General features: G+C 45.6%; 2 protein-coding genes and 1 long non-coding RNA gene across 18 annotated transcripts; 1 reads left to right on the top strand and 2 right to left on the bottom strand.

Moving 5' to 3' along the window:
* Nucleotides 1-4,578: 4,578 nt before the first annotated feature.
* Nucleotides 4,579-12,001, bottom strand: LOC309662048. 2 transcript variants are annotated; one of them, XR_014264466.1, is made up of 3 exons: nucleotides 11,176-12,001; nucleotides 10,046-10,217; nucleotides 4,579-4,847 (listed from the first exon to the last, which is right to left on the bottom strand). It is a non-coding gene; the product is annotated as an uncharacterized lncRNA (long non-coding RNA). The 2 variants fall into 2 exon arrangements; XR_014264467.1 differs by having other exon boundaries at nucleotides 10,046-10,214.
* A 268-nt stretch (nucleotides 12,002-12,269) lies between these two features.
* Nucleotides 12,270-185,611, top strand: FAM193A (family with sequence similarity 193 member A). Of its 3 annotated transcripts, none has more exons than XM_082464331.1 (21): nucleotides 12,270-12,720; nucleotides 84,938-85,183; nucleotides 110,070-110,212; nucleotides 110,550-110,717; nucleotides 113,783-114,017; nucleotides 119,456-119,580; nucleotides 124,654-124,801; nucleotides 135,080-135,157; nucleotides 136,748-136,860; nucleotides 136,995-137,237; nucleotides 139,587-139,740; nucleotides 139,855-140,034; nucleotides 145,321-145,572; nucleotides 155,355-155,553; nucleotides 156,520-156,792; nucleotides 158,296-158,569; nucleotides 159,168-159,351; nucleotides 160,420-160,650; nucleotides 163,256-164,105; nucleotides 174,602-174,683; nucleotides 184,862-185,611. In XM_082464331.1, exons 1-21 carry the CDS (start codon nucleotides 12,493-12,495, stop codon nucleotides 184,953-184,955), a joined length of 4,500 nt encoding a protein of 1,499 aa, XP_082320457.1. In that variant the 5' UTR covers nucleotides 12,270-12,492; the 3' UTR covers nucleotides 184,956-185,611. The 3 variants fall into 3 exon arrangements, with proteins under 3 accessions (XP_082320457.1, XP_082320456.1, XP_082320458.1); XM_082464330.1 differs by having other exon boundaries at nucleotides 110,067-110,212; XM_082464332.1 differs by lacking the exon at nucleotides 84,938-85,183 and having other exon boundaries at nucleotides 110,067-110,212.
* Nucleotides 161,052-229,458, bottom strand: TNIP2 (TNFAIP3 interacting protein 2). 13 transcript variants are annotated; one of them, XM_082464405.1, is made up of 7 exons: nucleotides 228,812-229,458; nucleotides 200,505-200,792; nucleotides 198,494-198,583; nucleotides 197,067-197,333; nucleotides 196,843-196,962; nucleotides 194,409-194,628; nucleotides 188,098-188,171 (listed from the first exon to the last, which is right to left on the bottom strand). In XM_082464405.1, the coding sequence occupies exons 1-6, from the start codon at nucleotides 229,088-229,090 to the stop codon at nucleotides 194,440-194,442; spliced, it is 1,233 nt and encodes a 410-aa protein (XP_082320531.1). In that variant the 5' UTR covers nucleotides 229,091-229,458; the 3' UTR covers nucleotides 188,098-188,171; nucleotides 194,409-194,439. The 13 variants fall into 13 exon arrangements, with proteins under 13 accessions (XP_082320528.1, XP_082320534.1, XP_082320536.1 ...); XM_082464404.1 differs by lacking the exon at nucleotides 188,098-188,171 and adding an exon at nucleotides 188,177-188,290; XM_082464406.1 differs by lacking the exon at nucleotides 188,098-188,171 and adding an exon at nucleotides 188,299-192,195.
* Nucleotides 229,459-229,746: the final 288 nt, after the last annotated feature.

Below are 229,746 nucleotides of genomic sequence, written 5' to 3'. Positions count from 1 at the left end.
AGTGTCCTGAAGCCAGGAGCCAGGTGAGGCCTCCATCCTCGGCAAGCCCAGGGAGGAGAGGAGAGTCCCGTGGAAGGGCGGGGAGTGTGTGCCACAGGCATGTACTGGCAGAGGGTGTTCCCCAAAGCTGGCTGCAGAAGGGGCTTGTTTCTAGGTTTCTTAATTTTGAAACTTAAGTGGCGTCTTAACTACCTTTTTTTGTTGTTGCCATATGGAAATTTAATTGGTTTTGTAGATTAGTTGTGTAAGCATTCTTGCCAAAGTCTCATTCTAATTAAGAATCTGGATTCTGTTAAATTCTCTACGTTCACGACCGTATCATCTGCAATGAAATGTTCTTTCTAATTCTTGGAACTTTCTTTTTCTTTATGAACTTGTTAGATAACTAACAGGTAATGGAGGTTCCTTTTCCAACCACGAGATAGGAGTTTGTATTTTATTTCTGCTTTATTTTGTCACAATGGATGTATCACCTTATTGGTTCTTTTTCTACTTCTACTGAGACAGGATTTTCCCCCTTTAGATCAGTTAATGTAGTGTATCACAGTGATTCTTTTTCAGTGCACACCAGCATATTTCATGGGTAAATCGACTTTGTTCATGATGTTTTATCTTACACATTTCTTACTTTGTTTTGCCAATATTTGGTTTAGGGTTTCTATATATCCATGTTCATGAGTTATATTGACCTATCATTTTCTTACACTGTCTTTGTCAGGTTTTGGTTTCAAAGTAAGTAAGTTCCCTACAGTGAGACTAAGGAGAATTGTCTCTATACCCTGGATTCGAATTATTTGTTCCTTGAATGTTTACTAGAACTCAGCAATAAAATTTCTGGGCTATTATTTTTATTAAGGAAAGATTTTAAAATACTGATTTGATTTTTTAATGTTTGGGAATTATTCACATTTAAGTCAGTTAAGTTACAGGTTTCTGGGAATTTGTGTATTTCATCTCTTTACAAGTCTTTGGTATAAAGTTCAGAATATTCTCTTGTAAGCTAATTTGTCTCTGCAGCATCTTTTTATCATTAATACTAATTTATGCTTTCCCTTTTAATCAGTTTTAGAGATTTGTCTGTTTCATATTCTATTTATGTTAATTCCAGTACCCAGAGTCTTTGTGGGTCTAATTCTGAGGCCTTATATTCTGGCTGGCTCTCACTAATGATGACTTCTTTCTTTGTGTGTTTTGTAAACTTTTTTCTCCCTTACTTTGAACCCAGGTAACTTGGTAACTATCTGAAAACTCTCTGAGACCTGAATTGAAGGTGGGTTCCTCCAGAAGGTATTTACCCTTGCTTTTATGAGGTGTTTAAGGCTTAGTTACCAACTCAAGGCCACTATATTTATTTATCTTTTATACTGTGAAATATACCACACAAAAAGCACACCTCACTGAATTACTTCAAAAGTACAGTTCAGTGAATTACCATAAAGCAAAGGCCTGTGAAACAACCAACGGCAACAATAAACTGTTACCAACACCTTAGAAGCCCCTTCTTGTCCTCCCTCCTCGTCAGTACAGTCTGCCTTTTCCTCCAAGGTAATCGCTATTCTGACTTTTATGAACATCACTCCTTTAACTATAATTATAGTTTAATTACCAAAACACACACTCCTAATCACGTACTTTACTTTTGCCTATTCTTTGCACTTCAAACAGATGGAATTGGGGACTTCCTGGTGGTCCAGTGGTTAAGACTCTGTGCTTCCACTGCAGGGGGCACAGGTTCAGTCCCTGGTCGGGGAACTAAGATCCTGCATGCCGCATGGTGTGGCCAAATTAAAAAATAAATAAATTGATGGAATCACTCAATGTGTATTTTGTGGAGGAGTGGGGGTGGCCTCTGTTGCTCAATATTATATTTGTGAGATTCACGTTGTGTAGTTCATTTTCCTTACTGTATAGTATTTCATTAGATGAATATGCTTCAGTTCATCCATTCTTTCATTAATTTATGTTTTTTGCTATTAGTAGCCAAATGTGAACATTCTGTATATCTCTTTTGGTGCAGTTTTGCTCACATACCTGTTGGACATATACTTAAGTGTGAAATTACTGGGTTATAGGGAATGAACATTTAGGAGAACCCACAAATATGTGGACATTAAACAACACACTTTTAAATGACCAGTGGTTCAAAGAAGAAATCACAAAGGAAATTAGAAAATACTTTGAGAAGAATGAAAATGAGAACACAGCATACCAAAACATGGGATGCAGTGAAACCAGTGCTCAGGGGGATAGCCATAGCTATAAATGTCTACATTAGAAGATCAAATCAATAACTGTATGCCTTAAGGAACTGAAAAAAAAACCAAACTAAACCCAAAGCTAGCACACAGTTACAGTACAAATTCAGCAAAGTTGTGGGGTGTAAATTCACAAATCAGTTGTATTTCTATACACTATCAACGATCTGAAAGGGAAATAAAGAAAATTCCATTTTCAATAGCATCAAAAAGAATAAAATACTTAGGAGTAAATTTAACCAAGTAGGTGCAAAATTTGTACACTGAGACATATGCATCCCTACAAAACATTGCTGAAGGAAGCAAACCTAAATAAATAGGCATCCCATGCTTGTGGGTTGGAAGACAGTATTAAGATCGCAATAGTACCCAAAGCAATATAGTATAGAATCAGTGCAGTCCCTACCAAAGCCCAATGGCAATTTTAATAGAAATCTGTATGGAATTTTAAAGGACTCAGGATAGCTACAACAATCTTGAAAAAGAAGTTGGAAGACTCACTTCTCAATTTGAAAACATTATAAAGGTACAGGAATCAAAACAATGTGGTGCTGACTTAGGGACAGACATACAGACCAATGGAGTAGGATTGAGAGCCCAGAAATGAATCCTCACTTTTCTGGCCAAATGATTTTCACAAGGATTTCAAGACCATTCAATGGAGAAAGAAAGGTCTCTCCAACAAATGGTGCTTGGAAAATTGGATATTCACGTGCATAACAATGAAGTTGGTGGGGCTTCCCTGGTGGCGCAGTGGTTGAGAATCTGCCTGCCAATGCAGGGGACACGGGTTCGAGCCCTGGTCTGGGAAGATCCCACATGCCACGGAGCAACTGGGCCCATGAGCCACAACTACTGAGCCTGCACGTCTGGAGCCTGTGCTCCGCAACAAGAGAGGCCGTGATAGTGAGAGGCCCGCGCACCGCGATGAAGAGTGGCCCCCGCTTGCCACAACTCGAGAAAGCCCTCGCACAGAAACGAAGACCCAACACAGCCAAAAATAAATAAATTAATTAATTTTTAAAAAAAAGAATGAAGTTGGGTCTTTAAACAGTATATAAAAATTAATGAAGAAATGGATCACAGACCTAGATTTAAGAGCTAAAACTATAAAATTCTTAGAAAAAAACATGAAGGCAAATATTCATGACTTTGGATTTGGCAAAGTTTTCTTATATATAACACCAAAAACACAGGCAACAAAAGGAAAAATTAATTTGACTTCATTAAAATTAAAAACTTGTGCATCAAAGGATACTATCAGGAGAGTGAAAAGACAACCCACAGAATGGGAGGAAATATTTGCAAGTCATCTATTTGATAAGGGCCTAATAACCAGAATATATAAAGTGCTCCTACAACTCAACAAGAACAGAAAAATCAGCCCAATTTAAAAATTGGCAAAGGACTGAAATAGATATTTCTCCAGAGAAGACATACAGATAACCAGTAAGCACATGAAAGGAACTCAGCATCATTAGTCATGAGTGAAATGTATATCAAAACCACAGATACCACTTTACACGCACTGGCTATTATCAGAAACACAGAAAATAAGTGTTGGTGAGGATGTGCAGAAATTAGAACGCTTGTGCATTACTGGTAGAAATATAAAATGATGAAGCTGATCTAGAAAACAGTTTGGTGGCTCCTCAAAAAGTTAAACACAGAATTACCATGTGTTCCAACAATTTCTCTCCCAGATAGATAGATACCCAAAAGAATTGACTCAGATACTTGGGACTCAGGTATTTGTATACCAATGTTCATAGCAACATTATTCATAACAGCCAAAAGGTAGAAACAACCCAAATGTCCATCAACAGATGAATGGATAAAGTGTGGTATATCCATACAATGGAATATTACTCAGCCTGAAGAATGAAATTCTGATACATACTTACAACATGGATGAACCACGATAACATTATGCTAAGTGAAATAAGCTAGACACAAAAGTACAAATACTGTATGATTCTACTTACATGATGTATCTAGAATAGGCAAATTCATAGAGACAGTAGAGTAGAGGTTACCAGGGCCTGGGGTTGTTATTTCATGGGTACAGACTTTCTGTTTGGGATGGTGGAACATTCTGGAAGTGGATAATGGTGGTAGTTGTACAGCATTGTGAATGTAGGTATGCCACTGAATTGTACACTTGAAAAGGATTACAATGGTAAATTTTGTATTATTTTACCATAATTTTTTAAATGAAAAAAATACTAGCATACTATTATCATTCATATATCTATATATAAAGTCATATATCTATATATATCTATATCTATCTATATATATATATATAGATATATATACACCATTTGTATGTCTTTGGTCTTTACTCCTCCATTTCAATCTGGAATAATTTTCCTACTGCCCATAGAATTTCCTTTAGAGTTTCTTTTAGTGAATTCCTGCTGGCAATAAATTCTATTTTTGTTAATCTGAAAATGCCATTATTTTACCTTCATTCTTGCATGATATTTTTGTTTCTGAGTAAAAAATTACAGGTTGCTGTCTAATACGGTTGCCATGAGCCACATGTGGCTGCTGAATACTTGAAACACGATGAATCCAAGTGTAGAGAGGCTGCAAGTATAAAACACACACAGGGTTCTGAAGACTTAGTATAAAAAAAAAAAGAGTATTAAGATATGTTGTTAGTAATTGTATATTGGTTACATGTTTTGGTCATGATATTTTGAATATATTGTGTTAAATATATTACAATTTTTAAAAATTATAAGTTGACAGTTTTTTTTCCCCCAATTACTCTTTGTCATCCTGTTGTTTCCTAGCTTCATTTCTGTTGCAGTCATCTGTCACATACCTTTGAAGATATGTGACTATTTTCTTTGGCTGAGTTTTTTCTTTGTTTTCAGCAGTTTAGTAATGATGTGCTCAGGTGTGGTTTTGCTTGTTCTTATTCTGCTTGGGGTTCACAGAGATTTTTGAAACTGGGTGAATATCTCACCAATTTTGGAGAATCTGCTTCTGTGGCATTCTCTCTTCTTGTCTTTTGGGACACCAGTTACATATGTTAAACTTTCAACTGTGTCTCATGTATTTTTTATTCTCTTTTCTGTTTTATCAGTTGTTTTTTTTCCTCTCTGTGCTAACTGTTTTATATTGAATTCTAACTCATTAATCCTCTCTTGTACTGTGTCTAGTTTGCTATTAATCTGTTGAAGTCAATTTCAGTTACTTTTTCAGTTCTAGTTAATTTCCTTATAGATCACAATTCTCAATTTTTTCATCTTTTTTTATACCTTTTCCTCTATTTTCTTGAACATATTAATTATAGTTATTGTATAGTCTTTGCCTACCAACTCCAATATGTGACTCACCTATGAGTTTTTGTAGTCTTTTGTCTTTTTATTTTCAGTAAAATGGCCATGTGCCTTGATATGCCTAGAAATTTTTAATTGAAAGCTGAACTTGTGCATAAGAAAAAAAAATCGGGGACTTCCCTGGTGGTCCAGTGGTTAGGAATCCGCCTGCCAATGCAGGCAGGACATGGGTTCGAGCCCTGGTCCAGGAAGATCCCACATGCCACGGAGCAACTAAGCCCGTGCGCCACAACTACTGAGCCTGCCCTCTAGAGCCCATGAGCCACAACTACTAAGCCCGCACACCTAGAGCCCATGGTCTGCAACAAGAGAAACCACCGCAATGAGAAGCTGTGCACCACAAAGAAGAGTAGCGCCCGCTGACCACAACTAGAGAAAGCCCACACACAGCAAAGAAGACCCAGTGCAGCTAAAAAAAAAAAAAAATCATAGAGGCTGCAGATGCTATTTTCCTCTGCTAGGCGAATGGAGCAGGTGCTCCTCACCTTCATCTGGCCATGCACTAAGCTACGTCAGGGCGGTACTGCAGTTTGGTAAGGTTCTGTTCACCACTGGCTCACTTCCACCTTTAGGATACTATTAGGGCTTCCCACTGAGCACTGGAGCACCTGTCCCTGGTTAGTCCTCATCTCAGCTAAAAGGTGGAGGAGAGATACTTAACAGCCTTAGGCCGTATGTGAGAAACAGACCTACTGGTATTTTAGGGTTTTTTACTATGTTGCAGTCTGAAAAATATAGTTTGTCCAAAATTGTTTTTTGTCTCCATACATGATTGACAGTTTGGCTGGCTACACAATTCTATTGTATATCTGATTTTCTTTCAGAATTTTGAAGGCCCTGCTCCACTATTTAGCTTCGAATGTTACTGTTAAGACATTTAGTGAGGTTCTTTTTTCCTGCCTTTTTTTTTTTTAATGTGACTTCTGTTTTTCTTCCTGAGCATTTTAGGCTGTTTTTTTTTTTTCATCTCTGGTTTTCTACAGTTAACCACCTTCCTTGGTGGGCTCTTTCAATCTGGACATTCAAGTCCTTACTTCTGGTAAATTGTATTATTTCTTTTTAAAAATTTTTGTTTATTTTTCACTGCGTTGGGTCTTCGCTGCCGCATGCAGGCTTTCTCTAGTTGTGGCGAGCAGGGGCTACTCTTCATTGCGGTGCGCAGGCTTCTCATTGCGGTGGCTTCTCGTTGTGAGGCATGGGCTCTAGGCACATGGGCTTCAGTAGTTGCGGCGCGCGGGCTCAGTAGTTGTGGCTCACGGGCTCTAGAGCGCAGGCTCAGTAGTTGTGGTGCACAGGCACAGTTGCTCCGCGGCATGTGGGATCTTCCCGGACCAGGGCTCGAACCCGTGTCCCCTACATTGACAGATGGATTCTTAACCACTGAGCCACCAAGGAAGTCCCTGTATTATTTCTTTCAAAAGTTATTTCCCTTCATTTTTTCCCCTAGAATTCTTATTGGAAAGTTGCTGGACCACCTGGATTGAGATTTTAAGTCTCATTTCTCTCTGATTTTCTGTGTCTTTTTGTTCTGCTTTCTGAATAATTTCCTTTATCTTGCAGCCCTTCTATTGAATTTCTTTTACAATTTTGGCTATATTTTTAATTTTCAAGACTCCTTTCTTAAACATCTCTGAGGCTATTAGCAGTTTTTGAAAAAGTTTTTGATTCCTTCCATTAACAGTTTCTTTGCCTGCCCCCCTGCACACACATTTTTTCTATCCACACTTGAGCCATTTCTTAAATGACTGGTGATCTTTCACTGTCCCTTCATGTTTACAAGTGACATGTTTAAAAGCTGATTAGAAGCTCCAGGTGGGCAGAGCTTTTGACCTGTGGGCTTCAATTCTGGGTGAGCATCAAGAACTGCCTGATTCTTTGGGATCCCCAAACATTAATATGCCCATTGCTGCTCTTGCATTGTATAGTTTCTACAGAGAATTCCCTGTGCTCTGCTTGGGGGTGGAAGCCTGCTGCCGTAGTTCTGCTTGGGGCAAGGAAATGGCTTGAGCAAAGGTGCTCAACTGTTCTTTCTGCAGACTTAATAAAGCCAGAAATTAGAAAAGGCTTTCTAGGTAATGATTCATTATTATGTAATGCTCCCTGGTTATGAATTGTGAGATTATGAACTTATCTAATTTTTCTTATAAAATTGTTTTGTGTTACTAGTACATATTTATATCTTGGTTAATATTTATTGCACATGAAAGTAATAAAACTTGACTTTTACAAAAATATCCAATATATGCCGCCTTTTCCTGTAAGTGGTTCTAAGAGCCTTCCAGATCATGAGGGTGCTTTGAGTGGCCATCTCCATGCCTAAATCCTCTCCAAGGTCACTGCCCACAAGTCCCTGTGACCACTTGTGCTCCTGGCAGACTGAGCTGCTTTTACTTTTAAGAGTATACATAGACCTTTCTGGCCCTATGTCCTGCATTCTCCCTTGTGATGGTTAGTTTAGGTCAACATGACTGGGCCTTAGGGTGCCCAGACATTTGGTTAAACATAATTCTGGATGTGTCTTGAGAGTGTTTCTCGATGAGATTAACATTGGCATTGGTAGACTGAGTAAAGCAGATTGCCCTTCTCAGTGTGGGTGGGGGACTTCCCTGGTGGCGCAGTGGTTAAGAATCTGCCTGCCAATGCAGGGGACACGGGTTCAGGGAGTCCGGGAAGATCCCACATGCTGAGGAGCAACAAAGCCCGTGTGCTGCAACTACTGAGCCCACGTGCCACAACTACTGAAGGCCGCGCCTGGAGCCTGTGCTACGCAACAAGAGAAGCCACCGCAAGGAAGAGTGGCCTCCACTCGCTGCAACTAGAGAAAGCCCGCGCGCGCAGCAACGAAGACCCAACACAGCCAAAAATAATTTAAAAAAACAAAAACAAAAACACACCTGTGGGTGGGACTCACACCATCAGCTGAAGGCCTGGATAGAACAAGAAGACAACGACTCCTGTTGCCCGAGTGCCTCTGAGCTCGATCATTTTTTCCCCTACCTTTTGGACTCACACCATCAGCTGAAGGCCTGGATAGAACAAAAGGACGACTCCTGTTGCCCGAGTGCCTCTGAGCTCGATCATTTTTTTCCCTACCCTTTGGACTCACACCATCAGTTGAAGGCCTGGATAGAACAAGAAGACGACTCCTGTTGCCCTAGTGCCTCTGAGCTCGATAATTTTTTTCCCTACCTTTTGGACTCACACCATCAGTTGAAGGTCTGGATAGAACAAAAAGACGACTCCTGTTGCCTGAGTACCTCTGAGCTCGATCATTTTTTTCCCTACCTTTTGGACTCACACCATCAGTTGAAGGCCTGGATAGAACAAGAAGACGACGACTCCTGTTGCCCGAGTGCCTCTGAGCTCGATCATTTTTCTCCCTACCTTTTGGACTCACACCATCAGTTGAAGGCCTGGATAGAACAAGAAGACGACTCCTGTTGCCCGAGTGCCTCTGAGCTCGATCATTTTTCTCCCTACCTTTTGGACTCACACCATCAGTTGAAGGCCTGGATAGAACAAAAAGACGACTCCTGTTGCCCAAGTGCCTCTGAGCTCGATCATTTTTTTCCCTACCTTTTGGACTCACACCATCAGTTGAAGGCCTGGATAGAACAAGAAGACGACTCCTGTTGCCCGAGTGCCTCTGAGCTCGATCATTTTTTTCCCTACCTTTTGGACTCACACCATCAGTTGAAGGCCTGGATAGAACAAAAAGACGACTCCTGTTGCCCGAGTGCCTCTGAGCTCGATCATTTTTTTCCCTACCTTTTGGACTCAAACTGAAACATCAGCTCTTCCTGGGTCTCAAACCTGCTGGGTTTTGGACTAGAACAACTCCATTGGACCTCCTGGCTCTCAGGCTTTTGGACTTGGACTTGGACTACACCATTGGCTCTCCTGGGCTTCCAGCTTGCTGACTGAAGGTCTTGGGACTTGTCAGCCTCCATCACTGTGTGACCCAATTCCTTATTTTTTATATATATATATATATTTATATATATATGTGTGTATATATATGTGTATGTATATATATATATATATATATATCTCCTTTTGGTTCTCAAGGGGGTGAAAATTGATTCTTAAGAGGAGAAACAAATCGTAGATATTACAGTGGTTTGTGGCCCTCCCAAAGCTCAACTCTACCAGACAAAATCTTATTCCTCAGTATTTTCTCCTTAGTATCTTAATTTTTCCTTAGCGGGGAGATAATGAAAAACAAAGGTTGAGAACCACTGCTTCATGCCTTTGCTTCGTAACTTCTGTCCGCCAGGAGCACCTCTCTCCACCTGCTGCGCCAGCCTCCAGTCTCGCTCCCCTGACATCCATTCTCAACATAACAGCCAGAGTTTTCTCAGAAACATACATCCTACCATGACAGTCCCTGCTCAAAACCCTGCATGGCTCTCAGCTGTATTTAGAATAAAACCCAACCTTGCTTTTGTTGGTTCCTGGGACATGCTGAGCTTCCCCCTGCTTGAGTCTCGCACTGCTGAAAGTCCTTTGCTCTGACGGTGATTGGCTCTGGTTCAGCTCACCTCCTCAGAGAGGCTGCTCCTGTCCCCAGGCGCCAGAAGGACTCTTGACTGCATCACCCTGTGCTCTGCTGGAACACAAAAGTCACACCTGAGCCACATCTGAATTGGAATCTGGGCCCTGCCTCTGACTATCTGGATGACTTTGGGCAAATCCCTCACCATCTTTGAACTTTAGTTTCTCATCCATAATATAGAGCTAATGGTGCCTATCTCGAGAATGGTTGTGTGGATTAGATGAGATGATATAGCAGGAGGCAGAGTGGCTGGTGCATAATTGCTTGACAAACGGTCATTATTATGTCATTCATTCATCCAGCAAATACTGGATTGATGTGTGCCCAGCCCTTGCCTGGCAGGAGCTGGGGTTCAGAGGTGCAGGACGCAGACACTCCCATGCTCCCCCCGGCCCAAGACTTGACTTCTCTGGGGATACTGGTGAACACCGAGAACCCCAATCCAGCGCAATGTGCTCTGACAAGCGAAGGCACAGGGGCTGTGCGAGTGGGGAGTGTCTGACCCAGCCTGTATGGGGAAGGGGGCAGCCCAAAACATTGCCCACCCAGTGGGGTGCTAAGGCAAGCACCCCACCCACCCTCTCAAACTCTACCTTCAGCAGCAGGGTCATTCAAGACCCTCCAGGAGGGGTGAGAGGTCTTATTCTGCCTACATAACATGGAATCTCTGAAAAGCTTTAAACAGAGGGCTAATTTGATCACATTGGCTCATTCCGGTTGTGGTGCGAAGAACGGGTCAGGGGATTAGAAGGCCGCGGCTGCAGCTGGGGCAAGGGTAACGGCCAGGCAGTGAGACCTGGCAGGCCCAGAGCTAACGGTGGGGAGCCCAGGCAACAGAGCAAATGGAGGCCCTCGTACTATACATCCTAGCACCAAGCTCCTCTGCATCTCGGTCCCGTAACCAGCTATGGAACCAAAGAAGGGAAAAGATGTCTTTTGTGTCTGGGTGTTTGTGATGGGTGGGACCCAGGCGAGGGACTCCTGTGGTCCGGGTCTAAGGGCAAAACTGTACCTGGGGCTTGCTGATGATGGGCAAGGGGCCCAGGAAGGAGGAGGGTCCAGACGGAGCGGCCCCACTGGAAGGCCCGGGAGGGTCTGACGGGGTTCGTGGCCTGTGCGGTGGGGTGATTGCGAGGTCGTGAGACAGGGCTGGACCACCCTGGGACCGTGCAGCGTCGGAAGGCACCGGGAGGCCGGGCGACGGCTGCACAGGACCTCAGGGAGAGGGCGAGCTCGGAAGGGCGCCTCCGGGCCAGGGGTTTTAAGCTAACGGCAAGGTCTGCCGGTTCGCGGCAACCCCAGCGCCCAGGGCGGTCCCCGACCCGACGGCGGCCCGGACCAGCGCTTTCCAGGCGCCCTCCGGAACCGCCTAGCCCACGAGGAGGGTCATTCTCGTCCCAGTGAGTCACCTGGACACGGGCGAGGGGCCCGGCCCAAGGTCACAGAGCCAGCCAGTGGAGGAGGCGGATTCGAACCCGGAGCCGGGCCAAGGTCACAGGGCCTTTCCTGGCGGGCCAGAGCCGAAGCTGCCCGCCCGGCGCATCCCAGGGACCGGACCGGCCTGCGGACCCGGTGGCGGGGGCGCGGGGCGCTGGGGCGTCTGGGAGCCTGTCAAAGAGGCGGAACTCCTCGCCGCCAGCCTTGTAGTTCATCCACCGCGGGCGACGCGGCCCTGAGCTGGCCGGGCCACTCCGCCCAACTACAGGTCCCAGAAGGCTGCGCGGCGCGGGTGGGGCCGAGCGGTGAGAGCGCGGGGTGACGTCACCGCCGCATCCAGCTCCCCTGCCGCAGCCTCTCGCGGCGTACGGGCTCTCGGTCGCGCGCCGCCTGACGGGAATCGTGGTCCCCGCGCCGGACGCCCCCAGCGGCAGAGTGGGCGCGCGGACTCCAGCTCCCGGCGTGCCCTGCGTGCCGGCGCAAGTTAACGGCGGGCGGGGAGGGCGCGGCAGGGGGGGAGCGGCGCTCGGGAGGGCGGAGTAAGGCGGGGGGAGGAGAGCGCCCACACCCCTCCCCCTCCCCGCCGCTCCTTCCCCCTCCCCCGACGTAAACTGGGATCCCTTTCCCCTTGTGTCCGCCATATTGGACTCTAACTCTGGTCAGCGGCGGCGCCGGGCCCGGTGGACTCGCCGTTGCTCCCGCCCAGCGGCCGCCCCGCAATTCCCGCCCGCCCGGCCCTCCCCGCCCGGAGGCGACCCCGCGCAGCGCCCCCCGCCTGCGGCCGGTCGGAGCGCCCCGCCGCTGCCTCAGCCTCCCCGCCTTCCCCGCCCTCCGCCGCCGCCCGCGGCCCCGCGCCCGCTCCGCGCCCTCCCTGCCCGCCCACCCGCCCGCCATGAGCCCGGCCGACGCCAAGCGCGGGGCCAAGCGCCGGAAGAACAAGCGGGGCGGCGGCGGCGGCTCGGGCGGTGGCAACGGCGGCGCGGGCGGCGGCAAGGCCGGCCCGGCGGCGGCGCTGCGCGGCTCCCAGGCCACGGGCCTGGCAGCCCCGGGCGGCGCGGCGGCGGCCAACGGGCCCCTCGGCGCGGGCGCGGGCGGCGCCGCCCCCGGAGGCTACTTTGAGGTAAGCGGCGGTGGGGCGGGGGCGGGCGCGGGGCGGGGGCCACGGGCGGCGGGCGCCCTGACAGCCTCCCGCGGGGCCGGCGAGGACCGCGGGCCGGGGTGGGAGGCGCCGCCGACCCGCGCCCCGAGCCTCGGGCCGGGCTGCAGCGCGCCAGGTGCCGCATCTCCCGGGAGCGCGGCGCCGCCTGCCCACCTGCACGGCGCTGTCACGGATCCGGGCTGGTGCCGTGTCGCCCCGCGCCGAGGTCGTCCTTGAGGTTACTCGGGTGCAATTCCAGAATAATTGTGAGTCAGGTGACGAGCGGGGCTTCCCTCGCGGTGCCCACCTCCTCCACGCCTGGCGAATGATCATCGGGAAGTGCCTCCTAGAAGTTTTCTTGTTCTTCTCCAAAACGGTCATTTGAAAGATAACCTGACAGTCTTCGGAGGTGGCGGCCCTGGCTCTTCACCCCTGCTTTTAAAAAGTTTTTAGAGGTAATTGGTTGTCTGGTCACTCAGGTATATATTTAGGGTTTGAACTTAAGGAATTTGAGTAGTAATATTTTCTGTTTTCCTTTTGAAGGCAGCTAGCACACACTGCCTCTGCCAGTTGTGGATTGCTGCCACTTTTATTCCGCTCTTGGTCACAACACTTTACAAGACACAGTACTGGTACGTGGGTATGCAGTTGGCAGTCATTTCCACTCATTCAATTGTCTCCTGAAAGATAATGGGTTTTTTCAAAAGTTATGTTGTTAGGACTGTTAAATTAAGTTGTTTTAAAGACATTTGCATCAGTAACAACAAAAGCCTCATCAGGAGTATTTATTTGTGTGCCAAATTCCGAGACAGAAATTGTTTTATGCGGGATTCTAAATGTTGTGTTGGAAACGATGTGTAGTGAGAGCAGATAAGAAATCATTGCCTATGGCATGGCTCTCTGATGCTTATACTGTTATACAAATACACAGTGTTCTCTGCAGTTGGAGCTTCCTTTACATTATGTTGTCATATTTGTTTTGGGTGCTGGGTTGTAGCCCTGGAGGTTGCCATTTTCCAGTACACTGGAGAGCGAAACAGGTGTAGTTCTTGGGATCCAGGGTGAGGCTTATGCATTTGCATCGACGGAGTGTAAATTAAGGGCAGTGTTTGTTGCTGCTGGGGAGGGGAGGCTGGGCGATCTGCCTAAACAAATTCTTTACAAAAGTGTTTATAATATTGGCTGTAGTTGGGTGTAAAATACACCCATTTTTATTGATTTAATAAAAATTCTTATACTAGCCTTTCATACCATTATTTCAGGTTTAATAATTCTCCATTACTTTGCAATATTTGGCTAAAATAACCGTTCACTTATTCTTTTTTTTCTAATTTCTTTTTCATAATTTATTTTATTTATTTATTTTTGGCTGTGTTGGGTGTTCGTTGCTGCGCGCGGGCTTTCTTTAGTTGCTGAGAGCGGGGGGTACTCTTCGTTGCAGTGCGCGGGCTTCTCACTGCGGTGGCTTTTCTCGTTGTGGAGCAGGGGCTCTAGGAGCGCGGGCTTCAGTAGTTGTGGCTCATGGGCTCTAGAGGACAGGCTCAGTAGTTGTGGCGCACGGGCTGAGTTGCTCTGCGGCATGTGGGATCTTCCCGGACCAGGGCTCGAACCCGTGTTCCCTGCATTGGCAGGCGGATTCTCAACCACTGCGCCACCAGGGAAGCCCTCAGTTATTATTCTAATTACACTTTTTGAATTCACATAACCATACACCTAGTATTATTTTTGACAGGACTGTTTTCTGTTAAACTTATGAATCCAGAGTTTTGACCATGACCCACTATCAGCAATAAAATATACCACACACACACTCACACAGCAGGTTTTACAAAATAATACTCTGATACTTTTTGATATTTTCTATTCCGTTCAATTTCATTAATAAAATGCTGGTTGTATGTTATTAATGAATTATTAATATTATTTTACTTTTGTACTGTTGAGTTGTGACCTGAACCTTTAAAAACATTCTCTTTTACTATATTTTAAAGTTTTAAAGCTATGTCTTTAGTTTTAAAATTTCTTCACAAGTGTCTTAATAATAGTGCATCAAAGATACTCTTTATGGTAACAGGGTGATGCCAATCACAAAAATTCTTCATGTAATTCTGAAACCTCTGAATTGTTACCCTACAGATGGTGAGCTTTCTGGGACACCTTATGTAGAGCAGAACAGGCACCCAAGACAGCGTTTGTCAACAAGTAACGGTGAACGGGTACTGGCCCTGCATTTCCCAGAGAGGCTTATGATTCTTGGGGTGCACGTTTCCATTTCCTGTTGGGTCACCGGGGCAGAAGGTGTCTAAGAGAAATAAGAGTGGAAGGACTGTCTTGATTCTCAGGAGGGGTCTTAGGCCCACTGCCCAGTGTGCTGGGCACAGCACTGAGCGTTAGACCCAGGACCACCTTCATCAGAGGCGGCTTCTGAGGCAAAGAGGGCATTTTTGCATGTAGGCGGCTTCTACAAAGAAATGAGGGCTGTAGGATAAGTAGGAAAACATAGCTTATAGAGTCTTCGGCCCACAACAAAACTCTGGTGTACAAAGCTCAGGGGACACAAACTTGTTAGGTTCTGTGCCCTCAGGCACAGCCTCACACGCCCCGGTTTTCTAGGTGGTATGGCTTCCGGCTCCTAGGGTTGTTGGAAGAATTAAACGCATGGAGGCTGGAAGGTGCTTACACAGTGGCTAGTGGCACACAGTACTGTGCATGTGCTTGATGGTCGTTTTCAGGAGGCTGGCCTGGCTTGCTTTATAGGGCTCTGCTGCAGGATGTTATTGATGAAGCTTTCCCACTTGTGAAATGATGATGTAAAAATGATGACATGCGTCTTGGACAAGTCCCGCTCTAACAGCCTAGTGTGGTGGTCTGCTCTAATGTGACAGTAAAGGGTTAGCCCTGAGTAAAAACTTGGTAGGTGACGGGTATCATGAAAATATCTTACTTTTTTGCATTTCTATTTTAAAACGTAATTTTCATAGTGTTCATGATGTATTAAGAAAGAGAGAAGCTTACAAAATAGAAAACAGTGTTTGTGGGAATTTCCTGGCGGTCCAGTGGTTAGGAATCCAAGCTTTCACTGCTGAGGGCCCGGGTTCAATCTCTGGTCCGGGAACTAAATCCTGCAAGCCGCATGGCATGGCCAAAAGAAAAAAAAGAAAAAAAAAGAAAACTAAATCCTGCAGGCGCCATGGCATGGCCATTTTTGTAAAGTGTCTGTGTGTATATATGTTTGCAGAGGAAAGTCTGATAAGGTATACACATCAAAATATTTTGTGGTGGAAGTTCTGATGGCTTTCTTTTTTCCTTTTTGCACATGCCTCAAGCTTTAAGACTTTTCTACAATGAACATTACTTATGGAGCAAAAAGGTGAATGATACTTTTACAACCTGATATTACCAACAATTTTTCTTTTTCAAATAAAACTGGTTTTGGCTTTTCCCAGTCTTTAACAGTTAAACATTTAGGTATTTACACAAAATAAAAATATTTATGCCATCAGAATTCTGTAGTTGAATCGGTGTGCAAAATTAAGTCATACACATATTATTTACCAAAATTTTTGTATTGTGGAAATTGATCCGTGTTATTAGCTGTTGGGATATCAAATTACACAAAATTTACACTTTTGGAGGGCTCAAATGGGAATTTAGGGCTATTTCTGTAATGCTGTTAGAGGTTTATAAAAGGAAGCTGTTTGGGGTAGGGATCAAAGTACATTTCAAACAGTGATATTACAGTTTTAAAGTCAGAGAAACATGTAGTGTAGGGAGCATTTGTAATAACGTAAATCCTCTTTCATTGCTGAAAAGGTGGCAAGAAGGAGATGTTATTAATGTTTGAAGGCCACCGTACAGTGTATCCTGTGGTCAGATGGTGTGATTATGGATCTTGGGGTATACTGGGATGCACTTAGAGGCCTTCCCTGTGTTGTAGAAATAGCTGCCGTGACGAAATGAGGTTTAGTCATTACTCTGTCTAGTGCACATTTGCCTTAGTGACCTGAGGAAGTAAAGATCTAGAACCTTACGTGATTTAGCTAAGTTTGACAGTGGGTAAAGCTGCAGAGAGCATCTCTGTGATGCAGTATTCTATGTATGTGTACATCCATGGGACCAGTATTTCAACATACAGAATATAGATAAAGAATATTCCCAGTACCCTAGAATGTGCCCTTCTTGTTCCCTTCCTCGTCATCCCTAGCACTGTTCTCATGTGTTTTGCCTGTTTGTGAATTTCACTTGAAAGTACTCTGTGTTGGTGCTGTTTGGCTCAGCGTTATGTTTGCGATGCATCCGTGTTGTTGATGTAGCAAGTCATCATTCTTTTCCATGGCGTGCAGTTTTCCATTGCGTGAATATTCCACAATTTATCCATTCTAATGTTGATGGACATTTGGCTTATTTTATTTTATGGCTGATATGAATCAAGCTGATATGCACATTCCTGTACATGCTTTTGGTGGATAAGAGTGTTCCTTTTTGTTGAGCATATACCCGAAGTGGATTTGCTAGGTATACATGTGGTGTGACTCTAGTAGATACTGTCAGAGAGGTTTTCTAAGGGGTTTTACTGTATGCTAATGAAAAAAATTAACGTGTAGTAAAATATATTTTGTATGTATGTATATTGGGCTTGTGGCATGCGGGATCTCAGTTCCCTGACCAGGGATTGAACCTGGGCCACAGTAGTGAAAGCCCGGAATCCTAACCACTAGGCCACCAGGGGACTACCCCGAATTTGTATTTTTTGATGTACAGTTGTTTGGACTTTAACACACGTGTAGATTCATGTACCACTGTCGGGATACAGAGCAATTTCATTACCCAGGAAGGCTCCCTCCTGCTGTTCCTGTGCAGTCACACTCTTCCCCCACCCCTAAACTCTGGACAGCCACTTACTGTGCTTTTGTCTTCTGGGGAAGTCATATAAATGGAATCATACAGTATGTAACTTTTTTTTTAAGCTTTTTTTTTTCGATGTGGACCGTGTTTAAAGTCTTTATTGAATTTTTTACAGTATTGCTTCTGTTTTATGTTTTGGTTTTTTGGCCGCAAGTCATGTGGGATCTTAGCTCCCCGACCAGGGATCAACCCCCATCCGAAGTCTTAACCACTGGACCACCAGGGAAGCCCCTAGTATGTAACTTCCTGAGGCTGGTTCCTTTCACTAAGCTTAGTCACTTTGAGATTCATCCAGGTTGTTGCAGGTATGAATAGTTTTTTCCTTTTTACTGCCAAGTAGTATTCTGTTGTATGGATGTGCCACAGTTTTCCATTCTTCCATTGGTGGACATTGGGGTTCTGTTAGTTTTTGATGATGATAAATAGAGCTGCTATAAAACATTTGTGTACAGGTTTTTGTGTGAAAGTAAATTTTCATTTCTCTAGGGTAGATGCCAAGGAGTGGGAGCAGGGTCATGTGGTAACATTATAAGAAACTGCCAAACTATTTTCCAGAGTGGCTGCACCATTTCGACTTCCCACCAGCAATGATGAGAGTTCAGTTGCTCTGCATCCTTGCTAGCACTTGTTAATGTCAGTAGATATTATTTTAACCATTAATAAATAGGTGTGTAGTGGTGTTGTGGTTTTAATTTACATTTCCTTAGTGACTACTGTTTTTTAAAAATTTAATTAATTAATTTTTGGCTGCGTTGGGTGTTCGTTGCTGCGCACGGGCTTTCTCTAGCTGTGGCGAGCGGGGGCTGCTCTTTGTTGCGGTGAGCGAGCTTCTCATTGCGGTGGCTTCTCGTTGCGGAGCACAGGCTCTAGGTGCATGGGCTTAGTAGTTGTGGCTCTCGTGCTCTAGAGCGCAGGCTCAGTAGCTGTGGCGCATAGGCTTAGTTGTTCTGCGGCATGTGAGATTTTCCTGGACCAGGGATCGAACCGTGTCCCCTGCATTGGCAGGTGGATTCTTAACCACTGCACTACCAGGGAAGTCCCTCCCTAGTGACTACTGTTATTGAACACTTTTCATATGTTTATTTGCCATTCTTGTATACTCTTGGGTGAAGTGTTTAAGACTTTGCTTATTTTTATTTATTTATTTATTTAAGGATTTTGCTTATTTTTAATTGAGTTGTTTTATTTTCTTAGTTTTGAGAGTTCTTTATAATTCTGGTTATGAGTCCTATGTCAGATTTGTGATTTGCAAACATTTCCTTTCAGTCTGTAGTCTTTTTTATTTATTTATTTGTTTGTTTGTTTGTTTGTTTGGCTGCACCAGGTCTTAGTTGCGGCATGCATGTGGGATCTAGTTCCCCAACCAGGGATAGAACCCGGGCCCCCTGCATTGGGAGCACAGAGTCCCAACCACTGGGCCACTAAGGAAGTCCCTGTAGCTAATTTTGATGAAGTTCGGCTTCCTAGTTATTTCTTTTTTGGGTCATACTTTTTGGTATCACGTCTAAGAACTCTTTCTTTTATAAAATCTCATGTTATAAAGATTTTTTTCCTATATTCTAAAAATGCCATAGTTGTACATTTAGATCTGTGATTTATTTTGAGTTAATTTTGTATAAGGTATCAGATTTGGGTAGGGGTTCTTTTTTTTTCTCCCCCTATATAGTTGTCAGGTTTGTTCCAAACCCATTTGTTGAAAGGATACCCTTTCTCCATAGAATTGACTTTTCACTTGTGTCAGAAATCAATTAACCTTACTTGTGTGGGTTATTTCTAGACTGTTATTTTGTTCCATTGATCTATGGGTCTATCCCATTGCCTATGCCACATTGTCTTAATTACTGTGAGTCTTAAAAAATTAACAAGGTGGTTCCTCCAGCTTAAAAATAATTGTTTTTGCTATTTAGTCATTTTGCTTTTCCATGCATTTTAGAATCAGCTTGTCTGGGTCTACAGATAATTCTGCTGGGCTTTGATAGGAGTAGCCTTAAATCTGTAGATCAGTTTGATGGAGAATTGACATGTTAACTGTGTTGAATTCTTCCAGTCTGTGAACATGGTGTGTGTTTCTGTTTATTTGATTATCTTTGATTTTTTTTTTAATTTGAGATAGAATTTACGTATAGCACATCTTTGATTTCTTTCATCAGTGTTTCGTAGTTTTCAGCATACATATCCTGTATGTGTTTTTTTAGATTCATAAATTATTTCATATTTTTTGAACTTTTGTAAATGGTGTTTTTAAGAATTTCAGTTTCTTTTTATTCATTGCTGGTATATAAAGATGTGATTAATTTTTGTGTTCAACTTTTATCTGTTGATCTTGCTAAAATCACGTATTCTGAGAGTTTTTTTGTGGGTTTATTGAGGTTTTCTGTGTAGGTAATCGTGTCTGTGAATAGTGAATTTTTTTGTTTCCTATTCTGTATGCCTTTTATTTGTTTTTTTTTTTTCCTTATTGCACTGGATAGGGCTTTTAGTACAATTGCCTTGTTTCTGACTTTAGGGGGAAAGCATTCAGTCTTTCACAATAAAGTGTGATGTCTATTGTAGATTTTTTTGTAGATGTCCATTATTGTGTTGAGGAAGTTTCTTTCCATTTCTAGTTTGCTGAGAATTTTCTCAATAGGTGTTAAAATTTTCCAAGTGGTTTTTGAATCTACTGATATAACTGTGTGTTTTTTCTTCTTTAGTCTGTTAATGTGGTAGATCACATTTTTGATTATTGGATATTGAGCCAGCTTTGCATTCCTGGAATAAACCCTGCTTGGTCATGGTATATTACTCGTTTTAAATTAATTGCTGGATTCACTTTACTAATACTTTGTTGAGCATTGTTACATCTATTTATTATATGGTATACGTAAGTAGTTTTCTTACATTGTCCTTGCCTGGCTTTGGTGTTAGTATAATGCTGGCCTCATAAAGCAAATTAAGAATGGTTCCCTTCTATTTTAGTAGTTTGTGCTTTTCAAAGAATTGGTCCATTTCAACTTAGTTGCTGAGTTTATGTGTGCAGAATTGTCAGTAGTGTTCCTTTCATCCTTTTAATGTCTGTGGAGGTCTGTGTCCTCTCTTTGATTCCTGATATTGGCAATTTGTCTTCTCTCTTTTCTGCCACTCTTGCTAGAAGTTCATCAAGTTTTTAATCTTTTTAAAGAACCAGCTTTTAGTTTTGTTGATTTTTTTTCTATTGTCTTTCCTTCTTGATTTCATTATTTAAAAAAATTTTTTTTTAATTTTTATTTTATTTTTTATTCTTTGCCTTATTTCTTTCTTTGGGTTTATTTTGATTTTTCTTTTCTAATTCCTTAAAGTAGAAGCTTAGATTATTGATTTGAGACTATTTTTCTTTCTTAATATACATATTCTCAATATACATATTTCCTTATATATATGTGTGTATATATATATTTATATATACACATGCTATAAACTTCCCTCTTAGCCATAATTTAGCTTCATCTCACAAATTTTGGTATGTTGTACTTCCATTTTCATTCAGTTTAAAACATTTTCTAATTTCCCTTGAATCTTCCTGTTTGTTTCATGGGTTATTTAAAAGTATGTTCTTTAATTTCCTGTTATCATGTTACTGTGTTCTAGTCTAATTCCAGTATGGTCAGAGAACATGCTTTTATGACGTTAATTATTTGAAGAATTTTAAGGTTTTATGGTCTATCTTGGTGAATATTACGCACTTAAAACATGTATATTCTGCTATTTTAAAATTTTTATTTGTTTATTTATTTTTGGCTACATTGGGTCTTCATTGCTGCACGCGAGCTTTCTGTGGTTGCGGTGAGTGGGGGCTACTCTTTGTTGCGGTGCGCGGACGTCTCGTTGTGGTGGCTTCTCTTGTTGCGGAGCACGGGCTTCAGTAGTTGTGACGCATGGGCTCAGTAGTTGCAGCTCGCAGGCTTAGTAGTTGTGGCACATGGGCTTAGTTTCTCTGCGGCATGTGGGATCTTCCCGGACCAGGGCTCGAACCCATGTACCCTGCATTGGAAGGCGGATTCTTAACCACTGCGCCGTCAGGGAAGTCCCTATTCTGCTATTATTGAGTGGAGTGTTCTCTCAAATGTCAGCTAGATTTTTTTGTTTAATGCTATATTCTTTCTTTTTAAAAATTTGTATTGGCGTATAGTTGATTTACAGTGTTGTGTTTCAGGTGTACAACAAAGTGAATCAGTTATACGTTAATTCTATATTCTTGATGATTTTTTGTTTACTAGTTCTGTCAATTGCTGAGGGAAGAGTGTTGAAGTCTGGCTAAAATTGTGGATTTCTTCATTTCTCCTTACAGTTTGTTTAGTTTTTGCTTCATGTACTTTGAAGATCTGATGTTTGGTGCATATACATTTATGATTGTTATGTCTTCTTGGTGACTTGACCCTATTTTTCATTTATGTTCCTCTTATCCCTGGTAGTTTTCTTGGTTCTGAAGACTGCTTTGTCTGATACTAGCATAGCCATTCCAGCTTTCTTTTAATTGGTATTTGCATGGTATATGTTTTTGTTTTCTTTTCCTTTTTACCTACCTATATACTTTTATTTGAAGTGGGTTTCTTATAGACAGCTGCTTGATTAATTTTCATTAATCATTAATATTCATGTTTTTACCTTTACTTGTATTTCATTTACTTGGAATATGCTTATTAACTTGAGGCCGTTTTTCCTGGCTTGATTACTAATTGAATGTCTATTTGGTGCTAGTGTGGGGTGCTTCTCTGCATTGTATGACTCTCTCTGTTGGACCTTTTTTGACCCTATAGGCTTTCTGAATACAGATGGAGACACAAGGTGACTTTATTTTATAGACCATATAATCAGAATGAGCTGAAATTGAGTAATTTGTATCTTATGAGCCTACAAGACATTTTTTTTTTTTTTACAATTCAAATCAATGTTAGTTTCTAGGTTATCTTTGAGTAATTCCAGTAATATTTGTGGCATTGAATTATCACACCTCCTGTGGAAATTAACTTTTCTCATTCATACAACACAAAGAACATTTTTCTGTTGATTTGAGTACATTTTTAGTTACATCTTGAAACTGAATGAGAAGTTAGGGAATTTAACTTCCGATGACCCAGGATTTTTTTAACAACCTTTTTATTTTGGAGTAATTTTAGACTTACAGAAAAGTTTCCAAGTTAGTATAGAGAGTTCTCATAGTCCCTTCACCCAACTTTCCCTAATGTTGACATCTCCCTTAACTTTTGTACATTTGTCAAAACTAAGAAATTAAAATTGGTACAATATTGTTAACTACAGACTTCACTTGCGTTTCACTGATTTTTCCGCAAATAACCTATTTCTGTTCCTGGATTGAATTCAGGACACCACATTGCATTTAGTGACCTAGAATTTTAATTATATTTAGCTGCCTCATCTATGAAATGGGAATATTGGTTTTTATTTTCCTCAAGAATGTTCTATAAAAGCTAATTAGTACTTATGTTTAAAATATAGTAGTAATATTATATTAATTTTATTTATTTATTTTCAAATTGTATTTATTTTTGGCTCCATTGGGTCTTCGTTGCTGCACACGGGCTTTCTCTAGTTGCGGTGAGTGGGGGCTACTCCTCGTTTCGGTGCGCAGACTTCTCATTGCGGTGGCTTCTCTTTGTTGTGGAGCACAGGCTCTAGGTGCATGGGCTCAGTAGTTGTGGTTTGTGGGCTCTAGAACGCAGGCTCAGTAGTTGTGGTGCACGGGCTTAGTTGCTTCACACATGTGAGATCTTCCCAGACCAGGGCTCGAACCCCTGTCCCCTGCATTGGCAGGCGGATTCTTAACCACTGTGCCACCAGGGAAGTCCCTATATTTATTTTAAAATTCACTGAGATCGTTATCTATTTAGTAGTTTGCTACAAGCTAATTTTTTTCTCTAGAAGTGATTGGCTGTTATTCCACTGTGGTGAAAGTAGCCCAGCAAGGGAAACACCCTCTACAAGTTCCTGCTGAGAGCTTAGCCCCCTCTTTAGAGATTACTGAAGGGGGTGACCTGTCAGTGCAGGTACATCCCTAGTTGATGCTCAGGACAGCTTAGAGAAGGGAGTTACCAGCCCTTTGCCGAAGCTGTTTGGTTGCCTTGGATAAAGAAATTCCATAAGTGAATTCTTGGTTTTCCTTATAATATTGTTGTTGGTTTCTGTTTTTAAAAACATAAAAAGCAGCATCACTCATTAAGTGGCTTAAATTGTAGTTACTATCAGTATTCTCTATTTTTTTTTTTTTTTTTCTTCTGGCTGTGGCGGGTGGCTTGCAGGATCTCAGTTCCTGGATCAGGGAATGAATCCGGGCCACAGCAGTGAAAGCGCCGAATCCCAACTGCTGGACCACCAGAGAACTCCCCAATATACTCTTCTCCTTTAAAAGAACAATTGTATTTCACTTTTAAAAAGAAAAATAGGAAGGTTGGATCTGTCAACCAGTCATTCCAATTACATGCCTCTCTACAAACCATGATTTGATACTCCTTTGTGTGTTTGCACATTTACTGATGCCCATACCAGTGTTCCAGTTGGAATGCTGGGATTGGCAAATCATAGACTCATAGAACTTTAGAACTGGGCGGGACAACAGCAGAACACACATTTAGTGCTGAGACAGTATTTGCTAGCTGAGGAGAGTGAGGCCCAAAGAGTTGACTTTGAAAAATTCTTTTAATTGTCCTAGCGAGGGTCCTCTCTTGCACCTTTCAGCTCCTGGTGGCATTTATTACTTATCAGTAGTCACCCGAGATATAAAATCCTCCTGTTATTCTAGTCTTGCTTATTCTCATCCCAGTCTGTACATCTTGTCTGTCTCTAAGTCAGGCTTTGCTACTACTTTCTTCACCTTTTTTACACATAAACCTGCCGCTGGCCTGAGTAGCTGAAAGCCTTCACTTTTCTTTGATGACACCTTCACTTGTTCTTCCTACTGCGCCTTGTCTGCCAGACTCTGGCTGACAGACAGGTTCTCATCCTTCTTGCTCTTAGCTAGCTTCCTTCTGCCTTGCTGTTCCGCTGCTGCCACCACCTTTGTCTGGCACCATAGTAGCCATGTTGCTCTGCCTGTACGGCGCGGCCTGCATAGCGTGAACGGGCTGTGTCCTCTGTGCCTTTGCTGGCGCTGCTTCTGCGCAGTCTCTCTCTCCCTTCATTGCCCAGTTGACTGCTGTCTCTCCAGGAGGAGGCTATGTGCCATCCGTTCGTGTGGGAAGTGTTGCCTTCAGCACCCTAGGCCAGGCTGTTGCCTCCCTCTGGGTTCCCTTGGTACCTGTCCTTAGCTTGGCCACAGCCCTGGGTTAGGCTGGATTGCACTCCCTGGCTTATTGGAATGTTTTCTTTAAACCGTGCTCTGTGGCTTACTCGGCATACAGTACATACTCAGAAAACGCTGCTCTGGGATCCAGGCCAGCTGATGTGAGCTCCTGCAATTTCTCCCTCTTTCCCTTTTTTCTGAAATGTGTTGTTTTTGTCTTCTAATTTGGAAGAAAGCATTTGTCCTTTTTTTCAGTTAATCCTATACTCCAGAGGTTCTTAACTGATAGATTTGAGTGAGTCTGTTAACCCATGGGAACTCAGGGCAAAATTTGTGTGTGAATATGTTACCTCAGGGTCTTTTCCATAGCTCTCTGGGTCTTGAATCTTTTCTCCTCTATTGGGTTGTTTTCCATTCAGATTTTGAGTTTACCATTTTCCCTTTCCCCTTAGTCTGTCTCTTGACCTTGCTTAACCATTTTAGGCACATTTCTATCTGACGTTGTCCTACCCATTGCTGCCAAATCACTTGAAATAATGGATAGTAGTACTGGTTAATGATACTGGTTAACACTGCTTCTACTTCCTTTACCCTCAACTCCTGTTTTCCTCCCTATCTAGCTCTTTCATCTACCACTTTAATCAGCCTTCCCAGAGATCATTAAGTGATCATACTTAAAAAATCCTGTAGTTGTTTTTAGATTCTGATATCCTTTGAGCTTGTTGCATCTGACCTTGATCATACATGCCTTTCTGGAACTCTCTTTTGCCTTTCTTTGTATGACCGTGTCCTGGTTCTTCTCCCCCCACACTTAGCAGCACTCACTTTGTTACAGGTGAGTCTATGTCCAGTTCTTCCTCTCAAGTTCAGACTTACACTTGATATTTTTACCATGTGTTGGTAGAGATTTCTGATCATAGTTAGCAGCTCACATGGTTGATTAAGTCTACCATTATGGTTGTGCTCACTAGAACGATGGCGGAGGCCTGTGTTCCCCTCATCTGTGCCGAGTGAACTCAGCTTGTCCATGTTCAGACTAAACTTTCCTTTCCACATTACAAAGTAGTGCTGAGGTATTACTGGTTGGTTTGCTAAAAAATTTATCAAGAAGCTTTTTTCTAAAGATCTCAGGCCAGTTGTATGTGGTTGTACATTGGACACATCTCTCAGGTAAGAAGATTGTGGTAGGTAATCTTGACGTTCTTTACAACTGTATGATTCTCTGGTTGTCACTCCTTTGGTGACACACTTTGAGAGACCACGCATTGCCCACTGCAGGGGTCTCGAACGCGTGGTATGCGTCAGAGGCCCACGCGGAGTAAGTAGGATGCTCCTTGGTGCTGCAGGAAGAGCATGCTGGTTTTATGCTTTCAAGTAAGACATTACACTTTATAGATATTTAGTATGCGGATCGAGAAAGCTGCTAATAGTTAACTGATACTCTCACTTGATCGGTATTTCAGAATCATGAGTCCTGCGTGATTTCTTTTTTTTAATAATCTTTTATTTATATATTTATTTTATATTTATTTTTGGCTGTGTTGGGTCTTCGTTTCTGTGCAAGGGCTTTCTCTGGTTGCGGCAAGTGGGGGCCGCTCTTCATCGCGGTGCGCAGGCCTCTCACTATCGCGGCCCCTCTTGTTGCGGAGCACAGGCTCCAGACGCGCAGGCTCAGTAGTTGTGGCTCACGGGCCCAGTTGCTCCGCGGCATGTGGGATCCTCCCAGACCAGGGCTCGAACCCGTGTCCCCTGCATTGGCAGGCAGACTCTCAACCACTGCGCCACCAGGGAAGCCCTTGCGTGATGTCTGAGGCAACTTGGGGCAAGAGAGGATGTTTGCTCACTTAACGGAGTGTTGACGCCTGCGGCAGTTAATGACTTCTGCTCTCGAGTTTTAATTAAACTGGTCCTCACAAAACAGGCAGTCTTGAAAGAAACCCTGGATTGGAGATACTGCCCATAATGAAAGCATATGAAACAACAAGGAAATTGATGGCAGAACCACCGCTACTACTTCCTGCACAAACTATTAACCATGTAATGAGGTTGAGAAAATGATCTCAGCAGAACTCATAATTGACTCCCAAAGATTATTTGAAGTGTGGAGTTATATCCATTTTTATTAATGACTAATCATGTCCAAAGTGGTTATCTTTTTTAAAAATTTATTTCATTTATTTTATTTTTGGCTGTGTTGGGTCTTCATTGCTGCTGCGCACTGGCTTTCTCTTGTTGCGGCGAGCGGGGGCTACTCTTTGTCGTGGTGCGCGGGCTTCTCATTGCAGTGGCTTCTCTTGTTGCGGAGCATGGGATCTAGGTGCACAGGCTTCAGTAGTTGTGGCACGTGGGCTCAGTAGTTGTGGCTCGCGGGCTCTAGAGTGCAGGCTCAGTAGTTGTGGTGCACGGGCTTAGTTGGTCCACGGCAGGTGGGATCCTCCCAGACCAGGGCTCGAACCCATGTCCCCTGCATTGGCAGGCGGATTCTTAACCACTGCACCACCAGGGAAGCCCCAAAGTGGTTATCTTGTCTTGAGATTTAGAGAAGGAAAGTGTATAGCCTTCACAGTCAGCAGAATATTTACAAACTAAGCATCCGGAAGAAAAACAGTACCTATGCATTTTGCAGCAGTGTTTAAAGTCATATAATGTTCTATCTAGTATTTTATAAAATTTCATTAAGCTTAAGGATGAACTCTTTCTGAGGCAACTTACATTTCTGTAAGGTTCAGTTGCAGAAGCAACTGCAGCCAGTTTTGCACAGACAGGTATTTAATATGGAGAATCAGGAACATACAACGTTTTGGAAAGGGCTGGTGGAACAGGGTCTCTAGGCTGCGCTGCTGAGAATGATTTGCAGAACAAAAGTACCTTACTCAGCCATGGAGCTGGTCAAGCTAATCCACAGCAGCTTCTGTACTTGTCTAATACTAACAGACAAAAGGGCCACACGCACGCCCTGGGAAATCCAGCTCTTCCAGCTGGGAGTGAGGGAGTAGGCAGAAGGGCTGAATAATTCCTGGGAAGCAAAATGGCAACTAAATAAACACATTCCTTTGATAGCAAATACTTTTGGAGTATTCACAGAAGATATTGCAGAAGATTTGCAAGAAGTAAATTATTAGAATAAGTGATGACATGTGGAGGGTTTGCCGTGGGATGATGGAAACACCGTTGTTTCTTAAGTTTTCAGCTTATGCTTTTTGGTAGATTCAGATTGAGTACTGTTTTGTGTGTGAGCTGCTGAATAGCCTAGAGCATATATATTCTGAAACGATTTTTTTAATAAACAGGGTTTTGTGGGAAAACTAGCTATAACCAGTGATGGAGCAGCCACTGTAATTTAAAAAAAATTCTTGGATTGGGTAGGACTGCAGCAAGAACAGCGCACGTGAAAGTTACTCACCACATGATGCATAGAGAAGTTCTTAAAGCAACGAATTGAAGCCAGAAGCACAGAAGGGATCAGCCTGAGACCTTTACAAAGTAGTAAATCTTTACAATGTTTATGATGAGATGGGGAGTAACTATGAAAATACTTGGCAAGACACGGAGCTTTGCTGGTTATCTTGTGGCAAAATTGAAAGCATTGCCTATTCTGAGGTGAACTGAGTGTTTTTCTTTTACTTAAGAACAGGTGGTCTAAATTTGCGGACCTGTTCTGTAATGAGCGGCTGTCAGTAGAAAGCTACCTAGCAAATTTAGTGTGTTTGAGAAAATAAATACTTAATCTGCTTTCTCAAAGTAAAGGTGACATTTTAACAATGAGTAGAAAATTGCTTTTTGAAAGAAACTCTTGCTTTAGAGAGCATTTTGAAAATGGATGTATAGAGTTGTCTTCGTTATTTGTTTTGTTTTTGTTTTGCTAAGAATAATGTAAATAGTCATTTTACTGCATCGTTAAACTTGGAAATGAACTTTTAGCCTGTTTTAAAATTTCCTGTTAACACTTAATTTTAATCTTATTTTTTAAAAATGCAAGAATGTCATGCTTCCTGATTCTGTGTAAGAACAAAGAACTCCGATGATTAAGATGGAAATTGACTAGCTGAATTTCAACAAAAATCCTTGTGCAATGGATTGATAGGACTAAAAATTGACTAACATGATTTAGTAAATACAGCCAGCAATGTATTTCTTCCATTTAGATCTGTGTGTCTATAAAGGAGAAGCACCATTTTCAGTGAAGACTGGCAGTAAAGCTAGCTTTCTAAATAATTGAATTTATAGTGCTCCAGAAATCTGGTTTTAACACAAACATAGCAAGATTTTAAAAAATAATAAAGTACATTCAGTCACACTGGTTTTCTTAAAATTTTTTCTCATGAGTTTTTGTGATATAAAATGTTTTCAGTATTAATAAAAAAGACAAGTTTTCAAAAATACAATTTTGTTTTTATGTTATTGTATGATTGTATGTTTTGAGTGTATTTTTTATTACATGTAAATTGCATTCATCAGCTGAGTCTGAGTGCCTTCTTTGTTTCTGGTAAGAGATGCAGGATGACCTCAAAGCCATACCCTGTGCCCTTCCCGGACATACAGTCTGTTATGTGGCTGCTCAGGTCTTCCTGACTGGACTCCTTCCACAGGAGTGCCACGTGCTGGTGACCAGGCAGGACCTTTCGCCAGCTGGGTCCCTTCTTCCTTTCTCCCGTCATCCTGTGCTTTCTCACACCTCATTTGGATCTTGGCTCCCCACTTTTGCTCTCCAGGAAAGCTTTTCTTTCACTTCCTCTCTTCTCCCACCCTCACCCTTCCTTCCAGTTCTGCCTCAGAAGCCTCCTACGGTCCTTCAGGGCGAACCTGATGCTTCCTTCTCCATTCTGCTTACCCTGATCCTCTCTCAGCTACAGCTGTTAGCTCTATGACATGTAATACGTTTGTATGTACCTGCACATTTATTGTCTTTTACTAGATTGGAAGTTTATTAAATGCAGAAAAGTTTTAAGGGCATTGTAACCTTGTTCGTAGCCCAATAAGTGTTTTTTGTGTTTTTTTTAAACATCTTTATTGGAGTATAATTGCTTTACAGTGATGGTTAGTTTCTGCTGTATAACAAAGTGAATCAGCTTTATGCATACGTGTATCCCCATATCCCCTCCCTCTTGCGTCTCCCTCCCACCCTCCCTATCCCACCCCTCTAGGTGGTCGCAAAGCACCGAGCTGATTTCCCTGTGCTAAGTGGCTGCTTCCCACTAGCTATTTTACATTTGGTAGTGTGTATACGTCCATGCCACTCTCTCACTTCGTCCCAGCTTACCCTTCCCCCTCCCCGTGTCAAGTCCCTTCTCTACGTCTGCGTTTGTATTCCTGTCCTGCCCCTAGGTTCTTCAGAACCTTTTTTTAAAAGAAATCCATATATATGTGTTAGCATACGGTGTTTGTTTTTCTCTTTCTGACTTATCTCACTCTGTATGACAGACTCTAGGTCCATCCACCTCACTACAAATAACTCAATTTCGTTTCTTTTTATGGCCGAATGATATTCCATTGTATGTATGTGCCACATCTTCTTTATCCATTCATCTGTCGATGGACACTTAGGTTGCTTCCATGTCCTGGCTATTATAAATAGTGCTGCAGTGAACATTGTGGTACATGACTCTTTTTGAAGTATCGCTTTCTCAGGGTATATGCCCAGTAGTGGGATTGCTGGGTCATACTAGTTTTTTAAGGCACCTCCGTACTGTTCTCCGTAGTGGCTGTATCAATTTACATTCCCACCAACAGTGCAAGAGGGTTCCCTTTTCTCCACACCCTCTCCAGCATTTATTGTTTGTAGATTTTTTGATGATGGCCATTCTGACTGATGTGAGGTGATACTTCATTGTATTGATTTGCATTTCTCTAATGATTAGTGATGTTGAGCATTCTTTCATGTGTTTGTTGGCAATCTGTATATCTTCTTTGGAGAAATGTCTGTTTAGGTCTTCTGCCCATTTTTGGATTGGGTTGTTTGTTTTTTTGATATTGAGCTGCATGAGCTGCTTGTATATTTTGGAGATTAATCCTTTGTCAGTTGCTTCGTTTGCAAATATTTTCTCCCATTCTGAGAGTTGTCTTTTCGTGTTTTTTATGGTTTCCTTTGCTGTGCAAAAGCTTTTAAGTTTCATTAGGTCTCATTTGTTTGTTTTTATTTCCATTACACTAAGAGGTGGATCAAAAAGGATCTTGCTGTGATTTATGTCATAGAGTGTTCTGCCTATGTTTTCCTCTAAGAGTTTTATAGTGTCTGGCTTTACATTTAGGTCTTTAATCCATTTTGAGTTTATTTTTGTGTATGCTGTTAGGAACTGTTCTAATTTCATTCTTTCACATGTAGTTGTCCAGTTTTCCCAGCACCACTTACTGAAGAGACTGTCTTTTCTCCATTGTATTTCCTTGCCTTCTTTATCAAAGATAAGGTGACCATATGTGCGTGGGTTTATCTCTGGGCTTTCTATCCTGTTCCATTGATCTATATTTCTGTTTTTGTGCCAGTACCATACTGTCTTGATTACTGTGGCTTTGTGGTATAGTCTGAAGTCCAGGAGCCTGATTCCTCCAGCTCCGTTTCTCTTTTTCAAGATTGCTTTGGCTATTCAGGGTCTTTTGTGTTTGCATACAAATTGTGCAATTTTTTGTTCTAGTTCTGTGAAAAATGCCATTGGTAGTTTGATAGGGATTGCACTGAATCTGTAGATTGCTTTGGGTAGTGTAGTCCTTTTCACAATGTTGATTCTTGCAATCCAGGAACATAGTGTATCTTTCCATCTGTTTGTGTCATCTTTAATTTCTTTCATCAGTGTCATAGTTTTCTGCGTACAGGTCTTTTGTTTCCTTAGGTAGGTTTATTCTTAGGTATTTTATTCTTTTTGTTACAATGGTCAGTAGGAATGTTTCCTTAATTTCTCTTTAAGATTTTTCATCATTAGTGTATAGGAATGCAAGATATTTCTGTGTATTAATTTTGTATCTTGCTACTTTACCAAATTCATTGATTAGCTCTAGGAGTTTTCTGGTAGCATCTTTAGGATTCTCTATGTATAGTATCATGTCATCTGCAAACAGTGACAGTTTTACTTTTTCTTTCCCGATTTGGATTCCTTTTCTTTTTCTTCTCTGATTGCTGTGGCTAAAACTTCCAAAACTGTTGAATAAGAGTGGTGAGAGTGTGCAACCTTGTCTTGTTCCTGATCTTAGAGGAAATGCTTTCAGTTTTTCACCATTGAGAACGATGTTAACTGTGGGTTTGTCATATATGGCCTTTTGTTGAGGTAGGTTCCCTCTATGCCTATGTTCTGGAGAGTTTTTATCATAAATGGGTGTTGAATTTTGTCAAAAGCTTTTTCTGCGTCTACTGAGGTTATCATATCATTTTCATCCTTCAATTTGTTAACGTGGTGTATCACATTGATTGTTTTGCGTATATTGAAGAATCCTTGCATTCCTGGAATTAACCCCACTTGATCATGGTATATGATCCTTTTAGTGTGCTGTTGAATTCTGTTTGCTAGTATTTGGTTGAGGATTTTTGCATCTATGTTCATCAGAGATATTGGCCTGTGGTTTTGTGTGTATGTGTGATCTCTTTGTCTGGTTTTGGTATCAGGGTGATGGTGGCCTTGTAGACCGAGTTTGGGAGTGTTCCTCCCTCTGCTATTTTTTGGAAGAGTTTGAGAAGGATAGGTGTTATTAGCTCTTCTCTAAATGTTTGATAGAATTTGCCTGTGAATCCATCTGGTCCTGGGCTTTTCTTTGTTGGAAAATTTTTATTCACAGGTTCAATTTCAGTGCTTGTGATTGGTCTGTTTATATTTTCTGTTTCTTCCTGGTTCAGTCTTGCAAAGTTGTGCTTTTCTAAGAATTTGTCCATTTCTTCCAGGTTGTCCATTTTATCGGCATATAGTTGCATGTAGTAGTCTCTTATGAGCCTTTGTATTTCTGCAGTGTCAGTTGTTCCTTCTCCCTTTTCATTTCTAATTCTGTTGATTTGAGTCTTCTCCCTTTCTTTCCTGATGAGTCTGGCTAATGGTTTATCAATTTTGTTTATGTTCTGAAAGAACCAGCTTTTAGTTTTATTGATCTTTGTTATTGTTTCCTAAATTTCTTTTTCATTTATTTCTGATCTGATCTTTATGATTTCTTTCCTTCTGCTAACTTTGGGGTCTTTTTGTTCTTCTTTTATCTAATTGCTTTACTTGAAAGGTTAGGTTGTTTATTTGAGATTTTTCTTGTTTCTTGAGGTAGGATTGTATTGCTATAAACTTCCCTCTTAGAACTGCTTTTGCTGCATCCCATAGGTTTTGGGTTGTCGTGTTTTCATTGTCATTTGTTTCTAGGTATTTTTTGATTTTCTCTTTGATTTCTTCAGTGATCTCTTGGTTATTTAGTGGCGTATTGTTTAGCTTCCATGTGTTTGTATTTATACAGTTTTTTCCCTGTAATTGATATCTAGGCTCAGAGCTTTGTGGTCGGAAAAGATATTTGATACGATTTGTTTTCTTAAATTTACCAAGGCTTGATTTGTGACCCAAGATATGGTCTATCCTGGAGAATGTTCCATGAGCACTTGAGAAGAAAGTGTATTCTGTTGCTTTTGGATGGAATGTCCTATGAATATCAGTTAGGTCCATCTTGTTTACTGTGTCATTTAAAGCTTGTGTTTCCTCATTTATTTTCATTTTGGATGATCTGTCCATTGGTGAAAGTGGGGTGTTAAAGTTCCCTACTATTACTGTGTTACTGTAGATTTCTTTTTTTTTTTTTAATTATTAGCACCTTTAATTATTATTTATTTATTTATTTAACTTTTTGGGCTGTGTTGGGTCTTCGTTTCTGTGCGAGGGCTTCCTCTAGTTGTGGCAAGCGGGGGTCACTCTTCATTGCGGTGCACGGGCCTCTCACTATCGTGGCCTCTCTTGTTGCGGAGCACAGGCTCCAGACACGCAGGCTCAGTAGTTGTGGCTCACGGGCCTAGTTGCTCCGCGGCATGTGGGATCTTACCAGATCAGGGCTTGAACCCGTGTCCCCCATATTGGCAGGCAGATTCTCAACCACTGCGCCACCAGGGAAGCCCTGTAGATTTCCCCTTTAATGGCTGTTAGCATTTGCCTTATGTATTGAGGTGCTCCTATGTAGGGTGCATAAATATTTATAATTGTTACGTCTTCTTCTTGGATTGATCACTTGATCATTGTATAGTGTCCTTCTTTGTCTCTTGTAATAGTCTTTATTTTAAAATCTGTTTTGTCTGATACGAGAAATGCTATTCCAGCCTTGTTTTGATTTCCATTTGCATGGAATATCTTTTTCCATCCCCTTACTTTCAGTCTATATGTGCCCCTAGTTCTGAAGTGGGTCTCTTGTAGACAGCATATGTATGGATCTTGTTTTTGTATCCATTCAGCCAGTCTGTGTCTTTTGGTTGGAGCATTTAATCCATTCATGTTTAAGGTAATTATTGATATGTATGTTCCTGTTACCATTTTCTTAATTGTTTCGGGTTTGTTTTTGTGGGTCTTCTCTTGTGTTTCCTCCCTAGAGAAGTTCCTTTAGCATTTCCTGTAAAGCTGGTTTGGTGGTGCTGAATTCTTTTAATTTTTGCTTATCTGTAAAGGTTTTGATTTCTCCATCGAATCTGAATGAGATCCTTGCTGGGTACAGTAATCTTGGTTGTAGGTTTTTCCCTTTCATCACTTTAAACATGTCCTGCCAGTCCCTTATGACTTGCAGTTCCTGCTGAAAAATAAGCTGTTAACCTTACGGGGATTCCTTTCTATGTTATTTGTTGCTTTTCCTTTGCTGCTTTTAATATTTTTTCTTTGTATTTTTTTGAATTTTTGAATTTATTTTTTTATACAGCAGATTCTTATTAGTTATCCATTTTATACATATTGTATATATGTTAATCCCAATCTCCCAATTCATCACCCCACCCCACCCCTCCACCACTTTTCCCCCTTGGTGTCCATATGTTTGTTCTCTGCATCTGTGTCTCAATTTCTGCCCTGCAAATCGGTTCATATGCACCATTTTTCTAGGTTCCTCATGTATGTGTTAACATACGATATTTGTTTTTCTCTTTTTGACTTACTTCACTCTGTATGACAGTCTCTGGATTCACTCACGTCTCTACAAATGACCCAATTTCATTCCTGTTTACAGTTGAGTAATATTCCATTGTATTATATACCACATCTTCTTTATCCATTCGTCTGTCGATGGGCATCTGGGTTGCTTCCATGACCTGGCTATTGTAAATAGTGCTGCAGTGAACATTGGGGTGCATGTGTCTTTTTGAATTATGGTTTTTTCTGGGTATATGCCCAGTAGTGGGATTGCTGGGCCATATGGTAATTCTATTTTTAGGTTTTTAAGGAAACTCCATACTGTTGTCCATAGTGGCTGTACCAATTTACATTCCCACCAACAGTGCAAGAGTGTTCCCTTTTCTCCACACCCTCTCCAGCATTTGTTGTTTGTGATTTTCTGATGATACCCATTCTAACTGGTGTGAGGTGATACCTCATTGTAGTTTTGATTTGCATTTCTGTAATAATTAGTGATGTTGAGCAGCTTTTCATGTGCTTCTTGGCCATCTGTATGTCTTCTTTGGAGAAATGTCTATTTAGGTCTTCTGCCCATTTTTGGATTGGGTTGTTTGTGTTTTCAATATTGAGCTGCATGAGCTGTCTATATATATTGGAGATTAATCCTTTGTCCGTTGATTTATTTGCAAATATTTTCTCCCATTCTGAGGGTTGTCTTTTCATCTTGTTTGTAGTTTCCTTTGCTTTACAAAAGCTTTTAAGTTTCATAGGTCCAATTTGTTTTATTTTGTTTTTACTTCCATTACTCTAGGAGGTGGATCAGAAAAGATTTTGCTGTGATTTATGTCAAAGAATGTTCTTCCTATGTTTTCCTCTAAGGATTTTATAGTGTCTGGCCTTACATTTAGGTGTCTAATCCATTTTGAGTATGTTTTTGTGGATGGTGTTAGGGAGTGTTCTAATTTCATTCTTTTACATGTAGCTGTCCAGTTTTCCCAGCACCACTTACTGAAGAGACTGTCTTTTCGCCATTGTATATCCTTGCCACCTTTGTCATAGATTAGTTGACCATAGGTGCGTGGTTTTATCTCTGGGCTTTCTATCCTGTTCCATTAATCTATATTTCTGTTTTTGTGCCAGTACCATATTGTCTTGATTACTGTGGCTTTGTGGTATAGCTTGAAGTCAGGGAGTCTGATTCCTCCAGCTCCGTTTTTTTCCCTCAAGACTGCTTTGGCTATTCGGGGTCTTTTGTGTCTCCGTACGAATTTTAAGATTTTTTGTTCTAGTTCTGTGAAAAATGTCATTGGTAATTTGATAGGGATTGCACTGAATCTGTAGATTGCTTTGTGTAGTATAGTCATTTTCACAATATTGATTTTTCCAATCCAAGAACGTGGCGTATCTCTCTTTGTATCATCTTTAGTTTCTCTCATCAGTGTTGTATAGTTTTTTGCATGCAGGTCTTTTGTCTCCCTAGGTAGGTTTATTCCTAGGTATTTTATTCTTTTTGTTGCAATGGTAAATGGGAGTGTTTCCTTAATTTCTCCTTCAGATTTTTCATCATTAGTGTTTAGGAATGCAAGAGGTTTCTCTGCATTAATTTTGTATCCTGCAACTTTACCAAATTCATTGATTAGTTCTAGTAGTTTTCTGGTGGCAACTTTAGGATTCTCTATGTATATAGTATGTCATCTGCCAAGAGTGACAGTTTTACTTTTCTTTTCCAGTTTGGATTCCTTTTATTTTTTTCTTCTCTGATTGCCGTGGCTAGGACTTCCAAAACTATGTTGAATAATAGTGGTGAGAGTGGACATCCTTGTCTTATTCCTGATCTTAGAGGAAATGCTTTGTTTTTCACCATTGAGAATGATGTTTGCTGTGGGTTTGTCATATATGGCCTTTATTATGTTGAGGTAGGTTCCCTCTGTGCTCATTTTCTGGAGAGTTTTTATTATAAATGGGTGTTGAAATTTGTCAAAAGCTTTTGCTGCATGTATTGAGATGATCATATGGTTTTTATTCTTCAGTTTGTTAGTATTGTGTATCATATTGATTGATTTGTGTATATTGAAGAATTCTCTGATCTCTGGAATAAATCCCACTTGATCATGGTGTATGATCCTTTTAATGTTTTGTTGGATTCTGTTTGGTAGTATTTTGTTGAGGGTTTTTGCATCTATATTCATCAGTGATGTTGGTCTGTAATTTTCTTTTTTTGTAGTATCTTTGTCTGGTTTTGTTAACAGGGTGATCGTGGCCTCATAGAATGAGTTTGGGAGCATTCCTTCCTCTGTAATTTTTTGGAAGAGTTTGAGAAGGATGGGTGTTAGCTCTTCTCAAAATGTTTGATAGAATTCAGCTGTGAAGCCATATGGTCCTGGACTTTTGTTTGTTGGAAGATTTTTAATCACAGTTTCAATTTCATTACTTGTGATTGGTCTGTTCATATTTTCTATTTCTTCCTGGTTCAGTCTGGGAAGGTTATACCTTTCTAAGAACTTGTCCATTTCTTCCAGGTTGTCCATTTTATTGGTATAGAGCTGTTTGTAGGAGTCTCTTAAGATGCTTTTTATTTTTGCAGTGTCTGATGTAACTTCCTGTTTTTCATTTCTAATTTTATTGATTTGAGTCCTCTTTCTCGTTTTCCTGATGAGTCTGGCTAATAGTTCATCAGTTTTGTTTATCTTCTCAAAGAACCAGCTTTTAGTTTTATTGATAGTTGCTCTTGTTTTCTTTGTTTCAATTTTATTTATTTCTGCTCTGATCCTTATGATTTCTTTCCTTCTGCTAACTTTGGGTTTTGTTTGTTCTTCTTTCTCTGGTTCCTTTAGGTGTAAGGGTAGATTGTTTATTTCAGATTTTGCTTGTTTCTTGAGGTAGGCTTGTATTGCTATAAACGTCCCTCTTAGAACTGCTTTTGCTGCATCCCATAGGTTTTGGATTGTCGTGTTTTCATTGTCATTTGTTTCTAGGTGTTTTTTGATTTCCCCTTTGATTTCTTCAGTGATCTTTTGGTTATTTAGTAACATATTGTTTAGCCTCCATGTGTGTGTGTTTTTTATGTTTTTTTCCGTGTAATTGATTTCTAATCTCATAGCATTGTGGTCAGAAAAGATGCTTGATATGATTTCAATTTGTTTACATTTACTGAGGCTTGATTTGTGACCCAAGATGTGATCTATCCTGGAGACTGTTCCGTGCGCACTTGAGATAAAAGTGTAATCTGCTGTTTTTGGATGGAATGTCCGATAAATATCAATTAACTCTATCTGGTCTGTTGTGTCATTTAAAGCTTGTGTTTCCTTATTAATTTTCTGTTTGGATGATCTGTCCATTGGTGTAAGTGAGGTGTTAAAGTCCCGCACTGTCTTTGTGTTGCTGTTGATTTTCTCTTTTATAGTTGTTAGCAGTTGCGTTATGTATTGAGGTGCTCCTGTGTTGGGTGCATATATATTTATAATTGTTATATTTTCTTTTTGGATTGATTCCATGATCATTATGTAGTGTCCTACCTTGTCTCTTGTAATATTCTTTACTTTAAAGTCTATTTTATCTGATATGAGTTTTGTTACTCCAGCTTTGTTTTGGTTTCTATTTGCATGGAATATCTTTTTCCATTCCCTCACTTTCAGTCTGTATGTGTTCCTAGGTCTCAGGTGGGTCTCTTGTAGACAGCATATATATGGGTCTTGTTTTTGTATCCATTCAGCGAGCCTGTGTCTTTTGGTTAGAGCATTTAATCCATTCACGTTTAAGGTAATTATCGATATGTATGTTCCTATTACCATTTTCTTAATTGTTTGGGGTTTCTTTTTGTAGGTCCTTTCCTTCTTTTGTGTTTCCCAGTTAGAGAGGTTCCTTTAGCATTTGTTGTAGAGCTGGTTTGGTGATGCTGAATTCTCTTAGCTTTTACTTGTCTGTAAAGCTTTTGATTTCTCCATCGAATCTGAATGAGATCCTTGCCGTGTAGAGTAATATTGGTTGTACATTCTTCCCTTTCATCACTTTAAATATGTCATGCCCCTCCCTTGTGGCTTCTAGAGTTTCTGCTGAGAAATCGGCTGTTAACCTTATGGGAGTTCCCTTGTATGTTATTTGTCATTTTTCCCTTGCTGCTTTCAATAATTTTTCTTTGTCTTTAATTTTTGCCAATTTGATTACTGTGTGTCTTGGCGTGTTTCTCCTTGGGTTTATCCTGTATGGGACTCTCTGTACTTCCTGGATTTGGGTGGCTACTTCCTTTCCCATGTTAGGGAAGTTTGCAACTATAATCTCTTGAAGTATTTTCTCTGGTCTTTTCTCTCTCTCTTCTTCTGGGACCCCTATAATGCAAATGTTGTTGTGTTTAACGTTGTCCCATAGGTCTCTTAGGTTGTCTTCATTTCTTTTCATTCTTTTTTCCTTATTCTGTTCCGAAGCAGTGAATTCCACATTCTGTCTTCCAGGTCACTTACCCATTTTTCTGCCTTATTTGTTCTGCTGTTGATTCCTTCTAGTGTATTTTTTATTTCAGTTACTGTTTTGTTCATCTCTGTTTGTTTGTTTTTTAAGTCTTCTAGGTCTTTGTTAAACATTTCTTGCATCTTCTCGATCTTTGCCTCATTCTTCTTCCGAGGTCCTGGATCATCTTGTTACCATTATTCTGAATTGTTTTTCTGGAAGGCTGTCTATGTCCACTTCATTTACTTGTTTTTCTGGGGTTTTATCTTGTTCCTTCATCTGGTACATAGCCCACTGCCTTTTCATCTTGTGTATCTTTCTGTGAATGTGGTTTTTGTTCCACAGGCTGCAGGATTGTAGTTCTTCTTGCTTCTGCTGTCTGCTCTCTGGTGGATGAGGCTATCTAAGAGGCTTGAGCAAGTTTCCTGATGGGAGGGACTGGTGCTGGGTAGAGCTAGCTGTTCCTCTGGTGGGCAGAGCTCTGTAAAACTTTAATCCACTTGTCTCCTGATCGGTGTGGCTGGGTTCCCTCCCTGTTGATTGTTTGGCCTGTTGCAGCCCAACACTGGAGCCTAGCCGGGCTGTTTGATGGGGCTATTGGCAGACTCTGGGAAGGCTCACGTCAAGGTGTACTTCCCAGAACTTCTGCTGCCAGTGTCCTTGTCCTCATGGTGAGACACAGCCACCCCCCGCCTCTGCAGGAAACACTCCAGCACTAGCAGGTAGGTCTGGTTCAGTCTCCTGTGGGGTCACTGCTCCTTCCCCTGGGTCCTGATGCACATACTACTTTGTGCGTGCCCTCCAAGAGTGGAGTCTCTGTTTCCCCCAGTCCTGTTGAAGTCCTGCAATGAAATCCTGCTAGCCTTCAAAGTCCGATTCTCTAGGAATTCCTCCTCCCTTTGCCGGAGACTGAAACCTGACGTGGGGCTCAGAACCTTCACTCCAGTGCGTGGACTTCTGTGTTGTAAGTGTTCTCCAGTTTGTGAATCACCCACCTAGCAGTTATGGGATTTGATATTATTATGATCGCGCCCCTCCTGCCGTCTCATTGTGGCTTCTTCTTTGTCTTTGGATGTGGGGTATATCTTTTGGTGAGTTCCAGTGTCTTCCTGTCGATGATTGTTCAGCAGTGAGTTGTGATTCCGGTGCTGTCGCAAGAGGGAGTGAGAGCACGTCCTTCTACTCCGCCATCTTCAGGCAAGCTCAGGAAGTGTGTATTTTTTGAATAAATATTAATAATCACTCTTTGTATTTAATTTTTGATAGTTTGATTAATATGTGTCTTGGCGTGTTTCTCTTTGGGTGTATGCTGTATGGTACTTTCTGTGCTTCCTGGACTTGATTGACTATTTCCTTTCCCATGTTAGGGAAGTTTTCGACTATAATCTCTTCAGATATTTTCTCAGACCCTTTCTTTTTCTCTTCTTCTTTTGGGACCTCTAGGATTTGAATATTGGTGCGTTTAATGTTGTCCCAGAGGTCTCTGAGTCTGTCCTCAATTCTTTTCATTCTTTTTTCTTTATTCTGCTTCTTGGCAGTTATTTCCACCATTTTATCTTCCAGCTCACTTATCTGTTCTTCTGCCTTAGTTATTCTATTATTGATTCCTTCTGGAGTACTTTTAACGTCAGTTATTGTGTTGTTCATCACTGTTTGTTTGCTCTTTAGTTCTTCTAGATCCTTGTTAAATGTTTCTTGTATTCTCTCTATTCTGTTTCTGAGATTTTGGATCATCTTTCTTACCATTACTCTGAATTCTTTTTCAGTTCGGTTGCCTATTTCATCTTCATTTATTTGTTCTTGTAGGTTTTTACCTTGCTCCTTCGTCTGTAACATTTTTTTGTTGTTTCTTTTTTTTTTTGATGGGTGGTGCTGTATTCTTGTCTTACTGGTTGTTTGTCCTGAGACATCCAGCACTGGCGTTTGCAAGCAGTTGGATAGAGCTGGATCTTGGTGCTGAGATGAGGACCTCCGGGAGGCCTCACTCCGACTGATATTCCCTGGAGTCTGAGGTTCTCTGTTAGTCCAGCGGTTTTGTACTTGGAGCTCCCACTCGGAGCTTGGGTTTGACCTCTGGCCTGGGAACCATGATCCTGCAAACCTGTCGCTGGGGGTTCCTCCTGGCCCCTTAAGTGTCTGTGGTCCCCCACCAGTGCCTGTTAAGTGCTCTAGTTGTGAGGAGATGCGAATTACGCGTCCTCCTAGTATGCCGTCTTGACTCTGCCCCCCCAGTAAATGTTTATTGAACGGATCAAATGAAATGTGGAATTAGGAATTTTTTTAAAGTTATCTGAAAATTTTAGTATCACATTTGAAGTGCAGAAATTTTCCATGATGTGAATTTACACAGTATAGCCAATTTAGTCCAGACGTTCAGAAGTGTTAAACTGAAAGATACAGGAAAGCATTCTAGGCCAGCGTTTCCTGCAGTAAGGAGTGTGTGTTACTACCAGGTATATCGACTACAGGGTAAGGGGCAAAACAGGAGGGGAGGATAAAAGCGGGGGTGGTTATTTGGAGAATTAGAACTTAGATCTTAGGAGATAATGCCTTGAATATGTTTTCTTGTGTGCAAAGTTGATTCCAGATTTAGTTAATTCTGATTCTGTAATGTAGGAGAATCTTAAGATCGTTTTCTTCCCTTTCCTGTTGCATGGAAACTCATGATTGGGTAGGATTAAGTCTTTAGCTCGTTCAGGAAGTTAAACACAATTTGTTTCAGTATCATCCCAGTTGTTTATTGAAACACTCATGGGCTTACTCATCCAGACTCTTGTAAAGAGCCAGCTTGATTAGAAATCCATGTGTGGGCTTGAGAAATTGTAATGGAAATTCTGTTGCTAAGAGTGGTGGAACATAACTTTCTAAAAACTAAGTTTTATTTAACAGTGAAACAAAAGCAGTCCAGAGGTGGTTTATTCCATCATATTTAAACATAACTGTGCAGGTGTGAGGTTAGTGCTCTTTGTCAGTGTTAATAGTGCGAATTCTGGTGTTTACCATCTTGAAATACTCTTGGGAGCTTGAGAGGCACACCTGAGATCTAGCATCATTGAATCACTAGTTCATTCATCGTATATTTATAGCAGCTATTATATGTCAGGAATTGTTCTTCACACTGAGAATACATTAGTGGACAAAGCACTTGAAGATCCCCCTGCCCCCTTGCGTGTGAAGAGACAGTAAATTAGGTAGGGTGGTGTGGGGTGGTGAGTGATGGGGCGGGGCTTGTGCACATGATGCCTGCAGTGTTAAGTGGTGGGGGGCGGGGTCATTGAAGGCCCTCCTGAGAAGGTAACATTGAGCAGAGACCCAAAGACAGTGAGAGAGCAAAGCTGTGCAGACATCTGGGTAAGAGTATTGTAGGCCGAGGGAACAGCAAGTGTCAGTCAAGGCTCTGTGACTCCCGGTTTTTATTTTAGCTAATTCCATTAAAATTAAAATGAATATGCTTTCATAATCAGTTAGACTCAAATATTATCTGCTCACAAAGTCACAAAGTTTTTTTTTTTTTTTTTGGCTGCACCACGTGGCATGTGGGATCTTAGTTCCCCAACCAAGGATCAAACCCAAGCCCACTGCAGTGGAAGTGCAGAGTCTTACCCACTGGACCACCACGGAAGTCCCACAAATTTTTTTTTTAATTGAAGTATAGTCGCTTTAGAATGTTGTGTTAGTTTCAGATGTACAGCAAAGTGATTCAGTTATACATATATCTATTTTTTTTCAGATTCTTTTGCCTTATAGGTTATTATCAAGTATTGAGTATCGTTTCTTATGCTATACAGTAGGTCTTTGTTGGTTATCTGTTTTATATTAATAGTATGTATATGTTAATTCCAAACTTCTAATGTATCTCTCCCCTTCCCCTTTGATAACCATAAATTTGTTTTCTATGTCCGTGGGTCTGTTTTGTATATAAATTCATTTGTATCCTTTTTTTCTTAGATTCTATATATAAGCGATATCTTGTGATATTTGTGTCTTTCTATATCTGACTTACTTCATTTAGTATGATAATCTCTAGGTCTACTCATGTTGCTACAAATGGCATTATTTCATTCTTTTTTATGGTTGAGTAATACTCCATTGCATAAAGATACCACATCTTCTTCATCCATTTATCTGTCGATGGGCATTTAGGTTGCTTCCATATCTTAACTATTGTAAATAGTGCTGCAGTGATCATAGAGGTGCATGTATTTTTTCAAATTATGGTTTTCTCTGGATTGATGCCCAGGAGTGAGATTGTAGGATCATATAATAGCTTTGTTTTAGTTTTTTAAGGAATCCCCCTATTGCTCTCCGTAGTGGCTGTACTAATTCATAGTCCCACCAACAGTGTTTCCGTTTTCTCCAAACCCTCTCCAGCATTTATTATTTATAGATTTTTGGTTTTTATAAATTAATTAATTTATTTTTGGCTGCGTTGGGTCTTCAGTGCTGCGCACGGGCTTTCTCTAGTTGCGGCAAGCGGGGTTACTCTTCGTTGTTGTGCACGGGCTTCTCATTGCGGTGGCTTCTCTTGTTGTGGGGCATGGGCTATAGGCACATGGGCTTCAGTAGTTGCGGTGCGCAGGCTCAGTAGTTGTGGCTCACGGGCTCTGTAGTGCAGGCTCAGTAGTTGTGGCGCGTGGGCTTAGTTGCTCTACGGCATGTGGGATCTTCCCAGACCAGGGCTCGAACCCGCGTCCGCTGCATTGGCAGGCGGATTCTTAACCACTGTGCCACCAGGGAAGTCCTTGTAGACTTTTTGATGATGGCCATTGTGACTGGTGTGAGGTGATACCTCATTGTAGTTTTGATTTGCATTTCTATGAATTAGTGATGTTGAGCATCTTTTCATGTGCCTCTTGGCCATCTGTATGTCTTCTTTGGAGAAATGTCTATTTAGATCTTCTGCCCATTTTTTGATTGGGTTGTTTGCTTTTTTGCTATTGAGCTGTAAGAGCTGTTTGTATATTTTGTAGATCAGTCCCTTGTCGGTCACATTATTTGCAAATATTTTCTCCCATTCTGTAGGTTGCGTTTTCATTTTGTTTATGGTTTTCTTTGCTGTGCAAAAGCTTTTATGTATAATTAAGTCCCATTTGTTTATTTTTGTTTTTTTCCTATTACTGTAGGAGACAGATCCAAAAAGATATTGCTGTGATTTATGTTGAAGAGTGTTCTGCCTGTGTTTTCCTTTAGGAGTTTTGTATTATCTTACATTTAGGTCTTTAATCCATCTTGAATTTATTTTTATGTGTGGTGCTAGAGAATGTTCTAATTTCATTCTTTTACCTGTAGGTGTCCAGTGTTCACAGCACCACTTATTGAAGAGACTGTCTTTTCTCCTTTGTACATTCTTGTCTCCTTTGTCATAGATTAGGTGATCTTAGGTGCGTGGGTTTATTTCTGGATTTTCTAACCTATTCCATTGATCTATATTTCTGTTCTTGTGCCAGTAGCATACTGTTTTGACTACTGTAGCTTTGTAGTATAGTTTGAAGTCAGGGAGCCTGATTCCTTCAGCTCCATTTTTCTTTCTCAAGACTGCTTTGGCTATCAATGTCTTTTGTGTTTCCATAAAAATACAAGTTTAAAAATTTTTGCTCTAGTTCTGTTAAAAATGCCATTGGTAAGTTGATAGGGATCACATTGAATCTGTAGACTGCCTTGGGTCATTATTGACAATAATGATTTTTCCAATCCAAGAACGTGGTATATCTTTCTATCTGTTTGTGTCATCTTCATTTTCTTTCATCAGTGTCTTACAGTTTTTGGAGTACAGGTCTTTTGCATTCTTAGGTAAATTTATTCTTAAGTATTTTATCCATTTATGATTAAAAAAAAACTCTCCAGAAAGTGGGCATAGAGGGAATCTACCTCAACATAATAAAGGCCACGTATGACAAACCCACAGCTAACATCATACTCAAGGGGGAAAAGCTGAAAGCATTTCCTCTAAGATCAGGAACAAGACAAGGATGTCCACTCTTGTCACTTTTATTCAAAGTGGCTTTGGAAATCCTGGCCACAGCAATCAGAGAAGAAAAAGAAATTAAAGGAATCCAAATCGGAAAAGAAGTAAAACTGTCACTGTTTGCAGATGACATGATGCTATACATAGAAAATCCTAAAGACGCTACCAGGAAACTACTAGAGTTCATTAATGAATTTGGTAAAGTGGCAGGATACAAAGTTTATACACAGGGACTTCCCTGGTGGCGCAGTGGTTAAGAATCCACCTGCCAGTGCAGGGGACATGGGTGTGATCCCTGGTCTGGGAAGATCCCACATGCTGCAGAGCAACTAAGCCCGTGCACCACAACTACTGAGCCTGTACTCTACAGCCCGTGAGCCACAACTACTGAGCCCACACACTGCAACTACTGAAGCTCATGTGCTCTAGGGCCCACGTGCCACAACTACTGAGCCCATGTGCCACAACTACTGAGCCTATGTGCTGCAACTACTGAAGCCCGTGCACATGCTCATGCTCCGCAACAAGAGAAGCCACCGCAGTGAGAAGCCCATGCACCACAACGAAGGGTAGCCCCTGCTCACCTCAATGAGAGAAAGCTGTTGCCCAGCAACAAAGACCCAATGTAGCCAAAAAAAAAAAGTTCCTATTAAAAAAAAAAAAAAAAGTTAATACACAGAAATGTCTTGCATTTCTCTAGACTAACAACAAAAGATCAGAAAGAGAAATTAAGGAAACAATCCCATTTTATCATCACATCAAAAAAGTATCCTAAAATACCTAGGAATAAACCTACCTAAGGAGGCAAAAGACCAGTACTCCAAAGACTGTAAGACACTGATAAAAGAAGTTAAAGATGACAGAAATTTCTGGATGGTCTTGGGATTCATATGTTCATCCTTGAAATTTTAGGACTGGCGTATTGTCATAATTTGATTTCATCTCATTCAGATGCTCTTGAGAGTGGAGCCATACTCTTAGAGTCAGATGCTGGATAATTCACATACATCTGGAGGTTTTCACAACTAATATTTAAGCGATAGAAACTTAAAGCATGACTTTTTTTTTATAAACCACTTTATTGAGATAATATATCACACAATTCTCCCATTTAAAGTACACAATTCATTGGTTTTTAGTATATTCACAGACTTGTGCAACCAACACCAGAACCAATTTTAGAACATTTTCATCAACACAAGAGATCATCCCACCCCCCCATAAGCAGTCATTCCTCATTCCTGTCACCCCAGTCCCTGGTCGCCATTGCTCTGCTTTCTGTCTCCATGGATTTACCTCTTTGGGTGATTTCACAGAAATGGAATCATTCAATATGTGGCCTGTCGTGTCTGGCTTCTTTCAGTGAGACCATGCTTTCAAGGTTCAGCCATAAAGCATGACTTCTAATGTTCACTTTTGAATATCTTCTGTATTTGTGACCCTCTTTCACGAAATAGCCCAGGAGTTCCTCAGAATTAGTTCTGGGTGTTTAGGCAGCACTGAGTGTTTGGAGTCTCTGGTTGCCATCTGCTCAGCCTGGGACCAGTCTGGGTCTGTGCTCCCTTGGATAAATCACCTTAGTCTTATTTCTGCCTGCAGGGTTGGATTCAGTGTGTTCAGATCTTCCATTTGTAAGAAGGTAGTACATTCTGGGAGCCATCGTGGATTTGGTCATCTGGATTTCTTAAGGCATTTTATTAAGTTGAGAGGGTTATTCTGAGCTGAAGAAGCATCTCTGTAAATCTCTTTTAAACAGCTTTGATGACATGCTCAGGAGATATCAGAATAAACGAAATCTCTATGTTTTTTTCTCAGTATATTTTAGACTTTTCCTAAGTATTTCATGTCCTGGGGAAGAACAGTAATACTCTTGGTCACCTCCTGTTATTCCTCCTTGCAGGGGTCACCACACAGTCTTTTGGTATATAACACAGTACTAAAGGGCCTTCCAGCCCTCTCTCGTGACTGGAATAATTGAAACTCTTTTCTCCCCTTCATTGCCGAAATACCATGGTGACACAGGAAATAAACCTTCCCACATCTAGATGGAAGGCTGTGTGCCATTTAGAAGAAGGTGTGCAAATTACCCCATGGGTGCAGCACTTGGAGAGCTCCTGCTTAGAGCAGGGCTTGGCTAGAGGAGCCCGGGCTACTTTTCAGCCCTCACTCTGAGAGGGCTGGGAGCTTTTGTGATGCCAATTTAGGAGAGTAATTGTTTCTGTTAGCTTCAGTCTCAGGTGGGCTGCCTTTGGTCATGTTTCCCAGATGGAAGTCGAGTGCTCTAAGTGCTACCACGTCAGTGCCTCTTCCTCACCTTGATCCTTCCCTCCTCCCCACACTCTCTGTTGTATTTAGGGTTCTTTAGATTGCATGAAACAGAAAGTTGCTCCGCTCAGCTTAATTTAAGATAAGAACTGCCACGCACGGGCACCCCACCTGTCCTGTAGGTCCTTCTTGCTGTGGGGCAGCTTCCCTGAGCCCCTCCCTCTTCTGGCTGACCCACCTTACCCATAGATTCTGCTCTTGGGACCATTCTGCTTGCCGTGGCCCCAGCTCTTTCTCCTGGTAGCCTTTGATGACTACTGGCTGATTGTGCTTTGTATTTTGGTTCACGTTTCTCAGAAGTGGACCAGATCGTGTATATATATATATAAAGTTATTTATTTATTTATTTATATTTATTTTTGGCTGTGTTGGGTCTTCGTTGCTGCACGTGGGCTTTCCCTAGTTTCAGCGAGTGGGGGCTACTCTTGGTTGTGGTGCGCTGGCTTCTCATTGCAGTGGCTTCTCTTGTGGAGCATGGGCTCTAGGCACGCGGGCTTCAGTAGTTGTGGCACATGGGCTCAGTAGTTGTGGCTCGTGGGCTGTAGAGCGCAGGCTCAGTAGTTGTGGCGCACGGGCTTAGTTGCTCCGCGGCATGTGGGATCTTCCCGGACCAGGGCTCGAACCCGTGTCCCCTGCATTGGCAGGCTGATTCTTAACCACTGAGCCACCAGGGAAGCCCCAGATCGTATTTTTATGGTAGGCTTCGTTGTGGGTCCCCGACCATGCTGTGATGGGCTGCCTGTTCCCCTGTGGGTTTATTATCCATTCTGAGGCATGAAGGAGAGGGCAGGGCCTGAAGTACAAGGCAGGGGGACTGTGGGGACACTTTCCCTGATGAGGGTCACCTTGCAGGCAAGCTTGGAGATGCACATCTGTTAGGACAGTGCGCTTGTGTTTAGTTATTTGTAAAAAATTCACATGTGCAATATGAGTTTGGAAGTTAGTGGTTTCAAGGCAGAAAACCTAATTTTATTTAAAGGTGTCTTGGCAGAAGAAAGTTTTGAGGTAAACTTTAGTAAAATTTACCTCTAGAAGTAAAATTCTAGAGCAGAACTGTTTATTTACCACTTTGTAAAATCTTGGTCAGGACAGCAAAACAGAGTATGAAGACTGAGTTTCAGCTAAAAGTTAAGCTGAAAGTAACATTTCAAGCTTTCTTTCTAATACCTTTTCCTCCTGAATGAGGTCCTGTATGGCACCTACTGGAAACCAGATTGTCTGAGGATGTAGCCTCCAAGAACTGGCTGGACCGGGGACCTGGGCATTTTTCTAGCCTTGCTAGGTCACGGTGTGACCCAGAGAGTCTCTTGTCCTACTCTGGTATGTAAAGTTAGAGATTTAGGTGGGATTAAAGGTTTCAGGCTGGGCCTCGCGGCTGCCTGTGGGTTAGAACTATCACTAGGCCAGGTAGGAGGGAAGCCTTGTGCCATGCCCAGCTTCACCATTCCTGCCCCCCCCCCCCCCCCCGGCCCCAGGTGTGCTGGAGCAAGGGGCCTGGAGGTGGAGACTGGGAAGCTCTGGGTGGGGCCTGCAGGGCTGGGCCAGAGGGTTTTGCTCTTTTGGTTAAGAGCACCTGGAAACACTTGGTGGGCTTTGAAAAGCAGAGAAGACCTCTCTGGCTGCAGTGAGGATAATGGGTTGTTTGCTGCGTGACAGTGGCTACAGGGAGACGGGTAGAAAGCACTTCAGTAACCCAGGTGAGAGGTGGCGGTGGCAGTAGAGATGGCGAATGAGGTGGATTGAATGTGGGCGGGCCTGAGCGAATTCTTAGGAGTCTGACTTCAGAAAGATTTCTCCTGAGATAGGAGATACTGCAGAAGGGCTGCATCTGGGGGACAGGTCTTCATTCTCTGGTATGTATTTGTGTGTTTATGACCAAATGGTGTAGGGCACGGGTCCTACTCTTACTTTGGCCCGCAGCTTCGTTTTGGGGATCTGATGTTGCCATATGTACATCACGCTTTTCCCTCCGTCCCACCAGTGTCTGCTGAGTGCCTGCTTGTCGGGCTGTGTTCTGGACAGAGGGTCTTGTCTGTCCCTCTGACAACACCAGTTTTTATCTTGTTAAGATGGGAGCATGGGAGGGTGTTGAGCAGAAGAGTGAAGTGCTGTGACTTAGGTTCTAAAAGAGTGATTGCAGATGCATCATGGATGTAAGGGCAGAGGCTGAAGCAGGAAGACTAGCTAGTGGCCTGGTGTCAGTCATGGGTGGGCATTTGACAGGGCATGTGGTGTGCCTACTTGATTTTTGCTTATGGGATGTGGAAAATGGGGGGAATGGATGTGGAGAACGGGCTGTGGGTGTCTCATCAGGGCACAGGTCTTCCTTGCATTGGGTGGGGCTGTCCTTTTGCTTTCTTGCCATTTTCTTTGCAGTGGACGCTGCCAGGGGCTCTGGCTCACCATTGCCACAGAGGCCGAGGCATGTAAATTTGGGTTTGGACATGTTGAGCTCAAAGTGCCTTGAGACATCCAAGGGGGGGGGCGGTGCAGATTAGACAGTTGTACCATAGACATTTGAGCCCCCAAACCAACTTCTTTTTCTTTTTTCATAAATTAATTAATTTAGTTTTTGGCTGCATCAGGTCTTAGTTGTGGCACGCGGGATCTTTCGTTGCAGCACGTGAGCTCTTTGTTGTGGTGTTTGGGCTTCTCTCTAGTTGTGGCCCGCAGGCTCCAGAGCGCGTGGGCTCTGTAGTTGTGTTACGCGGCCTCTCTAGTTGTGGTGCGCGGGCTCGGTAGTTGCAGTGCGTGGGCTTAGTTGCCCCACGGCATGTGGACTTTAGTTCCTTGACCGGGGATGGAACTGGCATCCCCTGCATTTAAGCTGGATTCTTAAACAGTGGACCACCAGGGAAGTCCCCCCAAACCAACTTTTGGGAATTGTGTATGTATTGATGGTAGTGGATGTGGCTGGCGGAGGGACAGCATAGAGTGAGCAGAGGCCAAGACCAGGGCCTCAGGGTTCTCTAACGTTCAGAAGCTGCAATCTCTTTCCTATTATTAATGCTTACACTGCCATAATAAATTTGAACACGGGAGTTTTCAATATTACATGCACAGGGACTTCGCTGGTGGCGCAGTGGTTAAGACTCCGCCTGCCAATGCAGGGGACACGGGTTCGAGCCCTGGTCCGGGAGATCCCACATGCTGCGGAGCGACTAAACCCGTGCACCACAACTACTGAGCCTGCGCTCTAGAGCCCGCGAGCCACAACTACTGAGACCACGCGCCACAACTACTGAAGCCCGTGTGCCTAGAGCCCATGCTCCGCAACAGAAGCCACTGCAATGAGAAGCCCGCGCACCACAAAGAAGAGTAGCCCCCGCTCGCCGCAACTAGAGAAAGCCTGCGCGCAGCAACGAAGACCCAACGCAGCTAAAAATAAATAAATAAATAAAATTTGTATTAAAAAAAATACTACTTGCATGGCATCTTTTATTATATCAATTATTTTGTACTAATTTAGAAACAAACATTAAAATCAGAAGCAACATTAACTCATCATTTAAGTCTGGCTACCGAACAGTTATTTGGGTAGGAAGTAGGCCTTTTGCCCTATTGGAAGCATTGAGAAGCTGAACTAAATTTTTTTTAAAATATGGGGAATAAAAGCTTTCTAGCCGTTTGGGCTCATGACCCACCTGTGGGAAAGGAGGCCTCATGACCCCCCCCCTCCATCTGCTGGTTCATGCTCCTCGAGCCCCACCCCCAGACATTTGCATTGCCTCTGGCTCAGGCCCTGGGATAGGGATGGCTGACCTATCGGGATGGGGAGGGAGCAAGGACAGCGCATCATCGTGGGGGCAGAGAACCACAGCAACCATCTGGGAGCAAGCTTTGGAGTGAGTGTACCGAGTGAGCACAGTCAGGGTTGATGCCCAACAAATGAGTAGAATCTGGTCAGTGGCAACAAGGGCCAGACTCGCCATGTCAGGAGCTTGGACTGAAAGTTGGCATAGTTTAAAGAATGCAGATTTACTCACTGAGCAAACATTTGTTGAGGCTTTTTGATGTGTTGGGTACATGCTAGATACTGGGATTGTAACATTGGAGGAACATATATAAATCTTGGGTGTTGCTGGGCATGGTGAGGTTGCAAGCAAGTGTCATGTGGAGCGGTTTCTGCTCTCAGGACGCTTTTTTTTTTTTTTGCCATGCTGTGTGGCTTGCGGGATTTTAGTTCCCGACCAGGGATTGAACCTGGGCCCTCAGTAGTGAAATGCTGAGTCCTAACCACTGGACCGCCAGGGAACTCCCCGGAGGCTTATGTTTTAGGTGAGTTGGGACAGCAGTGAGAGAAGTAGCAGCTGTCCAGGATTATAATGGAAGACAGATCAGAAATTAGTTTATATGGTTTGTTGGCATTAATTTACAGTGTATCTAGTAATCGCTGAGTAGCTCTGCCACAAACCCAATTATTAGTATATATTAATATTAGCTGGCATTTAGGAACTCCCCTGGCAGTCCAGTGGTTAAGACTCTGAGCTTCTGCTGCAGGGGGCATGGGTTTGATCCCTGGTCAAGTAGTTAAGGTCCCACATGCTGTGTGGCGCAGCCGAAAACAAAACAACAACAAAAACCTTAGCTGGCATTTATGTAGCACCTACTCTGTGTCAGGCAAAGTTCTAACCATTTAGGTTGTATGTTTTTTTGCCCTCAGTAATCTGAAGTGGAGGTGCTGTTATCCCCATTTTATGTTGACGAAACAGGCATGGAAAGCCTAAGGGTTTGTTCAAGGCCAGCTGCACAGCTAGGAGTGAGGGGCCAGAGCCAGGCAGTACCTGAGCTTTGGGAGCTGACTCTGTACCTGTACAGTACCTGGGGGAGGTACTGTAATAGGTGTGGGCAACCTAGGATGGAGATGCGCTGTTCTCTGACCAGTCTTTGTAGTTTGGAGGGTAATTTCCGTACATACACACACAGCTCTCTTGATGTGGTCGCTTGAGTTTTATTAGACTTCTTTGTATAGGGATTGATCTCACTGTTACATTACCTAAGGTTTTTAGTTAATGTGAAGACTAAAATACCTCAAAATATTGAGGATATAAGGAGTGCATGTAATATTTCTTAGAGATGTTCATTATTTTGGGTGTAACTAATTGGTACCATTCTGTTCTTAATTTTACAAAGGCATGAATTTGAATGGAGAAAACCTTGAAGTTCCTAGGTTTTTCTGGAAGTCACTTATCTGGGGACTGCTCATCCCCCCACACCTATTTCATTTAAGCTTTTTTGTGATCTTTCCGCCCTGTGAACAGTGACCATCTTATGAGATTAATACAGTAAAGTCAAAAAGAGCAGTGCGTGGTTTAATCTTACATATTTCTTAAAGGTCTGATGAGGTCATTTAAATGTTTTAGTTATTTGTCATATCATGTGTTCTTGAAGGTCCTGATGTGTCCATTGAGAATGTCAGGAGTCTGTTGTACAAGGTAAACTGACTTCAGAACATCCATAAATAGTGGAACAGTGGTAGAAATTTATTTAAAACGATGGCTTTGGTAGTTTGAGGTAGATGAGAGAGTGATAATCTTAGAAGGACTCAGTAAATGTTAATTATCATGTGCCATTCATAACTTGAAGACGTTTTTAAGAGTAATCTTTAACTCCATTAAGTAAGCATGTTGTTTGTGCTCAGGAATATTCTGTTTCATTTATTTATTTGGCTGCGTTGGGTCTTAGTTGCGGCACGCAGGATCTTTCGTTGGGCGTGCGAACTTCTCTCTAGTTGTGGTGCACGGACTCTATAGAGCGTGTGGGCTCAGTAGTTGTGGCACGCTGGCTTAGTTGCTCTGCGGCATGTGGGATCTTAGTTCCCCAACCTGGGATTGAACCTGCGTCCCCTGCATTGGAAGGCAGATTCTTAACCACTGGACACCAGGGAAATCCCCAGGAATATTCTGTTTCTTAAAGGATAATCACTGGTTAAACTTTCCAGGTCTGGAACTTTTAAAGGAGGTGATTCTCTGCAAATGTTTCAGTTTCTTCATGGTCATTGGTCTAGGTTTAATGTTTCTGGCTGAATCAATTTTGATCATTCGTTTAATTAAAATTTAAAAATCTTTATTCCTTTCATTTTTCTTTTAAATATATTGACTTGATATACTGGGACTTATTTCTGGACTTGGTGCTTAGTTAATGTTTGTGCTCTTTGTTTTTTAATATTATTTTATTTTCAGTAACCTCCCCCCCTTTAGACTTGCCCTTTTTAAAAAATTATTTTTTTTATTTTATTTATATTTTTTCATTTTATCCTGAGATTTTTATTTTTATTTTTTTATTTTTTGGCTGCACCGCACTTGCAGGATCTTGGTTCCCCCTACCAGGGATTGAACCCATGCCCTCGGGAGTGAGAGCACAGAGTCCTAACCACTGGACAGCAAGGGACTTCCCTCTTTTTTAATTTAAAAATTTTTTTTTTTAATTAAAAAAAATTTTTTTTTTGGCTGTGCTACACGGCATGTGGGATCTTAGCTCCCCGACCAGGGATTGAACCCACACCCCTTGCATTGGAAGCACGGAGTCCTAACCACCGGCCCACCAGGGACGTCCTTACTTTTTAATTTTATTGAAATATAGTTGATTTACAATGTTGTGTTAGTTTCAGGTATAAAAATTATTTTTTTAATTGTGGTAAAATATATATGTAACATAAAATTTGCCTTTTTAACCATTTTTAAGCATAGAATTCAGTGAGAACTGCCAAGTTTTAACTACTCTTTACTGTTTAACAGTTCTCTTTTATATGTCATTAACTTTTCATATTTTAGAGTTACTTGTCCTTGTTTTCTTTTGGGCCTTTCTGAATTGGTTCTAATCCTGAGCCAAAGTTTTTTTTTTTCTTTCCCTTCCTTCAAAATAATACTGGTGGTTAAAGCCATGAACTTAATTTTAAGTACAGCTTTGGCCAGACACCTAAAGTTTTGAGATACACTGTTCTCAGTTTTGTTGTTATTCTAAATCTGTTCACTCAGCAAATGTTCATTTTAGTACATACTATTTGCTAGTTACTACAGTTGTTACTGAGAATTCAATGATGATCTCTGTCCTCTAGTATTAATTATTGGTGGGACTCTAATTACAGATTTTATTACTTCTTTGTTACAGTATTTATCTGAGAGAGCTTTGAATATTGAAGTGAATTGGATTTTGAAGTATATGGTTTCAACTTTTATGAATTTTGTATTTCATCGTTTTTTTTTGTTTTTAAGTGAATGTGGCCTCTACAACTTGTGCCTTTTGAAATGTAGGTTTTTGTTTGTTTGTTTGGTAGAATATTGTTTGATTGGTTTGTATTTCTGGAGCTTAACAAAAGAAGTATTCAGTGGAGTTTAAATCTTGACATAAATCCAACAGTTAAGCCTTATTTAAATTTGTCATTTATGTTTTTGTTTACTTGGTTTGTTACAGATTGATAGGTACCCTGTATGACTGTTGGTAAATTCTGTTAATTTTTATCTGGAGACTTTAATGGTTTTTGCATTATGTATTTCAACATGTTTATTTTCATACAGAAACTTCATTAAAACTTTACCTCCTATTAACAGAGTAATCTTTGTTACTTATATTTTTTCTGATTTTAATATTGCTACCCATGCATTTATTTTATTTGCAGTTACCTGCTTTATTTTGCCCATTTAAAATTTTTGTCATTTTATGATAACACATAGCTGCTATTTGACTTAATGATTACTATGTGCTAGATTCTCTATTAAGTACTTTACTTGTAATATCTCATTTGATTCTATGGCAACCCTCTGAGTGGGTTTTTTAAAAATCCTCCAGTTACAGATAAGGAGACTGAGGCTTGGAGGCCTTAATGACTTGCTTAAGGGTAAACAGTGAGTAGCCTTCAACCACTGTTGTACTATATTTTATTTTGCACATATATTTTCTAAGCAGCTATAGGGTTCAGTGTTGTTTTAAAAAATAAACAAACTTAATACTTTTTAACACCTATGGGGTGTCAATTTCTCAGAAGAAAAAAAAAATGAGTTCTACAAAGGCTGAGTGACTTCTCAAAGTTATGTAGCTTGTTAGGAGATAGAGTTGGGATTCAAATCCAGGCATTCTGACTCCAGAGTCCCAGGCTCTTCATACCAAAATACTGTCTTTCTGCAATTTCTTGTTTAGTTACCACTGATGCTCCATCTGTTTGTGCTGGTCGGCCCTTGACAGTGAATGGTGCTGAGGGAGACCTTGGAGGCATTCTGTTCGTCTGCCCCCATTGATTTATTCCGTTACATTCTTCATAGGTTTTTAGGTATATTTTATTTAGAAGCATCTGTATGTAGAAAAACAAAACCATAGCTGACTGAATTTTTTGAGGGGGAGGGAATATGGTTCTGGGGTGATGTTTTATTAATTTTTCTTCATTCTGTTTCATGACATGAATTCAGAGGATTGGAAAAAATTTATCAGCATTAATGTTACTATTCTTGGAAGACATGTTAACATTTTGGAAGGAAGCTTAGTTTAGAAATACGTATATTTTTTAAAGACATACTTTTTGGGATTTACTGCCTGTTTCATGTTCTCTTTATCCTTGACCATCAGTCACTGTTTTTTGTTTGTTTCATTTTTTTTTTAGTCTGTTGGTTCAAAGGCATTAGGAGTCCAGCTGGTCAGGCAGGCTTCTGGTATCCTGAAACTGTGTCACCCTGTGCAAGTATTCAGCTTCTGGGTACTAAGACTTCTAACCTGTCAGAACTGGAGTTGAGTGGGCGGGAAGGAAAACTTCCTGGATTGGTCATTAGGTGTCAGTGAGACGCTACTCTCATTAGGACCCCTCTTTCCTGGACAGGAGGAGATGTAGCAGCGTCTGTTGGCCATCTGTGCAGAGTGTATACAGCTGCAGCTTGTGGGGCAGCTCTTTAACCCCAAGGTCCCCTATTTGGTGCGGTGAGTTCCCAGTAGGCCATTCCACCATACTCTAGAACCAGTTGCTTCTGAATGATGAGGTATGTGATAGATGAGTGAATCCAGTGATCATGGGCTCATCACCTCACTTTTACCCTGAAACAAACTCCTTGGTCATTGTGGTGTCATAACAGTGAATAAGGCATGCAGTGAGTCCATAGATGGTGACGTTGGGGAGCAGACGCAGTGCGTCAGTCTGGGTCCAGTGAGGAGACAAAACCATACACTAGTAATTTAAACAAGGCAAATTTAATATATTAAGGAATTACTAAGCTGTGATAGGAGAATAACTGTAAGTTTATTTATTTATTTACTTATGGCTGCGTTGGGTCTTCATTGCTGCGCGCAGGCTTTCTCTAGTTGCGGTGAGCGGGGGCTGCTCTTTGTTGAGGTGCACGGGCTTCTCTTGTGGAGGAGCACAGGCTATAGGTGCACGGGCTTCAGTAGTTGTGGTGCATGAGCTCAGTAGTTGTGGCTCACGGGCTCTAGAGCACAGGCTTAGGAGTTGTGGCTCACGGGCTCTAGAGCGCAGGCTTAGGAGTTGTGGCGCACGGGCTTAGTTGCTCTGCGGCACGTGGGATCTTCCCAGACCAGGGCTTGAACCCGTGTCCCCTGCATTGGCAGGCGGATTCTCAACCACTGTGCCACCAGGGAAGTCCCAGAATAACTGTAAACTGGAAAGAGAACTCTATACTCTAGGTCTCAGGGATGGTACTTAAAGAAGGACACATTTGGAAGGGGACTGCTTCCCGGGGTTGGAGTTCATACCTTGTTGGAGCAGGTATGGTTGCATCTGGATGGCCTGGGCCAGGGCTCGTTCGCAGTTACTGGGCACACAGAAGCAATCTGGGGCTCAGGTGAGCTGAGGCTGGTGGGTGGGCCTACAGAGGCAGCTAGGGTACCCTTTTAGTGAGTCCTGGGGTGTGTGTTTTCTATGTTGGATGGGCCACAGGAAATGCACCTCTAGGGCTCATGTGAGCCAAGGTTGGTGGACAGGTACAAGGAAAGAGTCAGGGTACCACTGCTGGAGCTGCTTGCTGGTGCAGTAGTCCCCTTCTACAGGAACTCCTACACTTCTGTATATCAGGGCAGCTCCAGGGCATTGTGTGGGACAAAGGTTGGGTAGCAGGCTCACTAGACAGCCAGCCCTGAAGGACCCCTGGTGTGTGGAGGCATGGCACCGAGGAGAGGGTGCAGAAAGCAGTAACTGAGGCTGGGGCACAGGTCCCAACTCTCCGGGGCTCGCAGCTACGTTGCTGCTTCCCAAGTCCAGAGCTGGAGAAAGCACATAATGCCAAATACCCGAGAAGCTATGCCCTGCAGATAGATACCTAACATTGGAAAATCCAGATCATCCTTGGTGGAAGTTCATGTCATCGAGCAGATTGATCGCTCCAGTCCCTGCTGCCATGTCTCTTTGTTCGTGAGCTCACTGAGAGTTGGTGAAAGAGGCTGAGAGAGACACACAGGGCAGGTCATCTTGTCCACCTGCTTCTGCAGTGGCTGTCATTGTGGGCACTCGCGTAGGACCCAGCCGTCCTTGCACTCCGTGCCCATTCTCAGACCCTTCTCTAGATGTCTTTGTCACCGATTATCCCTCCTTGTTCTTTCCAGATTCCTGACCATCCAGCCAAACATTAACGACTGACAGTGAGTCAGTGTGGATTTGCCTCTCTGGCCATTACTCCTTCCTGACCAGGGGTACACCACGCATACTAATTGAATGTCTGCTCACTGGTTGGATTTCACCTCCTCATCGGAGCCTTCAGGACCATCTCTGAGTGCAGTATCTTGCTGCAGCCATCCACTGCTGACTAGTGCCAGGATATCATTTACCACTATCTGTACACAGACTTAAATTTTTCTTCCTTCGTTACTGGTCATAAGGAACTCACCAGGAGGCCATAGGTGTAGTTTGTTTGTTTGTTTTAATTAGTTTATTTATTTATTTATTTTTGGCTGCATTGGGTCTTTATTGCTGCGCACAGGCTTTTCTGTAGTTGCGGCGGGCGGGGGCTATTCTTCGTTGCTGTGCGCGGGCTTCTCATTGCGGTGGCTTCTCTTGTTGCGGAGCTTGGGCTCTAGGCGCATGGGCTTCAGTAGTTGTGGCACACGGGCTCAGTAGTTGTGCCTCGTGGGCTCTAGAGCGCCGGCTCAGTAGTTGCGGCGCACGGGCTTAGTTGCTCTGCGGCATGTGGGATCTTCCTGGACCAGGGCTTGAGCCCATGTCTCCTGCACTGGCAGGCGGATTCTTAACCACTGTGCCACCAGGGAAGCCCTAGGTGTAGTTTTTAAAGAAGTGGTAGTGTAGCAACTTGATTGTGCAATATACATGTGATTTCAGGATCTTCTTGTGTAAGTTATCCTGATGGGTAGCTCAGGTACCTCTCATGTCAGGCAGGCAGCCTTTTCCTATCTGCTGCCGTCACTTTGAAAACCGTTGGGTGTGATGGATGATAAGCCCCAGAAGACGGAAGGGTCTTCTTCTGCTCGTTCATTCCGTGGACACGGCCTGCCCTACAAGCGGTATTATGGGAGGTGTTAGTGGAAGGGGTGTGACTGGGACAGAGTCTCTGGTCTCAAGGAGTGTGCTGTCAGTTCACTGGGGGAGAGAGAGACAGGCACACCTAGTGAGAAAGTTGTGGGAGCAGAAAGAGGATTGTACTAATTGCTAAGACTGGGAGAGAATGGGAGTCAAATGAGTCAGGTTTTAAAGAGAAGATGATGCATGAATTATATTGAAGGATGAGAGCCATTTTCCAGGTGGGTCATGAGAGGAGGAAGCCCTCCCTGACCCTCCCAGAAAGTAGACCAGCAGAGGCAGTTAATCACAGTGTTGTGAATTCAGGTCCTGTATTCAAACTGCCTGGATTTGAATCCTAGCTCTGTGATGTTAGGTGCGGTTACTTAATGGTCCTGTTCCTAAGCTTTAAGGACTTTAGAGTGAGGTAATAGTGCCTACCTTTGGAGTCCTTGTAACAGTTAGGGGAGGAAGTAGCTGAGTGCGTTTAGCACAGTGCCCGGCACTTAGCTCTTAGCTGTGTGGCCTGATGGGTCATCTCCTCTTCTTCTGGCTTTCATTATCCTGGAACAGTTCATTCCCGTGCCATTTTCCCAAGGGCAGAGGATAGATTGGTCTTTGGAGCCATCTCCAGCACCTTGTACTTCTTCAGTAAATACTGCCCGTACTGCACAGAAGAAGTAGGAGTGTAGGAGAAAGGGATTATTTTCTAACCATGAGCTTTATTTTTGTCAGTGTATTGCTGGTGATGTGTTTTGTTTGCACTTACCTTTCCTTGCGTTCACCGTAGACCGTCAGGTGAGAATAGACACTGGATGGTTGCTTGGCAGCCCGTTTCGCACCATCATGATTGCTCTTCAACGGGACGTGGCCCAGACCTTTCAGGCACGGGTTTCAGTGGGTAGTGCTCAGTCCTAGGGCCCCAGCCTCTTACCACGTGCTTCCAGAAGAGCCAGCCTCTCTGAGGGGGTGCTTCCAGGGCTCTCAGCTCATGGTCATCTAGTTTCTTTTCACTTAGAGAAACGTAAACACAGTGAATATTTTAAAAAGTTAATTGTATCTTAATTCCCAAAACAGAGTAATTAAGAATATATGTATCTTGAGAGAATATGAATATAGATGCCTAGATGGAATGTTTTTGAGCTCTCTGGTTCACAATGATTTTTTTTTTTTAATTGGCCACACCGTGCGGCTTGTGGCATCTCAGTTCCCTGACCAGGTATTGAACCCAGGCCCTCAGCAGTGACAGCCATCTCCATCCTGGAGCTGAAGTGACAGGGAGTTCCCTGGTTCACAGTGATTTTTCAAAATTCAGTCTGACAGTCTTTGGCCAGATGACAGTGACCTCCCCCTCGAGGATCAGACCTCTGTGCTCCTGTGTGACGCTAGCTAACGCGTGGTGTTCCTTCACTATGTGCCAGGTAGGGGCTCTGAGCACCTAACCTGTATTCACTCACTCACTCCTCATGGCAGGCCTGTGAGGCAGGTATTTGAAGATGAGGAAGCTGAGACAAAAGGTTAAGTAACACCCATGTTGACGTGCTAGTAAGTGAAACTGGGCAGTCTGGCCTTAGGGCGGGCATTCTTTTTTTTTTTTTAATAAATTTATTTATTTTATCTATTTTTATTTTTGGCTGCGTTGGGCCTTCATTGCTGTGCGCAGGCTTTCTCTAGTTGCGGCGAGCGGGGGCTACTCTTTGTTGTGGTGTGCAGACTTCTCATTGCAGTGGCTTTTCTTGTTGCAGAGCACGGGCTCTAGGTGCGCGGGCTCAGCAGTTTTGGCCTGCAGGCTCTAGAGCACAGGCTCAGTAGTTGTGGCGCACGGGCTTAGTTGCTCCGCGGCATGTGGGATCTTCCTGGACCAGGGCTCAAACCTGTGTCCCTTGCATTGGCAGGCGAATTCTTAACCACTGCAACACCAGGGAAGTCCCACTTGAAGCTTTTTGTAAGTTTTTTTTTTTTTTTTTTGGCCATGCCTTGTGGCTTGTGGGATCTTAGTTCCCCGACCAGGGATTGAACCCGTGCCCTTGGCAGTGGGAGCGTGGAGTCCTAACCAGTGGACCACCAGGGAACTCCCTACTTGAAGCTTTTGACTTGGACGTGTGTGGTAGTGGTGTGGTGCTGGTTCCTTATTCTGAGTAAGGCTGAGTCTTAGGTGTGTATGGGGACCCTGAGTCTTGGGGTACAGCCCTCTCAACTCTCCTGCCCTTCCTTGGTGGCAGTTGTGGGCTCACTGTGTAATCTTGCCCTTTCTCCAGGAGTAGCTCCCCCAGTCCCCTTTTTCCTTTCCCAGCTTGCAGTGAGTGTTCACCAGTGCCTTTCCCTGTATGGTCTGTACAGGGAAGGGCTTTTCTTTGTCAGTTTAGTGGATATGGAGAAGGATCAGGGTGGAATTTCTTGCCCTTCACACGTGGCTGCTGCTCCCCTCCCCAGTTCTGCACCACCCTCGATGCTTCTTAGGGCTCTTGCAAATCTTTCCAGCGACCACCTGGTGGGTTTCATAGGGAGGTTGCAGAAGGGTACAGACTCCCCCAACTTCTGTGACCCCAGACATTGTCCTGCCAGCCTGCACTCAGCCTTCACCAATATGTCATCTGTTCTCAACGAATTCTTCTTACCAGTGTGTGGTTGCATCTGCCTCGGGTGAGTGTGTGTTCTTTTTTGTTGCAGGCACTTAGATTTTGGGCAGTTTGCTCTGTGACATTAGTTTCCTGATATGTTCCAAAAAAAGTCATGGATTTGAAGTTAGGCTGGTTGGTTTTTATTGTACAGGTGGGAGCAGTGCTCCTCCCGGCCGTCTCCATCCTGGAGCTGAAGCCAGAAGGAACCATGTCTTGAGAAACAGATGTTTTTAAGTTTGATGAAGTCCAGTTTATCAAGTATGGTTAGTGCTTTAGGGGTCCCCCCAAATTTCTCTACCCCAAGGTTGAAATCTTGTCTAATTTAAGTAGAAAAAATTTTTGTCTACTCTGAGATTAGGAAGATTTTATTCTTTGTTTTCTTATTGAAGTTTTATAATTTTAGCTTTCACGTATAAGTCTATTATTCATTTCAAGTTAGTTGTTACGTATGGTGTGTGCGGTAAGGTTGGAGGCGTCCCCCCCAGATGGATATCCGGTTGTGTATCAGTTATTGGGAAGCCTCTCCTTTCCCCATGGGATTACCTTGTTCCTTTGTCAAATATTTATTTCTCTTTTTTCAAAACTTTTTTATTGTTAAATATCACAAAAGTGCATACAAAAATTTACAGCTCTGCAGATCATTTTAATTTGATCCCTGGTATAAGCACCATTCAGATAAAGAAACAGAACGTTTTGGGGACTCCAAAAGCCCACGAAGGCTACATCCTGATTATAGTTCCCTTTCTTTCCTTGCACAGGTAGCCACTAAACATACATTCCTAAGCACTATAGGAATTTTTTGTCTTTGTTTTTGAACTTTATATAAATGGAAGCTTACTACATGTAGTCTTTGGTGTATAGCTCCTTTTACTCAGTATTTTTAAGATTTGTATTGAACAGATCTTTGTTTTGAACAGATCTACAGTTTGTCCATTTTAATTGCTGAATAGTATTTCACTGTATGAATAGACCACAATTTATCTGGGTTATTTCCAGTTTGGAGCTCGCATGAATAATCCTGTACATGTATTTTGGCTCATATAAGACTTCATATCAGGAAGGATATATGTTTAGAAGAGAGATTACTGGGTCATAATATATGTGTGTTTTCAAAGTCTTAATATAATGCTTATTTCCTAGCATGGTTATACATATTTCCACTCCACCAGCAGTGTGTAAGTTCCCGTTGTTTCATATTTTTGACTAAATATGGTTTTGTCACAGTTTCTCATTTTATCCACTGTGCTTGGTTTATGGTGGTGTTTCACTGTAAATTTTACATTTCCATATGTTTAAACAAGGTTTTTGGTTTTTTTAATTAATTAATTTATTTATTTATTTATTTTTGGCTGCGTTGGGTCTTTGTTGTTGAGCGAGGGCTTTCTCTAGTTGTGGCGAGTGGGGGCTACTCTTTGCTGTGGTGCGCGGGCTTCTCATCGTGGTGGCTTCTCTTGTTGCGGAGCACAGTCTCTAGGTGCGCAGGCTTCAGTAGTTGTAGCTCTCAGGCTCAGTAGTTGTGGCTCATGGGCTCTAGAGCGCAGGCTCAGTAGTTGTGGCGCACGGGCTTAGTTGCTCCATGGCATGTGGGATCTTCCCGGACCAGGGCTTGAACCCGTGTCCCCTGCACTGGCAGGCGGATTCTTAACCACTGAGCCACCAGGGAAGCCCTACCTTTTCATATGTTAATTGACTATGTGGGTTTCCTTTTTTGTGATGTTTGGGTCTTTTGCCTATTTTTTTCTATTGGGTTGTATATATTTTTCTTGCTTTTTCACTTTTTTTTAAATTTATTTTTTAAATTCATTAAATTTATTTTTGGCTGTGTTGGGTCTTCGTTGCTGCGCACAGGCTTTCTATAGTGGTGGCGAGTGGGGGCTACTCTTTGTTGCGGTGCGTGGGCTTCTCGTTGTGGTGGCTTCTCTTGTTGTGGAGCACAGGCTCTAGGTGCGCGGGCTTCAGTAGTTGTGGCTCGTGGGCTCTAGAGTGCAGGTTCAGTAGTTGTGACACAGGGGCTTAGTTGCTCTGTGGCATGTGGGATCTTCCTGGACCAGGGATTGAACCTGTGTCCCCTGTGTTGGCAGGCGGATTCTTAACCACTGCGCCACCAGGGAAGTCCTTCACCTTCTTAATGTTGTCTTTTGAATAGAAGTTTTAATTTTAAGGAGTTGAATCTGTTGATCTTTTCCTTTATGTTTTAGTGCTTTTGATATCTTGCTTAAAAATGTTTTTCTTCACCTGAGATCATGAAGATGCCAGTATTATCTTTCACATTTAGATCTATAATTCTGAAATTGAGTTTTGTGTATTGTGTGAGATAGGGGTTCGATTTAATTTTTTCCCCCATTTAGATATCTAGTTGTCCCAGCATCATGATTTAAAAAGACTGTTTCCAGTGTTGTGGAATGCCGTCTCTGTTATAGTTTTAGAGTCCATATGTGCCTTGGTTCTGTATTGTTCCTTCCTCTGTCTGTCCTTGGGCCAGCACCACACTCTCAGTTACTACAGCTTCTTGGTAAGTCTCAGTAGTCCTCCTTACACTTCTAGAGTGCTGGCTTACTCTTGGCCCTTTGTATTTCCATATAAATTTTAGATTCTTTCTCAATTACCACATGAAAATTTGTTTGGATTTAGATTCAGATTGCGTTGCATATGTAGATCATTTTGAGGAATGTTGACTTTGTCACCTTGAGTTTTTTTAATCTGTGTATTTTTCTCCATTTATTTGGGACATCTTTTCTCAATAAAGGTTTATAGTCTTCTCTGTATGTATGGTTTCTCTCTTGCTTTAGATTTATCCTTTGGTGTTTGATAACTTTTTAAATGATTTAACTTAGAAATAATTTCAGATTTATAGAAAAGTATAAAAATAGTACAAAACTTTTAAAACTATTATATACTTTTTAAACTTTTATATACCCTTGACCCCATTTCCCCAGTTTTTTGACATTTTATCACATTTGCTTTATCATTCTGTCTCTGTTTCTTTCTCTCCTCTCTCCCCCTTCTTTTCTTTCTCTCCTTCCTCCCCCACATATATCTTTTAGTTTTTTTCTGAACTACTTGAAGAAAATGGCAAACATAATGCCTATTACCCCTCAGTATGTATTTCCTAAAAACAAGGACACTCTTTTCCGTATATTGTATACCTATCAAAATCAGAAAATTAGCTTTATTACAGTATTAGCATCTCACCCAAAGTTTCTATTCAGATTTTGCCATTTGTCCAAAATATGTTCTTAAAAGCAAAAACAAACAAAAGACCTTTGCTTCTCCCCTTTCCTTTATAGTCCAGAATAAGTTCCAAGATCACTTGTTGCATTTAGTTTAGTTGCCATATTTTTTAGTCTCCTTTGAATCTGGAAGAGTTTTTCTGTCTTTTCTTGTCCTTTATGACCTTGACATTTTTTATGAGAACAGGCCACACACTTTGTAAATGACCCTCAATTTGGGTATATCTGATGTTTCCTCATGATTGGACTGAAATTTTGCATTTTGATGGGAATTCCACACAAGTCATGCTGTATTCTTTGCAGCACACCATCTTAGGAGTTTGTGACATTGATTTGTTCCGTTGCAGGTGGTGGTAAATAACTCTTATCACGTGGTTAAGGTGGTGTCTGACCAGCTTTTTCACTGTAAAGTTAATTAGTAGTATTTTGTACTTACTAATAATAAGTAATTAATATGTCTTTTGTAGAGAAATACTTTATCATAAATATCCTGTTTCTCATCAAACTTTCTCCCTCTAATTTAGCATCCATTGATAATTCTTGGTTGAATCCATTAGTTCAGTGGTAGCCAAATGGTGATCTTCTAATTCCATCATTCCTTCTACGTTTATTGACATTCTGTAGTGAGCTAGAACTTTCCTTTCTTCCTTGTTATTTGTATATCCCCTGTATAAGTATGGACTTATGGCTTCCTGTTTGGTTTTCTTTTTTTTTTTTTTTGGTGTGGTTTCTTGTTTTATGCAGTGTATATCAGATTTAGTCAGTGGGAGCCCCTTCAGGCTGGCTGCTGAATCATTTTGACATGTCTTCATCATTCTTTGAATATTTCCTTACTTTATGGTACCAGATGTTCCATTCTCATCTTGAGTTTTCTCTTCCACAGTCCTGAAATAGTCATCCAATCAAGGAGCCCCGGTTCCTTTTAACGGACAGTAGTACTTACAAGTAAAAATTTGGGTGCTAAATATTGTCACAGGTATAAGAGCTAGGAAGTAGGTGTGTGTGTGTGTGTGTGTACACCCACACTCCGCATCAGGTTTTTTAATCTGTTGAAACCAGGAGTTCACACTGAATCTTTTCAATTCCAGTCCAATATTTGGAGTTTATTAGCCTCCCTCCTTTCTGTATTTGTACCTCTCTTCTCTTACAGTGAAAACCTGGCTACATTGTCTTCAACATGTTTACTTATTTACTCAGTCCTGCTGTGTGTACCAGTCTCCAACTGCCAGCCACATTCCCAGCCCTGGTGCACCTCAGACAGGTGCATCCTACCCAGGACTGTCCTTCCCCTTCAGCACCACTCATTCACACCAACTACCATGGCCAAAGCTTCCAAGGGGGCGAGGGCAGTGCTTGAGTTTTCTCTTTTAGATGTTATAATTAAGTGGTATCTGAAATTTTTAAAAAGTCAACCTTTGAAAACTATTAATTCTCCTTATTTATCTTTACATCCTTTTGGATTTTCTGTGTGTACAATAGTATCATCTACAAATAATGGCACTTCTTTTCCCCCTTTCTAATCATTAGTCCTTTTATTTTTTTTCTTACCTTACTATACTGCCTGGGATCTCTGTTATAATGCTGAATAGAAATGACGATCATAGGTACCGTCATCTTATGCCTGATCTCAAGGGGAAAACTTTCATTGTTTCCTCTTTAACTGTGTTTAGTGTTAATAGGGTTTTTTTTTAAGACAGCCTTTATCAGTTTAAGAAAGTTACCTTATATTCCTGATATCCTACGAATGCTTTTTATTAATGAACGGATGTTCGATATTATCAAAAGCCTTTTTTGCATCTGTTTTAATTACATGATACTTGTCTTTTATTCTGTAATATGACAGAGTAATTAGAAAATCAGCTCAATGTTAAACTAACTTTGCATTCTTGGGTAAACCCATTTGGTAATAGTAATATCCTTTACTGCATATTACTAGATTTGATTTGCTCATAAATTCCTTTAGAATTTTTCATCTATTTTCATGAGTGAGAGTAAGCTGGGATTTTCCTTTCTCTTTGTCAGATTCTGGTATACAGATTATGGTTAATTTTTAGTGTGTACTCTTTTCTATCATCTGCAATAGTTTGTCTAAAATTAGATTTCTTTCTTACTCAATTTTTGGTGTAAGCCATCTAGGCTTGGAGTTACATATGTTTGAGTTTATTTAGTAATTATAGTACCGCTCTAGTTTCTATTTATCTATTTTGGAAAGTTATATTTTCTAGGAATTCTTTGAGCACTTCATCAAACTCTCACCTAAAGTTTTACCTAAAGATGCTGGTAATATCCTTATTATTATTTTAAGTGATCGTTGTTTGGTCTGTAATGATTTCTTTTTCTTTTTTTTTTTTTTTTTAAATAAATTTATTTATTTATTTATTTTTGGCTGTGTTGGGTCTTCGTTTCTGTGTGAGGGCTTTCTCCAGTTGCAGCGAGCGGGGGCCACTTTTCATCGTGGTGCGCGGGCCTCTCACTGCCGCGGCCTCTCCCATTGTGGAGCACAGGCTCCAGACGCGCAGGCTCAGTAATTGTGGCTCACGGGCCCAGTTGCTCCGCGGCATGTGGGATCTTCCCAGACCAGGGCTCGAACCCATGTCCCCGGCATTGGCAGGCAGATTCTCAACCACTGCGCCACTAGGGAAGCCCCTCTTTTTCATTTTTGACTTTGGTGTTTTGTACTTTCTCCCTTAATGATTCTTACCAGTACTTGTCCATTTTATCGGTCTTTTCAAAGAAGCAGCTTTTGGCTTTGTTGATCTTCTCTAATGTATGTGTGTTTGACTTCGGTGCCCGCTTAGGCTCAGCCTCCTTTACCTGGTTGGGGTGTCCGTGTCCCAGCTAAGGTGAGCCTTAGGGGTCACAGCTGCATTCTCTCTGGGAAGGTGACCTTCATCCAATAAGCTGCCTCGCCCAGGAAGTGACCCCAGCACACCCTCCAGTGGTCTGGAGCCAACTTGCCTGGGTTTGAATCCTTGCTCTGATACTTACGAGCTTGAACAAGTCTCACAAATTCCATGCCTTAGTTTCCTCCTCAGTGAAATGAGGATGGTAATTACACTAACAGTGTGGGGCTGTTGGGGTGATTGGAAGCTGCTGTACCTATTTAGGAAATTGGCCCGTTGCCTCTGTGTTGCAGATATTTTGTCTAAGTTTGGTATTTACGAAAAAAACTTTGTGTTTTACAGAAGTTTTACGGTTCTGTGTTAAAAAGACTTTGGAGTTTAAAACAGACATGGTGTATAGAGCTATTGTCGGCTGTAGTCAACGTCTGATTTTCTAGCTGTTCTTCTTCCTGTTTATAAATTAATTATTCCTTGTGGCTTCCTTTCCTTCTGTGCCCAGTGTTGGATATTTTATTCTTTATTAACACTCATAGAAGATGGGAAAAGAGAGGAGTAGTGACACTCCAGCCCAGTACTGCCCGATAGAAATGGAATGTAAGCCACATATGTAATTGGAAATTTTTCAGTAACCATATTATAAAAGTAAAAAGAAACGGGTATAATCAATTTTATTAGTATCTATTACTTGTGGCCCAAGTAGCCACAAGATTATTTCAACATGGAATCAGTATAAAAATGATTACTAGAGAATTTACTTCCTTTCTTCATGCTAAGTCTGTGAAATCTGGCGTGCATTTTATACTTTGGCACGTCTCAGTTTGAACTTGTCACATTTCAAGTGCTCCGTAGCCAGCTGTGGCCGGTGGCTACTAAGTTGGGTGTGCACCTCTAGTCTTGTGTTAGTTTGGTGATTATCTTAAAGCTATCTAATATTTCTTTTGACTTTGCTCTTGAAAATTTTTTTGAGGTATAATGACACAACATTGTGTTAGTTTCATGTGTACAACGTAATGACTGGATATTTGTGTATGTTGTTAAAGTGATCACCACAATAAGTCTAGTTAACATCCATCATCACACATAGTTACAGAATTTTTTTCCTGTGATGAGCACTTTTCATATGTACTGTAGTAACTTTTGAATATGCGAGTATTATTAACTAGTTGCTGTGCTGTACGTTACATCCCCATGACTTGCTTATTTTACAACTGGAAGTTTGTACTCCCTTCACTAATTTTGTCCATCCTCTAACCCCCCCACCTCTGGCAACCACCAATATGTTCTCTGTATGAATGAGCTCGATTTTGTTTGTTTGTTTTAGATTCCACATATGAATGAGATCATACACTATTGGTCCTTCTCTGTCTGATGTAATCTTCATTTAGCATAATGCCCTCAGGGTCCATCCCATCCATGTTGTCTATAATGGCAAGGTTTCATTCTTTTTTATGGCTGAATTATATTTAATTGTGTTTGTGGATACAGATATATATGTATATACACATCTTTTTTATTCATCTATTGGTGGACACTTAGGTTGTTCCATAACTTTCTTGGCTATTGTAAATAATAACGCAGTGAACATGGGGATGCGTATATCTTTTTGAGTCAGCATTTTCGTTTTCCTCAGATGAATGCCCAGAAATGGGACTGCTGGATCATATGGTGGCTCTATTTTTAGTTTTTTGAGGACCTTCCATACTGTTTTCCATAGTGGCGGCACCAGTTTACATTCCCACCAACGGTGCAGGAAGGCTCCCCTTTCTCCGCAGCCTCGCCAGCACTGGCTATTTCTTGTCTTTTGATGATGAGCATTCTCACGGGTGTGAGATGGTAACTCTGCTCTTTTGGAAATAAGCTGTTACTCGTAACTGAGGTGAGATCGTTAGGGTTAAAAGCAGATTGCAAAAGTTCTTTGGAGTACATTTTTGTTGAACTTTTTATTGTTTTATATATAATAGTGAGCATTGTATGTCGTAGGTACAATTTTATATATAACCTCGTGTATCTAATACTTAATGCCAGAAAAAATGCTTAAGCATATAGTTAAAGGAAATACAGTCTGTGTTTTTCAATCAAAATATGAGATTATAGTTGGGAAAATACTGAAAATGAAATACAGTACATTTCTAGAAATTCTGATATACTAGCTTTTCACTCTACGTGCAAAAATGTCTGTGCCTCAGGCCTCAGGTAAGGGTGTGGTGACCCTTCTTGCCTGTGGGAAGGTTGGTTTCCCATTCCTCACTTGATGGCCCTTACCGGTTGTCACCGCTTGTCAATCCGTGGAGTTTGTTCCCTGAGCCTGGGAGCCACAGGTGCAGGTGGCCTGCGTGCCCTGTCGGCAGTGGGGGACGTCGTTCTCTGTGGGCTTGGGGTCCACGTGGGGGACTCACGGGCTGAGATCAGGGCCTACTGGGGGCGGGCGCGATGCTGTCCGCGCGATGCTGTCCTCTGGAGACCTGCCCCGGCCCCTGTCCCCCGTCCCCTCTGGTGCCGCAGTGCCGCTCCTCCTCACGGGAGGTGGTGTCTTGATCCTGACTGAACGGAGGAGGTGGCCGCCTCCTGGCAGGAGGGCGTCGAGCTCAAGGACTCCTCGTGTCACCAGCTGGCTAGCCCTTTCAGATTCTAGAACTCCCCTTTTGAGGAAAGTTTGCTTTGTGTCTGATGCTCATTGAGATGTAGCTGGGACTTGGAGCGGGCGTTCTGTGGGCCCCCCTCCTGCACCTCCCGATCCACGGCACCATTTGTAGACCCCCGAGGACTTGCGGGAAAGGCTTCTCTTCTCTCTTCTCCCTTGAAAGTTACCAGGGAGGGAAGGGACACGAGGCGCAAACTCTGAAGAGAGAGCGAGGAGCTGGGCTGGGACTGACCCTGCAGTTAGGAATCCTGTCCGGAGAAGCGCATCTGCCGTCTCTGCTTAGGGGCACAGCCTCCGGGGTTGGAGTGGGTTCTCAGAAAAACCAAGAGGGTGTGACAGCTGGGAGGCCAGTCGAAGAAAGAATATCAGATAGGAGGAGGTGAGCTCGTGTGTCTTACATTGATGGAGTCCAGTGTGATGCTGGAAGATTGGTGGGGAGCAAGAGCTCTACTGGAAGGAGACGGAGAGTGAGCGTGGGCCCACACCTTTCAGCATGGGCGCACCTGGCCACGTGGGGCCGTCGAGCACTTGACGTGGGCTTTAAGTGCAAATATACCCCACATACTGAAGACCTAGCATGAAGAAAGAAAATAAAATATCTCACTTTATGTTGGTTACCTTCGATGTGATAATGTTGTGCGTATATTGAGTTAAATAAAATCTTGCTAGAATTCACCTGTGTTTTTTGGGGGGCGTGTTTAATAGAGTTTTTTTTTTTTAGAGCAGTTTCGGGTTCACAGAAAAATTGAGCAGGAAGTACAGAGAGTTCCCATAAATCCTCACACGTGCACAGCCTCTCAGTGTCAGTGTCCCCACCGTGGTTTGTCACAGTCAGTGAACCTACACCGGCTCGTCATCATCACCCAGAGTCCAGATTTTCCATGTGTCCGTCTTTATAGTATCACACAGAGTTGTTTCACTGCCCTAAAAATCCTCTGTGTTCTGCCTGTGCACCCTCTCTCCCCTGCAGTCCCTGCCGACCACTTATCTTTTCACAGTCTCCATAGTTTTGACTTTTCGAGAATGTCATATAGTTGGAATCATACAGTCTGTAGCCTTTTCATATTGGCTTCTTTCACTTAGTGATATGCATTGAAGGTTCCTCCATGTCTTTTCATGGCTTGGTAGCTCATTTCTCTTTAGCGCTGAGTACTATTCCGTTATCTGGAGGTACTACAGTTTATGTATCCATTCACCTTCTGAAGGACACCTTGGTTGCTTCCAGGTTCTGGTAACTGTGAGTAAAACTGTTATAAACATCTGTGTGTAGGTGTTTTTTTGTTTGTTTGTTTTGTTTTTTTAATAATCACACAGCTGAGCACTAGTGATTTGGTCTCCATGGGAACAGAAGGTACTATCACACCACTGTTCTTTTTTTTATTAATTAATTTATTTATTTTTGGCTGTGTTGGGTCTTCGTTTCTGTGCAAGGGCTTCGTCTAGTTGCGGCGAGTGGGGGCCACTCTTCATCGCGGTGCGCGGGCCTCTCACTATCGCGGCCTCTCTTGTTGCGGAGCACAGGCTCCAGACGCGCAGGCTCGGTAGCTGTGGCTCACGGGCCCAGTTGCCCCGCGGCATGTGGGATCCTCCCAGACCAGGGCTTGAACCCGTGTCCCCTGCATTGGCAGGCACACTCTCAACCACTGCGCCACCAGGGAAGCCCCCCGTGTGTGTAGGTTTTTGTGTGGATGCAGGTTTTCATTTCATTTGGGTAAATTCTGAGGAGCACAATTGCAGGGTTGTATGGTGAGAGTATGTGCAATTTTGTGAGAAGCCACCAACCTGTCTTCCAGCGTGGCTGCAGCATTCTGCGTTCCCAGCGGCAGCGATGCGAGTTCCCGCTGCTCCGCATCCTCGCCAGCCAGCATCTGGTGGTGTCAGTGTCGTGGATTCTGGCCGTTCTGACAGGTGTGGAGTGTTATCATCTTGTTGCTTTTACCGGTGTTGTTGTTTTTAACTTATTACATGGCTTATGTTTGTGACTTGCATTATATTACTCTTAGACAGAGCTGGGGTGGAGAGCTCTGAAGGAGTTTCCCTGAAAAGGAAGGAAAAGATAGGCAGTTAGTAGCTGGAGGTGGAAGTGAGGTTCAGAGGAGGGCGTTTTGTTTATCCTAATGGAAACGATGCAGGAAAGAAGGAAAAATCGGTGATTTAAAAAGGAGAGGGGACGATTAGTGGGGCAGAGTCCTCAGGCAGCTGGCAGGGTCTGGGGCCTGAGCAGGCTTCACCTAGGTGAGGGGGCACGTGTAGCGTAGGCATGCCTGAGGGCACCGGTGCAGGCAGACGGCTGGGAGCCTGTGGAGACATACTGCCAAGTGGGTTTTCCAGAAAGGTTGTTGCACCTTCATGCCACCGTCAGCTGTATGGAGTATACCCATCTTCCTTCACTCTCTCTAGCACAAAGAGTCCTTGTAATCTTCAGTAAATGTTTTCAGAGTTTCCCCTTGTTCCGAAACTGCAGGAGACCAAATGTTTTGGCAGGCGCCTACTCACCTGGCCAGGATCCCCTGTTGAAGCAGACACACCCAGTCTGTATGGGGGCCCAGAGCCCAGTCCACCTACTCTTGCTGCCCACGTGTGCGCCCTGCCCGTGGTTCATGTGTAGGTCTCTGCTCCACCTTCCCCGAGCTGGATATCTGCATCTTTGCTCCCCATTCTCTCCAGCTCCTGCCCAAAGGCACCCCTCCCTATTCCCTTAACACTCTTAATCCTCTGATGGCAGTTCCTGTGCCCCTCGCTCTAACTCATCTCCCAGCCTTGTGAATTTTTGGGACCATAACAGTTTTTTGAATTTATTTATTTATTTGGCTGCTCTGGGTCTTAGTTGTGGCACTTGGGATCTTCGTTGTAGCATGTGGGATCTTTAGTTGCGGCATGTGGGATCTAGTTCCCTGATTAGGTATTGAACCCGGGCCCCCTGTGTTGGGAGTGCAGAATCTTAACCACTGTGCCACCAGGGAAGTCCCTGGACCATAACAATTTTAGTAACAACCCTGGAGGCTGACTCAACATTATCAATTCTGTATTATGGGAGTAGAGGGTCCTGCAAAAAGCAGGCACCATCTGTGGGCATCAGTACTTAAAGTCCCTGGCCAGCCTCTGGTTTGGTTGTCCTTGAGCCAACTGCCTCCCTGTGGCCAAGTGAGTGGTGGTGATTGTGGTGGGGAGGGGTGGATGAAGGGGACCGGCCCTGGCCTCTCTGCTCATGTCAGCAGGGCCATGTTGATGACTTGGGGTTCACCACACGTGAGTGGCTACCTTTGGAATTACTCCAGGTCACTCAGTTTTCAAACGTGGCTCACCCATTTAGGGACTGACCAAAAGCCTTCCCCAGTCTCTGTTCTATTAATGTGTTTTTTTTCCCCTCCCTTCTGATGTATTGTTGTAAAGACTGTTAACATCCTATACAAAATGACTGGCTGCTGTGATTTTCAGGTACCTTCAGATTTATAAGGGGATGCAGACTGCAGTCTGAGAAGTTAGTAGTACTCTGATAATCAATTTTTCATTTGACTGTAGTAGATTAGTTGTATTTTAAAGATTGGTGAAGAGAAATGTAAGAAATACATATTTCCAGAGCTGTAAGTCTTTTAACTGTCTGATTTGTGCTATTAATAAATTCAAGTTACGTTTCTCTTTTGCCGTGTGGAACTTGAATGCAGAGACCTGAAGTATCTTGTAAATATTTGAATGGGTGAATTGCTGAGCCGTCAGATGAAGGAGCAGTGAGTGATACTAAACTTGTCCTGGCATCCTGAGGCTTGCTTAGACATTTATTTTCTTCCAGATAAGTAGCATCAAAACATAGGGCTTCCCTGGTGGCGCAGTGGTTAAGAATCCGCCTGCCAATGCAGGGAACATGGGTTCAAGCCCTGGTCCGGGAAGATCCCACATGCCACGGAGCAACTAATCCATGTGCCACAACTACTGAGCCTGCGTTCTAGAGCCCGCGAGCCACAACTACTGAGCCTGTGCTCCACAACAAGAGAAGCCACTGCTCGCTGCAACTAGAGAAAGCCCACGCACAGCAATGAAGACCCAATGCAGCCAAAGATAAATAAATAAATAAATATTTAAAAAAAAAAAAAAAAAAAAAAACATAACAGTAGGGACTTCCCTGGTGGTCCAGTGGTTAAAACTCTGTGCTTCCAATGTAGGGGATGCAGGTCAGGGAACTAAGATCCCACATGCCCCGCAGCCAAAAAATAAAATAAAAATGATCCATTCTTTAAAAAAAAAAAAAAATAACAGTAATTACATTGTTTACTAGACTTAAACATAACTACATTTGTAAAGGAAAGCCATGTTAATAACAGTTATTTGCATAAAATCATTTTCTATAAGCATGGTTACAGAACCACCCTGTTTACTTCTGTAGACCCCCTGGTGGTTAATAGCTGGGCCAGTTCAGGAAGTTAACTTGCAGCAGTAAGAAAAAATGGTTGCAGTTTTCTCTAGGCTTTCTGTATTTTTTTTTTTAACATAAAAACTGAAATGAAAAATCCTAAAGAAAACTCATTTTCACATTAACTATAAGAAGGATGCTATAATAATGTAATAATATGGAATCAATAATTAATGTTTATTGAATTTTATTGAATTTAAAGGGAACAACTTTGAAATCTATAAATTGCTAAATATTTACTCTGTAAGATTGCATAAATTATAAATTACAAAGCATTAAATACTTAAGGTAATTTTGCACCTAACTCATGGTATGATTCTGTTAACAGTTTTTTTGTAACCAGTTAGAAGGGAACTTAAGTATTAATGTTAGTAATTATTTCCCAAGCAGTGCCACTTGCTCAAGGCATTTGCATGTGCTTCGGGAAAGCTGAGTTCAGGAAAGCAACAGAAAGGATTGACCACGCATAGAGTCATCCCTGGACTTCAGCACAGGCAGCTAATAAAAGATTGTGTGTGAAATAAGGAAAGAAAAATTGTAGTTGAAATAGGGAAGACAAAATGTGAATTACTGACTTGGAGTAGTTTCATTTCCTTCAGTGAGTATTTATTAGATGCCTTCTGTATTCTGGGTGCTTTATGGGACTTAGTGTCTAATGAGAAGATGGACATGTGAAAGTATGAGAAAACCTGTGTAAGTATAGAGGTTTACAGGAGTTGGAGTGATTAGCTATGTGGTGGCTTGTACTGGCTGAGGAGGGAGCATGTTGGAGGAGACTGGGATTCATAGAAAAAGAAGGATACCACAGTGGGGTTCGAAAGGTTGCCTAACAGTTGCCTGGTTAAAGGAGGGGGGATTGGTGTTTTGGGGTGGGAAATGGCATGTACTAAAGCCCCATAGTTGAATGGGGCAGGGGTGTATTGGGTTGGCCAAAAAGTGCCTTTGGTTTTTAAGTAAAAACAAGAGACACATTTTTCATTTTCACCAAGAACTTTTTTGAACAACGTATTCACCCTTTTGTTCCACTACCTTCTGCCATTTTTCAGGCAACTTCATAATTCCATCTTCCCAAAACTTTTTATCATTTTGAGCAAAGAACTGTTCCAGGTACCTTTTACAGTCTTCCAGGGAATTGAAATTTTTTCCATTAAGAGAATTTTGTAGAGACCAAAATAAATGGAAATCTGAAGGTGCAGTGTCTGGTGAATAAGGCGGATGAATCAGAACTTCCCAGCCAAGCTGTAACAGTTTTTGCCTGGTCATCAAAGGAACATACGGTCTTGCGTTACCCTGATGAAAGATTATGCGTTTTCTGTTGACGAATTCTGGATGCTTTTCATCGAGTGCTGTTCTCAGTTGGTCTAAGTGGGAGCAGTACTCCTTGGAATTAATCGTTTGGTTTTCCGGAAGGAGCTCATAATAGAGGACTCCCTTGCAATCCCACCATATACACAACATCACCGTCTTTGGATGAAGACCGGCCTTTGGTGTGGTTGGTGGTGATTCATTTCGCTTGCCCCACGATCTCTTCCGTTCCACATTATTGTACAGTATCCACTTTTCATCGCCTGTCACAATTTGTTTTAAAAATGGAACATTTTCATTATGTTTAAGTAGAGAATCGCATGTGGAAATACTGTCAAGAAGGGTTTTTTTGCTTAACTTATGTGGAACCCAAACATCAAAGTGATGAACGTAACCAAGCTGGTGCAGATGATTTTCAGTGCTTGATTTGGATATTTTGAGTATGTCGGCTATCACCCACATGGTATAATGTCGATTGTTCTCAATTAATGTCTCGATTTGATCGCTATCAACTCCAACTGGTCTACCTGACGGTGGAGCATCGTCCAGCGAGAAATCTCCAGCACGAAACTTCACAAACCACTTTTGACACGTTTGATCAGTCACAGCACCTTCTCCATACACCGCACAAATGTTTTTTTGCGTTTCAGTTGGCATTTATACCTTTCTTGAAATAATAAAGCATAATATGCCAAAAATGTTGCCTTTTTCTTTCATCTTCAGTATTAAAATAGCTACACAAAAATTCACCAGTTTTGATAAGTCTTTTTTTAAAATGCATGCTGATATGACAGTTGTCACATAGAGTCTAACAACGTTTCGAATGAAGTTAAGGACAACTAAGTGCTACTAGAGCCATCTTATGGAAAAACTGAAGGAACCTTTTGGCCCACCCAGTAGAATTGGAAGGAATTTCATCTGGGTAATGAGGCAGAGACTCAGTGATCATACTTGATCCTTTTCGGCGGTAGGAGCTGCTGGAGGGTTCAAAGCAGAGGAATGTTCTGGTCACATGTGCAATGTGTAAGGTCACTCTGCAAGGGGCAAAGGATGTGTGGAAGGCAGACAGACCTGCAGGCTGGGGACCAGTCAGGAGGAGATAATCGTGTCGTGTTCTAGGCAGGAGATGATAATGCAATGGAAACAGACACATTTGTGTGTTGTGTACAGGAGAGTCCTGGCTTTAGCCCTCACTGGCTGTGTGATCTGAGATGTGCCATTATCACCTGTGAAGCTCTGGCTTTTTAGTGTCTTTAATGCCCTAAAATGACATGTTTTCTTTTTGTCTATAAGAAGTTTACCTGTAAGGTCTTTGAAGAGTAAGTCTGAGTTTTTCATGTTGAATTTGGAATTTCTTTTGGAAATTACTTTCAGAGCTAGAGTGTAAGCTTAGTAAGAAAGTGAATACTTGTGATTTGGTACACACAAATGCTGGCCACAAATGATAGCTTTTACCTGAGAGTAGAAAATCAGTTTACTCAGAAAGGGTAAAATATTTTACATCGTAGGTGTAGGGACTCAGTTGTAGTGTATTTTCAAGTTTTTTCAGCAGTATGACCATTTTAGGAATATGTACATGCTCTTAGGGAAAAATTTCTTGGTTACCTTAGTCCCTTACTTTAATATATATACATTTTATATATTTGTATAAATATATTTTTTCTGTGTGTGTAGGATTTGGGGAAAGCGCTTGTTTGGTTATGTTCATTCTGGTACATTTTTTAAAATTGATATTTTGATCAGTGTAATTGGATTGGATTTATCCTCCTACCTTAACTAAATGAAGGACATAAACATCCCAGTTTTCCAACACTGGACAATAGACAGTGCAGGACTGTGATCCCTGAGTGAAGGTAAGCTAGGTGAGCCCTAGAACTGGCCAAACTTACTACCTGGAAAGAGTTTGCAGGCCATGGTTCGAGGAGGAAGGAGGAGTAGCCCAAACAGAGTTGAGGAGACCGAGTTGAGAATTTGGGGAGGCCAAAGTGAATCTGCAGGGCAGAATACCAGAGAAGAGAGAGAGCTGCAAAGAGAAAAATAGAGCTCTGGAGACACACGGGGTTCCCCTCAAATCTTCATGTGGGTACTGATGAGCACATGCATATGTGGAAACTCTGAGCACAGGAAAAGAACCCTGGGAGTGAGTAGTAGAACAACGCTTGGAGCTCATATAGGGCCCCAAATAGCGTTCCCAGCAGTCAGTGTGTGCTCCCAGTGGTATTGCCTCAGTAGTGGGGAAGATTAAAGGTGCTCTGCTTCTGCCTCCCGGAGCTTACAAGTGAGCCTTCAAAGAACCAGACTCGTCCCAAATAACCTAACCATGGCCCACAACAAAGCTCAGAAATATTTGAAGGAATAAAATAATACCTAGCACCTAACAGGGTAAAACTGTTATCTAGTCAAAAATTACCAGGCAAAGAAAGAAGCAAGCAAATACAGTCCACAATGAGGAGCAAAATCAATTAATAGAAACAGACTCAGAAATGACACATATGATAGAATTACTAGATAAGGACAGTTGTTATTGCTATATTGCAATTGAATGTTCTCCACATTCAAGAAGATAGAGGAAAGCATTGAGTGTGTTAAGAAGAAACATAGAGTATAAGAAAACCCAGATGAACATCTTGAGTTGCAAACTACAGTCTGTGATAAAAAATACATTATGTGAAGATTAGCAACAGATTAGACACTGTAGAAGAAAAGATTAGTGAATTTGAAGAGCTAGCAATAGAAACTACCCAAAAAGAACCATGAGGGAGGTGAAGATTGAAATTTTTTAAAAATTAAAAAGAACAGAGCATCAGTGAGTTGTGAAACAACTTCAAACAGCATACTATATGTATGTTGAAAGAAAGAAAGAGTGGGGATGAGGAATAAAAATTTATATATTTAAAGGAATAATGCTGAAAAATGTTCAAGTTTGATGAAAACTCTAAGCCACAAATCCAAGAAGTTCATAAAGACTCAAGTACAAGAAACATGAAGAAAACTGCACCCAGTCACATCATAATTTTATAATGCTGAAAATAGTGATTAAAAGAAAACTTCAACGATAAGACTAATAGCAGACTTCTCATGGGAAATAGTACAAGCCAGAGGATAGAAGGAGGACAGCTTTAACATAGTAAAAGGAAGAAGAACATAACCTAGAATTCTAAACCAGCAAAAATGTTTCAAAAATGAAAATGAAAGAGAAAATGAGATCAAGACTTTTCATACATAAATAGCTGAAAGAATTCATGACCCAGGGGATCTTCATCACAGGAAATGTTAAAGGAAGTCCTCAGGCAGGAGAAAAATGACACCAGATGGAAATCTGAATCTTTACAAACAAATGAAGAGCACTAGAAATTGTAAATATACGGGTAAATTTTTTTTAATTACTTTAAAATATAATCTTCTGTCTGGAGCAAAAATAACAATGAGTTATGGGGCTTTTAGGTAGAGGTAAAAGGTATGACAACAATAGCATAAAGAAGACCAGGAGATGGGAAACATAAGGTGGTTATACGTTTTGTGATAAAGTTTAATTTGATCGCTGATTGTGACAAGGTAAAATGTATACTGTACACACTAAAGCAGCCAATTCAAAAAGAAAAGAGGTATAGCTCACAAGCCAACAAAAGAGATAAAATAGGATCACAAAAAATTATTCAAATTTTTAAGGCTAAAAAAGAAGAAAAAGGAAACAAAAAAAGAATCAATAGGAAAATGGAGAATAAGATGGTAGATTTAAAAAACCCAATCATATCAGTAATTGTATTTAATGTAAATGGTCTAAATATCCCAGTTTTAAAAGATTGTGAGATTGGAACAAAAAGACACAACTGTATGCTTTCTGCAGGTAACTTGCTTTAAATATAAAGACTCAGGTAAGCTAAAAGTTAAGTTATAGATAGACTTCCCTGGCGGTCCAGTGGTTAAGACTCCGAGCCTCCATTGCAGGGGGCACGGGTTTGATCCCTGGTCTGGGAACTAAGATCCCGCATGCCCTGTGGTGCAGCCAAAAAAAAAAAGGTTATAAAGATATGCATTGCTTGTGTGAAAAGAAAGCTGGAGTGGCTGTACTAGTGTCAGACAAATCAATACAGGAGCAAAGAATAAAGAATGTTACCGGGGTAAAAACAGTCATGTCATACTGATATAGGGGTCAGTTCATCAAGAGGACATAACAGTGCTGAACATTTTTGCACCTAATAACGAAGCTGCACGATATATGGAGGAAAAATTGATAAAACTTCAAGGAAAAATAGACAAATCATAATTGTGTTTGGAGATTTTAATATCTCTCTCAATAATTGATAGAAAAGGTAAATAGAAAATCAGTGAAGTTATAGAAGATTTGAATGACACCATTGGCCAACGTGACCAAACAGACATTTATAGTACACTGTACCCAACAACAGCAGCATACATACACATTCTTTTAAGTAAACATTGAACATTTACTAAAATAGACCATATTCTGGGCCATAAAAAAGTATTGATAAATTTGGTATAATTAAAATAGTACAAAATATCTACTCTGCAGTGGAATTATATTTTAAAAAATCAGTAACAAAGATATTTAGAAAACTACAAATATTTGGAAACTAAACCACACTTTAAACAACCCATGAGTCAAAGAAGAAATCAAGAGGGAGATTAGAAAGTATTTTGAACTGAATGAGAATAAGAGCACAACACATCAGAACTTGTAAAATGCTGCCAAAGCAGTGCTTACTAGGGAAATTTACAGCATTAACCACCTTTTTATGCAAGAGAAAGGGCTTGATGACCTATGCTTCCACCTTAAGAAAATAGAAGATGAAGGAGCCACTTATACCCAAAGTAACTCAAAGAAATGAAATAATAACATAAAAGCAAAAGTCAACGAAAGAAAAATTTTTAATATGGAAAAATCCATGAAACCAAAAGCTGATTATTTTAAGAATAATAAAATTGATAAACCTTGAGCCAGGCCAAAAGTTTGAATAGATACTGCATAAGCCTGTGAAAAGATATTTAACATATTAGGGAAACCACATTGAGACAATACTATACACTCATTACAGTGGCCACAATTAAAAAACTTACTGATGAGGATGTAGGTTAACCGGAACTCTTTAACACTGCTTTTTGGGAGAAGTTTGGCAATTTCTTCTTCTTATTTTTTCTTTTGGCTGTGCCACGTGGCATGTGGGATCTCAGTTCCCCGACCAGGGATTGAACCCAGGCCCTTGGCAGTGAAAGCACGGAGTCCTAACCACTGCACCACCAGGAAAGTCCTGGCATTTTCTTAAAAGTTAGACAACCCAGTCATTCTATTCCTTGGTATTTATGCAAGAGAAACAGAAACGTGTTCACAGCAAGATTTATACATGAATGTTCATAGCCACTATTATTTGTAACAGCTGAAAACTGGAAATAACCTGAATGCTTCCAAACAGTAGAATGGGTAAGCAAAATAAATAAATAAATAAAAATTAAGGGGGAAAAAAAAGAATGGATGCGCAAGTTGTGGCTCGCCCACACAATGGACTACCACTCAGGACTAAAAAAGAACAGACTTGTGAGTGGAATCATCTCCCGGTAATGATACGCAGTGAAAGAAGCCAGACAGAAGAGAATGCGTTGTGTGACATCATTTATAAACAATTCTTAGAAGTTGCCCAGTAATCTGCAGAGACAGAACTCAGTCCAGTGGTGGCCTCTGAAGGGTGGGGGGAAGAGGCAGCGGGGAGAAAGAGGGAGCAGAGGGCCTCCTGGAACCCTGGGGGTTAGGACGATGTCTGTTATCTTGGTTGTCGCCTGGTTTCACGCGTGTGTTCACGTCCCATACTTTAGATCTTTTCAGCTTATTGTTCCTCAGGTATACTTCGTGCAGCTGTAAAATGTTTTTACGAGAACCAGTGGGACTTATATTTGTCCCTCACGTTTAATCACGGGAGAGTGACCATGTGGCAAGCACTAGTATGTGGTCAGCTCGAGGTTTAGTCAGGCTTTGCTGTTGTGTGAGCGTGTCGCTGGCTTTGTCTGAAAGAGGTTTGCAGAGCAGAGCTTCACCTCCCTGAGAGGACTCGCTTCCTTCTTGAGCACGGTGGTCGAGCATCGAGAAGTCTGACCCCCGTTCAGGACACGGGCTGCACGCCCTCTGTGGGTCATCCCGTCTGGCCCTGGCTCTGCAGACCCCAAAGTGCATATCCAGCCGCACCCCTCCGGTGGCTACTCCAGCGGGTGTCGTGCTCCACGTTGTCCGGGTGGCTGACGCACACCTTGACCGCACAGCAGCCAAAGCCAACCCTTGCTCCTTCCACGCTGCGCCTGTCCCCCGTTGCTGGTGGGCCCACTGCCCGGGCGGGGGAGCCCCCGAGTCTGACCGCTCTGCTCCGCCAGGGCCGCCTGCACCTGGAACTGCCTCACGTGTGGTCACCTCCTCAGAGTCCATTGTTCACACAACAGGTTTTCCCGTAAGATGAAAATTGGGTCACGCCATCCCCTTCTGAGCAATCTTCAGCCCCCCACAGGGCCCGAGCTTCAGCCTCCGGCCTTCATCCTGCCCCGGAGAGGCCCGCGTTCGCAGCTGTTGTCCTGCACCAGCGCTCCTCTCCAGGATCTTCACACGGCTGTTTTCCGTTTGTTTTTCCTTAGCACTTGGGTCTCAGCTTAGCTTTGCTCTCATTGAAGCCATGCTCTCCTGCTGGTCCCACTCTGCACCCTTGGAGACTTCATTTCTTCATCCTGGTGGAGGAGCACTTACTGCCATGGGACGTCAGCTGGTTCTGTCTGTGCTTGTCTGGTGTCCCTCTGGGACCAGCAGGACCCAGTCATCTGACCTGTAAGGATGCCTGGCATGCAGTCGGTTTCAGATACCTATGGCTGGGGTCCTCCTCACCTCGGAGCTGTTCCACACGCGCAGTCCACAATCTGCGGGCTGTCTGGCCTCTCCTTCTCCCCCGACGTCGGGCTCCTCGGCTGTCCTGTGGGCTCTGCCTTCACAGCGGCTTCACCCCGGTCTCCTGGGCCCCTTCCTTTCTGCCATCGCATCTCTTCTCCACGCACATCCTGTCTCCCCGTTAGGACACGAGTGAGGCCAGGCCATGCCTGGCTCCCTGCTCCCTTTTCCCTCCATCTCTGCCCTGGGGCCTCTGCACTTGCTTTCAGGTGTCTGTGCGGCTTCCACCAGCCCCGCACTTCAGATGTCTCCTCGAGGAGGCCCTTGATGGCCACAGTGAATGAAGGGTATCGTCCCCGGCCCCAGACACTTTTTCTTGCTCTTTCTCTCCTTCTCAGTTACCACTATCTAATGTTCTGTATTTTTTCCTTTGTCTTTGTGTTTGACAAGAATTATCTCCCTAACGGCAGGGATTTTTGTTTTATTCACCACTGTGTCTCCAGTGCCTGGGCCAGTGCCTTGGCACACGGTGGGCTTCCAGTAGACACTGGTGGATGGACGGATGGACAGACAGACGGATGAGTGGATAATGAACTGGGTGCTTGCAAGACAGTTCTGGCTCTTAACATTATGATTTCTGCTCGGGGACCTTTCTAACCTTGGGGCCCATCATCTCCTGCTCTGGGGAAACAAGGCGGCCTAGAGAGGTTTGAAGGCTGTGGCTGTTCTGTCGGTGACAGGTTTCTTGGATTTGCTGGGACAGAGAAAGACAGCTACTTCCATGGGAGATAGTACTCAGTTCTCTCCCCTTGCACCCCAGACGTTCAGATGGCTGCTGAGCTGGGTTTGGTTAAATCCGGGGAACCCTGTGGATGTGACAGGTGTAAGCAGTTTTGATCACTGGTTTATGAAAGCAGGTAAGAATATACGTGCAAGTCTTTTGCGTCTTAGTGGTGCTGTCACTCATTCTTTTTTTAATTTTATTTTTATTTATTTTTGGCTGTGTTGGGTCTTCGTTGCTGTGCGCGGGCTCTCTCTAGTTGCAGTAAGCGGGGGCCACTCCTCATCGCGGTGCGTGGGCTTCTCATTGCAGTGGCTTCTCTTGTTGCGGAGCACGGGCTCCAGGCGCGCAGGCCTCAGTAGTTGCAGCACACGGGCTCAGTAGTTGCGGCACGTGGGCTCCAGGGCATGCAGGCTTCAGTAGTTGTGGCTTGCGGGCTGTAGAGCTCAGGCTCAGTAGTTGTGGCATGCACAGGCTCAGTTGCTCCGTGGCATGTGGGATCTTCCTGGACCAGGGATCGAACCCGTGTCCCCTGCATTGGCAGGCAGATTCCTAAGCACTGCGCCACCAGGGAAGTCCCGTTATTCATTCTTTTAATCACTCATTTGTTCATTTATCCATTCAGCCCCCTTGTTTAAGCACCTGATACCTGGTCATTCCAGGCTTTGATAATGGAGCCTGGGGCCCATTTGAGAGCACTTTGTCAGCTGTGGCACCAGTCGCGTACATGCTTATACGTAGTCCAGGTAACAAGCACAGCCAATGGTCTGTGCGAGCCTGGGTACAGGAAGACAGGGAGAGAGCCATGGGCTTAGGGAAGAGCTGGGCTGCTGGCTGGGCAGGGCTGGGGGAGCATCTGGGCAACGTTCCAGCCAGAATAGGCTTGGCATGGGTCCTGGTGCACCTTCCCACCTGATGGGTTCACGGTAGGGGCACTCCAGATGGGAGAGAGGCCTGGGGGTCCTGACAGCTCCATCCCATGTGTACTCTGGCTTCCCTGCTCACCTGTTGCCCAGGTGTCCCTCTCTCAAACCTATCTTCAGGATTTTCAGGATGATTTCTCTGCGGTGCAGATGACCCTTCTTGGGCTCATGTTTTGAAAACACAAATTTTTTTTCTGTTCCAGACTCCTTTTAATTTTGGCATGAATCATAGAACACCACCCTACCCCGCTGGGGATTACTGTCTTCTGTGCAGAAGCGAGCGGAAAGACTCTTCGTTCTTAGAGAGTGGAGTAAAGACTGCAAGCAAGCTGGCCCTGTCCATGGCGCCCAAGGGCAACAGCGTGCTGCACCTGCCTCTGTGGGTGTGCCCGGACTGCCGGCGCACCGTGGAGAAGGAGGAGCGGCACAGCAGCCTCGACCAGCCGGCGGTGAGTGCCCGGCTCAGAGGAGCTAACTGGGCAGTGAGATGACTCATCTGGGTCTGCTTTCTGGAAGGAGCTCCCTCCTGCGCCATCTCCTCGTCCCTGGCTCCAACGGCTGGGGTCCCCGCCACCTTTCCTGGTGACACCTGTAGTCAGTAGGAAGGGCCCTGCCCTCCTCGGTCAGACAGCTCCGTCAGCAAGCTTGGGGGGCCCGAAGGGTGGGTTTTGGCTTTTTAAGTCTGGTCTCAGGATGTCTTTGGCAGTGTAGTTTGGTGAAAAGCTAGAGGCGTTCGTGTGCTTATTAGTTCTAGACAATTCCATGTGCTGGTAACTCACCTGAAATTCTTTCCCAGATGCAGTTCTCAAGTCGGACTCCCCCCCACCCACCCTGCCCCCCCCCCTTTTTCCCCTTGATTTCATGCCTCAGCTAAATGAGGCCTTCTTGAGAACATCGGGATCTTTAGCCTAGACGGTGTCTTCATGGGCCCTGGTTCCGAAAGGGCTTTCAAACCTGCTCTTCGGGTTCTGGAAGGAGTTGGCTTTTGCAGCCATTTGCGGCCCCACATTCTAGGGCTCTTCTGTTCCTTTCTTTGATTTCTGTTTGATGATTGTTTTCTGAGCTGTCGTCTTTGTGCTAATGCCACTCTGCACGTGGCCGAGGCCGGCAGCGCCCAGCCGCACATTGCGTTTCCCGGCCCGGGACTGCTCTCCGCGTTGGGCCCCCGCAGTCTGCCGCTCCTTCGCCTGAGCCTCCGCACCGCCCGCCCCAGAGCCAGCGCTTCTGTTTCGGGGTCTCCTTGAAGGCAGCACCCCAGCTCACATGCCAGTGTCTGTAGCAGTGCTTCAGTAGCTAAAACTCAAAACCTGTTGTTTATCAAAAGCGAAATTTACGTCTCACTCAGCCTCTTCCCACACACCCCTTTTCCTGCTCCGTTCTCCTCCTATAGCACTTCTTTCTAACATACTGTGTATTTTACTTATTCATTTTGTTTGTCTTTTTCCTTCATTGGACTATACACTCCAAGAGGGCAGCTCTTTTTGTGTATTTTCTTACCAAGAACAGTGCTAGCCTGGCCTATTTTAGGTACCCAGAATATTTGAATTGATGAATAAATAAACGAATGAACAAAGAAATGGATAAATCTGGAATTAGGGATTAAAAAGATGGCATAGTCGATCTTCAGTTTTTTCACCCTCAGATCTTTGTGCTTTTATCATTTAATTTTACTTTTGTTTTCTTTCTGTGTCCACTTGAAGTATTTGGTCATTTTTTCCATTTTGTAATGGGAGGCTGTTCAGCCTGTGTTCCCTGCTCACTTCCAGTCAGCACCCTGAAGTCTTCCCCCGGCTCACGCATTTTCTCGGCCTCCTAAATTTTACTGTCTTTTCTTCCTGTCTCCAGTCCTGCTCTTGTGTTCTGGCCTGACTGTGCTTTTGGGAGAAGGGTTGCTGTCGCTCATCCTGGTTTTGGAGGCAAGTGAAAATGCCTGTCATTTCCCATAACTAGTCTTGCCACGAGGAGAGTCTCATTTCCTGACTCCCAGTTTGTCCTGGGTAATGGATCGACACACGAGGCTTTCTCTCCTCATCAAAAAAGTGACCCCAGGGACCACAGAGGTATAATGTTGACCTATGTGTATAGACTTAAACCTTCTGTTGCTTTTGTACAGTTGGCCTCTTTGCTCAAGCTGGTTAAAATTGCTGAACTTTTAAAAATAATGAGATGTAATTTACATCTAGTAAAATTCACTCATTTTAAAGTGTATATAGTTCACTGAATTTTGACAGATTTATACAGTTGTGTAAACACCACTACCACGGTTAAGATACAGAACCCCCAAGTGTTCCCTTGTTCACCTTAGTAGGCAACCCTTCCCCTCCTCCCAACCCCTCGTAATAACCACGGACGTGATTTTTGTCCCCTCGGATTTGCTTTTTCTGGAGTGTCACATAGACTTCTTTAACTTGGTGTCGTGCTTTGAGAGTTGTGCATCAGTAGTTTGTTCCTTTTCATGGCTGAATAAATTGTAGAGATACACCACAGTTTGTTTACCTGTTCGCCGTTGATGGATGTTTCTGTTGTTTCCAGATTTGGACTGTTTTGCATCAAGCTGTTGTGAACGTTCTTGTACATGTCGTTCCGTGGACATGCTTTTTACATGTCACTGGAGTGATTTGCTCACGTTTGGTTGAGAGCTTTGCGTTTGTGCTTGTGAAGAGGGTCTGCTCACGGAGGCTCATTAAAGTCTTCTTGTCTTTTATGTCTTTCAGGGCCTCGTAAAGTGAGTTGAGATGTGTTCCTGCCCCTCTTTTCTGGAAGAGTTTGTGTAGTGTTGGTGTTGCTTCTTCCTTCAGTGTGGTTGCCCCTTGCTCTTGCTGGGGGCAGTGCCAGGCAGCACGTGCAGAGGCAGGGCGCCTGGTCGGCCAGTCTGATGGGCCCTGGGACTGCTGTGGCTCTGCACTTGTGGCCCCACAGACTCGTCCCTCTGGCAGCGGCTGTCCCCTGTGCTTGTGCGGGCCGGGGGGTGGGGCTCGGGGGGGGGGTCTCTCTCCACACTCTGCCCGCGCTGTGTGCCGGCGGCGAGAGCCTCCTGCTGGGTGTTTCCTCGCTTCCCCTGTCCGGCCTGAACCTTGGGCAGTCCTGTGCCCGGGCTTCGGGGTGCAGCTTTCCTGGTGATCCTGCCCCTGCTGCGTGGCAGCCAAACCCTGCCTGCATCTGTAGGGGCCTCGGCGTGTGGCCTGTGCTTGTGTCCGTGTGGGTCCTGGGCCTGTCTCCTGCGGGGCTCGGTCCCCTCTTCTCGGTGGATCAGCCTGGGCCTCGGGTGGAGGCCGCCCACCACCCCAGCAGTGAAGGCTTCTGCTTGCTCCCAGAGAAGGGCCCGGCCCGGCAAGTCCTACCGGCCACACCCAGCCTTTAAGAACTTGTCACACGCTGAGCTGTGTCCTCCGACCCATTCATGGCTGCCCGCCTTCCTCGCCTTGTCCCCAGATGGCCCGTCACACTTGTCGAGTTCAGCTGGTCCTTTGTGCTCTCCGGTGGGCCCAGAGTTACGAGTTTGTGTGTCATCCCGCTGTCTCTGATCATCAGGGTAAGGGCTCTGAGCACGGACAGTGGACCTGGAGCTGAATTGCTCTCCTGCAGATACGCATTCTGTTACCGGAAGTCGTGGTGGGGCACTGCTGTTTCTCCCTGCTCTGTGCCTCCCAGCTCCACATTGTCCGTTTCTCCAGAGACCTCTTCCTCTGTGCCTAGACCTTGTCCTGCCCCTACACCTAAGAGGACTTCGGTTCACACATCCGACTGGATCCTGTCTTTCTAGGTCACTTGCCTGAGTGTCCTCCGCTGCCATAGTTCTTGGACCTCCTCTGTCCCTTTCCCACCGTCAGGTCCCTCTGACCTCACTGTCATTTCTCTCTTGGAAAGCCGCCTAACTCGTTTGCCTGGGGCCTGGTTCAGTGCTGCCCCTGCCTGGCAGAACGTGACTGGAGAAAAGCACCGCCGGGGCACTGCTTCCCGACCGCGAGGTGCCAGGTCGTGGAAGGGCGTCCAGCGTGTCGCCCTGGCTTTGTCACTGCACCCCCAGATGCAGAGATGGAGCACACCCTTCCTTCTCCTCTCTTCCCAAACACCCCCCACCCACTTTGCCCTGCTTGGCTAGTCTCCCACCCCTGTGGCCAAGGGAAGTCGCCTCCCAGGTGCCCACCCCTCTCCGTCCTCTCCAGGGCCTTGTTGCTTTTGCTGTTCTTTCCCTCTTTGCTCCTGTCCGGCTCATGCCCAGCAGAGTGCAGATGCTCTGGAGTCGTCTGCCTCTGGCCCCGCCCCCTCCTGCTGCCACTGTCCCCTCCTGCTCCCTTCACAGACAGGCATGTCTCTGGGTAACTTAAACTTTTGGTTCAGTTTCTTTAAGTGATAAGAGGTTTTCCATTTCTATTCGAGTTAGTCGTGGTAAATTATATTCTTAGAAATTGTCACTTTTGGTATGAAGTTGTGTGTGGGTGGTCTGTTTTCAATTCCTACCATACCTGTAGATACAGCTCTTTTTATTCCTCATATTTGTGCTTTTTCTTTCTCTTTTTTTAACCAGTCTTTCTAGAAGTGTGTTGATTTTGTCTTTTCAAAGAACTTTTTTTTAATTTTTAAAATCTCTCTTTCACTTTGTCTATTTCATTAATTACTTGTGTGTGTGTGTGTGTGTGTGTGTGTGTGTGTGTGTGTGCGTGCACGCGGCAGTATTTGATTGGTTAACGCTGTGCTGCCTCTGATAGAAGTTCCGGGGCACAGCGTCCATCCCTCTACCTTGTCTCCTCACCATCCTCTGTCTTCCCAGAGGCTCGCTTGTGGGCAGATTCTTGTTTATCCCTCCACAGATGTTCTGTTCTGTTCTGTTCAGTGTGCTGAAAGGTAGTGATGGCAAGCACCACAGGGTCCCGAATTACAGACAGACGCTGTCAGTAAGTTGAGACATGTGGTTCTCCCAGTTTCTTGTTCTTGAGAGCAGGGTACAGATGCCGTGACAAGGTGGGGTGCGTGTCAGTGTGGGGGGCTCTCCATTTTCTAGGCCTCTTCTCAGGGCTGCTGACAAGTGTCTGGGGAGCCTTGAGCTTGGTGCCAGCTGCTTTGGGAGCTGCATTCCTGTGCTTGTCTCACCCCAGAGACCTGGCGGGAACCTGGCCTTGCTCAGCCCGCCTACTGGGGGGAGGATGGGAGACAGCCCAGTGCCACTCACCGATTGCCAGGCGACCTTCACCACGCAGCCCTGCTGAGGCCACCACAAGTCTCGTTTCTTCTTCTTTCTCTGTGGCCACTCTTCTGTCTCTCTACATGCAGTTCTTCTCATCAGTTTTTCTTCCTCTGCCCTGATGTGTGCTGGAAACCTCTAATTACTGCTCTAGATTTTGAATTGCTAGTTGTATTGGCTCAATTTTAAGTGTTATCCAATTTTGATTATTTCTGTTTTTAACCGTAAATTGTTTTGAAGTATCTGTAAATATCCAAACATATATCTCTCAGATCACCTTTAATCATATTGACTTTTAATTTAATGCTGTTACAGTTGGAGATCATGGCATGTATTACAATGACTCCTTATCAGTCAGTTATACTAATATGTGGTTAGGTTTTTCTAAAAGTTCCATGTGTGCTTGAAAGTGTTTTCTCAGCGTTTAGATAGAGGACTCTGTGTACTCCCATTAGATCAACCCCTCGTTAATTGTGTTCTTAGATCCTTTTGTGTTCTTAACTAATTTTGTTGTGCTTAATCTGTTGATTTCTGAGTAAGGTCAGTTAACACCTCCCACTGTGCGTGTGTATTTGTCCTTTTTTCTTGTAAATGTTTCCATTTTTGCTCTCTAGGTTTTAAGGCTGTGCTGGGTGAATACAGGTTGAATGATTAAATCTCAGTACATTGTTCCTTTGGTTGTGGTGGCCCCTCCTCAGGGCTTTTTGTTTACTGTTTGTGCAGGTAGATGAGCTCTCTCCCTCCCTTCCTTCCTCTCCTTTTGTAGCCTCTTGTTCTCATTTGCCCTGTGTTGCATCTTGTAAGTGTCCTTGTGCAGTCAGCATAGAAGTATACTCAATTTGGTCTCCTTTGAGAAGCTACTTTTTTTTTTATTGAGGTAAAGTTGATACACAGTAAGTTTCAGGTGTACAACATAGTGACTCACAATTCCTAAAGTTTATACTCCGTTTATAGTTAGTATAAAATATTGGCTATATTCCCTGTGCTATACAATATATCTTATATCCTTGTTGCTTATCTGTTTTATACATAGTAGTTTGTGTCTTTTAAATCCCTTCCCCTACCTTGCCCCTCCCCCTTCCCTCTCCTCACTGACAACTACTAGTTTGTTCTCTATATGTGAGTCTGTGTCTGTTTTGTTATATTCAGTAGTTTTATTTTTCAGTTCCACGTGTAAGTGACAGCATGCAGTATTTGTCTTTCTCTGACTTATTTCACTCAGCATAATGCCCTCCAAGTCCGTCCGTGTTGTTGCAAATGCAAAATTTCTTTTTTTTAAATGGCTGAGTAGTATTCCATTATATACATGTATATCTATATACCGTGTGCTCTTTATCCAGTATCTGTCGATGGACACTTAGGTTGCTTCCTTGTCTTGGCTATTGTAAATAGTGCTACTATAAACATTGGGGTGCATGTGTCTTTTCAAATCAGTGTTTTCATTTTCTTCAGCTGTCTACCCAGGAGTGGAATTGCTGGATTGTATGGTAGTTCTATTTTTTGTTTTTTGAGGAACCTCCACATTGTTTCCCACAGAGACTGCACCAGTTTGCATTCCCACCAACAGTGCACAAGGATTCCCTTTTCTCCACATCCTCACCAGTGGTTGTTATTTGTGGCCTTTTTGAGAATAGCCATTCTGACAGGTGTGACGTGATATCTCATTGTGGTTTTGATTTGCATTTGAGAAGCTACTTCCTCTTCTTCTTTTTTTAAATTTAAATTATTTATTTATTTATTTGGCTGCGCTGGATCTTCGTTGCCACGTGTGGTGTCTGGTTGCGGCACGCGAGAAGCTACTTCTTAATGGTGAAATTAATCCTTGTCACTTCCTGTGATTGCTGATCTGTTTGGTTTTATCTCTGCTACACTGCAGGTCACAAGTCAAGCACTGCCCTTCACCTAGATCCCCTCTTTGTCCCTCCCCCCACCCCCCACCTCTCCACAGAGTTTGCAGTCTTTCCAGCTCCTCTTTCTGAGTTACAGCACCCACAGCTCCATCCCTAAACAGTGTTGTCCTGTTTTTCTGGTGTTCTGAAGTTTATATAGGTATCATGCAGTATGGATTATTTTGTGTCTGATTTATTTTGTTCAGCATTATGTTTGAGATTCATAAATGTTGTAGTATTTTCATTTTCATTACTATATACTATTCACCTTTGTGAACTTATACTACATTTTGGTTGTTTTCCAAATTTTGCTATTACGAATGATGCTCTTGGAGCACACGTTCACACATTCTGTTGTATATACGTGTAGGAAAGGAATTGCTGAGTCATGGAGTTAAGATTAATAGCATATTTTTAAATGAAAACTATTTTCCAAAACAAAAATAGTAAGTAGAATAGCACTGTTTTGCCTATCTTCTTAATGTTTGGTTAATAGAAGACAGCTGGATTCTCATACCTACTTCTGTGTCCTACTTCTGTGTGATAGGTTGTTTTGATTGAAGTTATATGAAGAACATATTTTAATAGCTTTTTCAGATAACTGAGGATATTCTTTGATACCACACCAAACCATGACAGATAATAGTTTCCTAATGGTTAGCTGTAATGTAGAATCTGAAATGATATCAAAGAATTTTTCCTACACTGTTAAATTGAAATTCATTGTCTATCCTGCACTCTCAGTGAACCTCTTACCCACACATGATTTTGCAACACCACACGTTGGTCATTTGTAAAATAGCAGTTTACTGAGTAAGGGAGGTCTTTGAGATAGTGACACCTTTCATTATTCAGGTTGTTTTTTTTTTTTAAAGTCACATTTGTCACTGTCACCACCGATCTCATCAGAGAGGTCTCTAAATGTGGATAAGCGTTCAAGTCCACAGTGATGGATACAAGTTTTCCAAACTTCCAATTTTTGCTTGAAAGCTCAGATTTTATGATTGGCCACAAGTAGCATCAGCTGTTTTCCTTGAAGGGACAGGCTTATTTCACTCATTTTTGAGAAGATGTCCGACAGTGTCCAAGTCTGAATAAGCACGGATTGGTCTGTCAGGCATTCTTTCAAGTAAAATTGGTGTTTCATTGACAGGGTGCCTCATTCAGCTCGCAGCACGCAGTGCTTTCCTCTGGAACGTTGCAGAAATGCTTTATGCAGACTTCCCGTTTCATCACGTTGAATATTCAACAGCCATGTGCTTAAAGGTTGAGATTTAATACAATTAATGATTTTGCAACATCTAGGACACTCTTAAGTGGCACTGGCCTTTTTTTAACTGAGCACATGGTGGTGAAGAACACAGTGGCTACTAAGTCTACTTTGCTGTGTATATTGTCGTAATTACTGTAGCTCTGTAACAAATGTATTCAGAGAGAAAGCCCTCTTACCTTGTACTCATCAAAAATGTCTTGGTTATTCTTGGTTCCTTACATTTCTGTATAAATGATAATTATCTTATCAATTTCACCCCCCCCAAAAAAAAAACCCTGTTGAGATTTGACTAGGATTGCACTGACTATAAGTCAGTAGGAGAAGAATTAACTTCTTTCTAATATTGAGTTTTCTAATCCCATAAGTATGGGGTCTTTTTCCATTTATAAGTGTTTCATATTTTTCTGTATTATGCCATTACACCTTTTATTTATTTGTTTATTTGGCTACACCAGGTCTTAGTTGCCACCTGCAGGATCTTCTTTGTGGCATGTGGGATCTAGTTCCCTGACCAGGGATCGAACCCAGGCCCCCTGCATTGGGAGCATGGAGTCCTAGCTACTGGACCATCAGGGAGGTCCCCCATTGCACCTTTTTAAAAAAGCATTTACCCGTAGATACTTTTATTTATACTATTTATTTATTTATTTATTTAAAATTTATTTATTATTTTATATTTATTTTTGGTTGCATTGGGTCTTCATTGCTGTGCGCAGGCTTTCTCTAGCTGCGGTGAGTGGGGGCAACTCTTCGTTGCAGTGCGTGGGCTTCTCATTGCGGTGGCTTCTCTTGTTGCAGAGCACAAGCTCTAGGCAGACTTCAGTAGTTGTGGCATGTGGGCCCAGTAGTTGTGCCTCGTGGGCTCAGTAGTTGTGCCTCGTGGACTCTAGAGCGTAGGCTCAGTAGTTGTGGGGCACGGGCTTAGTTGCTCCGCGGCATGTGGGATCTTCCCGGACCAGGGCTCGAACCCATGTCTCCTGCATTGGCAGGCGGATTCTTAACCACTGTGCCACCAGGGAAGTCCCTTATTTATACTATTTAAATGATATCTTTTAATTTTTCTTCCTCTAACTTTATTGGTGTAGATGTAATTGACTTCTCTTTTTAAGTTGTTAATGGGACATTGCTAGACACCCCCCATCTGAATATACGTTAAGCAGGTCTTTTGACTTTACTTCTGTCAAGTGGAATCCCAAATTTTTTTCAAGATCTGCAATTTTAGGTTACAGGCCGTTTGTCTCAGATGTCCTTTGCTGGTCATTCATTAAAACAGGCAGCTTTTGGTACCTACTGTATAGCACAGGGAACTATATTCAATATCTTGTAATAACCTATAACGGAAAAGAATCTGAAAAGGAATGTGTGTGTGTTTGTGTGTGTGTGTGTGTAACTGAATCACTTTGCTGTACACCTGAAACTAACATAACATTGTAAATCAACTATATACTTCAATTTAAAAAACAAACAAACAGATGGCTTTTACTCCTCTTCTCAACATTGGTCCCTGGCACGACACCCAAGTCAGTGGGTGGAGGGAGCAGTGGAGTCCTGAGGAGGCGGCTAGAGAACACCTGACAGTGGAGGTGGAGATGACTGAGCAGCAGAGGGTGAGAAGTAGAACGAAAAGCCAGAGAGGGTGACAAGCAGAAGGTCGTCGTCACTGGGTCTGGGGTTAGATTCTCTTACCCCACCTGAAGGTAATACGCTGGCTTGCTCCTGTTTCATGGGTGCTGGCAGAAGACTCGAGACTCCTGAGTCAGAGACAGAGGACTTTGTTACTCGGCACAGCAGAAACATCCCGAACGCACGCGAACATTTGGGTTCTCCTCACCCCCTCCCCTCCCCAAGGGCCGCATCAGTGCAGGGGGTGCAGTGGGTTTGTGTCACAGCTCAGGAGCACTGGCTGGGGGGATGGGGTGCGGGCGGGGATCTGGCCCTTTTATTGTAAGCAGTAAGCAAGCCTGCCTTTTGTCTCAAGGTCCTCAGCTGCATAAGCAGCCCTGAGAAGGGGCCCGTGGGGAGTGGGCAGGGGAGACAAGAGCCCTGTAGCCTTGGTACATCCAGCAGGACAAGGAGCAGCCTGGGAGACCCCTGGAGGACGCTCTCCCAGCAGTCCTGACAGACACTGAAAACGTTAGCTGAGAGAAGACACCGAGTGTTGGTGTGGCAACAGAGAAGTTGTGTCTGACCTTTGATAGGCCTGTGTCCAGTTGGAGCACAGGCCCGGCTGAACTGTGTGGAGAATAGCTCAGTGGAGAGGGAGCTGAGAAAGTCCAGTTAGGGGGCTGGTCTTTCAGATGCTTGACTGTGAGGGGAGGAGAGGACTAGACCCAGCTGGAGGAGGGGCTTGGAAATGTTGAAGTAATGAAGAAAAGAGCTGGTAGTGGGGAGAGGTTTTTCCTCCCATTTAAATTTTATTTTTTTAATATGTGATATTTGACATATATATGACTATGTCTACAGTGTACAGGTTATGAGGGATGATAAAATGAACACCAGTCAGCATTAAAAATCAGGCCATCCCTAACACCTGTGTGCCTGTGCGCTCTTCCCTTCTCCCTCTTTGTTCCTCCCCTTCCAAGGTAAACGCTGTCCTTTTGTATTGATCATTCCCTTATGTTCTTAAACCCTTAAAAAAAAAGTTATTGCCTATATGTGTATCTCTAAATAATAAATTATTTATTTTTGTTTGTTTTTGACCTTTATGAAAGTGGTGTGTGCTTATGCTGTCTTCTCTGTTTATAAGATTCCTCATGCTGTCTGGATAGCTGCAGTTTGTTCATTTTCACTAATATAAGTCATTCATTTTTCACACAGTACAATTCACATATAATCCAATATGTTGCTATACTGTAATTTATTCATCAATAATTTTGTTGAATAGTGGAGAAAAGACAGTCTTTTCAATAAATTGGTTTGAGTTAATTGGATATTCACATGTGAAAGAAGGAAACTTGACCCATATCTTAGACCACTCAAAAACATTAACTCAAAATGGATTACAGACTTATATGTAAGACCTGAAATCATGAAACTCCTAGGAATAAAGCCCCTTGACATGGGTCTTAGTAGTGACTTTTTGGATTTGACACCTAAAGCACAAGCAACAAAATAAAAAAATAAACAACTGGGACTACATGAAATGAAAAAGCTTCTGACAGCAAAAGAAACCATCAACAAAGTGAAAAAGAAAATCTACAGAATGGGAAAAAATATTTGCAAACCATGTATCTGATAAGGGGATAATATCCAAAATATTTCAAGAGCTCTGTACAACTCAACAGCAAAAAAACAAATAAGCCAGGTAAAAAATGGGCAAAGGACCCATAGACATTTCTCTAAATAATACATATAAAAGGCCAACAGGTACCTGAAGAGATGCTCAGCATCACTAGTCATTAGGAAAATGCACATCAGAGCCACAGTGAAATACCATCTCAGGCCTGTTAGAAGGGCCGTATCATCAGCAGGACAGGAGATGACCAATACTGGCATGAATGTGGAGAAAAGCAACCCTTGTGCCCTGTTGGTGGGATTGTAAAACGGTGGAGCCGCGGCGGAGAACAGTACGGAGGATCCTCAGAAAGTTAGAATTATCATGTGCATCAGCAGGTCACGTCTGGGAATATATACAAAGGAAATGAAATGCTAACTTGAAAAGGTACCTGCACCACCATGTTCATAACAGCATTATGTACAATAGCCAAGACATGGAAACAGTCTAAGTATTCCTTGTTGGATGAGTGGTTAAAGAAGATGTGGGGGGTGTGTGTGTGTGTGTGTGTGTGTGTGTGTGTGTGTGTTTGTACACACACACATATATAAAAACAATGGAATGTTATTTGGCCATAACAAATGAGGAAGCCTTCCCATTAGGACAACATGGATAGACATGGACTTTGAAGGCATTATGCTTAGTGAAGTAAGTCAGACAGAAAAAGGCAAATACTATATGATCTCACTTACATGTGAAATCTAAAAACACAAAAAACAAACCCAGGGCTTCCCTGGTGACGCAGTGGTTGAGAATCTGCCTGCCAATGCAGGGGACACGGGTTCGAGCCCTGGTCTGGGAAGATCCCACATGCCGTGGAGCAGCTGGGCCCGTGAGCCACAACTACTGAGCCTGCGCGTCTGGAGCCTGTGCTGCGCAACAAGAGAGGCCGCGACAGTGAGAGGCCCGCGCACCGCGATGAAGAGTGGCCCCCGCTCGCCAAAACTAGAGAAAGCCCTCGCACAGAAACAAAGACCCAACACAGCCAAAAATAAATTAATAAATTAAAAAAAAAAAAAACCCAAAGCCAGACTTGGAGAAAAAGAAATCAGACTTGTGGTTACCAAAGGCAGAGGGTGACAGAATGGGGAATTGAAGAAGGTGGTCAACAGGTGCAAACTTCCAGTTACAAGATAAGCATGTCCCCGGGATGTGATGTACAGCATGGTGACTGTAGCCGATGGTGCTGTATGACTCACAGGAAGGTTGCTGAGAGAGAGAAGGCTACGCGCTCTCATCACAAGGAAGAAGGTTGTCCTGTATCTGTGTGAGATGATGGGTGTTAGCTGAACCCATTGTGGTAATCATTTCACAATATAGGTAAATCAAACCATCATGCTGTATGCCCTAAACTTTACAGTGATGTACATCAATTATTTTTCCATAAAACTGGGGGGGAAAAAGCCCAGTATCGAAAACAAAATGCCCATTAAAAAATACTACTTAAACAAATTTTGTTGGAAGATACAGAGTTGTTTTCTGTTTTTTGCAGTTATTTAAAAAAAAATGCTGTTGGGCATCTATATATCCATCTCTTGGTACTTGTTTGTAAGAGTTTTGTTAGGGTGTGTTTCGGTCGGGATTCTCCAGAGAAACAGAACCAACAGGAGAGGGATGGATGGATGGATGGATGGATGGATGGATAGATAGGGAAAAGAAAAGAAAAGAAGCGGAGGTTTATTATAGGGACTGGCTCAAGTGGTTATGGAGGCCAAAAGTCTCGCTATGTACATTCTGCAAGCCGGAGAACCGGAAGTGCTGGTGTCCGAGGGCAGAAGAGGGACATCTCTCTGCCTTTTTATTCTGTTCAGACCCTCAGAGGAATGGACGATATCCATCTGCACTGGGGAGGGCCATCTTCTTTATTCAGTCTACCCATTCCAGTGCCGATCTCTTCGGAGACACCTCACAGACACACCCAGAAATGATGTTTTACCAGCTCCCCGGGCATCCCTGAGCCCAGTCAAGTTGACACACAAAATCAGTCATCACAGAGTGTTTATCTGTGGAGTGGAGTTGCTGGGTTACAGGTAATTCGGACACATTCGTAAGGCAGTCCCAGCTTCTGGAGTGAGCGCCAGCAGCGCTTGAGCCCCGGTCGCCTGTGTTCTCGCCTAGGCTTGGCCTCAGGGAGGCAGAGCTTGAGGCTGGGGTCGGGGAGCAGTAAGGTAGACAGATGGTGGCCCTCATGAGGTCCCACTAAGACAGGAGAGCCAGTGTCTGTTTCTAGAAGAGACAGATTTGCAGGCAGGCCTGTAGAGGATGCAAGTAAGGTCGGGTGAGGAGTGTAGAAGTTGAGAAAATTGCTGCCAGAATTTTTTTATAAACTTGTTCTTGAGAACGAGGCTGGATTGAGGGGACTGGGAAGGAGCAAGGGAGTGGGTAAGGTTTCAGTGAGAACAGTGAGCTGGCAGGGCATCGGGTTGCTGGACAGCCTGAGGTGCTCGTTGAAGATGGAGACGTCACTGAGCAGTGGCCCCGACCTGCCCATCGGCAAGGACCTTCCTCTCAGCAGCGTCCGGTGTTGGGGAGAGAGAGCCAGGCTGGGCGGCTTGGCTGAGTGGGCTCAGCAGAGGCCTGGCCCAGGGTGACTGAGAGCAGAGTCGCTTACCCTTTACCGCCAGCACGCACCTCAGCCCTTCCGACCTGCCGGCACCCCCTAACCCCACCCCGAATCTCTACTGCAACTTGTTTGCCCTGGTTCCTGTCTCACCCATCTCAGGGTGTCTACACAGGCCTGGCACAGAGCAGGTACCTGGGAATGATTTTTGAATGAAGGAACGAGCCTGCCTTTGATTTGTATCCACATATAATGTTTCAGGACTTAAGAATGTTTACAGTATACATCCTGTACGGTAGAGTTCACACCTTGTTGGGGCTGTGGACGTGAGTTCCTGATCTGTGAATTCTCTGACGGTTTGTATTCTGATAATGGGGGAGGGCATGCGCAGATCATGTGGAGGGCTTTGCCCCTGACTTCTGTGGGCCTGGGTGCACTGCTTTTCAGGGTTACTGAGGCAGCAGCAGAAGTTGTCTTGATATTCACATTCTATGCTGAAGCCAAGCAAAGACCCATCAAAGGCGTGACCCGCTCTGTGCAGGAGAAATTTAGACAGGCAAAGAGGTGGGATGGTTGAGACATTGTGCAAAGACCCACGGGGTGCAGGCCTGACTCAGGAGAGCCTGCCTGCACTTAGTTGTCAGAACCAGGCTGTGTTGAATTTAGCAATTTGGTTTCAGCAAATCATCCTTTTTTTTTTTTTTTTTTTTTCTTTTTTGGCCCTGCTGCGAGACTTGTGGGATCTTAATTCCCCGACCAGGGATTGAACCAGCTCTCAGTAGTGAGAGTGCCGAGTCCTAACCAGTGGACCACCGCCAGGGAATTCCCCCATCTGTGTCTTTAAAATAATGTTAATTTGAATTTTAATGATTTTCAGGGGTTTTTGTATTTAAGTTGTAGACCAGCTTGGTTTTTTATAGTTGTAAAAAGGCCTTAAAAACATAAATTATGTTGCATTTTACATTTGTGTTTGTTTAAGTAACAAAAATAGTTTTAAGTCTGGTGTGGGGGAGTGGGAGATGTTACTCTGGAGAATTTTTTTTTCTTTTACTTATTTATTATTTTGTTTATTTATTTATTTGTTTATGGCTGTGTTGGGTCTTTGTTGCTGTGCGCGGGCTTTCTCTAGTTGCGGCGAGCGGGGGCTACTCTTTGTTGCGGTGCGCGGGCTTCCCATTGGGTTGGCTTCTGTTGTTGCAGTGTGCAGGCTGTAGGTGCGTGGGCTTCAGTAGTTGCGGCGTGCAGGCTCAGTAGTTGTGGCTCACGGGCTCTAGAGCGCAGGCTCAGTAGTTGTGGCGCATGGGCTTAGTTGCTCCATGGCATGTGGGACATTCCTGGACCAGGGCTCGAACCCGTGTCCTCTGCATTGGTAGGCGGATTATTAACCACTGCGCCACCAGGGAAGTCCCTATTTTTTTTTTAAAGGGGCCTGTGTAGCCCTCAGGCATCCTGCCACAAGGATGACTACTTAGCAAATTAATATTCTACTTTTCTGTTTTCAAGGTTGACTGATGTATAAAGGCTCTGTTTTGGTTGTGGACATTAGCATTTGTGTCTGTGTTCACCTATATATTGTTAAAATGTAAGTCTTGCATTTTACACTAAGGAGCCAGGTTCTCTTAATAGTTACCATGACCACAGTTCTAATCAAAGGCATATAGTTCCAATTTAAACCAACCATTTAAGGGTTTGCTAATAGTTGTCCTTATCTCAAATGTTTGCTCTGTTGAGTCTTGGTTCATAATGCAAACATATAAAATTCCTTTGTAATGAACCTCATGAAAGTGGTTGTGCTAATAAAATGTGTCACTGCTACCATGAATTGTCAGATCGAGAGGGCAGAACTTGAGTCAGCCTCACAGAAAGATAATCTGAATGGTAGTCTTTGGCTTTTTTAGCTTAAAATAATACTTTTAAGTCTTATCCATGTTCTTGCATGTATCAGTAGTTAATTATTTCTGAGTAGTGTTTCGCTGTATGGATGAACCACAGTTTATCCATTCGCCAATAGAGGGACATTGGTGTTTCCTGGTTTGGGCTGTCATCAATAAAGCTGCTGGTAACATTTGAGTACAAGTCTTCGTTTGGACAGAGTTCATTTCTCTTTGATAAATACCTAGGAGTGGAATTGCTAGGTTGTGGGTAAGTGTATGACTAACATTATAAGGACCTCTCATGCTATTTTCCAAAATGCTTATACTGTTTCCCAGCCGCGTATGAGAGTTCTCCTTTGTATCTCCAGCCTCACCAAGGTTGGATATTGATAGTCTTTAATTATGGCCAGTCTAATAATGGCTTACAGTGTTATCTCATTATGGTTTTAAATTGCATTTTCTTAATGACTTGTTGAGCATCTTTTCATGTGCTTATTTTCTGTCTCTTTGGTGAAGTGACTATTCAAACCTTTTGCATATTTTTAATTGGGTGGTTTATCTTACTATTGAGTTGCCAGAAATCTTTATATATTCTGAATTCAAGCCTTTTATCAGGTATGTTTCTCAGATATTTTCTCCCAGTGTGGTTTGCCTTTTCATTACATAACACTGTTGTTGTTGTTGTTTTTAATATTTATTTATTCATTTATTTTGGTTGCACTGGGTCTTAGTTGTGGCATGCAGGATCTTTGTTGCGGCATGTGGGATCCTTTAGTTGCGGCATGCGGGCTTCTTAGTTGCTGCATGCATGCGGGATCTAGTTCCCTGACCAGGGATCGAACCCAGACCCCCTGCATTGGGAGCACGGAGTCTTACCCACTGGACCACCAGGGAAGTCCCAATAACACTGGTTTTTGAACATCAAAAAATTTTAATTTTGGTCAAGTCCAGTTCATCAATTTTTAAATGATTTGGGCTTTTTGTGTTCTGTATAAGAAATCTTTGCTACCCAAAGTTTATAAAGATTTTTTGCCCTGTGTTTTTTTCTAGATGTCTTATAGTTTGAGCTTCTACATTTGATTCCATTTTGAGTGAAGTTTTGTATCTTTTGTGAAGTAAGGGTTGAGGTTCATCCTTGTATATGGACATCCAGTTGTTCAAGAACTATTGTTGAAAATGCTATTTTTCCTCATTGAAAGACCTTGGCATCTTTGTCAAAAATCAGTTGATGCTGTATGTGTGGGTCTACTTCTGGACTTCCACTCTACATGTATACCCATGCTTTTGCCGGTACCATACTGTCCTGATTCCTGAAGCTTTTTATAGCAAGTTATGAAATTAGGTAGTAAAGATCCTCAGGCTTTGTTCTTCTTAAAAAGTGTTTGGCTGTTCTAGGTCCTTTGCATTCCCATATAAAGTTTAGAATCATCTTGCCAGTTTCTACAGAAAAACCCACTGAGATTTTAACTGGCACTGTGTTGAGTCTATAGACCAATTTGGGGAGAAATGACATCAAAATAATATTGAGTCTCCCACTCCATGAACATGATATGACTTTTCATTTATTTCGTTTTTAAGTTTATTCTTAGAATAGTTTTGTAGTCTTCAATGTGTAGGCTTTGCACAGTGTATTGAAACATTTCCAAAGCATTTCATCTTTTTCTTGCTATTTTAAATGGTACTTCTAAAAAAATTTCAGTGTCCAATCATTTATTGCTAGTATATAGAAGTGTAACTGTTTTTTGTATATTGACCTTATATCCTGTGAAGATTCATTTATTTTTAAAATTATTTATTTATTTTTTTGACTGCATTGGGTCTTAGTTGCGGCACACGAGATCTTTTGTTGTGGCACGCGGGCTCCAGAGCACATCGGCTCTGTAGTCGTGGCGCACAGGCTTAGTTGCAGAGTTGTAGTTTGTGGCACGCGGGCTGTCTAGTTGTGGTGCGTGGGCTCAGTAGTTGGTGGCGCCCGGGCTTAGTTGGCCCGCGGCATGTCGGATCTTAGTTCTCCAACCAGGGATTGAACTTGTGTCCCCTGCATTGGAAGGTGGATTCTTAACCACTGGACCACCAGGGAAGTCCCACGATTCATTTATTAATTCTAGTGGTCTTTTGGTAGACTCTGTAGGATTTTCTACGTAGTTGATCACATCATCTAAAAATAATGTGTTTTTTCATTTCCAATCTGTATGTCTTTTTTTTTCTTCTTCTTCTTTATTCCGTTGGCTGGACCCATCAGTGTGATGTTGAATAGAAGTGGTATGAGCAGACATCCTTCCCTGTTCCCAGTGTTAAGGGGAAAGCATTTAGTTTTTCACCATTAAGTATAGGAGTAGAATCTTGTAGATCAGGTTGGAGAAGTTTACTTCTGTTTTTAGTTTGCTGAGAGTTATCATGAATGGATATTTAATTTTGACAAATTCTCTTCCTACATCTATTAAGATGATCATAGAGCTTTTCTTTTTTAGTTTGTTAACAAAATTAATTATGGTGATTTTTGAAATGTTGAATGAACCTTGCATTCCTGGGATAATCCACAGTTGGTTGTGGTGTATTATCTTTTTTATAGATTGCTGTATTGGATTTGCTAATGTTTTTCTAAAGATTATTGCATCTGTGTTCATGGAAGGAGATTAGTCTCTAAGTTTCTTGTCTGACAATATCTTTGTGTGGTTTTGGTGTCAGGGTAATATTTGCCTTTTAGAATGAGCTGGGAAGTATTCACTCTTCTTTAATTTTCTGGAAAAGGTTGTGTAGAGTTGGTATTATTTCTGCCTTAAATGTTTGGTAGAATTCACCAGTGAAGCTGTCTTGACCTAGAATTGGCATTATTGGGAAGGTTTTGAACTGTGAGTCCAATTTAGTTAGTAAAGATTGTCTTTCTTCATGAGTGAGCTTTGTTAATTTTTGTCTTTAAAGAAATTTCACAGTATATGCAAGTCAAGTCGTTTTGCTGTACATTTTAAACATATACTGTGATATATGTCAATTGTATCTCAGTAAAACTGGGGGAAAAAAGAAATTCACCCTTTTTATGTCAAATATATTGGTATGAAGTTGTTCAGAATATTCCCTTGTTATTTTTTAATTTTTCACAGGATCTGTAGTGATTGTGTGCCCTCCCTTTCATTCCTGATATCAGTTGTTTGGGTTTTGTTTTTGTCTTTTTTTCCCTGATAGCCTGGCTAGAGGTTTATCATTTTTATTGATCTTTTCAATAAAAGGGAAAAGAACCACATTTTGGTTTAATTGATTTTCCATTTTCTATTTTATTAATTTCTGCTCTTAGGTTTATTCTTTCTTTCTTTCTACTTTATACTTAATTTGTTGTTCTTTTGGTTTCTTAAGGTAGAAGTTTACATCATTGATTTGAGACCTTTCTTCTTTTCTGATACGTGTTTTATTCCCTAAAATTCTATCCAAGCATTCCTTTAGCTGCATGCCACAAATTTCGATATGTTGTGTTTTTCATTCTGTTCAAAATATTTTATACTTACTCTTAGTATGATTTATCCTTTGACCCATGGGTTATTTAGAAGTGTGTTTTTTAACTTCCTTATAATTTGGTGTGTTTTCTAGATATCTTTTTTTAAATTGAGGTATATGTATATATATGTATTTTTTAATTTGGCTGTGCTGCGCAGCTTGAGGGATCTTAGTTCCCCGACCAGGGATCAAACCTGGGCCCTGGCAGTGAAAACGCTGAGTCCTAACCACTAGATCACCAGGGAGTTCCCAGAATTAAGGTATAATTGACATACAACATTCTATTAGTTTCAGGTGTACAACATAATGATTCAGTATTTGTATATATTGCAAAATGATCACTGCAGTAAGTCTAGTTAACGTCCATCATCATACATAGTTACAAAAACAGTTTTTTTGTGTGTGATGAGGACTTTTAAGATATACTCTCTTAGCTCCTTTCAAATATGCCGTAGAGCATTATTAACATAGTCACCATGCTGTACATTAGATCCTCTTGACTTATTTATTTTATAAATGGAAGTTTGTACCTTTTGACCTTCTTTTTATTACTATTATCATTGTAATCAGAGAACGTACTTTATATGATTGATTTTTTTTTAATGTGTTGACATTTGTTTTATGTTCAGTCTTGGTTAATGTTCCATGTGCACTTGAAAGAATTTGTGTTCTACTGTTGTTGGGAAGAGTGTACTGTGAGTGTTAGTGAGATCAGATTGGTTGACGGTGGTGGTCACGTTGACACCCTTTCTGATGTTTCCGTCTAGTCCAGTTATTGAAAGGAGTGTTGAAATTTCCAGACGTAATTGTGGACTTTTACATTTATCCTTTTAATTCCTGCCTCGTGTATTTTGAGCTCTGTTATTAGAGTGCTTACCCATTTAGCATTGTTATTGCTTCTTGTTGAATCAGTCTCATTGTCATTATTATTTTATCATCATCATATTCATCATCTCCTTCACTGGTGCCAATATTCCTTGTTCTGAAGCCAACTTCTGCTGATACTAATACAGCCACCCAGCTTTTTTTGGTTAGTGTTTGCATGGAATTTTTCTCCTAACCTTTATTTTCAACCTATTTGTGTCTTTGTAATCTCCTGTAGAAAACATAGTGGCTCTTGCTTTTTAATCCAATCTGACCATCTCTGCTAACAATTGGAATATTTATTTCCATTTAATGTAATTATTGATAGTTTGGATTTAAATATACCATCTTGCTTTTTTTTTTTTCCACCCCTATTTTTCCCTTCTGTTGTTTGCTGTTCTTTACTTCTTTTCCTTCTTTTCAATTGGATTAATTGAATATTTTTCTTTCTTTCTTTCTTTTTAAAGATTTATTATTTATTTTTATTTATTTATTTTTAGCTGCATCGGGTCTTAGTTGCAGCATGCAGGATCTTTGTTGAGGCACACAGGCTTCTCTCTAGTTGTGGTTTGTGGGTTTTCTCTTCTCTAGTTGTGGCGTGCAGGCTCTAGGGCGCGTGGGCTCCGTAGTTGCGGCACATGGGCTCTCTAGTGGAGGTGCGCGGGCTCAGTAGTTATTGCTCGTGGGCTTAGTTGCCCCGTGGCATGTGAGATCTTAGTTCCCCGACCAGGGGTCGAACCCGCGTCCCCTGCATTATAAGGTGCATACTTTACTACTGGACCACCAGGAAAGTCCCCAAATATTTTTATGACCCTGTTTTACCTCTTCTTGGCTTATTACCAGTATCACCTTGTTTCATAATTTTTAATGGTTCTAGAGTTTACAGTATGTATCTTCAACTTTTCAGCCTCTACTTTCAAAGAATATTATGTACTTAAATGTAGTGTAAGAACCTTTCAATATTGTACTCAGAGCACCACCATTTTTTGTGCTAGTATAGTCATATATTATTTGCATACCTCTTGTAAACTTTACCATAGATTTTTATTATTTTTGCTTTAAATAGTTAACTTTTTTTTTTCATATCTCTCTATAGACTCTATACATATTTTAATGGCTGCAGAGTATTCCATCATTCTGATATCATAGTTTGCTTAGTCTCTCTCTTATTTTTGAAGTAGAGTTGATTTACAGTGTTGTGTTAGTTTCTGGTGTACAGCAAAGTGAGTCAGTTATACATACATATTCTTTTTTCATATTCTTTTCCATTATGGTTTATTACAGAATATTGAATATAGTTCCTTGTGCTATGCAGTAGGACCTTGTTTTTTATCTATTTTATGTATAGTAGTTTGTATCCACTAATCCCAAACTCCTAATTTATCCCTCTCCCTGCCCACCCCCCCCCCCCAGGTTAGTTATCTTTTTAAAAGAGTTTACAAATGAGAGGGGTCTTTGGCCCACATCTTTATCATGTGTGGTCCTCTTCGTTCCTTTGTGTAGCCCCACATCTCCACTTGGGGCCATTTAACTGGAACTGCCTTTAACATTTCTTGTCGTGCAGGGAAGCTTCTGTTTGTCTGACTGAGAGCTTTTATTTTGCCCTCATTTTTAACTGATACTTTTGTTCAGAATTCTAGGCTGTAGGTCAGGTCTTTGCTGCCCAACCCGTTTCTGATGCGAAGTGGCGTTGTTGTTCTCCTCTTTGCTCCTGTAGACGGAAGGGGTGGTTTCCTCTACCTGCTTCTCAGCTGTGTACTTCTCACTGGTGTTTAGCAGTTTTGCTCTGTGTGCCTTGGTTGTTAGCTTTGGTTTATTGTGCTTGGGATTGCAGGAGCTTTTAAGATATGTCAGTTTACAGTTTCATCAAATTTGGGACATCTTCAACTGTTTATTCACTTAGCCCCTTTTTTCCTGGGACACAGTTACCTACCTGTGTGTTAGACATCTTGATTTTGTCGTACAAATGCTTTGTTTTTCTCAATCCTGTTTCTCGCTGTGCTTCATTTGGATATTTATTTTTATTACTTGTCTTCAGGTTTATTGATATTCCGCTGGGTATAATCTGCTCTTAAGTCTATCTCATGTATTTTTTTCTTTCAAGATATTTTTTATTTTTCATCTCCAGAAGTTCCATTTGCTTATTTTTACATCTTTGGTCTCTCACCGCATCATGTTTGTTTTCCTCTACTTTCGTGAACATATGGAGTTTATTCATAGTCTCCAGTTCCAGATTCTTGTCTGTTGGTTGCATCGTCTCTGTTACTTGGGGGTCTGTTTCTATTGATTGGTTTCCCTCCCGGTTATGTGTTGTATTTTCCTGCCTCTTGGCTTTGTTATTAGATGCTGGACATTGTACATTTCACATTGTTGAAGCGTTGGGTTTTGTTGTATTCTTTTAAACTGTGTTGGACTTGGGCAGAACATAGTAACTGAAGTTAAATCTGTCTAAGATGCGCACCATAAGGTGACACGTTTAAGGATTTACCATATGGTCGCCATGCGCCCTATTTTGAAAGGTCTAGAACTTCCTCCCATGTCAGTAGGAAAGGTTACTTTTTCAGGTTCTTGGCTGCTGCTCTGAGTCTGTCCAGGGTACCAGGCAGCATCGTTGGTGCTCGTGTGCAGTGGCAGGCGGGTCAGAACGGGTCCTGCTCTCACGGAACTGATCTTGTGGTGGTGAAGACAGGTCAAAAACAGGAAAACCCCAGGAATTCAGATAGCAGTTTGTGATGTCAGAGATTAGCCAGGGTGACCAAGGTCAGGAGGCGGCAGCGCACCACTGATGTGAACAGGGTCACTTGAATGTGGAGAGTGATGAGCTAGTGACAGGAGACCCATGCCCAGACCCGAGAAGGGAGCGCTAAGGCTACAGTCGTGGTGCATCCAGGGAGCAGCCCCTCCGGGTCAGGGGAGGGCTCGAGGACACACTTGGGACAGAGGGGCCGCTGGGAGGCTGAAGCAGCGGCTGCACCCAGTCCCTCGGCCTCCGAGCGGTAGGAGTGGGCCAGTGCAGCCGGGAACCAGGAGGGAGGCCTCTGCCGAAGAGGCCAGATGCCGACCACAGCAGAGGAGCAGTGTTTGCAGGGCAGAAAGTGGTGGGTTTGGAGCTGAGACGCAAGAATTGAGAACTGGTTCAACCAGCCCCCCTGAGTAGGTATCTTTTTGCTGAGGCGTGATTGATGGAGAGAATTCTTCTTTTGTCGGAAGCCATTCAAAGGCTTAGTAGATTAGCACTCTGGGTGAAGGGAGCAAGTGCAGTGAAGTAAAAGCAGATGTTGGTCCTGGCCAACCTGGAAGACAGCGGGAAGACATTGAGAGTCTATTCAAGTGGTGTGGGAGGGTCTTTGCAGGGATGTGTATGGTCTCATTCGTACGTTAAACACCACTCTGGCTGCTGCTCGGAGAACGGAACCTCGGTGTGCAGGGTGCAGGTAGCACCGTGGTATCCAGGCCTGGGGTGGGTGACAGTGGCCTCGGCTGGGCTGGACACGTGGGTGGAGTGTGGGTGCGTGTGGGGTGGAGGCAGGGCGCGCAGCCTCGCTGCTCTCGGGGAGCAGCCTGCTTCCTCCACCACCGCCTCAGACCCGCCTCGTCTGACCGCCCGTGCCTGACCCTCGCTGACTTGTCAGTCAGACCCGTGGCCTCTCCAGTCACAGAATCAGCATTGTCTCATTTTCAGGAATGCATGTCCCATCTGCAGAAAGTGCAAGTGTCTCATCTGGTTCAGAGCTTCTCCCTCAGCTTCCGTGAGTGACGTCGGCGTCACCCAAGGGCATGTTGCGGGGCTGGAGGGCAGCGGTGCCTGTCCTGCGGCCTTCCCTTTGCCACCCCCGCTCTTCCGTTCTTTGCTGGTCTCTCTGTGGTCCCCTCTGGTGCCCAGGCCCTGCGGTCCTCACAGGTGGTCCATGGCGGGTGGCTCTTGCCCATAGGAGGCCCTGTTGAGGTTTTCCTAGGCCTCAGTCGAGACCTTGCACTGGACTGCCTGCTGGGGACTGTGTGACACCCCCATCCCCGCTGTGCCTCCGCCCCCGGTGTAACTCCGGGGTCCGCTCACCCAGCAGGAATGTTTTCGGGCTGGGGGCTGTTCTTTGATGACGGCGCAAGCTCTGCCCTCGGCTTGGGGGTGGCTCCCCTGCTCCTGGCCCTTCCACTGGAGGATTTTCTTGTGCTTCATCCAGCAGCGGATGGGGTGGGGCCGCAGGTGGGGGAGTTGGCACCCGGCTGAGGTCTGAGCCGGGCTCGTCTCAGAGCCTTTACACTTGACCTGACGGTGCCGGGAGGAGGAGCGATGGTGTCCTCCCTTCAGGAGCCTCTCCCGTGACTCGGCCCTTCTCTTCAGGCCACTGGGGCGCTGGCTGGAGCTGGCTGCCCTGCTCACGAGCCCTGCGGGACGTGCAAGCACCTTCCTGCACTGTGTGGGGGTCCTCAGACCTAAACCTGGAGCCCACATCCCCGAGGGACCAGGTGGCGGCTGTGCGGGTCGTGGGACCGTGTTCTGAGGCAAGGGGAGGTGAGGGGTCGTGATCTCCATGGCGGCCGCTGGGTGGCAAGGTCTGAGCCCACTTCCTCCTGGATGTTGTGGGGCAGAGGCTCAGGTTTCTGCAGAGTGGTGTCCCCTGGGATGGTGGTTGCAGGTACCAGTTAGGGCACTGGGAGTGGAATTGCTCTTTTTTAATGCATGAAGGAGATTCATGGACCGTCCTCGTGTGGTTGTGATGTGACTATCAGCAGGTAAAAAAATAATCGATTCCAGACAAAATTCTTGGGTGTCAGAGAGAAAGTTTCCTATGTAGTGTCGGTTGAAATATTTTCTTTTTGGTGTGTAGGTTTTACATTTTTTCTAAAAGGCGTTGTCCCGAACAGTTAGTAACGAATTTGGGCCGTGAGCATTACTCATAACGAGTCTGTCCTCTTTTCTCTAAAGCAGGGTCAAGACTTCCTTCTTCACTCCCCGCTCGGCGGCTCGCAGCCCGAGGCCGGTGGCGGGAGGCTCACCCTGGGTGCCCAGCCGTTGCCCACGGCTGCCCCCTCGGACACCGCGTGCGCCTGCGAGGCCTGCAGCGAGCGCAGGTACGGGTATGGGGGACCCTTCGCCTGCGGGGGGTGGGGTCCTCCTTCGTCGCTGCCCTTGAGGACTGGTGGGAGGAGGCACATCCTCACAAAGGGCGGGAGCCTCCCCAAAATAGTTAGGGTCTCGGGTCGATGGATGCCTCCGACTTGGGGTCTGGGGAGGCCGTCACCGCCGCTGCCAGAGGACTGGGAAGAGGAGCTGGACGCGCGGGTCCTGATTGGCCTCTGGGCCCGGCTCGGCCGAGGCGGACCAGGGCCCATGGGAGCCTTGACGGCCAAGGGCCCTGGGGGCTGTGCCGGGGCTGATGGCGCCGGTCCTGTGGGCGTTTGTCCCCAGGGAGATTTCGGCAGAGGCGGAGCGGGAACCTCAGCAGCTGCAGAACTACTGGTCGGAAGTGCGCTACACGGTCCGCTGCATCTACCGGCAGGCGGGCACCCCGCTGGCGGACGACCAGGACCAGTCTCTGGTGCCCGACAAGGAGGGGGTGAAGGAGCTCGTGGACAGGTGCGTGTTGCCCGGGCGCGGCCCTCCCCCACCAGCCGCCCACCCGGGCCTCCCCTCTGCTCAGGGGGACTCCCCTCTCGGGGTTGGGAGAGCTTGTCCCGCGAGCTCAGCCCCGGGCACGTGGCAAGGCCTGCAGCAGACGGGCTGGGTGAACTCTCAGATTCTCATTCTGATGGAAGGCTTATTACCTGTGTAATGAAAGTGAATGGACGTACTTCTCTCATTCCTTAGTGTGTTGAGGCTGACAGTAGGACTCCTTTTGGGCACTTGCTGAGCACTTTCTCAGGCACTCCTGCTTTATTGCCCCATGGAGGAGAGGCAGTTATGCCGCTTAGGAGATGAGAAAACCGAGGCCCCGTGAGGTCCGGTGGTGGATGGAGAGCCAGTTGTCACAGGCCTGTTCACACAGGTGCTTCTCACTGGGCGGGGCTCACGGCAGGGCGCGCTTGCGCAGGCGGGGACCTTGTGCTCAGTGACAGCACAGAGTTTGAAGTGGGTGTAATTTTTATTCTTCCTTAGAGTTTGTACCATGTTTTTCCTCTTTTTAGAGATGTTCCAAATAAAAGCGGTAAATTTGAGCGAGACATTCCATGAACTGATTTTCATTTTGGTCTTTTTTTCACGTTTTGAATGCAGCCCCTTTGGGGTTCTGTAACCTCTTGTTCGCTGTGCTGTAGAGTTCATCCTGGAGATGGGTGTGGTGACTGGCTGTGGGCTGTATTAACTAGTTAGTGATTCGGCCGGTGTGTTTAGGGTTTGACTACATGAAATGGCTCTAGGTGGTGTGTGCCTTTTTTAGAAGTTAGGTTTCCTAGTGAATATTAGGAAAGTATGTATAACCTGCATGTCACACTTGCAGCTTCACAGCTTGTGAATGCTTAGGAAGAGGCCAAAGTAAAATAAGAGACAATTGAAAGGAAATGCTCAGTAAATAATTGTTCAGATGGGATGTTATGGCAGAGAGGTTTGGGAAACAGCAGTATTCTAGTAATGAAACATACCGTTAAGAGTGGAAAAATTCCACGCCCCCATTTGAGGTCTGGGTATATATGTGTCACATGTTTTTCACACGTTTTACGTGTACTACGTTTTTCCTAGTCTCCATGTCTGAGGACCCTCCTCTTGTTGTCTGAGTGCCAGTACACACGAGGAAGGGCTGTCTGTAAAGCCTTAAGGCACCACTAGGACCTGTGCAGCTGGCGGCGATTCTCCTTTGCCCCTTTCCGTGGCCCTCGGCGTCCTGCTGCTCCGCCTTCCTCCCCCCCCACCCCACCCCGCCCCCCATTTTCACACATCGTCACTGCGTTCAGCCACACCGGCTCTCATGCCGTCCTCCACAGACCTGCTGGTTTCTGCTCTTCGCTCGGTCTGGAATGTTCTTCCTTGCTCAGGGTTTTTTTTCCTCCCTTCCATCCTTCACTTTAGACTTCAGAGTCACCATCTCAAAGAGACCACCTGACCTAAACTCCGAGGGGCCTCCCCCATCATTCTTTATCAACCCTTCCCTTCTTTTTTATCGTGTTACTGCCACTACCTGGAATTACGCTCTGTATGTGTATGTGCATGTGCTCTGAGCATCCAGTGGCCTGAGAGTTTGTTTTCCTGGCGTCTTCCTGCTGTGGCTTTGACACAGCCGCCGGGGCCAGTGCTTGTTTAACGCACGGCTGGGTGAGCTCCCACAGCACCTTCATCTTCCTGCCCCTTGGCCGTAGCACTTTTTACAAGTCTACTTGCAAAAGTACCATGTGGTCATGTCATTAAATTTATAAGATACAGAAATGGACAAAGAAATAAAATGCAATGCATGTCTAATTCCAGCAGGCGAAGAGAACCAAGAAGGAGGCGTCCAGTCTCCTTGTAAGTTCGATTGTCCCTGTGTCATTTTGAGTCTTCCTTTAAGTGAGTTTCCTTTAAGAGGTGAAATACATTCTGTTTCAGAGAACAGTTGCTGTACTAGTAATTAAAATTATGATTGTCATGCTAAGCTAAACAATTAATATATCTATATCTGAAGTAGACTCACCACAGTGGGGGTCCCATCAGTTCTTACTGTTTCTCTGGCCACGTTTTTTGTAAGGCTACACAAGTTCCATTTTCACTCGGCTCTTGTCTTTTACAACCTAGGTAGTGTGGTGACTTAGAAGTGGAATAGGTGACAACTTACAGTCTTCTCTTTTGACCCAGCGTGGTGCCCAGAGGTGAAAGGATCCGTTATCCAAATCCAGGAACTACAGCTTAATGTATTTTACAGCTTGTGTGCTGAGGTCACAGTGGTTCCTCCTGGTGATGGGCTCTAGACGGGTATTGGAGTTGTCGCTTCAACGGTTGTAGATTTCCGTCTGGAGGCTCCTCAGAAGTGCACAACTGAAGCGAGTGGTCACTTTAAACATAGTCATGCCAGTTACTATAGAACAAGTTGGTAAAAGTTGATGATCTCCAGGTTAGGGAAGAAATTCATGAAAATGATCATTGCTGTGTGGCCTGATTGGGGCATGTATTGATTTGTTGTCTCTGATCTTCAGCTTACACATTTTACCTTATCGCTTTTATTATTTTTTGGTGGGATGATTTAAAAGGAGATATACTGTCTGTAAAGTTTCTTCTGATTATGAGAATAGTAGAAGAAGCCCACTTGGATCAGATACTGAATTCCTAGGAAGAAGAAAGAGCAGCCCGCTCCCGTGCTGCAGCCCAGGTGTCACCTCTGGGGGCCGTGGCTTTTCACCTGTCCGCATACAAGCGTTCAGAGATGAGTGCTGGGGTCTCCCGGGCTCGGCAGTTCTGTGGCCCCCCGCGCGGCTCAGCTGTACCCGCTCTGCCACCTGCTGGCTGCCTGAGTCCCGGGACTCGCCCAGCCACCTGGCTTCGCGTCTGACCCGGCGTCGCCTCGGGGCTTGACAGCGAGCTCTCAGTGGGCTCCGGTCGCTGCCTTTTGGCCAGTGACTCTGGGACTCCCCCTCTGTCGAGCGGGCTGACTGTGAGAAGACGGCGGTTGTCATTAGGTGGGCAGCCCCGGGGTCCCAGGGTCCCCCTGCGGGCGAGTGGTGACTCTCTCTCCTGTGCAGGCTCTGCGAGCGGGACCCCTACCAGCTGTACCAGCGGCTGGAGCAGCAGGCCCGAGAGTACGTGCTAGAGATGAAGGTCCGGCTCCTGCGGCAGCTGTCGGCCGCGTCCAGGGTGAAGTCGCCGTCCGCCCTGCAGGGCCCCCCGCAAGCGCACCAGTTCATCTCCCTGCTCCTCGAGGAGTACGGTGCCCTGTGCCAGGCGGCGCGCACCATCAGCACCTTCCTCGGCACCCTGGTGAGTCGGCTACGTCCCCTGCCTGGGGCGGGGGCGGGGGGGTCTGGAGGCCCGGCGCGCCCCTCCCCTCCTCCGAGATGTGCAGGCGGGGCTGGGGGCCTGATTCCTCTCCTCTTTCTCTCCCCTCTGGACTTGGCTGCTGGATGAAAGCGGAAATACTGCTTGGGGACCTTGGGGCCTGGGGGCGCGGTGTGGGGACTGTGTGAGGTGAGGGCCGGGGTGGGTGACAGTAGGAAGGAGACAGAGGAGTGGCTGTGCTGTGAATTCTGCAGATGGGGGCTGTGTTCTCAGAGGGAGTGCAGAGCATGGGGACGGCAGGGCACCTGTGTCCCCCCCGGCTCGTAGTCACTGATCTACTTGCCAGCCCAGCGCTGGGCTGAGCGTAGGTTATAGAACCACGTAAGACGCCGACCCCTGTGGGCGGTCTCTGACCGCCTCAGAAGGGAAATGACCACAACTGGGTGGACGGAGGCCTCTGGTAGAAACTCAGTTCCTGGGCCTGGTCCTCGACAGCCTCAAGCGCACCTGCCGGCTGGAAGGAGGGACAAGCCGTCTTTGCTTTCTCGACTTACTAATAGTCTGTGGAGTTTCTCATCATCACTCAAATTTTATTATTAAGTGAGACTTCATTGGGCTGGTTTTGGGTGCTTTCTTAGTGGTAAAACTGCATTTTAAAACAAATGCAGTGACCGGTGGTTCCGGAAGTTTTAAGCGTAAGGTCTTTATGTGACTCTAAAGTCGATAGACCTCGATAGAAAAATTAACCAATTTTGCAGGTAGTTTCGGGGGGTTCACAGAGCTCCTCAAGCAGCATCACTTCAGTAGAGCGTTGCCGTTCCTGCAAGTGAGTCCCGAAAACCTCGAGGGAAGCACCCGCCGTGAGAAAAGGAGCGGGTGAATGCATGGGCGGGCGGTTACCCTGTTCAGCACCGAGCCTGAGGGGCTGACCCCCGGGCATCCCAAGCAGCACCCACCCGCGGCTCACTGAATGTCTCCCTGTCCTCCAGAAGCCCAGCTCCCCTGCCGCTTGCTCTATGCCAGCACTGGCCTGAGCCTGGTGCACAGAGCAGTGCGGAGAGCTGCTGCTGCCCCCCAGCCAGCCAGGGCCACCTCCGCCTCACCCTCCTCGGCCGCTTAGAGCGCACGCCATCTTCCTCAGCCACCAGAAAATAATGTGGACCGTGTTTACTGAGCATCAGCTCTAAGATCAAAATACAGCTGTTTGGTCAGTGATCTACTTCACTTTCTTCGCACATGGAGATACTCACTTTGGTTTCCAGTGAGACACCACAGCAGTAACCTGGACTCTCCCTTCCTCCAAGGGAGACAGCTGAACTCTGGATAACACAGGCTAAAACAAGGTAGAATCTTTTAAAACGCATTGCTGCGTTGGCATGAAAGGGAAGAAGCCTTGGAGGGAAAAACAAATCGAAAGCTGGTAGAATCCTGAGAAAGTCATGTGCTCAGAAGCCAGCATTCCCTCCAAAGATTTCTTCTCGTCCTGGGAGATAGGAGGTACAGCCTAGCTCCAGCACATAATGCTGGGACCACAGATGATCACAGCCTCTGTGAGGGGGCAGGAGAGACCCTGCCCACAGGAGGGACAGCAAGGGCCTGTGCCGAGGGTGACCTTGGCAGGGGTGGGGGGCTGTTGATGTGATGTGAAAACCCCCAAGCCTAGAAGTCAGTGAGTCGGGCAACACGCAGATCCCCTCTGCGAGCTCACTTCATCCCATGTAACCACTGTACCGCTGTCACACCTGAGAAAACTTATGGTGATTTCTGTGCGCTCAGAAAAATGTCCCAGTTATCTCAAAAATCTCTTTTTGTGTTTGGGGTGTTCAAACTGGATTGAGAACAGTTCACAGATTTATAACAGCGTCTTTCTGGGTCTACCCCATGATCTGAGCAGGGTAAGAGTTGACAGAGCCGAGGTGAGATTAACTTCCAAGTCCATGTCTCAGAGTCTCAGCATTTTTGGACTTGGACTCCTTTCAGTTTAAAAACTGAGAGCCCCAAATAGCTCTTGTTTGTGCAGATTTTATCTATCAGTATTTACTGTGGTGAAATTAAAACGGAGAAATTTAAGATATTCGTTAAATCACTTTTAAAATAACAGCTCATTGCATAACATAAACAGCATATCTCTAAATAAAAAAAACTGTTTTCCAAAACAAAACGTTTAGTAAGAAGAGGGGCACCGTTTACATGTTTGCACATCTCTTTAGTGTCTGGCTTAACGGAGGATGTGTGGATTCTTACATCTGCTTCTGTGCTCCGTCTGTCTTCATAGGTTGTTTTGGTTGAAGTTTTTGAAGAGAATTGGGCCTCCCACAGATACGTGTTTGGAAGAATAGTCTCATAGACTTTTCAGTTTGTTGTGGATATTCTTCTTTGAGAGAGTACACCAGAGTCGCAGTGCTTCTTAACGGTTAGCTGCAGTGTAGGACCTGGAGCCGTGTCACTGAGCTGAGCCGGCTCTGCTCCGTCACAGCCCACAGGTGTAGCTCACACTTCAAGTGGTTTTCCAGCATCAGACGTCGGTCGTGTGGAAAACACTGGTTCACTGAATGAGCCACACAGATCTTCCTGAAGATATTCAGTGTCACGTTAGGCAGCACGATATTCAATATTAAAAATGGCCTTTGTCACCATCTCTGCGATCCTCATCAGAAAGATCTTTAAATGTGGAGAAGCTTCAAGGCCACAGTGGCAGATGTAAGATTTCCAAAGTTCTGGTTTTTGCTTGAGAGCTCAGATTTTGGGATTGGCCACAAGTGGGGTCAGTTGTCCTTGAAGCAGCAAGCTCACTCACCGTGCACACCTTGCCAGCTCGTGCTGTGCTCACTCCCTTAGCCTCTCTGGAGACAACCCCTCCTGCCCTCCTGCCCTCCCGCCGCCGCAGGACCACGGACCGTGTCAGGGCGTAGAGAGGCGTCTTCAAACACATGCCTTTCCTGGGAAATGTGCTCGTGCCCCCGGGCATCAGACCGGCCACAGGTTTTCTAATGATTGTAAACACTGAAATAAAACTGGGACCAAAGTCAGGCCTCCATTCACCTAGGAAATGCCTTCCCAGGCTGTAAGAATTGTGAAATCTGAATTTCCATTTATAAGGCCAGAAGAATCTTGAATCTCCAGCTGTTTCTCAAGCTCTGCTGCAGGACTTGACTGTACACACTTCCTCTTTCTTCTTCCAACCCCCAAACACCTCCCTGCAGGTGAAGTGAGAAGTGAGAGTGGTTTGGGTCGAAGTGCCTAGGCTCAGGTCATCCGGGAGCTTTTTCTTTGGCCTCCGGCTGGGGCAGCACCAAGTCTTTGCCGACCCCCGGGTCTCGTCTCTCGTAGCAGCTGTGACAGCACCCCCCGCCCCCCCCCCGCAGACCCCGTCCCCCCAGGCCCAGGGCATGTTGCTCAGCCTGTGTACACTGTTTCTGGCCTGTGAATGGGGCACGGCAGCACCAAGTTCAGGGTTCCTGTGGGCGCTTATGAGTTCGCATGTGGGAAGCACTAGGAACCAGGCCTGGCCCACGGGAAGTACTCCTTACTACTAGCCTGTGTTGTTGTCCCGAGTCGATCTGAGGTTGTGAAACGAGTTTGGGGTCTGCTGTTTCTCTTGCATGACTCACCGGGAAGTATAATTTCAGATTTCATAAAAAATGCCAAACATCTTCATAAATCGGTCTTTACCTTTATTACCTTTAGTTAATGTGAGCCCAAATCCAGAGCTGTGGTCCCACCCGTGCAAGTATTATAACTTAGTGCCCAGGGTTGCTCACGGGCTGGCGGGCAGGGACTGTTGACTCTGTCCCAGAGATTGACAGGGGAGGCCAGGCAGGACCTCGGCTCTCCTGGACGCCTTCCCTGGACCCTCTCTCATCTGGCTGAGGGCCTAGTCTGGCTGCTGCCTTAGCTCCTTTGTCGTGGAGACAAATCATAAATCAGACCGTCGCCAATCCTCTGTCCCCCGGGGACTCCCGGCACTCAGGGACCTGCTGCGCTAGTCTCTGTGTCCTCATGCTGGCACCGCGCCTGTGCAGAGTGGTCTCTGCTGAAGTGTGTGACACACGTCCTTTCCTCACTGCCTCGGTGGCTATGTCATTATTACAAGCACGTTCTTAAAATTATGTGCTTGTGATCAGGCCTCATTCCAGGCCTTGGGCCTAGTTTTTCGGTTCCCAGGCCCTGGTCTTCTGCCCCACCCAGCTTTCCTGTATCGTAATTGCTCCGAGAGACGCTGCGTGTGAAACAGGAATGATGAAATTTAGACCTGGGAGGCCCTGGTGTTTCGGCAAAACGTGCAGTGAGGACAGGTGCTGGAAGCGCTGACAGAGTCGGGGGTTGAGGTTCCCTGCAGACGTCGTGGATGCCCTGCCGAGCCTCCGTGTGGGTCTCAAGTACAAGCAGGGGCTGCGTGCGGCTCGCAGAGCAGGCGTGCGTGCGCGGTGGGGCAGGGCCACGCGTGCTCCGCAGCGTCCCGCAGGTGTGTGCTCGGGAACAGGAGCTGTTCGCCCCAAGCTGCCCTCTCAGCCCCTCCGCCCACCAGTGATCAGGGCACAGGGCAATGGAATCTCCACGCGTAGATCGTGTCCTGACATCTCCAGGTGTCATAATTTCAGCTCAGTTGGGCTATGCAGTGAATAGGAACAGACCAGTACATGGGGTGGCATGAGTCACCTGTTCAGAGGGGACTGGAGTGTGGTGCCCAGTGAAGCCTCTCCAGACTGTCGGTCACTCAGGTGAGGAGTGTTTCCCCAGGTGCGAGGTGGTGCACCACGAGTGGTGTGCGTGTGACTGACAGACGGACGTGTGGGTTCAGACGCGCGTGGTTGCGGCCAGAAGCTGTTGAATGTGAACGCTGCACGTGGGGAGGTCGTGGTGCTGTCTGCCCCGGTCACCCTGTTCTCTCTGGAGGTCACTCGCTGTGATGGCCAGGATGCTTCCAAATGTTCAGAAGTGTTGTTCAGAAGGAAGTGACTGATGAGGTTGCCCATGGTTGCCAGGGAAAGAAGGAGCAGAGCTTCCACACGGCATCTCTAGCAGGGAAGTTGCTGTGTCTGTCGGAACGGGAGACTTCTCGAGACAGGCTCAGACACGATTGTCCTTCGGCATCAGAGGATTTGTATGCGTTTATTTAAGTTGTTTGAGAGGTAGGGCGTGCAATACATTTGGGAGGTATGGTTATGAGAAGTGGCTGCCGGACGTGTACGCTGGTTTCTCTTTTTTCTGTCCCCTCGTCTGTGTGCGTCTTGCCACCCCTTTGTTTTGTGTTGAGTCATTTGGAAGGGAGGCCGGAGGCACAGGGAGTAGCAGCCCCTCCTGAGCAGAATGCTCTGGGCCTGGTCAGAGGGCTGTGGGTTTGGGGGCGGGGGGAGAAGCCCTTCTGGGAATTTGTCAGTCTTTGATTGGGTGTGTCTTCTGTGTGTCTGTCTAACTAGGAAAACGAACACTTGAAAAAGTTCCAGGTTACGTGGGAGCTGCACAACAAGCACCTCTTTGAAGACCTGGTCTTCTCGGAGCCGCTTCTCCAGAGCAGCCTGCCGGCGCTGGTGTCGCAGATCAGGTACTCGGCCTCCACCTGCACGCGTCCTGCTGGCGTGACGGCGTGCTCCCGAACGCCACTGCAGGGGCAGTTCTTGCCTGAAAATTACCGGGCTTAGGGGAAAATACAGTTTGGGTAGAAAGCACAAAACCCAAAGAGTAATACGATTGAACTTTAAAATCATAAACCCAGTATCATTGCTACTAAGGTTTAGCCTCACAGATTTCTCCTGAATGGGGAAAAGCTGTGGTAAACATAGCAGTTCACTTGACAAGTCCCAGGCTTTGCCAGGTGGCTGTGGTGTGGTCTGTGCTGGCGCACTTGGGGGGCAGGGGGAGGGCTGGTGGTGCTAAGGGGCTCCGGGGCGCTAGGGGAGGGATTAGACACGCTGTCAGGTCTCTCAAGCATTCGCTTCGCATCGTGGCTCATGGCTTGGGTTCTTCTTACTGCTGTAGAGCTTCCGTGGGGCTTCATCAGGTGTGCCAAGCCCGGAGTCCCAAGTACAGCCTCGGGTCACTTGCCCTGGTGAGGGGGAAGGGGAAAGTGCAGCCGGGGGTGTTTGCTCCGAGGTGGCTTGACAAGTTGGGCCTCTCCTTGGATCTGCTGTCCCTGTGCTAGAGAGCCAGGTGTGAGCTACCTCAGCCCTGCAGCGGGTGATTTTGTTCCTCATCTGCTTACCACCTGTGAACAGATTCCCAGGCTGTAGATGCATCACAGAACAGCACAGACTGTAGTCATCTTGGTTTAAAGGTCCACACCAAAATATGGTTGGGCCAGATTCGCAAAGAAGGGTAATTATTTTTACGTCAGTATATTATTGTTGCAGTTAACTTACACAGTACTCACCTTTTTTTTTTTTCCCCTTGAAATCCATGTTTCAATCCAGTCTTTGTTTCCTGTATTCCTAACTCCTATTTGAGGGGTCCTAGCTATTCCCACTTCTCACCCTTACCTCCGGAGCAAGAATAACCTTAAAAGCAGCTAGGGAAGGAGGACTGGGGCTAAGGTGGTCAGGACAAAGAGTTACTGGTGTGGCCCTCACCCTGCTTCCAGCATCTCCCACACCACCGCCTGCTTCCCACCCACCCTGACAGCGCCGTTACGTTCCATGGTGGGTGCACAGAGACGTGAGTGTCCTAACCGCGACCCTCATGGAGATTGTGCCCAGTTACGATGCTCAAATCCAGCAAGAGCACTTTTTATAAAAAGACATGCATCTTGTGTGTGCGTGGGGGGGTGGGGGTGGGGTCCTTATGGCAGCATTCCAGGGTATTTAGCCTTTTTTTTCTTTTTCTGGTGAGCCAGGGAGTTTGATGGGCCTCTCATCAAACCGTGGGTGGGTGGCAGAAACCTGAAATGTGTTATAAAGCTCCACTTTTTCCTGGGCCCTGGCTCTGGCTTTCTCATCTTGCTCATTGCGAATGGTGGTCAGTCTCCAAAGATCAGCAGTGTTTTAGAGTCTTCGGTGTTAATCCTGGGGTCAAGCTGCAGAGTTGCTCTCAGGAGCGGGTGAGGGACGGGGTGCTTGGAGATGGGGATGGAAGCTGGGGAGAAGGCAAGCAGGGCGTTCCCCAGGAGTCCGGGGCGCCAGAAGGAGCCATTCCTTCGAGTTCCCCAGGAGACACCTTTGTTGGGCCCAACAAAGAACAATTCAGATTTGAGCTTGTAGTTTACAGATACCTATTTAACAACTCCTAAAAATTTTGTGACAACTTATATACAAACGCTACCCCCTAAAGTAATGACTATGTCTGTGGCACACAAAATCCATAGTTGTGAGTATTGCAACACTGACACTTTTTGTCTCTGGGCCTGCATTTTGTTTAACTTTATTATAAAGTAAAATACAGATACAGAAGACTACACAAAATAAATGTAAGCTGAATGGATTGATAGCAGGTGAACATCCCTTAGCCCCAGCCCAGCGTGCTCACTTAGAAGCAAGTCCGTCTGCGTGGCCCACTGGGCACGGGAGCCTCGCCCAGAGCTGTCACTCAGTTGGCTTGCACAGCGATCCCGTAACTCCCTGTCTTACTTCTCTCTCTTTTTGTTTTTTTGGCCGCACTGTGCGGCATGCGGGACCTCAGCTTCCTGACCAGGGGTCGAGCGTGCGCTCCCTGCAGTGGAAGCGTGGAGTCTTAGACCACTGGACCGCCAGGGAAGTCCCCCTTTCTTTATTCTCTTATTACTCATGTGCATTCCCATAGTCTTGCCTGCTTTTTTATTTGCTGTAGTTTTGTTTTTCTTTTTTTAAATACAAATGATCTACCCAAAGGTTGACTTCGTTAAAGGAACTGACTTAATTTAGGAAAGTTATGTCTCTGTTTTTTAACAGCTTTACTGAGATAGAATTCACACACCATATAGTTCACTAGTTTAAAATGTACAATTCAATAGCATTAATTACATTTATAACGTTGGGCAACTGTCACCACTATTTGCAAAACTTGGATGTCACCCCAGATAGAGACTCTGTCACCATTAAACACTGACCTCCACTCCCGGCCCCTTTTCCTCCGTGCCTTTTGAGATTCTTTTTTTTTTTTTAATAATTTTTTTTTCCATCTTAACCATTTTTTATAATTCTTTATTTATTTATTTTTGGCTGTGTTGGGTCTTCGTTTCTGTGCGAGGGCTTTCTCCAGTTGCGGCAAGCAGGGGCCACTCTTCATCACGGTGCGCGGGCCTCTCACTATTGCGGCCTCTCTTGTTGCAGAGCACAGGCTCCAGACGCACAGGCTCAGTAATTGTGGCTCACGGGCCCAGTCGCTCCGCGGCACGTGGGATCTTCCCAGACCAGGGCTCAAACCTGTGTCCCCTGCATTGGCAGGCAGACTCTCAACCACTGCGCCACCAGGGAAGCCCCCTTTTGAGATTCTTTAATGTGCAGGCCCCCACCCCTATCCACTTTCCCTTACAATTTACCCATTAAGGAACCAGCTCTGTTTGTCGTGTAGCGACGCCAGGGTCTGGGTCCTCCAGCAGGCCAGGCCACTGTCTGTGCTGCCTGAGAGTTCGTGTGAGACCAGAAGCTCTGTCAGACTCTGCTTCCATCCCTCTGGCAAGACCAGGAGCCCCATTGTGTCTCCTTATTTGTTGTGGTGGTTTTAGTAGCTATTGCCCAATTTCGTCTTTAAGTATATTGATATATTCATTGTTAGGGGAATGTTTAATTAGGCTTGTAAGTAAACGTACCTGAACTGATTTAATCTCATTTTCCTTATCACTTATTGTTTCACATAGACAATACTCATAATCGATATTACCAGCTGTTAACCGTCATGTGTTTGCAGAGTGAATATTTAGGTAGTAACCTGCCTGCTGACCCATTGATGCTGTTGGCCTTGAGGACACGTTCTGCAGTCTAGCAGCTCCCTGTTTCCTCTCTGGACTCCAGCCCTGTGCCTACAGCTTGTGCTCTGAGTGCCCCACCACAGAAGTCCCAAGACCCCCGGCTGCTTTGCCCTCCTCTGGCTCTAAGTAGAGTCTGTGGCGTAGGACAGGAGGAGAGCGGTTCTCACCTCGGGCAGGAGCGGGAGGAGAGCACGAGTTCCCTCAGCCTCCATCCCAGTCTTCTGGGTGGCCTTACAGGGAAGGTGGGGTTTGCATGAAGAGGGGAAATCAGTTTGTGAGGAGCAGGGTTGCAGAGGCAGGGGTCGAGGAGAAGACCGCTGCCTCGTGGGCTGCCGTGCTCTCAGGCCTGGGGGCGCCCACGTGCTGTGTGGAGCCAGGGGGACCTCGGAGAGGCACTGGATTCTGGGTCTTGAGGACTTTTGTTTCCTGGGGACAGCCCCGGTGTTTGAGCCAGCCCCATCACCGCGTGGGTCGCGTCGTTCCCTTTCCTGGCTCTGGGCTTTCCTGCACAGCTTTTCAGTGACCCTGTTTTCTGCGTGCTCCCTCCTTGAAGTGATGGAGCCGTTGTAGACGGCTTCAGCAAATATGAGTCCACTCGCATGACGTGTGTTTTCATGCAGTGGTCACCAGGGTGGAAAGGGAGGTGTCTGCACCCATGGAAAAGTTCTTGTTTTTAAAATCACTGTTGTTTATTTTCATTATAAAATTATTAGATTGTCATTGCAATAAAATTCTGAAAGCAAAGGAAACCCTGAAGAGAGGTGGGTACCATAAACACAACTGGGTGCTGCTTCCAGATTTTTTCCAGTGTCCACGCCTCCCACACATGTGCATCTTTACACATGATGACGTAGTCCTTTCTTCACTTAACATGGGAGCATCTCCATTTCAAAACATACGTCTGTAAGTGCATGTGTGTCTGAGTCTGAGTGTGAACAAGCAGGTGTGACGTAGTCTGTAATGAGAAGCTTGTCTGGGGTGGTATCACCGATCCCAGTGGGTAACTTCCAGCTCTTTCGTGTGAACAGCAGTGATTACTAAGCCTGCACATCATCTTTGTGCTCCTGAGCGATTGTGAATGTTGCCTTTGATTTTGAAATTCTTTGTTATGAGGTCTTTATCACCGTTGCTTTGGTTCAGATGTTGACATGTTTAGGTATTGGGAAAAGGAACGGTGTCTGAAGATAAGCTGCCTGTGAGCCTGCACCCCTCCCCCACTCTCCCGCTTCTCCTCTCCCGTGCCACCCTCCTCTTGAGAAGCCCAGGTGTTTACCTCTATTTGTGTCTTTTGTTTTCTGTTTATTTTCTCATCTGCCATCTTACCATCTTTCTTAACAAGATACACAGAGTAAATGAAACTATAACTATATTTTTTATTGAACTGAATTTCCTGTTTTACTTGATTTGCAAACCAGGTCCGAATTTTGTATTTCTCAGTGAATGTTTTGTTCTCTCTGGGTCAGTGAATCTCAGTAGGGAAAAACAGTTTACGACCCCACATCTAGTGAACTGAATCTCTGGGCCTTAGTCTTTTTAGAACAGCGTTACTCACCACTCATTTTTTTCTTAGGAGCTGTTGCTTCCTGGAGCTGCTTCTCTAGGCCAGACTCTGTCGTGGGTGCCTGGGCTGTGTGCTTAACTCATCCCGCACAGCAGCCTCGTGGGGTGTGTGGTGGTGTCCCACTGGCCACCTCGGGAGGGGAGATGATGGCCAGAGTGCTGAAAGGCCTCTCTCCCCAGGCTGGGGACCACGACGCACGACACCTGCAACGAGGACACGTACAGCACCCTGCTGCAGCGGTACCAGCGCTCCGAGGAGGAGCTCCGCGGGGTGGCCGAGGAGTGGCTGGAGTGCCAGAAGAGGATCGACGCCTACGTGGACGAGCAGGTGGGTGCGCGCCGCCGGGACGGCCGCGAGGAGCCCGCCGCGAGGGGCCGTGTGCCCAGGGGAGGCGTGCGAGCGGGGGCTCCCAGCTGCTGCTGCGCCGGAGGGGACGCCCAGCCACGCCCGCGGGGTCAGCTGCCGGTCAGGTCCCTGCTGGCCTGGGTGCAGCCACGGTCACGGGCACAGGCTGCTGCCCAGGCTCGGTGCTGCCGGCGGGGGCCTCTGAGGCCTTTGGAAATGGCTGAGCCTTGTCGTGTCAGGACCCGTTTACTGAACACTGGCCACACGTGAGCTTCAGAGCCCATTCTCCACCCGTCCCTAAGCGTATCGAGCAGGAGCGCAGACACGAACACACACGGCTGTGCTGGGCAGGCGGTCTGCAGGGCTGGCGGAGGGTGGAAGGCAGGCGCCGCTGTGGGGACGGGGCCTGCGGGCAGGGCTTCCAGCCGACGTCCCGGCCAGCCCGCCCGCCTTTCCAAAACCCCCAGGAGGGTTGGGCAGGGGAGGCGTTCAGCGTGGATCTTCTCCAGGGTAACGCAGGGTGTGAGGAGTAATAAGGAAACAGTGACAGAGCTCTGTGTTGTACTTTTGAGGCTGTAGGAAAACAGAACCTTGGTTCTGGCGTAAGGCGGGTGGTGGTGCAGTGTCTGCCTGGGATCCTGGGTGCCACCTGGCCGCTGGCTGTGACGCTTCGTCTCGGCGTTGCCATCTGAGCGTGGTGAGGGATTGGGAAGAAGGAAGGGACTGGCGTGTGCCCACGTCACTGTTCGTTCCAGCCTCGCTCCGTGTTTTGTGTGGCAGTTCTCTCTCTGCAGCCTCAGGGACCGTTACTGTAAGTAGTCTCTCATTTAGAACCTCGGAGAATGGTTCTGACCATATTCTCCCACGTGATACTGGCTTTCCCCTCTGTCAGGTCCGCCTTGGTAACGTGACACAACTCAGCGCCGTTGAGCTGAGCTCGTCTGGGCAGGTGGCTCCGCCGGCGCCGTGCACTTGGCGGCCTCTTCCACAGTTGCTGCGTGTGTAGCACGTGGCCTCGGGAGCCACTCTGTACCTGGCACACGCTCCCCGCTGTCCCGGGGTCCCCGGGGCACTCGTCTTCTCCAGCCGTGGCTCGTCGCTGACCACTGACGCCTCAGCTTCGGCCGCTGTGGGGGCAGGGCTGGCCCCAGGTTGCTTGACTGGCCTGAGTTTGGCAAATGTTGGCACGGGGTCAGGTAGCCGTGACCCCGGCTGCCTTCCAGCTGCCGTCCCTGTGCATCCTGCACCTGGACCTGCAGCCAGCTCGTCCCCTGCGGCCTTGTGCAGCCGGGCAGCCGGCAGCTGAGTCACTCAGAGGCAGAGGAGCGGACAGCTCCCTCCCCTCTGCTGCCTGCACGCGCACCGGCCCGTTTTCAGGAGTTTGCTGTCCGGGTAGTAGAGGGAGCAGGAGCCCGGAGGGGAGACTGGTGCGTGGGGACAGGGCTGTTGCCTGTTCCTCGGGGTGCTCCGGACTCAGGTCCCGCGGAGGACCCGGAGGGGCGTTTGGCGCCAGGCCCTGCCCAGATCGGTTGTGAGCCTCGTTCAAGCCTTTCCCCTCCCTGGGCCTTAGTCTCCCACTTGTGAAATGACAGGATCAGATTAGGTGACATTTTGATTTTGTTTGAGCCTTTGTATTATATAATTCTGAATCAGTTTTGTGTGTGTGTGGTTACTAAAAAGCAGGACTGCAGTAAATAGTCCCTTGTGTTCTGAATTGAGCTGCACCGAGCCGGTTACTGGGTTACCCTTAGAGGAAACCCCGTGTCAGTTAAGTGAGGTGGTTTATCCAGAGTGCAAAGGAGGGGGGAGAATTGGGAGCCCTGGTTTCCCGGGACATTGGGGCATCAGTTCTCTGTGAAGGAGGGACCTTCAGAAAAAAATCAAAGACTAGACGCCAGCCTTTCCCTGGCTAAACTCTTGTCGTCGGGGCCCAGGCTGATGATAGAAGAAATTTGATGAGGCATTCTTGCTGTAAAAGAATGAGCGATGTGCGAAGGCTTCTCAGGGAGAGAGACGTGTGAGAAACAGGAGCTGGTCTGGGCTGCTTTGTGGGAACCCGCGAGGTTACGCCACCTGCTAAGTCTCTGTCCTGCCAGCTCAGCTTACAGGAAGAGAGGACTGCATTAGGTCACGGAACCCCTGTCCCCAACATTAGGCTGAGGAAAACACCCCCATCCAGCCGGCTGAGGATGCGTCTGCCCTCACCAGGGGTGCTGCTTCCACTGCCCTCGGTTTGTCTTCAGGGTCCCTGGACTAGGAGACGAGGGGGGCACCGTCTGTGTGGACACCCTAGAGCCTCCCACGCCGTGTGCCGTGTCCCCTGAGAACCTCCTGGGTCCACGTGGACACTGAACTGCTGCAAGGACGACAGCAGGCAGTCCGTCCAGACGGCGCCCCCGGCAGTGTTTGCTGTGGGCCTGGCCGGCGACACTGGCAGCTCTGCCTTGGGCCCCTCTGCCACCCCGTTAGCATCTACAGTAGTAGCAGACGTGTAGAGAGAAGCTGGGTCCTGGCGAATCAACTGGAGGGCGGATCAGATGCTGAAAGATTGATGGGCAGCAGTAAACAGACTGTCACTTGGAAGCCTGTGCTGGGGAGGGTCCTAGACGGAGTTCTGGAGTCCAGATGTGAGGGCTGCGCTGTCTGTCCTCAAGGCGTCTCCGAACAGGCCAGACCCCAACAGGAAATGGCGGTGCAGCCTCAGGAACTTGGGGCAGCCCCTGTCCTCAGTGCTGTGAGGAGGTCTGGAGAGAGAGGCCTCCAGCCCAGCGATTGAAGTCTGACCCCAGGGAGAAGCACAGGAAGACAGAGCTGCCCCCTCCCTGTTAGAGGAGACGTGCAGAAGTGAATTGACAGCAGTCTTTTTTTTTTTTTTTTTTTAAGTATTTGTTTATTTATTTATTTATGGCTGTGTCGGGTCTTTGTTTCTGTGCGAGGGCTTTCTCTAGTTGTGGCAAGCGGGGGCCACTCTTCATCGTGGTGCGCGGGCCTCTCACTATCGCGGCCTCTCTTGTTGTGGAGCACAGGCTCCAGACGCGCAGGCTCACTAATTGCGGCTCACGGGCCCAGCTGCTCCGCGGCACGTGGGATCTTCCCAGACCAGGGCTCGAACCCGTGTCCCCTGCATTGGCAGGCAGATTCTCAACCACTGCACCACCAGGGAAGCCCAGTCTCTTTTTTTTTAATTATTTATTTTAATATTTATTTATTTGGCTGCACTGGGTCTTAGTTGCAGCAGGCGGGCTCCTTAGTTGCAGCTCTCTGGCTCCTTAGTTGTGGTAAGTGGGCTCCTTAGTTGTGGCATGCGAACTCTTAGTTGCGGCATGCACGTGGGATCATCTAGTTCAGTGACCAGGGGTCGAACCCGGGCCCCCTGCATTGGGAGCGTGGAGTCTTAACCACTGCACCACCAGGGGAGTCCCGACATCGGAATCTTAGATGTGGCTGGACTAGGTGACCTGTGAGGTCCCCTGCATCTCTGGTCTTGACAGTGGGGCTTGTTGAACTTTGTGTTTGATGCTGAGCGCTACTCGGGGAGTTTGCAGAGTTCCATAGTGGGGCAGTGGGGAGACGCTCGTTCATGAGTACAAGTGCAAACGAAGGCCTGCGGGCACGTAAGCAGTGCTGGTCCTCGTGTCGAGCAGGGGGCTTGCCGTCTGTCGCAGAGGAGCCTTCAGTCTGGAGTTTATCTGAAGGGGCTTCCACTGCAGCTGGCGGTTCCTTCTGCAGAGATTGGTGCCATCCACTAGAGTGGGGGGTCTAATTTATCCCTGACTTTTCCATCATGTTTTGTCAGTGTAAGCTTCTGATGATATCAGTAACTTGTGATCTTATTTAGATGATTTCAGAAAAACGGTGTAACTAAAATGATAATTCAGGTGAAGAGAAAGAAGGTAAATGATGACTTACTGTGCAGTGTGCTAAGCACTGTGCTGAGCGATAATCTCCTTGCTGCTAGGAATATAATATATTAGGAATATAATACACAGTAGTATCACCGCTGTCCTGATAAAAATGGGGTGTGTGCCAAAATAACAATATACACGTTTTTTCTAAAAGGAAAATACAGTCTTAAAAAGTAAAACTGTAAGTGAATTTATTTCTTTAAAAATACTTGTTCTTATAGCTATAAATGTTTACATTAAAAAAGAAAGATCTCGAATCAACAACCTAACTTTGCAGCTTGTAGAAAGAAAAAAAAGATAAACTAAATCCAAAGCTAGCAGAAGGAAGGAAATAATAAAGATTAGAGCAGAGGTAACCAAAGACAGAGAATAGAAAAACAGTAGAGAGAATCAGTGAAACCAGAAGTTGGTTCTTCAAGAAGAACAGCAAAATTGACAGACCTTTAGCTTATGGACTAAGAGAAAAAGAAAAAAGACTGAAATTACTAAAATCGGAAATGAAGTAGGGACATTACTACCAGTCCTACAGAAATGAAAAGAATTACCAGAGAGTACTTGAACCATTGTACACCAACAAATTGGATAACCTAGATGAAATGGACAAATTCCTAGAAACAAAGAACCAACCAAGACTAAATCATGAAGAAATAGAAAATCTGAATAGACTTATAACTAGTAAGGAGATTGAATTAGTAATCAAAAATCTCCCAACAAAGAAAAGTTCAGGACCCAGTGGCTTCAAAGGTGAATTCTAGCAAACATTTAAAGAAGAATTAATACCCATCCTTCTCAGACTTTTCCAGAAAACTGAAGGGGAGGGAACACTTTCTAACTCATTCTATGAGGCCAGCATAAGTCTGATACCAAAGCCAGACAAAGACACTACAAGAAAAGAAAACTATGGACCAGCATCCTTTATGAATATTGATGCAGAAATCCTTAACAAAATACTAGCAAACAGAATTCAGCATATTTAAAGGATTATACACCATGATCAAGTAGGATTTATTCCTGGAATGCAAAGATGTTTCAAGGTATGAAAATTGATTAATATAACATACCAAATCAACAAGGAAAAACCACATGATCATCTCAGTTGATGCAGCAAAAGCATTTGACAAAATTCACCGTCGTTCATGATTAAGAACACTCAACAAAATGGGATTAGAAGGAAACTACCTCCATATAATAAAAGCCACAAATATAAAAAACCTATAGCAAACATCATCCTCAATAATGAAAGACTAAAGTCCAAAAGGGAGGGGATATCAGTATGTGTATGGCTGATTGATTTTGTTGTGCAGTGGAGGCTAACACAACATTGTCAAGCAACCATATCCAATAAAAATTAATTTTAGAAGAAATGAAAGATTGAAAGAAAGCCTTTAATCCTCTGAGATCAGGAACAAGGCAAGGATGCTTGCTTTCACCACTTCTATTCAACATAGTACTAGAAAATCTAGCCACAGCAGCTAGGCAAGTAAAAGAAATAAAAAGCATTTAAATTGGAAAGGAAGAGTAAAACGATCTCTGCAAATGATGTGATCTTATATGTAGACAATCCTAACGACTCTGCAAAAAAAAACTGTTAGAATTTAAAAACTGTAAGTGACTTCAGCAAAGCAGCAGGATACAGAGTGCACACACAAAAATTAGTTGCATTTGTACATACAAACAATGAACAATCTGAAAAGGAAATTATGAAAACAGTTTTATTTACAATGGCATTGAAAAGAGTAAAATACTTAGGAATTAACTTACTCAAGGAGGTGGAAGACTTGTACAATGAGAACTACAAAACATTGCTGAAAGAAAATAAAGAGGGCATAAATAAATGGAAACACATTCCTGTGTTCCTGGATTGGACAACTTAATATTGTTGAAATGTCAGTAGTACCCAAAGTGGTCTACACATTCAGTGCAATCTCTGTCAAAATCCCAATGATGTTTTTTGCAGAATAGAAAAACCCATCCTAAAATTCATATGGAATCTCAAGGAACTCAGAATAGCCAGAACAATCTTGGGGAAAAAAAGAACAATCTTGGGGAAAAAGAACAAAACTGGAGGACTCACACTTTTGATTTGAAAACTTACTACAAAGCCATAGTGATCAAAGCGGTGTGGTATTGGCATAAAGACAGACATATAGACCAGTGGATACAGTAGAAAGCCCAGAAACAAACCCTTGCGTATACGGTCAGGTGATTTTTGACAAGGGTGCCAAGACCCTTCGATGTGGAAAAGACAGTCTTTTCAACAAATGGTGCTGGGAAAATTGGGTATCCACCTGCAAAAGAATGAAGTTGTACCCTTATCTAATACCATATGGAAAAGGTAACTCAAAGTGAATCAAGGACCTAGGTGGAAGACCTAAAAACGTGGAAGAACCTTAAACACATTACTCTAAGTGAAGTAAACCAGACACACAAAAAGACATCCTGTCTGATCCCACTCACCTGAGGTCCCTAGAGTAGGCAAATCCATAGAAACAGAGAGTAGAAGGGTGGGTGCCGGGGGCCAGGGGAGGCGGGCGGTTATTGTTTAATGGGGACTGCGTTTCAGTTTTGCAAGATGAAGAGAGATGGGGATACCACTGAAATGGTTCAGATGGTTTATTTTATGTTACACGTATTTTACAAGAAAAAAAAAAAAAAAGCATTCTCTGTCTTTTTACAGTGGAAAACCATCCTCTTTCACTAAAGCAACCCAAAGGTGCATTCTTATTTTCATTCACCTGTCAAGGAACTACGATGCCATTAATACCAGTTATGGAAATCGAGCAATTTTAGTTGCATCCAGAGGGTACCAGTCATTCTAGAATCCTTGGAATGGATATCAGTCTCTTGTAATCAAGTAGCATTTTAGAAACTACATAGTAATGCAAGATTGCAAAATGTTGCACATCTGTAAAATAATTAGTATTCACAAATAAGTATGGCCATGGGGAGACAGTTGACAGCTTTGAAATCCGTTGTTCTTGTTTGCTTTTAAAAATTTATCCTTTATTTGTTGTGTGACACATATATAAGCCTACAGGTACCCAAATGTTCCACAAAATTAATCCCAGAGGCTGCGAAGAGAAGGTCAAAGAGGAGGTTTCTGCTGATTATATTTATCAAACCGCTCTGTACTGACCTCTGTAATAAGATAAAGAAATGACTACTTTTTCTAATATGTAGCTCATTTTAAATCATTTTTAAAATTTGCAACAGTAATAGTTACTCACGAAAGAAAAATGTTTCTCCTGAAAACTGCAGACCCACGTTACGTAAAGGGAGAATTAGCACCAATACTGACTCTTCCCATCCAAAAATATGGCATGTATCTCTTTTTTTAGGTTGTCTTTTATAGCCTATATTATGGTTTTATAGTTTGTACATTTCTTACTGAATTTACACGTAGGTGTTTCACAGTTTTAGGGACTATCATGAGTAGCATCTTAAATGGTGGAATAAATTTTCTAAGGAGTTATTGCTGGTCCTTATAGGAAAGCTGAGTTCTGCTTTGCGTCCAGTCATCTCACCGTGTTATCATCTCTCAAATAGTTCTGGAATTGATTGCTTTGAGTTTTCTAGGAGACCGTGATATCGTTTACAAATAATAATAGTTTTGTCTTATCCTCTTTATTAGCATTTGAACTTTGTGTTTTGTTTTTTCACTTCAGCTAGAATCTTCAAAGCGTCATGAGTAAGGGTGTTACTAGCAGCAGTTCCTGGCTTTTGTGGAACGCTTTGGAGGTTTCACATTAAGTCTGATGCTTGCTGTACAAATTTTTGATACTTTTTAGCAAATTAAAGAGCCCTTCCCTGGTGGCACAGTGGTTAAGTATCTGCCTGCCAATGCAGGGGACACAGGTTCAAGCCCCAGTCTGGGAAGATCCCACATGCCGCGGAGCAACTAAGCCCGTGCTCCACAACTGCTGAGCCCATGTGCCACAACTACTGAAGCCCCATGCGCCTAGAGCCCATGTTCTGCAACAAGAGAAGCCGCCACAATGAGAAGTCTGCGCACCGCAACGAAGAGTAACCCCCGCTTGCTGTAACTAGGAAAGCCTGTGTGCAGCAGTGAAGACCCAACGCAGCTAAAAATAAATAAATTTAATAAATTTAAAAAAAAAATTTTTTTTAAAGCAGGAATAGACATTAAATTTGTATGTTTTTTCTCTTTTTATGTGTTTTTGTATGAATTAGATTAGGCTTCCTAATTTTGAGACATCCTTGCATTCCTGGAATTAAACCCTACTAGATTATAATATATTATTCTTTAATCCATTATTAGGTATTTTATTTAGGATTTTTATATCTGTATTCTGAGGTATTACTGAGTTTTCATCTTTGAGGTCTTGTTTGTTTTGTATAAAGGATAATTATGCTAATCTCATAGAATGAATTGAGAACTTTCCATGTTTTCCCAGTTTTTAGGAATAGTTCAACTTTCCTGTTCTACAAAGGGTTTGCTTGCATAGACCCCACCATGAAACTTTGGGGCCTGGTTCATTTTTGCAGGGGAAGGAACCAAGGACTCAGTATCTTTTACTGCCTTTTCAGTAAACATTGTGTTCATGAACTTACTTGGGGTTTTCTACTTCTTAAGTGAGTTTTACAAATTGATATTTGCCTGGGAAGTTATCCACATCATTCATATAAAGGGGTGGGCTTAAGCTTATGCTTACAGGGCAGCTGATGCAAATGGGTGCATGATGGCTACCGGAGAATTCCCCTGCCCCTAACTTCACACTGTGGTGAGAGAGCACTTGCTCCCCTCAGAGGAGGCCGGCCAGTGCTCCTGGTGTCCCAGCTGTGCCCACAGCCTGCCCTCTGAGCTGTCCAGCTGTCGAGAGAGGCCAGAAGTCTAGATTGTTAGGTGAAATCTCAAAAGCTTTTTCATGTTGGCTCAGCTTGTAAAACACATTGTGCAGGGCCAACAAGATAGCCGTGAGCCACCTGTTTGCAGCTATTCTTTAGATATGAAAGGCATAAATTGTACAGATGTTTTCTCTTGTGGTTTTAGAAAATCTTTGTATGTGTCCGTGTCCTTTCTCACTCCTGCTATTTTTGTTGTTCCTTTCCTTCCCTTGTTCGGCCTGGGAGGAAGTTCAGAGAACCAACTTTTGGGTTTATTGATCACGTTTACTTCTTGGTTTTCCAAATTTCAGCTTTTACCTTTAATTCCTTACTAGTTGATTTCTTGTTTCATTTTGTTTGGGCTTCTTACATTGAACGCATACTTTTCAGGCTTTTTTTTTTTTGTTCTATTCTCTCATAAATGCCACTAAACTATACATTTTCTTCTACATCTTGGGCTCATCTTATACAATTTGATTTGTGGGACTTTCCTTGTCAATTATTTCTAAACAGACTGTAATTTCAACTTTGGTTTCTTCTCTAATACTTTTAAACTATTAAAAATTTTTAAGGGCATGGATCTGATTTTATTAAGTTACTCTTGTTTTATTTTGGAGGGTTTAGCGGGCAGTGTTTGCTTGCTTGTTTTAATTTGAAGATCTAATCGGCCATTTATTAGGTGGCTCATGAACCCAGCAGCATCCCGTCTGGCAGCTGGGAGGGCGCTCCCGCTTGGTAGTGTTCTCTTCCCTGTAGGACTGAATATATGCCCCCTTTCTTTTCTTTTCTTCTAATAATTTTGAACATATGTATCCCATATCCTTTCAGTGGTTAATTTACAAGAATACATTTATATAAACACCAAGATTTAATCATCTCATAGCCTCCTCCTTCAAATAAGGCAGTGCCTTGAGCCCATTCTTAATTCCCTATTCCCCTCGATTTCTTTTTAGTTGTGGTAAAATCTGCATTACTCAAAATTTACCACCGTAACCATTTCTGAGTCTACAGTTCATTCGTACTGAGTGCGCTCACATTGCTGTGACCGTCACCGCTGTTCAGCTCCAGAACTCTCTCATCTTCACAAGCTGAAGCCCGTGCTTAAACAGCGGCCCCCGCCCCCTCCCCCCGCAGCCCCTGGTGCCTGCTGTGGCACTCAGGGTGACGTCCCCGAGGCTCACACTTCACGTGCAGGGCCCCTCGTGGTGGTTCAGTGAACTGTGACTGTCCACTCACCGCATTGACAGATCCACCTCTGATATGTTAATTTCTCTTTAAAATCTGAACTCCTCGCTGTGTTTTTCATGCAAGAAAAGTATTTGCGATGGTTTTGAGCGAGTCATGTGAGGCGCTGAGATCGAGTATCAGGTAGCGTTTCTGTAGTGCTGCAGCTTCTGTCTGCAGACGCGGTCTCTCGTATATATCATTTTAAAAATCTCCCCTTGAAAATGTCCAGGGTAGCTCTTGCTGGTACTAAGACTTTTTGTTTTTTACATCCCCCATGAATTAGATGACGATGAAAACGAAACAACGCATGCTAACAGAAGACTGGGAGCTTTTTAAGCAAAGGCGCTTCGTGGAAGAGCAGGTGAGGCTGTGGGCCGGAGGGGCGGCTCACGGGAGTGGGAACTACTCTCTGCGGGTGGGCGGCTCCCAGAGGCCAGCGCTTCAGCACCTCCCTGCGTGTTCTGCCCGCTGCTAATGGCAGTGGTGTAAACTGGCTTTCCTTCCGACTTCCTTCCTCCTGTATCCCTCAGGGGACATCCGCATTTACAGAGCCGCCCGCTCGGGCCACAGCCACCCCTGAGTCCCCACGGACTCCTCCTAGGCGGGTGGCGTGTCCCCGGTTTACTCGCCAGGGTGCATACAGTGAAGTCGCAGGGCTGGGACTTGGTGCGCTCCGCGTGTGCCAGGGGCCGTGCCTTCGTCGTGGCTGCTGGCGGCCCCGGCGCACCCCTTCCTCCAGCGGCTCTTCCCCCCACCCCTCTGCCTGCCGCTTTGGCAGAACTCCCAGGGGCTGCGGTGTGGCGGTCTCAGGGCATTGGACTTCATTGGGAAACTTGCTTCCCGTGCACGTGCCGGCTTCTCTCCCAGTTAGTCTCCCTTGCCGGGCGTGCTCCCTTGGCCTTCCCTAGGTGTCGGTGGCCCCAGCCTCGCCCGCACCCATGGTCTTCTCTGGGCGCCACAGGTAGACAGAGGGCACCCGTGCTCCGCTCACTTACCGTGTGGCTTCTGTCCTGTCCCCTGGCTCTCCTGGCCACCACCCACCCCATTGCCCAGGCCGGTCCACGGGCTGCTTCTCTGAAATCCAGAGGCTCGCCCGCTCCAGTGGAAGTCTAGGTGCCGCTTCCTAGGTGGTTCCCGTGTCCACCCCTTCTCCGTGCTCCACCGGCGTCCTCTCCAGCTGGCCTTCCTCGCTGCTGCGTTCCTTCCAACCCGCCCACTGCCGTCTTTGTGCCGACTGTCCAGCTTCCATCGTGCCTCATAAACGTCTGTTTAACTCATGGGCGCCGGGTGCCACGGCTCTGTGTGCACAGGCCTGATGGCGGCGAGGCTGTTCCCCGAGACTCACTCCTGCTCAGCCCAGGCTCAGCAGCCGTCGAGAGTGTTGTGAGCGGACGCCCAGCTCAGCGCTCTTTGCGGGCCCGGACGCCCTCCTTGCCTCTGATGGGATTGCCAGCACTGCGCCTGGGCCTTGCTGAGTCTGGGCACCTGCTGAGCAGCTTCCCCACCTCTCCAGCACGCTGAGCAGATCTCCCAGGGCACCTTGTGCATCACGGTTTTCAAGTTTGGTTTCTTGCCTGTCCCCTCTTCCAGAATCTAAGCTCCTTGAGGGCAGTGATTATCTCTACGTTCCTGGTACCTAGCAAGCACCAAGCCCATGGCAGATTCAGGGTAAAGGCTGGGTGTCTGCTGTGAGGGGCGCTGCAGCGTGTTTGCTGGTGAGGAAGCCTGTTAGGGGTTCCTGGTCCGTGGCCTGTGTCAGGGCCTCTCCCAGCCCCACGGCTATGTGCGTCACACATCTGCGGCCCCTTTTCCTGGCCCTGCCCCACCTTAGGAAGCTGTGGTCATTGGTTCTGAGTGTGACACACACTACCATAATTACTGGAAAATATAAGCTGTGTCATGGGGCGGCACGTCTTGCAAAACTAACCCGTTGTCTCGTGGTTTCCTCCAGCTGACGAATAAGAAGGCCGTCACTGGCGAGAACAGCTTCACGGACACCATGAGGCACGTGCTGTCGTCGCGACTGAGCATGCCCGACTGCCCCAACTGCAACTACAGGAGGAGGTGAGCCTGCGTGTGCGCGCAGCGGGCCTGCGGGACCCTCGCTGACCCCGCAGAGGGCTGGCACCGACCTCTAAAGAGCACGATCTGACCTCCTCTGTTGGCCGTCTCGGTAACTGTCCTTAATTCCCAATCAGATGTGCTTGCGACGACTGCAGCCTCTCGCACATCCTCACTTGTGGTATCATGGACGCCCCCGTCGCCGGCGACATCCACATTCACCAGCTGCCGCTCCAGGTGGACTCTGCTCCCGACCGCCTCTCTGAGATGCGCCCACCTAGCGCGTCGTCGGCAAGCTCAGGGTCGGGTTCCAGCTCGCCCGTTCCAGTTCAGCAGCATCCCAGACTCATGCTCACAGACAGCGGCTCTGCACCGACTTTGTAAGTCGTGACTTTGTCGTAAGCGTTCAGAAATTTAACTAATCCAGTGATGAGAAATAGAGACAGTAATGTCTGCAGAAGTATGGATAGCATTATAGTGCTTTTCAAGAAAAAGGACCCTTCATTTTTCTAAAGAGCTTTTAAAACATGGAATCAGTAAGCCCAAACTTGGACACTGTTTCCTGACCTGCCTAAACGAAGGTGAATGAATAAATGCAGTAGGCAAACAAACACACACACGTTGGTCTGCAGGGAAGGGTTTCCCGGCACCGGCCCGGCCCGCGCTCGTCGCATCACGAGTGGCCAGCCCGCTGCTCCTTCCGCCGCCTCATCAGCCCAGCGTCCATGCTTGGTCCATGTCTTGCTAGGAACTCAGATGATCACTTTAGCAAGCTATTGAAAGGTTCTGTTCTCCGCGTCCCCACATTACCTAGAAGGGTGTTTTGCACAAGCGAGGTGGCTGTGCAGCTGTGGCCAGTTCACGGGGAGGGGAGGGGGCCCGTGTTTCTTCGGACTTGTGGCCGTGTCTCGTGTTGAGGCTGCCTGCTCTAGCTTCTGGGCAGGCTACACGTGGGTGTATGTTTTTATTTAAGAAATAAAACATGCCTTCTGCGTGTCACAGCGTGTGTGGGTGCCGGGAGCCCTGCGGAGGTGACCGGCCCCCCGGCCATGGCTCCCAGTGGAGGGATGGTGCCCTGCATTTCTCAGACTTCTCGCTTCCCCCGTCTGGATTTCGCATGGTGACTCTGAGGCTTTCCTTCGGAGTCTTTCAATTCTCAATATGGGTTTGGTCTCAAACACGAAGTAATTGTAAAGGGCTTGGCCTGAGCTCCGTGACTCCTTTCACTGAACTCAAGGTGCTTCATAGCCGCAGAAGCCCTGTGCTCTCGGAGCCGGTGCAGAGTGTTGAGGGCTTCACAGCTAGCTGCCAGCTAGCTCATCACAGGAGCGTCCCGCAGTTCAGCGTGTGTAGTCAAATAAAAACTTACATTGGAAGAGTTCGCCCCGCTCCTGCGTCCTGGCAGCTGGCACCAGCCGTGGCCTCCCACGCTGCGTTGAGTGGCAGAGCTGGGGCCACGCGCGGATGCTCTGGGCATCTGGCCGCCAGCACCTTGTGATCCGTGTCTTCCCGGGAGACACTGTGATCCGAGGACCTCCATGTGGCCGCTGGTTCGTGTTGTCTCTCGTGGTGCCGCTTCTAAGTTGGTGAGATAGAAGCGTGGCGGTTTAGTCGCTGGGCTGCAGTGCTGTCTGGACTTCACGGGTTCCGGGGTCGCCTCCATCGCATGGCGCACGTGCTTTAGTTCCTTCGTTCCTGCACCTTGGCTTCCTCCTCTGGGTCGTGGCGATGCTGACACCTCGGGAGCGGGTATGGGTGCAGCCCAGGGCGAAGCCTGTTGCTACCGCAGGTGCGGTGGGCCCCCGGGAGGCCCGCTGGGCACTGTCTGTGCTTTCTGTGACGAGCTCCGGATGATAGCACGTTGTAGCACGTTGACTCTTGTTTTCCTAAAAGTGGAAAAGAACCTGAGTTTGGCAATTCTGGACACTCTTCCCTAAAGCCAAAAGGTCTCCAGTTCTTAGGATTGCTCCTCCTGGAGGCCATTGAGTGTTGAGGCTCAAGGCGGACGTGGTGGCATGTTTACGTGGACCCGTGGGGTGTCCATTTACAGTCATGCCTTGAACCATGCACGCTGAGCCAGGAACTCTGCGCCAGCTCTTTTCATGTACCAGAAAGTCATACATTTTAAGTGGTCTTCATAGGCTCCAGCCTTGAAGTCTTCTTACTTTTTTTTGGTAGATATTGCATTTGCCCATCGCTTGGATGTCTTGCTAAAGCTGATAATTAAGATTATGACTGGACTTGGCCACAGCTGGCCTTGTAGTGAAAAATCTTGTAGTATTTTGTCACATAAGTGCCTTTAATGTTTTGTTCAGCTGGCTGTGTCTGAAATTTTGGCGGTTATAAAAACAAACGCTAAAGACCTACGGTTGTTCTCCGTACCCCTTTAATTATAATTAAAAATTGTGTCTGCTTGGAAGTGGCAGAGAGAACAGTTGTACACCGGGGCACTTCAACGTGAATAGATGTGTAACATCAATTAATCTGGTTAAATTTTGTGGTTTCCTTAATGTTTCTCCTTTTGGAGTCTTGTTTTCCGTTCTTCCAAATAGCGCAAATGGTAATCTCCCAGGCACTTCCTCTTGCGTTCAGGTTACTAGGAGGTGCTGAGGAGCAGGCGTGGCGCTCAGTGTAGCACCCCCGTGAGCGAGAGCAGGGTCTGCTTGGCGGGCGGTGCGCTCGCCCTGCTCGCGGCCAGAGGCCTCGGGGTGACGTCTCTGCTTTCTCAGTTGTAGTGATGATGAAGATGTTGCACCGCTGTCAGCTAAATTTGCTGATATTTATCCGCTGAGTAACTATGATGATGCCGAGGTGGTGGCCAGCATGAATGGAATCCACGGTGAACTGAACGGCGGCGGGGAAAACATGGCCTTGAAGGATGAGGTATGGGCATGCGTCTTCATAGTGACAGTAAGTGACATCAGACGGTGTCTGGTGTTTCAGCTTCCTCCATTCTTCTGTTTTGAAAAGTGTAAATTACAAGGGTTTTTTTTAAAGTCCCCTCAGGTAAGCAGTACCAGCAGTAGTTCTTCAGAGGCTGATGACGAGGAGGCAGATGGCGAAAGTAGTGGGGAGCCCCCGGGAGCCCCGAAGGAAGACACAGCTCTAGGAAACGGGAGCCCTGGGAAGGAGGAAAGTAAAGTGGACAGTCCACCCCCGTCTTACTCAACTCAGCAGGTATGATTTTATTTTTTCCAAGTTTGTTTTGCCGGAGGTCTCTTTTCTGCCTCTAGTTTCTCTAAACATGAGCGTTATTGAATACAGAATTATTTTATTTCGAAAAACTTCTGAAGATTAGACCTGGAGAGAGTCAAGGCATACTTGCAAAATAAGCAAATGTGACTCGTACCCTCACTTTAATCTTGTTCCTCTTTCCTGAATCTGTAATCAACATTATCTTGATTTTGCGGCACCACAGAGTAGCTCCAGATATTTAAGTGTTGTGGAGGTTTTTTGTCTGGGAAGCAAGTGAAGGGCTTTTTTTTAATAAAATGAAAGAGTGGAATGTTAAAATTTCAGAAAAGGTTGGTTTTGTAAGGGAGCTTTTTTTTCCTCGATAGGTATCTGTTTTTCTGTTAACCAAAGGTGCGGGTACCTTACCAGGCTATTATTTTTTCTTAGAGACTCAGAGTTTTATAATAGACGCTCAAGCAGTTTTTAAATGAAAGGAAGAACAAATGAAGGTCCAGGCTGATTAAAACCATTTTAATAGGTGGTGTAAATCTGCAGGAAAGGACACTAGAAGGTATTACTACCCTGCGAAGTCTCGCTCCCACCTCCTTCCTCATCTACCGGGTCCAGCGCCTGCTCACCCCCAGCCCCTAGTCCCAATACGTAACCAGTTTTACCTATTTAAAAATAGGTCCAGTGTTTATTCCAGTGTTTATTTATGCAAATATAAACATTCTTCGCCTTTTCATGAAAAAGGCTTATACTAATGCACACTCTGTTCTCTTCGCTGCCCAGCAATGTGTCCTGACCAGCTTCATCTGTACAGAGCTCACTTCCTCTTGCTCCGCTGCTGGTCTCTTTGTATTCCATCGTGTGGACGTGTCATAGTTTTGTTTTGTTTTCCTTTTTAGTCCCTGCTGATGGACATTTGTGTTTGCTTCCGTTTGTTTTCCCATCATAAACTATTCAGTGAGTAACCTTACATATCTGACATTTTATACGTAGGCAGTTCTGTCCCTAGGAGCGGTCACCAGGGGTGGCTTTACCGGGTCAGAGCGTGATGCCCTCCCCTACCCCTGGAAGAGTTTTGAACTCTTGCCAGTCTGATAGATGAGAAGTGGCAACCCCGTGAGGTTTCAGTTTTCATTCCATTTTTTATGGGCAAAGTTGAGCATTCTGTCATATATTTAAGGGCCGTTTGGGTTGCATTTCCTTCTCTATCTTGTTTTTGAGTTTAATAATTCTTTGTGGGGACTTCCCTGGTGGTCCAGTGGCTAAGACTCCGCACTCCCAATGCAGGGGGCCCAGGTTCGATCCCTGGTCGGGGAACTAGATCCTGCGTGCCTCAACTAAGTGTCCACATGCTGCAACTAAAGATCCCGCATACCGAAACGAAGATCCTGCGTGCCACAACTAAGACCCAGCACCTCCAAATAAATAAATATTAAAAAAAAAAAATGAGTTCTTTATATATTGGTACAAGTCATTTATCAAGTATGTGATCTACAAATATTTTCTTTTGGTCTGTGGTGTGTCTTAGTTTTTTTATGGTGTTTTTTGAAAAGCAAAAGTTATTAATTTTCATGCATTCCAGTTTATAAATTTTTTCTTTTATGAATCATGCTTTTGAAGTCATATCCAAGAAAATTTTACCTAATACAAAACTCTCTTTTCCTCTATAATATTTATAATTTTAGCTCTTACTTAGGTCTGTGGTCCATTTGACTCAGTTTTGCTTATGGTCTGAGGTTAGGGTCCAAATTCATCTGTTTGCATATTTGGGTATCCAGTTGTCCCAGTACCATTTGTTGAAAGGGCCATCCTTTCCCCTGTTGAATTGCATTGGCTTTTTGTTGCAAATCAATTGACTATAAATGTATGGGTTAATGTCTGTACTCAGTATCCTGTTCATTTGATCTCTGCATCCTTAAACCCATATTCTACTTGACTGTTGCTTTATTGTAAGTTTGGAAATTGGGTAGGATCTGCCCTGCAGCTTGGTGGGCCTTTTTCAAAATTGTTTAGGCTTTTCAAAGTTCTTTGCATTTCCATATACATTTTATTTTTTATTTTATTTATTATTATTTTATTATGTGTTTTTGTTTTTGTTTTTTGCCATACTGCATGGCTTGTGGGATCTTAGTTCCCTGACCAGGGATTGAACCTGGGCCGCCACAGTGAAAGTGTCGAGTCCTAACCACTGAACCACCAGGGAATTCCCCGTATACATTTTAGGAACAATTTGTTACCTTCTACAAAAAGACCTGCTTGGATTTTGATAGAGGTTGCATTGAATTCTTCAATATTTGATAGAATTCATCAGCAAAATCCTCTGGGCCTAATCTTTTATTTGTGGGATGATAAGGATCAATTTTGGGAAAATACAGTCTTAACAAAATTAAATCTGTCAGTCAGTGACCATGCTGTTTCCATTTATTTAGGTCATCTTTAATTTCTCTCAGCAGTTTTAAAAAATTTCTAGTCTGTGGTTCTCGAACATGTTTCTTAAATTTATTCTTAAGTATTAGATGTCTTTTGATTCTATAGTAAAGGTGTTTTCTAATTTCGATTTTCAATTGATTGTTGGTAATATATAGAAATACAATAGATTCTTATATATTGATCTTGAATTCTGCAGCTTTACTAATAAACTTGTTCTAGAAGGGTTGATGTTTTGTGGTTTTGTTTTTGGGTTTTTTTTTTTTTTGGGTAGATTACTTTGGACTTTATACATGCAAGATCATGTTGTCTGTAAATAAACAGTTTTACTTCTTCCTTTCCAATCTGGATTCTTTTAATTCCCTACTCTTGCCTTATTGAGCTAGCTAGAACCTCCAGTACAGTGTTGAATAGAAGTGGTACAAGCAGATGTCTTTGCTTATTCCCAGTCTTAGGGGGAAAGCATTCAGTCTTTGACCAGGAAAGTATGATGCTAGCTGTAGGTTTTTCGTAGATGTCCTTTGTCAAGTTGAGGAAATTCTGTTCTACTCCTAGTTTCTTGAGAGTTGTATCATGAACATGCATTGGGTTTTCCAGGTGCCTTCTCTGCATCTGTTGAGACGTCCGTGTGGTTTTCATCCTTTATTCTGTTACCGTGGTGTATCTCATCAAGTGATTTTCGTATATTAAACCAACCTTGTGTTCCTGGGATAAATTCCACTTGCTCATGGCATATAGTCCCTTTTTCATATGTTGCTTTATTCGTTATTTTGTTAGGGTTTTTGCATCTGTGCTAATAAAAGATACTGGTCTATAGTTGTCCATCCTTATGGTGTCTTTGTCTGGCTTTGGTATCAGGGTGATACCTGCCTCATAGAATGAGTTGGGAATTGTTTGTTCTGCCTATATTTTCTGAAGGAATTTGTCTAAGATTGAGGTTTCTTAAATATTTGATAGAATTCACAAGTGAAATCCCATGGGCCTGGTCTCTTTTTGTGGGAAATTTTGTAATTACTAATTCAAATTTTGTTTACTTACTACAGGTCTATTCAGATTTTCTGTTTCTTTTTGGGTTGAGTTTAATAACTTGTGTCTTTTTAGGAATTTATCCATTTCATCTAAGTTGTCTAATTTGATATCATATGGTTGTTTATTATACTCTCTTTTAATTCTGTAGAGTCTGTAGTGATGTTAATTCCTGATTTGGGTAATTTTGTTTACTCCTTTTTAACCCCCTCAGTCAGTCTGGCTATAGGTTTGTCCATTTTTGTACATAACCAATTTTTGGTTTTGTTACTTTTCTCTGTTTGTCTCTTTTCTCTTTCATTGAGTTCTGTTCTGATCTCCATTATTTCTTTCTATATTCTTTGGGTTTGGTTTGTTCTGTTTCTAGCTTGTTGAATCTAAAGCTTAGATTACTGATTTTAGAGCTTCCAAATTTATTGAGACTTGTTTTATGGCCTAACGTGGTCTATCCTAGAGGTGCACTTGAAAATAATTTGTATTCTGCCCCTATTAGGTGGAGCGTCCTGTAAATGAAAGTTTGGTCAAGTTGATTGATAGCGTTAGTCAACTCTTCTATATCCTTACTGATTTTCTATCTAGTTCTGAAAATTTTTGAGAGAGACATATTGAAGTCTTCAAGTATACCTTTTGGGTGGTCTATTCCTTTTTCAAATCTGCCAGTTTTTGATTCATGCATTTTGGGGCAGTGTTGTTGAATGTGTATCCATGTAATTATTGTTCTGTCTCTCTAATATATTGGCCCTTTTGTCATTATGAACTGTTTCCCTGCTACTTATCTTAGACTATTTTGTCTAATATTAATACTCCACCTGTCTTCAGAGTACTGTTATGTTATATATTTTTTCAGCTCTTAATTTCAGCTTCTTTGTGTCTTTGAGTCTAAAATTTGCCTTCCAGTCTTTTAGTTTGGTTTCATATTTTTATCCTGTCCATCAGTCCTTGCTTTTTGTTTGAAATGAGTCATTTACATTTAATGTAATTATTGATGATATTTACATTAACAATTTTGCTGGTTATTTCTATATGTCTCATGTTTTTGGTACCTCTGTCCCTCCTTTACTTCCTTTTTTCATATCAAAGAAAATTTTAGTGTACCATTTTAATTCTGCTATTGATTCTTGAGTTATGTTTTTTTGTTTGTTTGTTTGTTTTAAAGTTTAGTTTTTTAAGGAGTGTGGGGAGTTGGGAATAGGAAGAGCCCTGGGCAAGAAGCCTAGACTCCTTCTGTTCTTACCTAAAAGTTCTAGCAGATTTGCATGAATAAACGCTTCTCAATTTGTTTTTTTCCTTTGGTTGATTTCCAGAGCCTCAAAACGATTGCCTTTGACAATTGTGTTCAGTTTTACACTTGTTTTGAGGGAGAAGAGTCACCGACTGCTTCATTCCACCTTAGCCGGAAGTCCCGTCTCTGGTGCATTTTGAAGACTCTCTATGTAACCATCCGTTAAGCAGTGTGAGCCCGGCGGAGCATGGCACCGGTGGTCTTGTTGTCCTTGGTCCCAGCTCCCTCTCTGCACTCTGCCATCTTGCCAGTCCCCTTGCCCCTGCTCAGACAGGCGCGGGACGCAGATGGGTGTGGCTGCTGCCTCAGCAGACACCCAGCTGGGGTGAGGTGCGCACCCCTTCTCTTTTCAGGTCTCTTCAGTCCCAGTCCTGGGGGCCCTCGTTTACCTCACAAGGAGGGACCCGTCAACCTGGGGTGTCAGGACGGGCCCTGCTGCCTTTGTATCTGCTGTGTGACTGGCTCTAATTCAGTCCATACAATTCTTTGTTTCCCTAAATACTAAACGCTCATTTACTGAATACTTCTTTTTTCTTTCCCTTTAGGCAGAACAAGCTCCAAACACTTGTGAATGTCATGTCTGTAAACAGGAGGCGTCTGGACTGACGCCGTCGGCGGGGACTGCTGGAGCCCTTCCTCCCGGCCACCAGTTCCTGAGCCCCGAGAAGCCCACACACCCCGCTCTGCATCTTTACCCCCACATCCATGGACATGTGCCCTTGCACGCCGTCCCACACCTGCCTCGCCCTCTCATCCACCCCACCTTGTACACAGCGCCCCCCTTCACACACAGTAAGGTAAGTCAGGGCAGAAAGGGCTGGAAAGCTCACCCGTCACTCAGACCTTGAGGGGTACATGTTTAAACAAACGGAAATCCGTAAATTGGCAGCTTGTGTAGGACAGCATCCACGCTTGATTGGAGGGTCTGTAAATGTTACCTTTTACCGTAATACCTTAAACTCTTAGAATTTTGAACCTTTACACTTGTAAACACCATCATGAAAGTCATGGTTTATTCCTCCAGAATTAACTAGTACGTGAAGAGTTTTTCAGATGGTGCCGGAGTGACAGGTTGTGCTTGGGGACCTTCCACACAGGGCTTCTCCCCACCCAGAGAGCAGATCAGTTCTCTACCCACAGCTTTTCGAGGCCTGGCTCTTTTTCTCAGTGTGGTGGGTAAAATAATTTGAATGTGACATGAGTCCTCTGACACTGGCTGGGCTCTACAGGGTCTAAAATGACTGTCCTCTAAGCACGAGACTGAGGACTTTTATGTAGAAAGGAACAAGCTTGAAGGAGGGACCCTGGGTGCCATGCGGTGGAAGCCCGCATGCCAGCAGGTGAGTGGGAGGGGCTGGGGGCAGACCGGGAGGCCTGGCCAGGAGAGTAGTGAGGGGCTGGGAAAGTGTGATTTGCGTGCATTTCTTCTCCGAGAACCTCAGGTTTATGTTTAGTATCTTAGACTTTGCAGTGAGATTTTCAGGTTAGTTTCGTTCTTTGTGCCTCTCTAGCTATTTTGAACTTACCTTTATTGACTCTTATCATGAAATTTTAGTTTTTGGTCACTTATTCTGCCTCGTGTTATTAGTTCTAGTCAGTCAAAAGTAGAATTTTCCCCAACTCTACTGATAACGTTACTTAAAGCAGTGATTCTCCACTGGGAGAGAAAGGGAGTACGTGGCCTGGAAGGGGCTTTCTCAAGAAGGCCACACGTTGCCATAGCTGGAGAGTGGCACAGGCGAGAGATTATAACCACTGGTTTATAACAGAGTGTAATCAGCTTGTCATGTTCTCTTATGATAAGTGCTTGGTGACCACTCACATTTATGCTTAAATTTTATTAGATTGAATTGCTCAATTTGAACACTTAATGACACCTTTGTTAATCGGGTGATTTTAAGTAGCATTATTCAGGTATGTATTCAAGGCCAGGCTATCTTCATGGTCTGCCCGATCCACAACCCTTGCCCTCTGGGTGAACGAGTGAGTTCGGGAAGCTGTTGGCTCCCTGTTCTTACCTGAATAGAGCTCCAGTTTCTAGTCCCTAGGGAACCACCCAGAGAAAAGGGTATAGAATGGTCTCTCATACTTTCTTGCTGGTGGAAGCTGTTCAAGAATTAGTTCCTAAAAATCTTCAAGTAAAGTAGTGAAGTTGATTATTCCCAAAGGCTATTGGGACCTCTAGTTAAAACTGATCTTTTCCCCCTGAATTTTGGCCTTTTCTTGGGACGTTATAAGTAGTCTATAGAAGGATAAAGGGGAAGGAGAACATTTCGGGGGAGCATCATCTGTATCGAAATCTATTAATTTGATACCCATTAAACTGTAATCCAGTAGATAGACGTGAAAGATTCGTGGCTGCAAAGGCAAATATGGAGGACAAGCTGTTAAGCTGTATTTCAGCCACGTTAGTATTAACGTCAAGAGTATTCAAATATGTTTAAAATACACTAGTTGGATGCCATTTTTATTTGGAAAAATGAGATGCATTTGACAGAATACTTCATTGGTACCTGGTATAAAAATGTTTGCTTTTCTAAACAATCTTATGTTGTCACTTAACCAGGTTTTGCAAAGTTGGTTTGTGTTATTGGAGTTCGTTTGACTTACTTGAGTACTGTGGCTGCGTCTGTACCTAAACGCATCGTGTGTTCCCAGCCCCGCAGGAGATGGTAGAGAAGAAATGCGCTGTCTTAGGAGGACACAGACTCATCCTCAGCTCCGTCAGGGCAGGTTTCTCAGAGAGGCCAGCACCATTCAGCGTGATGGTCCACACGCGGCTGGGAGGAGGGAGGTGGTGCCGAGTGTGGCGGGCAGCCGTCCCCATTGAAGCTCTTCTGACCTGCTGGCGTTTCTGTGTTGTCAGGGCCTTTAGAAATGTCTGCTCTGGTTAAATGGCAGTTGTCGCCTTGAAGACTTTATGTCACTGTAGTTGTAATTCTTTAATTCATACTTTTGCCATCGTGGGTAAATATATTTAGGACCTAAAATGCTTGGAATGAGCACTGTTAAAATTTTATTTTCTTGAAATTAGAAAAGCTTGAAGACTATTTCTGTTTTCAGATGTCTTCGTACCAATGATACATTTCATTTGTATGTTCAGATGTGTTATTTGAAAGTTAAAAGTAGTTGCAGGAGGTAAATATAATGATGAAATACTAGAGAAAAAATTAAAGCTGTAAGTGATAGGGAATTTAATTTCCAAATATTTGGGAATTCTCTAGCTATCTTTCTGTTACTGATTTCTACTTTAATTAAATTCTGGTCTGAGAGCATACACTGTATTTCTGTTCTTTCGAATTTGTTAAAGTGTGCTTTGTGGCCCAGAATGTGGTCTCTCTTGGTGAATGCTCCATGTTCCTTAAGAGGAATGCATAATCTGCTGTTTTTGGATCAAGTAGCAGTTGATTGATGGTGCTGTTGAGTTCAGGTGTGTCCTTACTGATCCCTCCCTGCTGGATCTCCCCGTTTCTGATGGGGGAAGGTTGAGGTCTGCAGCTATAATAGTGGATCCACCTGTTTCTCCTGGCAGCTCTGTCAGGCTTTGCCTCATGTAGTTTGATGCTCTTTTGTTAGGTGCTTACATGTTTAGGATTGTTAAGTGTTCTTGGAGAGTTGACCCTTTATTATTAAGTAGTGGCCCTCTTTATCCCTGGTAACTTTCCTTGCTCTGCAGTCAGCTCCATCTGCAGTTAGTGTAGCTCCACCAGCTCTCGATTAGTGTTCCATGGTGTATCTCTCCCCACCCACCACTTACAGTAGGTTTCTTGTAGACAGGTATCCTTGGATCTTGGGGTTTTTGGGAGGGGGGAAGGTTCTTGTTGTTTAATATACTCTGATAATCTCTGTATTGTCATTGGTGTATTTAGACCATTCACTTTTGAAGTCGTTCTTTTATGTGTTTGGATTAATAGCAACCATGTTTGTAACTGTTTTCTATTTGTTATCAGAGGCTTCTTTTTCTGCCTCCTCCACTTTTAATTGAGCATTTTCTGATTCCATTTTATCTCCTCTTAGCATATTAATTATGCCTTTTTTTCAATTTTCGCAGTTGTATTAGAACATACATTTTAACTAATCTAAGTCCCTGTTCAGATACCACTATTCTGCTTTATATGTAGCATAGGTACTTTTTAACAGATTATTCCCAATTCCTCCCTCCCATTCCTTGTGACATTGCTGTCATTATTTTCATTTATCCATATATTAATCACCGAGTACACTGTTATTACTTCAAACAAAGTTATTTTTTAGATCAATTAATAATAAGAAAAATAAGAGATTTTATTTTACTTGTATTTATTCCTTCTCCATTGCTCTCCCTTTCCTTATGTAGATCCAAATTTCTGACCTATATTATCTTCCTTCTGCCTGAAGAGAATCTTTTAACATTTCTTGCAGGGCAGGTCTGCTGGAGATGAGTTCCCTCAGTTTTTGTTTGTCTGAGGAAGTCATTATTTCTCCTTCACTTTTGAAGGATAATTTCGCTGGATACAGAATTCTAGGTTGGTGGGTTTTTTTTTTTCTTTGAACACTTAAAACAGTTAACTCCACTCTTCTTGCTTGCATGTTTTTCAATGAGATGTCCTCTGTGATTGCGTTCCTCGTTCTGTAGGTGCAGGGGTTTCTCCCCCCGCCCAATCCCACCCGCTTAGGCTGCTTTCAAAAGTTTCTCGTTGTCTTTGGTTTTCTGCAGTTTGAATACGATACGCCCAGGTGTGGATTTTGCAGGTATCTATTGTATTTGGTGTCCTCCGAGCTTCCTGGGTCTGTGGCTTGGTGTCTGTTGTGAGTCTGGGACGTTCTTGGCTGTCGCTCCTTCAGGTGTTTCTCCTGCCTGTTCTGCCTCTCCTTCCAGACTCCAGGCACCATATTGAAATGTCTTCTGAAATTGCCCCACAGCTCTTGGACATTTTGTTCTATTTTTTTGGTCATTGGTGGTGGTTTTTTGGGGGTTTTGTTTGTTTGTTTAAATTCTTGTTTCTCTTTGCATTTCAGTTTGAAAAGTTTCTCTTGACCTATCTTGAAGCTCATTGATTCTTTTCTTGGCTGTGTCCAGTCTGCCAATTCTTAGTTTCTCTTACAGTGTTTTTTTATTTCTAACATTTCTTTTTGATTCTTTCTTAGAATCTCTCTGCCCATGTTACCCATTTGTTCATGCATGTTGTGTACCTTTCCCGTCAGAGCCCTCAGCATATGAGTAATTTTAAATTCCTGTCTGATGATTCTCAGCCATTTTATCTTGTTTGTATTCCCTCTTAACTGCTCTGCTGTCTCTCCCTGGACCTCTGGTTAGACCTTCTCATCCTGCACGTCATACCTGATGGTCTCTCCGTACCTGAAATGCATCTCCTTGTCTCTCAGTGTGTTCTGAGAACTTTTTTTGGATCAGTCTTCCAGTTAAGTGGTTCTCTATAATTGGGTCTAACCTGCCCCTTAAGTTTGAGTTTTTAATCCCACCTGTAATTCTTATTTCTAAGCTTTAATTTATTTTTCAAATATGTTAGAAACTTTTAATATTCTCTTGTTCCTTGATCACTTTTTCTTTCATCTTTCCTCTCTTTAAGCATTTTACACATAGTTATTCTGTGTTTGAATGAAGCCTTGAGGATCTAAATCTGTTTTTATCATGAGATCATGTTTTGTTCAGCAGGTGCTGAATGGGGGTGCTTCCTCAAGAGAGGGTTTGCATTTGCTGGTGCAAAGGTGCCAGCAGGGAGCTGACCCCCTGGGACCCTCTAGCTCCCCTTGTCTCCAGCTCTCCTTCCTCCTGTGGGACCACACCCATCCCCTCCTCACGGTGACGATGGCGCACACGTCCCCAGGGCAGCCATCCCTTCCCACACCTCCACTGGGTCCTGTTTTTCTTGCCATGTTCTTGTCGGTTCTTTGTGGACCGTTTCCCTTGCTTTCTCCATAGCTCAGCCCTTTGGTACCAAAGTGTTTGGTGCCGTTCATCTGGGACGTAGAGTGAAGTGTCCCCCCTCACTGGACCAAACCCGAGGAGGGAGAACTTACGGCCTTAGAGGTGAGCACATGGGCCACACCTCCTGCTCCCCAACAGAGCAGGCTGCCCTGCTGCACGTGGCCCGGGAGCAGTGCTCGAGACTTCCAGCTTTAAGTCTTATGTCTTTTCCATCTGGAGAACGTGTTATGAAGCAATTGCCCCGTTAGGGAGGGCCTGGAACTGAAGGGGGACACACGTCTTGAAGTCTCCACGGGCGCATAAGGGTTATTTGGAAATGGTCAGTGAGTTCAGTGCATTGAGTGGAGCCTGGTGATGTGACTCCCCCGTGGCTGTGGGCCTGTGGACCTGTCGCCCCCTCACTGGGTTACTTGTGTACAACCACTGCAGAAGTGTCTCATAAACGTGGTACAAGTGTACGTTCAGTTGGAATTCGAGAGAGAAAAATGCTGTGTGGAAAATAGGGACATAAATAGATTGCCATCTGGGGGTCATGTTGTGACCTGTGATCTGCGTTTCATTTCAGAGGCAGAGTTCAGTTCTTCTGACCCTACGAAACGGCGAAACAGAGGTGGGGCTTTGCCTCTTCTTCTCTGGCAGGAGCGCTGAAGAGCCTCTGAGCAGAGCGCAGGGCAGAGGGGTCGTCACGCTCCTGTTCACTGGGGTATAAGTGGACCCTCGTGTCTGCGTGCTGGGCGTCCCGGCCTCCCCGCCCCCGCGCGCAGCAGCTCAGCCTCGTGCGCTCTCGGCTCCGTGCTCGTGGCATCTGGGGGGACATCTGGGTGTGAGACGGGCTGGGTCTGAGGTTCCTGCATAAACGCAGAGGCGTGCGTGCTGAGGGCATCAGTCTGTGTGTGTGTCGGAGCTTCCACTGAAAGCAAAATTTTGCTTTCCCGTGAGTCAGTTTTGTCTCAAAGAGGAGAACAATTGAGAACTTCTGTTAATTGACGCCATGTGGATTTGTATAAAGATTGAAATCAGTGTTCCAATTTAATAGCGTTATCCACATGTTGAGAGGCTTATTTTGTGCTTAAATCATTAGTGTTTTTACGGAGGCATGGCCCCAAAATGGTCTGGGTGACAGGTGCCTATTTTTTCCCTGAAGGAAACCCATAGCTATGGAAGTTAGTAGGCGTCTTGTGCAGAAGCATTCATACAAATACAGCTTGCTTGTTACGGACCCCTGCTCCCTTTGTTCTCTACAGCTGGGCCTCCTGTTTTGAGTAGACGGGCTTCTGAAGAAGTGTGTGAATCAGATGTATAGAATCACTAACTTATGTCTCCAATATAACAGTTCCATGGCTACATCCCCTTATTCCGCCAAGTTAAATTCTGCCCGACATTTATTGAACATCCAGTATGTGCCAGGCCCTGTGCTACATGCTAGTAAAATAAAAACCGGTTAGTCCCAGTCCTTGTTTTCAGAGACCTCGCAGTCTAAAGAGAAGACAAAAACACAGTCAAATTTGAAAACTCAAAATACTATGACGCACCTTAATAGGAATTGTAGATGCGGAGTAGGAAAGTAACACTGAAGAAGGAGAACTCCCCGAGCCTGTGGGGTGGGTTTGCGGAGAGGTGATGCTCGGGTACCAGGAGTCCTGAAGGATGAGCAAAACCTCTCTGGAAAGACGCAGGCGGTGGCTCCCGGTGGTCAGCCAGGCTTTCTCCAGGAGGAAGGAGCTAGCAACGCTTGGCCGTGCCCGAGGGTCTCCGAAGTTCTTGAGTAGCTTCCGAGCCCTCAACGTGCTTCTGCTGTTTCAAGCTGCTTCTCAGAGCTTGACATGGTGAGCGAGCGGCTGCTTCCCACCTGTCAGGTATGTCTGCCCTTAGCAGAAGGTCTTCAAGACTAAGAAACCTTCTTCCATTTGATCGTTAGTTTTCATCCGTCCCTTCTCAGCAAAGCAGCTCTTAGTTTGTCACTTCTTTGTGGAAACTGACATCTGTTGAAATACAGGCTTCTTGTCCTCGCCCTTTGCCCCTGGGGCGACTCCGCCAGGACAGCTGGTCCAGGCTTCTGCTTTGGTCCTGGGCGTCCAGTCCAGCCCCGTTTCTTCCCACTTTCAAATCCTGAGTCCGCTCCAGCCTCACCCTCCGCCTTCGTCTCTCTGAGCCCCTTGAGGGTCAGCGGGTGCGCTAAGCTGCTCAGCGGCCCGAGCTGAGGGAGGGAAGCGGGGGAGGCGGTGGGGTGGGGGGCTGGCTCGTGTCTAGGGAGACCCACTTCAGCACTCAGGAAATGCCTCCTTTGGGCCCGGCCATACGCTAAACCCTTGACATGCACCGTCTGGCTTTATTCTTACCACGTCCCCTGGAGGTAGGTATTTCCAAATGACAGATGAGAAAACTAAAGCACAAAAAGATTGAGTAATTTGCCTGAGGTCACACAGCTAGTAAAGGGCGAGCTGGCCCTGGACCCCTCAGACTGGGCAGCCCGGAACGTCCAGCTCCGTCACTGGCCACGCCTCCCAGGGGTGGAGCCAGAGGCAGCAGCTCTGACCTGGGCGCAGTCTCAGCTCAGACGTGGCTGGCCTGGAGCTCCCGAGCCCTCCCCTTCCTCCCCACCTGCCCCGCCAGCGCTCCAGCCCTCCCCGGCCCCTTACTAACTGCTCTCCGCGTCATCCTTTCCCCTCTGGCTCCTTCACCAGGTTGCCACAGATCCATTTTTCTAATCAGCTGACCAGACCATCTCACCCTGCTGCGTAGAAACCTCTGTGGCTCCCCAGCCCCTTCAGGACGGAAGTCACACGGAGTTGTCTCTGCTGTGGCCCCTGCAGCCCGTGAGGTTGTGGCACACTTGTCCCGGGACATTGGCCATCCCTGTGCTCTGACCCTTCCCTTCGACCCTCTGCCCAGCCAGGCCCTCAGGGTTCTTCCAGACCATCACTGCTCCTGGGAATCATCCCCAAACCCTCCCACTTGAGCTTACAGCACTCACTGCTCATTCCTTTGTCCTCAGGGACGTTCCCAGCACAGACCTGTAGCTCCTCTGCGTGGGCCTGGGCACACACCTGCAGAGGGAAGGCCGTGTGCTGCATCAGCGAGATGCTGGGGGCGGCAGGGCCAGGATCCAGGTGGCCCCGTCCCCTTGCAGCTTAACGTAATTTGAGGCAAGGCAGACATTAAAGCAATAGGTTAAAGATAAGTCTTGAATTATGACTGTGGTAAGTGCTGAGAGGGAAAATTATGGACTTCAGTGTGTTTGATGGGACGGCCCACCGTGGTCTGGGTGCTGGGTGGTGAGAGCAAAGGCAGTGATGGCTTCTCCGAGGACGTGACATCTAGGCTGTGGCCATTAGGATAAATGTAAGTTAACAAGGTCTGAGCTGAGATTAGGACCTCCTAGAAAGTGGACACAGTGTGAGCCAAGTTGTGGGTCAAGAAGTAGCTTGGAGTTTGAGGACCAAGGAAAGACCCGTGTGTCCAGGGGCTTCATGAGCAGGAAGGACGGGGGAGGCCGGCCACGTTCAGGACTTTGGGTTTTACGTCAGAGCAGTGGGAGACCAGTGGCACAGCCGAAGGGCGGGAGTGACGCCCTCCTACTCACATTCCATGAGCCCACTCTGGCTGCGGTGCGGAAGACTGCTGGGGGTATGGGGGGTGGGGGCAGGGGGCTGTGAGATGGGGGCCAAGGCGGGGGAGGGCCCAGGACGTGTGCAGGGAGCAGCTGACGGCCAGTCACCCCATAAATGTGTGGACCCAGCACCCTCCCTTGGCACCTTAAGACAAGGGTCTTCCCCTCCCTGCCCCAGGGAGGGTGGGTTTAGAGCTCAATGTAGAATCCATCTTTTCTTCACACTTACACTGCACTTTGCCCAAGTGTGAGGGAACAGTGTAAGAGCTGACCATTTTAATGAGGGATTCCAAAGTTGACTTTGCGGCGAGCAGGGGCTACTCTTCGTTGCGGTGCGCAGTGATTTTTAAAATGTCAGTTGAGAATAAGCCACAGGAACAGATCTCATGCAAATGGGCCTCATTTAAAATGAGACTACGGGGCTTCCCTGGTGGTGCAGTGGTTAAGAATCCGCCTGCCAATGCAGGGGACACGGGTTCAAGCCCTGGCCTGGGAAGATCCCACATGCTGCGGAGCAACTAAGCCCTTGCGCCACAACTACTGAGCCCGCTCTAGAGCCCGCAAGCCACAACTACTGAAGCCCACATGCCTAGAGCCTGTGCTCCGCAACAAGAGAAGCCACCGCAGTGAGAAGCCCGCGCACCACAACGAAGAGTAGCCCCTGCTCGCCGCAACTAGAGAAAGTGCGCGCAGCAACGAAGACCCAACGCAGCCAAAAATAAAGACAAATAAATTTATTTAAAAAAATAAAATGAAATGTGACTAGGGAGGAATGTTAGAAGTCACTGAGTTGTCTAAAGTTTGTCTGATATATTCCTTGAGCATCAGTTGCTTTTAAAATCTACATCTGGTTCAAATTTGCCCCGTCACGTACAGCCTCTTAAATAACCAAGTAAGCCTCTGCGAGATGTGCTCCCCGGGACACCTGTTCACGGCAGGCGTATCCCACGAGGTTTCAGTAATGACTTGTCTGTTTGTAGTTTAACTACTTAGGTAAATAGTATATTAATTTTGATATATGATTAGAACATTTTTTTTTGTAGGCTTTACCGCCAGCACCTGTTCAGAATCACACAAATAAACATCAGGTATTCAATGCATCTCTTCAAGACCATATTTATCCGAGCTGTTTTGGGAATACTCCAGAGTGGAATAGTTCTAAATTTATAAGTCTTTGGGGATCAGAAGTGATGAATGATAAGAACTGGAATCCTGGCACTTTCTTGCCAGATACAATTTCTGGTAAGGAACTCGTTAAAACTTTCTTAAAGTCTAAAATGATCTGTGCTGAGTGGATTGCCCTCTCTGTTGCTGCAGTTCCCCAGCAGGGGCCCCGGCTGCTGCTTCCCCTCACCTCCACCTCTGGCAGGAGGCCCCTGGGCCCCATCAGGCTGTTCCACCCACCCATGTCTGCCGCCAGGAGCGGAGCAAGGCTCTGGGCTTGGCGGCCCATTGCCGGCACAGGAGCTGGACGGGCCTCGGACACTGGGTCTTTCCCGCCCCAGGGCTGCTGAGCATCTTGGCTCCAGGGGGCAGTGTTGGGCCTTTGGTTCTCGAGCACTGGTGACCGGCAGACCTCGACCCAGTGCAGCAGGGTGGTGTGGCTTGAATGCTATGACTTAGTTCCTTTTCTCTCCTTCTGCACTGACCCTACATGGGACCTGTCCCCTCTAACAAGCACCTTCCTCCTTGCGGCCTCAACTGCTGAGGTGCAGCTGTTTCTTCAGTGGCAGGGCAGGGCACGCCTGAAGAGGGGTTGGTACCTCTGCCTCATCTCTGTCTTCACGTGGTCAGAGCCCCTGGTGGTCCCACACCCCCGCCCCTGCATGTGCTGAGAACAGCAAGCTAGACTTGACATCTGGTCTGTGCTTAGAAAGGGTTTCTAACTGTGTGACCTTGGGCAAGTTACTTAGCCTCTCTGAGCCTCAGTTTCTTCATCTTCAGGATAGGAATGATAGTACTAAGCTCAGAAAGTAGTTTTAAGACATTCAATAACTTTTGGAAAGCACCTAGCACAGGAATTGGCACATAGTAGGTGCTCAATAAATTTTTCTTCTAAGATGAAAGCTAGTTGACTAGTGTCATCCCATTGGAATACTAACTTCAGTAGCAGCCCCAGTGTTCATTGTTTAGTCAGCAGATGTCCTTTAGGTTTTAGCTAAATGCTCTTTCTCTTAGAAGCCTTAATTTTCCCATTCTTCTCTGAAGGGAATGACATATTAGGGCCAACACTCTCAGAAACAAGACCTGAAGCTCTTCCACCTCCATCTAGCAATGAAACGCCTGCAGTTCCGGATAGTAAAGAGAAAAAAAATGCCGCGAAAAAGAAATGTTTGTACAATTTCCAAGATGCTTTTATGGAAGCAAACAAAGTTGTGATGGCCACGTCGTCAGCCACCTCCTCCGTGTCCTGCACGGCCACCACGGTGCAGTCGAGCAACAGCCAGTTCAGAGTGTCGTCCAAGAGACCGCCCTCCCTAGGTAAGGCCCACCAGCTCGCAGGGACCCTCGGGGTTGGCGCTGCATATTCGCTCCTTCTTCCTCAGCATCTCCGTAATTCCCTTTCACTCGGCCTGGCCAGAGATGTCAGTGTAATTAACACCTAAGAATGCTCATGCACAAAGAGCGTGTCCTCTAGGACTCTGATGAGAATTTTACTGTCACACTGACACCCTCCAGGGCTTTGCCACACGGTGTCCTGCCTTTCCTCTCTGCGCTTCTTGTTCTGTGGTAGGAAGAGGTCGTTGCTTTCTGAACACGTGGAGGAATTTTTAGGCGTCTGAAAGTAGAAGCCTCATGGAGAGTCAGCTGGTGGGGCTGCTGACCAGCCCGAGATGCAGCCCCTGCTGCCGTGCAGATCACTGGTGTGGAGGTGGTGTCGCTGTCACACTCTGATCTGAGCATAGTGAAGAGGGGGCTTGAAAGCAAGGGGGCAGTCAGAGACCAGTGGCAAATGTCAAAGGGACACGGGAGCCGGATCAGAGAGGGAGGCCTCACTAGCCAAAGTTAGGACTGTTCGAGCGTTGGAAAGAATAAGGGAACTGATTGTAGCACGCAACTAAAGTCGAGAATCCTTCGGGAGGCTCAAAAGAGGGAGTCGGGTGGGAAGCTGTCTGGGTAGAAGCCTGCTGCTGACTCCGTGTGCAAGACCGATACAGACAGAAGGCCACTCTGCAGCCAGCCGGTGACAGGGGGCCCAGGTGAGCGTCCTCATGGGCGTTAGGACGTTGGATCTCAGTTTGGGGAATGTGGTAGTGCCGGTGTCTGGGAGCAGCACCCACAGGTGACTGGCAGATTGCAAAGGGAAGGGAAGGTGCCAACTGCCCCTGCACACCTGGTCAGATGCAGCCTCACCGACAGGAGCAAACACGTTAGTGCTTCCTGTGCAATCAGGTGGGAAGATCCAACATAACCTTTGCAGGATTCATGCGTAGAATATTTCAGCTAAATCAGACATGAGACTGTAAATCCAGAATTGTGGACAGCTGGCCTCAACTCAAAAAATGTCAGCATTGTGGAAGGAAAAAAAGAAAGTTTAAAAGATGCTGGGTTGGAGGAAAAGCCGCAGAGGACTGTGGGAGAGGCCGGAAGTCTGGATGGGGTTGTACGCGAGATGAGAATGTCACCTCGAGGTTAATTGTCTGTAGTTGGCGCTGGTGTCGAGGTTTTACGGCAAAGCGTGCATGTTCTCAGGAGTCCGGGCTGGAATGTTTAGGAGTGAGTGCAGCTTGCTTGCACATGTTAAGCCACCAATAAAGTGTGTGTGTGTGTGAGAGAGAAAGTAAATATAACAAAATAGTAAATAGTCTTGAATCTAGGTGAAGGGTGTATGGGTATTCTTTGTACTATTCCTTCAAGTTTTTTATAGATTTGAACATTTTCAGACCAAAAGTTGGTTTTAAAAAAAAAAGTGTTAACTTAGAGAAGCCTGAACGTCTGCCTGACCTTGGCCACTGGCAGTGACTCTGGCATCTCTGAACGCAGGTGACGTCTTTCACGGCATCAACAAGGAGGACCACAGGCACGGGGTGCCGGCGGCCCCGAGGAACAGCCCCACAGGCCTGGTGCCGCTTCCCGCCCTCCCTCCCGCCGCCCTCTCTCCAGCCTCCGCGCCTCACCTTGCCGGTCTCGCAGCCCCGTCCTTCCCCAAAACGGCCGCCACCTCTCCCGGGTTTGCGGATTCACGCAAGAGCTTCTGTCCTGCTCCCGTGGCCCCCACCACAGACGGCTCCGTCAGCGCGCCTCCCAGCGTCTGCAGGTGAGCCCGGGCCGGCGGGGGAGGCCGGCGCGCTTCAGAATGGGTGCCGTGCGACCTAACCACCTAACCCTGCAGGACCGCCCGAGACACTCTGGCGCCTGGGGCCTCGCAGCTCACCAGCCGGGGACCGGCAGCGGGGAGGGGCGGGCTCCGGTCTCGGCCCGTTCCGCAGAGCCCAGGGCCACTGTGGGTCTGTGCGCAGACCGCCGGCAACGGCAGGGGGGCCCGTGGGTGTTTTGAAGTCGCGTTTGTTACACACTGAGCAAAGAACAATGCAACGGACGCTCGACAGCTTTCTTTAAAAAGTCAGTGTTCGTTACCTTTGAACTTGCCACCACTCCCCCGCCCTGACATCCCCCAGGATGAAATGGTGGCGGGAGGGACAGTGGAGAGGCCGTGTGTGTGCACCTGAGAAGCCCCTCTGGGTGTGCCCGCCGGCCTGCGCCTGTCCCACTTGCGCGGCCCCTGGGTCGTGCAGGCCCCGCGCCTCGTTGGCGAGGGCAGGCTGGTCGGAAAGAACAGCCTCGGCCACCGCTCGCCATGCTCGCGCCCCTTGAGGGGCAGGCTGCTTGCTGACGGGCCCTGCGCGGTTTTGCAGCGACCCCGACTGTGAAGGGCATCGCTGCGAGAATGGCGTCTATGACCCGCAGCAGGACGACGGGGACGAGACTGCGGACGAGGACAGCTGCTCCGAGCACAGCTCCAGCACCTCCACGTCCACCAACCAGAAGGAGGGCAAGTACTGTGACTGCTGCTACTGCGAGTTCTTCGGGCACGGCGGGGTAAGCGCCTGGGCCGCTCCCCTGCCGGAGGGCCTCCGGGGGGAGGGGCAGGTGCCCGAGAGCGCACTTAAGTGCGTAACATTAGTGTTTCGCCATGGATGTTTGTAAACTGCGTGTTTAAATTAGAGTTGTAAAATGTGCAAACTCCTTTGCAAGAATAATGTACCAGGTTGAATTCAGGGTATGGTTACACTGTGTGTAAAGCATTATTTGCGAGCATAATTAAAATCAAGATACGGTCTAAAACAGTGGTTCCACTTCTAGGTTGTAGTTGTCGTAAAGAAATAATGACACGTATTTGCCCAAAGTTAGTTTTGAGTATTTCATCTCTGCATTTTTGCATTTGATTGTGATTTTTAAAACAGTTGATGAGATAGGACCTGCTAACTACCCAGGCGTGGGAATTGTTGAGTCCACACAATGGACAGCCTGTACAGGCGGATTCCTCTTGCTCGACTGCACAGTACATTGAGACACATCCATACTGTGTGGTGTCCCAGGACAGTCATTTCATCCGTACAAGCAAGTGTCAGCCATGGTGTCTGGGGGTGGGTGGTGGGAAGAGCAGGGGCTGGGAGTTGTTCTTTTTCTGCTTTAGTCCTCTCCGCATTTCCTAAACTCATGCAGGTGTTTTTAGTGTCAGTGAGAAGTCTTTTCAGCACTGAAAAGGAAACCGGCGAGGGGATGAAAAAATACTATAAACACATCTATTGACGTGAGAAGGTAGTCACACCATATTACATAAAAAGTAGATCAATTACAGCATGTATAATAGTTTCTTTTTTAGTTTAAAAATAACCATTTGTGTACATAGTTGTACATCCTCTGCCAGATTTTTTTGTGAATAGGTAAAGCTTGAAGGTCAGTGCCAAAATACTACCTTTGAAAGGTAATTGGTGATGAAAGGTTTTTCTTCTTCTCGCCATTTGTTTCTTTTATTTAGTTACTTTTCCTGATGAACGTGTGTTACTTGAGCAATAAAAATTTCACTTTTAATGCTATGATCTGAAATTTGGTATATTCAAAATCATTAAAACTTGCGTTTCGTCATGTTTTCGTTTGTCTTAGCCTCCAGCTGCGCCAACAAGTAGAAATTATGCAGAAATGAGGGAAAAGCTTCGTTTACGGCTGACCAAGAGGAAAGAAGAGCAACCTAAGAAAACGGATCAACTCTCAGAAAGGGAGAGTGTGGTTGACCATCGAAGGGTGGAAGACTTGCTCCAGTTTATAAACAGCTCGGAGACCAAACCCGTGAGCAGCACCCGGGCCGCCAAGCGTGCACGGCATAAGCAGAGAAAGGTAAACAGAAGGTCTGCACCAGGCGGCCTCCCAGGGGGGCCTCTGAGCTCGGGGCTGGGCGACAGGCTCCCAGTGTTGCTTCAAGAGCCCCTGACCGCCCCTGCCAGCCTGAACTGGACGCTGCTTCAAGACCCAGGTTGTATTTTCAGGCCGTGGAGCCCCCTCCTGTGCCAGGGGTTTGTTAATGGCTCTAAAACAGGCCTCCGGTTTTTGTGCTGGCCAGCGTCAGGGCTGCAGCAGCCCTTCCGCCTCTTGTCTGTCGAAGGAACTTCTTTCCCAGGAAAGCAGAGGAAGCAGCCCTGGCTGTCGAGGGCAGGGCGCTGTGGGCTTCTGGAGACTGGGGCTGAAGAAGCGCCTTTGACCCGAGGCTGGTACAGGGTACCCGGGCGGTACCGCTCCAAGGAGGGCCTGCACGTGGCAGTGATGTCGAGAGTCAGGCGGCCCCCTCACCGTTAGGGCGGGGGCTGCCACAAAAGCAAGTAGCTGCCGAGACTGGCCAGGCTGGCCCAGTGGTGAGCTGCGGCCGGACCTGAGCACGGTCTCAACGTGTGAGCGTGACGCGCAGAAGAAATTGTATCCATTACTTCCTGCGATGTTGAAAGTGATGGGAACGGCATCTCCTCTAGGGTTTTCTCCCCACCACCAGTTCTTTTGGAGGTTCTTCCCGGTTTCAGCCCCCTGAAGGTGTCAGGCTCCACGAGCCCGCCTCAGCAGGCAGGTGTGGGCTGTGCCCAGAGGGGACTCGTCAGGGCCACAGGGTTCTGACCGTAGGATGGGTTGCTTTGGGAGGGCGTGAGGCCCCTGTGAAGGAGGAGACGTGCCCACAATGGACCCAGGGTCAGGCCACTTGTCGTGGGGTGTTGCTTCCAACTTAGTTGCCGTGACTCTTAAGGTAGCTGTGATTGAACTGAGTGGATTCACTGCCGCTGTTGTACCCACCCCCGGTCCCGAGATAGGTCTGGATTGGCCACAGGTCGAATTAGGGGGCTTGGAGGGAGCGGCCTGCTTCTGCCCCAGACCTGGTGTGGGGAGAAGGTGTGTTCTCCACCCAGGGGTGTTTCAGCGCCCGGGGTCCCAGGTGGTCCGAGGCCCTGGGGACTCGCCACTGGGCTTCGTCGGAAGCCTTTGGACTGGCTCAGGTGCTTTCAGGGCTGCCCCCACCCGGACTCCTATCCTCTGTCCTTGCAGGCGGCCTGGGTCCAGACCATGCTGCAGGCGCACCCCAGGTCGTCCTTGGCGCCCGCTCACACCCTTCGCGCTCTCTGCCGAGCACCTCGTTTGCAGAGGGGCCCACAAAGCTGCCTTGTCTCTGGTTGGCCGGCCGGTTGTTGAAATGAAGGCAGCACACACCGGGGTTGGATTCACTGTAGATTCTGTCCTGTGGCAGGTCGGGCCTGCAGACTGGAGGTCCTGGAGTGCCTGCAGGGGCCACTGCGGGAGACACTGCGGGAGTTTGTCTGTCAGGTGCTGCCTCCAGCAAAGCTTTCCTTTAACAGATGGAGCAAGAATTTAAAATAATCTGTACATGAATTGTCAAGTTACATTTTTTTGAAACCTGTCATTGAATTTTTAACCTAATTTTATGTTTAAGTTATTTAGAAAAACAAGCAAGTTGTCTCTTAAAAATATTGCCTTCTGAAACATCATGAAAAATATTTAAATTCGGAAGGACCTTTACGTTTTTCACACAAAATGTTTTTTTCAAAGACTCTTACGAGCCTGAGCCTTACTGGAGCCCAGTGGTGGAGGAGCCGTTCTCCCTACTCTTCCTGGGTGTTTGTTTGTTTCCTTTTTTTTTTAGTATTTATTTATTTATTTGGCTGCCCCAGGTCTTAGTTGTGGTGTGCGGGATTTAGTTCCCTGACTGGGGATCGAACTCCGGCCCCCTGCATTGGGAGCGCGGAGTCTTAACCACTGGACTGCCAGGGAAATCCCTCGTTTGTTTTCTAATCGGAAGGAATCTTTTCCATTTATGCTCCTGGAATGTGTGTCACTAAAAAAATACAATCTTCGCTTGAGTTGAAAATTAATTTCCTGCCAGTTGGACAGCAGAAATAACCATTGTCTATTTGCCACGTCATGTTGAACATTTTAGGAAGTTATTTGTTCTGTCACACTAGTGAAAATATATTGGGAATTTTACCTGCTAAGGTGGGAAAAAGAAATTTCAAGCTTTTCATCACACTTTTTCTTGAACGTTGCTTTGCCCCACGTGAACGCATCAGCGGCATTCCCCGCCTGGAAAGGTTCTGGCGGCACCGGTGCGGCTGTGTAACTGCTGCCTCGTGATCAGTCTCATTCTTGTCCGGTTTATCCCCCGCCCGCCGCGCACAGACGGGAGAGCCCACGCGGGGCAGGAGCACGGCAGCTGCTCTGACCTTGCCCTCTGTGCCCAGGGCTAGGGCAAAGGCTCTAAGGAATTTTTTGTTGACTACCACCCCCTGCTTTGATGGAGGTGTGTTTTAAGCTTTTGACCTATTACAACCCCTTTCAGGGTTTCTATTCTTATCACACGATTCAGCTTTTATCTCATTTTTGTGTGTGTGTCTTACTTTTTCGAGCACTTACTGTTGTCCTAAGTTGCCTTTTCCTTTCACATCGGCAGCTGGAAGAGAAAGCACGCCTTGAAGCAGAAGCCCGGGCCCGGGAGCACCTGCACCTCCGAGAGGAGGAGCGGCGGCGGGAGGAGGAGGAGGAGGAGCGGCTCAAAGAGGAGCTTCAGCGGCTCCAGGAGCTTCAGAAGCTGAGAGCCGTGAAAAAGAAGAAGAAGGAGAGGCCAAGTAAAGACTGTCCCAAGTTGGACATGCTTGCTAGGAGTTTCCAGGCAGCCACGGAGTCCGCGCCCAACTCTGACAACATCCACAACGGCTCACTGGAGCCGACCGAAGACCCAGAAACCTCATCTCGCTCCCCCTCCAGACACATGGACCACAGAGAGACGGGGCCGGGGCCGGGGGCCGACGGGGACACCACCGAGCCCGCGGCCGCCAGGGACTCCAAGCTCCTTCTGCCCAAAGGGGTCAACGGGAAGCAGCAGGAGCCGCTGTCCTTCCTCCTGGACATGATGCATCACCACAAAGAGAGAAGCAGCAAACAGAAGCTGAAGCAGACCAGTAAAGCGGGCAGTGAGCCGGCGAGGAAGCCCTTGGAGCCCCCCAGAGCCTCAGAGGCCCAGCCCCGGCCCCGGCCCCAGGCTGAGTCAAAGGCCAGAGTGCTTGACCTCATGCCCCTGGCAGAGCACAGGAGGGAGGAGAGGAAAGTCAACAGCAACAACAACAACAGAAAGCAGCTGAACCACGTCCGGGAGGAGAAGCCGAGCCCGGGCCCCGCGGAGCCCGCCGCGCCCAGCGAGCACCTGCAGGGCGGCAAGCCGGCGCCAGCAGACTCTCCGCAGCCCAAGGGCAAGAGCAAGAAAAGCAAGAAGAAGAAGGGAGACAGAGGCAGCAGTTCAATCGGTAAATGCAGAGCAGAACGGGGCGTGTGTGTGGCTGGGGCATCTCGGGCCGAGGAGGGCGCTGGGTCGGGTGCCTCTCAGGGTCCGTCCCTCACGGAGGTGGACGCTGCCGTCTGTGTCGGGGCTTCGTGCTTTGTGTGGCCTCTTCGCCAACAATGAGGGACACGTAGGCATTGTTGTTATATTTGTTTACCTTGAAGTAATTTTAGACTTCCCCCACGCTGCAGGAAAGAGTACGAAGGACTCCCACATACTCCCGTCCAGCCCAGCATGTCACCACACTTGCTTTGTCCTGTCTCTCCCTCTCGGTTACTTTTCTGAACCAAATGAGAGTGCTTTCAGACATGGTGCCCTTTTACCCTGAAATACTGCTGTGTGTGTTTCCTCAAAACAAGAGATTAGATACAGCAAGATACAGATGGGGGGGGGGGCACGATGTAGTTGTTGATTTTAACAACTAAACAAAACAAAATGGATACAGTCGGAAACGAAGCCGGCTGCATTTCCCAGGAGTCGCCGTGGCTGTACTAAATGTGCCGCACTAGGTCCTCTGGGGGGAAGAGACCTACCAACCCTCAGGCTAGAGAAAGGAACCCTGAACAGACACCGAGGGCAAGTGCGCCGGCCGGTCTCCCACCACGGTGGGAGCAGGCAATTCTGAAACCACGCCGTGTGCCCCCCCAGGACCGCAAGGAAGGAGACACACTGTGGACCGCGGGGAGGGGGCTGCAGGGAGTGCAGTGTAGTTGTTAAAATCAAGAAATTAACACTGACACAAGACTGTTACCTAGCTGTAGGCTTATTCATGTTTCTCCGTTCATCCCTTTAATGTCCTAGGAAACAAAGTTGTTTTCTCCTGACACAGGATCCAAACCAGGGTCACATGTCATATCTCTTTAATTTCCTTTAATGCGTCAGTTCCTCACTTTCTCACAACCTGACATCTCTAGAGAGTGTGACCCATCCATTTTTTTAGAGTAAATGACTATCTAGAGTAATTTCAGTTTGGTGCCGTTTCTTCACAGCCAGGTTCAGATTACGCAGCGTTGGCGGCAGCGCCTTGGGGGTGATGGGTCCGTGTTGGTGGGTGCCCTGCCGTCAGGAGGCACGCTGCCCGGTGGTGGTAACTCTCCTCCTGGGCCGTGGTGCGTGTGGTCGGCCCGTCTCTCCTCTGCCAGGCTGACACCTGACCTGTGCTCACCCGGAGTGTCTCATGGGGAGACGAGTCCCTTATGCCGTATCAGACATTCGTCCACTACTTTTAGCATCGGTCGACGACAGTTACTGCCCAAGGGGATTATTACTGAGCTGTTTGCCTACATCATGGTGACTTTTCTGATGTTATTCCTTCTCCATTTCTTACTCAGCGTTCTACAGGAAGAGCTCTCCTTCCCCGTGTATTTTTTCATTTACTTCATTACTTATATAAGGGCGGGTTCGTGGATTCTTTCTTTACACTCTAGGTTACAAGTCCTTTACTAAAACACTGTTCATTTCGATGCCCCCACATTCAGTCGCTGGGAGCCCCCTCCGCGTGGCCCCTGCGCCCCGTTGTGCTTTGAGCACTTCTGTGCACAGTTAGATGTCCCGGCTCTGAGACCCAGACCTGGGTGCTGCTGGTGTGTGGTTGACAGGGCCTAGGAGGGGGAGCGTGTGTGTGTGCGTGGGCACGTGTGCGTTCCTCGTGCCCCCCCCCCCCCAACATCTGTGTCTTTCGGTATCTAATCTCTGCAGTAAGAACCACCCTGACAACTGCAGTCCGGCTCCGGTGCCACTGCGCTCCCTGCAGCCCACTCCCCGCGGTCCACAGTGTGTCTCCGTCCTTGCGGTCCTTGGGGGGCACACGGGGTGGTTTCAGAATTGCCTGCTCCCACCGCGGAGGGAGACCGGTCGGCGCACCTGCCCTTGGTGTCTGTTCAGGGTTCCTTTCTGTAGCCTGAGGGTTGGTAGGTCTCTTCCCCCCAGAGGACCTAGTGCGGCACAGTTAGTACAGCCACGGGGACTCCTAGGAAATGCAGCCGGCTTCCTTTGTTTCTGATTGTATCTATTTTGTTTTGTTTCCCCTCCTTAATCTTGATTTCTTTTTCCCTATCCCATTCCTACTTAGTTTCTTATTTGCTTTTCTGTTTTTTACACAAAAGGTTGGCATGTTAGAGATGCCTTTCCCCGTGGCTTTTCCCCCACATCCTGTATTCTGAAGGCCCTCCATGTGCGTCCGCAGCTCTTCCTTGTGGTTTCAGGTGCTGAGTGGGCTCCGCTGGACACTGCCCCGCTCTCGGGGTTTGTAATGACACACAGCGGGGTGGAGCGCAGGTGCTCTGCGTCCGTGTTTCTGCGGGAGTGCTGGGTCAGAGGTCAGTGCAGACAGGGCTTGTTGATGTGGCCTGGTCCTCTGAACCCTGCATTGCACTCCCACCCCGTCGAGCCCCTGTTTGGCCACAGCCTCACCAAGAGAGTGTTGTCAGGCTTTGTAACTTGAGCCCATCTGTTAGGCGCACTTATTCCTGTAGTTTTCATACGCATTTTTCTCTAATTACTGTGAGGTCATATTTTTAAGGGCTGTTTCTATATTTCTTTTGTGAATTTTCTATTCATACCTTTTTCTCATTTTTAATTGGGTTTTTGGTCTTTTCCTTCCATTTTTTAAGAGTTCTTTATGAATTGGGGATATTAGCCTTTTAACTGCATCGCATGCTACAGATATTCCCCCAGCTTGTTGCCTTTGACTATGTTTACAATGCTTTTTAGCCGTGCACAAGTTTTCTTTTTTACTTTACAGTCAGTTCATTGATTTTTTTATTGCCTCTGGATTTTAAATAATTGTTAGATATAATTGTTTGTACTAACACGAAGGTTAAGGAGGAATGTGCCCAACTTTTTTTCTAGTATTAGCGTGGTTTCACTTTTTTCACTTAGCTCCCTGATACATTTATTTGGAGTTTATTCTTTTGTATCGTGTGATGCATGAATCCAGCTTTATCTTTTACAAATAGTTAACCGGTTGTCTCAACACCAGTTATTAAAAAGCTCATCTTGCCCCAGTGACTCAGGATGCTACCGTGTGCTACACCGTGTGTCCTCAGGTCTGTTCTGGAATTTCTCTTCCTTTCCTCTGTGTTCATTCACACGCCATTATTGCATTGAGTTAGCTACTTTAGAGGTTCTGTACATTTTAATGACTTACAGGGCTCTTCTCTCCTCATAGCCTTTTTCAGTGTTTTCCTGGCTATTCTTTCATGTTTGTATTCCCATAAGAACTTTGATATCAGTGTGCCTAGCTCCCTTAAAAAAAAAAAAAAAAAACCTTGTTGGTATCTTTATTCGTATTGCATTAAATTTATAAGATAATTTAGTGAGAATTGGTGTCTATGATGTTGTTCGTCCTTCCCAAGAACAAGGGGAGTTTTTCCATTTGTTCAAGTCTACTTTATGTCTTTTAGGAACGTTTTAAATTTTCTCTAATAGGTTTTTCACATTTCTTATTGAGCTTATTCCTAAGTATTTAATCTTCCTTGCTTTTAATTTTAACGGGGTGTTTTCTACAATCATACCTTCTAACTCTGTCCGTCTGGTGCAGTAGCCAGTCACATGTCACCCCTGAGCACCGAACTGTGGAAGGTGCACATTGAGGGAGTTGTGAATGTAAAAAACATAACCAGATTTTGAAAACCTAGTATGAAAAAAAAAGGAATGTAAAATAACTCAGTATATATTTTTTGGGGCGGGGGGGTGGGCGCTGCACTGGGTCTTCATTGCTGCGTGGGCTTTCTCTAGTTCAGGCGAGCGGGGGCTACTCTTCACTGCGGTGCGCGGACTTCTCATTGCGGTGGCTTCTCTTGTGGCAGAGCACGGGCTCTAGGCATGCGGGCTTCAGTAGTTACAGCGCACAGGCTCAGTAATTGTGGCACACAGGCTTAGTTGCTCCATGGCATGTGGGATCTTCCTGGACCAGGGATCGAACCCGAGTCCCCTGCATTGGATTCCTTTCTTTTTTTTTTTTTTTAATATCTTTATTGGAGTATAATCACTTTACAATGCTGTTAGTTTCTGCTGTACAACAAAGTGAATCAGCTATACGTATCCATATATCCCCTCCCTCTTGAGCCACCCTCCCTATCCCACCCCTCTAGGTCATCACCAAGCATCAAGCTGATCTCCCTGTGCTATGCGGCAGCTTCCCACTAGCTGTCTTACGTCTGGCAGCGTATATATGTCAGTGCTGATCTCTCACTTCACCCCAGCTTCCCCCGCCCCACCGTGTCCTCAAGTCCCTTCTCTGCGTCTGCGTCTTTATGGTTGCCCTGCCCCCTACGCTCATCAGTGCCGTTTTTTTAGATTCCATGTATGTGCGTTAGCACACGGTATTTGTTTTTCTCTTTCTGACTTACTTCACTCTGTATGACAGACTCTAGGTCCATCCACCTCATTACAAATACCTCAGTTTCGTTCCTTTTTATGGCTAATATTCCACTGTATATGTGTGCCACATCTTCTTTATCCATTCATCTGTCAGTGGACATTTAGGTTGCTTCCATGTCCTGGTTATTGTAAATAGTGCTGCAATGAACGTTGTGGTACATGTGTCTTTTTTTTTTTTTTTTTTTAATTTAAATTTTATTTATTTATTTATTTATGGCTGTGTTGGGTCTTCGTTTCTGTGCGAGGGCCTTCTCCAGTCGCGGCAAGCGGGGGCCGCTCTTCATCGCGGTGCGCAGGCCTCTCACTATTGCGGCCTCTCTCGTTGTAGAGCACAGGCTCCAGACGCGCAGGCTCAGCAATTGTGGCTCACGGGCCTAGTTGCTCCGCGGCATGTGGGATCCTCCCAGACCAGGGTTCGAACCCGTGTCCCCTGCATTGGCAGGCAGATTCTCAACCACTGCGCCACCCGGGAAGCCCCATGTGTCTTTTTGAATTATGGTTTTCTCTGGGTATATGCCCAGTAGTGGGACTGGACTGCTGGGTTGTATGGTAGTTCTATTTTTAGTTTTTTTAAGGAACCTCCATACTGTTCTCCATAGTGGCTGTATCAATTTACATTCCCACGTACAGTGCGGGAGGGTTCCCTTTTCTCCACACCCTCTCCAGCATTTACTGTTTGTAGATTTTTTGATGACGGCCATTCTGACCGGTGTGAGTTGGTACCTCATTGTGGTTTTGATTTGCATTTCTCTAATGATTAGTGACGTTGACCATCTCTTCATGTGTTTGTTGGCCATCTGTATGTCTACTTTGGAGAAATGTCTGTTTAGGTCTTCCGTGGCAGGTAGATTCTTAACCATTGCGCCACCGGGGAAGTCCCAGTATAATTTTTTACATTGATTACATATTGAAATGATAATCTTTTGGACATATTTAATTAAATAAAGTATATATTACTAAAATTAATTTCACTTGTTTCTTTTTACTTTTTTCAATGTGGCTACTACAAAATCTTAAATTATGTATGTGGCTCATGTTGTATTTCTATTGAATAGTGCTCCTCTAACTGGTCGTTTGTGTATATAACAGCTATTGCTTTCTGTATGTTAACTTTATATCTCCTACCTTAGTAGATTATTTCATTGTTTGAGTCTTACTGTTGATTCTCTGGGGTTTTCCAGGTACTCTATTATCTATCTGCAGATAGAGAAAGCTTTACTTCTCCTTTTCCAATTCTTATGCTTCTTGTTTTCTCTTGTTTAATTGCATCATTCTTGAACTTAATGGAAACGTCTGGTGTTTCTACATTAAGATTCTGGCTTTAGGGTAAGGTTTATATATTTTATCATGTTAAGAAGATATCCAACAATTCCTATTTTTTTATAATTAATTAATTTATTTATTTATGGCTGTGTTGGGTCTTCGTTTCTGTGCAAGGGCTTTCTCTAGTTGTGGCAAGCGGGGGCCACTCTTCATCGCAGTGCGCGGGCCTCTCACTATTGCGGCTTCTCTTGTTGTGGAGCACAGGCTCCAGACGCGCAGGCTCAGTAGTTGTGGCTCACGGGCCCAGCTGTTCCGCGGCATGTGGCATCCTCCCAGACCAGGGCCCGAACCCGTGTCCCCTGCATTGGCAGGCAGACTCTCAACCACTGCGTCACCAGGGAAGCCCAATTCCTATTTTTCTTGAGTACTTTATCAGGAATGAGTGTTGAATTTTGTCAAAGGTTTTCTAGTATCTACGGAGATTAAACATAATTTTTCTTCTTAGACCTGTTATACTTCATAAAGAATTAGGAAGCTTTTTTTGTTTGTTTTTCATTTTCAGTATTCTAGAGCAATTCGCCTTCCATTGGGACTATTTAGGCTCTAATGATTTGATAGGAATCTTCTGTGCAGCCCCCGGACCCGGTGCTTTTTTGTGGGGTAGTTTCCTGATGGTATTCTCTCTGTCCTCTATGCTAATTGGTCTGTTTAAGTATTTCTTTCTTCACTGAGGTTAATTTTGCTAAACTGTATTTCCGTAGTAAATTATCTTTTCAGCCAGTTTTCCAGCTTATTTACATAGATGTCTGCAAAGTACATACTTTTTAAAAAATTTCTTTCAGTGGTTATTTTCCTCTTGTCATTTCTTATTTTGTATGTTTGTGCTTTGTTTCTCCCTATTCTATTTGACTCAGTTAGTTAAAGTTAATAGTTTATCTATATAATATTTTCAAAAGCCAGGCTCTTGATTTATCAATTAGGTATACTGTTGTTTTTTTCTCTGCCTCATAAATTTCTACTTTTATCTTTTTTTCCTGTGCTTCCTTTTGTTTTATTTCATTGTTCTTTCTAACTTTTTGATTTGGGAATTGAGTTCATTTCTTTTCATTCCTTCATTTTTACTGATCACAGTATTTAGCGCCTTGAATTTTCTCTGATCATTCCTTTAATTATATCCCACAGTGTATGATAATGTTTCCGTTTGGTTTCTTCTTTAGAAATTCAGTAATTTCCATGTGGTTTTCTTTTCCCCTTTCACCCAATAGTTTAATAGCTGGCTTTTAGGTTTCCAGGTGGGAGAGCCTTGTTTATGTTAATAATTTCTAGGTTTTGTACACTGTGATCCAAGAGTATTGTTTGTAATATTTCTGCCTCATGAAACTTACTGGTATTTTCTTTGTGACTAGTTTTTGTGACTGCTCTGTGTTCACTTGAGATTCAAGTGTATTTTCTCTGTCATCATGGTATTAAACTAAATATATATTTATATCCATGATATATCTTTGAGTTAGGTTTAGGTTTAGGTCTTCTGTATCCTTACTTGTTTTTTGTCCTCCTGACATATATTCTGTTATTTATTATTGAGTTTCTGTGTTTTCTTGCATTTCCTGTAGTTTTGCTTTATAAAGGTGGTTTCTTTGTTACTTGGTACATATTCCTAACTAATTTCTTATATTGAATTGTGGTTTTTATTGTTTAAAAATGTCCTTTTTGTTGTGTTTCACACTTTTGGCTTGAATTCTTTGTCTAAGATGGTGATTGCTACCCCTTCTCTCTGTTTCTGTTTGACTGGTGGGGCACTGTTGTCCTCATCCCTTCATTTCTGGCCTGAGTCACGTGGTTTTAGGTCATTCCCTTGCATGCAGCCGAGACACCTCAGTCCTGCTGTGTGAGCCACATTGACAGTCTTATCTACAGGTGAGGTGAGCCCGTTTCCATGTATTGATAGCACAACCGTGACATTATTTTGTAATTATTAGATCAATTTTTTAATACATACATATATGTATGTGTGTGTGTGTGTGTGTCTGTGTGTATTTTTTTTTTTTTGGTGGCTGCACTGGGTCTTAGTTGTGGCCTGTGGGCTCCTTAGTTGTGGCGTGAGCACTCTTAGTTGCGGCATGCATGCGGGATCTAGTTCCCTGACCAGGGATCAAACCTGGGCCCCCTGCATTGGGAGCGTGGCATGTTAGCCACTGTGCCACCAGGGAAGTCCTCTATTTTATATTTTATATTCACTGATTGTCTCTCTGTGTGAGATGTTTGCCTTTCTTTCTATATATTCTTGGTGTTTAGGAACGTTTGTGACTTTGTACCGCTGCTGCCCCTGCACTTATACCTCTAGTGCCCCATCCCTGCTCCAGATGGGGGCCTGTGGCACCACTTAACTGCCTGGGAGACAGCCGTGCGCTGACGCTGTTTTTTCTACTCTGCCCTCTTTTGCTGTCCTCTCTCTTCCCATTTTTCAGCTGCATTTGTTTCTGCTTTGTCAGAGTGCATAGTATTTGTAGGTTTGCACGTGAATACATTAGGTACCCGTGTTGGTCCTCGTGTAGCAGTGTTCCCAGGCACATGTCCTCAAGTAGGGGTCGGGCACAGAGTCCTCCAAGCTCTGGCGAAGCAGACTGTTTCCTGTGGTCTGAACAGTGAACAGACAGCCTGGCGGGTGTGAAACTCTTCAGGTCACTCTGTCTTGCCAGCCTGGGGTCTGAACAGTGAACAGACAGCCTGGCGGGTGTGAAACTCTTCAGGTCGCTCTTTCTTGCCAGCCTGGTTAATAAGTTTTGTTGTGAAAAATGTTTGTCTGATACTGGATCTTGTTATAGTTCCATCCCATTTTTTTCTTATGCCAAGATTTTCAATACCGGTTATCAGTTCTAATTAGAAGAGTATTAGAAATCACTTTATAATGAGAGCGCTCCCAGCAGGCGTGTCTGCTCTGTGTTTGCTTCTGTGGTTGAAGCAACTCCTCTTCTAGAACTTCTTTATGGAATAACTTGAGTTCGGCCTTTCTAAGACTTTACCTTCCTTACATTTGTAAACACTCCTGGCCCACCTCGCCTTTCCTCGTGCATCACTGTTTCCTTGACCAGGGTCAGCCAGTGGGCCTCCAGGAGATGCCTGTGGTAGGTGTGCAGCGGAGGCCCGATGAACGGTCTCAGTGGCTGGGAAGGAGCGTGTTGTGAGGGTGACTCGTGCGGGCTGGCGGCCTGGACCAGGGAGCTTGGGCAGGGGCGGGGGGGGGGCAGACCAGAAGCAGCAGCAATGGGATGGAGACAGGCGTCTACAACTGTTGACGAGGAACGTGCCCAGCATGGTGACAGGGGCGACAGGTGGGACACGAGTGTGAGGAAGGGGGTGGGGGGGAGGATCATTTCTAGATCACTGTCAGAAAGGGAGCGGCTGCAGTAGATCACAACGGCTGCAGCTTTGCCCGCGTTGGGGGTCAGCTGCCTGAAGGGTGGATGTACAGAGGAGGTGGCTTTATGGACGAGCCGCTCATGAAGGAGGTCTGGAGCGGGGGTGGTTTGGTGGTGTTGGTATCCAGGTGTGGCTGAAACCACAGGGATACAGCGGCGGGGGGCGGAGTCGAGGAAGACCCAGGCCACTGCGAGCTGTCTGTGCGGGAGGGGCCGTGGTCATGCAGGGGGGCATGCGGGGGCTGCTCGGTGGCCACGGCGTTGCCGTGAGCTGGATGTGAAGGCACTCCGCACGGCGCTGGGAGTCTTCAGCAGTGTTAGCTGCTGGTATGCAGGTAAACCGCACCTTCATTACGCTGCTGTGCACATGCCCAGTGATGGGAGGAAAGGGGGTCCTTTACTGAAGATTCCGAAAAATTGTCCCATGCTAAGGTGGGGACAGGGAATGGAGACTGGCTTTAACAGAGCACTGTCGGTGGTCTGCACTCGTCCGTGGGTGGAGCCGGGTGCTGTGTGTACACCGCCAGCGCCCCCCAGCACCCAGGTGTGCACGGATGGAGCCTCTGAGCGCCTGGCAGGTACCAAACAGGGTGGGCAGAGCAGAAGAGAGAATTAAAACCCTCAGAGGCGCCGAGGCTCCCTCATCAGTCGTCTCCCTGCTGTAGCCTATTTTCAAAGAGGGTTGTTCAACTGCAAAATGAAATATAGCCTTGCGTTTGGTAGGGACAACCAGAAAAGCTTTTTGATGAAGTCTCTGGATGTTGCTTGGATAAACTGAATGCCTAGAAGAGCCGTCTTCCTCCAGAGGCTGACATCTGGGTCCTGGGTACAGACACGTCTGTGGCGTCTGTTGACAGCCGTGCCCCTGCTCCCCCCACCCCCCCGCCCTCCCTCCAGCGGGGCCTTGGGGCAGACAGCCTCTGTCTTCTCAAGGGCTCTCCCGGTGGCGGCAGCAGGTATGTCTCTTCTCCCGGGCCGGAAGCAGTGGTTCCTTCACTCAGCACAGGAGTTCGCTAATTCGAGGTGATCTGGATGTTCCCAAGTGCATGAGCGAGGTCTGCCCACCTGTGGCCATTTGCAGAATCTCATTTTTCTTTTTTAATTTTTAAAAAAATTTTATTAGACAAGTTGTCACTTTTTTTTTTTTTTTTTTTGGCCACACCTCGCGGCACATGGGATCTTAGTTCCCCGAGCAGGGATGGAACCCACGTCCCCTGCATTGGAAACACGGAGTCTTAACCACTGGACCGCCTGGAAAGTCCCATACAAAATCTCATTTTAGAAAAGATTTTTAGTTTGTGAACTTGTTGAAATTAAGTAAAACCAAATGCTTTGCTCTGTCCCACTAAGATGGTCTGCTGTTTAGTTGACTTGCCTCTTTTCTTTCATCTTACAGATGATGTCTTTCTGCCTAAAGATATCGACCTAGACAGTGTGGACATGGACGAGACAGAGAGGGAAGTGGAATATTTCAAAAGGTAATTGTTAAGAGTGTGGTCCGAAAAAAGGATGGTTTCGTGGTTCCCATGCATGACCCTCCCACATAGCACGGCCGCTTGTCTTGGACAGAAGTTGTGTCAGCTAGCCAAGCAGCCCGGCTCCTTTGTAGCATTCTAGCACGTGAAGGCCTGCCATGTACATCCCACCCACACCCCGAGCACACACGCACTAGCCTTCTCGCCCACACTCCCACACTTCACTCACTTCTCCCTTCCCGTGTGTGTAAAGCCTGGTTTATGGCAGCATATCTCAGAGTGGTCCTGGACCAGCAGCATCGCCTAGGAACTTGGGACCCAACATCCGTGTTCTCACAAGCCTCCCAGCTGATCTTTGTATGTGCTGGCATTGGAACACAGTGATATGGCATGCTTTTAAGGAGGAAAGTAACATTTTGGATAATTTATTCAGGTTTCCTGATACACAGACTTTATCAGTACATGTTTAATAATATTTGTCATAATATGTTCAATAATATCTACTACGTGACTCATGGCAAGAAAATTTTTCTTTAAAGTGCTTTGTTCTTTCTTTGGAAGTACTTTAATCTCTTTGTTTCAGAAAGCACGCACACATATACACAGACACTCACAAGAGCAGTTTGCAGTATAAAAGGTCATCAATTCATATCTGAAGTATTGTAAAATTCTAAATGTTTCTTAAAATTATATATATTTATAATGTGTGTGTGTGTGTGTGTATTTTTAAATCTTAGCAGATGGTACAGCATTTGCTAAAGTTAAGCGTTCATAGTAAAAACCCTTAACTAGGATGAGAAGGGCCTCTCCTAAACATGGTGAAGGGAATCCATAAAATCAGTAAATGTTATATACGTCATGGTGAAACATTACAAGCCATTCCTTGAGATTAAAAAAATGATAACAATGATGCCCCTTATCACAACTTCTATTTCTAAAGAAATAAAAAGAAACAAAGGGATAAGGATTCGAATGAAGAAGTGGAATTGTCATTCTCAGATGATATGAATGTGTTTGTACGAAGTCCAAAAGAATCTGTAGCTGGCAGGTACCAGCTTGAATTGTTTTTTTAAATTGATCGATTGATGGATTTGGCTGCGTTGGGTCTTAGTTGCGGCCTGCGGGATCTTTGTTGTAGTGAGTGGGCTCTTCATTGTGGAGCACGGGCTTCTCTCTAGTTGTGGTATGTGGGGGCTCAGTAGTTGTGGCATGTGGGCTTAGTTGCCCCGCAGCATGTAGGATCTTAGCTCTCCAACCAGGGATTGAACCCGCATCTCCTGCATTGGAAGGTGGATTCTTAACCACTGGACCACCAAGGAAGTCCCCAATTTTTTTTTTTTTAATATGTATTTATTTACTTACTGACTTATTTATTTATTTATTTGGCTGTGTCGGGTCTTAGTTGCGGCACACAGGATCTTCGTTGTGGCATGCAGGATCTATTGTTGCAGCACACAGGCTCAGTAGTTGTCGCACGCAGTCTCTCTAGTTGTGGTGCATAGGCTCTAGAGCGTGTGGGCTTAGTTGCCCCGCGGCATGTGGGATCTAGCTCCCCAACCAGGGATCAAACCCACATCCCCTGCATTGGAAGGAGAATTCTTAACCCCTGCACCACCAGGGAGGTCCCTAAATTACTTGAATTATTATTATTTTTTTTAAATTTATTTATTCATTTATTTAATTTTTGGCTGCATTGGGTCTTTGCTGCTGCCCGCAGGCTTTCTCTAGTTGCAGTGAGCGGGGGCTACTCTTTGTTGCGGGGCGCAGGCTTCTCATTGTGGTGGCTTCTCTTGTTGCAGAGCACAGGCTCTAGGCACGCGGGCTTCAGTAGTTGTGGCACACAGGCTTCAGTAGTTGTGGCTCGTGGGCTCTAGAGCGCAGGCTCAGTAGTTGCGGCACACGGGCTTAGTTGCTCCGCGGCATGTGGGATCCTCCCGGACCAGGGCTCGAACCCGTGTTCCCTGCATTGGCAGGCGGATTCCCAACCACTGCACCACCAGGGAAGCCCAATTACTTGAATTATTAACACAGTTTGCCCTGAAGCTGGATTCTGGGGAGCAGGGGATAGAATAGGGGCATTTCTTGGATGTAGGCAAAGCTTTGGAGGAATATTTTCCCAAGGTAGACCTGCAGGGTTCACACACCTTAAAATCATGCATGACCTTATAAACAAAGATTATCAAACACCCAAGACCTAGGAACAACAGTAAAAATCTAGAAATGAAAAATAGAATTATTAAAGTCAAGACCTCAATAGATAGATAGCTGATAAACAGATTAGACACTGCCGAAGAGGGAATTAATGAACTGGAAGATATATCTGGAAAATGTACCCAGAATGCACCAAGATACAAGGAAAATAGAAAATGTGAAAGAGGGCTGAAGAGACACGGAAGAGTGGCTAAGTCTGACATACATCTAATGGAAGCCCCTCTGAGAGAGAATGGAGACCACAGAAAAGCAGGATTTAAAGAGATATGATGCCTGAGGATTTTGCAGAACTAGTGGGAAATTTGAATCTACAAATTCAAAAGCACAACATATACCAGTAGGATAAACAAAAATCCATTTCTAGACATAGCATATGAAACCAGAGACCATGGAGTAATATTTATTTTACAGTGTTGAAAGAAGATTGTCAGTCTATAATTATGTATCCCACAAAACTGTTCTTTCCCATAATAAAGAAAAACTGTAGGAGCTTGCTACAAAGAGACCTGTTTTAAAAGGAAACATCTAAAATTATACTTTAAGAAAAAGGAAATCGGGAATTCCCTGGTGGTCCAGTGGTTAGGATTCCATGCTTCCACTGCAGGAGGCATGGGTTTGATCCCTGGTCGGGGAATTAAGATCTTGCAAGCTGCGCAGCATGGCCCCCCAAAAAAAAAGAAGAAAGAAAAGAAAAAGGAAATTGACCTCAGAAGATCACTCTAACATACACAGGAAGGAATGAAAAACAGCCTGATAAATCTAGGTAAATGTCTAACTGACATTATGTTTGAAAGAACCCCAGTACTGAACAGCAGTAGTATGTCAGTTAGGTGTGAAATAATCAGAGCTGAGTATCCTGAAGTCCTTCTATTGTTCAGGTAGTTAACATTCAGACTTTAAGCCAAACGGGCAGGACACAATTTCAAGAGCAAGCATTAAAAGAATAGAAATAGGGTGTATAAATTGCTAATCAGTAGAAGGAAAAAAAATCAAAACAAAAAGAGATGAAAATATAAATGTAGAGAAAGTACAACAAACAAATTTTAAAAAGATGATAGACACAAGTCCAGTTGTGTCAGTAACCATGATAGGCAGTAAGCAGACAAAAGTAGTTTGTCAGGTTGTGTTAAATTTTTAAAATATATATATACGCACACACTTACACACACACACATATGTATATATTACTGTTTACAAGAACATACCTAAACTATAATGAAAAGAAAGGTGGAAATAAAGAGAAAGGAAAAAGGAAACTGTTACAGTTGTTACTCTCAGACGAAGTATATTTTAACACAAGGGATAGATGAAGTTTGCTAGATAATGATAAAATGTTCAATTTGTCAGGAAGAAATAGGAATTTTAAACACAAGTACTTAATGAAATAGCCTCAAGATACAAAAAGCAATTTGGGCTTCACAGAGAATCAAACAAATCCACCATCCTGGTGGGAGATCTCAGACCATTTCTCTGCATCCTGATTGGCTTGAGCAGTCCCAGCCCCCCTGTGAAGATGTGGAAGATCAACACAGCTTGACTGGCAAGCTTAGTCTAACGGATGTAGGTGAAACCCTGCATCCAAGAAACAGAGAGCTGAGTTCTTACACACACGGGGACATCCACAGAAATGGGATATGTGCTGGGCCACAGAAAGCAAGGTTCAAACATGTCAAAGAAGGATGTATAATTTGTGTTCTCTGACCACAACATGTTGAAGTTGCATGTTTACAATAGGTACATTTTAAGTCCCTAAATATTTGGAAATCTGGAATTATGTAAGTTTAAATAACTCATGGGTCAAGTACAAAACCACAGTGGACATTTAAAAATATATAGAACTAAAAGATAAGGAAAATATTGCATGTGAAAACCTGTGGAATGCAGAAAAGGTTTGCTCATGGGTGTGGAGAAATGGGACCCCTCCTACACTGTTGGTGGGAATGTAAATTGGTACAGCAACTATGGAGAGCAGTATGGAGGTTCCTCAAAAAACTAAAAATAGAGCTACCATATGACCCAGCAATCCCACTGCTGGGCATATATCTGGAAAAAACTATAATTCAAAAAGATACATGCACCCTTATGTTTGTAATGGCACTGTTTACAATAGCCAAGACATGGAAACAACCTAAATGTCCATCGACAGATGAATGGATAAAGAAGATGTGGTACATATACACGATGGAATATTACTCAGCCATAAAACAGAACGAAATAATGCCATTTGCAGCAACATGGATGCAACTGGAGATTATCATACTAAGTCAAGTCAGTCAGACAGAGAAAGACAAATACCATATGATATCACTTATATGTGGAATCTAAAATATGACACAAATGAACTTATCTATGAAACAGAAACAGACTCACAGACATAGAGCACAGACTTGTGGTTGCCAAGGGGCAGAGGAGGGAGGGGAGGGATGGAGTGGGAGTTTGGGGTTAGCAGATGTAAGCTATTATATAGAGAATGGATAAACAACTAAGGTCCTACTGTAGAACACAGGGAACTATATTGAATACCCTATGATAAACCACAGTGGAAAAGAATATATATATATATACACATACACACACACACACACACACATACATATGTATATAAAACTGAGTCACTTTGCTCTACAGCAGAAATTAACACCACATTATAAATCAACTGTACTTCAAGAAAATTTTAAAAAAAAGAAAAGGTTTGCCTTTGGGAGCACTTCCACTGAAGCCTTAAATGCTGGAGTTAAGTGTTAAAAACCTGAAAATTAATGAGTTTAGGATTTAATTTGAGAAATTAGGAAAACAGCAATAGAATAAACTCAAAGAAAGTGAAACAAAGGAGATAATACATAAGAGCAATAATGAAATAGGAAACAAAGAGAAGATCATCAAAGCCAAAATTTGGTTCTTTGAAAACATTAAATAAATAAACCTTTGAGAGACACTAGTCAAGAAAAGTAGAAAAAAGACACCCAAAATACCATAATTAGATGGAAGAAGAAACAGAACGTTGATAATTATCAAAGTTGGATGGTGGCTCTGTTCATTTTACCATTCTCTGCTTTTGGGTGTGTTTGAAATTCTCTGTAATATAAAGGGTTTCTTTGATTTTGTGAGCACGTAAGTGAAAAGGAGGACATAACTCCAGAGACTGGGAGCAACTTTACAACAATTAACTTTAAAACTTAAATAAGACACAAAATTAACCCAATAGAAAAATAGCGTGAATGGTCCAGTAACTGTTAGAGTAAAGCAGCAGTTCTAAGTCTTCCCAGTGAGAAAACTACATTCTGACAGTTTCACAGAGAATTGTCCAAGACTTTCGGAGAAAGATTATTCGGTCTTGTAGATTCTACCAGAGAATTGAAATGAGACAGCACAGGAGCGTGCTCCCCACTTTATGAGAGAAGTAAAATGTTGATACCAAAATCTGCCAAAAACAATACCAGAAAAAAATAGGAAATGACACATTTGTTTCTCTCATGAATATTAGGTGCAAAAATCGTCACGAAAATATTCACATGCTAAATCCAGCAGTGTACAGTATTTTCAAAGAGCAGCATGTTACCAAACCGGCTTACCCCAGGATTGAATGCAAGGAGTTTCTGATGTTAGGAAATCCGCAGTGTTATCTGGCACATTAACATGGTAAAGAAGAGCCATGTGATCATTTCAGTGAGTTCAGAAAAAAACCTTTGCTAAAATCTTAGCACCCATTTATAACTAATTTTTTTAAAATAGTAAGCAATAGAAGAAAATATCTTTAACCTTAAAAAAGGAATTTACCAAAAGAGGAAGAGAAAGAAGAGAAGAGAAAGCTACATGAAACGTTTTCCAAAATGGGAAAGATGTGGAAGCACGTGCAAAAAAATGCTGCCCTCTTATTTCCTCTTCTGGTCAACCCTAAACCGTGGTTCCTGGCGAGCACTGTAAGACAAGAAATTAAAGGCATAAGGCATGGAAAGGAGGAAGTAAAATTTCATTTTACAGATGATCTAATTGTCTACGTAGGAAATTATGGAAGAAAACATAGGCCAGTTTAGCAAGAGCCTGGCTGTAGGATAAGTGTACAGAAGTTATTTATTTTTCTCTACACCATCAGTAATTCCAAAATGTAGTTTACGTGAAGACAGCATTTATCACAGCAGCAAGATCTGTGCAGTATCCATGAATCTAGTAGGAGTTGCACAAGACTCGTGCACAGAAGGCGATGAGACTTCACAGAAGAGCTTTGAAGGACCCAGGTCACACAGGTTCTCCGTGTTCATTCGTAGAAGAATTAGTGCCTTTGAGCTCAGTGAATTTTAACAAAGTGAGCACATCCAGGTAACCACCACCCGGCCAAGGTGTGCATTATCAGCACCCAGAAGCCTACTTCATATGTCCCCAGTCATTACCAGCACCCCCAAAGTAAAGATGATCTTTCACCATACGTTAGTTCTGCATATTTTTGAACTTCATATAAATGGAACTACACAGCAAAAAACAAACAAACAAACAAACAAACAAAACATTAGTACCTTTAAGCTCTCCAGCTTCCGCAAGTTTATCTGTGGATTTAAAACCCAAGAAGGGTTTTGTGGAACTTAACACAGTGTTTCTAAAACTTGTTGGGATGGACACATTGTGATACTGTCAAAGGAGAAGTGTTATAGCAACAAAAAGGAACAAACCAGAGCAATCTGCAACACAGATGCATCTTACGAACTGAATGTTAACAGAGACAGAATGCTCAAGAATGTGCGCGATATCCAATTTATATAAACTTAAAATTAGGCAAAACTAAAGTACATTGTTTAATATGCCTACTATTAAGTCCCGCAGCTCTACTGCTGGGGGCTGCCCAAAAGCCCAAGAGAAAGCAGAGTGATGCCTGCACAACGACTCGTTCCTGAATGTTCCTAGAAGTCTTATTTGTAGCCCAAAACTGGGGTCAACCCAGAGGTCCACACAGATGAGCAGATAAACAGAACGGTGCCCTGTCCGTCCAGTGGATGCTGCTGCAGCACGTGGGCAGCCCTCAGAGGCGGCGCGCTTGGTGCGAGAAGCGGAGGCGCCACTGACGCGAAATCCCGGAGCACACGGGTTCATCCGTGGGGACAGACCCAAGAGGTCGCTGTTTGCCTGGGGCCAGAGTGGCAAGGAGACTTGGGGTTTCGTGGAAACGGTCTGTGTCTTGGTTGAGGTGATGGTTTCCCAGACGTATATGTTTGTCAGCACTGTGAGCTCTACACTGACTGCAATTTGCTGGACATAAATTATACCTAAATAAAGTGTGTTTTTAGAAATGAAGTATGTTGTTCAGGGATGCGTACGTAGGCGTTAAGACTTTAAAGAAAGACACGGAAGTGATCAACGTAAAAAGCCAGAATGGTGATTACTTCTGAGGAGAGGAAGCGCGAGGCAGGTGCTTGACTCACCCCCAGCGTGACTCTGGTAATCCACGGTATTTGCTTTATAGTGATTCTTTATGTTATACATTTGTTCTATTCACCCCACTATATGTGTGTTACATTGACCCAAAAAAGAAAAAAATTGTAAAGGATCGCTAATATCCTCCTGGAAGAATAGGAAGAATAAGGAAGGCTCCTTTTCCTGCCCATTGTAAAGACTTGGAAAGTCCTGGTTATTAAAATATGGTGACATTGGTGCCCAGAAACAGGCCTGTACGAACACTGAGCTTTGGTGTATGACAAAAGATGGGTTGGCTGATCACTGTGGGAATGAAGGCGTGTTCATAAACGGAGCTGTGCAAGTGTGCTTTCCCTGCATCACACCACACTCAGGGTCACCTTCAGATGGGTTAAGATTTTAAGTGTCATATGCAAACCTTTTAATTTCGAGCATAGGGAAAGATTTCTTAGAAACACCAACCATAAAATAAAAGATTGATAAATTAAACTACATTAAAATCAACAATTTGCTTTAAAGAAAGTGAGAAAACAGTATTTGCAGCACATCACAAAGGATTAGTATCAAGATGTGTAAACATTACAGACCATTAAGGAAAGACAGACCTGTTGACAAGTGGGCAACTGAAACAGTCGATGTCACAGAAAACCTGTGACCAGTTAACCGCGGGGGCCTCAGCCCGACTGGCACTGGGGAGCAGCTGGGCCCGACCCCCTCCGCGGGCGAGGAGCAGCAGGTCAGGTCAGACCACCTTGGAGAAGAGCTTGGCGGCTCTTGTAAAGTTGCAACGGCCAAGTTGTGCGTCCCACATACTCCAGCAAACAGTCCCACCGCGCCTGTGGCCTCGCGGAGGAATCGCATGAACGTACTGTTGAATGAAAGGAGCAACATGAAAACATACAGTGCAGTTCTGTTACTCTGTGTTTAGAAATCAACATGAGGGACTTCCCTGGCGGTCCAGTGGGTAAAGAATCTGCCTTCCAATGCAGGGGACGCGGATTCGATCCCTGGTCGGGGAACTGAGATCCCACATGCCGCGGGGCAGCTAAGCCCACGTGCCACAACTACTGAGCTTGCACGCCTCAACTAGAGAGCCCGTGCGGTGCAACTACAGAGCCCACGTGCCCTGGAACCCGTGCGCCACAACAAAAGATTGCGTGCCTCAACGAAGATCCTGCGTGCCGCAACAAAGACCTGACACAGTCTTCATTCATTCATTCATTCATTCATTAAATGTTAAAAAAAGAAAAAAAGAAATCATCACGAACCACCGTCGAGTTGTGAAACTACAAAGAACCATGAGGATTGCTGATTACAAAGGCTGGGACGGTGGCTCCCTGCTTGGGAGGGCACAGCATGGCGCCCAGGGTTGGCAGTGTTGGGTTTCTTGACATCGGGGGTGGGTACCCAGGCTTTTGCGTTATAGTTACCTGTACTCGTGTGTTTTGTACACGTGTAGGTACGTATGCGTGACCCAGTCCACAGTTGGCAGTACAGAGGCCTGATGGGAGGTGGTGTCCAGAGTGGAGCCAGTGTTGGGGGGGGACACAGAGCAGGTCGCCTGGGTCCTGTGGAGACCTTGCTTGGTTTGGGCTGCAGCTCTTCTCTGAGCGGCTTGGAGCAGGGCCGTGGTTGGTGCTTCCGAGCGTTCTGGCTGCGGCGTGAAGGGTGGGGACACACGTGTGCTGATGCAGAGACAGTGGAGGAGGAGGTGGAAGCTTCCAGAAGGTTTAAAAGGTAACACCACTAGGACTTGGGGTTGGCCAGCTGTGTCCAGGGAAAGAGAGTTTGGATCCTGGGAGACGGTGCAGCCCTTCGCCGAGGGGCAGGGTGGCCGGGGGCTTCGTCTACCTGGACACAGTCCTCCAGGCACACAGCACCGACGACTGGTTCAGAGATTTAACCACAGCTGAAGCAAAAACACTTCATTTCACCTGCTGAACGAGTGACAACAATACCATTTTCTAGTTTAATTCAAATTCCTGCTACCCACGTTAGTGCTGGAAGGGTGAGAATTTCAGAAATAGGCAAAAGTAAAGGCTTTTGAAAGAAAATGTTCTTTCCTTCATTGAATACGGAACTCGGCCATCATTGCCTGGGGAGCAGGGGGCAGCACGCAGGTGGTGTTCCAGAGCCGGCCTGCGAGGCTGCACTGGCCTTGGAGGCCTGCGGGCGTTCCTGTGCATTCGACCTGCCCCTGAGGGCGGGCGCGGGGGCGAGGGGGGCGGGCAGTGTTGTAACTGTGTCTCATACAAACTCTCGTTTCACATCACACTCACTGTGACCTTGTGGATAAATGAGGGCAGGCTGGTGGCCGTGGGCATAGCCTGGCTGGGACGGGCAGCTTCCTGAAGAGCGAGAGGAAAGGACACAAAGCCCCAGAGGTGTCCAGGGTGCTGGCCAGCGTCCTGAAGGTGGGGCCCCGTTCCTCCGGCAGCAAGGCGTGGGGAGACGGTGGACGCCAGCGGGGTCCCGCACACTGAACCCCGGACGGTGCTGGGCTTCGCCGGCTGCATCCCGGGTGTGGGCCTCTTCCTCCCGTGACCGTTGGCTTCCTTTCTTCGCAGGTTCTGTTTGGATTCCGCTAGGCAGACCCGACAGAGACTGTCCATCAACTGGTCCAATTTCAGCTTGAAAAAAGCCACCTTTGCTGCCCACTGAACAAGGACCGCCTGGAGAGGGACGCGCGGGCGGTGGGCCGGGCCCGGAGCTGCCGTGCCTGCCCCGGGCTGTGCGGGTGGGCCGCCGCACCCGAGCCCCCTCCCGACCGAGAACTTGCTGCTCGACCCGCATTGTTAGCTCGTGTGCGTGTAGTCTGTGAGTGAGCCGCCTTGACCGTAGCTCTGCCGTTGGATCGGAACAGTAGCTCTGCCACCTTCTCCACCGCCGCGGCCTCGGAGGCCTGGGCCGCGGCCGGACGGGTTCTCATCCCCACGTGGCCCGTTGCCTCTGTGTCTCGCCCTGTCCCGCCATCTGTCCTGCCGGGGTGCCGCTGCGCTCAGCTCTCTGTGCCCTGCGTCCCACCCGAGGCGGCCGGGCAGGGCAGGGCTCTCCGTTCTCCTCCACAATCTACTGTTTAAGAGTGTACACGTCGCGCTGTCCGTGTCTGATCCCCCTGACTTGTAGCCAGCTTGTGTAAGATCCCTTGCAGAATGAGAAAGTTCAAAAACAAAACACCACCCAGTACTCACACCGTCAAGTCTGTTAGAGTGTTCGGCTGTATTAACACGGAGGCCTGCCTGGCTACTTTTTTAACATATTGTTAAGTAATATTAAAATCATGTCTTTCTTTTTGAAAGATGGAATACATTAGTACAGCAGGAGGCCTCGTCTGGTTGCTTTGTGATGGGCTGCGGCGGGGAGGGGGCGGGAGAGCTGATGGCTGTGCCCCCGAGGGGACCCCGGGCCCCGGCCCTGGAGCACCTCTAGGGTCGCCGGTGGCGGCGGCGGCTCTCGATTCCTGGTGCCCTCACCATCCTCCATCCAGCAGGTCACCCGGGCCTTCGCATGCCCAGGACAGAGCCCAGCCAGGGACTCAGCGCTGTCGGTGGTCCACAGTGGTAAGTGCCAAGAGGACAGCAGGGGTGTGGAGAAGGGGCTGGGGGGGCCCAGCAGAGGGGAGTGGGGAGTGGGCTGGGCTTCCATGTGGCCTTGTAGGCAGGTGCCCCCACCCAGTCTCGGGGGTGGGGGGAGGATGATCTCCAACACGGCAGTGAAGAACCACAAGTATTTAATTGGGTATAAGCTGGCAGCAGTGTGCTAATAGTATTTAAAGTGAACGAGAGGAATCCCCGCGTGGTCCCTTTGTTCTGAGCTCTGTCACCAGTCTGCAGAAAGCGGGCGTGGCGCTGCCGCCTGGCTGCAGCCTAGCTTCCACTCGCCCCCTAGGACCCTCCGTAGCTCCCACTGCTCCCAGCCTCTTGGTAGAGCTGCTGCTGTGCACACACGAGGATGTGGCTTGTCCCTGCGTGAAGGGGGAGCGGCGAGGGCCCGCTTCTGTGTGGAGACCGTGCCCGGCCTGGCTCTTAGCCTGAGAGAGGGTGAGTGGGACTGGCCTGCGGAATTATTCTGATGGCTGGACCCACAGGGCTTCCCGACAGACGGGATGCAGGTAGGAGGATGAGAGGGGGCAAAGAGGACCGCAAGGCTGTGGTCTGAGTACTGGGAAGGATGGGCTGCGCTCCCTGGAGGGGTCCGGTCTGCACTGCCCATCAGGCGCCCGGTGAAATGTTCATGAACCTGTGTAGATGGGACCAGGGTTCGAGCCCCGGAACCAGGCATCAAGAGCAGGTGAGGATGAGGGCAGCCTGGAGGCCACGTGGGGCAGGGAGAGACTGGCCACGTGGCTCTGATGCTGAGGTGACCTTGGCCGGCACCCAGTGGAAGCTGGTTTACAGGAGAGCAGGGGAGGGGCAGCAGGCAGAGGGGCTTTGGGGTCAAGAGGCCGGCTCGTTTTTCTGGGTGATGGGGTGATCCAGCAAAGGAAGAAACTGAGGCCGGGCCGTGACTGTGCCAGAGGGTGTCCTCGGGAGGGGCAGAGATTCCCCCCTCCCCCACGTTCCCCCGGGACCCCAAGCCCAGGGCTGGGCTCATCCCCCACTGGCTGAGGCCGGGCACTTGGTGAGAGCACAGGCAGGGCCAGGGAGCAAACCCTGGGACGAGTCCAGGCTGGACCCCTAAGGGGAGCTGCCCGCTCAGGCCCCGAGACCCACCTGTGCCCATCCCTGTTCTCCCGGCGAACAGTCTTGAGGCTGTGCGGGGGCCGAGCCACCTGTAGGCCTCCGCTTCCTCGTCTGCCCTGTGGGCCGTGCTGGCTGCTGAGACCTACAGGTTCCCCGCTGTGAGGTGAGCCGTGGTGAGGGGCGCCCTGTGTGCCCCAGCACTGAGCACCACCCACCGCACCACACGCGGCTCCTGAGGGGCCCCAGCTGCCTCCCACCCCGCCCCGCCCCGCACGTGGGCCTGCCGTCCACCCCTGGTTCCGAGTCTGCACGCTTGGCCCCTCAGGCCTCCCGGCCTCTCTCCTTGCTGGGAACGTGCTTCCCGAGTTCCCTGGAAATCCCATCCAACCTGCAAGACCCAACCCTAATGTTCCTTCAGATCATTCCTCAAGCGGGCATCTCAGGAACAAAAAAGAGGATGGATTCAGGCCCCGGGAGGCTCAGGCCCTAGTCCAGGGTTCTGGTGACTTGCTACTGTGGTCTAGGTGTGAGCCAGCTCCTCAGCCCAGTCCGTACGTGACAGATGGGGACACCAGAGCCCCAGGCGAGCCCCTCAGATTCCCGATGAGGTCACTCCCCGACCTGGGGTCAGCCTCTGGGGGAGCCTCTTCAGATCACGTTGATAAATAATCTTACGATGAAATAACGTAACAGTAGCTAAAAAAATAGCAAAATGTTCTTTTATTGAAGTTTGCCTACATACTCATGCCATTAAAAAATCAAAATGTTATGGTACCAGAAAGGATTAATACTTCTCAATTTCATTACTATATTTTTTAAAAGGAGAAGAAAAAACTTAACCCACAGTTCATACTGTTTTAAACACAAATAAAACCTCCAAGTCATCACAGAGAATGACCGAATGGAAGTGACTTTCTGCTGCTGCATCTCGACAATCACAGGTGGTCACTGTCCGTTTTGGATCCACTACTACACGTTAAGAGTAAACAGCACTGCGGGGTGGGAGACACGAAGCACGGAAGGAGATTTCAGACAGCTCTGGACTGTGAAGAACTTACTGTCAAGGCAAGTCACGTAGCTGAGTGTGTGGAGCCAGCTGGGTCCTGGGAGCCCCGGCTTGTCTTCCATGGAGAACGCGGTGTCGTCTGGAGAGTGAGAACCATGTGCCTGGACTTATTAACCTCAGCAGCAGCGTCTGTGGGGGAAGAGTGGCTGCAGAAACCGTCCTCCTGCTGTTGACAGTTGTGAAACCAAGGAAGTGTTTTTAACGGTGTGCTTGGATGTTGGAACAGAGGCAGCACGTGGCAGTGTTTCCTGAGTGAAGGGCAGGAAACTAGGTGAGCCTCCGAGGGCCCCAGCTTCCCGCCTGGAGGCAGCGTCCAGGCCCCAGCACGGGGAGGAGCCCAGCAGGGTTGCTGAGCAGAGGCAGCAGAGACCAGCATGTGGGGTGGCTGCAGTGTGTGGGGCAGAGATGCAGACAGGAGGCGGCTGCACTTAGAGCGCTCCACGGGTCTGCAGAGAATCCCCTCGAATCTACTCCTCTGGCCACGTGTGGCATAAAGTTCCATAAATCCAGGGGAACCAGGAATCCAACCAGGGTGGAGAGACCTGGTGATACACGGGTATTGGCGTGGAGTCCTCAGAAGGGTCTCAGCTCAGCAGTGGGGTTCTGTTACCCTAGTATGGAATCTAAAGCTAAATGCAAGCCTCGGAAGGATCAAACTGATCCTAAGTAACTTAACTGCCTGCTAGAACAAAGTCCAACATTCTTCTAAAAGAAATACAAAACCATCCCACACTAAACAAAGTAAAATTCAAAATGTTGGAATCCAGGCAAAAAATTAGCAGGCCATCCCAAGAAGAAGGAAAATATAAACCATAAATCGGAAGAAATATCAAACAAGCAATAGAAACAGAACCAAAGACGGTGAATTTGCAGGCAAGAACTTTAAAATGACCATTACAAATCTTATGACTATGCTGAAGGATATAAAGGAAAACATGAACAAGATGGAGAACTGGAAGATGTAAAAAAGATCCAAAGGACAAAAGATACAATATCTAAAATGAAAAATACTACAACAGCAGATTAGAAACTCTGGAAGAAAATACCTGTGACCTTGATGGCATATAAATAGAAACTACCAGAAATGAAGTACTGAGAGAAAAGAGACTGGGAAAAAAAATGACCTGTGGGAGGGAATTCCCTGGCGGTCCAGTGGTTAGGATTCCAAGTTTCCACTGCAGGGGCACAGGTTCGATCCCTGGTCGGGGAACTAAGATCTCATGTGCCAAGCGGCGCAGCCAAAAAATAAAAAAAGATTTGTGGGACCATATCAGGCATTCTAACACACATGTAACTGGAGTCCAAGAAATGGGGAGGGGGGGAAAGTACTCATTTTAAAATCAGTTTATCATAGAGGCCTACTGGAATTGTGACTGAGATTGTACTGAGTCTGTAGATCAACTTGGGCATCTTTAAGAATGGACATCTTAAAGACTGCTGAGTTCCCAGTCTGTGAACATGGTATCTTTTCATTTATTTGTGTGCTCTTGAATTTCTCTCAGCAATATTTTGCAGCTTTTATTGTAAAGGTTTTGCACACTTCTGATAATTTTTTTCTAAGCATTTTATGTTTTTGACATTACCTAAGTAGAGTTATGCATTAGTTTCCTGGGGCTCCCATAAAAAAGTGCCACAAACTAGGTGGCTTAGAAATTTATTCTCTCAGTTCTGGAGGATATAAATCCAAGATCCAGGTGTCAGCAGCATTGGTTCCTTCTAGCGGTTGTGAAGAAAAATTTCTTCCGTGCCTCACTTCTGGCTTCTGGTGGTCACTGGCAGTCCTTGGTTTATACATGCATCTCTGCAATCCCTGCCTCTGTCGTCATACGGTATTCTCACCTGTGTCTGTCGGTCTCTTGTCCTTTTCTTATAAGGACACCAGTCATTGGATTTGGGACCCACTCTAATCCAGCAGGACATCACCTGAGATTATACCTGCAAAGACCCTATTTCCAGATGAGGTCACATTCACACATTCTGGGGATTAGGACTTCAACATCCTTTTGGTAAACATATCTTTTGCGGGAGACACAGTTCAACCCACAACAGGTTTATAAATTTGCTTTTCCAGTTTTTGCAGATATACAGGAATACAGTAGATGTTTCATACGTTGTCTTTGTATCTTGAGATGGTCAACTTGACTTACTAATTTTAAACTTTTTTCTTAAGATCCCCTAGGGATTTTCTATATCCACAGTCTGTCATCTGTGAATAGCGATAGTTTGATTTTTTTCTCTTCCAATTTTTCTGTCCTTTTTTCCCTTTTATTGCCTGATTGCACTGGGTATCTCCTGTACAATGTGGAATTGCAGCAATAAGAGTGAACACCTTGGGGCATCCCTGGCGGCGCAGTGGTTAAGAATCCGCCTGCCAATGCAGGGCACACAGGTTTGAGCCCTGGTCTGGGAAGATCCCACGTGCCGCGAAGCAACGAAGCCCGTGTGCCACAACTACGGAGCCTGCGCTCTAGAGCCCGCGAGCCACAACTACTGAGGCCCACACGCCTAGAGCCCGAGCTCTGCAGCGAAGAGTAGCCCCCGCTCGCCGCAACTGGACAAAGCCCACATGCAGCAACAAAGACTCGACGCAGCCAAAAATAAATAAATAAAAAAATTTAAAAGTGAACACCTTGCCTTGATGGGATCCAGCAGGGGGCAGCACTCAGTATTTCATCATCACGTAGAAAGTTGGCCATAGGTCTTTTGGACATACACCTTGATCAGATTGAGGAAATCCCTTCTATTCCTAGTTTGCTCAGTGTTGGTACCATGAGTGGGTACTAAATCGTGTCATATGCTTTTTCTGCTTCTGTTGAGATGATCCTATGATTTCTCCTCTGGTGAATTAGTTTTGTGGGTTCTGTTTGTTTTTGTTTTATGTCAACCAATCCTGTATTCCTGTAATAAAATTTTCACTTGGTTATCATGTATTATCCATTTTATATTGCTGGATTCAATTTGTTAATATTTTGTTTAGGATTTTTGCCTCTGTGTTCATGAGAGATAGTGGTCTGTCATTTTCTTTCTTGCCTTGTCCTTCTCGGGTTTTGGTGTCATAAAATGAGATGGGGAAACGTTCCCACTTTTTGTTTCCTGAGTGTAAGATTGGTATATGTTTCTTAGATGTTTGGAAGAATTCACCAGTGAAGTCATCTGAGACTGTAATTTTCTTTGTGAAAAGATTTTTAATTACAGATTCAATCTACTTAATGGACATAGAGCTATTCCGGTTTTCTATTAATTATGTCAATTTTAGTAAGTGGTGTGTTTCAAGGATTTTATCCATTTCATCTAAGTTGTCAAATTTATCGGCTTCATAAATTGTTCATAGTATATACTTTTTAATATCTTAGAGATCTACAGTGATGCCCACCTTTCATTCCTGATAATTAGCAGCAATTTGTTTTCTCTTTTATTCTTCATCAGTCATGCGATGGGTTTATCAGTTTTATTACTATTTAAAAGAACTAACTCTTGGCATTGTTGATTTTTGTCTGCTTTCCATTTCATTGATTCTGCTCTTTTATTATGTCCTTCCATTTTCTTTGGGTTTAATTTGCAGTTCTTTATTTTTAAAATTTTATTATTTGGCTGCGTCGGGTATTCATTGTGGCGCGCAGGCTCCAGAGCGTGCGGGCTCAGTAGTTGTGGCGCACGGGCTTAGTTGCCCCACAGCATGTGGCTGGCATCTTAGTCCCCTGACCAGGGATTGAACCTGCGTCCCCTGCATTAGAAGGTGAACTCTTAACCATTGGACCACCAAGGAAGTCCCTCATTTGCGGTTCTTTTCCTAGCTTCTTGTGATGAGCACTTGGATCACTGAAGTTTAACCTCTCTTCATGTCTAATATATGCCTTTGGAGCTAATACATTCCCCCTAATCACTGCCTTAGCTGCATTCCATAATTTTTAGCAAGTTGTATTTTCATTTTCAACTCAGTTCAAAATAATTTCTAATCTCCGCTGTGTTTATTTTTCCCATGGATTATTTAGAACTGCGCTGGGAATTTAGTAGTTATCTTTCTGTTACTGAGTCGTGGTTTAATTTCACTGTGGTCAGTGACCATGAATTCAATGGTTAGGTTCTTTGGAGTATGTTGTGACTTGATTTATGGCCCACAGATTTGTCTCTTTTGGAAGCATTCCACGTACACCTGAAAAGAATTATAGTTAACTTCCATTGGGTGTAACTTAGGTTCTACATATGAAATAAGGCCAAGTAGATAGGTTAAATCTTCGGTATCCTTATTGACTTTTTTCCCTGCTTCTATCAGTTACTGAGAAAGGTATGTTAAAATCTCCAACGATGATTATGCATTTGTCTAGTCCTTTTGCTTTATATTATTAGCTCTACACAAATTTAGGTATATTGTAAATTCCTGATAAGTTCACCCTTTTATCATTATGCACTGTTGCTCTTTATTTCTGGTAATATTTTTTGTCTTAAAAGTCCACTGTGTCTGATAATCACTCTCATTTTCTTGGTTAATGTTGGCATGGTGTGTCTTATATTTAAAGTATATCATCTTTTCTAATGAGCACACAGGTGAGACTTTCATTTTCATCCAGTATGACAATCACTGTCTTTCAATCAGAGTGTTTGGTCCATTTATTTTTATTTTTATTAACATCTTTATTGGAGTATAATTGTTCTACAATGGTGTGTTAGTTTCTGCCATATAACAAAGTGAATCAGCTATACATATAACCCCATATCTCCTCCCTCTTGCGTCTCCCTCCCACCCTCCATTTATTTTTAATGTAATTACTGATACAGTTGGTTAACTCTACCATCTTCCAACTGCTTTCTCTTTGTCTCGTCTCTCCTTTATCCCTTTGGTTCTCCTAACTTGTCTTGCTTTGGATTAATAAAAACATTTTTCTGTTCTATTAACTTTCTAATTAGATATTTTCATTACTACTTTAGTGGTTACCCTAGAGATTGTTTTCTTAGTTCATTAGTCCACCACAAATCAACGCAAAAACCTTACATTTGTATAAATTCATTAAACACTCCCGTCCCTCACCTAGAAAGTTCTTGTGGTCACATGTTTGCATGTTTTAAAACCCTCAAGACATTATTGTTTTAAACAGTCAATATTCATTCATATCTGCCCATTCCCATGCTTTTTTTTTTTTTTTTTAATATTTATTTGGTTGCACCGGGTCTTAGTCGCGGGCTCCTTAGTTGCAGTTTGCCAGCTCCTTAGTTGCGGCACGTGGGCTCCTTAGTTGTGGCATGCAAACTCTTAGTTTCAGCATGCACGTGGGATCTAGTTCCCTGACCAGGGATCAAACCCGGGCCCCCTACGTTAGAAGCACGGAGTCTTAACCACTGTGCCAGCAGGGAAGTCCCCATTCCCATGCTCTTCATTCCTTTCTATGTTTGTTTTTATCCAGAATCATTTCCCTCTAGCCTGAGTAATTTTCATAGTATACTTTTTTCTTGTCGTACAATCTGCTGGATATAAATTTTTGTTAGCTTGTGTTTGTGTGAATATATCTTCATTATGCCTTTTTTCCCGTATGTCTAGTATTTTTTACTGTATATTGGACTCTGGTTAATATAGTACAAGGTCCTGGCTCTGAAGAAAGCCAGAGTTTGTTCCAACAGGCCAGTGAATTACTGGATGGCTGCCTGGAAGAGCAGGGCTGTTTTGTTTTGGCCCTAAGATGTCAACTTTACTCCTAAAATGTGGCCCTTCGAGGGTTTCAAAGGAAAACCAAGGTTTTCCAGCCCCTCTAACCCCAAGGGACTCAGCTTCGGAACTGCCACGCTACGGTGGACAGCCGCTGGGAGCTCTGCTCAGCACATCCTGCCTTCCAGCCGCTGTTCCTGCCCCAGGATTCTTGGAGTGAGTCTTACGCTAAGCTTGCACAGTTCAGGGGTCAGCCAAGGATTTGAGGGCTCTCCCTTCTGCAGCTCCCTTCTCTCCGGGAGGTCCCCATCTATTTCCAAACTCCTCCAACTCCTCAGGACAGTGAGACGGAGGCTTCCTGTGACGTTCTAGCACCCACGCTGCACAGACTGATCCCTTCCAGTCGGCTCCTGGAAAGTGGGGTGCGCAGGGATCCTACAGAGGAGTGGACGCCTAAACTACAACTGGAGGAGGACTGACTTAGCCAGCGAGAAGGCGAGCGAGGTTCCAGGCAGGAGGGACAACACACGCACCCAGTGCTGGCCCTGCACCGTGCCGGCAGCTCCTCCACACACTGGGAAGTGGAATGTGGGCTCAGGAGCCAGATGGCCTGGGTTTACATCCTAGCTTTGTCCCCTGCTACTGTGACCTTGGGCAAGTGGCCTTACCCCTCTGTGCCTCACCTTCCACACCTGTGTTGAGGAGGATCGATTGATAGCAGTACTTACCTCCTGCGACTGTTCTGAGGGTTAGCTTGAGTCACACAGCCCTGACCACGCCGGGACTGTGCACGCAGTCCTTGCCCCGCAAGCCTCTCACTTGCCTTCGCCAGGCGCCTGGTTCCTCCCGCCTCACCCCAAGCCCTTCACACCCTGGCTGGAGCTGAAACAGGCCGAAGGCAGAGTGCTGGGCAGGCTGGACTCCCGCTGACCCCGCCCCTCTGGATGCCTTAACAAACAAACAGGTGACAGACAAACAGTAAGAAAGAAGAGTGTCTCTCCTCCCGGCTGGTGTAACTCGGGCCCAGATGGAAATGCTGCCGGGTCCCTGCACCCCAGCCCCCAGAGCACACTCTCAGAGCAGTCGCTGTAGCAAGTGCATTTATTACAAAAATAAGTCATGTGACATAAACACGTTTAAGTTCCGGATATGCGGCACACACTCTTGCAGTGCGGACTTATTTCAGTGCAGGCACGGTGCTCAGCTGTGCACGCCTCCTGGCGGGCGTGGGCGCACTTCCCACGGGCGGCCGCCGCGTCCCAGTGAGCTGCAGCGTCCCCAGGTGCGGCTGGGGCAGGGCTGTCCTGCAGGCCTGGAAGAACCCCACGCCACGTCACGCACGGCCTCGGCCCGACAGCTTGGGACGTCCAACTCCACACCAGAGGCGAGGCTGCGCCCTCCTGGGCACGAATGCTCCCAACCCCACCTCTCCCTCCAGCCCCACCGGAAGCGCCCCCTGACCCAAGGGGGACCAAGGGGAAGGCTCAGAAGCGCCCGCAGCCTGTTCTGGGGGCCCCGCATCCCGATGCTGCGTGCCGGGAGCACCCACGCGCGCCTCCGGGCCGGGCGGCCCAGCGCGCGCTCATTGGCAGCACTCGGCCACGTGCCGGAAGAGCTCCTCCCCCTGCTCATCGCCGAAGCACTGCAGGCAGTGAGGGCACTGAAGGTCCCCCTGGCCTCTCTGGGTTGCTCCGGGGCTCCCGCCCTCTGCGGGGAGTTCTGGCCGCTGGGATCCCGTCCCAGGCCTCCAGCCACCGGGTGCCACAAGCTCCGAAGCGTCAGTCTCTAAGTACCCGGGAGTTGTGCCCCCAGTGTGAATCCGGCAAGAGCCTGGCTCTCGAGGATCCTGGAAAAAAGGCAAAGGGTCAGCTTACGAGGCTGGCCTCAGGCCCCAGCAACTCGAGACACCTGTTGTGCAGCGGGCCTTGCACCTTCGCCCTGCCTGGCGCTGGGGCCCGAATGAGGCTGTGCTCCGTGAACAACCTCCCGCCTGCGCTCACAGAGGAACGGGCCCCAGCGGGGCGGGGGGCCGCTCCCCGACCCCCGCCGCGGCCCCAGCAGACTCGCCCCACACGCCGCCGTGGAGAGAGGGAGCCTGGCACACTGCGTCCCTCCTCGGTGGGCGGGGGGTCTCTGGAGGCAGCAGGGGTGCCCGTGGCACGGCCGACACGCTCGCCCCCCACGTCAGCCCCGAAGCGCCGTGACCCCCGGTGTTCATCACACCTCGTGTGGGAGCCTCAGCCCAGGCGGCGGGACCCTGGCTGCTGGCCCACAGCTTCACCACCACCCGCCCCGGGGTGTCGCCCAGGGGCCCAGCAGGAGCAAGTGCTCCCAAAGCTCGACGGCCACAGGCCGCAGCCGAAAGGGGCTCAGAGGCCACTCAGTGCACAGGCCCCGGGCCTTGGCAGGCCGGGCCACCCTTCTGTCCACCAGTGGGGTCCACAGCCATGCAGGATGGGGCACTGGGGGTGGCTCCCGCCGCCCCGAGGCCAACCACGAAGGGCGGTTCCAGGGTCAGCTCGGCATCCCCACCCCACCAGGGCGCTAGCCCCCCAGGAGGACGTGTATCGGGTGCTCTGGGCGGACCCAGGGAGGAGCAGGGAAGCGGCATGTGGGTGCCCCGGGTCCTGCAGTGAGAAACCTTCAGTTCCCACCCAGGCCAGGCCTCCCAGGCCAGGCCTCCCAAGAAGCACCCCCTGTGGCGGGACAACACGGAGCCCAGAGTGAGCTGTGGGGCCTGCCCGCCTGCACGGCCCATCTCCGTGCACGGGGGTTGTGAGCTGGGGGGCGCCAGCAGATGCCTGGAGCCTCAGCGGCTGTGTGTGTGTGACAGGGCGACCAGGGTCCCTGCCGCACAGCGAGGAGGGGACACGTGTGCACGAAGCTCCCAGTAGGGAGCCTGAGGCCCAGGACGTGCCCTCTGGGTGCAGGACAGGCCCGACAGCCACCCCTGAAGTCACACGCCACCACGCCAACGTCCTCTACAGACACACACGGTACGACAGGGAGGTTTTCTGCCACCAGGTCCCAGGCACCGGGCACGGTGGCTCTGCCCGGAGCACAGAATCAGGGTCTCGGCAGACGCAGAAGGGCTTGAAACCGATGAAAGAAACAAGAAGAAAACGCCCAGCCTGCACCGGAGGAGATGGGCCTCCATTCTACCTGTTTCCAGGGTACCTGGCGCTGCAGCAAGGCCACCCGTTCCTCCAACTCCTGGATCCGACTCTGAGCCCGCTCCCGGTCAACCCTCTCCGACGTGAAGTCGTCCTTGTACGCGAGGATCTGTGAGGAGACAGACGCTCAGCCATCAGACGGCAGCGCCTATTCTGCTCAGACGGAGAAAGCCCCCAGCGCCTCCCAGCGCCCGGCCCCGGGGCGGGGGGCACCTGCTGCTCCAGCATCTGCACCCGCTCCAGCGCGGCATCCCGGGCCCTCCTCGCGGCCGCCAGCTCCCGCCTCGCTTCTGCACAGTCGTTGATTTTCTCCTCCAACTGTGTGTTGAGCCGGGAGATCTCCTTCCTCATCAGCTCGGGCGGGGAGGGCCTCTCAGCCTCGAGGGGCGCCTGCAGCCCCCTCAGCTGTGCGTGAAGCCCCCTCACGTACTCGTCCCTGCTGGCGTCGTAGCGCTGCCACTTGGCATTGAGGTCTTCCACCTGAGGAGGCCGGAAAGCTCACAGTGACGGCGGCTGAGAACCTGCTCTCGAGCCAACCTGAACTGTGAAGCTATTCATTAGCAACAAGGAGCAGAGTGAGTTTCCCCTTAAATGAAGGTTGCCTCAGGGGACTTCCCTGGTGGCGCAGTGGTTAAGAATCCGCCTGCCAATGCAGGAGACACGGGTTCGAGCCCTGGTCCGGGAAGATCCCACATGCCGCAGGGCAACTGAGCCCGTGTGCCACAACTACTGAGCCTGCACTCTAGAGCCCGCGAGCCACAACTACTGAGCCCGTGTGCCACAACTACTGAAGCCTGCATGCCTAGAGCCTGTGCTCCACAACAAGAGAAGCCACAGCAATGAGAAGCCCACACACTGCAACGAAGACCCAACGCAGCCAAAAATAAATACATTAATTAATTACTTTTTAAAAAAATAAATAAATAAAAGGAACGAAGGCCAAAAAAAAAAAGTTGCCTCAGTTTGCTCTGTGCAGAGGGGACACTAGGACGTGGCGACGATGGCCACAAACAACCGCCGTAGACAGAAGCGGACTTGGTACAATTTCCCACCGTAAAAGCTATACTTGATAGTAATTCTTCTTTTTTTTTTTAAAGTATTTTTTTAAACGTTTAATTAATTTATTTATTTATATTTATTTTTGGCTGCGTTGGGTCTTCGTTTCTATGCGAGGGCTCTCTCTAGTTGCAGCGAGCGGGGGCCACTCTTCATCGCGGTGCGCGGGCCTCTCACTGTCGCGGCCTCTCTTGTTGCGGAGCACAGGCTCCAGACGCGCAGGCTCAGTAGTTGTGGCTCACGGGCTTAGTTGCTCCGCGGCATGTGGGATCTTCCCACACGAGGGCTCGAACCCGTGTCCCCTGCATTGGCAGGCAGATTCTTAACCACTGCGCCACCAGGGAAGCCCAATAGTAATTCTTGTACCTCATTTATCCACGTGAATTAACTTGGGGGCCGGAGAATGACAAGCAAGAAGTTCTGCACGTCCTTTTAGGCAAATATGTCGGGCCTCTAGGGACTGCGTGTATCAGCCAAAGTGGCCTGAGGGCAGGGGCAACCCCTGGGCACAGCCAAGGAGAGGACCCTCGTCTGCGGGCCATGAGGGGAAAGCTCTTCCCGAGTGACATCTAACAGACACTCACATGAGTCACCTTCTGCTTCAACAGTCGATTCTCCTCCCGTAACTTCTCAACAACCGCGTGGACAGAGCCGTCCCCATCTGCACACGCTGGCTGCATAAGAAAGGGACAGAGAGCAGACACCGTGTCACCGAACGTGACTGTCGTGTGCGGCAAGAGGGTAGGAAGGCACACCTGGAGACTGAGGTCGCAGATGGTCACTGCAGCCCGCACTGCGGCAGGTGGGACGGAGACAGGAAAGGACGTGCCCCTTCCCGAAGGTGGGGGAGGGTTGGCCCTCGCCCCACCCAAGCCCACCCCACGCTGGGGCCAAGCCTCGCACAACCTTCTCATACCTGAGACTTTCCATCATCACGGGAGTCGGTAGGGCAGGAAGCTTAATCTCACCGTCCACCAGAGAACCTTCCAGCCCAGGGCCACAGGGCCGCCAGGAGCAGGCCCGGCCAGGGACCCGGCTCCCTCCCTCTGAGCCCGCCACGCTGTCATGTCATGTCACGCAAGCAGGGTTAACCTCAGTGATTCTGTACACGGCAGTCCACCCGTGCCTCACGCGAGGTCTCGGGAGTCATGCCTAGAAACCCATGTGCCAAACCAGCCCTAATGGCGGTGGGCAGAACTAGCCGAAAAGTCCATCTGAATCCTAGAAATTCATTGCATTTAACAGTACAGTGGGCTGTATGCTGGTGACGTTATTTTTGAGAATTCCCCTCGAATGACAAAGGAACTACATGTCCTAACCCAGCGGGCATCGGGAAACCCCGGTGACTCAGCCAAGTCCAGGGCTGAGAAGTGACGCTGATTTAGAGCCTGTTAAGAGCCCCGGCCCCACCCCTGCCCAGCCCAAACACGACCTGCGGCTGTGTTCAAGTCCCCAGAGGGAAATGACACAGTGACTCAAAATCAGACGAGAACACAGCCTGCCCCCAGAGAGCACTGTGGTATCTGAAATATGCCTGTGTGCTTTCTGAGGTTCCCTTTTCGTGGAATCCACCCGCGGAGACGGGCAGCTCTCAGACGGAGGTTCTCCCCAGCAGGCTTCCCAGTGGAGCTGCTGCTAAGGGGCTGGAGGGCCTGTTCCCCCCTCCCCCGCGTTTCTGAGTCAACCTGGTTGCAGCCTCAGAGAATCAAGAGAACTGCCTGGAAAAGACCCCACGAGAGTAACCTGCGCTGGGCGGGGCAGGGTGTGCACTGCGTGCCGGGAGGGGGTGGAATCAGACAGGCAGGGAAGGCGGCCTCGGCCGGAGCTCCCAACACCCCCAGCCAGGAGCTCCCTGGTCTCCCAGGTAGGGAATTCCTGATGCTGAAGCCCCCGCTGTCCCCTCCCCAACCAGACCACACACACAGCCACAGCCCAGATCCACCCAGTCCTGGAGGCCCCCGGCCCCGCCCCCTTCCCCTGGCCCCGCCCCCTGGCCCCTGCCCGGCTCCCTCCCTGCTGGCCCCACCCTGCCTAGGGCCTGGCCAGGGGTCACAGTGCCAGGTACACAGAAGGGCTCCGTGTCCTCCCTTCACTGACGCGGGTCTCCGCCCTGCAGGAGGCCCCGGAGAGGCCAGCCCTGCTCAGACACGTGGAGCCCTCCCCCGCCCCGGCCCGGCCCGATTCCTCACAGTGTTTGGGGCCTGGCCCTGCACCTGCGGCCTTTGGAGGCGCTGCCCCTCGCCTGCCTGCACGTGTGCCAGCACCTGCTCAGGATACCCCTCCCACCCCTGCTCTGCCTGCTTCGTCCTCAGCGAAGGCTGATGAGACCACAGTGCCATCTCCCCACAGGGACCAGGGTCAGCTGCAGGTCTGGGGGTGGCAGCTGGTGACGCAGCTGTCCTGTCACGTTCTGCACCTTCCACCGTGCTAGAAGAAATCCCCGGATGGGCGGGCTCTGCTGCAACCCTCACTAAGGAGAGCAGGGGGGGCCCTGGGCGCCCCGACCTCCACGACGGCTGAGGGATCCTGAGGCGCGAGACGAGGCCTCCTGCTGCACCTCGGTCCTCATCGTGGTGCGCTGACACCACGGCCTACCTCAGGGCTCCTCTCCCCCGCGTCCCCCTGTGTGCGCTGGCGGTCATCCAGACACTTGGCCAGATGCTGGCACATGTGGGCGGTGGCGGCCAGAGTCCTCCGCAGCTGATGGGTCTCGTCGGCCAAGGAGCGGCACAGAATGTCGCTGGCGGCCCGGGCCCGCCCCTTCTGTGCCGCGCTTCTCCTCAGCAGGGCCACTTCCTTCTCCTGCTCCCGCTCCGGCTGGCTCATCAGCTGCTGCGTCTCCCTCTCTTTCTCTTCTAGTTGCTCGGAAAGTCTCTCGATTTCCTAAGGGGAAGATTTAAAAGCACAGTTGATTTGACTAAAAGAAGCAATATCAGGAACAAACATTCATAGAGCAGAAGAAAGTCCGGCACAGACACCCATCAGTAGGTAATAAACACGCTCATTTGGAGGTTGGCTTCTGAATGAATAATTAACTTTTGAGTTTTCAGCCCATAAAGTTCTATCTGAAACTTCATCTAAAATTCTATTTTCATGAGCAAATTCATAATGTTACGTTTTACATCATCAAATTACTAAGTGTGGCAATTCCAAATACTTCTTGACGGGAAGGGTAGAAACTCCACTGCAGTGGGTAGCCCCCCAAAAGATATGCCCACGCCCTAACCCCCGATACTTGGGAATGTGACTTTATTTAGAAATAGGGTCTGTGAAGATGCAGTTAGCTAAGATGAAGTCATACTGGATTAGAATGGACTCTAATCCAATGACTAGTGTCCTCATAAGAAGAAGGAAACATGGACACAGACACAGAAGAAGGCCACGTGTCGACAGAGGCAGAGACTGGAGTGATGTGTCCACAAGCCAAAGAACACCAGGGATGCCCACAGCCACCGGAAGCTCCAAGAGAAAAAGAAGGGCCCTCCCCCAGAGCCTCGGAGGGAGCACGTCTCTGCCAGCGACACCCTGATTTTGGGCTTCTGGCCTCTAGAACAGCAAAAGATGAAGCATCTGTTGTTGTAAACCACCCAGTTTATGGTACTTTTGTTACAGCAGTTCTAGGAAACTAATATACCCAACCCCAATTAATTTTTTTTAAAAAGTCCTTTAAATTACAATTTGCTTTAAACCCAGCCTTAGTTTTGTGCTTTCCCATTTTCAAAGTAATCTCCAGCATAAACAGTACATAAGGGAGGTGAAGCAGGATGAACCAGTCCATCCTACAAATGAAAAAACAGCTTCAGAAAAGTCAGGGTTGAGCCTGAGCTCCACGTGAGGAAGTGGCAGGAGAAGGATCTGGGCTCCACTCGGGGAAGTGCTCAAGCTCACCTCCTGCGTGCTCACGAGGAGGGATGGACACCAGGAACCGAGAACCTTCTTACCACAGTGGAATGGAATACAGGGCCATATTACTAACGGAACCCTGAATTACTACTCTCTTAACTGCTTTAAAACAAAAACATGTGCATGGTTATAAAAAATTCAAACATACAGAAGGAAATCAAATGAAAACTTAAATTCCTCTATCCCACCAGCTCCTCTGCCCCCAGCTTCACTCTCCAGAGGCAACTACTCACTATTTGGGCACAGACCTTTCCAGAGTGTTTATAAGCATCTATAACACATGTATTTTTACACAAACGGATGCTACCACACTGTTCGGCACCTTGCTTTTTTCCTCCTTAGCAATATACCTTATTCCACAGCAGCACAGAACCTGCCTTGTTCTTTTCAACCACAGCCTGGAGCTTCACGACAGATTCCAGATTTACGGAACACACACCTCCAGCTGGCTGCTTCCTTGTGCCCTTATGCAAATACAGCCACGGGATAAATGCCCAGAAGTCACATGGCTGGGATTGTTTTTAAGACTGGGGTTAAGAAATAATTGGTGGGATGGACCTAGAGATTATCATACTAAATAAAGTCAGAAAGAGAAAGACAAATACCGTATCATATCACTTTATATGTGGAATCTAAAATATGGCACAAATGAACTTATCTACGAAACAGAAACAGACCCACAGACGTAGAAAGCAGACTTGTGGTGGCCAAGGGGGAGGTCAGGTGGGGGAGGGATGGATTGGAAGTTTGGGATTAGCAGGTGCACATTATTATATAGAGAATGGGTAAACAACCAGGTCCTACTGGATAGCACAGGGAACTATATTCCATATCCTGTGATAAACCATAATGAAAGAGAATACAAAAAAGAATGTATATATGTACGTGTGTGTGTGTGTGTCAGTGAATCACTTTGCTGTATAGTAGAAATTAATGCAACATTGTAAATCAACTACACCTCAACAAAATAAATCAATAAAACAAAAAAACAATTGGTGGAACTCAGGAACACAGCCCGTCTCCGGATCCCAGCCTGGCTCCCTGGGCCCAAACCCACATCCCCGAGGCAAGGGCTGCTCCCCACGCTCCTGCACCCAAACACCCCGTGCGTCTGTGATAACCAGTCCATGGATGAGCCCAGCATGTGACCGAATCACTCCAACCAGGTGACCCAGAAAACATTCTGGAAACCTCGCCCCCTCTCAGGGAATTTTTTTTTTTTTTTTTTTTTTGGCCGCACTGCGTGGCTTGCGGGATCTTAGTTCCCAGACCAGGGATCGAACCCAGGCCCTTGGCAGTGAAAGCGCCGGGTCCTAACCACTGGACCCCCACCCCCAGGGAATTCCCTCAGGGAATTTTTAAGAGTCCTCTCCTTCCCATTTTCCTTGGACTTCGCTCTAGAAATGAACAGAAAGAGAGGAAAGAAGAAAAACTGCTGTTAGAATGACCGGTTTGGCTCTCTTAGCAAAGGCCTAGAGGAACAGGCTGTTCTAGATCCGCACTTCACAACAGGGACTCAAAACAGGAAAGAGCAGAGGCCTGGCAGCTGGCGAGGCAGACCGTGAGGGCGGCGGGGGAGATGAGGAGGTCGGGCCCCGGCGAGTGGGAAACGTCCACCACCAGGTGAGGAAGAAGGAGCAGGACTGGTGACGACGGGTGTGACACATCACTGGGAATGAGCCCGTCAGCTGGGACTTCTGCCCCAAGGCGTGTGGCGTTGGCACTCCATCACGCCATCACACCTCCCTGCCCTCGACTCACAGATGTCACAATCTCAGGGGTGCCAGGTGAGAGCCACTCTTGGTAGGTCATTACTTTCATTTTTCCACCTTTTGGCCCCGACGACCTCACCCCTGAACCAAAGGAGGAGAAGAGGCCTCTCTCTGCAAGCTGGCCGGTCGGCATCCATACCTCCTCCCAGCAGACAGCCCTTCAGCACCAGGCTGCACCTGCAGGACTGGGAAGGGGGCGCTGGGGGCCACCACGCATGGCCTTCTGAGCCTGTCCACACAGCTGGGGCTGCCGGCTGGTGCCAAGTCACTTGGTCTGGGTGAAGCCCCGTCGAGACAGTGTGATGGGGCATTTACACAGCTGAGAACCAACTATAGCCTTCTTAGCATAAAATACTATAAACAGGAAAAAGAATGCCAAACCCCAACGAAAGCTCCAGCTCTCACTGCTGGTTGTTTCCTGGCCTTGGATTTATTTGTTCTCTTTAAAAACTGGCCGCTTTTGAAGGCAGTGCCAGCTGGTCAAGGCCCCTGTCCCACGTCCTTACCGTGGAAAACGCAGCAGGAGCCCCTCCCTCCACAGTGTCACAGATGCCAGGCCCGCCGTGGCCCACCCGTCGCCTGGACTCGTCTTCCCCTGCCAGCATCACAGCTCTGGGGTGGCCTTGTCACTACTGGCAGGATAGACATGCCACACTCCCCCGAGCTGGACCTAGTCGCCCTCCACAGTGGCTCAGAAGTGTACCTGGAGTAGACACAGATGGTAAAGAGAGACCTGCCCTGAGAGTGGACTTTCATTACATTTTAGAGTTATTCAAATCAAAAGCTGTGATTTCAGCAGCGCAACAGAGAAACGTCTCTATCCTTGCCTTTATCTGATACTGAAGTGTATTCAGAGTAAATACATGTTATGCATATAAAAGAGGTATCAATATATATACAAATACGTACAATACAAACACAGATAGAAAGTCTGTAATACCAGTGAAGGTTGGTCTCCCATGGAATCATACATTTCACAGACTTCTAAGTCCCTACGATAACCGCAAGGACAGCAGCAGCAGCAAATGCACCAACCATGCAGTCTCCACACATCCTACGAGACAGCTGCTATCATGTCTCCCATTCCACAGATGGGCAAACTGAGGCTCACGGGATCCAGGTGGCTGCTGGAGTGCCCAGGTAAGGAGGCAGTGGCACCCCAGCCTCGACACCTCCACCTACCACAGCTCCCTCACACCCTCTGAGGTTGGGGGACTTCAAGCAACACCTGATTTCCGAGCATCTTTCCTTGCTGGTCAAACGGAGACAGTAAGAGAAACAATGGGGCAGAAGGTCCCCAGGCTTCGGGGGCTCATGGAGCTTCCCAAGGACACACTCTCTCTCATCGCCACACCCCAGCCCTGGGTCCAGCCCAGCCCCATAAGGATCCCCAGTAAATGTCTGAGAAGAAGACTGGGGGTACAACGGCCAGGACCTGGGCCCTGTTCTCAACCTGTTTACAGCACACAGACTGAAAACCACGAACACGCAGCTGACTCTGGCGGTGAGATTAGTTGAATCGGAAGGACTCACAGGCCCTTATTGTCTGTCTTAAAAATCCTCTTTCAAACATCAGTTTAGAAATGATCTGGCTCTCATGGAGACTTGCTAGGTGACAACATATACCATACCTGGGGCTGGCTTTTTCCCTCACCGCTGGGAAGCTGCCAGAGCTAGAGAAGCAAAGGCAAGACCACCGGGAGGCGGTGCACTGCACTGTAGGGCGACCCACCCCCCAAGAGGGCTGCCTGACCTGCCCTTCCCCCCGCAGTGTGAGAGGCCCCAGGACCCCTGGAGCCCCCAGGTTTTGGGCACTCGTTGCTTGCTCTGAAGTTGGAGAGACGCGTACTGGCTCATCTGGCTAAGTGCCCTTGTCAATCAGTAACAGTTCTTAGGACGCAGAACATAGACCACTGTTGTCAAAAAGCAAGGCCTGTCCTAGAATCCCGGCATTACACACACAGACGTGATGCACAGAAGTCAGCAAATAGCCAAGGACCCCTGGGAGACCCTGTCACTGGGACCTAAAATCCCATGGCTCCATTCTCAGGACACAAAAGTGTGAGGAATTCTATTAATAGTCTTGTGGATCAACCTTAAAAATAAGAGGCGTAGCCTCTTGGCCTTCGTCCCTTTATTAGTCTGCTCGGGCTGCCGGGCTGCTGCAACAAAGTCCACAAACTAGGTAACTTAAAACAACAGAAATGTATCCTCCCACAGGCTAGAGGTCCAAAATCCAGGTGTCAGCAGGCCACGTGCCTTCCGGGGACTCTGGGGAAGAATGCTTCCTCGTCTCTCCCAGCTTCTGCGGGTTGCTGGTAACCCTCGGCTTGTAGATGCCTCACTCACTCCAGTCTCTGCCCCCACCTTCACACGGCTGTCTTGTCAGGATGCCAGTCACTGGATTAGGGTCCACCCGAGGCCAGTACGACTTCATTTCCATTTATTACCCCTGCAAAGACCCTACTTCCAAATAAGGTCATAATCACAGCTTCCAGGTGGAAAGGAATCTGGGGGAGACACTATCCAGCCCAGCATAGTCCTCTTCTCTCTCCTTCCTGGGCAGCCCTCAGTGGCTGGCCACGTGCAGACTGCAGCCCAGCCCATGGTTACCTTGTAACCAGCAGCTGAAGGGGGAGTGAGATAACAGGAGCAAGCAGGGAATTTAAGAAAAGTCAACTCACTGGGCCTTCACCCCAAGTGCCAAGCACTGACGATGTGCCGGGGGAGGCACTGATGAGGACGCAGCACACCTCCTCCCCACTGCAGGAGTGCAGGGGGGAGCAGGCAAACAGGTCCGGACAAAAACGAGCACGGCCTGGAAGGTTCTGGGACTATGGCAGAGGAGGGAGCACCGGGAATCTTCTCCTCACCTGAAAAACAGTGCACTGGCAGAAATCTGTCTGGTGTGACTATTTTGGATCTCAAGTCCTAAAGACTTGCAACTTCCATATGAGGACTTGGACAGTAAATTGAGGTTAATTTCAGTCAATTTCAGCTCTTCCTACAGTAGCAGCTACCCATCCCACCCCTAGCCATGCCACTGGAGGCCATACACCTGTTTCTGGAGCTGCCTGCACACAGCTTGCAGGAGCCAAGGTGGGCAAAAAAGACCCTGTCGTCCAAATACTGGGGATCTGTGCTCTGACCGCTGCTTCCTGCTGCGGCCAAACAGGCAGGTGGCCATTGTTGCACCTCCCCCATTGCTACAGGACCCTCCCCCTCCAGCTGAAGTGCTATGGGATTTAAAGGGCCAGTGCCCTTCCCTTCCCCTTTTAATTTTTCTTTTTCTGCTTTAGGGAGCCAGACATTAAAGACTAGGATATTCAAAAGCAACTACATAAAAGGGGAAAATCTGAAAGTGACCACACATTCCCAGGTACAGGCTGAGAAAACCTTAATTTATGCCTCAGGCTGATCCTTGGTACAGAGACAATCTACAACAACCAAAGAAAAACAAAAACAGCAAATCCTAGGGAACGAGAGTAATCTGATTTCCAGAAATACCACATTATTAGATCCAAATGTCCAGTTTTAAACAAACAACAACAAAAAAAGCACAAGGCACTCAAAGACACAGGAAAATATGGCCCATTCAAAGGAAAAAATAAATCAACAGAAGCTGTCCCTGAAAAAGACCTGATGGTGGATCTTCTAGACAAGGACTCTAAAACAACCATCTTAAAGATGCTCAAAAAACTAAAAGAAGATGTGGAGAAAGTCAAGAAAGCAATGTAGGAATAAAATGGAAATACGAATAAAGAAATAGAAAACCTAAAAAGAAACCAAAAAAATTGTGGAGCTAAAAAGTACATTAACTGAAATTTTAAAATTCACTGGAGGTATTCAAAGGCAGATTTGATCAGTAGAAGAATCAGCAAACTTGAAAACAGGACAATGAAAATTATCAAGATTCAAGGAAAGTAAACAGAGCCTAAGGGTCCTGTGGGACCATTAAGCAGACCAACATACACATTGTGGGAGTCCCAGAAGCAGAAGCGAGAGAGAAAGGGGCAGAAAGAATACTTGAAGAAATAATGGCTGGGGCTTCCCTGGTGGCGCAGTGGTTAAGAATCTGCCTGCCAATGCAGGGGACACGGGTTCGAGCCCTGGTCCAGGAAGATCCCACATGCCGCAGAGCAACTAAGCCCGTGCGCCACAACTACTGAGCCTGTGCTCTAGAGTCTGTGAGCCACAACTACTGAGCCCACGCGCCTAGAGCCCGTGCTCCACAACAAGAGAAGCCACCGCAATGAGAAGCCCGTGCACCGCAATGAAGACACAACACAGCCATAAATAAATAAGAAATAATGGTTGAAAACTTCCCAAATGTGACGAAAGACATGAATCTAAACATCCAAGAAGCTCAATAAACTCCAAGTAAGATGAAGTCAAAAAGACCAAGACACATTATAATCAAACTTTAGAAAGCCAAAGATAAAAAGAGGAATCTTGAAAGAAGCAAGAGAAAAGCCACATATCACATAGAAGAGATCCTTAATACGATTTTTAGCAGATTTCTCATCAGACACTTTGGAAGCCAGAGGCAGTGGGCCTATATATTCAAAGTGCCTAAAGAAAAAAAACAGCTGGGGACTTCCCTAGTGGTCCAGTGGTTAAGAATCTGCCTTCCAATGCAGGGGACGCAGGTTCGATCCCTGGTCAGGGGACTAAGATCCCACATGCCGTGGGGCAACTAAGCCCACGCACAGCAACTACTGAGCCCACGCACTCTAGAACCCGTGTGCCACAACTGGACAGCCCATGTACCACAACTACTGAGCCCATGCACTCTGGAGCCATGCACCACAACTAGGGAGAAGCCCACGTGCTGCAACTAGAGGAGCCTGCACGTCGCAACTAGAGAAGCCTGCACGTCACAACTAGAGAAGCCCACGCACCACAACAAAAGATCCCGCATGCTGCAACAAAGATCCCATGTGCTCCAACTAAGACCTGATGCAGCCAAATAAAATAAATAAATAAATAAATACTTTAAAAAAGAAAAAAACTGTCAACCAAGAATCCTATATCCAGCAAAACAGTCTTTCAAAAGCAAGGGAGAAATTAAGACATTCCCACATAAACCAAAGCTGAGGGAGTTTGTTACCACTAGACCTGCCCTGCAAGAAATGCTCAAGGGAGTCCTGTAGAGTGAAATGAAATGACACTAACTCAAAGGACAGTAACTCAACGCTATATGAAGAAATACTCAACGCTATATGAAGAAATAAATATGTCAATAAAGGTAAAGACATGGGCAATTATAAAAGCTAGTATTATTGTAACAACAGTTTATAACTCTTTTTTTTTGTTTTCCACATGATTTAAGAAACTAATATAAATATATATATATTTTTTAAATTATTAGTCTACAAGTTAGTATTACTCTAATTTTGATTTGTAACTCCAAACGTTATTTCCTACATAATTTAGGAGACTAATGCATTTAAAAGATTAATTTATGTTTGAGGGCACACGATGTATGAAGATTTAATTCTGTGACATCAACAACCAAAAGGGGTGGGGTTTAGGTATAAGGGAGCAGGGGTTTTGTATGTTATTGAACTTAAGCTGGTATAAATTCAAATTAGAGTGTTACAACTTTCAGATGTTAAACGTAATTCCCATGGTAAACACTAAGAAAATAGTTACAGAATATACCCACAAAAAATGAGAAAGGAATTTAAATATTTCACAATATAAAAAAATCAAACATAAAAGATAGTAATGCAGAACATGAGAAACAAAAAAAGCTATAAGAGAAAAAAAAAGCTATAAGGCATACAGAAGACAAATAGAAAAATAACAAGTATTTCATCCATATCAGTAATTACTTTAAATGTAAATGGATTAAAATCTCCAATTAAAAGACAGAGATTGGCAGAATGGATAAAAGCATATGATCCAACTACATGCTATATACAAGAGACTCACTTTAGATTCAAAGACATATACAGATTGAAAGTAAAAGGATGGGGACTTCCCTGGTGGCGCAGTGGTTAAGAATCCTCCTGCCAATGCAGGGGACATGGGTTTGATCCCTGGTCCGGGAAGATCCCACATGCCATGGAGCAACTAAGCCCATGCACCACAACTATTGAGCCTAAGCTCTGAAGCCTGCAAGCTGCAACTACTGAAGCCCGTGCACCTAGAGCCCATGCTCCACAACAAGAGAAGCCACCGCAATGAGAAGGCCACACACTGCAACGAAGAGTAGCCCCTGCTCGCCATAACAAGAGAAAAGCCCATGTGCATCAATGAAGACCCAACACAGCCAAAAATAAAATTTTAAAAATTAAAAAAAAAAAGAAAGTAAAAGGATGGAAAAATATTTACATTCCATGCAATTAGTAACTAAAAGAGAACAGGAGTAGCTATACTAATATCAGACAAAACAGACTTTTTTTCAAAAAAGGCTACAAGAGACAAAAAAGGATGTTGTACATTAATAAAAGTTTTAATACAGCAAGAAAATATAACAATTATATACACTGATGTACCTAATAACAGACAAGCAAAATATATGAAGCAAAAACTGACAGAATTGAAGGGAGAAATAGACAATCCTACAATCATAGCTGGAGACCTCAAAACCCTACTCTCAATGATAGAACAACCAAACACAATATACGTAAGGAAATAGAGAACTTAACACAATAAATCAACTAGATCTAACAGACATCTACAGAACACTCTACCCAACAACATACACATTCTTCTCAAATGCACATGGGACATTTTCTAGGATAGACCATGTGTTAGGTTACACACTAAGTCTCAACAGATTTTAAAAGACTGACATCATACAAAGTATCTCCTCCCCAACCACAAAAGGATGAAGTCAGAAATCAACAACAGAAGTAAAACTGGAACATTCACAAAACTGTGGAAATTAAAAAACACATTCTTAAACCAATGGATCAAAGAAGAAATCACAAGGAAATTAGAAAATACTTAAAGGCAAATGAAAATGAAAACACAACATACCAAAACATGCAGGATCCAGTGAAAGTAGTGTTAAGGGGGAAATCTAAAGATATAAAACTTGAGGTCCCCCGGCAAGATGTCGGACGAGTAAGACGCGGAGATCACCTTCCTTCCCACAGATACAGTAGAAATACATCTACACGTGGAACTGCTCCTACAGAACACCCACTGAAGGCTGGCAGAAGACGTCAGACCTCCCAAAAGGCAAGAAAATCCCCACGTACTTGGGTAGGGCAAAAGAAAAAAGAAATAACAGAGACAAAAGAATAGGGACAGGACCTGCACCAGTGGGAGGGAGCTGTGAAGGAGAAAAGGTTTCCACACACTAGGAAGCCCCTTTGCGGGCAGAGGCTGCAGGTGGCAGAGGGGGGAAGCTTTGGAGCCACGGAGGAGAGCGCAGCCACAGGGGGGCGGAGGGCAAAGTGGAGAGATTCCCGCACAGAGGATAGGTGCCGACCAGCACTCACCAGCCCGAGAGGCTTGTCTGCTCACCCGCCGGGGCGGGCAGGGCTGGGAGCTGAGGCTCGGGCTTCGGTCGGATCGCAGGGAGAGGACTGGGGTTGGCAGTGTGAACACAGCCTGAAGGGACTAGCGTGCCACAGCTAGCCAGGAGGGAGTCCGGGAAAAAGTCTGCAGCTGCCGAAGAGGCAAGAGACTTTTTCTTGCCTCTTTGTTTCACGGCGCACAAGGAGAGGGGATTCAGAGCGCCGCCTAAACGAACTCCAGAGACGGGCGTGAGCCGCGGCTATCAGCGTGGACCCCAGAGACGGGCATGAGACGCTAAGTCTGCTGCTGCCGCCACCAAGAAGCCTGTGTGCGAGCACAGGTCACTCTCCACGCCGTCCCTCCCAGGAGCTGGTGCAGCCCGCCACGGCCAGGCTCCCGTGATCCGGGGACAACTTCCCCGAGAGAACGCAGGGCACGCCTCAGGCTGCTGCAACGTCACGACGCCTCTGCCGCCACAGGCTCCCCCCGCATCCCTACCACTCCCTCCCCCCGGCCTGAGTGAGCCAGAGCCCCCTAGTCAGCTGCTCCTTTAACCCCGTTCTGTCTGGGCGGGGAACAGATGCCCTCAGGCGACCTACATGCAGAGGCGGGTCCAAATCCAAAGCTGAACCCCGGGAGCTGTACGAACAAAGAAGAGAAAGGGAAATCTATCCCAGCAGCCTCAGAAGCAGTGGATTAAAGCTCCACAAACAACTTGATGTGCCTGCATCTGTTGAATACGTGAATAGACAACGAATCATCCCAAATTCAGGAGGTGGACTTTGGGAGCAGGATATATTAATTTTTCCCCTTTTCCTTTTTTTGTGAGTGTATATGAGTATGCTTCTGGGTGAAATTTGTCTGTATAGCTTTGCTTTAACCATTAGTCCTAAGGTTAGGTCTGTCCTTTTTTTTTTTTTTTTTTTTTACTTAAAAAAATTTATTTTTCCTAATAAATGTTTTCTTAATAATTTTTTCCTTATTTTCTATTTTTAAAAATTAAAAAAAATTTTAATAAGTTTTTTCATATTTTTTTATTTTAAAAAATTAAAAAAATTTTTTCTTAATAAATTTTTTTCTTAATAATTTTTTTTCTTATTTTTTATTATAAAAAATTAATAAATCTATTTTTAAAAATTAAAAAAATTTTTTCTTAATAAATTTATTCTTAATAATTTTTTTCTTATTTTTTATTATAATAGCTTTATTTTATTTTATTTTATCCTCTTTCTTTCTTTCTATATTTTCTCCCTTTTATTCTGAGCTGTGTGGATGAAAGGCTCTTGGTGCTCCAGCCAGGCATCAGGGCTGTGCCTCTGAGGTGGGAGAGCCAACTTCAGGACACTGGTCCACAAGAGACCTCCCAGCTCCACGTAATACCAAACGGCGAAAATCTCTGAGAGATCTCCATCTCAACATCAAGACCCAGCTTCACTCAACGACCAGCAAGCTACAGTGCTGGACACCCTATGCCAAACAACTAGCAAGACAGGAACACAGCCCCATCCATTAGCAGAGAGGCTGCCTAAAATCATAATAAGGCCACAGACACCCCAAAACACACCACCAGATGTGGACGTGCCCACCAGAAAGACAAGCTCCAACCTCATCCACCAGAACACAGGCACTAGTCCCCTCCACCAGGAAGCCTACACAACCCACTGAACCAACCTTAGCCACTGGGGACAGATACCAAAAACAACGGGAACTACGAACCTGCAGCCTGTGAAAAGGAGACCCCAAACACAGTAAGATAAGCAAAATGAGAAGACAAAAAAACACACAGCAGGTGAAGGAGCAGGGTCAAAACACACCAGACCTAACAAATGAAGAGGAAATAGGCAGTCTACCTGAAAAAGAATTCAGAATAATGATAGTAAGGATGATACAAAATCTTGGAAATAGAATAGACAAAATGCAAGAAACACTTAACAAGGACATATAGAAGAAGTAAAGAGGAACCAAGCAACAATGAAAAACACAATAAATGAAATTAAAAATACTCTAGACGGGATCAATAGCAGAATAACTGAGGCAGAACGGATAAGTGACCTGGAAGATAAAATAGTGGAAATAACTACTGCAGAGCAGAATAAAGAAAAAAGAATGAAAAGAACTGAGGACAGTCTCAGAGACCTCTGGGACAACATTAAATGCACCAACATTCGAATTATAGGGGTCCCAGAAGAAGAAGAGAAAAAGAAAGGGACTGAGAAAATATTTGAAGAGATTATAGTTGAAAACTTCCCTAATACGGGAAAGGAAATAGTTAATCAAGTCCTGGAAGCACAGAGAGTCCCATACAGGATAAATCCAAGGAGAAACACGCCAAGACACATATTAATCAAACTATCAAAAATTAAATATAAAGAAAACATATTAAAAGCAGCAAGGGAAAAACAACAAATAACACACAAGGGAATCCCCATAAGGTTAACAGCTGATCTTTCAGCAGAAACTCTGCAAGCCAGAAGGGAGTGGCAGGATATACTTAAAGTGATGAAGGAGAAAAACCTACAACCAAGGTTACTCTACCCAGCAAGGATCTCATTCAGATTTGATGGAGAAATTAAAACCTTTACAGACAAGCAAAAGCTGAGAGGGTTCAGCACCACCAAACCAGCTTTACAACAAATGCTAAAGGAACTTCTCTAGGCAAGAAACACAAGAGAAGGAAAACACCTACAGTAACAAACCCAAAATATTTAAGAAAATGGGAATAGGAACATACATATCGATAATTACCTTAAATGTAAATGGATTAAATGCTCCCACCAAAAGACACAGACTGGCTGAATGGATACAAAAACAAGACCCATATATATGCTGTCTACAAGAGACCCACTTCAGACCTAGAGACACATACAGACTGAAAGTGAGGGGATGGAAAAAGATATTCCATGCAAATGGAAATCAAAAGAAAGCTGGAGTAGCAATTCTCATATCAGACAAAATAGACTTTAAAATAAAGACTATTACAAGAGACAAAGAAGGACACTATATAATGATCAAGGGATCGATCCAAGAGGAAGGTATAACAATTGTAAATATTTATGCACCCAACATAGGAGCACCTCAATACATAAGGCAAATACTAACAGCCATAAAAGGGGAAATCGACAGCAACACAATCATAGTAGGGGACTTTAACACCCCACTTTCACCAATGGACAGATCATCCAAAATGAAAATAAATAAGGAAACACAAGCTTTAAATGATACATTAAACAAAATGGACTTAATTGATATTTATAGGACATTTCACCCAAAAACAACAGAATACACATTTTTCGCAAGTGCTCATGGAACATTCTCCAGGATAGATCATATCTTGGGTCACAAATCAAGCCTTGGTAAATTTAAGAAAATTGAAATCGTATCAAGTATCTTTTCCGACCACAACGCTATGAGACTAGATATCAATTACAGGAAAAGATCTGTAAAAAATACAAACACATGGAGGCTACACAATACACTACTTAATAACGAAGTGATCACTGAAGAAATCAAAGGGGAAATCAAAAAATACCTAGAAACAAATGACAATGGAGACAAGATGACCCAAAACCTATGGGATGCAGCAAAAGCAGTGCTAAGAGGGAAGTTTATAGCAATACAAGCCTACATCAAGAAACAGGAAACATCTCAAATAAACAACCTAATCTTGCACCTAAAGCAATTAGAGAAAGAAGAACAAAAAAACCCCAAAGCTAGCAGAAGGAAAGAGATCATAAAGATCAGATCAGAAATAAATGAAAAAGAAATGAAGGAAACAATAGCAAAAATCAATGAAACTAAAAGCTGGTTCTTTGAGAAGATAAACAAAATTGATAAACCATTAGCCAGACTCATCAAGAGAAAAAGGGAGAAGACTCAAATCAATAGAATTAGAAATGAAAAAGGAGAAGTAACCACTGACACTGCAGAAATACAAACGATCATGAGAGATTACTACAAGCAACTCTATGGCAATAAAATGGACAACCTGGAAGAAATGGACAAATTCTTAGAAATGCACAACCTGCCAAGACTGAACCAGGAAGAAATAGAAAATATGAACAGACCAATCACAAGCACTGAAATTGAAACTGTGATTAAAAATCTTCCAACAAACAAAAGCCCAGGACCAGATGGCTTCACAGGCGAATTCTATCAAACATTTAGAGAAGAGCTAACACCTATCCTTCTCAAACTCTTCCAAAATATTGCAGAGGGAGGAACACTCCCCAACTCATTCTACGAGGCCACCATCACCCTGATACCAAAACCAGACAAAGATGTCACAAAGAAAGAAAACTACAGGCCGATATCACTGATGAACATAGGTGCAAAAATCCTCAACAAAATACTAGCAAACAGAATCCAACAGCACATTAAAAGGATTATACACCATGATCAAGTGGGGTTTATTCCAGGAATGCAAGGATACTTCAATATATGCAAATCAATCAATGTGATACACCATAATAACAAATTGAAGGAGAAAAACCATATAATCATCTCAATAGATGCAGAGAAAGCCTTTGACAAAATTCAACACCCATTTATGATAAAAGCCCTGCAGAAAGTAGGCATAGAGGGAACTTTCCTCAACATAATAAAGGCCATATATGACAAACCCACAGCCAACATTGTCCTCAATGGTGAAAAACTGAAACCATTTCCACTAAGATCAGGAACACGACAAGGTTGCCCACTCTCACCACTATTATTCAACATAGTTTTGGAAGTGTTAGCCACAGCAATCAGAGAAGAAAAAGAAATAAAAGGAATCCAAATCGGAAAAGAAGAAGTAAAGCTGTCACTGTTTGCAGATGACATGATACTATACATAGAGAATCCTAAAGATGCTACCAGAAAACTACTAGAGCTAATCAATGAATTTGGTAAAATAGCAGGATATAAAATTAGTGCACAGAAATCTCTTGCATTCCTATATACTAATGATGAAAAATCTGAAAGTGAAATTAAGAAAACACTCCCGTTTACCATTGCAACAAAAAGAATAAAATATCTAGGAACAAACCTACCTAAGGAGACAAAAGACCTGTATGCAGAAAATTATAGGACACTGATGAAAGAAATTAAAGAGGATACAAATAGATGGAGAGATATACCATGTTCTTGGATTGGAAGAATCAACATTGTGAAAATGACTCTACTACCCAAAGCAATCTACAGATTCAATGCAATCCCTATCAAACTACCACTGGCATTTTTCACAGAACTAGAACAAAAAATTTCACAATTTGTATGGAAACACAAAAGACCCCGAATAGCCAAAGCAATCTTGAGAACGAAAAATGGAGCTGGAGGAATCAGGCTCCCTGATTTCAGACTACATTACAAAGCTACAGTAATCAAGACAGTTTGGTACTGGCACAAAAACAGAAATATAGATCAATGGAACAGGATAGAAAGCCCAGAGATAAACCCACGCTCATATGGTCACCTTATCTTTGATAAAGGAGGCAAGCATATACAGTGGAGAAAAGACAGCCTCTTCAATAAGTGGTGCTGGGAAAATTGGACAGATACATGTAAAAGTATGAAATTAGAACACTCCCTGACACCATACACAAAAATAAACTCAAAATGGATTAAAGACCTAAGTGTAAGGCCAGACACTATCAAACTCTTAGAGGAAAACATAGGCAGAACACTCTATGACATAAATCACAGCAAGATCCTTTTTGACCCAGCTCCTAGAGAAATGGAAATAAAAACACAAATAAACAAATGGGACCTAATGAAACTGAAAAGCTTTTGCACAGCAAGGGAAACCATAAACAAGACCAAAAGACAACCCTCAGAATGGGAGAAAATATTTGCAAATGAAGCAATTGACAAAGGATTAATCTCCAAGATTTACAAGCAGCTCATGCAGCTCAATAACAAAAAAACAAACAACCCAATCCAAAAATGAGCCGAAGACCTAAATAGACATTTCTCCAAAGAAGATATACAGATGGCCAACAGACACATGAAAGAATGCTCAACATCATTAATCATTAGAGAAATGCAAATCAAAACTACAATGAGGTATCATCTCACACTGGTCAGAATGGCCATCATCAAAAAATCTAGAAACAATAAATGCTGGAGAGGGTGTGGAGAAAAGGGAACCCTCTTGCACTGTTGGTCCGAATGTAAATTGATACAGCCACTATGGAGAACAGTATGGAGGTTCCTTAAAAAACTAAAAATAGAACTACCATACGACCCAGCAATCCCACTACTGGGCATATACCCTGAGAAAACCATAATTCAAAAAGAGTCATGTACCAAAATGTTCATTGCAGCTCTATTTACAATAGCCAGGACATGGAAGCAACCTAAGTGTCCATCATCGGATGAATGGATAAAGAAGATGTGGCACATATATACAATGGAATATTACTCATCCATAAAAAGAAATGAAATGGAGGTATTTGTAATGAGGTGGATGGAGTTAGAGTCAGTCATACAGAGTGAAGTAAGTCAGAAAGAGAAAAACAAATACAGTATGCTAACACATATATATGGAATCTAAGGGAAAAAAAAAAGGTCATGAAGAACCTAGTGGCAAGACAGGAATAAAGACACAGACCTACTAGAGAATGGACTTGAGGATATGGGGAGGGGGAGGGGTGAGATGTGACAGGGTGAGAGAGTGTCATGGACATATATACACTACCAAATGTAAAATAGATAGCTAGTAGGAAGCAGCCGCATAGCACAGGGAGATCAGCTCGGTGCTTTGTGACCACCTAGAGGGGTGGGATAGGGAGGGTGGGAGGGAGGGAGATGCAAGAGGGAAGAGATATGGGAACATATGTATATGTATAACTGATTCACTTTGTTATAAAGCAGAAACTAACACACCATTGTAAAGCAATTATACTTCAATAAAGATGTTTAAAAAAATAAAAATAAAAATGAAGATATAAAACTTACATTTAAAAACAAGAAAAATCTCCAATCAACAACCTAACTTTACAACTTAAGGAACTAGAAAAAGAAGAAAAAACTAAACTCAAAGCTAGCAAAAGGGAGGAAGACTAAAGATTTGAGCAGAGACAAATGAAATAGAGAACAGAAAAACTATTACAGAAATCAATGAAACCAAAAGTTGCTTCTTCAGAAAGATCAGCAAAATGGAGAAACCTTTAGCTAGACAGACTACGAAAAGAAAGAAGATTCAAATTACTAAAATCAGAAATGCAAGTAGAGGGAATTCCCTGGTCCAGCGGTTAGGACTCCACGCTTTCACTGCCCAGGGCCCGGGTTCAGTCCCTGGTCAAGGGACTAAAATCCCACAAGCCACGAGGCATGGCAAAAAAAAAAAAAAAAAAAAGAAAGAAAGAAAAAGAAATGCAAGTAGAGACATTACTGGCAATTCTACAAAAATAAAAATGATTATAAAATGAGTACTATGAACAACTGTACACCAGCAAATTGGATAACCTGGATGAAACAAATTCTTAGAAACATAACACCTACCAAGACCAAATCACAGAGAAATAGAAAAACTGAAAAGACCTCTAACTAGTAAGGCAATTGAATCAGTAATTAAAAATCTCCCAACAACAAGTCCTGGAACTGATGGCTTCACCGGTGAATTCTATCAAACATTTAAAGAAGAATTAATACCAATTCTTCCTAAGCCGTTCCAAAAAAACTGAAGAGGAAGGAAACACTTCCTAACTCATTCTATGAGGCCAGCATTACCATGATACCAATGCCAGACAAAGACACTACAACAAAACTACAGACCAATATCCCTTATGAATGTTGATGCAAAAATTCTCAATGAAATACTAGCAGGCAAAATTCAATGGCATATTAAAAAGATTATACACCATGAACAAGTGGGATTTTTTTCACAGACTGCAAGGGTGGTTAAGCATACAAAACATGATCAATGGATGTTAACTAGACTTATTGCGGTAGTCATTTCACAATATATACAAATATTGAATCATTGTGCTGTACACTTAAAACTAATATAATGTTATATGTCAATTATATCTAAAGGAAAAAAAAAGCAGTTGACACTATGATACCGGTGTTCTGATTTGGAGACTTAAATTGGCTTAGTTCCATACTTATACTATGTTCAGTATTTCCCCATCACACATCCCTCCATCACTTTTACAACTTGCTTCAAGGAGTGATCATTTATGTCCATGTATGATTCCACAATTTGAGGGCAAGAATTGGATATTGATCATCTTTGCATTCCCCTAGCCTACTGGTAAATAGAATGTGCAATTAACAACTTTATAAGGTAGTAAAGGCCATCATAATTTGCCCCCAATCTAATTTTATAGCCACTTCCTGTGTTATTCTCTACACACTCTTCACTCTAATTACACTGAATTAACACTGCTATAGATTAACACTGCTACTGGTGCAACCCTGATAATGTACACATCATTGTGAAATGAATGTACTACACTTCTTGGGAGAAATGGAAAAACATAACCCATGATGCCTGCTTATACATACTCCCCTTACATACAGAACACGCCCAATAAATGCAAGCTCAGTAAATAAACACCTGAGTGGCTATGGTAGATGACAGTCACATCTTCTGAGTCCCAATTATGTGCATGAGATTATTATATATATATATACATATATACATGTTAAATCATGTGTTCCTTACAAGAGGAAACTCACAATATCCCATATATCTGTTCTATGTCATATTTTCCACAAAGGAAATTGATTATTTCTCCAATGTCTATTTTCTCAACTAAAATATAAGCTTCATAAAGATAGGAATCTGCCTTTCTCAATCCTTTCTGCATTTCCAGGGCCTATTAAAACATCTGGCACACAATAGGCATTCAACAAATAACTATTGGCCGAATGAATGAATAAACAGTCCTATGAGCTAGGTATTATTACTTCAGTTTTGCTGATGACAAAACTAGAACACTAAATGACTTGCCCAAATTAACATGGCTAAGAAAGTGGCAGAACCAGATTTAAGTGCACAGTTTTTCAACATTCAATGTAATATCTGCTTTTCATTGGTGCCTAATAAAGAGCCAGTTTTGTTGCCTAAAGTAGTTCTACAAATCCCTGTGAACTTCTCACAAGAAAATTTTAGCAAGCTTCATCATGGTTTCTTCTTAAAGATAGCGAAAAGGTAATACTAAATACGTGACTAAGGTTATCCTTGGCTTTTTAAAAGAATAAGAGGTGCAGCATATTTACCTTCTGGGCAGCCGTGTAGAAGGTTCAGAGACCAGTTTTAGCAAAGTGACTAGGCAATTCTTGAGCATCAGTTTTGTTATGTATGATAGGCCTTGAATTATTTCCATCTGTACTTTGGTTCTACTTTCTATATGTTGCAAATTGATCATGTTCTTGACATTTCTAACTTTATCACTAGAGTCTCACTTATAATATCTGAAGACAATTAGATAATTGTTGATAAATATCTAGTAAACAATAATGATATGAGAATGAGGCCTTTTGAGGGACATGAAGCACAATTACGTGTTTGATGTTTGTTTTCTATGACTCAGCATCAATCCCTTGGAATGAAATGAAAATGATATTATTAAACTTTTCTAATCAGAAAATTTTTCACCAGATTTGTTCCACATAGATTGAGGTAATATACTACTCTGCTGTGGTTAAGTTCACAAACATATTTCATCAAAAAAAAAAAAAAAAGGAAGGAAGGGAGGAAGGGAGGTATTGTTCGGTGTAATACACTACATTAATAGAATGAAGGGGGAAAAACACATGATCATATCAATTGATGCAGAAAGGCATTTGACAAAATTCAACACTTTTTCATAATAAAAACACACAACAAACTAGGAACAGAAGTAAACTACCTCCACATAACAAAAGCCATAAGAAAAACCCACAGCAAGTATCATACCCCATGATAGAAGACTGAAAGCTTTTCCTCTAAGATCAAGAACAAGACAAGGGGAACTTCCACTGGCAGGGGCATGGGTTCAATCCCTGGTCAGGGAACTAAGATCCTGCATGGCGCGGCTGGGAAAAAAAAAGAACAAAGAAAGGATATTGGCTTTCATCACTTCTATTCAACATAGTCCTGGAAGTTCTAGCCAAAGAAATTAGGCAAGAAAAAGAAAACACATCCAAATAAGAAAGGAAGTAAAATGTTATCTGTTTACAGATGATATGCTCTTACATGTAGAAAACTCTTAAGATTACACACACACACACACACACACACAAACACACACATAAACCTGCTGGAGAGAATAAATGAATTCAGCAACTGAGCAGGATACAAATCAACACATGAAAAACAGTTGTATTTCTATACACTAACAATGAAGAATCTGCAAAAGAAATTACAAAAACAATTCTACTTACAATAGCATCAAAAAGAATAAAATACTTAGGAATTAATTTAATCAAGGAAGTGAAAGACTCGTACAATGGAAACTATGAAATACTACTAAAAGAAATTAAAGAAGACATAAATAAATAGAAACATATCCCATGTTCACAGATTGGAAAACTTAATATTGTTAAGATGTCAATATTATTCAAAGTGATCTACAAAGTCAATGCAATCCCTATCAAAATCCCAGGGAATTCTCTGGTGGTCCAGTGGTTAGGACTTGGCGTTTTCACTGCCATGGCCCAGGTTCAATCCCTGGTTGGGAACTAAGATCCCACAAGCTGTGCAGTGCAGCCAAAAAAAAAAAAAAACCCAAAAAACAAAAACAAAACAAAATCCCAATTTTTTTTTTTTTTGCAGAAATAGAAGAACTCATCCTAAAATTCATATGGAATCTCAAGGGACCCCAAATAGCCAAAACAATCTTAGAAGAAAAAAAAACAAAGAAAAGAACAAAGCTGAAGGACTCACATTTCCTAATTTCAAAACTTCTACAAAGCCACAGTAATCAAAACACTGTGGCACTGACATAAAGACAAACATACAGACCAAAGAGACAGAGTAGAGAGCCCAGAAATAAACCCTTGCATAGACAGTCAAATGGTTTTGACAAGGGTACTAAGACGATTCAATGGGGAAAGGACAGTCTTTTTTAAAAATGGTGCTGGGAAAACTGGATATCCACATGCAAAAGAATGAAGTTGGACCCTTATCTAAACCATACATGAAAATTACCTCAAAATGGATCAAAGACTTAAATGTAAGACCTAAAACTATAAAACTCCTAGAAGAAACATAGGGCAAAAGCTTCATAACACAGGACTTGGCAGTGATTTCTTGGATATGGCACCCAAGGCACAGGTAACAAAAGAAAAAATAGACAAATTGGAAATTTTTTAATGAAAATTAAAATGAAAATTTTAAAATTTTGCAAATCAAAAGACAAGTAAAAGTAAAAAAGGCAACCTACAGAATGAGATAAAATATTTCCAAATCATATATCTGATAAGAATTAGTATCCAGAATGTAGAGTACTCATAAAATTCAACAACAAAATAACCCAATTCAAAAATGGGCAAAGGACTTGACATTACTTCAGAGAAGATATACAAATGGCCAATAAGCACATGAATTGATGCTCAACATCACTAATCATTATAGGGAATTGCAAATCAAAACTACAATCATTTTGTATTAAATTACCATACACCTATTAGGATGCCTACTATCAAAAACACAGAAAATAACAATATTGGTGAAGACGTGGAGAAATTTGAACCCTTGTGCACTGTCGGTGGGAATGTAAAGTGGTACAGCCATTGTGGAAAAACAGAATGGAAGTCTCTCAAAAAATTAAAAATAGAATTATTATATAATCCAGCAATTCCACTTCTGGGTATATACCCAAAAGAATTGAAAGCAGGATCTTGAAGAGATATTTGCACACCTATGTTCATAGCAGCAGTGATATTCATAAGAGCTAAAACATGGAAGCAACCCAAGTGTCCATCAACAGATGAGTAGATAAGCAAAATGTGGTATATACCTATAATGGAGTATTATTCAGCCTTAAAAAGGAAGGAAATTCTGACACATGTTACAATACGGATGAACCTTGAGGACATCATGCTAAGTGAAATAAAGCAGTCACAAAAAGACAAATACTGCGTTATTCTACTTATAGGAGGTGTCTACAGTAGTCAAAATCACAGAGACAGAAAGTAAAATGGTGGTTGCCGGTGGGGGGGGGAGGGGAGGGGTCGGTAGGGGACAAAGTAGGGCGGTGGGGAATTATGTTTAATGGTATAGAGTTTCAGTTGTACAAGATCAAAAGAGGTATAGCGATAGAGGGTAAAAACACACACACAATAAACACACAATACACACACACACACACACACACACAAAACCTAACAAAACCTACTGTAAAGAGTGTATGCTGTTCCACTTACAGAGAGCATGGCAGAATAGGGAAAGAAAAGCCACAAGCTGCTATATCAGGACCAGGCGGGGTCCATGAGGCTAGTCCCCAAGGCAGTGATGAGATGGGGCTGAGCAGTTACAGCCTGCACAACGAATCAGTGCCATCATTCCAGAAAGTCTCAACTGGAAGAGCTTTGCGGAGTCATCTACCCAGGCCTCATGTTACAAATAAGTCAAGGTCTTGAGTCCCACTGTGGTGGCAAAAAAGACCAGAATTCTCAAGACTGATCTGGTCTCATCACACACTGGCTACAGCTTGGCCACAGATTCACTGGTCACCTGGAAGTCCATCCACACCTGTGAGCCTCAGCATCCTCTTTGGGAGCCCTCAGTCCTCACCAATCCAGGGTCCCTGCTCCTAACCAGCTGGCTGACATGGTCACTGATGAGACCAACCTGTTGACCAATTCCTCTCATTGTTTTCACTCTGCACAGCTACTTCAGTGAATCCAGGGCCTCTGGGAGGTGATAAACCTCTCCAATCTTCCCCAGGTTCTCTGACCAACACCAGAAAGATGTAGGGATAAGCAACAAATATATAATTGCATAAGATACCAGATCATTAAATTGCTCCTGAAATAATTTAAAATCCTAAAACAAAACCTACATTGAGGGACTTCCCTGGTGGTGCAGTGGTTAAGAATCCACCTGCCAATGCAGGGGACACGGGTTCAAGCCCTAGTCCGGGAAGATCCCACATGCCACGGAGCAACTAAGCCCATGCGCCACAACTACTGAGCCTGCGAGCCACAACTGCTGAAGCCTGCACGCTCTAGGGCCCGCATGCCGCAACTACCAAACCCACATGCTGCAACTACTGAGGCCCGCACTCCTAGACCCCGTGCTCCGCAACAAGAGAGGCCACTGCAATGAGAAGCCTGCGCACCGCAACAAAGAGTAGCCCCCGCTCGCCACAACTAGAGAAAGCCCGCGCGCAGCAACAAAGACCCAACGCAGACAAAAAAAAAACGTACACTGAAAGGACCAGTAGTACTAGGATTACAGACCTGACTCTATCTGGGTTTTGGTTAGAGGCTCTGGGGCCACAGGATGCTGGGGACACATGTCAACTGAGCACCAATGGCCAGCAGACTGCAAGCAGAGTCCCGTTCTGGGTAGGATGTGCTCTGGTCCCCAGTCTACACTCATCTATGGCTCCTGGTGTCCATGACACTAAGATCAGTGGTGCAGACCAGGTGACTTCCTTCTGCCCTGATGAGTACTAATCCACCTTCCCCAGGAAAAGGGAGAGAGCTGGAGTGAGGAAGACATCTGGCTTCTAAAGGCGTTTAAAATGATGCAGGTAAGAAAATATTGACATGATATTAAGTAAAACTGTATAGACAGCATGAACTCAAACATGCCAAGTATATACCTACCCTATAGTTAAAGGAAAGACAGGGAAGAGGCATGCCAAGAGATTATCCCCTGTGGTCATCCCTCTGTGGTGGGACTGTGGTGGTTATTGTATTCTTTATTCTTTCCTCTATTTTTTCAGATATTCAAAATTACTTTTACTTGAATTTTTTTCAGATATTTTTCAGATATTCAAAATTACTTTTATTAAAAGAAAAAAAGGCATGTCTCTTTCTCACTCTAAAATCCGGCTGCAGGGCCAAGCCTGGAAGTGAAAATTGTCTTTTGCAGGCCTAATTTCTTTCCTGGGAAAACCCAGATAATAGCTATGCACCGAATGGGATAATAGACCAGAGTTCACCAAAATGTGTGGGGCACTTCCGAACTGCTGTAGAAAAATACTATTACTCTCGCTCCTGATCTGGGTGTTTAATATTTCACACAGATAGACATAATATCGCTGACAAGGATATGAAGGAGGAAAAGTTAAGGATTTAAGTCTATTATCAGACACTCTGGCAGGCTCCCACTCTGCCATCACTCCCAGCAGAGCAGAAGTGTTACTACCGAAAGATACATTCACAGCTAGGGCTAAGAGAGATCCAGAACATAACTATGGTTCATATGGCCCTGAACCCAACACAACACAAACACACCCAAGAACCCAACTCAGACACACACACCAGGAGCCTATACGCATGTCCTACACACACACACCCAGGCCCAATGTCTGCGCACACAATGCAGAACTCAACATGAACACACACATACACAGAACCTTCCAGGTGCACACACGCTCCAAATACAAATAACATGCACACTCATCCCTAAGATCCAACACAGGCGCACACCCCTCAGAAAGGTACACACACCTTTCAGACCCAGCATGGACACACACGCACCCCCAAGAGCCCAATGCAGGCACTCGCACTCTTCAAAACCCAGCACAGCAACAGACCCTTCAGAGCTGATCATGCACACACATCCTTCAGGGCCCAAAGTGGGCACAAACTGAAGACCCGACACAGGAGCACACACCCCTCAGCACCCAATTCAAGCGCTCACACACCTCATATACCACCCAGGTACACACGCCACAACCCAACACAGACACACACCCCTCAGACCCGACACAGGACCACACACCCCTCAGCACCCAATTCAAGCGCTCACACACCTCATATACCACCCAGGTACACACGCCACAACCCAACACAGACACACACCCCTCAGACCCGACACAGGACCACACACCCCTCAGCACCCAATTCAAGCGCTCACACACCTCATATACCACACAGGTACACACGCCACAACCCAACACAGACACACACCCCTCAGACCCGACACAGGACCACACACCCCTCAGAACCCAATTCAAGCGCTCACACACCTCATATACCACCCAGGTACACACGCCACAACCCAACACAGACACACACCCCTCAGACCCGACACAGGACCACACACCCCTCAGAACCCAATTCAAGCGCTCACACACCTCATATACCACACAGGTACACACGCCACAACCCAACACAGACACACACCCCTCAGACCCGACACAGGAGCACACATTCCCCTCCTACCCAACATGGGAGCAGAGCCCTCTGAACTCAACGGGTACACAACCATCAGTTTTAACACCAGCACACACACAACCCTCAAAACCATCAGAGACAGACAACCTTCAGAACCCAACACACATACACACCTCTCAGAGTCCAAACAGGCACACATACCCCTCAGAACTCAAAACAGGCATGCGCACGCACACACACACACACACACACACACACACACACACACACCACTCAGAACCCGACATGGAGGCACATACCCCTCAGAAACCAGCCCGGGCACACGCTCCTCAGACTCATATGGGAACACACTACTCAGAACCCAACACATGCAGGCGCCCTTCAGAACGAACACACACACACACCCTCAACACCCAACACAGACACACCACTGAGAACCATCAGACACGTAACCCACAGACACAACACGAACGCACACACCCCTGAGAACCAACAGGGACTCCACTCCTCAGAACCAACACGGCACACTTTCCTCAACCGAACACGGACGCAAAAACTTGAGATCCAATACGTGCAACACACACTCAGACACGACACAGGCACACACTCATCAACCCAACACAGAGACACGCACCTCTCAGATCCAACACAGGCGCACACACGCCTCAGAACCAATACGAACAAATACCCTTTATACCAAAAGTGGGCACACACCACTCAGAACCCAACTAGGAAACACAATCCTCAGTGCCAACAAGCTCACATATCCCTCAGACCCACCATGAACACACACCCATCAGAACCAACACAGACACACAACCCACAGACCCTAGTCAAACACACACACCCCTCAGACTCCAACACACACAAACATACCTCAAAACCAACACAAACACATACCCCTTAGAATTAACATGGACACACATAGCCCTCAAATGCAACACAGGCACACAGCCCTCAGAACCAAAATGAGCACATAACCCTCAGAATCGACACAGACACACACCCCTCAACACAACCGGGGAAACACACCCTTCAGAACCCACCATGGGAGCAGACGCAGCCCCGGACTCTACACAGGGGCACACACACAACTCAGACCCAATAGGGATAAACACATCCGGAATCAACACAGACACACACCACTCAGACCCAATACAGACGCACACCCTTTCGAATCCATACAAGCACAAACACCTCTCCGAACTGAACACGGGAAGACACAGCACTCAGACCTAACATGGGAGCAGATCACTCAGAAACCGATATGACACACACCCAAGAACCAACGCGGACACAACAACCCTTAGATCTAGGTGCACAACCCCCTGGAACAGAAACGGGCATACACACCCTCCAGAACCCAACTCAGAAACACACACTCGTCAGAACCAACACAGAAATACACAGCCTTCAGAACCAAAACAGACAGGTACGCCCCTGAGAACCAACGATGACAAAACAAGCCTCACACCCACACAGGCACACACATCCCTCAGAACCCAACACGGGCCCACACAACACTCAGAACTCAACACAAACGCACATCCTTCAGAACCAACACAAACACATGTCCCTCAGAACCAACACGGACAGACACAACCCTCAGAAGCCAACGAGGGAGCAGACCCCTCTAGGTAACCCAAACACACAACCCTCAGAACCAACATGACACACAACCCTTCACTAACACAAGTGCACAGACCCCCTAGAACCCAAGAGAGGGGCAAGCATACCCTAGAACCCAACACGGGCACACGCACTCCTCAGAACCCTCATGGACACACACCCCGCAGACCCTGCATAGGCACACATACCCCTCAGAAGCCAGCACACAAATGCACACCCCCGAAATAACACAGACACACGCAACACTAAGAACCCAACATGGCCGCACCCAGCCCTCAGACCCAACGTTGGAGCGGACACACCCTTCATAACCAACGTGGACACACACCCCTCCGACCCAACGTGGTAACACCGCACACACACCCCTCAGGTTCAACTCGACACACCTCCCTTATAACCGGAACGGACGAACACCCCTCAGAACCGACAGGGTCACACACACCTCTCAGCACCCGAGTCAGCGATACACACCCCTTCAAACGCAACACGGTCAGACCCCTCAAAGCCCAACAGGCACGCACCCCTCAGACCCGACACAAGCGCACAACCCCGTCGGAACCCAAACAGGCAGACACAGCCCTCAGAGCCAACGCGGGAGCAGACGCCTCGGAACACAACCCAGACACACACCCTCAGAACCCGACACGACGCACAGCCCTCACGCCTAACGCGGCGCGCACCCGCCCAGAGCCCCCCAGACGCAAACCGCTCAGACCCAACCAGACCGCACAGCCCTCACGCCCGACGGGCGCACACGCTCCGGGGACACGGCGGGCACGCGGCCCGCGCGCCGAGGAAGCGTGGCTCGCGCGGCCCCCTGGCGGCCCCTCCGCCGCCTGCGCCCTCTCCGCCCCGCACCTGGCGCAGCGCGGCCTCCGCGGCGCCGCCGTCCCGCTGCCGCAGCTGCTCCCGGAAGCGCGCCACCTGCTCCAGCAGCGCGTCCACGAGCGACGGCGCCGTGTCCCCCTCGAGCGCGGCCAGACGGGCGCGGAGGCGCGCTATGAGGACGTCCCGGGCGGCCAGCTGGTCCTGCAGGCGCCTCAGCCGCTGCCCCGCCTCGTGGTACAGGCCGCAGAGCGCGGCAGCAGCTCGCGGGGCGCCCTCCCGCCCGCCGGACCCCGCGTTCCCAGACGACATGGCTCCGGGCCTGGCCGGGAGGGCACGGGCCGCCGGCAACTTCCGCGCCGGGCCTGGGCGGGAGGCCCACCTTCCCGGAACTTTTCCCGGCGCGCCCCGCCCCCCGCGGAGATCCCGGGCCCGCCCCCCTGCCGAAAGGCCAGGCCCCGCCCCCGCCCCCCCGGAGAACTTGGCCCCGCCCCCCGCCGAGAGGCCGGGCCCTGCCCGCCGCCGGGAGCGTGGCCCCGCCCCAGTCCTATCCCGCCCGGGGCCCGCGGCCTCTCCGCCCGCGGATGACTGGCCTGTCCCACCCGCCCCATCGCCTCGCGTCGGGGAGCTTTCGGAGACTCGGGCCCGGGCGAGGAGAGGGGTCAAACGGCCTGCGATGTAGTTACTGATGGAAGGGAAAGAAGGGGCCAAAGACGACCCCAAGTGTTAGCCCCGAGCGTGGGTCCGAATCCCCGGGCTGCAGGCCGGCTGGCCACACCGAGCACCAGGAAAACGGCGACCTTCCACGAGCTGAGCCCAGCGAGGTGCTGAGCATGCTCTGACCCCGCACCCCCTCTCTAAGGTCGCAAGAAGTATTCTTAGGGCAGAAGGCAGGAGGGAGCTGGCCCTTTCCCGTCCTCGTTTCTCCATCCCTTTCCTTCCCCCTAGCTCCCCAGACCAACTCCGAG

The sequence above is a fragment of the Balaenoptera physalus genome, assembly GCF_965194825.1.
Source record: "Balaenoptera physalus genome assembly, chromosome: 5".
Lineage (NCBI taxonomy): Eukaryota > Metazoa > Chordata > Mammalia > Artiodactyla > Balaenopteridae > Balaenoptera > Balaenoptera physalus.
This window is presented reverse-complemented; position numbering and strand designations above follow the sequence as displayed.

What these genes read in the sequence shown, in the direction of transcription:
- TNIP2 (XM_082464401.1), bottom strand. Translation starts at nt 229,090, where the DNA reads ATGTCGTCTGGGAACGCGGGGTCCGGCGGGCGGGAGGGCGCCCCGCGA. An exon ending in CGGAGGCCGCGCTGCGCCAG is followed by an intron (nt 200,793 to 228,811) that starts GTGCGGGGCGGA and finishes TCTTCCCCTTAG; the next exon opens with GAAATCGAGAGACTTTCCGA. An exon ending in GCCAGGTACCCTGGAAACAG is followed by an intron (nt 195,527 to 196,842) that starts GTAGAATGGAGG and finishes CCTTTTTTCCAG; the next exon opens with GATCCTCGAGAGCCAGGCTC.
- FAM193A (XM_082464330.1), top strand. Translation starts at nt 12,493, where the DNA reads ATGAGCCCGGCCGACGCCAAGCGCGGGGCCAAGCGCCGGAAGAACAAG. An exon ending in CCCCCGGAGGCTACTTTGAG is followed by an intron (nt 12,721 to 84,937) that starts GTAAGCGGCGGT and finishes TTTCTGTTCCAG; the next exon opens with ACTCCTTTTAATTTTGGCAT. An exon ending in GCAGCCTCGACCAGCCGGCG is followed by an intron (nt 85,184 to 110,066) that starts GTGAGTGCCCGG and finishes TTTTCTCTAAAG; the next exon opens with CAGGGTCAAGACTTCCTTCT.